Genomic DNA, 288358 nt, shown 5'->3' with positions numbered 1-288358 from the left:
TGGACTACTCAGAAAATGAGACCTTGCTTCCCCCAGAGCCAGTGACCCAAGAAAAAGAGAATCCAAGATGGATCCCACAGCTTTTTACATTTTAATCTCAGAAGTGGCATACCATCATTTCTTTTTATTTATTTATTTATTTTTCTTTTTTCCCCCTCCTTCTCATCCCAACATACCACCATTTCTGCTGTATTTTATTGGTCACACAGACCAACAATGGTGTAGTGTAGGAGGGAACTATATGAAGGTGTGAATACCATGAGCTAGTGATCACTGGGGGCCACCTTTGGGGGACTGGCTACCACAAGTACCATGAGCTGCAATGCCTGGGATGTTACATGGTATTGGGGTAGCCTGTAACCAGTGATTGACTGGTGATGAAGTATGAAAGCCTCACTCTCTTGCCTCAAGGCTGATCAAATTATATGAAGTATTTTATGCTCTACGGCTCCCTGTGGAATAAGGCTGAGGCCAGGACTTCACCTGAAATCTCACACTTGGTTGATTTCTACCCTTTTCCTCCTCTTTCCTCTATTTCTTCTATTCCAGTACCAGTTTCTCCTGGGAGCATATCCTTAATAAATTGTACTCAAATCCCTATTTCAAGATCTACATCTGGGAAACCCAACCTAGGACAAGGTATGCTGGCAGTGGTGGTGGTGGTGGTGGTGGTGGTGTGTGTGTCTGTGTACTGGTCAATATAAAACATTTCTTACTTTTAGTCATGGTCAAAAACATTGACTTTAAAAAAACCTCCGATTTATATCAGTCCCTTTATTTTACAACTGAGTAAACTGAGGCCCAAACAGATGAAGTGATTAACCCAGGATTACCCAGTCCTTAGTGGTTAATTGATCCCTTGGTTTTATTTTTACTTCCTATGCTAAGCCTCTGCATGTAAAATCACTTACATTATATTAAACTCCAACTCTGCCACTTGATAGTTACATGACGTAAGTCAGTTCAGTCCCTCTAGGCCTTAGTCCCTTCATCTGTAACACCGGGATAATAACTGCTTTGAGTAGAAAGAAAAGGTTGGACAGATATCAAACACAAGCTCATCATTCACTAGCTTTTTTTTTTCTTGTGGTGAAATACACGTAACATAAAACTATCCTAACCATTTTAACTGTACAGTTCAGTGGTGTTAAGTACATTTATATTGTTGTGCAACTATCACCAACATCCATCTCCAGAACTCTTATCTTGTAAAACAAACTCTGGCCAAGTGTGGTGGCTCACGCCTGTAATCCCAGCACTTTGGGAGGCCGAGGGGGGCAGATCATGAGGTCAGGAGTTCAAGACCAACCTGACCAACATGATGAAACCCCTTCTCTACTAAAAATACAAAAAAAAAAAAAAGTAGTCTGGCATGGTGGCGCATGCCTGTAATCCCAGCTACTCAGGAGGCTGAGGCAGCAGAATCACTTGAACCTGGGAGGCAAAGGTTGCAGTGAGCTGAGATCGTGCCACTGCGCTCCCGTCTAGGGACAGAGTGAGATTCCATCTCAAAAACAAAACAAAACAAAACAAAAACTGAACCTCTGTACCCATGAAACAATAACTCCCCATTCCCCTCTCCCCACGTCCACTGACAACCACCATTCTGTCTCTATGATTTACCACTTACTGGCTTTTCGACTTTAAGTAAATAATGCATTTTTATTTCTCTCATTTTTGGTGAAAAGAGATTAATATCTTCTAGTGTGTATCATATACAACTAATGACAGCTGAAATTATTATCAGGTACATGGAAGTACTTTGTAAACCATAAGTACCACAAAAATGTGAGTTATTGTAGTTATTGTTATGACACTACACCTAAGGAAGACCCCAAATTCTGGTGGTCATATGGGGTTATATATTAAAACATTATAAATTTTTGACCAACATCATGTCGTTATTTAAAAGCAAAATATGTTAATGGTATCACCAATCTTGTTTTCCTCTTTTTCTTTGAAAAACCAAATGAATTTTCTTTATGGATGAATTATCTAAAAACTTGTTCCTAAATGAGTTATTTTATATTTTCAGTAGTTTTTAGTTATGTAATAAAACAAAATGATAAATTATAAATGTATAAGGGTAATTTGTTCTTTGTATCTCACAAACTGGTAATATTTCTGACAGTGAGGTCAACTGTGATAATCCTTAGCCCTCAAGGGACCCTTATTTTTTGAGTAAAGAAGTGGAAAAATTTTATGGTATGTATAAACATAAGCCTATCTTTCCATGTGAAGCTACCACCACTCTGTCCTGATGGTTCAAATATATCAAATTTTTAAGAAGTACTAGTTAAAATAAAATGTATCATGTAAATAGAAATTTAGCAGAAATCAAAAAAAATGTTTCAAAATGTAATAACTTAAGACCTATGTTTAGAAAAAAACCTATTTGCCCATGAGTTACCCTGTCTGTGAATTGAAATAATGAACTTGGCTCCACACAGAGAAAGTAAAGCCTGATTCTGGCTAAGGGACTCTAAAATGGGAGTTTTTTTGTTTGTTTTTTTTGTTTTGGTTTTGTTTTTAGTTAAAAAAAAAAACTGAGTTCATTAAAAACTACGGCCCTCTCTGTAAAGAAACAAGCACCCATATATATTTCCAGTGGAAAATAGTACATCTCCTGTTAAAGGCAATTTGGCAATATTCATCAAAATTACTCATGCAGTTTGGACTCAGGAATTCTACCTCTGGATAGGTATATGTGCATACATGTATGCACACACATATATAAGAAAACGTATAGGCAAGGTTGTTTGTTGTAGCTAGGTTTTCTTGGTAATAGTGAAAGTTTGGAAGCTACCCAGTGTCCAACAATTGGGGATTTGTCTAAGAAATTACCATACATGGCCAGGCGCGGTGGCTCATGCCTATAACCCCAGCACTTTGGGAGGCTGAGGCAGGTGGATCACGAGGTCAGGAGTTCGAGACCAGCCTGGCCAATATGGCGAAACCTCGTCTCTACTAAAAAAAAAAAAAAAAAATACAAAAATTAGCCAGACTTGGTGGCACATACCTGTAGTCCCAGCTACTTGGGAGGCTGAGGCAGGAGAATCACTTGAACCCAGGAGGCGGACGTTGCAGTGAGCCGAGATTGCGCCACTGCACTCCAGCCTGGGCGACAGGCTTTTGAGACTTTGTCTCAAAAAAAAAGAAAAAAAGAAAGAAAGAAATTATGATACATCCACACAGTAAAATGCTATGCAACTATAAAAAGATTGATGATGCTTTTTATGTCCTGATATACTACAAACTCTAAAATATATCATTAACTAAAAATGCCAAGTTACAATATAGTGCCTATGTAACTTTTGTGTAAAAAAGGAGGAATTATGAATATTTATTTTCAAACACTGGCAGTATAAACATAAAACAAGCAAAAAATGTACACCATCTCAAAACTGAGCTAAAATAATAAATGTATATGTTCAATCCTTCCCTCAGTATAACGAAATGTACTATTAATTGAAAAAATGTTTCCCAAAGTCTGCTGTTGTGTTCCTTCATCTGTCAAGATTTAAGCTAGATATCATGAAAGTCAATATGTAAATGTAAGTAAATCACACAGATATCTTCTATGTGTAGCAATGCCAAATTTGAATAATCATGTAATCCCTTCTTCAGGATATAAATTGACTTGGTCATGGTACCTTAAAAAAAATTAAGCTCTTGAACCAAGCTATGTCAGAGATAAAAGGTGAAAGGCTCTGAATAGGAATGGCCAAGTGGAGAAATAATAATGGCGGGGGGGCAGGGGTGGAAAGCCCCAGTATAAACCATACAAACAGATAAAGATTCAATAGTTGTGAATGCTGATGAATAGAAAAATATTCATTTTGATGACCGTAAAAGGTTTCCAAGTCTCCTCAAGTACTTACAGACACTGCATTATCTATATAATTTATTTAGTTATGAGAGAAATACTTGACATAATAAGCCATCCGCTATCCTTTATGACTATCTAGAGGTGGGTGATGCCAAGAGAAATAAAAGGCATGTCCATCAGATTGAGTAAACCTTGCTCTGGCATCAAGGATGATCTAGGTAAAAAATGAGAATGATGAACATGATTGCCAGGTGTTTGGGCCGCATTCTGCTCTAAGTATGAATCTCCTAGGATTATTTTTCCTGCAAGCCCTGAAAATGGTAAAAGGGGCTAACACAGTCATGAATCATTAGGCCCATGAGCACTGGAGAAATAAAGCATCCATCCATTGTCTACATGGAGGGAAAAACTTGAAACAATGCAGGCGCTTTGCTCAGCCTGTGGGAGTAAGTGTGGAAAGGCTCTGGAATAGAAAAGCAGAATAGGATTGAATCCTCGTGGGCAGAATTCCAATTCCACCCTTCCATTGGCCCATGGGAAAATTCAAGCACCCTTGCCCCACTGTTGCTTGAAAGCGAAAGTGCATCTCACTTCTAATGCAGTACTCTCTCAATGTGTTATCAGGCAGGGTCAGCATCAGCCATATTCACTTTCTTTTGGATTTATCTCTGAGAGTGTTAGACATCAGTCTCCCAAGCTTCAGAGGCATATGTGAAGCTGAGTGGCCATCTTGAAGCCAATGATGTAACTTCAAGATAGATGATATCTTAAGGATTGAAAACTATTGCTTTTGCTCCATCCTCTTTGCAAGTCCGATGCCTCACTCTGGCATGTGAATGTATTTGGAATTTACTGGTTTTCCTCCACCTTTGGGAACTCAGCCAAAACCGAGTTTTATTATTTTATCCTCTTATGCAATTTCTCTCTTCCCTAGCAGAAAGTGGAATTGAGCTTATCAGTAGCAACTCTTATAAAATTTTCCCGGACATCTCACCACTGAAGTTATTGGTTCTCTTGTTTAGTAAACCACAAATGAGCATTTATTCTTGTCTCTATATTCTTTGCCACACCTAGCACAAGGCCTCATTCAACAGATGCTCAGTACATGTTTGCCTGAATTGGGCCACCTGCTTTATTTTACATTGATGAAATCAGTCAGATGCAGATAAAATGTTAAAATGAATTACATTTGAGGTGTAGAATTAAAATTTAGAACTACTACCTTCCTTTTGAAATAAGAAATGCTTATGTTAAAAAACCTCATGGCCGGGCATGGTGGCTCCTGCCTGTAATACCAGCAATTTGGGAGGCCGAGGCGGGTGGATCACCTGAGGATGGGAGTTCGACACCAGCCTGGTCAACATAGAGAAACCCTGTCTCTACTAAAATTACAAAATTAGCCGGGCATAGTGGCACATGCCTGTAATCCCAGCTACTTGGAAGGCTGAGGCAGGAGAATCGCTTGAACCCGGGAGGCGGAGGTTGCGGTGAGCCGAGATCGTGCCATTGCACTCCAGCCTGGGCAACAAAAGTGAAACTCCATCTCAAAAAAAAAAAAAAAAAAGAAAAAAAGAAAACAACTCAGTTTATCAGTTTCAAAAATATGCTCTTATGTTTTGATTACCAATTCCTAGATAATCAAGGCAAAATAATTTTCAACAAGTAATTAAATTATCTTTAGTTATTGGACAACTGCAATTGCCCTTTTAACTTTAAACCTTAGAAACAAAGCTTCTCATTGATTTCATTTTTCTTCAAATTTGGTATGGTTCTACGAACAAAATCAAATAATTGGTGATAATTATACTTTTTTTATACTTTAAGTTCTAGGGTACATGTGCACAACGTGCAGGTTTGTTACATGTGTATACATGTGCTGTGTTGGTTTGCTGTACCCATTAACTCGTCATTTACATTAGGTATTTCTCCTAATGCTATCCCTCCCCATCCCCCCACCCCACGACAATATATTTAATATTAGATGTGTTTTGGTTTTTATTTAGAAGTTTGGTGATGTTTTTGTGACCAGAAGTATGCCATAGGAACTCTTGTTTATATCACTCGTGTTTATATCAATCTCATCACTCTTGTTTATATCAATTAGCCTATGGAAAAGTTGGCTTCCTTAGGCATTGTACCTAAAATTGCAGTTTCCAAGAACCTGTAGACAATGTTAATTGAGTTTAGGGGATGTGATGGTTTAGAGATCTGTCTGAAAATTCTTGATTCCTCCCATCAAATGGTGTTGTCTAATCCCCTTTTCCTTGAACCTGGGTGAACATTTGTGGTTACCTCCATGGCTGGAATGTAGTGGAAATGATGCTGTGTGATTTCTGATCTTATCTTTAAAAAGACTATATCACTTCTACATAGCTTTCTTTTGGAATACTCACTCTTGAAACTTAGCCACCATGTTGTAAAGAAGCCCAGGCCACATGGTGTCAAATGCTGGCTTCCCAAATATCACCAGAACAACACATTGAAAAGACTAAGTTGAATATATTGCTTAAAGTGATACTTCATGGAATCTGAGAGAGTCTCAGAACAGGAGAACAAAGTCTGATGCTATATTGAGAGCTGGGAGTTTGGTTTATGAGAGTCTTTCAACACAGGAGCTTGATTAGAATAGGATAAGGATCTTAGGATTGGTGGATACTACAAGGTAAGCGTTTTGAGGCTAGAGGCTCAAATAATCTTACGATGTAAACTCTTCTACTGAAGAATGATACAACTTTCAGAAACTCCTGTAAAGAACAATAATTTTACTTGCAACTTTTGTCTTTCTGGGCAATAGTCTACTGGAATACCAAAGTTATACTAACAAAGACAATGGAATAGTAAAGTCAGGTTAATGTAGACAGTAAGCTGTGTGGGGGTAGACAGTTTGGTTCTTCGTGGACAGGCCACATGTAGGTGTCTGGCCAATGGCCTCAGTTAAAGTCTCAACCTGAAAGCCATCATCAGTCGCTAGACATGTGAGTGACTGAGATTTCATGTGATTCTATCCCCAAGCTTACACTGAATGAAACAGATTGTTTCTTGCCCAAATTTCACATTTGTGAACAAAATAAATGTTGCTTTAAAACATTAAATTTTGGGATGGTGTGTGTGTTATGGTTAATTTTAGGTGTCAACTTGATGAGATTAAAGAATACTTAGAAACCTGGTAAAGCATTATTTTGGAGTGTGTCCGTGAGGGTGTTTTCAGAAGAGTTTAGCTGTGAGTCAAAATAGACTTGGTGGAGAAGATCTACCCTCTATGTGGGCAGGTACCATCCAATCTATTGGGGGTCCAGAAAGAACAAAGCAGAGAAAAGATGAATGTGTGGATCTGCTAAAGCTGGGACACACTATTCCTCTCCTGTCCTTGGAAAACAACTCCAGGCTCCCTGGCCTTTGGACTCCAACATAAGAGTATAAACTCAAATTCACAGCCCCACTTGCAACTACTGTACATAGATGTGACCTAGACCCAGCAATCAAATGCATCCATGTGAGATTGTGGTTTATAAGGCAACAATCTTTGGTGCTTCCATTTCTCCTGGAGATGTGCCTAGCATCTACTGGTACAATGACAGCAGCTTTCTGGTGATTGCAAAGTTGAGTTCCTGCCATAGATGTGGCGTAAGGATAGTGGCAATGCAGGCTTCCTCTAGCAATCAGTGGCAGTAGTTTATCAAGTCTGTTTTGAGGCATGGTTTCAGATCTATTCCTGGAAGTTTGGCTTCAAGCTCAATTTACCAGGGCTCTGAGCAATTGTGAGAACTATTAATGAATGACTTTTCTACTTAATAACCAACCTGATTGAGAAATTGGTACCAAAAGAGGTGGCAAGCAACAGATCCTCAGGAAAATAAGGGGAAATCTCAGATTTATTACCTCTTCTAATTGTTGTTGATATCTCTAAAGACTCAACCAGTAGTCCAAGACATGCTCAAATCAAAGAAATAGCTAATTATTATCTATGCTCATTAGTAATAATGTGCTCATTTTGGGCAAGACTCTGAAGGATCTAGTGGTAGTTGGAATAGAATAATATGAAAGGCATAGTATAGCGCTGCTTCTAGCTGAACTTGGCAGCTTAAAGAAAAGAAAAGCAACCTCAAAGCCTTAATGTCTTATATCAAGACAAATCCAAAAAATTGTGGAACTTCTATGATTTTTCTCAAAGAATCTCTTATCACTTGCAGCCACTGGAGCGAGATAGTTGAAAACAAAACTCAAATTTTGATTCTTGGGCTGCTGCATAAAAACTTTGATTTACCAGATATTTTACATAAAAGTTATATTTGGATTAGGAGAGAGTGAGATCCCAAGAACTGAAATGGGGACATATGGCAAGACTCATATAACTCAGTACCCCAAACCATAGAATCTTCCTTTCTCTCCTGGTTTATGAGGCTGTTCCGCCATTCTTTGAAGACCCTGTAACAACCTTGCTGAGAGTGTTACCTTGAAAAGGGGAGAAAATTCTATTTAGCCCACTACCTCTAATTATTGCAACACCTAAACTAAAATCAGGTCATGGCAGTCTCCAGTTGCCAAATTGCAAATTTACTAATGTATATTGGCAAGAATCATAATAGGTTCAGTGGGTGCTATACCAATGAAGGAAGGACAAAATACTAGATAAGGCTGAGTTCATTGTTTAAGAAGCACTTACCAGGAGATTCTGATTCCATTGTGTTAGGTTAAGATGCTGGGAGTAGTTCCAGTTGTTTGTTTAGTTGAACTCAATAAGGGGGCCAGAGTAAAGGAAGTTGAGATGTTAAAAGTTTCTCAGTATGATATAGGTGAAGGAATCCAAAGACTTAGAAATTTTGTAGTGGATTTATTATGCATTACTTATTTACTCATTCAGCTCACATTGTTTGATAGATTTAGTAGACCTCCACTTTATACTTGAAGATTCTGTCATAATCTTTTGTAGCAGTGTGTAATATACATAGGTAGTGAACCAAGTTCTCGCCCTAACACATAGTTAAATCTAAAAAATGATTAACAATAACCCGTTACTCATTTCCTGACCTTTTTCAAACACAAAGAAACTCATACATTCTTTCTAAAGACAGAATGCAGGGCACTCGATTTGTGACTAGAGATAGCTAATGTTTCATGGCCTTGGAAGGTAGTGGGAAAAGTATTCCACATTGCTTTGCTTCCACTGGCCACTTGAAGTAGCAGCCAGTTGTGCTATGTATTAAGTTACAGCCTCAAGTTGCATGACACTGCCATGTCCCAATTTGTGAGATCAGTACAAAATTACAAGTTAGGTCAGTGATTTTCAACTGTGAGTAATTTTGCCCACTAGAGGATATTTGGCAATGTCTACAGACATTTCTGACTGTCAAAAGTGGGAGGGTGCTAACTGACACCTAGTGACTGGAGATCACAAATGCTGTTAAACATCCCATGATGCACAGGACAGTACCCCCCACAACGAAGAATTATGCAACCCAAAACATCAATAGTGCCAAGGTTGGGAAACCCTGGATTAGGTGTATGTAAAATATGTATTGGAAATAGAGGCTGACCATCCCTGCCATGTTACATATAGAGTAGGGGTCAGCATACATTTTTTTAAAGTGCCAGATGGTAAATATTTTAGGCATTGTGAGTCATAAGATCTCTGTTGCAACCATAGACAATACTCATAAATGAGAGCACCTGTGTTCCAATAAAACTTTATTTACAGAAACAGGTTATAGGTTAGATCTGGCCTGACCCTTGATATAGAGATTAGCCTGAATGCTCTTACTACAGTATTTTTTTCTTTATTGTATGATGCTAATCTACAATAATTTTATTGTTTGATGATGCATTTATTTTTTAAAAATTATTATTATACTTTAAGTTTTAGGGTACATGTGCACAATGTGCAGGTTAGTTACATATGTATACATGTGACATGCTTGTGTGCTGCACCCATTAACTCGTCATTTAGCATTAGGTATATCGCCTAATGCTATCCCTCCCCCCTCTCCCCACCCCACAACAGTCCCCAGAGTGTGATGTTCCCCTTCCTGTGTCCATGTGTTCTCATTGTTCAATTCCCACCTATGAGTGAGAACATGCAGTGTTTGGTTTTTTGTCCTTGCGACAGTTTACTGAGAATGATGATTTCCAATTTCATCCATGTCCCTACAAATGACATGAACTCATCATTTTTTATGGCTGCATAGTATTCCATGGTGTATATGTGCCACATTTTCTTAATCCAGTCTATCATTGTTGGACATTTGGGTTGGTTCCAAGTCTTTGCTATTGTGAATAGTGCCACAGTAAACATAAGTGTGCATGTGCCTTTATAGCAGCATGATTTATAGTCCTTTGGGTATATACCCAGTAATGGGATGGCTGGGTCAAATGGTATTTCTAGTTCTAGATCCCTGAGGAATCGCCACACTGACTTCCACAATGGTTGAACTAGTTTCCAGTCCCACCAACAGTGTAAAAGTGTTCCTATTTCTCCACATCCTCTCCGGCACCTGTTGTTTCCTGACTTTTTAATGATTGCCATTCTAACTGGTGTGAGATGGTATCTCATTGTGGTTTTGATTTGCATTTCTCTGATGGCCAGTGATGATGAGCATTTTTTCATGTGTCTTTTGGCTGCATAAATGTCTTCTTTTGAGAAGTGTCTGTTCATATCCTTTGCCCACTTTTTGATGGGGTTGTTTGTTTTTTTCTTGTAAATTTGTTGGAGTTCATTGTAGATTCTGGATATTAGCCCTTTGTCAGATGAGTAGGTTGTGAAAATTTTCTCCCATTTTGTAGGTTGCCTGTTCACTCTGATGGTAGTTTCTTTTGCTGTGCAGAAGCTCTTGAGTTTAATTAGATCCCATTTGTCAGTTTTGGCTTTTGTTGCCATTGCTTTTGGTGTTTTAGACATGAAGTCTTTGTCCATTCCTATGTCCTGAATGGTAATGCCTAGGTTTTCTTCTAGAGTTTTTATGGTTTTAGGTCTAACGTTTAAGTCTTTAATCCATCTTGAATTAATTTTTGTATAAGGTGTAAGGAAGGGATCCAGTTTCAGCTTTCTACATATGGCTAGCCAGTTTTCCCAGCACCATTTATTAAATAGGGAATCCTTTCCCCATTGCTTGTTTTTCTCAGGTTTGTCAAAGATCAGATAGTTGTAGATATGCGGCGTTATTTCTGAGGGCTCTGTTCTGTTCCATTGATCTATATCTCTGTTTTGGTACTAGTACCATGCTGTTTTGGTTACTGTAGCCTTGTAGTATAGTTTGAAGTCAGGTAGCGTGATGCCTCCAGCTTTGTTCTTTTGGCTTAGGATTGACTTGGCGATGCGGGCTCTTTTTTGGTTCCATATGAACTTTAAAGTAGTTTTTTTCCAATTCTGTGAAGAAAGTCATTGGTAGCTTGATGGGGATGGCATTGCATCTATAAATTACCTTGAGCAGTATGGCCATTTTCACGATATTGATTCTTCCTACCCATGAGCATGGAATGTTCTTCCATTTGTTTGTATCCTCTTTTATTTCATTGAGCAGTGGTTTGTAGTTCTCCTTGAAGACGTCCTTCACGTCCTAGAAAAGCAAGAGCAAACACATTCAGCAGCTAGCAGAAGGCAAGAAATAACTAAAATCAGAGCAGAACTGAAGGAAATAGAGACAAAAAAAACCCTTCAGAAAATTAATGAATCCAGGAGCTGGTTTTTTGAAAGGATCAACAAAATTGACAGACCACTAGCAAGACTAATAAAGAAAAAAAGAGAGAAGAATCAAATAGATGCAATAAAAAATGATAAAGGGCATATCACCACCAATCCCACAGAAATACAAACTACCATCAGAGAATACTACAAACACCTCTACGCAAATAAACTAGAAAATCTAGAAGAAATGGATAAATTCCTCAACACATACACTCTCCCAAGACTAAACCAGGAAGAAGTTGAATCTCTGAATAGACCAATAACAGGATCTGAAATTGTGGCAATAATCAATAGCTTAACAACCAAAAAGAGTCCAGGACCAGATGGATTCACAGCCGAATTCTACCAGAGGTACAAGGAGGAACTGGTACCATTCCTTCTGAAACTATTCCAATCAATAGAAAAAGAGGGAATCCTCCCTAACTCATTTTATGAGGCCAGCATCATCCTGATACCAAAGCCAGGCAGAGACACAACCAAAAAAGAGAATTTTAGACCAATATCCTTGATGAACATTGATGCAAAAATCCTCAATAAAATACTGGCAAACCGAATCCAGCAGCACATCAAAAAGCTTATCCACCATGATCAAGTGGGCTTCATCCCTAGGATGCAAGGCTGGTTCAATGTACACAAATCAATAAATGTAATCCAGCATATAAACAGAACCAAAGACAAAAACCACATGATTATCTCAATAGATGCAGAAAAGGCCTTTGACAAAATTCCACAACACTTCGTGCTAAAAACTCTCAATAAATTAGGTATTGATGGGATGTATCTCAAAATAATAAGAGCTATCTATGACAAACCCACAGCCAATATCATACTGAATGGGCAAAAACTGGAAGCATTCCCTTTGAAAACTGGCACAGGACAGGGATGCCCTCTCTCACCACTCCTATTCAACGTAGTGTTGGAAGTTCTGGCCAGGGCAATTAGGCAGGAGAAGGAAATAAAGGGTATTCAATTAGGAAAAAAGGAAATCAAATTGTCCCTGTTTGCAGACGACATGATTGTATATCTAGAAAACCCCATTGTCTCAGCCCAAAATCTCCTTAAGCTGATAAGCAACTTCAGCAAAGTCTCAGGATACAAAATCAATGTGCAAAAATCTCAAGCATTCTTATATACCGATAACAGACAAACAGAGAGCCAAATCATGAGTGAACTTCCATTCACAATTGCTTCAAAGAGAATAAAATACTTAGGAATCCAACTTACAAGGGGCATTTACTTTTCAACAAACCCTTTTAGTTACAATGAGTTTTTAAAAGTGAAGTGCAGGCCCTGTAGCCTGGAGCCTCCCTTCGGTGGGTGCTCCAAGGAGGAGGAGGTTTTTGTTGGCCAGGGTTGGGGAAGGAAGGTAGAGGGTGGGTGCTCACTGCACATGGAAGCAGAAAGCAGTTTCCAGTGGGCAGGGGAGTGTGCACACCACGGAGCCAGGCTGCAGGGGATAGGGGAGAGGTTAGGAAGAAGGGGAGGAGCATGCTCCCACATCTACCAACCCATTAAGTCTATTAGGGTCTTGGCTGGTTATCTCTGAGAGTGTGGGACCTGTGCCCACCTCCTCTTTGAGAGGGGAGAGGGATAGAAAGTCCCTCACCTCTCAGCCTGCCTGAGTGGGAATTGGTATGTCTTCTAAAGGGTGAGGTGGCTTTGATCCTGGGTTGCCAGCCAGCACCATGGAAGAGGTAGCTGGACACCTGGAGGATAAAGAGAAAAACTGACTGCCCCACAGACCTGAAAATGGCCATCCCCAAAGGCCAAGACTGCTGGTACCAGGAAGACATGATGACTTTGCCACAATGCTTGAAAAATTACTTTACAGTCAATGACAGCTCCAAGTTCAAAACTACCAAGTCACATACGGAGTGGGAAAATGTAGCATTTAAGGACTTTTCTGTAGACATGTGTAAGCTTGAATGGGTAGAGATTTCTAACAAGGCCAGGAAGTTCCATACATTGACAGAATTGATCCTCAATGCTCAGAAACATGTTACAAATCCTTACAAAGGCAAACAAACAAACAAACAAACAAACAAACAAACAAACAAAAAAACCCTGCAGATTTCCCAAGGAATTCCCTGCTTCCTTATTTCCCTTCTTCATGGAGAAGCACAACAAGTATGTGAAACTCCCCTTGAGATGAGCAATCTGGACCTGACCAAGATTATATCCAAGAAATCCAAGCAGCTTCCGGAGAAGAAGATAAAATATATGCAGGGCTTCCATAAGGAGAAACAAAAGTCTGTAGAAACCTGACCCAATTCAAAGAGGATCACTCTGACCCAATCCAGAATGACAAGAAGTCAGATATCCCCAAGAAGCCCCAAATTCCCCAGCAACTGTGGTACACTCATGAGAAGAAGGTGTATTTCAAAGTGAGCCCAGATGCCACTACGAAGCAGGTAAGAAGGTGAAGGACTTCCTAAGAAGCAGTGGTCTCAGCTCTGGGACAACAAGAGGCTGAAATGGATTAGTAAGGCCCTGGATCAGCAGAAGAAATATGAGGAGACCATGTGGGACTATATCCAGAAGCACCTTGAGCCGAATATCAGTGGGGTCGGCATCACCAAGTTCACCTTCACCAAGGCTGAGAATGGCAGCTCAAGGACAAGTTTGATGGATGACCCACCAAGCCACTTCCCAACAGCTACTTGCCGTACTGAGAAGAGCTCATGGCTGACATGAAGGACACACCCAGCAGAGAGTACATGGTGCTGTGCAACCAACAGTGGAAGCTCCTCTCCCACAAGGAGAAGGATGCCTATCACATGAAGTGCATTCAGAAAAAGAAACATTATGAGGTGGAGCTCCTCCATTTACTTGAGAGACTTCCCCAGGGAGGAGCAGTAGTGGGTCCTGGGGAAGGAGAAGATGTTGAATAGCAACAAGAAGCAAGCCACCAGCCTGGCCTCCAAGAAGCCACCCCAAGATGGGGGTGAGGACAGCTCAGAGAAGCCTAAGTGGCCCATATTGGATGTGTTCATTTCTTTTTTTTCTTTTTTTTTTTTTTTTTTTGAGGAGAAGTGGTAGCAGCTGTGGGAGGAGCAGCCTGAGCTCCCTGGGAGTGAGTGGACCTACCTGCTGGCCCAAATGTGGAATGATCTGGGAAGAAGAAGGCCAAGAACAAGGCCCAGGGGGGAGCACCAGGCACAGGGCAAGCTGCCAGAGTCACCCAAGACAGCAGAGAAGATCTGGTAACAGAGCATCATTAGTGACTACATGGCCCAATTGAAGAACAACTGGGTGAAGGCCTCAAAAGCCATGGAGATGACCTGGAATAACATAAAGAAGAAGGAGAAACTGCTATGGATTAAGAAGGCAGCTAAACACCAAAAGTGATACAAGAGAGAGCCGAGTGAGATGCAGGCACCTCTGGTTGCTAGAAACTCTTCCAGGAAGATAAAATTCCTGGGAGAAACCAAGAAGCCTCCCATGAACAGTTCCCAGGAGCTGCTGTCCAATGGGGAGCTGAACCACCTGCCACTGAAGGAGCGCATGGTGGAGAATGGCAGCCGCTGGCAGCACATCTCCCAGAGCCAGAAGGAGCACTACAAAAAGCTGGCCAAGAAGCAGCAGAAGTGTGCAAGGTACACCTGGGCCTCTGCATCAAGAGTCTGTCTCCCCAGGACCATGTAATTTACAAAGAGTACATCTCCAATGAACATAAGAGCATGACTAAGCTTTGAGACCTGAACTCCAAGTCCAGCTGGACTACCCTGAAGTCCAATTAGAAGTCTGAGGAGAAGGACAGCAAGGATGAAGAGGAAGAAGAGGAAGATGATGAGACTAGTGACTCCTCTGATGGTGGGGACTCCTCCAAGTCCAGCATTGAGGATGAGATCAAAGATAGGGACAAGAATAAGGAGGATGACAAGGATAAAGATGATGAGGAGGATGGCAGTGAGGATGAAGATAATGAATCCACCAGCTCTTCCTCTTCAAGGGACTCCTCAGATTCTGACTCCAACTGAGATCAGCCCCACCCTCAGGCAGCCAGTGAGAGCCCAGGAGCTCACCTCACAAAATATGGTGGGAATATGGGGCTGGAGGAGTCCAAATCAGGATTCTACAGCCTCAGAGACATCAGCCCTGGGGAGTCCTCCAGGGAGAGCAACCACCTGACTGAGCCAACACCAGACCAGTTCCCCCCACCCCACCTACCTGTGACTTGTGCTTCTGGCTTGGATGATGTAACAGGGAGCAGAAATGAGGGGTGCCAAAGAGTTCAGCAAGGTCCTCCACAACTGCAGCTCAAACCAAGGTGGGGTGGGAGTTTTGGGGGGGCCCTTTCTTTTTCAGAGGGGCTTCCTGCCTGGCCCCCGGTATTGGAACTGGAGGCATGGAGCATTTCGGGAGGGGAGGGTAAGTGCCTTTGAGAAAATAGGCACTGCCCTGATGGCCCTCTTCCCTACCCTCTGTAGGAAGGAGCTGCCTGGACCCGCTTATGGGGGAGTGGACAGAAGTGTGTTTTATATGCATATATATTAAGCCGTAAACAAGATGCTTCATTCTGAAAAAAAAATGAAGCACATGATTATTAATAACAACCGAACTACTGACTTTCCGTTTCTCAAGAAAGTTGATCATGGACATGTAATTTGCATAAAAGTTTAGGAGCCATTTACCAGCCACCCTGGGAGCCAAAATAATATTGACTGGCTATATAAAATCTGAGGAGGTAGATCTGTGAAAGATACATAAACATTTATTTCAAAATTTCGTAGTTTCCTTTTTTAATTTATTTTACTTTAAGTTCCGGGATACATGTGCAGAAGGTGCAGGTTTGTTACATAGGTATACATGTGCCATGGTGGTTTGCTGCACTTAGAAAACTTCGTAGTTTCAAAACTTCATAGTTAATTTAAGAAGCCTGGGCCCGAAGATGGCCATTTAACACGTATTAATACGACTTCAGAAGGTGTATTTACATATCACTCAGTAAAGCATGACTTTTAATTTGGATCAAATCATCATTTTCCTAAATTAATGCCATTCATTTCTATTCCAAGTGTTCATGTGCATATATTAAAAATGAACTGATAGATGTTATTGTGTTCACTTCATTAGCAGAGTTTTGCAAAGAATTAAGTGAGGTCAGTTTTATATCAGTGATATTGAATGCTTCAAATAAAACAATCCGTTAATTCCAATGATGGCTAAATTTTTATCACCCAATTCGTTGTATCAAAGTAAAAGTTTTAGAAGTTCATTCTGTCAAAGGGAAAATATGATATTGTTTTGAATTCTATTGAAAATTCATTTTAAAAGTTCAACATTGAGGATTCAGTTATTTGTTTTGTGATATAATATGAAAGTTATTATCATTTTTTGTGAAGCACAGTGTTATGGTAAAAACAAGGTTTTTTTTTAAACTAAATGAAGTTGCCTATAGAGCAGAAGTGTACTTGAATTGGTTGACATGTACACGTAATTCAAAATGATTGCAAAAGAGCTATGATATTATACCACTCAGAAAAGGCAGTTGTCAAAATTTACCAAGGCTTTATAAGCGCGTGCATGTGCACACACACACACACACACACACACTGACACACACAGAAAGATTAACTGAAGTAAAAATATTTTCTAATAAAGTTCATATTGAATTAAAAAATGTAGTATGGCAGCACATGATTTCTCTCAAGCTGAGGAAAAATGTATATAAGAAAGTCTGAGGGAAATTTAAAAATTAAAATAAATTTTAAGTACAATTTTCAAATTTATATTTTGGCCTCCTTCTTCCCAAAAAGGTTGTAGTAGGCAACACCAAAGTAACATTTCTATGAAAATAAAATATTTTTTCTGGAAATATTTAAATGAGCTAAAATTTACATTTCCCTATATTTCAACATTTTAATGACTACTGCATATAACTTACTAGCTAGTACAGTTGTTTTACTAAGATTTGTGCAAGAAGTCACCCTAATCTTTTAACTTTTATATGTGTAAAAATATAGTATATATAATATATAATATATGTAACATATAACAAATGATGCTCTTAAATATTTGCTCTGGGCTTCCTGCTAACCTCCACAGAAAGCAATTGAACTGTTAAGAAATAAATACAATGAGACAGAACAGGTCACTAATAAGGAAATAAATTGATAGTCCCTCTCTACTGCTCAGAGCTGTTGTTGAGATTAATTTAATAATAGGATCACCAAAAAGCTGTTGAGCTCCAAATACAAGGTCTCTTAAGAACCCACTAAGAAGGGGGAAATGGTATTTTCTGGCCCTCCACTACTGTGCCCTGTGTTCCTGTAGATATTTGTTACTTTCCAGCTGCCCAGTATCCACTGCCACTTCCCAGGGCACCCCAATTTTCTTTTGGCGAATATCTCTCCCTGATTAGGGTAGTCTTGGTGTAAGGTAATTCCAGGTTCCTGCCCCACCCTTTGGAAGCCGAAGACATCCAGTCTTTCCTAGCCTTGCCTAGTTTGAGAGCCAGGAAAGAGAAGTTGGTCTGAGCTCCACAAATCTGATACTCTTTTTTTTTTTAAATGAAGAATAGCTATAGTTTCTGCCCTGTGAGAGCATACAATTTTAATAATAAAAACTCTTTTTTTTTATTATTGTACTTTAAGTTCTAGGGTACATGTGCACAATGTGCAGGTTTGTTACATATGTATACCTGTGCCATGTTGGTGTGCTGCACCCATTAACTCATCATTTACATTAGGTATATCTCCTAATGCTATCCCTCCCCCCTCCCCCCACCCCACAACAGGCCCTGGTGTGTGACGTTCCCCATCCTGTGTCCAGGTGTTCTCATTCTTCAATTCCCACCTATGAGTGAGAACATGTAGTGTTTGGTTTTCTGTCCTAGCGATAGTTTGCTCAGAATGATAGTTTCCAGCTTCATCCATGTCCCTACAAAGGACATGAACTCATCCTTTTTTATGGCTGCATAGTATTCCATGGTGTATATGTGCCACATTTCTTAATCCAGTCTATCATTGATGGACATTTGGGTTGGTTCCAAGTGTTTGCTATTGTGAATAGTGCCACAATAAACATACGTGTGCATGTGTCTTTATAGCAGCATGATTTATAATCCTTTGGGTAAATACCCAGTAATGGGATGGCTGGGTCAAATGGTATTTCTAGTTCTAGATCCTTGAGGAATCGCCACACTGTCTTTCACAATGGTTGAACTAGTTTACAGCAAGGACTTCATGACTAAAACACAAAAAGCAACGGCAACAAAAGCCAAAATAGACAAATGGGATCTAATTAAACTGAAGAGCTTCTGCACGGCAAAAGAAACTACCATCAGAGTGAACAGGCAACCTACAGAATGGGAGAAAATTTTTGCAATCTACCCGTCTCACAAAGGGCTAATATCCTGAATCTACAAAGAACTTAAACAAATTTACAAGAAAAAATCAAACAACCCCATCAAAAAGTGGGCGAAGGATAAGAACAGGCACTTCTCAAAAGAATACATTTATGCAGCCAACAGACACATGAAAAAATGCTCATCATCACTGGCCATCAGAGAAATGCAAATCAAAACCACAATGAGATATCATCTCACACCAGTTAGAATGGCGATCATTAAAAAGTCAGGAAACAACAGGTGCTGGAGAGGATGTGGAGAAATAGGAACACTTTCACACTGTTGGGGCTGCAAAGTAGACAACTCTGATACTCTTTCCCCAAACTTTGGATCTTGAGGAATTGATGCAATGAAACAAATGTAGGTCATGCGTTTATTGGTTACTTCCTACTTTAAGTTAGTTGGTATGAATTGTGTGGCCTAGGCCTACAGAGTGACCTTGGTTTCTGTAAGCCTAGGCCTGATTTTCCAGCCTCTGCCTTCTGTTAAGCCAAAGATCATTTCAATTACTTGCAAACAGGAATCCTAAATGACACCTCTTCCTTTAGCAGTGCTTTCCCTTACATCTATGTCAAGTAAATTACCCTATGACCTACCCACCTTGCTTCTCTCTGAGGGAAGTCATATTTTTCTAAAAGTAATGTGCACTAAGGCCTTAAGAACTCAGTATGTTACTCTTCCTAGGAGTCTTAGAATAGTGGAAAGTTCTTTAAGGAGAAGATGTTAGATAAGCTTTGAAAGGTAGATGTTCAGACATTTGGTCCCTATATGAATATAGAATGAAATGCTACAATTTATTGAATACCATATGGGTGTTACTGTGCTAAGTGAGCACTTTGCAGACAATCTCCATGATGATACTTTGAAGAAGGTATTATCATACTCATTTTATAGATGAGCAATGAGAGGCTTGGAACAGTAACAATTTCCTCAAAGTCATCAAGCTAATATTTGGGAAAGACAAAATTTGAATCTATGTTATTTGACTCCAAAGTCATTTTCTTAGCCATTAGCATGTACTGCCTCTCTGTATGGTAGGAAACTTCTGGGGAAAGAAGGATTTTCTCTCTCGGGCACTCTATAAGCATGTTTTGCCATTTCTGTGTGGGAACTAGCCCAACACATGCACTCAAGTACAACATGCCAACATGGAGGCTGACATTTCTTCCCTGTGTGAAGCTGGATAGTTTGGTTGGGCCAGGCTAGCAGTGTCCTTGTCCAGTTGCTTTTTTTTTTCCAGGACCCAACTATTATTTTAGTAGATTAATGAGGTATAATTTACATATAGTAAAATGTGCAAATTTTATGAGTACAGTTTGGAAAATTTTAGCAAAAATATACAACATGTAACCACCCAACTCAAGATATAGAACATTCCCATCTCTCAGAATTAAAGTCAGTTCCCCCACCCACAGAGGCAACCAGTTTTAAAATTACAACAAGTTGTGCTTGTTTTTGAACTTTAAATCCTTTTTTTGTAAGACAGGTTCCCATTCTGTCACCCAGGTAGGAGTGCAGTGGCACAAACATGACTCACTGCAGCCTGGACCTCCTGGGCTCAAGTGATCCTCCTGCCTCAGCTTCCCTAGTAGCTAGGACTACAGGTGCAAGCCACCATGACTGGCTAATTTTATTTATTTATTTATTTATTTATTTATTTATTTATTTTGTAGAGACAGGGTCTCACCATGTTACCCATGCTGGTCTTGAACTCCTTTGCTCAAATGATCCTCCAGCCTTGGCCTCCCAAAGTTCTGGAATTATAGTTACAAGCCACCATGCCCAGCCTGTTTTTGAACCTTATATAAACGGAATCATACAGTGTATACTCTTTTGTGTAGGGCTTCTTTCACCCAACCTAATGTTTTTGAGATTAATCCATGCTGTTGGATGCATCCCAATTAGTTCTTTCTATTGCTCATTCACTGTATGAATATACCCCAAAGTTTTTTGTTTACTCATTTTCTTGTTGATGGACATTTGGGATGTTTTCAGTTAACGGCTAGTCTGAATAAAACTGCTCTGAACATTCTTGTCCAAGTCTTTCTATGGATATATACATGCATTTCTTTTGGTTAGTATATACTTAGAAGTTTTGGGATTGTTTTTTGCTTGCTGATTTATTTGAGTTCTTTGTAGATTTTGGATATTAGTCCTTTGTCAGATGTATAGACTGTGAAGATTTTCTCTATACAAATGGCCAACAAGCATATGAAAGAAATGCTCAACATCACTAATTATCAGGGAAATGTAAATCAAAATCACAATGCGATGCCACCTCACTCCTGCAAGAATGGCCATAATCAAAAAATAAAAAAAAATAGATGTTGGCATGGATGTGGTGAAAAGGGAACACTTTTACACTGTTGGTGGGAATGTAAACTAGTATAACCTACATGGAAAGCAGCGTGGAGATTCCTTAAGAAACTACAAGTAGATCTACTGTTTGATCAAGCAACCCCACTACTAGGTATCTACCCAGAGGAAAAGAAGTCATTATACGAAAAAGATACTTGCACATGCATGTTTATAGCAGCACAATTTGTAATTGCAAAAATATGGAACCAGCCCAAATGCCCATCAATCAATGAGTGGATAAAGAAAATGTGGTGTATATACCATGGAATACTACTCAGCCATAAAAAGGAATGAAATAATGGCATTCACAGCAACCTGGATGGAATTAGACACTATTATTCTAAGTGAAGTAACTCAAGAATGGAAAACCAAGCATTGTATGTTCTCACTCATATGTGGGAGCTAAGCTATGAGGGCACAAAGGCATAAGAATGATACATTGGACTTTGAGGACTTGGGAGGAAAGGGTGGGGGTGGCGAGGGATAAAATACTACACATTGGGCACAGTGTACACTGATCAGGTGATGGGTGTACCAAAATCTCAGAAATCACCATTAAAGAACTTATTCATGTAACCAAACACCACCTGTTCCCCCAAAAGCCTATTGAAATAAAAAAACTAAAAATTAAAAAAAAAAAACCTAATGCAGGAACAGAAAACCAAGTACCACATGTTCTCACTTACAAGCGGGAGCTAAATGATAGGAACACATGGACACATAGAGGAGAATAACAGACACTGGGGCCTACCCAAGGGTGGCGGATGGGAGGAGGGAGAGGAGAAAAACAAACAAAAAAACAAAAAACCTAACTGTTGGATACTAGGCTTAGTACCTGGGTGACAAAATCTGTACAACAACCTCCCATGACATGAGTTTACCTATATAACAAACCTGCACATGTACCCCTAAACCTAAAATAAAAGTTTAAAAAAACAAACAAAAACAAAGTCATAAGAGGAAAATATGGAATATTTCATGATTGTAGTTAACCCAATTAGATTAATTAGAATATAAGTTGAATCCTAAGCATTAATTATTATCACCATCAAACTCATTGAGTCTCATGTTTTACATTTGTTTCCTATAGAAATATCCTGTATCCACAGATCAATTTTCCAATGCTTTACTTTCGTTTCTGTAAGTTCAACTTAATGTGTTATGGAGGTTATGAGTTAAATAAACATTTGGATATGACCTGAAAAAAAGAAATTGCTAGGCGATGAGGAAGGAATGTCTTAAATTTCATTAGAAATGACAAGGATGTACAAGTTTACATTCCTATCAGCAATGTACGAGCATTCCAATTACTCCACATCTTCACCCACACTTGAGTGGGTGTTTTTTATATTTATCATTTTAGTGAGTATGTAGTTTTATCTCACTGTGGTTTTAATTTGTATTTTCCTCATGACTAATAACATTGAGCGCTTTTAATATATTTATTGGCAATTTGGATATCTTCTTTCGTGAAGCACCTGTTCAAGTCTTTTGTTCATATTTTTACTATTGTTGGCTGACTATGAAAGTGTATGACACCATACCTGACCATCCATACAATCTTCATTCTAAGTGCATGTCAGAAAGCTTAATCACCGACTCAGTGACATTCAATAGTTACCCAAAGCTAGGCTGAAAGAGGTCATATTTATAAGGATTGTCTTGCATTAGATGTTTCTGCCTACTCTTCAAGGCCAGAGGTTTTAAACTGGCAGCGATTGACCAGCTCTGGACTACAGAAGCATTTTGTTCAGTTATTATTTTCACTGATATAGTTGCTAATATATTAAAAGTCAAAATAAATCTGGCAACACAGGGCTTATGCTTCCCTCTGGAATATTGGCTGAGGCTGAGTAGTAGTAGCTGCCCTTAGACTGTGCATGTGCTTTCCAGTTTGACTCAGCCCCAGCCCCTACTCCCTATTGTCTTATTCCCAATCTGTTTCACTGACTTACATTACCTACGTGGCCTCCGTAGACATGGGGGAATTTCCACTCTGGTCACAGAACCAGGCTGGGTTTCTGTGAGAAACTGGTTTATTATTTCCCTATGAGTGTTGTGAAATAGATAATTCACCACATTTCTCTCTTAACTCTACGAATGTACAGGAAAATTTGTGACTCAATTGCAAGAGACCTCATGCATTTTATATATTAAACCTTATATTTACTCTTGTCCCTAACCTTATCATTCTTTATCTTGAATTTTTTTTACTTAAAATATCTTGCAGAAAATGTATTTAAATTTTTTTTGGAACAAAGCCTCTGCATATCTATTAGGAGTAGTTTCTTTAAAAAAGGAAAGCCAGCCATTAGCTATGGAGCCCACATAACTCATTTTCTTCTCCATCTCATGAAGGATGGTCAAGGGGAACGAGGTGGTGTTAAGAAAACAAAAGATCCCCTCACCATTTGACATAGGTGTGAAATTTCTCAGCAGGCCCTAGGCCTAGAAGCTCTGAAGAAAATAAGATCCCTGGTGAAAACAAGAAGGAACAGAGTTTACACATATCTAGTCAGATCATATTACAAAAAAAAGTTGCTATATCACTACACACGTATTGAAATGATAATGTAGAGACACTGGACCACTCATACATTGCTAAAGGGAATGGAAAATGGTATGGCTACTCTGAAAAAGAACATGACAGTTTCTTACAAACTAAACACATGTTTATCATACAACACAGCAATTTCACTCTTGAGCATTTATCGCAGAGAAATGAAAATGTATGTTCACACACAAAAAAAGTACGTGGATGTTATAATATTCAAAAACTGGAAATGACCCAAATGCTCTTTAAGGAGTGAACACTTAACTGTGGTATATCCATACCATGAAATACTACTCAGCTGTAAAAAGGAACATGCTATCAATATGCATAACAACCTAGACGGATCTCCAGGGAATTATGCTGAGTAAAAAAAGGTAATCTCAAAAGTTTACATACCACATGATTTTATTCAGTCCATAATGAATGAATTTTATATAACATTCTTGAAATGACAAAATCATAGTTGTGGAAACCAGATTAATGGTTGCTAGGGATTGGCGGGTGGTGGTGGCAGAAGGGAGGTGGCTGTGGCTATAAAGGGTGCATAAGGAGTTCCTTGTAATGGGACTGTTCTGTATTTTTTAAATTTCATTATTATTAATATTATTGTAGAGACAGGATCGCACTATGTTGCCCAGGCTGGACTCAAACTTTTGGGCTCAAGCAATCCTCCTGCCTCAGCCTCCTATGTGGGACTATAGGCATGGGCCACCACACCCAGCTATTCTCTATCTTGACTATAGTGGTGATCACATAACGCTACAAATGTGATAAAACTGCATAGAACTAAATACACACACATGACTGCATGTATAACTGGTGAGATCTGAATAAGTTTGGTAGACTGTATCAACATCAATTTCCTGGCTGTGATATTGTACTATAGTTAGGAAAGATGTTACTATTAAGGGAAACTAGGTAAACAGTAAACGGGATCTTCCTCTCTGTATTACTTCTTAAACCTGCATGCAAATCTACATTTATCTCAAGATAAAAAGTTAAAAAAATTGTTTGAGTTCATTGTAGATTCTGGATATTAGCCCTTTGTCAGATGAGTAGGTTGCGAAAATTTTCTCTTATTTTGTGGGTTGCCTGTTCACTCTGATGGTAGTTTCTTTTGCTGTGCAGAAGCTCTTTAGTTTAATTAGATCCCATTCATCAATTTTGGCTTTTGTTGCCATTGCTTTTGGTGTTTCAGACATGAAGTCCTTGCCCGTGCCTGTCCCCTGAATGGTAATGCCTAGGTTTTCTTCTAGAGTTTTTATGGTTTTAGGTCTAACGTTTAAGTCTTTAATCCATCTTGAATTGATTTTTGTATAAGGTGTAAGGAAGGGATCCAGTTTCAGCTTTCTCCATATGGCTATCCAGTTTTCCCAGCACCGTTTATTAAATAGGGAATCCTTTCCCCATTGCTTGTTTTTCTCAGGTTTGTCAAAGATCAGATAGTTGTAGATATGCGGTGTTATTTCTGAGGGCTCTGTTCTGTTCCATTTAACCCCATCAAAAAGTGGGCGAAGGAGATGTGCAGACACTTCTCAAAAGAAGACATTTATGCAGCCAAAAAACACATGAAAAAATGCTCACCATCACTGGCCATCAGAGAAATGCAAATCAAAATCACAATGAGGTATCATCTCACACCAGTTAGAATGGCAATCATTTAAAAGTCAGGAAACAACAGGTGCCGGAGAGGATGTAGAGAAATAGGAACACTTTTACACTGTTGGTGGGACTGTAAACTAGTTCAACCATTGTGGAAGTCAGTGTGGCGATTCCTAAGGGATCTAGAACTAGAAATACCATTTGACCCAGCCATCCCATTACTGGGTATATACCCAAAGGATTGTAAATCATGCTGCTATAAAGACACATGCACACGTATGTTTATTGCGGCACTATTCACAATAGCAAAGACTTGGAACCAACCCAAATGTCCAACAATGATAGACTGGATTAAGAAAATGTGGCACATATACACCATGGAATACTATGCAGCCATAAAAAATGATGAGTTCATGTCCTTTGTAGGGACATGGATGAAATTGGAAATCATCATTCTCAGTAAACTATCGCAAGAACAAAAAACCAAACACCGCATATTCTCACTCATAGGTGGGAATTGAACAATGAGAACACATGGGCACAGGAAGGGGAACATCACACTCTGGGGACTGTTGTGGGATGGGGGGAGGGGGGAGGGATAGCACTGGGAGATATACCTAATGCTAGATGATGAGTTAGTGGGTGCAGCACACCACCATGTCACATGTATACATATGTAACTAATCTGCATATTGTGCACATGTACCCTAAAACTTAAAGTATAATAATAAAAAAAAGTTAAAAAAACCCACTACACAAAAGTATTGATTAAAATCTTAACTTCAAGCCAATTTAACCAATATTAAAGCAAAAGGATTTAGGTAATTATGTACAATTTAATAACATAATATATATTGTCCATTATATACTTTATTGGTCTGGCAAAGAGCCTGTTTCAGTTACTATGGCTGTGTAACAAATTACCCCAAAACTTGGTAGCTTGAAATAATGACAACATTAATTTTGCTCAGAAATTCGTAATTTGAGCAAGACTCAGTGGAATGGCTCATCTCTCTGCTCCATATGGCATTGTTTGTTTTCTTTATTTTGGAGGGGAAGGGATGCCTAAAGACTGGGGGCAGAAATCATCTGAAAACTCACTCACTTACATGTTTAGTGATCGATGCTGGCTGATTTATGCTGAGATCATGGTTGGAAATGTCAACTGGGACATCTCCATGTGACCTCTCCATATAGGTTAGGCTTCCTCGTAACATGGGGTAAATGATGAGAGTCTCCAGAAAGATAGAGAGCCCAGTGGAAATTAATCATATTTATGAGCTAGCCTCGGAAGTCATGCAGTGTCACTTCTGCCATAGTCTCAGTCCTGTCCACATTTAAGGGGAGTAAACGTAGACCACATCTCTTGATACAGGAGTGTTAACATCACAATGTAAGGTGATTGTGCTGGAAGGAATATATTGTGGCCATTTTTGGCAAATACAATTTAGTACAGGACCGACACAGAATAAATAATACACAATTTTAATAAATGAAAGGAGAGAGAGAGTGACTAAATAAGTATATGCTTTGTTACCTCTTTTTGCACCACCCTTGCCCTCTTCTTTACCCTGCTGAGTAAATACCTTCAGTTCCACATTTTGAAAACCTGGTTCTCAGAAATATGTTAACACTTCTCTCCCTACAATATATTGACTATTATGACGGCTTTGGAATGTGTCAACTTGGCAAGGCTCAACTACATTTTTAAGATATCCCCTTCCTATATGTTTCTGGTTAAAGTGGGCCAGAAGATAAATTCTTATGTAAGATTTGGATAGCAGAAGAGAACAACAGCCATTTTGTAACTCACACATTGTCACTGATCTGCTAACTGTCCTCGTTGGAGAGAGTCAGCAGCTGGGCTTTAACTGCTCCACTCTCCCCTGACTCCTCTTTCCAATGCTTCTACTCCTGTGTAAGGTATGTGGGTTTAGCTCTGTGATGAAGGCTCCCCAGCTTCCACAGAACAATCATACTATTAGGTCCGTGCAAAGGTAATTGCAGTTTTTTGCCATTTCTTTCAATGCTAAGGTCAGAATCAACAAGAACTGTCACAGGTTTCAGCCCATCCTTGTCTTCAGCTTGTGCTTGTGGGTTCCAGCTTATTGTTGCTTTCCCTCATTTCATAGCCATCTTCCCTTCCCTAACTGCCTGCCCTGTGGACTTTAAGCTCCAGCGTCACAGGCGGCAAAGACAACCTTACCGAGACTACTTAACCAACTTCCACAATTGTGTAAGGTTAAATCTGTTTGTGCGTGTGTACGTGTGTATGTAGTGGTTTTCTTTCTCTGATTGAACTCTATATGATACAGATGGCATCAGAAGTCCCCAGGTCAAGTATTAAACTTCCTGTGAATTAATTTTAAGCAGGTTTACTGAGGTCTAATTGGTATACATACATATTGATTAATTTTTTCATTCATCCCACATTCAATATATATTTAAGCCTCTTCTATATCTCTATTATATAGTCTTTATTTTCAATAAGGCAATTTCTTTAAAAGTGGGACAAAGTGTGATTTAACTTTTGATATTTTTGAAAGATCTGTTAAATAAATAGATGAGAAAATATTTTTTTGTGGGAAACTAAACCCCATTTTTCTGTGGTGGAAAAGAGATTCAAGTATTCAAGACTTTTCAGGAATAATTTTGTTTTATTTGGGGACTTTTAAAGGCCAGATGAAATGCTGGGATTTCAAGCTGTGAGATAGATGTTTTGGTTTTAGGCAGGGGAGGAGGAGGAATATTTATGTACATGCTGTTGTTTAGCTTTCACGTATGCTGTGTCTTTGTAGCACCTCCTGAGGGGCTGGAGAGAGGAAAACAACAAGAGAACAAAGAACCTCTTCACACACACCCACACACACACACCCACCCACACACACACACACACACACACACACACACACACAGCCATTCCTGGGTATTCTTTACTCTTTGGCTCTGAGGAAGGGGAATTGAGTTGATTTGGTAATTTATCCAAAATAGTCTCCATCAAACCATCTCATGATAGTCTTACTGACACAGGCTACTTAGCTGCTTTTAAACTGCATAAATCACAATTTAAAATCTGTTTCACAGAGGGAAACATTACTGTGACTCATTTTTCCTTGAAGATGGATAAGCAGCAGCTCATGCATTTTTAGAGAGTTCATATTTCTGTGTAGCTACATCTATTTTGCAATTTAAAGATTTCATTTTCGGCTGGGCACAGTGGCTCACGCCTGTAATCCCAGCACTTTGGGAGGCCAAGGCGGGGGGATTACTTGAGGTCAGGAGTTCGAGACCAGCCTGGCTAACATGGTGAAACCCCATCTCTACTAAAAATACAAAAATTAGCTGGGCATGGTGGTGCACGCCTGTAGTCCCATCTACTTGGGAGGCCCCAGCTACTTGGGAGGCTGAGACAGGAGAATTGCTTGAACCGGGGAGGTGGAAATTATGGTAAGCCGATATCATGCCACTGCACTCCAGCCCAGGTAACAGAGCGAGACTCCATCTCAAAAAAAAAAAAAAAAGAGTTCATTTTCATGACTGATATTAAAAGCCTGTAAGACCCCTAGGACTTTGTTTAATTATGTGTAATGTCCAGAGCACTTAGCATTTTTATGATGTCTAAATATTGAAAGATTTAAAGCACATCACTTGGCCAGAGCTTCTGAGTCTTCACACATCAAAGTATACAAATGAAGAAAAAATGTACACCTAAGTTTTATCTAAATTAGACCAATGCAACTGCTGCACACCTGGGACACACTAGGACGACTGTCCCAGTTGTTAATATATTTAAATACTTCCATACTTGTTGGTCAAGAGACGTTGCACCGAGCTCCACAACACTCTCCCTCCACCTGGCACTGAAACCACCTCTGCTCCTCCCCCAGGACCCCACAGAACACTCTTTGACCCAGAAAATAAAGAGCTATTGCCCACCACATTGGGCTGCCTTCAGGACCCTGCCCCGATACTCAGGTGGGTCTTCAGTCCAGTGCCTGTGCCATATACAGGTATTAAATATTTTGGCTATCTCTTGTACACAAATGTGGTGGAGAAGGGGCTGGCATGGAAGTTGGGAGATTTAAGTTAGAGTCCTTGATTAACCTCTGATATGGTTTGACTCTGTCTCCATTCAAATTTCAACTTGAATTGTATCTCCCAGAATTCCCACATGTTGTGGGCAGGACCCAGAGTGAGGTAATTGAATCATGGGTGCTGGTCTTTCTTGTGCTAATCTCGTGATAGTGAATAAGTCTCACGAGATCTGATGGGCTTATCAGGGGTTTCTGTTTTTGCCTCCTCCTCAGTTTCTCTTGCTGCCACCATGTAAGAAGTACCTTTTGCCTCCCTCCATGATTCTCAGGCCTCCCCAGCCATGTGGAAGTGTAAGCCCAATTAAACCTCTTTTTCTTCCCAGTCTCAGGTATGTCTTTATCAGCAGCGGGAAAATGGACTAATATGACCTCTCTGAACCTCAGTTTCTCCCATTTACTTATTTATTTAAAAAATTATTTGGCTGGGTGTGGTGGCTCACACCTGTAATCCCAGCACTTTGGGAGACTGAGGCAGGCAGATCACTTGAGGCCAGGAATTCGAGACCATCCCGGACAACATGGTGAAACCCTGTCTCTACTAAAAATACAAAAATAAGCTGGGCGTGGTGGCCCATGCCTGTAATCCCAGCTACTTGGGAGGCTGAGGTTTGAGAATTGCTTGAACCCAGGAGGTGGAGGGGCAATGAGCCAAGATTGTGCCACTGCACTCTAGCCCAGGCGACAGAGCAAGACTCTGCCAACAAAAAAAAAGAAAAAAAGAAAAGAAAAAGAAAAAAGAAAAGAAAAAGAAAAAGAATATATATTTTTTAGAGACAGGGTCTTGCTGTGTCACCCAGGCTGATGGCAATGATCATAGCTCACTGCAGCTTCAATCTCCTGGGCTCAAGCAATCCTCCCACCTCATCCTCCTGAGTAGCTGGGACTACAGGGGACACAACACCATGCCCAGCTAATTAAAAAATTTTTTTTAGTAAAGACAGAGTTTTGCTATGTTGCCCAGGCCAGTCTTGAGCTCTTGGCCTCAAGTGACCCTCCCACCTTGGCTGGCATGAGCACCCAGCCAGTTTCTCCCATTTATAAAATAGGAGGTTTGGACTAGATTATATCTAATGACCCTTTGAGTTCTATTCTGGGATTCAATGATTTAGACACATCTGAACATTTTTCATTTTTATCTGGAGGTTTTGGTGTCTTGCAGAGGGAAAAGAATGGCTAAAAGGAGTTGGATAACTTGTTCCAAAAAGCTGGCCAAGCAGTTGGACTTGTCAAGAAAAAAGGCAGTGGAAACAAAACAGCGAACATTGTATAAAATCCCTGCCCAACTATGCTGGGAAAAACATTTGCAATTCTGATTCTAAAATCTCTAAAAAAATTCATATTGGAGGTGGAAAGTTCCCAGAGAAGGGCAGCTAATAGATTGGACAAACTGGTGATCTCTCTCTTTGAAGGCAGATGGAAGATTTGTGATACTTCTGCTTGGAAAAGCAAAGCTGAGTAACAGAGTCAAAGACTACACATTTCTGAAAGACATAGAGGGATGATCACTGACTTACTCATCAAGCCTTTATAATCCTGCACCTGGAAAACAGCTCTTAAAGATTGAAGGGACTAAGTTTAGAGTCATAGTCTTCTCTGCACACTGATAGCTGTGAAGTCAGGGTGATAAACTTATGAAATTTGTTACCCCAAGAGGTACTATGAGCTGTTTACATTGATCCAAATAAGATAGATATTAGTTTATGGTGACGAATATATAAAACATGCAGGGACAGTGATGTTCAGGGCACATCAGGGAAGACAGTGCTGATCTCTTCTAACCCAGTATTGCCACTCTCCAAGAGAGAATGTAGGCCAAAATGACACCTAGATATGCTTCCAGAAGGGCAATTTGCTTTTCTCCTTTTCCCATTTTTTGTTTTTCTTTATTTTCTTATTATTATCTCATATAAGTAATGAATGATCACTTGCAACAAGAAAATTTAAAGGTTCAGAAGACCGTGAAATTAAAAGTAAGTTTTTTCCCCTGCCAACATCCCTCTTCTTACAGGTAATCACAGGAAAATGTGCATGCCCATTTTTACTTGTAAAAAAATTATGTATGACCATACACATACAGTTAATAAAATATCTTAGGTATTTTATCCACTTATTTAAATATTTTAGTGGCTTTAGATTCCATCATGTAAATAAATCATAATTTATTTAACCTACTAATGAGCACTTAGGATGTTTCCAGCATTTGCCACATTTGCAATGTTACAATGAATATTTTTGTATCTTGTATATATCTTGTACCTCAGTCCACTTGTTTGTTAAGGTGCTTTTATACAATGAAGTTTCTGGGAAAAGTACTACTACATTAAATTATATCACATAATACATTTTGATAAAATGGCCACATTTTTCCACCAACTTTTGCTCTGTTTATGAGTGTTCCTCTTTCCCTATGCTATCATGATATCGCAATTTCTGTATTTCCACATCTTTATGCATCTCCTCCTGGCTAAGCAGAAATGTATTCAGTTAAGTATATTACTACACTCCTAAAAGCACAGATGTTATGAGGATAGGAAAGTGATATAAATAAGAGTGGGAACTTGGAGAAATGCCATATAACAATATCTCTGTTGGCCAAACAGATACAATCACATAGAGTTTTCTGATGAATTTTATTTCCAGGTCCCCAAACAGGGTATTTGATCTGAATTTCATTTTAAAATTTTATTCTATTATACATATCATTCATAGAAAAGAGTAAGGCTTGGAAAGTATAAAGAATGAACACCTGTGTAGAATCTTGTTTATGGCAATTAGAGGTTGAGTTGGCTAAAATAATGGTAGTTTTTATTTCTGTCAACCTGATCATTAGGTAGATCACACAGCCTCCTCTTCCTGCATCATTCTTTGCCTCACCCTCCCTCGACATGTATACAGTAAAGTAGATGTGATTAATAGAGCTTATCCCTTTAATTTTGTGAGCATTTTGAATGAGTTATTTACAGCAAACATTGTCGGTTTGTTTGAATTAAAAAGTGAAGGGATTCAGATGTCATATATCCCAGGATTATATGCACATTACTAAAAACCAGAGGCTTACATCCAAGGAATGAAACACTAGCTGTGAATTTTCCAGCATTAATAAGCAGATGGGAACATAGTTGATGGGGTGGACCTGGAGAGAGATCTAGGTGAGGGGTGTATGTGTGTGTGTGTGTGTGTGTGTGTTGGGGAGGTGGGGTGATGGTCCATGTGCTTCTGAAACACACCTGCTGTCTCTAGTTATGTAATTTGGTGAAAGCATGCCAGGACTTGGCAGCTAAATGATGGTAAGAAATAGCTCTTCTCTCTCCTCTGCCTCAGCTTGCAGCATATGGTCCCAGAGACTATTACAGGCAGGAAGATAACCTGGATGTCCCATGCCTGAGCCAGTTCTCACCCTACTCTATCCCAGCTGCATGCTATAACACCACAGAAACACAGACCTTTGTGTGTCTGATCAAGAGGAAGGTATTTTTCAAGAAGGAATGTGGAACCTAGACTAGAAATTTCAGCAGGCTTATAGCTCTGGGCATTGGTTTGCCACTTCCTGGCACTTTGGTTTTTATTACTATGGCTTCACTTCCCACCCTGTGACCATGGCCATTCACTGGCTTCATGTTGCTTTTTCACTTGAACACCATACAGCATTTTTTAAGCCTCAGTAGTCAAAGGGATTTGTTTGCAGAACCTAATTCCCATACAAAATAAATAAATAAATAACAATCACTTCCTCTTTTGCAAGGCTGCCAACTTGTTTACTTCAAGGGGCAATTATGTCACTGCCAGAACCACACTGATAAATAATCTCCTTGTATTTGAATTTTAAAATGAAGCTCTCTAGAGGGTTAGGCTCAAAAACAACCAGTGATAGCTTACTTTGCTGGACTCAAATTCAAGTTAAAATTTGATCTTAAGAAGGATTTATTTCTTTCTATTTTGGACTGAAAGAGAGAATAATGATGAAAGGGAGTTAAGACTTACCTTAGTAATTAGGGAGTCCCAGTGGATTAGACTTGCTAATAGAAGCCCAATTAAAACACATTTTGGAGGGATTTTGTTAGAACTTGTAAATACCCCAGAGCTGGTTCTGGGTTGTCAGCTTTTTTTACTTTTAAGTTTACAATTATGTTTTTGTTGTATGTTGAATAATAAGTAGGACTAGAGGAAATCGGTTTTTATTAAACCATGCACAAGTCTCTAGTACTTTAGAGCCTGAAATAGCTTCATAATTTCTTGTAGTCCACATGTCATGGCCTATCCTTTCCTCAGAGAAGCCTGACATTAGTAGAGAATCAACATCACTTCATTTGTGTCTGGAGATTGGAAAATGCTGCACTTAGTAAGTTCACAGCCTCACTGCCAACAGGCAGGCAGGCACCTGCCAGGTTGAGAGGGTACAGCCATCTGGAACAGCAGAGAACGGGGCGAGGAAAGCTTTTTCAATTTGCAGAGAAAGCAATTACTACATAAAATGAGTGAGATGGAACCAAAAAATGAATGTCCTGTCTAACCACCTGCTGTTCTTGATCTAGAGATAATTCAATGCTTTGGTTATTTGCAGGGAGCTTTGGGAAGAAAACACATTTCATAAATCCCTGTGGCTACAGAGATTGCTGCAATAGTTATCATCATGCCTAATGCCCCTGGATTCCTGCAGACTGTTACACGACTCTGTTGACTCTGAGTCACCGGCACCTGCTGCTGTGAGGAACCTTTAGGTCCTCACTGCTGATAAACCCAGCATGAGAGTCGGGAGTGATGGATCCAAGAAGATGAAATGGCTGCCTTGGGCTCATTGCAGGTATTAACACTCCCAGTTTTACCTCAGGTGCAAGTCAGAAGATTGCAATGATAAAGGTTATTCCTTTAACCCACTACACAACGAGTCTGAGAATATAAGTCATGGACCACATAACTTCAATGGGCAATTATGTCACTGACTCTTGAAATTATCTTTCAGTCAACCATGGACCACATATATGACAGTGGTCCCATAAGATTATAAAGGAGCTGAAAAATTCCTATGATGTGTGCCTAGTGACATTGTAGCCATCATAATGTCATAGTACAATGCATTACATCATTGTGGTGATGCTGGTTTAGACAACCTACTGTACTGCCAGTCATATAAAAGTATAGCACATACAATTATGTAGGGTACATAATACTTAAATATGATAATAAATCACTGTAACTGGTTTATATATTTACTGTACTGTACTTTTATCTTTATTTTAGAATGTACTCCTACTACTGATAAAAAAAAAAGTTAACTGTAAGACAGCCTCAGGCAGGTCCTTCAGGAGGTATTCCAGAAGGCATTGTTATCATAGGAGATGACAGCTCTGTGCATGTTTTTGCCCCTGAAGACCTTCCAGTGGGACAAGATGTGGAGGTGGAAGATGGGAACATTGATGATCCTGACCCTATGTAAGCCTTGGCTAATGTGTGTGATTGTATTTTTGTTTTTAACAAAAAGTTTAAAAAGTAAAAAAAGAAATAATTTTAGAAATAGAAAAAAGCTTATAGAATAAGGATATAAAGAAAGTTATCTTTGTACAGCTATATAAAGTGTATCTTACACTGTTATTACAAAACAGTAAAAAAATTAAAAATTTTTTAAGTTTATAAAGTAAAAAGGTTACGGTAAGCTAAGGTTAATTTATTATTGAAGAAAGAAAAATATTTTTATAAATTTGTTGCAGTCTAAGTGTACAGTGTTTATAATATCTACAGTAATGCACAGTAATGTCCTAGGCCTTCACATTCACTCACTACTCACTCACTGACTCACCCAGAGCAATGTCCAGTCCTGTAAGCTCCGTTTATGGTTAAGTATCCTATACAGGTGTACCATTTTTATACCATATTTTTGTTGTACCTTTCCTATGTGTAGATACATAAATACTTACCTTTGTGTTATAGTTGCCTACAGTATTCAGTACAGTCACATGCTGTACAGGTTTGTAGCCTAGAAGCCATAGGCCATATCACATGGCCTCGTGTGTAGTAGGCTATGTCATCTAGGTTTGTGTAAGAACACTCTATGATGTTCACACAAGGACAAAATCTACTGACACTGCATTTCTCAGAACGTATCCCCATCATTAAGCCACTCATGACTGTACTGGAAAGAGCCTTTAATTGCATCTGTTCTTAGAATTCTAGGACTCTTTCCTGTGGTCTTCATGATGCCGAGCAACAAATATTCAATTCAGTGATTAATCAGCCCAGTTCTTAGTTTTGTTTCCCCAAGAAGGAAACCGCAAGACAAGTATTCAAATGCATGTAGCTTGTTTGGGAGGTGATTCCAGGGAACACTGTTAGGTGAATGGGGAAGTGAGACAGGTAAGAAGAGGAAAATGGGCTGGGTTTGGTGGTTCATGCCTGTAATCTCAGTACTTAGGGAGACCAAGGCAGGTGGATCACTTGAGCCCAGGAGTTATAGACCAGCCTGGGCGACATGGCAAAACCCTGTCTCTACAAAAAATACAAAAATTAGCCAGGTGTGCTGGCACGTGCCTATAATCCCAGCTACTCGGGAGGCTGGGGTGGGAGAATCACCTGAGCCTGGGAAGTCAAGGCTATAGTGAGCCATGATCATGCCACTGCAGTCCAGCCTGGGTGGCAGAGCAAGACCTTGTCTCAAAAAAAAAAAAAAAAAAAAAAAGGAAAACAATACCAAGTTCTCCAGCAAGATACCACTGAAGATACCACTGTATAATCTCCAGAGAAACTTCAAGAGATAATATAGAACACGGGTTGGCAAACTACAATCCATGGGCCAAATCTAGCCTCGTTTTGTATAGCTTGTAAGCTAAGAATGATTTTTATGGTTTTAATGGTTAAAGAATATCAAAAGAAGAAATTTGTGATATGTAAATTACCTCCAAAAAATCAAATTTTAGTATTCATAAATAAAGTTTTGTTGAAATGCAGCCATGCTCATTTATTTACAAATCATTTATGGCTAGTTTTGTTGTACAAAATTACAACTCTGTACATTGCTGTAATCTCTGTACAGCAGAGTTGAGTAATTGTAATAGAGATGATGTCACTAGCAAGGCCTAAAATATTTAGTATCTGTCCCCTAACAGAAATAGTTTGCTGTCCTGTAATGTAGAACATGCACCTTAGAGTTATCCCATCTGAGGAGCTTGAGAGCTGGGGTACTTATCCAATCAATTTTCATCCCTCATTGGAGGAGGGCTGCTCTTGGACAGCTTTAATTTCCCAGCACTTAATAGTCTGCCTTGCCATAAATGGAGAATACCCAGGAATTATGAGTTCTATGAAAATTCATTCTCAGCTCAAAAAGACATAATTACATATTTCCCCTAATTAAACATGAAAACATGCATTTTACAAATTCCTAGTTTTTCTAATTCCCGAGAAAACTCAGTTGTATTCTGGGCCCAAGACCACAGAGTGAATTAAATATTTCTGCCTATTTCTCAATTATGGATTGAATTAAGCAGTATAACAAGTTATATAGAGCCTCTGTGAAGGATGGCTGGTAGTATAAAGTACCTTTTCTTAATCAACAACAATCCATGATAATGAGTAAGTTGGAGCTGAGAATGTCTTTATCTTCTGCATAACTTCACCAAGTGGATAGTGAGCTATTTCAATTAGAATGATATCAAAACCCAAATGGAGATTATTGTTATAGATTTAATTTCATAATATTATGCTTGTGAATAACTGAAAACGATAAAACATAAAAGGCAGAAGCATTGTCTAAATAAATGCAAAGCAAAATCAGTATTCACCGAGGCAAAACTTATTCTGGTAGCAGATTCTAGACACCAGTCATTCCCAAGACTGTATATCCTCTGTGCAGCCACTTTCTTTTACTAATTCATTTATTTTTTTTAACTTTTAGGTTCAGGGGTGCATATGCAGGTTTGTTATATAGGTATATTGCTTATTGCTGGGGTTTAGGGTACAGATTATTTCATCACCCAGGTAATAAGCATAGTACCCAATAGGTAGTTTTTTTATTCTTATCCTCCTCCTACCCTCCACCCTCAAGTAGGCTCTGGTGTCTAATGTTCCCTTCTTTGTGACCATATGTGCTCATTGTTTAGATCCCATTTATAAATGAGAACATGTGGTATTTGGTTTTCTGTTCCTGTATTAGTTCGCTTAGGATAATGGCCTTCAGCTCCATCCATGTTGCTACAAAGGACATGACCTGATTCTTTTTTATGGCTGCATAGTATTCCATGGTGTATATGTACATTTTCTTTATCCAGTGTACCATTGATGAGCATTTAGGTTGATTCCCTGTATTTGCTATTGTAGATAGTGCTGCAATGAATATATGTGTGCATGTGACTTTATGGTAGAACAATTTATATTCCTCTGGGTATATACCCAATAATGGGATTGCTGGGTGAAATGGTAGTTCTACATCCTTTGAGAAATTGCCAAACTGCTTTCCACAACAATTGAACTAACTTACATTCCGACTAGCAGTGTATAAGCATTCTCTTTCCTCCACAACCTCAGCAGTCTGTTCTTTTTTGACTTTTTAATAATAGCCATTCTGACTGGTGTGAGATGGTATCCCATTGTGGTTTTGATTTGCATTTCTCTAATGATTAGTGACATTAAGCATTTTTAAAATATGTTTGTTGGCCACGTGTATGTCTTCTTTTCAGAAGGGCCTGTTTATGTCCTTTGCCCACTTTTGAATGGGGTTGTTTTTTGCTTTTAAATTTAAGTTCCTTATAGGTTGAGGATATTAGACCTTTGTTAGATGCATAGTTTGCAAATATTTTCTCTTATTCTGTATGTTGTCTGTTTGCTCTGTTCATAGTTTCTTTTGCTGTGCAGAAGCTGTTTAGTTTAATTAAGTCCCATTTGTCAATTTTTGTTTTTGCACAGCCACTTTTAAAATGAAGCTTAAACATACCCAAATTCATACAGCCTTATACCCTAATTTACTTAGATGTTCAAACACCATCAAGCACTTTCTTTCTTTAAAAGAACAGCAGCACAGCTTAAAATCCAAAATGAGAAATTCAGAAAATAGCCAATTAAAAACAAAATCAATTTCTTATTCCAAAATGATTTCAAGTTTTTCTTTGATCACTAAAACTAACCACAATTGTTTCCTCCAATAAAATTGTTAAAGGTTCATAAGTTTTAGATGTTGTTTATCTCCAAACATACCAGTGTATTATTAAAAAGAAGAAAGTCTATTTGTCCAAGCCCAGATTCACAGTTAGAACAAACTGTACACTTAAATGGTCTTCTATATGACCCTCTTATTCCATGCTGTACATGCTAGAGAATGCCGAAATTAAGTGCTGCCAAATGTCATCATGCCCACATAAACTGCCCTCTACTAATTTGAAGGGTTAGCCTTTCTGTCTTGGCATTATCCCACAGACATACATGCCTCCTAAGCAAAACTGTCCCAGTTTTCTGGTCTTAGGAGGATGGTTGCTGATAGTAAAGTAGGAAAGTACTAATCTTATCTACACTAGCCTGCTTCTGTTTTTCTGGCTTGTCATGTCTATTGTTCTACGGCCAGCAGGCACGTTTCTTTCCACTATTTAAGGTGGTCTCAATACTTCCACTCATTCATTCAACTATTTATTCTTTTGATAAATTTTTGAGTTCCAACAACATGTCAGGCAACATCCCCTCAACTCTCCTCACTTCATCCCCAACTGCCACACACACTTGACTTGTCTCAGATAAAGCAGATAGGAGGCTGGAGGAGTGTGCTCTACTAGGGTCTTCCACATTACCACAACCACCAGAACCACAAAATAGATCTTCACAACTTTAAATGGAAGAGCGAAGATATCGTTGCTGACTCCAGGCTTGAGACATTCTGGGTTGAATCCCCTGAAAAACTTTTTCAGGAAACCAATGTGATTTTATCAGCAAGATTTACCTTGTGAACCTTGAAGGCCTTTAGATATCTGTGTAGACCAGGCTATCAAAAGAAATAAAAGTTATTAAGCATTGAGAGGTCAGAGTCCCAGCTAAGGTTTAGGCAGTATAGCTTTGTGGTTAATGGCATGGCTTTTCAAATGGATGATGATTCAAGTTCAGCTCTATCTATGCCTTTAAAATCAGTTTTGTAATCAATATTAGAAGAATACCATGTGTCCTCCATTAGGCCGTGCAGTGTAGTATATGGCAATAGCAATATGAGTTCTGTTTCCTTTCTCCTTTAAATTATACCTAAACGTTTTCCTTAGGGTTCCAACCTTAGAATAGTAGACTTGCAAAAAAGGTTTATCTATTCCTAGTGTACCAGTGTTACATCTTTTCCTCTTCTATTGAATCTCTTTGTTTTAAACAATGACTAGCCTCTTATTTCCATATTCTCAGAAGGAGTCCATTATACCATGCATCAAATCTCATTGATGCCCATGAGATCATATATGCCTCAGAATATTAAAATATTAGATTGACTGTTTATTGCTTTTAATTATCAATACTCCTTGGGTTGTTTGTTATATAGGCAGAGTAACAAACACCTGGTAAGCATGCTCTAATCCCCCTTCCTGCACAGGGCAGGCATTGCTAATAAGCCATAGCTCTCTAAATGCAGCTTCAGAATATTTCCCAATACAAAGTTCAGGAATCCTTTATCAAGATGTAGCCTATTGGACATTCTTGGTATATTATGATATGAATCCTATTGTTAGGGGTTAATATCAAGAAAATTACTTTTGAGATAGGTTTGAGCCAGTTTTTAATTTGGAAGGGATGAAAAGAGAGAAAGAGAAGAGCAAACAGACCATTGCTCATACAAAGCAATGTTTTTCTAAGGAAAATGCTTATCGGATTTAATTTCCATTCTAGCAGATGGGTTTTAACGTTTAAACAGAATTGCTTGGATTTGAAGGGACCTCTCGTGGGTTATTTAGCTCATATCTCAGGACTACCACAAGATAGATCTCATTATTTTTCTTAAATCCTGTCTTAAAAATGAGTGTCTAATGAGTCTTTAAATAGTGATTTTACTACCTCCTGTGGTAGCATGTGTCATAACTTCTGTATTCTACTAGCTTCATAACTTCAGTGTTCTAATAGCTACCAATTCTGCTCTAATATTTATTTAAACTTTCCCTATAGCATCAGAAGTCTATTGCTGCATTTGCTACACTTGCTCTTTTTTTAACCTTTGAAGCTAGTTACAACTGGCAGTCACTGAGGAAACATAAGCTGCAGATGTCATGGATGGACTGGTCACCATAACCACCTTGGACTTAACAGTTGCTCCTAACAATTTCTTAGTTTGAACTTCATCTTCTCCTAAGTTCAAACATGAAGGATGGTTGGCAATCATGCCTCTGGCCCTTTGAATTTAATACGGTACTGTTATCTTGGGTGTTGACTTTCCTCATTTGCCTACTTCTCCATTTCTTTGTATCAGCCAGGAATCCCTGAAGTGCTTCTCCCTATTGCTCAGCAGTAACACCTGTATAGGAGGAATTGAGGCAAAGTCTTCCAAAGCCTCATTTAAAATGTTGACACTAAAGCATGATTATATCTGGACTGTGCATGTCTAGATCTATAAATTTGGGTTCTTCCCACCCATAAATGAAGTGGGTAGTTTTCTTTTTGTTATGATTTGAGTTGATAGCCTTTCTGATAAAAAAAAAATCTTCCTTACTTAGAAGTGCTGGAAATTGAATCACTGAAGAGTCTTTTCTCTTGATTAATCACAAGGCAAACCAAGGTTCTCTTTTAAACTGATGATGATTTAGAAGGGTTAATCCATTAGGTCAAAAACTCCTTAGTATAAATTAGATATTTTTCATCCCACTTTCCTCCCAAATAAGTGAGCATAAGTAGTACACTAGAGTCCTTGAAAGAGATGCTGAAAGGATAGAAATGACAGCAAAAATAAGTAATGGAAAAGCACCAAAGAAAAATATTGCGTATTTCTCCATGTGGCCATGGGCTAGCCTGAAGTCAACTCAAATCCACAAATGTAAGACTTTTTTCATTGTGTTTCCTTAAGGCTACATTCCAAATCAATATCCCTACTACTTGTCAAGTGTTCTTTACTCATTAATCCTACCTTTGGCTGCCTGGGACTTCAAAGATTACCTTCATGCTATCTTATTACTAGGGCCTGCCTGGGAGGTCTTTCTTCTTTTTTACTTTCCATCCAATCCTTGGCTTCTCCTCGAGGCCAAGATCATTACATACCCATTATAAAACCTTATCTGAGACTTCAGACCTTACTCTCAATTTACTTAGCAAACATAACTCTAAGGCATGCAAATGAAGAGGAATGAAACTATGTTCATTGTGTACCCACTATGTGGCAAGCACTGTGCTAAACATGTATCATAAGGTATCTCATTTTAGTATGTACAGCCATATCAGGTAGGTGTAATTATCATTGTAAAATGAAAATGAGAAAATAACATTTTTTTTTATAGGAAACAGAAATCTACCTGGAAAACTGTCGCTCACCTAACAGAGTTGAGAAGGATGTTATGTCTTATGTTCTTAAGGTAAGCCATTAGATAGAATAGTCTGGAAGATTCTAATTCAAAACCTGTGAACATTTCACAAAAAATTGTCTAGCTAGTGCTAGGAAGCTTTTTAGTATCTGGATGTCTGGAAGGTCTATAAGTGAGATGAGGTAAAACTTTTCTGGGAAAGAATGTAAATAAAAGAGTTATTAAGTAATTATTGGTGACATGTAGCTTAGATTCAGCAGCATGCCACTTTGCCAGTATCTGTTCTTTAAATATAGTCACTCCAGCTTTGTTTTTATTAGTATTGGCATGGTATTAATATATCTTTTTTCATCCCTTTAACATACCTATATCATTATATTTGAAGTCAGTCTCTTATAGACAGTGTATAATTGGGTCTTTTTCAAAAAAATCCATTCTGACAATTTTTGACTTTTACGTTTCCATTTAATGTGATTATTGATATGTTTAGATTTATACTTACTATTTTATTATTTATTTTGTGATTGTTCTATTTTTCATTTCTTTGTTTTTCTTTTTCTTCCCTTTTTGGATTATTTGGACATATTTTAATATTCCATTTTAATTTGTCTATTGTATTTTTACTGCCTTTTTATTTATTTATTTTTACTTTTATTGTGTTTGTTTTTTACTGATCAGAGAAAAGGAAAACACTACAAACACTATTTTTTTGTGTTTTTTCTAGGGATTATAATATATGCACTGAACTTTTCTGAGTCTACTCTAAATCGATATTTTACTATTTCAAGTGAAAAAAATTACCACCATATAGGTCCCTTTCCCCTACCCCCTTTATACTGTAAATGCCTTTTATGTAGTACCTCTACATATATTGAAAACCCTATCACAAAATGTTATGTTTGGCTTTCAATCATCAGGCATATTTTAAAGAACTCAAGAGGAAATAATATTCCATTTACCCAGATGTCTACCATTTCTATTGCTTTTCTTTCATTCCTGATGTTGCAACTTTCTCTCTGGTGACATTTCCCATCTGTCTGAAGAATTTTCTTTAACAATTCTTTCAGAAAACATCTCCTGGCAATAAATTTTCTTGGTTTTAGTTAATCTGATAATGTCTTTATTTTACCCTCATTACTGAAGGACTGGATTGACAATTCTTTTCTTTCAGCACTTCAAAAAAAAGGCATTTCACTTCCTTCTGGTTTCCATGGTTTCTGATGAGAAATTTGCTGATATTCAAATTGTTATTATCATGTAAGTCATGTGTCATTTTCTCTGGTGGCTCTCAAGATTTTTTCTTTGTCTTTAGTTTTCAGATGTTTGATTATGGTGTTTCTAGGCACAGATTTTTTTCAGGGTTATCCTATTTGAAATTTGCTGAGCTTCTGAAGTCTGTAGGTTTATGTCTTTTGCCAAATTTGGGAGGTTTTCAGCCATTACTTTCTTACGTATTTTTTCTGCAGCATATTCTTTCTCATTTTCTTTTGAGGCTCCAATGACACAAATGTTAGCTCTTTTAGTATTGTCCTACAGGACCCTGAGGCTCTGTTTGTTATTTATAAAAATATTTTTTCGTCTCTATTATTTGGATAGGATCATTTCTATTGATCTCCCAACAAGTTCACTATTTCCTCTGTTATCTCTGTTTTTGTATTGAGCCCATCTTGTGAGTTTTTATTTTGATCATTGTATTTTTCATTTCTAAATTTTTCATTTTATTCCTCTTTATATCCTTTATTTCTTTGCTGAGACTTTCTGTCTTCTCATTTATTTTGAGAGTATTTTCTCTTCTTTTTAAATTTTTAAAAAATGTTTGTGGGTACACAGTAGGTATATATATTTATAGGGTACATGAGATATTTTGATACAGGCATACAATGTGTAACAATTCTATCTGGGTAAATGGGGTATCCATCACCTCAAGCATTTATCCTTTCTTTTTGTTACAAACAAACCAATTATACTCTTTAATTATTAGTGCTTTAAAGTCTCTGATAATTCCAGTGTCTGTGTCATCTTGGCGTTTGTTTCTGTTGGTTGTTTTTCCCATGAGAGTTGAGCTTTTTTTGTGGTTCTCTCTATGCTGAGTAATTTTGGATTTTATCCTGGACATTTTGGAAGACTCTAGGTTATGAGACTCTGTGTCTTTCATCCTGTAGGGAATGTAGTTCATTTTGCTGTGATAGGCAATCAACTTGATTGGGTTCAGGCTGTACATTCCAACCAGCCTTCTTTGAATTGTGGTTCCAATGTCAGTTCAGTTTCCAAAGCTTTTGCAGTGCTATTCAGGTCTGTCTCATATGCGTGAAACCCACAGCCAATTTAGAACCTAAGCAGTGTCCTGTCCCATAATTTCATTCTCAAAATCTTTGGTATATTGTTTTGTGTGAGATCCATACATGCATAACTAGGGAGGGAGCCTAGGACTTCACAATTTTATGGGGTTGTTTTCCTCATACTTTCCAAAATGTCCCCATTACTTTTTCTTCCCTGGGGCTCAACTTACAGGCTGTGACCCTCTTACAGTCTAAGAAAGATGGGGCTTTATATAACTATGCTGTGCTGTGCACTTCCAACAACTGAACCTATGTCAGTCCTGAACTGAAACAGCAGGAGGGCAGATAGAAAGAAAAAAGGCAATGGGGATTCACCCCACCCTTTTGGAACATAACTATCCTGATCAGAAACAGTGGTTCTCCTCCCTCAGAATTTTAGGCATCCGTAGGCCCCCAGTGCTGCTGCTGTCTCTACTGCTACTGTAGTTACTGCAGGATGTCCTGGAGTGCAGAAGCACAGAGAAAAGGGAAACATCTCAGAGAACTTCCCCCAACCACCCTCTCTCTGAGCATCAGGAGATCTCTTTCTTGCTCTTCAAGACAGAATTAGAGAGCTTTTCTGTCGGTGCCTGAGTACCCATTTCTATGTTTCAGGATGCCTTGATTCTAGGTCGGGGACAACAGAAGAAAAATAAGTGATAAACTCAGTGTCAATTTGGTAGTACTTCAGATTCTGGCCTGTCTTCTCTCCTAGTCTGCCCACTACTGTTTAATTTTTGGAGTCCTCAAATAGCTGCCCCGTGCATTCTGTCCAGGTTTTGTAGCTGCATTGAGTGGGAGAAACAGGGTGGAGTTACCCCCATTTTACATGGAACCAGAACCTCCTATTTCTTTTATATCCTGCTACAAATATATCTCTGTATTTATCACAGTTACTTTTGTTATTTTTATAACACATTCCCCCTAGAAAAAGCCTCTAAAACACGATGTTTTGCTATAAATACACATAATGAAATGGTTAATATATCTATCAAGTCAACATATCCATTATCTCACAGTTACCATTTTTTTAATGGTAAGAGCACCTAAAATCTACTTTCTTAACAAATTTCCATTATACAATATTAAGTATAGTCTTCATGCTGTACATTAGATCTCGAGACTTATTAATCCTACAAAACTACATCTTTGTATCCTTGACCGACATCTCCCTATTTCCCACCCTCCTATGCCCTGGTAACCACTGTTCTACTCTTTGTTTCTATGAACAGGATTTGACTTTTTTAAGATTCCATATGCAAGTGAGATCACACAGTATTTTTCTTTCTATGCCTGGCTTATTTCACTTAGCATGATGTTCTCCATATTCATCCATGTCCACGTTGTCACAAAAGGCAAGATCTTCTTTTTCAAGTCTGAATAGTATTCCATTGTGTGTGTTTGTGTGTGTGTGTGTGTGTGTGTGTGTGTGTGTGTGTATTTATCTATTCATCCACTGATGGACACTTAGGTTGGTTCCATACCTTGGATATTGTGAATAATGCTGCAATGAACATGTGCATGCAGGATCTCTTTAATGTGCTGATTTCATTTCCTTTGGATGTCTACCCAGAAGTGGGATTGCTGGATCATATGGTAGTTCTATATTTGTAGTTTTCAGAGAAACCTCCATACTGTTTTCCATAATAGCTATACCAATTTATTTTTCCACCAACAGTGTGTAAGTGAACGTCTTTCTCCACATCCTCTCCAACACTTATTTTTTGAAATGTTCTCAGGAGAAACCTGTAAGGAAGGAAGTGAGGGAAGCAGGAAAGGCAGGGGAAGAGGCTAAGCAAAGATATGGTTTCAGCAGAGGTCTAGCATCAGCCTGATCCCACAGGAAGTTCTAGAGCAAAGACGGCACCACACAGTTGTCTCCTTGGAGGCAAAGGGACTGGATTTTTGCTCCTACATACCAGTTTGTCATTGACTGTGCTGGTGGGTACATAACCTCTTAGGCATCTCTGGGTGAAGTTCCCATCAGCTGAGAGTAATTCTCAAGAGAACAGTGCAGCTGTGAGCTGTTAGCAGCCAACACTCATAGCTACTAAATATAAAATAAATAGAGCTAGTCACAGTGCTGGGTAAGATGGTGTAAGCAGCTGGGGATGGATGCTCTGGGTGAGGCATCAACACCATCATTATAATGACTAATCACACATTTCAGTGGTGATCGTCACTGAATGCTGCTATTTCCTTCCAAAACACAGAGAGAATCACTAACTAGTTGTGGCATTGCAGGAACCATGCCTGCGCTGAAATAATCAGCCTCTAGGGTAATGATTTTGAACATTAAGTGTGCATGAGAATTACTTAGGGAGCTTGTTAAAGATGCAGATTCCATCACCAATCCAGAGATTCTTATTCAGTAGATGGGCTATGAGAGCTGCATTTTAACAAGGACCCCTGTGATTCACTTTGAGATTATGGAGGTGGTCATACAACCTATTTCAATGATGGCAAACGTTATTCTGCTTTAATTGTGTTTCCTCAACTAAGTCTGAAGCTCCTATGGGCAGATGTTAAACTGCGGTAATTTCCCCTATTGTGATGTTCACAACCATAAAATGTTTTATACAGAATATTTTAATGAAGCCCTTATCGATTCATTGTTCCTGTGATCCAAGTAACATAGGGGGCCTGAAATGAGGTGACTGTAGGTATCTGAAGCACAGATGAAAACTCTCAAACAGGTGCCATAGGAGTTGTAGAATCCTAGGAGGCAGCTAGCCCTATCAGCAGTGAATCATAACTTTTTAAAAATAATCTTCAGACAGCCCAGGGGTATCAGAGGCTTACTGACACAAAATGCCCATCTCTGCCAAGTGCCCTGCACCATGAATAGAAATGTATGGCTGGGATGGGCCTGGGAGTCTAGCATCTGTTTTCACAGCTGTGATTGTCCATTCAGATTGGGATCCGCATCAATTATATCATCTTTCACTATAAAGAATGGAATATTGATCAGGACTCAGGCCTGCCTAACAATACCAGCTCCAATTTGGGTAGCCAGACAATCTAAGATCAGAAATGAAACAGTATTTCTAAAAGTACATTAAAAAAACTAAAACGAATATGAGAAACCAATAGACTATCAAGTGTTCCTTTCATTCCTTTATAAGAACTAGGCTACATGCTGTGACAGCAAAGGATTTGCTTAAGAAGATCTACTTAATTAGATAAAGTATCTTTCCTTAGTAAATCTGAAAAATAAGCAGTTATGCTCTGCTGCATTTTTATCTTCTAAGATTTTATTAGTTTATCCAGCACACAGTACTGCACACTTAAATAAGGCAATTATTTATTTATTTATTTATTTATTTATTTATTTATTTATTTTGAGATGGAGTCCCACTCTGTTGCCCAGGCTGGAGGGCAGTGGCACCATGTTTGCTCACTGCAAACTCCGCCTCCCGGGTTCAAACAATTCTCTTGCCTCAGCTTCCCTAGTAGCTGGGATTACAGGTGCCCACCACCACGCCCAGCTAATTTTTTTTTTTTTGTATTTTTAGTAGAGATGGGGTTTCACCATGTTGGCCAGGCTGGTCTCAAACTCCTGACCTCAGGTGATCCGCCCACCTCGGCCTCCCAAAGTGTTGGGATTACAGGTGTGAGCTGCTGCGCCCAGCCATTTTATCTATTCTTGATGACCAAGTGGAAGTTATGAGGTTGATCCAGCTGTAGTTTAGGAAATCTGACATGCAAGGGAGTATGTTAAGATTTTATGGGCCATTAAAAGGACAGAATTTTAAATGATTACTGAGATCAAAATGTCATTTATTTTCATAACAAATAAGTGGTTTGGGATTTGTTATTCCCAAAGTGAGTATCACTGAGGCTTTGGGCATATAAATATGCCCAAAGGCATATTTATAAATATATGGGCCTTTACCAAACGTGTGAAGCACCTAGTTGTTTATAGTCACTTAATGAGTGACTCTTCGTCTGCTTCTGACGTGTAGTTAAATGAGCTTGTTGTTGGCTGATAAATCCTCCCAGGACTGAGGAGGTCAAAGTAAAGAACCAGCATTTTGTGGCAACCCATGATCATCTGTCTTACTTCCTTGAGGAAAGAGAAGCCCTGAGCTGAGGTGATCAGCAGGAGGCAAGAACTGATTAATAGGCATCATTTTTTTCTGGCTGCTTTGTGTAAGCAGCTAGGCTAGACTAGTCATGCCTCTGAGAAGGGGTAAAAAATGACAGGATGAATTGGGGAAGCAACCAGGGAGTCATAATCCTGGGAAGCCATTTTGTCACCTGGGCTTAGTAGTTTCTAGAGGAATCCTGCGACCTTGCAACAAGTGTCAGTGAATTGGGCTGGACCACGTGTTATAGGCTAGGCTTTTATTCTGGGAAGTCCACTCTGAGATGGAGCATAGGAGACAGGATGTTCATTAGGGTGCACCCTTGGGACCAATATCTGGGGAAAGGAGGGGAAAAAAGCAGAAGCAGGTAGAGGGAGAAGATAAACTGTGATGCAGGCCCAACAACAGCCTAGGCAGACCCCCAAGGTAGCTCTGAAGTTAAAATGGCCTTTCAGAATTGCCCTCAGTTGGGCCAAGGTGGCTGGGAATTTTTTTTTTAATTTTTTATTTCTATAGGTTTTTGGGGAACAGGTGGTATTTGGTTACATGAGTAAGTCCTTTAGTGGTGATCTCTGAGATTTTGGTGCACCCATCACCTGAGCAGTATACACTGAACCCACTTTGTAGTCTTTTTTTTTTTTTTTTTTTGAGACTGAGTCTTGCTCTGTCACCCAGGCTGGAGTGCAGTGGCATGATCTCAGCTCACTGCAACCTCCGCCTCCTGGGTTCAAGCAATTCTCCTGCCTCAGCCTCCCAGGTAGCTTGCCACCAGCCACACCTGGCTAATTTTTGTATTTTTAGTAGAGATTGGGTTTCACCGTGTTGGCCAGGGTGGTCTCGAACTCCTGACCTTAAGTGATCTGCCCACCTCGGTCTCCCAAAGTGTTGGGATTACAGGCGTGAGCCCCTGCGCCCAGCCCTCCAATTTCTGGCCTTTTATTCCTCACTCCCTTCCCACTCTTTCCCCCTAAGTCCCCAAAGTCCATTGTGTCATTCTTTTGCCTTTGTATCCTCGCAGCTTAGCTCCCACTTATGAGTGAGAACATGCAATGTTTGGTTTTCCATTCCTCAGTTACTTCACTTAGAATAATAGTCTCCAATCCCATCCAGGTTGCTGAAAATGCCATTAATTCATTCCATTTCATGGCTGAGTAGTATTCCATCATATATATATATATATATATATATATATATATATATATATATATAATTTTCTTTATCCACTCGTTGATTGATGGGCATTTGGGCTGGTTCCACATTTTTGCAATTGCAAATTGTGCTGCTGTAAACATGCGTGTGCAAGTGTCTTTTTCCGAAAATGACTAATTTTCCCCTGGGTAGATACCCAATAGTGGGATCACTGGATCGAATGGTAGTTCTATTTTTAGTTAAGGAATCTCCACACTGTTTTCCATAGTGATTGTACTAGTTTACATTCCCACCAGCAGTGTAGAAGTCTTCCCTTTTCACCACATCCACATCAACATCTAATATTTTTTGATTTTTTGATTATGGCCATTCTTGCAGGAGTAAGGTGGTATTGCATGGTGATTTTGATTTGCATTTCCCTGATTATTAGTGATGTTGAGCATTTTTTCATGTTTGTTGACCATGTGTATATCTTCTGTGGAGAACTCTCTATTCATGTCCTTAGCCCACTTTTTGATGGGATTTTTTGTTTTATTCTTGCTAATTTGTTTGAGTTCATTGTAGATTCTAGATATTAGTCCTTTGTCAGATGTATAGATGGTGAAGATTTTCTACCGCTCTGTGCATTCTCTGTTTACTTTGCTGACTTTTTCTTTTGCCATGAAAAAGCTCTTTAGTTTAATTAAGTCCCAGCTATTTATCTTTGTTTTTATTGCATTTGCTTTTGGGTTCTTGGTCATGAAATACTTGCCTAAACCAATGTCTAGAAGGGTTTTTATAATGTTATCTTCCAGAATTTTTATAGTTTCAGGTCTCAGATCTAAGTCCTTGATCTATCTTGAGTTGATTTTTGTATAAGGTGAGAGACGAGGATCCAGTTTCATTCTCCTACATGTGGCTTGCCAATTATCCCAGCAGCAAGGTGGCTGGGAATTTCTATTCCTGCATTGGTAGGTCATTGGATATGGACAACCCCAGAAGGTTATCAAGGAAACTACCTCTTGGTCACAGTGGTTCACTTCAGCTGAGGCAATCCCTGAAGAAGCTTAGAGCTAAGGGCTGTCTGCCATCAGTGCTCCTAGCACCGGAGACAACAAGAACCTCATTGAAGAGGGATCTGGACAGTGCACCAGAGTGGCCAGAACACCTGGTAAAATTTGGGCTGTGGCTTATCTGAGTGATTATGCTGGGTAATGGGAACTAGGAACTGCAGCGCTAGTTATCAAAGGCAAGTCATGTCACTTGAATTTTGTTGCTTATGCCTCTAAGATACATTTTATTTCAAGACCTGACAGGGAACGGCAGACTTGAAGAGTTCTTGACCTGGCCCCAGCTCTGTCTACAGCGGTAGGGCAAAGCTAGATTGGAGTCAAGAGTGGAGGTGACACAAGGCTGGGTTGTGCATGGAACATCAGAATGGTGGGTGGGTTTGCCATTCAAGGCCTTCAGAAAGTGTCAAGCAGTCAAGACAGGGCATCTAATATGAAACATGGGGTAATAGTTGGAAGTCCATGCAGTCTATTGGGATGTAGGGGAAGGCAAAGCACTGGGATACAAATGATAGCAACTGCCCCTTGTTAAGTGCTTGTGTAGATAAGGATCCCTGCTAAGTATTTTACACATACCATCTCATTTAAAACTGCTTACAATTTTGTGTAGTATGTATTATTATTTTCATGTGTATGGGCAAATAAACCAGTTCAGAGAGGAGATTACTCAAAATTATACAGCTGGTAAGTGGCAGAGATTCTGGAGGCAGACTGCCTGCATTTGAATTCTGTCGCTTACTAGATGTATGACATGGAGCAAATTACTTAACGCCTCTGTTCCTCAGTTTCTTCACCTTTAAAATGGGAATAACACCTACCTCTTACGGCTGTTATGCACATTAAATGTATTAATAGCATAAGAGCCAAGAGCAATGCCTAGCACAACTTAAGAACTATATAATTGTTTATGAACTAAGTGAATAGGCCAGTCGAACTCCATAGCCTATGTTCTTGACTATTATGCTACCTTGGCAGGACTCTGATTCCCAGGATGTGCAGTGAGAGAGCTAGGCAGCCTAAGCAGTAGGAAGTACCTAAGATAGTAGGCAACTAATCACTCATTCATGTACTCATTCACAAATATTTATCGAGAATCTCTACATATGTGCTAAGCATTTTTCTGGGTAGTAGAGATAAAGCAATGAACAAAACAGCCAAATTCTCAACCATCATATAGCTTATATGCTAGTGGGGAGACAGGCACTAAACAAAATAATTGATAAATGTGTAAATAATGGCAGGTAGTGGTAAGAGAAATGAAGGCAGGGTAAGAGCACAGGGAGCCCTGGAGCTGGGGCTATGGGAAAGGGCTGAGTGTGTGTTATTTTAAAAAAAGAGATGAGGAAAAAGCCTTTCTGATGAGGCAACATTTGAGCAGAGACCTGAATGAAGTTGGGAGGAATTCAGGCAGTAATCTGGGAGACAAGCCCGGGTAGAGAAAATAACCAGAAAGGCAGGGATGGCCCTTCAGAGTTGCCCCAAGTTGAGTGATGTGGGCTGCCTTTAGAAGGAGAAGAAATCTTGGGTAGGGCAGTTTTCTTCAGTGGAGGCAATCTCCAAAGGGAGCTGACAGTGGATGGCCATACCCCTGCAGCTCTCCTAGCAGCTGGGGAAAGAAGTGTTTCATTCCTGAAGGGCAATCTGGGTGGTACAACTTCCAGCACCCTGTGCCTGTCTTCAGTAGCTTGTTCTACTATTTGGCTTGCTCCTGAAGAATCCAATCTTTCCCACCAAAGAAGTTATGCTGGACATTTTGAAAATTTCATCAAAGTTCTTGTGTAAAAGGGCAAAAGTTGAAACGTTATTTGGGGTTTAAGTACTAAAAAGTAAATATTGGACACTGATTCCTGAACAACACAGGGGAAAGGAGCAAAAATCTAAATCTGAAAAGTTTTTAGGAAGGGAGTACTTGGCAGATGGATGATTTTAAAATGTGATGCCATGAATTCTTTTGCAACTTGATAACACATCAGCACTGCCCACACATTCTAGAAACCATGTGAATGAAGAAGGCTGTCATTAGAGCTGAAAATTGCATTGTGATTTTGGCAATGTTTCACTCTTAGGCCAGGTTCAGATTTCCCAGTTTCTGAACTCTAACCAGTAATTGCTATTACTGTGTTTGGGAGATGATTGCTGGAGATTGTGGCAAAAAGATAGAATTCTCTGCCTTTTAAGGCATCTTAATCACAATTTTGGCAGCATGGAAGCCTTCAACTTAGTAAACTGAGCAGCCATTTCCACAGCAGAGAAATAAGCTACTGTTTGACTCAGAGATGGCGCTTTCAGCTGTTGTTTGTTGACCTGAGCCGAGGGAAACAAGATGACAGATTGGACAAGCAGCACACTATGCAATTTATGCCCTTCATGGACTGTCAAACATTAATTTAAATTAATTTTAATCATTACCATCTGGTACTTATATAGAAAGTCAGGCCCAGATAGATATTTCCTTATCTTGAATTGGTGAACAGAGCTGTGTTTTGGCCGGCAGCCATGTCCATACACCCCAAGGAAGGGGCAAGAACACTGTGGGAGGGCAGATTTGTATGAATGCCAGGCATGCAGCTATCATCAGCCCTGAATGCTGTAAAACAGACCTGTTGGTGCTAGTCCCACCATGGGTCATGGCCCCTTCTCCTGTCCCACTCATAGAGGCATAAATGCTCAGTCATGTCTTTGTATTCCTTGACACTGAGAATGGGAACTGGCTGGGGATGGTCTCTGGATGAATTGAGGCACCTGACTCTGTGGCTTAAACCTCTTAAGCAGGTAAAGTGACCAGTAGCCACATTTAATCTGTTCATTAGGAAATTATTAAGCACTGATGACCTTTGAGGTTCCATTACTCTGAGCATCAGTTATTTTTTCTGTCAATCATGGTGCCAGACCCAGCAGGGAATATGGAAGAAGTATAAAGCAACATTCCTGTCCTAGAGGCCAACTCAGTCCCAGGAGGGATTCTCTTTTCTTCTCAGTCCTCAGACTGAACCTCAAGTTGTTGGTGGCTGGTAGGGAGTAGAAGGGTTGCCAGTGAAGTCCCAGAGGAGTAAGGGAGGAAGAATGGATGAGAAAGCCCTCTATGTTCCTGAATTTTAATTTTTTCATGCAAAATAGCTTGGTGCCCATGAGGCTAAAGGATGCCTTTCAGCAAGCTAGCTCTGGCTTCAGGAGACAAACACTGAGCCCTGTTCATTGCTTTGTGGGCAAAAATCATATGACCTACTTGAGAAAGGACAGCAAGTTTCCCCCTTTTCTTTGAAAATAGAAACAGGTCTTTTTCCCCCTGATTTCCTGCAGCAATGTTAAATACATGCTTATTGCCCCCAAAATCAGATAATACAGAAAAGTAGAAAGTAAACACTTGGTCACACACAGATAGAGACGACTGTTAATATTTTAGTATACACATCTTTATACACACACACAGACACACACACACATCATATATATATATACACACACAGATATATATACATATATATACACATATATACATATATATATATATATATATATATATACACTTATACACACACACATACATTTTTAAAAATTGGATCATGCTATAGTAAGGAAAAGCAAAATCTCCTGTCAGGTGATTTCCTTTTCCAACCAGATTTCAGTATGACCAGAAAGTACAATCGGGGGCTTCAAGCAGGGAAAGAGAGAGTGGCATTGCAAATTTGCCACTTCAAATTTCAAGGCTGGATGTTGTTTCCAGCTCAAGCTGTATCTGTCCAACCCACCTCTTGGCAACTGCCAAGGACAGACTTGCCAGCTCTTCTGAGATATGAGGCCACCTCTATTCAGGATATGAATCTTGTTTCTTTCTATGAAACATTACATTTTTCCTTTGAAAAAAGTAACAGAAAGCACTGTTCATCATGGAGGGAGAGAGGCAAATACAGCATGGAAGAAACATTTTCAAGAGTTAAAATAGAGCATGGTAAAGAAAGAGAGAATCACTTCCTGCCCTCTTTTCTGACTATAAGAAGTTTAAACCATATTTTAGATTTTTCTTTATGTTAAAAGAGAAGACTATTCATACAAAACTCATTTTGATCTATGTGCATCAAAATTAAATGGACGTGATCTACAAGTGTATTTTGCCTCAGGTCAGGATGAGATTGCAGCTGTCTCCTTGAGGGGATTCTAAAACCTTCTGGGGAGAGACCAGAGAATAGAGGCCCACAGAGCCAGGCCATGTAAGGAATGGTGGAGTAAGCCAGGTATGCTTCCGTGGAGAAGGGGGAAGTCTTAGTTTAGTGGAAAGATGGGCTGGACTTATTTTTTATTCTTCTGGAAGCTAGAACCGAAATGAAAAGATCAAAAGTATTATGAGGTACAGAGCTGACACATGAGATTTGGGAAGGTGGAGAAGAAAAAGGGGTGAAGACAGCTAATATTTATTGAGCACCTACTATGTGTCAGAAGTTGAGCTAAATTCCTTGTATTATCTTATTTAATCTTCATAGTAATCTTAAGAGGTAGATAATATTGCTGGTATTTTATAGCTAAGGAGAGTAAGATTCAAAAAAGTTCAGTAACTTGCACAAGGTTGCATAGCCGTTAAGTGGCAGAACCAAGTTTAAATTCACATTTGTTTGGCTCCCCTACATCACACCCTCTAAAAATGGTATGGGTGAGCTTCCTGAGTTAACGTGTTCCTGGGTACCTCAGTGCATTCAAGAAAAGACTAGATGGTTATTTGTTGGGGATGTTCTTCAAGGGATTTGTGCATTGGTATAGAGCTGGAACACATGGTTTCTAAGGGCCTTTCTAACTGCATGTTCTAACAAGGTCCCTCTAAAACATGCCACTCTTGCTTGTCTTCAAGACACCTACTGGGGGCATGATTAGAATTTTATTTTTGGCTAAGGCATCATCCTCAGAAAAAGAAACTGAAGATAAATCCCCATACATGTTCTCTTGGAGGACCAACTCCAGCAGACATTGTTGGTATGGCATTCATAACCCCTCAGCACTCACCATGCCCATATATGCCCATGAAGGTTCTTCTGCAAACACCTACAACTCTCTATCTCAGGGCTTGCTTTTGGTTCTTCAAGGGCAGGCCGGAAGTGCCAGAAAGTTAACATCTTTGGAAGTAGTCCTCAGCTAATGACAGAGGGGAATTAGAAGATAACTATTCCAGCTTCCATGGCCTTGTTTGGGATAACTCTAAGGCATGTTCCACACAATCTCCCAGAGTTCCTCAGCAGGAATGAGTCCTAGGTCCCCATAGGGGTAACTTGCTGTTACCCCCTCACTCTCTCATTTTATTATTATTTTGTTTATCCCTTCACTCTCTCATTTACCCTCTTCCCTACTAGTGCTTCCAGGGATCACCTTCTAAATAAACTAGTTGCACTCAAATCCTTGTCTCAGGGTCTGTTTTTGACGAAACCTACACTAAGACACCAACATATACAGGGTTTCTCAACCTCAGCACTATTGACATTCATTTGGGGCTGGAGATGTACAAAATGACAAATACACATAAACCATTTTACTGTTTGTGTAACATCAGTTTGGGTTGCGAGGGATATTTTGACTTCTAAGTACTTGTGTGAAGCTATTTACATTTGTACATATACAGATGTATTTGTTTGTCTGATGCGGGGGAGAGACAGTGCACAGAACAGTGTCTCCCCTTAAATACTGATTTTTAAAAAACTGATGTAGAGGCCAAAAATGCTTCTCTACACAGTAGATACCAGTTGTGCCCTCTCCCCAGCTGTGACAACCAAAAATATCTTCAGATATTGCCAAATGTCTTCCAGGGGACAAAATCAGCCCCAGTTGAGAAGTGCTGCTTGCTTGAGGTACCTGTGGGAAGCACAGGGAAGGTAGGATTTGGGGAAGCAAACCTGTTAGGGTGGGCCATGGGCAAGCTTCTCAGTGATTTTAGTGGAGGGCACAGGTGGGGTGAGGAGGAGACTGAGTGTGTGTGTTTTGGGAGAAGAAAATGAAACAACTCTTATTTCATAACTGCCTGGTGCAAGGTGGTCCCTTGTCTAAAGCAGAACAGCTCAGAACTAAACTCAGTACCCCTTACAGTCTCTTTTAGAAAAATGACAAATACACAGAAACCATTTTACTGTTTGTGTAAAATCAGTTTTCAGTTTTCAGGTGAGTTCAGTTTGGATGACAGGTCCTTAAGCAGCTATTTCACGGCCTGTCAGTTTTTCGGTTGCCAGGGATATTTTGACTTTTAAGTAGTTGTGTGAAGCTATTTAAAAAAATCAATATGTGGTTCCAATATGGGGAATGCTGTCAAACGGAGTAGAGGGTCAGAAAAAAGATGCAATGCTTTCTTAGCTAGAGCTTTGGACCTGATTTGGCTGGTATGTTTACAAATGAGGACCCCTGATGAGAGTGACGGAGTTTCAGGGATGGTAAAGGAGACTACAGATGTAGGTTCCAAAACCGCTGTATTCCCTGTAAATGGAAGTAGCAAGGAAGAATAAATATAGGTTAATACCTATAAGACAGTCTTCATCTTATCTATTAGATTCCTGGTTAAAAAAAAAAAGGTTCTGATTGGGGTTCCTCATTACCACTGAATTCTGATACCTTCCAAGGTCAAGCAGGGTAGCAAGCTGGTGCTGGATACTGTACACGCCCTACCCAAATTCCCTTCTCCCTGTTTGATATGCTCAGCACCCAATTTCAGGGTGCTTTTCTGCTAGTTACTAGCACCTGTGACCTTCTTTGGCGGCTTTCTCTTGGACTAATGGAGTTGCTTCACTTGTACATACCTCCCATGTACCCTGGGAGTTTTTTATTACCCTGGGGAGGCCCACGACCATTGGGCAAGAATATAAAAGCCCAGTTCCCTTGTCTCATGTTGAAATAAACTCTAGGTGTGATTTGCACCCCAGAGCTCCACCTTGAGATCATGACTAAGCTGTGATATTTCCTGACATTGAAGCTTTGTTTATTGGCTTCTTTCTCTGTCCTGCTTTCCCCACTTTGTTTTGGTCTCCCTGTGGGAGCACCTTCCCCATAAATCACTTGCACAGGAATCCTCATATCAGGGACTACTTCTGGGGAATCTGATCAAAGATTCTCAAGGCATCCCAAGGTTTATATTTGAGTGAAAGGGAAGGTGAATTTTACCACTCACGTGTAATGTTTCAGAATCTTACCCTATCCTACAAAATAGGCACTCATTCTTTTTTTTTTTTTTTTTTCTGTAATGGATAATTATCTTGGTCTGGAGAACTGAGAAAACATACTTCTGCCACCTTTGCACTGCTCCTCCTGCTTCCACAACGATCAATGCCTCGGGAGGCATTGTTGATGCTTGCTCAGCCAAGGGAAGTAAGAGGAGCTGCCTTTGCTTGTGTTCTAAATGCCTTGATCTTGAACACTCAAAGCTGTACCTATGTGCTTTCGTGCTTGAAAGGGTGTAGCCACCCACAGAGGGTGATTCAGCAAAAGAGGTCTAGCAGTGAGAAAACTTGGATCAAAAACATATTGGGATCTGCTTCTGATACTTACTGGGGTTTGAGAGGATCTCTGAAATTTTATTCCAAAACTGATCGATCATATAGCACCATTTTTTGAGTTCTTTCTACTTGTTTGGCAGCATTTTCTTGTGCATTTTATCACTTAACCTTTGTAGCATACTTGTGAGATATTAACATCTCCATTTTATAAGCAAGAAAGCTGAGGCTAATAGAAGTTATATTACCTGCCTAAGTTCACACTCACAGTGACGAAGCTGGGTTTTGAGCCTACCTTGGTCTGATTCTAACGGCTGTGTGCTTAACTACCTCCAGAGTATGGCTCTGATATTGGCTCTTTTTTTTTTCTAAAGTAATGACGGAAAGATTTGTCAACATTTGCACAAGGCAGAAAACTATCTCATCTGGAAAGGTTTATATAGACATTATTCTCTTCCAAGAGGAATAAGTAAATGTATAGGAAATTGAAATATATTAAATGACCCTGACATGCTGCAATGCAGGTAATATTTTATATGGTGAAGTTTTCTCTAAGCTTAGCATTTCCTTATTATAAGGTCAATATGATGATTAATTGTTTATGTACAAGGTAGAAAACAATCATTTTCTTTGCAGTCATTTGGAGAGCATTGCATCTGGTTTAATTTATCTCTTATTTAGTTACCTGCTAGGGTTGTTCTTGGGTTTGAATTTTTGTTTTTCCTCCTCCTCTACACTGCCAGCCTCTTTTCTGCCCTAGAACCAAGGCCAGGAAGACTGCAGAACTATGCACTCATGTTTTATCCAGTTAATTCCCCCCAAGATTGAAAAATGTGACTATTTCTGAATATTAACAGTTTTTGCAAATTTCAAATGCAATATGAGAATACTTTTGGACTACAACCATCCATGAAATTAAAAATGACAATATATCCTGTATTTAGATAAAGGATATGTGTTCATATTTTACCTTAAGCAGTAAAGGAAGACTCCAGGCTTCTTTTTGAAATTTTAAGATGTCAGTTTTCAGCAACAGAGAAAATACAAATTGAAAGCTGCTGAAAAAAATGAATTTTTATTTTTATTTAGTCCGAAGTCCAAAGTTCAAAGCAAAACTCTCTTCTCTGGGGTTCAAATCTTGTTTACCCTGAATAGAATATGCCTTCTTGTTTGTTAGAAAACATACAAAAGTGTTCTAATTGTGAAACAGCACCAGGAAAGTGGTATTTAGGAAAATAAAATACTAAGCATGGACTCACAAAGCCGGAGGATACCCTGTGAGAACATCTTCCAACAGGAAATGGCCAACTCATTCAACTTATATGGATTATTTTCTATTTTGGTAGGATTTATAAATCTGTATTTTTTGTCTTTTGCACTCATTCACATGATGTTTCAGTTAATGGAGCAAGGTCCTGAACCCTAAGAAGCCACCAGTACCTAACAAAACACCTGGTACATATGCCATTCAATAGAACTTTCTAGAAGAAATAATTAGGTCAATGAATAAAAAATATAAAGTGATGAATAGAAAATTTATGATAGGGTTCTTACTGGTATGATTAAGTAATAAAATGGAAACAAATCATGGTCAAGTTCAATGTTTTACAAACTCTATTCATAGTATAGGTTTTCTTTTCCTTCTCAATGGGTAAGGTGACCATGTAATATATATTCCAAACAAGGACCCTTTTGAGAGGGAAAGGGGTGCTATTAATCATTATACCAAGACAACAGGACCACTTTGGACAAACTGTAACTAATGGTCACTCCCAATGAGGGATTAGGAGCAGGAAAAAAATATGTACATAAGCCTCTAAATTTAAAAACAAGGGAGTTTTAACTCACAAATGAAGATTTAGAGGGATTTCACTATGAGTACTTTTGATGTTCTTACCTCATCTTAGAATTATGGTAAAAAATGAGCCAAATGACAAATAAAGACTCCTTTCTAACAATTAGGAAAGAAAGAGGAATTAAATTGTTATCAAAAGCTACAAGGAGAACTATAAAACACCGGTAAAAGAAATCATAGAAGTCAAACACAAAAAATAGAAAAACACGTGCTCATGGAATGGAAAAATCCATACTGTTAAAATGACCATACTACTCAAAGCAATATACAGATTTAATGTATCCCCTATCAAATTATCAGTGTCATTTTTCAAAGAATTAGAAAAAAGCAATCCTAAAATTTACATGGAACCAAAAAAAAAAAAGAGCCCAAACAGCCAAAGCAGTCAAGCAAAAAGAACAAAGCTATAGGTATCATATTACCTGACTTCTAATTATACTACAAGACTATAGTAACCAAAACAGCATGATACTGGTACAAAAATAGACACACAGATCAATGAAACAGAATTGAGAACCCAGAAATAAAGCCACATACCTACAATCAACTGATCTTTGCCAGGTCGACAAAAATATACACTAGGGAAAGGACACTATATTCAATACATGGTGCTGGAAAAATTGGATAGCCATATGTAGAAGAATGAAACTGGACCCATATCTCTCACCATATACAAAAATTAACTCAAGATGGATTAAACACTTAGATGTAAGACCTGAAACTATAAAAATCCTGCAAGAAAATCTAGGAAAAACTCTTCTGGATATTGCCCAAGTCGAAGAATTTATGACTAAGACCTCAAAAGCAAATGCAGCAAAAACAAAAATAGAAAAATGGAATTTAATTAAACTAAAATGCTTCTGCACAGCAAAAAATAATCAATGGAGTAAACAGGCAACCTGCAGAATGAGAGAAATATATTTGTGAACTATGCTTCCAACAAAGGACTAATACCCAGAATGTACATGGAACTCCAAAAATTCAAAAAGAAAAGAACCAAATAACCCCATTAAAAGTGGGCAAATAATATGAACAGATATTTCTCAATAAAAAACATACAAGCAGCCAACAAATATATGAAAATGCTCAACATCACTTATCATCAGAGCAATGCAAATTTAAACCACGTTGAGATGCCCTCGCACACCAGTCAGAATGGCTATTACTAAAAAGTCAGAAAAACGAGAGATGTTAGAGAGGATGCAGAGAAAAGGGAACTCTCATACACTGTTTGTGGACATGTAAATTAGTACAACATCTATGGAAAACAGATTGGAGATTTCTGAAAAGCTAAAAATAGAACTACTAAGATCCAGCAATTCCATTACTAGGTGTCTACCCAAAGAAAAATAAATTGTGATATCAAAAAAACACCTGCACTCCTATGTTTATCACAGCATTATTCACAATAGCAAAGTCATGGAATCAACCTAAGTGTCCATCAATGGATGGTTAGAAAAAGAAAATGTGATATATCTACACCATGGAATACCACATAGACATAAAAAGAAATCATGTCTTTCCCAGCAACATGGATGGCCCTAGAGACAATTATCCTGAGTAACTCAGAGATAGAAAATCAAATACCACATGTTCTCACTTATAAGTGGAAGCTAAACAATGGATACACATGGACATATAGAGCGAAACAATAGACACTTGGAACTCCCAAGTGGGAAAGGAGGGTGGTGAGGGTTGAAAAATTACCTATTGGGAACAAAGTTCACTATCCAGGTGATGGGTATCCTAAAATCCCAGACTTAACCACTATGCAATATACCCATGTAACAAAAGCACATTTGTAGCCCCTTAATCTATTTAAAAAATTAAATTTCTTTAAGAAATTTGAATATGTACAATGTTACTAATAAACCAGGGTCCTGGCTGAATGATATCATCAAAATAAATCTTACATGCAAGAAAAAAAAAAAAAAAGAAAAGCTAGGCTGAGAGATTCTGTGCCCTGTGATCCCGCCCAACCCCACCAAGCCCCACCGTCCCCACCCCCCTCTCCCCACCCTCCGCACTCTGCCTCTTCCCACCCTCCCCACCCGGCTTTTCCCCACCCTCCCCACCCCACCTCTCCCCACCCTCCCCACCCCGCCTCTCCCCACCCTCCCCACCCCGCCTCTCCCCACCTTCCCCACCCCGCCTCTCCCCACCTTCCCCAATCTGCCTCTCCCCATGCTGCCTCTCCCCACCCTCTAACCCTGCCTCTCCACTCACAACTTCCGTGACTATCTGCTCAATTATCTCTCGCTTCTGGGACCAGCTAACAAGCTTTTGTGGTTAGCTCCTGGTTGCCCGCCAACCAACCATGAGCACCCGGAGCCGCCAAAAGTATACCTCTGGCGTGGAGGCCGCTATTGACCGCCTGATCAACATGCATCTGCAGGCCTCCTACACCAACCTCTCTCTGAGCTATTTCGAAGGCGACGAAGTGGCTCTCAAGGGCGTGGGCCACTTCTTTCGCAAGCTGGCTGAAGAGAAATGCGAGGGTGCCAAGCATCTTTTGATGCAGAACCAGCCCAGCAGCTGCGGCCTCTTCCAAGATGAGCAGAAGCTGCTCTGAGATGAGTGGAGTGGCAGCCTGGCCGCCATGGAAGCCGCCCTGGCCCTGGAGAAGAGCCTGAACCAGGCCTTTTTGGATCTGCATGCCCTAGGTTCTGCCAACACAGATCCCAATTTCTGTGATTTTCTGGAAAAGCACTTCCTAGACCGAGAGGTGAAACTCATCAAGAAGATGGGCAACTACTTGACCAACCTCTGCAGGCTGGCCAGCCGCCAGGCCGGGCTGGTGGAGTATCTCTTCAGAAGGCTCAAGGACGACTGGGAGCTTCCAGAGCCCAGCAACCTTTGAGGTGCCCCTCTGCATTCTTCTGGCTTCGGGATTTCGGCCTGAGCTTCTCAACATCCAGAAGTACTCACCAAGCCGTGGACCAAATGGAAACAATAAAAGGTTCTTTTTGCAAATTTTTTTTTAAAAAATGCTAGGCTGAGAGGGAAAAAAATGTTTGCAGAGTAGCACGCAGGATCTGCAGTCGGTTTAAAACTCTAGAGTTTTTAAGAAATTGTTCTTTTGTGAGTCACGTGTGTATTTTAAGGATCTGATAAAACTGCATTTTGTCTGTCAGGAAAAATACAGTTTCCTATTCACAAAATGTTGCATACAGTTTTAGTGGTTTAATAATTTCCCTGAGGCCATTCTGGGTACTGGATTGTTCTGTTATCCTTGGTTTTGCCCAGCAGAGCAGAGAGGTGAGTATCTAGAATATATCATATTGTATCCCTCCCCCTCAAACCCCTAAACTCATGATAAAATTGCTTTTCCTGATTTTTCAAGTTAATGCGATGCCATCTACCTTTTCAGAGAAATGCAGTACGAACCCTGTGAAATTCATCATTGCATCTCCCATTTGGTTGCTACAGAGAACGCTGGCAGTTACATCACATGCTGACCTTTTTATGAAGCCTCTCAAGAGAAATTTTGTTCTGGTCTTAGTATTAGGAATACTAGCACTTCACTTGGATAATTGGTTTGTTTTTGTTTTACAGACACTGTAAGTGATGTAACTAATTAAGTTTCCTTTTCTAGACTGCCTGCTAGAAAGCTTAGAAACAAATTTGTAGTCTACCCAGAGTAAATGAGTAGAATTGTATAAGCATTTTAGTATAAGCTTCATTCTTGTCCCATTTGTTATTCATTTCTTGGTGTATGTTATGGATCCTTTGAAGCCACCTTAAACCCCCCCTGGAACAAGGCTGTGTTTTAAGTAGATAAATAAAGTAAATTTTTAAAATGCAGATTAAAAAAATGGCTCTGCAGTTCATTTTAGAGAAAAGGGAAGATAATTTTAAGGAACACTAAGAGAGCCAAAGCAATTACAATGGAGGTGGGTCAGATGGAGGCTAAATTATAGAAGCCAAGAGAGGAGAAGCAGCAAGTGTAGCATTTTGTTTAAAATGCGTTTCATTTTTCTGGCCAGCTATTTCCTCCTAAATCCATACATTTGTGTCCCACAGATAGTAATAAGTGTGAATTGTTTTCTTTGCACTTTGAAAAGCTGGAGTTACAACTTTGTCTCAAACCTCAAAAGTGAGAAGAAAAATTAATTCTTTTCCTACAGTTCCTTTGCTTCCTGAAGCAGGAAGACCAAAGGCATGCTATCATTTCTTTTATCATGGAAGGATCAGAGTCATAGGAAGAATATTTTGCAGAGATTGGGACAACTATTTTGCTTAGTTAAGGAGAAAACTGTATCTTCCTGTTTTTGTGCAAAGTATTTTGATAATAAAAAAGAATATACTGGGAACTGTTTCCCTAGAGAAAGTTTTTCCCATTTGCTGGTTGTTGGCAGTAAGAGATGTTCAGAAGCAGTTAACAATTGTCTTCAGATTTGGATTGAAAACTCGTATCTCTGTACTTAAAATATGTACTTAATTTTCAAATTAGCACACAAATATAGACACATAAATCTGAATGAGAAAAAAAATCACCTAATCCTATGAGACCAATTGAAAGGCTGTAATTTGAGGTAAAATGTTTGTGAAGAAGGATGAGAAAATGTATTTCCAAATAATACATAATATTTGTCAAACCATTACTTATTATGTTTTTTAATGTCAAGAATGGGGCTGTAGAAGAAAGCTTTATTAAAGTCTCCCAAGTAGGTTAAACTGTTCTTTGGTCATCAAATAATTCTTGGAAAACACTTACTTGCTAATGACTTAAAGTTCTCAGCAAATTTATTTGTGGAAGATGGGAATTTGATGACATTAAATTTCAAGAGATTAATTTGTAAACAAGTCCCACAGTGATTTCCTCTATGGATAAACATTGTGTGTGTGTGTGTGTGTGTGTGTGTGTGTACTTGCACAGAGAATTATAATAATTCTTGTATGACCAAGTTCCTTATACCAGCCTTCAAGACTCTTCTTAGTCTACCCTGTATAATTTATTAATACCTTTTAAACTGAATTTTCTATTACTTTCCCATTGTTGAAGTTTTGGGGGTGCCAATTGCTCATCTTTCCTTGCATCCAAGAAGCCAGATTGGAATCAAAATAGCTTTGCTGATGGTAAAGCCAAATTGGAGAATGTGTGAGGGCTTCCTACTGCCACCCCCTGAATTAAACAAACCTCATGGAGACTCAGAGGAATGCTGGCAGCCCAAAGGAAGTGGGGAGGGCTTGGCAGGCCCATCGCCTTGTCATTGCAGTGCCGCTGTGCCCTGGCTAATATGCACCAATAGTCACTGGGCTCTGAGAGTTCTTCACATTCACCCTGCTACTTCTCATGGATTAGAAGTGTGATAAAGGTCTCCTGCAAATGACTGCAAGAGCTCTCTGCCATAGCCAAACTGCTCAGTTTGCTGGTCCCAGGACGTGTAAAGCTCCTTTGGTTCCCCTCACCTGGAATGCTCTTCATAGCCCACTTCATTAAATCAAACCCAGCCTGCTTTTCAGCCTAGTTCCAATCTGCCTTCTGTGAAATTTTCCCTGACCAACTCAACCCAGTCATCTGGCATGGGTTCACCTTGTTTGTTTGTTTGTTTTGTTCTCCAAATATTTATTGAGGTCCTACTATATACAAGACAATGTACTTGAAATAATGCTGTTAACAAGACAAAGAAGCTCCTTAACCTAAGGAACATGCAGTCTAGTGTTAAAGGCAAATACTAACCAGATAATTCCACCAATAAGCTATCATGGACTATGGTGAATGCTGTGAAAGAAAAGTTATGGGTAGCCATGAGAGGATCACATCTGGGGGCCTGATATGGTCTCAAGAGAGTAGGTGAGGTCTCCATGGAAGAGACTTTGGGTTACATTCTGAAGGATGAATAAGAGTTATGTACACAAGGGATGGGGGTGGAGGAAGGATGGTGAGGAGCTGTCCAAGCAGAAGTAGCAGCATGTGCAAAGACCCCCAGGTAAGAGAGGGCACAGTGCATCTGAGGACCTGAAAGAAGACCAGAGTGGCTGACAGCAGAGAGCAAACAGGAGAGGGGCTCGAGATGAGATGGGAGAAGGTGTAGGTAAGGACTTTGGCTTTTATCCTAAGAGAAGTAGTGAGCTATTGGAGGTTTCTGAGCAGGGGACTGATATGATAAGATTTGTATTTTATAATCACTCAGAGTGCTCTGGGGAGAATGAACTAGAGAGGGCCAGAGAGAAAGTGGAAAGACTAACATGGAAGACAAAAGTATAGGGAGAGGATATAGAGAATGGGAGCATGTAACCCTATGTTGGTCGAGAGGTAGTACGGTAGAGCGTAAAAACAGTGGCTCTGAAACCAAACTGCCCAGCTTTGTGCCCTGGTTTTGCCATGTACTGTCTGACCTTCAGCAGATTACCTAAGTGTTCTCAGTTTCCTGATCTCCAAAACGGGGCTAATACCTGTCTACTTCTTAGGTTATGTGAGGATTAAATGGTGAATACATATTTAAAAACTTAGAACAATGTCCAAGACACAGTAACTTCTTATTAAACGTTGTGGCTACTCTGTTAAACATAAATTATGCCTAGAACCACAGAATGGTTTTTCTCACTAACCAAAACAAAAAGAAAACATTCTTCTGCTTGATGATGGGCATTCAAACTGTTTTATTTATTTATTCGTTAACTTTTTAATTTTTTAGAGATGGCGTCTCACCATGTTGCCCAGGCTACATGCAAACTCCTGGGCTCAAGCGATCCTCCTGCCTCAGCCTCCAAAAGCAGCTGGGACTACAGGAATGTGCCACCATACCTGTGCTCAAACTTTTTCAATAACAGTGATTCTGCAAGAGAATCCACAAAATGGACAAGAATGGCCTTGAAGGAAATACAGATCTCAGAAGGGTATTTTTAACAGAAATGCCCTTGAAGGAAGCACATGTCATTCCTGGGAAATTTATGGTTGGCTTCACCACCAGCCTGCTTTATTCATTGTGGCTCCCCCTCTTTGCCCCGCCTAAGCCATTGCTATGCCTGGTTTCAAGCACGGACTCAGTCAACACTGGGTTCTGAAGATTTTACTGGGGACGAGGAAGTCCATGCATCAACCATACGCTTCATTCCAGGAATGGCCCCCTGATATTTCATGTCTTGAGGCTAGTCAGGTCACTAAAAGGTAAGAACAATGCCTATAAACCAATAACCCAGCCTGATGTTCTGGAATTAAGTCACAATGAGGGACACTTGGACTACTATGTGCCGAACACCTGTTCTAAGCCATTCTCAACATTCCTGATTATAAATGCAACCTCCTAGTGATTCTGGTTTTACATCTATGGGACTGTGTGATCACAAGAGCAAAAAAGCTCTCATGTATCTGAAGACCAGGGTGGCCTATAAACCTAGAACTAGCTCAGGACAAAGGAGAGATCTCACCAGCCCAAAGAAAGCACCAGAAGGTCAAATAGCTGGGAAAACCTGGGCAGGGGAGGCCCTCTCCAGAAAAAGTAGGCTGCTGGACCACACAGCCACAGAGACACAATGAGAAAACAGACAAGCGCCCTACTCAAGATCACAAGGACAACAGTTTTTCACTGAGAACTGGGCTAGGAATAGGAAAATTGGCAATAGGCCAGTTGTCCCTAGAATAAATCAGGTAAATTCTGCTCCAGAGAGGGCAGAGCTGGTGGTGCTGTTCTTCAGGGCAGCACAGCCTCTTTCTGCCACACCTTACTCAGCCAGGGCCAAGTTTGTAGACTGCAGCTGCTGGGTCTCCCGGCAGATGTTCTGCTCCACTGTGCCACACTCAGCTACGAACGTCTGACTTTTTTTTTTTTTTTTTTTACCAAACCTTTCTTTTTTGATCTATTGTCTTTGAAATTTTCTGGCAGGATCAGTGTGTCGATCTCTTCCAAGATCTTCATAAACTGTTTGGTTGTGGCTTTTCCTCTCCTACCAAGTTTGCAGAGAGCTTCAGCTGGCAAATCCTTGGCCAGAAAACCTTGCTGGAGTCCAGTAAGCTGTTTATTCAACTCTTAAAGTTCGTCAGCTTTCTTCTCCACAGGCTTCACCAACTCTTTCAATTTCTCCAGTTCAACCTCTTCCTCTGGACTGTTCTTTTTCCCAATTAACATGACTTGGCAACCATTTTGTATTCCACATGCTGACAAAGGTATCTCCATTTCCTTCAGAGATGTTCCCTTAAATATGAGTTTCTGAAAAGACAGTGGAACCCCTGTGGCCTCTCCAACAACCTGGGTCAGGTCTTGGGCAATTGGTTCACCGCTGGACCTGCTGCAGGGTAACGTGAAGGTCATGCTTCTCATTGCTGTGAGTGACGGTCATGCTGAGCTTGGCTGCCACCATTTCCTCCTTGGTCACCTTCTCGCTCCAGGCTGAGCAGGGGTGGATTTTTTTCTTCACCCGCGGTGAGCTTGGCCAGGGGGTCCAGGGTCTCTGACTGGTGAGGCTCCTGGCCTAGCCAGGAGCCCATCCACTTCCAGTCTGGATTCATCTTCTTCTCTTAGTTCTTTTATGACTCCCACTAGACTATAGGCAAATGGAAGCTGGAAGGCAGGTAGCACAGTGGTTGAGCAATGGGCTCTGGGCCAGACTACTGTGGTTAAATCCTGCCTCCATTCTAACTCACCTTGGCCCAGTCCCTTCACCTTTCTCAGCCCCAGCTTATTCATCTGAAAAACTGGACATATATGCTCATAATCATAACACTACCCAACTCATAGATCGTAGTGATGATTAAATGAGATAAACCATGAAAAGCCCTTAAGCGATGGCCCAGCATATGCTAAATGCACAATAGATGTTAGCTACTTTTATCAACTGTGTCCTAGCTGTGCTAGTAACATCTCCAGTTTGCTTCCCAGTTTCAGTAAAACAGGCAACTTTAGATTCTAGAATCTCCTTTAATGAGCATTCCTCCCTCTAAATAGCTCCTATAGGAATAGGAAGTAAAGTGTAGGAATTTGCTCATTTTTTGATGTGATGTTCAGTGAGTAGGAGGGGAGAAAAAGAAAATGAAGGAGGACCACTCTCTCCTCAACCAAACAAGTAGAGTCATCTTATTTAGGCCCTGGGATTGTTTTAATCACTATACTGCTAAAAAGCAGCCATGGCAGCATTTTAACCTCTTTCTCAGGAAGGACAAGCTGCACAAAGGGGTCGTTTCAGAAGTAAAACTAATTAACTACCGGCTGCTAGTCTGCATAGTTTCCAATTCTTGGAAGTCTTCTCCACCCACTCTTCGCCCACACATCCTCCTCCTTCCACTTTGTGGTAGCCTTGGATATACCAGAGTGAGGGAGCAGGGACTGAATTGGCACAATCAGAATTCTAGGCATCACTGAGGCCTTGAACTCTTTTGCACTAGGGCCTGTTTAAAGCTCTTGCTCTTCAGGTACCATTTAGAGGACTCTTCCTCTCTGGAAAGAAGCACAGTCTTACAGGTTGAGTTACAAGTGCTACTTATTTAGAAAAGGGAAATATCTTTATTACACTCATGTAGTGTTATTTATCTCTGTAAGCCGTTTAGCCACCCTGATGAATAATTTATTCATTGCAATAATAATAAAGCAGGTACTAATCCCTGGGGGATTGGGGTGGGGACACACATTAGGAATGAGTTTTGAATTAATGTAAGCTTTCTGCTTAGTGTAAACTCCCCAAGAAGCAAATATTCTCCTCAGGATTTTAGCAATTCTGATGGCTAAATTAGAGATCATAGGAGAAAGCAGAGAAAAGTCTGGATTTCACCAGAAAACCTCAAAAGCTTCCCAATTGCGCACAATGTCAGGTCAAAGTGAGGGAGATGTGGGTAGAAGCAGCTATTCTGAGATTTTAAATCAACCACTTATTCCTGCTAAAAATTTGTACCCTGAATATCCTAATGAGAAATATCACATACATCCAAATTGAGGGGCATTCTACAAAATAACTGGCCTGGAATTCTCAGTGTTAGGGTCAAGAAAGACTGTGGAATTACCCTAGGTTAACAAAGACTTAAAAAAAAAAAGAATGACAAAAAAAAATGGACCATGGAGTGGATAATGGTCTTGTATCAGTGATAAACTTCCTGACTTGAATAATTGCATGGTGGTTAGATAGGGAAATTTTCTTGCTTTTTGAAAACACACATTACGAAAAAGATACTTGCACACGCATGTTTATAGCAGCACAATTTGCAATTGCAAAAATATGGAACCAGCCCAAATGCCCATCAATAAATGAATGGATAAAGAAATTGTATATATATATATATACTACTCAGCCCTAGAAAGGAGCAAATTAATGGCATTTGCAGCAACGTGGATGGAACTGGAGACTATTATTCTAAGTGAAGTAACTCAGGAATGGAAAACCAAGCATTGTCTGTTCTCACTCATAAATGGGAGCTAAGCTATGAGGATGCAAAGGCATAAGAATGATAGAATGGACTTTGGGGACACAGGGGAAAGGGTGGGAGGGGGCGAGGGATAAAAGACTGCAAATTGGGTTCAGTGTATACTACTCTGGTGATGGGTGCACCAAAATCTCACAAATTACTACTAAAGAACTTCCTTGTGTAACCAAATACCACCTGTTCCCTAAAAACCTATGGAATTAAAAAAAAATTTAAAGAAAGAAAACATGCACTCAAGTATTTAGTATTGCTGGGCGCAATATCTCTAACTTGCTTGCAAATGGTTAGGAAAGCAATTGGTAAATCTGGATGAAAGGTAAACCAGAGTTCTTGTACTATTATTGCAACTTTTCTGTAAGTTTGAAATTATATTTAAATAAAAAGTTGTCCCTGAAAAATCAATCTCAGATAATTTAAATCAGACTGACTATTTATTGGGACCCAGTTGCTCAAGGCTATACTTTCTCTATGTCTGGCAACTGTTCTGTCACTTCCTTTGCCAGGGGTGGAAACTCTGACAGGGAGTTAGTAGGTTTGTTTTATGTCAGTGATTGTTTGTCTCCTCTGATGGACTGTAAGCTCTTCTAGTACAAGAATTTGTTTTATTCATCTTCATAACTCCTGCATCTACCGTGGTACCTAACTTATACTAAGTGTTCTAAAACAATTTGTTGAATAAACAGTGTAATGGCTTTTAAGTGACCATTTGGAATTAGATTTCCAGTCGCAGGGCTTCATAAACAATTTAACCAACAGAAAATTCTATATTCCTTTTTTATTCCAAAATACAAACTACATACTTTCAGATTTGTTATCTAACTCTTATCACCCAAAAGTATGTCAACAATTTTTTAGAAGAGAGAATAACCAAAACAAGGAGGCAAAGGAAATCCTATTATTTTATTGCTACACAAGTGATATTGCTGCTGGATTAAGTATTTTAATTTTTCAGGGCTTATGGTTTATATCTTCAAAGGAGGATCTGTGCTTCTTGCTTTTCTGTTGAAAAAATCTATTTATTTTAGCCATTATATACATTTAGGACTAAGCAGAGCTTCAGGATTTAATATTCTTCTCAACCTGAAAGGTCACAGAGCATGATGGAAGATCGAGTTTGCTTTTCGGTTTTAGTCTCTTCTATTCAGCTCTCATTTCACCCTTGCGACTGCTATCAGTACCTGTACATATAATCTTATTCTTTTGGGCCTTTCTCTCGTCACCTCAAAAAAAGCATCTCCTGATGTTCAGAACTTCTCCGATGTTCACAGTTACACCTCAGTATTATTACAGGCTGACCAAATGCTCACAGCCAGGCCATTTTTTTTTCCTGTGGGACATAAACAACCTCACAGAATACCAAACACAGATAAAGATAACCTGAGACCATTAGAAAATGAAACAAAACAAGGTCACTTCATAATTTTGTCTAAGCACAGACAAAATCCGAGCCACTGTGCCTTTCACAACAGGCCCAATCATAGGATTGACCCCACTTCTGACAGCATCTGATCGAGAGCAAATCCCTGCTTCTTTGTTCCCCTCCCCAACATTCATCCAAAGCCCCAATTTTATAATAGTTTCTTTCTAACACACTCTTACTGAGACACTGTAAGGTCCCCCATGATGTGTGTTTCCTCACTGCAATGAGTAAAAACCCATGTTGTTGAATTATAGCCATGTTCCTGGTCATCCTTGGCTGAAGAGCATTGGCACACTATTCTGGGGAATATTCTTCCTGACCACACATTCAATCAAATATTTGAGGGGAATTTTAGGGTATCCAAAGAGGGTATGTCCAACTCCTTGTTTTATTTAATCAGAAAGTATCTATTGGTAACGTTCATTAATTCATTCCAAAAGTATTTATTGAGCATTGAGTCCATAGCAGGCACTGAACTGGGTGCTTTGGATAAAGACACATTACTTTCTTAATGAGCTCATGTTCTGATAGGCAGGACTTCAGTACAGTATGATAAATTGTACAGTAGAAGTAAGAACCAGGTAGTGGTTTGCAAAAGAGGGCATGATTACTTGGGGAAAACTTGGAATACTTTAAGAAAGAAGAGCTACTTAGCTGATCCTGACAGATTATCAGTGTTGACCCATTGGACACGGGAGGAAGGGGTATTCTATGCAGAGAGAAGGCACTTGAGGAATGGCTGGGATGCCTGGGATGAGAAAGTGGATGGTAAAGAAAAGTCTGGAGAGGAAGGCAGGGCCCCCCAATCATGAAGGGCTTAATGGATTTAATCTTGCAGTTGTAAGGAGCTCACCAGAATTTATGGGAGGAATCAACACAAATATAAGCTGTAGCCCCTACACTCAAAGAGTTTTCATTGTTGTTGGTGAGATAAAACTCACACATAAAAAACAACCAGAGAGCAACATAAGCAATATAAAATTGTAGTTCTCTTATCCTCTTGCTCTACCCTAGAAATTTCCTGTAAATAAGTCCCATACCCATACGGTTATTTGCCAGAGGGCGCTCTCTGGCCATGGGAGCATGCTTGGTTTGCCAGTAGGGTAGGACAGAAGTGTCAAGTGTTAACTTCCACCCCGTCCCTAATAGTGACCCTAAACTGATTAGGGATGGAAATGAGTGGATACATATCTGAGCATCCTCAGCAATCAGCAGGATATTTCTGAGGCATATTTTACCCAATATCTCAGAAGGTGGCCAGTGACATTGAGCCCCAGTTGTCCACAGTAGTAACCCTTTCATTTACACCCAGTATATTGATTTTCCTTCTTTTCTTTTGCCATGCTTCCTAAGATTATACCCCCTCTTCCAATAAACGAATTGCAGTCAAATCCTTGCTCAAGGCCCACTTTTTCCAAACCTCATACAAAGACAAGAGTCAAGTATTAAATTATGTTTTACAGTCTCTATCGGCTCTAAGAACTTCTGGAATAACCCATTTTTTTTCTTCCAACCAGCATGCCTCACCCTTTTGCCCCCACCACCTTTGCTCTATATATTGCTCATTATCTTGCCCCTAGGTAGGTACCAGACTATCCTCAGGGTGTTGATGACCCCAGAGGATACTCAGCCTGGAAAGCCTCTACTCCCATGAAAAGCTACTGCTTTTCTTCAGTCTCATCTAGGTGAGTGAGTTGGCTGCCTTGCAACTTTCAAAAAACTCGTCACATTTTAGGGGCACTGAGACCAATGCCAGTCATTTCAGCTTCCTAAACATTCATAAATACAACAGCTGGGGCTTGGTAAACACATTTTTCCAGCTAGGGGTCACATGGAGTTCTGTGAGTAATGATAGCCTTAGTGCTGGGCTTGGACATAAATTTATTCCTCTAAGCATCCAGGGAATGTACCTACTCAGACTCGAGAAGAACATTTGAGCCTATTTCTATGAAGCAAATATTAATGAGCCGGATATCCATTCTTGAGTCAGCTTACATTCTAATTATTATTAGCTGCTTACATCACTAAACTTGTATTTAGCATGACACCTGTTGCAAAGAGGATCATGTTTCTTTATGTCTGTAATAGCAATTTAAATCTCTAGGATCAGTCACAATTTGACATTTAATTTATTTCTATTACAACATGGACTGGAAAAAATCTTTTTGGCATGGTGGGATCGAGTAAGAAGCAAAACCAAAAACAGAAATTGGAATGTGATACCTTTTAATAATTGGCCAAAGCTAGTAAGAACTTTGAGAGTATATATTAAAACGTGAAATTGAGTAAGTTAGCAGGTTATGAAATCAACATTTAAAAATCAGTGAGGATGGTGATTAAATGGGTATATATTTTTACTAAAACTCATTGAACTGTGAGGATAGTGATTAAATGGGTATATATTTTTACTAAAACTCATTGAACTGTGTACTTAAAATCTGTGCATGTTGTTGCGTGTAGATTAGACCTTAATAAAGCTGATTAAAATTCACATATACAAACAATGAAGTTAGAAAACACAATGGAAGAGAAGACGTCATTTAAATGGCAAAGGATAAACCAAAATAAGTAAAATACAATAACTAGGTGAAAACTTACTTTAAAAAGTTTCAAAACCTACATGAGAAAAACTAATGTATTCACATTTCTGAAATACATGAAAATGCCCATGAACAAATCAAAAGACATACCATGTTCTAGGTTAGGAAGATTCATTATCATGAAGGTGTCAATTCTTATAAATTTGCATACTGACTGAATATTTAACAGTATTAAAGAATTATTAATTTTTATGTGATATAGTACAATTATATTTTAAAGTGTTTAATCTTTTACAGATAGATCTTCAAGTATTTATGAATAAAATAATATAGTTATCTGGGGTTTGCTTCAAAAGAATTCAGTGGTGGGGAAAGGGGGGATGTAGGTGAGAATATAGGTGAATCAAGATGGTCATGCATTTATAACTGTTGAAACTAAGTGATAGTACAAAAGAGTTTATTATTCTACTCTCCTTAGTTCTCCATATGATTTAAATTTTTTTATATTAAAAATTTAAATAAAGCATAATCTGTTTTTAAATAAAGTATATTTAGAGACATAATTAATAATTTTCTATTTCTCTTCTTGTTGACCAAACAAACAAAACCTCAAATATAAACCAGTATCTTCCAAAGCCAAAACAAAAAGAAAGAAAGGGGGTGGAAGAAAGAGAAGAAGGAAGGAAGGAAGAAACAAAGGAAGGAAGAAAAATATGTATTGTCAAATAAGGTTAGAAAATATTGCAGACTGTTTTTTTTTACTCTCATAGATTCACAGTACATATTAGCCAGTAGTTCTTTGTAAAATTGATTAATTTTAATTTTTTTGTGTGTGACAGTCTCGCTCTATTACCCAAGCTGGAGTGCAGTGGCACAAGGTCGGCTCACTGCAATGTCTGCCTCCCAGGCTCAAGCCATCCTTCCACCTCAGCCTCCCAAGTAGCTGGGACTACAGGCACGTGCCACCACACTCAGCTAATTTTTGTATTTTTTGTAGAGACAAAGTTTCGCCATGTTGCCCAGGCTGATCTTGAACTCCTGGGCTCAAGCCATCCACCCACCTTGGCCTCCCAAAGTGCTAGGATTATAGACATGAGCCACCATGCCTGGCCAATTTTATTTTTTAATTGACAAAAATCGTATATATTTTTTCATGTACAAATGTTGTTTCGAAATATGGATGCAAATGTAGAATAGTTAAATTGAGCTGATTAACATATTCATTACCTCACATAGCTTTTTTGTGGTGAGAACATAAAATCTACCCTCAGCAATTTTCAAGAATACAATACATTAATAACTATAGTCACCATGTTTTACAATAAATGTCATGAACGTATGCCTCCTGTCTAACTGAAATGCTGTCTCCTTTGACCAACTTCTCCCCAGTCTTTCCCCTACCCTCACCCCACCCCCTTGGTAATCACTGTTCTATTCTCTACTTCTATGAGTTCACTTTTTTAGCTTTCAAATATGAATGAGAACATGTGATATTTGCCTTTCTGTGCCTGGGTTATTTCACTTAACATAATGTCCTCCAGGTTCATCCATGTTGTTGCAAATGACAAGATTTAATTCTTTTCCATTCCAATATATACCACATTGTCTTTATTCATCCATCTGTTGACACTTAGGTTGATTCCATACCTTGGCTATTGTGAATAATGTTGCAATGAACATGGGAGTGCAGCCATCTTCTTGACATACTGATTTCACATCCTTGGGATATATATCAAGTAGTGGGATTTCTGGATCATATGGTAGTTCTATTTTTGTTTTTTTTTGGTTTTTGTTGTTGTTGTTTTTGAGACAGAGTCTTGCTCTGTCAGCAGGCTGGAGTGCAGTGGTGCGATCTCGGCTTTCTGCAACCTCCGCCTCCTGGGTTCAAGCAGTTCTCCTGCTTCAGCCTCCCGAGTAGCTGGGCCTACAGGCGCACGCCACCATGCCCAGCTAATTTTTGTATTTTTTTAGTAGAGATGTGGTTTCACCATGTTGGCCAGCATGATCTCGATCTCTTGACCTCGTGATCCACCTGCCTCGGCCTCCCAAAGTGCTGGGATTACAGACGTGAGCCACCGTGCTTGGCCTTATTTTTGTTTTTTGGGGAACCTCCATACTGTTTTCCACAATGGCTGTACTAATTTATATTCCCACCTACACTGTGTAAGTGTACCCTTTATCCCACATCTTCTCCAACACTTATATTTAATGTTTTTGATAATAGTCATTCTAACAGGTGTGAGGTGATAGTTCATTGTGGTTTTAATTTGCATTTCCCTAATGATTAGTGATGTTAAGCATCTTTTTCATATACCTGTTGGCCATTTATATGTCTTTTTTGGGGGGAAATGTCTATTCAAGCCCTTTGTTTATTTTTTTAAATCAGTTTGTTTTCTTGCTATTGAGTTGTTTGAGTGTGTTATAGATTTTTGATATTAACTTCTTATTAGATGTATGGTTTGCAAATATATTCTCCCATTCTGTAGATTGTTTCTTCACTCAGTTGATTGTTTCCTTTGCTGTGTAGTTTTTTGTGTGATATAATTTCATTTGTCTATTTTTGCTTTTGGAGTGATATAAAAAAATCATTGCCTAGACCAATGTTATGGAGGTTTTCCTCTGTTTTTCTTTTAGTAGTTTACAATTTTAGGTATGTTTAAGTCTTTAATCCATTTTAAGTTTATTTTTGTGTATGGTGTGAGATAAGGGTCTGATTTCATTCTTCTGCAAGTGGAGATCCGGTGGTTCCAACATCGTTTATTGAAGAGACTGTTCTTTTCCCATTGTGTGTCTTGGCACCTTTGTCTAAAATCAGCTTAACCAAGAAAGTGGCATGCGTGTGCACTGAAAACTATAAAACATTGCTGAATGAAATTGAAGAAGACACAAATAAATTGAAAGATATCCTGTGTTCATGGATTGGAAGAACTAGTATTGTTAAAATGTCCATACTATCCAAAGCAATCTACAGATTGAATGCAATCTCCACCAAAATTTCAATGATTTTTTTTTCACAGAAATAGAAAAAAACAACCCCTAATTCATACTGAACCACAAGGACCCCAAATATTCAAAGAAATTCTAAGCAAAAAGAACAAACTGGATTATCACATTACCTAACTTCAAAATACGTTATAAAGCTGTAGTAACTAAACAGTGTGGTATTGCCATAAAAAACAGATACATACACCAACGGAACAGAATAGAGAGCTCAGGAATATAGCTGGTGATTCTTAATCAGGGTGAACATCGGCAATATCCAGAGAGGGATTATTTTCTGTTTCCTAGATCTTGGTGGGGCCTAGTCAATTATAGCTTTTAAAAGTTCCCCCAGGTGATTCTAATGTACATTGAATGAGAGTCACTGATTGCAAGCATATAAAATGCCTAGAAAATTTCTGCAGTCAAGAAACTTGTTTAACATTGCTTACCTTGATATTTCCTAAACTTATGTGACCAAGGAAACTTTTTTATCATGTAACAACTATTAAGAGCTCCCCAAAGCTGTGTTCTGTAACAGACAGCAAAATGAAAGTTTGAGCTTCTTTGAATGCTGTCTAAAAAGCAGGAGTTTGGGTTAGATTACCTCCAAGGTGTCTTCTAGCTGTAAAATTTGCAGATTGTAGGGTCCAGATCTTTAGAGTTTAAAGAGTGACTACTGACATATTTAACTTGTGCCTTTGAATTCAGACAAATGATTTCTTCAATTAATAATGTACCAGCAAATTTAAATATGCCCTTAGTCCATATTTTTGACAGCTTTCTGTCCTCCAAACTCACTCTCCTGTCTCCTTCCCCCACCTTTCAGCTCAAATATAACATCTGAATAAAATTAGTAAAACCTTCTAATGTATTTTTTTCACTTTTTAGTGGGAGGAATAGAATTTATGGCACTACCTTAAAAAATAAATTCTGCCAATAGGATAATTACAGCTTTCAAAGAGAAAAGTTTAAGAAGATATCTTTTTATTGACTCTTCCAATTAAAAAGCAAATATCAATGGGAGCTGAGCCCTTTGGGAGTTAGTGATTGTTGCTAGGGTGACCAACCATTCTGGTTTATCTGGGATTGAGCTATTTCCAGGAACACAGGACTTTCAGTGCTAAAATGAGGACAGTTTCCAACAAATCAGGACAGTTGGTTGCCCAAGTTGTTGCCAACCACTGTTTGAAAAAGATGCGGAAGGTGGGCAGGTTTCTCTGTGGGTCAAGGGACATTATACATTTGCCTTTATCTTCTAGCTTTCTTCTACTCCTACCATCATAGTGACAGACTGTCGCTCAATGTCATCCATCTCATTATTACCTTTTCTTGCCTACTCAAAGGATGCTTTCAGGCAGCTGGGGTAGTTGGAGGGCTGCATCTTTTTCTATTTTACATCTGTCTTCTCTGACTTCTGATCTGTAATCCCATGGCAACCAGAGGAATAAAGAATTGGAAAAACATCTTTGGTTGATTTCCATTTACATGACAATGTGCTGTATGTGGGTGAGTATGCAGGGGCAGAGAGAGGCACACGTTGGGAAACATGCAGTTGACTGGGAGGTACTGAACACAGCTTTGCTTATGGTTGAGCAACAAGCCAGCTGGTGCCCAATTTGTACTGTCCCTTATCGATTGATTAATTAATTGAAACAAGCACAAAACCAAAGGCTTATTTTGGATGCGTTAAAATAATATCTTTACCCAATCCTCGCTGGTAATTTATTTGTTGTTTACTTGGTTCCAAGGTTATCAAGTACCTATCACATTGGAAAGTTAATGCTTTTCAAGCAGTTTATCACCACCATCCTAGCTAAGTTTATTGGACCATAAAACCACCAGAGGTGATAGATTATTAGTTAGCATCTATTGGTAAGTCACTGAGCTGGAGGTTTCAAGTGTTACACTGAATAACAAGGTTGACTCTCTGTTTTCCAAGCAGCAGGCTTTTAAAAAATACCACACTCTGTTTGGGCGTGGTGGCTCATGCCTGTAATCCCAGCACTTTGGGAGGCAGAGACGGGTGGATAGCTTGAGGCCAGGAGTTCGAGACCAGCCTGGGCAACATGGTGAAATCCCATCTCTACTAAAAATACAAAAATTAGCCGGTATGGCATGCCTGTAGTCCCAGCTACACGGGAGGCTGAGGCATGAAAATAGCTTGAACCCCAGAGGGGGTGGTTGCAACCTAGGTGACAGAGTGAGACCCTGTCTCAAATATATATATGTGTGTGTGTGTGTGATATTTTATATATATGAAATATATATATAATTTATTATCTCTTATTTTTTCTGGGTCAGAAATCCAGGCACAGCTTATCTGAGCCCCCTGGCACAGAGTCTCTCATGTGCTACAATCAGGATGTTGACTATGGCTGCAGCCTCATCTCAAGGCTCCAGCAGGGAAGGACTCACTTCCAAGCTCACTTATGTGGTTGCTGGCAGGTTTCAGGGCCTCAGTTCCTCATTAGCTCTTGAGTGGAAGCCACTCTCAATTCCCTGTCACATGGGCCTCTCCAACAGAGCAACTTGATGAATCAAAGGCAGCAAAATGTTCTGCTAGCAAGATAGAAGCCAGTCTTGTATAACTAATCATGGAAGTGAAATCACTTTAGCCACATTCTATTTGTTAGGGGCAAATTACTAGGTCCAGCTCACACCCAAGGGGAGAGAATTGTACATGGATGTGAATACCAGGAGACAGGGCTCATGCGGGGCCATATTAGAAGTCTCCTTTCCATGAAGTAGTTTCAGAAGGAGTATAGCAAACTGGTTGACTGAGCTGCCTCTGAAGCCTTGTTTGGACTCTTGGCATTGCCACTTATTAGCTATATAGCCTTGAAAAAAGTTACTTAATCTCTTCAAAGTCCAGTTCACTCATCTATTAATCAGAGTAATAATTAGCTCTCCAGGCGGTTAAGAGGATTAAATTAAGGGAAATTACATATGTGGACATTTAGCATGGTGCCTGACACATGGCAAGTACTCAAAAACATGACTTGTCCTAGTCACGTTTCCCAAGCAGCAGACCCTGAGAGACAGAAAGATGGATTCCTATCTCATCTTCCTATGAAGATGAGATGAACAGAGGAGAGGAAGAAAGGGCAAAATTTCGGCAGCCATTCTGCAAGAGGTAACTTCAGCCTGATCCTGCCAGGAAATTCTGCAGTGTGAGGCCTCCAAGTTGTATCATCCTGAAGTCAAACAGTTGTGCTTTCAAAGTCCCACATTCTATAGCCATTGGTTAACAGTCACCACCAGGTAGAGGTGAGGGATGAAAACTCTCAGAACTAATCCTCTGACCTGTGGGCAAAATAGCTCCAATAGCCTGAGGGCAGCTTTCAAAGAAGAGCCCACTGAAAGGTGGCAATTCAAAGAACATTGAAATCAGTGGAGGAAGGACACATATAGTAAAATGGCAAAGAAATCTGAAGGAACCTATCTGGAGCACTGACACTGTTCAGTGTATTACTCAATAAAACATAAAGGTTCCAGTCTGAGTAGTGACATAAAACAAGTTCACAGAAAACTATAATCAAATACACAATATAATACTTTCTGTGATGGGAGTTTCAGCTGGGCTCTTGGCAGAAGTTTCAACCGGGTCTTTACAAGAGAAGACAGAAGAGAAGATGTCCAAATTATACTGAATATTGGTCAGGGTTTTAACAAGCGGAGATGAAGGTAGTGGCATGAAAAAAAAGGCATGGAAGTAGACAATCTGGGGACAGGTCTAAGGAACAATAAATAATTCCGTTTTCTTGTAGGGTATGGTAGAAGCCAAGCATAGATGGACTGGGATAGATTACAGAGGAACTTAAACAGAGGGATGGTAAATTTTCACTTAACTAAAAAGAAGTAGGAGCTACTAAGGTTTTTGAGCAGGTGAGTAATCATTGCACTCCTTCAGGAAATTAATTTGACTTTGTTGGGTATGATGGGTTGGAGTAGGAAAGGAATGAGGGAAAGGGAAAGATAAATTGCAAGGTTATTAGAAAAGACAATATGAATGATTGTGAGGATTGGGAGTAGGGTAGTGGTAGTGAGAATGGAATAAGGGGGCAGATGAAAATGTTGCAAAGGCAGAGAGCTTACAAATTTGGCAATTGATTAGATACTGGGAAGAGCAAAGATAGGCTTTGAGCTTTTGGGAAAAGGAGATAATTTGTGAGAGGACATAATGAATTTACCTTTGGACCTGTTGAGTTTGATATGCTGTTGGATTATTCAGGGAGTAATGTCCATCAGGAAGTTGTAAACATATGAATAGAGCTTGAAGAAATAACTAAATTAAGAGAAATAGGTTTCGTAGGTAAAACAATGGACTTTGATTAATTCATCAAAGTTCAAGAGAGAGAAAAAATAAGAACCAAGGACAGAGTCTTGGAGAGCCTTTAGAAGCAAGAGGAGGAAGAAAATCAGTGCAAGAGTCAGAGAAGGAGTATCCAGAATTAGGAGAACAAAGAGGCTTCAGTGTCATAAAAGTCAGGAGAAGAGAGGCTTAAGAACATCAAAAGAGGGAGAGAGGTGGAGAGGAATAGAAAGAAGGATATAGCAATTGGATTTAGAATTAGTAGGTTATCTGTGACACTGGTGAGTGGTTTCAGAAAGGTGGCAGAAATGAAATCCACATTTCAAGGGGATAAATGGTGAGAAGATTATGAGAATTCTTTCAAGAAGTTTGAGTGCAGTGAGTTTGGCAGCTCGTGGGAGGCAGGATATAATTATTTTTAATATAGGATAGACGTAAAAATATAAGTGAGGGGAAGGACCAGTAAAGCAGGTGTAATTGAAAATATAAATTGATGGAGCCAGCTCTAAAGTGTCACCAGAAGACAGTGAGGTCAAGAGAATATTCATATTCTTCCTTTCATTTTGGGCTCCAGTTGAGTTAGTAAACCCATTCATGACAGCTTCCTGTAGCTGATGTTATTATCAGCTCCCCCCCCCCGCGATTCCCTTTAAGCTTAGAATCTGTCAGATTGTGAGTCAAATAGTGTCTCTAGTAAAAAGTGCTTAATTTCTGATGAAGCTTGCCATTTGAAAAGTAAAATGCAAAAGATGACTATATCAGGATGATGAATAGCAGATGCTTAACTAGCAGTGAGAGCTCACAAATCCACCCACAACACTCATCAGTATGGAGGGAAGCAAAAACCCTAAAACAAAATGCAATTTACAGACCAAAAGGTTTCTGTGAACTAAAGTTTGCATCAGCATACAGACAAAACAACCTTCAATTGGACTTCATGTGCCCAGTCACTCTTGATATCTGTAAAGGTAAAGATCAGGGGACAAGTTTGTTAGTCAAGGGCTCTAAATAGAACCAGAAATAGAAGGATCTTAAAACTAGTCACTGTATTGTTTTTCATCTTCAATATGTTTTGTTTTTATTTGGATTTCTTTTCTCAGACACTAGGAGAAGGGATTTGGGATTCTAAATTAGGCCTGGAATGAGGAAAATACAGCTATCTTTACGACATTATTAGTATTTTCCCAGAGTATTACCCTGGATTACAAACATGAAATTGAGCTTCTTAGATCCACCAGGACCCCAACTTGTACAGAAAGGGGCAATGGCAGCCCCTGTTAAGAGTTTAGTGGTGGGAGTTAGGACCTCTGAAACCAATTCAGAGCCAAGCTATACTGTGTAGCCACCTTCCTACTGTTAGGTTTATATATGCCATGTTAAACAAACTGGAAGTTAATTTCGCCATATGGTGTGTACATGGAGTGGTTTCTTTTCACCAATCTATAGCCCACATGAAAAAAAAACAACTAAGGGCCAAACAATGGAATTAAAAAAAATTCATAGATGTAAATCAAGAAAACACTGCTGAAATCAAAGGAGCCTTGAATATACAGATTAAAATGGTGTACTCAGGAAAAACTGGTACTGAATGCACATTCCAGTTATTAATAGCTCAGCTCCAAACCTACCCTTCTATATTCCACTTGGTGATGCTGGGGCTGGGACCTGCAAATTACATTTTTCATCAGCCAACTGGCTCCTTGTTAGGACCTGCCAAAGAGGGGATGTGATGATTAACATTGTGTCAATTTGACTCCATTGAGGGATGCCTTGATGGCTGGTAAAGCATTGTTCCTGAGCATGTCTGTAAGGCTGTTTCCAGAGGAGACTGACATGTGAGTCAGTGGACTGAGAGAGGAAGACTGCCCACTCAGTGTGAGTAGGCACCATCCAATGGGCTGCCAGTGTTGATAGAACAAAGCAGGAAGAAGAAGGGGGTATTCAGCTTGCTTGCTCTTCTTTCTTTTGCTCGCTCTCTGTCTCTCAGAGCAGTATACCCTTTCCTCCCCATGCCCTTGGACATCAGACTCCAGGTTCTTCAGCCTTGGACTCTGGAACTTGAACCAGCAGCCACCCCAGGGCTCTGAGGCCTTTGGCCTTAGAATTGGGATGCACTATCAGGTTTCCAGGTTTGGGGCCTTACAGACTTGGACTGAGCCATGCTACCAGCTTCCCTAGGGGCCATGCTACCAGCTTCTATCTTTCTCCCCCTGGCAGAGAGCCTGTTATGGGACACCACCTTGTAATTGTGTGAGCTAATTCTCCCTAATAAATTCCCTTTCATGTATGTATGTATGTGTGTATATATACATATATGGTATACATTTTAATGTTTTATATATGTCCTATTAGTTCTGGTCCTCTTGGAGGACCCTGACTAATACAGAAAATTGGTACCAAGTAGCAGGGTGTTGCTATAAAGATACCTGAATATGTAGAAGCAGCTTTGAAACTGTGTAACGGGCAGAGGTTGAAGAGTTTGGAGGGCTCAGAAGAAGACAGAAAGACAAGGGGAAATTTGGAACTTCTTAAATATTGGTTAAATGGATGTGATCAAAATGCTGGCAGAAATATAGATAGTAAAGGCCAGGCTGACAAAGTCTCAGATGGAAATGAGGAGCTGATTGGGAACTGGAGCAAAAGCAGCCCTTGTTACCCTGTAGCAAAGAACTTGGCTGAATTGTGCCCATGTCCCAGGGCTTTGTGGAAAGCCATACTTAAGAGTGATGACTTAGGGTATCTGGCAGAAGAAATTTCTTTTTTGTTGTTGTTGTTGTAAATAAAATTTTATTGGAATACAGTGGGTCTCATTCACTTACAGCCCTTACATTCACTTATATATTATCTATACTTACATATTGTCTAGTGCTGTTTTCACCTGCAAGGGAGGAGTGGATTTATTGCAACAGAGATCTTATGGCCCTCAAAGCCTACAGTTTTGAATATAGGGCCCTTTACAGAAATGTCTGCTAGTCCTTTCAAAGAGTCACAGAAAAATATAAAAGGGATGAAGACTACATAACTGACCCCTTTTTCTTTTTTTTTTAATTTTATTATTATTGTACTTTAAGTTTTAGGGTAGATGTGCACAACGTGCAGGTTTGTTGCATATGTATACATGTGCCATGTTGGTGTGCTGCACCCATTAACTCGTCATTTAGCATTAAGTATATCTCCAACAATAAAGCATTCAAGAAGTGGCATGACTACTCTTAGCAGCTTACAAACAGATATGGCAGCAAAGAAGTAATCTAAAGTTGAAATTTATAATTGAAATGGAAGCAGAACATATAAATTTGGAAAATTAGCAGCCTGGCCATGTGGTAGAGAAGGGAAGAGCATTTTCAGGAGAGGAATTTAAGGGTGCTATGGTGCATCAACTTGCTAAAGAGGTCAGCATGACTAAAAGGGAGCCAAGTGATAATAGTCAGAACAATGGGAAAAAGGTCCCAAAGGCATGTCAGAATTCTTTGACTCAGCCCCTCCCATCACAGGCCCAGAGACCTAGGAGGACAGAATGGTTTTAGGGGACAAGCCTGGGGCACTGCTACCTTGTACCACCTTGAGATACTGCTCCTCACATCCCAGCTGCTTTGGCTCCACCCACAGCTTAAAGGGCCCCAGATACTGCTCAGGCCACTTGGCCTTCTGGAGGGTACAATCCATAAGCCTTGGCAGCTTTCACCTAGTGCTAAACCTGAAGGCTCCCAGAATGCAAGAGTAAAGGAGGCTTGGTGCCTTCCACTTAGATTTCAGAGAATGTATTGGAAAGCTTGGGCTCCCAGGAAGAAGCCTGCCACAGCTGTGAAGCCCCCACAGAGAGACTCTACTAAGGTGATACCAAGGGGAAATGTGGGCTTGGAGCTCCCACAGAGAGTCCCCACTAGAGCATTGCCTAGTAGAACCACAGGAGCAGGACCCTACCCTCCAGAACCCAGATTAATAGAGCCACCATCAGCATGCAACCTCAGACTAGAAAAGCCACAAACATTCAACTCCAACCAGTGAGAGCAGCTATATGGGCTGAGCCTGGCAAAGTCATGGAGTCAGGCTGCCTGAGACCTTGGGAGCTCACCTCTCACACCAGTGTGCCCTAGATGTAGGACATGGAGTCAAAAATTACTTTAGAGCTTTAAGATGTAATGTCTGCACTGTTGGGTTTCAGATTGTATGGGGTCTGTTACCTTTTCCTTTTGGCTGATTTGTTCATTTTGGAATGGGAATGTTTACCCAATGCCTGTATTACCATTGTATCTTGGAAGCAAATAACTTGTTTTTGACTTTACAGACTCATAGGTGCAAGGAACTTGCCTTGAGTCTCAGACGAGATTTTGGACTTTTGAGTTGATGCTGGAATGGGATTTGGGGGGACTATTGGGAAAGGATGATTATATTTTGCAATTTGAGAAGGACATGAATATGTGGGAATGGGGTTGAATGATATGGTTTGGATGTGTGTCCCCTCCAAATTTCATGTTGAAAGACAATCCCCAGTGTTGGAGGTAGGGCCTAGTAGGAGGTGTTTGGGTCATGGGAGTAGATCTCTCATGAATGTCTTGGTGCCATCCTCATGGCAATGAGTGAGTTCTCCTTATACTAGTTCCCATGAGAGCTGGTTGTTAAATAGAGCCTGGCACCTCCCTCCCCTCTCTCTTGCTTCCTCTCTTGCCATGTGATCTCTGCACATCATGGCTCCTCTTTCCCTTCTGCCATGAATGGAAGCAGCCTGAAGTTCTCATCAGAAGCAGATGCTGGCACCATGCTCCTTTTACATCCTACTTAACTGTGAGGCAAAAACACCTCTTTTCTTTATAAATTACTCCCCTTCAGGCATTCCTTCATAGCAACACTACACAGACTAAGTCAGGGGCCCTATAGGGATATTGTAAGGCAGGAGAAGAGACCATTCTTTCTCATTTTTGCATAATGCTCCTGGCAACATTGCCCCAGCAACATCAATTTGTTGGTTCCTATCTCCAGTTTCTTTGGCATTCTCACAACTGACTGTTCTTGCCCCTTGAGAGACAACAGCAGCAGCCAAGAGTACACATTCTTCAGAGGTCTGAGGATCAGCTCTGCAGGGCCTCTTCAAGCTCCTGAAATGCTAGCACCAGCCAGGCAGCACCCCTTCCTAGAAGGCTGGGGTTCCTGCCTCCAAGCTTCTAGGTCCTGATAATTACTTCCATTTGTTCCCACCCCTCCCACCCCGTCTTTGGAATGGTAGCTGTTTCCTGCAGGTATTATCTCTGATGATCATCCTGTGTACTTACATAGTTGTCCCGTATTTTAATTGTATCTTATTTTTAAGTTTAAAGATTAGATGTTATTATCTTTATATTCACTTTTTTTATATTCTCAATTTGGATTTTATCCATTATTATTCCTTTTTGCATTTCAGACCTTATGTCTGCCATTATTTTCTCCTGCTTGAATGACAATCCTTTAGAATTTAATGATGATCTACTGATAAAAGCCTTTTATTTTTCTTTGTCTAAAAAAAGTTTTTTTCATTTTTGTTCTTGAAATATAGTTTCCGTGGGTATGAAATTCCAATTTGACAGTTACTTAATCTCAGAATATTAAAGATATTCCACTGCCTTCTGGCTTCAATGGTGGCTATTGGTCTGACATTCATACTTTTATAAGTGTTTGTTAGTCTTTTCCTCTCTGGTTGCTTTGGATATTTTCTGTCTTTGTTAATTCACAGTTTCACCAAGATATATGAAGATGTGGATTTTTCTTATTTTTCCTGTTTGGGATTTATAAGAATTTTATAATGAGGTTTGGGCCTGTCAACAATTCGGGAAAATTCTTATCCATTATCTCTTTGAATAGTTGTGTTCCACCATGTCTTTTAACCTTTTCTTTAATAGATTTTATCTCCCATCTCTGGGCTACATTCTAGATTATCTCTTTAGATCTCCCAGCTCGTGCTATCACAACACATTCCTCTGTGACTCAGCCTCTTGCTTCCCATACTGCAGCGGTGCTGCAGGACCGAGGCTCCCAGTTGCACTTTCTTTTTGTTAATGTGGGCCCTGTCTTATGGCCCTCTCAGGAAACATGAATTTAAGTGGAGTTTGTTCCTGGCACCCTCTCTGTTTCGTAGTCATCTACCTTGCCACGTCCTCCCAATTCTCATTTCCCTCCTCCAGGGACAGTCCAGCAAGTAGTCTGGCCTAAGGAGACATCCAATGAGAGAGTGAAATTCCAGTCTCCTTTTCTAACAGGCTATAACTTCATGAGTGATTCTCTTGAAACTCCCATCTTGGTTTTGACAAAGGGAAGTACCCTCACCCCGAGGGCAATCAGAGAAAGGTTGATGGTAATGGTGAAGGGTCACAACGGCTTACTTTACAGATATAGAGTCACGGACTCTCCCTGAGTTCTCCCATAGTATATACTAAGAGAAGGGAAGGGTAGGGTCTGTTTTTTTTTTTTAATTTCCAGTTCATATTCTTTGCAGTGGAGCAGCTGGCCTCAACTCTAGATGGCTATCTAAACTTAGATTTAGGGTACTATTTAGTCTTTTATTATCAGCTTTAGGCCTTAACTTTAATTCCAGGGAAACAGAAAAATCTCACTCAATATCTAATCACACATTATTTTTGAGAGAAGTTGCTCAACCATTGGGATACTCAACTGTTACTGTCAGTTGTATTCCTAACTTCACTCCTTAATATACTGTGCTTAACTCAAATAATTTAATGAACATGTGTTTAGAAGAATTATTAAATCTTTCTGAGCTCTTAGTTCTGATATAGCAATTTCTTTTATAATTTCTAAAATTCTATCTAAGGGATAGTTTGTTAAACACTTTAAAATGTATGAAATCTATGCAACTCAACAGACCCTATCTTCATCTTGGGTATTCCCTAAAACAGCAGCAAATAAACAAAAACATCTACTTCTGGTGAGCTTTTCAAATTAGAGCAAGTATAAGCACAATCTATTGATTGTCTGGGATGCACACACACTAGCGTCATCCATTAACAATGTTAATTAGAGGAATCATCAATTAAAGTATAGCAAGCCTTGGGCTGAGAATAGACATCACAGAAAACAGTCATGATCTGCTAATTATCTAATCACTAATGGACTTCAGTGAGTTAAACAGCATTTTGACACTCATAAAAACAGTAAAATTTTTAAATAAGATGGCATACGCTTTTTGTAAAACAAGTTAAATAAAACAGAAAAGTATTAGAAAGAACATAAAAATCCCCACAAATCATCTGACCTGGAGGTGAACACTGTGAATATTTTGGTAAACATCTTTATAGACAAATTTTAAAAGAATCACAGTTTGTCATGGTTTTGTGTATCACAAGCATTACCATTTCAGATGCTTCTCAATATTCTCCATAACTTCCTCATATTCTTTCATTTTATAGAAGATTAAAGATTCACCAGTGTCTATTTGCAGACATTTGCATAAGGGAGTAGGGTTAACTTCCGGTAAACTAGAATGTAAAGAGGTCATGGAGCCTATTTAGAAGCATCAGACTTTAAGAGTTGCCTATAATTTTAAGGAAATTCCTGAGCTTTAATGAGGAAGACTGTATCTAAAGGCACAACACAGCAAGTTAGTTTTGCCCTGTTGATCCTATGTTGGTGTTAAATCAGTGGCAAGTCATTTTTGGTTTTCTTCTGTGTGAATCTTTATAGTTCTCTTTATGGTGTCTCCTTTAATTGCTAAGCAGGACTGCCACCTAGCTTCAATTGCCTAAGCTTTCAGAATGTCAGAGCTTCCATTAGATAATGAGTGGCCAACTTGAAGGTCCCTTCAAATGCCTCTATCACTGTCACTTAAAGTGCCTTTATCCCAGGCCAAAGGAGGTCTTCATTTGGCTTTGCTGTATTATCGTTGCAGACAATGAAGATTTTGGAAGAAAAAATAGAATTATTACTCTTTGTGTGATCCGAAGATAACAGGAATGAGCAGCCCCTTTGGCTACCCAGAGGATGGAGCCAAAGGTATGCCATGGTCAAGTATGGTGGGCAGGGACATTCTTTTTCCCCAAGGAGATCTTAAACTTCATACATCACTCACAATACCAGGTATTTTGTAATAGAAATAATTATTTAGTGACTGTCAGAATCAATGATTCTCAACCCTGGCTGCATATTAGAATTATCTGGGAATCTTTTAATCAGTAGCAATGATTACGTCCCACCTCCAGAGACGCTGACTTAACTGTTCCAAGATTCTTCTCAGACATTGGTATTTTTAAGCTTCTCAGTGATTCTGATTAATGCCCACGTTTTCAAACCACTGATTGAAATTAGTAGAAAGGAGAGGAAACCTCATTATATCTATAGTTTAGATAATGAAAGAAGCCAGTCTGGGGCCGGGTGCAGTGGCTCACGCCTGTAATCCCAGCACATTGGGAGGCCGAGGCAGGCAGATCATCTGAGGTCAGGAGTTCGAGACCAGCCTGGCCAACATGGTGAAACCCTGTCTCTCCTAAAATAAAAAATAAAAAAATTAGCTGGGCATGGTGATGTGCGCCTGTGATCCCAGCTACTTAGTAGGCTGAGGCAGGAGAATCGCTTGAACCCGGGAGGCGGAGTTTGCAGTGAGCCAAGATTGCGCCACTGCACTCCAGCCTGGGCAACAAGAATGAAACTCTGTCTCAAAAAACAAAAACAAAAAAAGCCAGTTTGAGCAGATGCTCAAATTTTGAGGAAGGAAAAATGGGAAAAAGTAATATTTTTTTCATCTTAGTCATGGTTCAGTGCTGTTTCCTTATAGCCAGGATGACCATATAATTTATCATCCAAATCAGGACACTTCTGAGAGTTAAAGAAGGAGCTATTAACAATTATGCCAGAACAAAAATTAACTATAACTGTCCAGGCAACTTGGGACCAGTTGTTGCCATGCTTAGGTACATGGCTTGCCTGTCTTCTTGATCTCAATAGTTGCCCAAAGGTAAGCTATACTGTTGTTGATGTTTTAGTATTTGCCCATTGGAAGACTTTTAAGTCACTTTTAAAACTATGTGTCACCATCATATCAAATTCTAGCAGTCATTTTTTGGAAAGTTATTTTTTGTGTGTTTAAAAGATGCATGTTCTCAATATTCTTATTTTACTTCACCACCTTTCTCTTGTAGAAGAGATAGGAAATGCAACCTATATACATTGCCTTAAAAAATTTTTTAACCACTATGGGTACTTTTTAGTACCTCCAGCCAAAGTTAAATGAGACAGAAGTTAGAAACCACTTGCTGTAATTAAGTTTTTAGCTTGTGTGTGGATCTTGCACACACAAACTCAGTCCATTTCCCATTAACAAGGATAATTAAATGTTAATTGGACTTAAGACATTTGTGAATGTATAGTCTTAATTAATTACATTTATTGATTAGCTTTATTCTTCTGGCTAAATGAAATGTCTGTGAGAGCTCTTTAAAGAAGTAGAAAGTGCCATGTAAGTGAAAGACATTATTATATCACTGAAGTTTGTGTTTTAAAACAAATAATCCTAATTTTCCTATGAGATTTGGTTCAATGGGTTTTCAATAGTTTTCTTAACCTGAGAAATATTTCAGCAAATGAAATTTTACTTAGAAGCTCAATATATAAAATAGGTTAAAGACCTGCTGCTTGGGTTGAAGTGGGAAGAGGAAATTGGGGTGGGGACGAGGGGAAGGAGGCAGTACTTTGGCTATTCTGTTCACTCCCCCTCTTTCAGAATAAAGGTATAGGAAGAGAGTGGGAGAGAAACTTTGGGCTTTGAAAATGTATGTTGTGTTCCTAGTTTCAGTCCCAGCTTTCTGCTAAAGCCCAAAATATTAACTTACTTCCAGGGGTTTCCTTTTCAACTGATAGAGGATAACACAGTCTGCCATCTGCCTGCCACTCAGGGATGATATTTGAGCCAAAGATGATAAATATGGCATGCTTTGATTTGCCAATGAGAATTTAACTAAATCTAAAGTACTTTAAGTTTATATAATAAAATTATTACTAATTAACAAAAGAAGCAACAGGCCCAGAGACAGAAAAGAAGACAGAGATTTAGTTGCTGAGTTAAAGAATATTTTAGCAAGAATCTCACTCTCTTCACATCTTCTGTTATTCATAAAGCCAAGCTAATAGATTTACATGATCTTTTACCCAAATTTCCTTCTCTTACAACCACTTTCCCATCAATTGGTGAATGAACAAATTGTGGTATATCCACACAATGGAATATTACTCACTAGTAAAAAACTAAATGAACTTTTGATACACATAACATATCTGAATCTCAAAACCATTATGCTGAAGGAAAGAATCCGGGCAAGAAAAAAACCATACACCCTGTGATTCCATTTATATGACATTTGAGAAAAGATAAATCGAATCCATGGTATCAGAAGGAAGATTAGTGGTTTCCTGGGGCTAGAGGTGGGGAGTATTGACTAGAATGGGGGTGTACTTAGGGGTTTGGGAAATGTTTTGCATCTTAACTGTTAACGCTTACACAAGTTTATACATTTGTCAAAACTAATCAAAATATACACTTAAAATAGGTGCATTTTAGTGTATATAAACTACATGTCAATTTCATTGATTAAAAAGTTTCATTTTCTTTCCAAAGAAAGAAAGGTATGGGAAGAGAGTGGGAGAGAAACTTTGGGCTTTGAAAAGTTTTCTTTCAGTTCTTTCCAAACTGGACAAATACTAGTTTGTTCTTGGCACTGATGCCAGTGGAACAAGATGAAATATTACATTGAAATACTCCTATTCAATATATTGATCAGTTGGTCTGCTGTTATCTCCTAGACACTATCATATCTACTTCTAAAGCTTACACTCTAGATGCGAATGTTATTATTGTTTCTACTTCTATGTTTACTCTTAGCTTCACATTATCCTCTGATTTATTTAATTTTCTTTCATCTAATGCTTTCTATTTTTTAGGATGACATGCAGCCATACAAGCTATATGTACTAGAAGTACAAGGTAGAGTATAAATTTTTTAAATAAAATAAAATAAACTTATTTGGGTTTTTAAAAATTATAGCCAAGAGCAATGTGTATTTTTAACTAACTGTATGTATATGTATGCATGTATATATATCTATATTTGTATATATAATACAGCATGCATCTCACATACACAAACACAATTACTAACCATTAATAGATTTAGAAATCCAATGAAGTTGGTGGATTTGGGAAGATAGTTCATAACTGTGAGAGGTTCAATAAATGAAATATTTGCTGTGTTCTATGAGTCTTCTCCTAAAATAGAAACTGATCAAATAGGATTAACAGTGGACACCCTGTAGTTGAGAAACTTGGCAAAAAATAACTCTAAAAAAACTCATTAGAAAAACATAGTATGGATTTAGATGTCGCTTTTCATGTTACTAGTAGCAATGGAAGTGAGTAACAATAAGCCCTGCTCTTTCCTGGAATCAAAGCTATCTCATGACACCAATGAAATGTGTTGTTTAAAGGAGATTTGCTGCTGGGAAGAATGCCCAAAGAAAAGTAAATAAATAAAGTTTCAGATATGGAATTGAGGGAACAAATTTAGGAAGAACCCTTATTAAGTACTTTCATATCTTATATATGAAATATATAGAAATATGTCCTTGTAATAAGGATAAAAAACATACAATTCTATTTGAAGGTACAGATGGTGCCTGTGTGTGACTGAGCTAGCAATTGGCAGTGCAGACATGTTAATAAAATTAAAATTATCTAAGAAAATATCAAGTTCAAAATTTGTTCAAAATCCAAAAAAGGAAACTAAACAAATGATACAATATAAAACATATAGCAACAACTGCAATCTACAATTTTTGCATCAATTAAAATGCTAATTTTTTGTATGTTGAATACCTTTCCTTTAACTTTTTCATAAACATAAATGCTCTATTGGCAAGTACATTAATTTCTCTTTCCTTCACCATGAATAGTCATAAAGAAATATGATTATCACATAAACACTTTTCTTTCCTTACGTTCAAAGTTCAATAAACTAGGGCCAGGCATGGTGGCTCACGCCTGTAATCCCAGCACTTTGGGAGGCCAAGGCTTTTCTTTCCTTAAGTTCAAAGTTCAATAAACTAGGGTCGGGCTAATTTTAGCTGGGTTAATTTTAGCTGGGCTCACGCCTGTAATCCCAGCACTTTGGGAGGCTGAGGCGGATGGATCACATGAGCTCAAGAGTTCGAGGCCAGCCTGGTCAACATGGCAAAACCCTGTCTCTACTAAAAATGCAAAAATTAGCCGGGAGTCATGGCATACCCCTGTAATCCCAGCTACTCGGGAGGCTGAGGCAGGAGAATCACTTGAACCTGAGAGGTGGAGGTTGCAGTGAGCCGAGATCATGCCACTGCACCCCAGCCTGGGCGACAGAGTGAGACTCCGTCTCAAAAAAAAAAAAAAAAAAACAAAAAGGTAGTTATAAACTAAAATTAAATTTCAAATGTTGAAATGTGCAACAAAACTTAGGATCAATATTATCCCTACCGTTGACCCTTGCTACTTCAAGTGTGGTCCACAGATGGACCAGAAGCATCAATATCACCTGAAAACTAGAAATGTAGACTCTCAGGCCCCACCCCAGCCCTGTTGAATCAGAATCTGCATGTTAACAGGAAATTCGTGGAATTTGAATGCAGTTTACCATGAGAAGCCCCGTCCTAAACCAGTAATATAACCAGAATTATTCACAAAATGGCTAAACAACCATTCCAGTGTGCCCTATGTCTGAAACTTTCAGTGCTAAAATTGGGAAAATCCCAGGCAAATCCAGATAAGACGGTCACCCCAGAATTGATCAAAATTCAAGTTTAGAATTGAGGAGGAAAAAAATACGGATGTGGAGAAATTACATCCTGGTCAATTTCCATTCATGTTAGCTCTTCTCCTGTAGCCTGTTTCCACTCACTAATTTTAAGTAATAATAAAATAAATGAAATGAGGAACAGCTTTCTGCTCTCTGTGATGTTGAAATCTGAGAGCTCTTTAGGTCCTCCTATAAATCAAAACATGAAAACCAGGGTCAAAGGCCTAAGAGATAAAACCTGCTTTGTCAGTAAACTTCTTGCCACTGGCTAAAATATTTGATAGTTTCAAGCAAGGTATTCTGTTCTATTCCTTTCCTGGTTTCTCATTCAGGATTGTTGAGCTGTACCTCTGGCCTGTGTGTGATTATCTTATAGTTGAAAAACCTCCAAGGAAGGCCACCTGGGATAGAACTGTTTGCTCTCATTAGCTGAGAAAACAAAGCTCTGTTTATTCCTCTTGCTAGTGTCAGGGGAACTCTGGTTTAATTCCAACATAGGTCTGGGTGTTGATTTCACACAAAGGGATTACCCTATGCATCAGTGAAAATTCTAAGGTACCCTCAAAGGAGACATTTGACTCAACACTGTGTGACTAGGGAAAACTGGGTGTACATAATACATCATAATTTTCTTTTAACACATGTGATTAGCAAATCGTTATAAAGTCAGATCAAGTACATAAGATGCCAATAATATTGTCTCATCTATCATGGACATGGATATTTATATTGAAATCATCCCTGATACATGTCTCTTTTGTACGGTGCTGACCTCCTGTGAGTGTGGAATGGGTAGTCACTCATTAAAGTAGTTGCCGCCAGTGCTCTACCCATAACCTCTTCAATCTCTTCGCCATGTTCATGCTTTCTAGCTCCCTGAAGGCTTTCATTTCCAATATCTACATTTCTTAGTTGGATGACTGCTCTCAGGCAGTTGAAGCCTGATTTGCCCAGCGATATAAAGAGCTGGAAATGCCTGGGGGCCTGTGTCCCCTGAGAGCAGCCCTTAACCAATCAGTGACAGACAGTGAAAAGAAAAAAATATTCTACCCCCCTTGCCACCTGTAGGGGACAATTCTGAGATGTGTTTCACATGGTCTCCATAACTCCCCTATGAGATTGACCCAGAGCAATATTCTCTGGAACCTTGTTTGCTGTCACACCCTGGCTTAGCCTCCTTCTTTTTCTTGTCCCATTTTTCATTTAGTATACTGCCTTTTCGTGGAAATACCTGCTAATAATTCATGATCACATGAATCCTTGTCTTACGGTCAGCCTCTGGGGCACTGAAACTAAGACATTCATGTTACATAATTTGAAGAGCATTTAAATCTCTTCTGTCTTAAAGAGACAGACTGTCTATAAAAATAGATATACAAATGAACCTCAAGCACATGCAAGGATGCTCTACTTAATCATGGTAAGATAAACACATCCAAATTTAAACTACACAGAGATACTATTTCTCACCCATTCAGGGGCAAAACGAATCTCAAGGTTTGACAACATACTCCATTGGTGATGTTGTGAGGAAACAGGCATTCTCATTGGAAGTGCAATGTTTCTGGAGAAGAATTTGTAACATTAAAAAAATTACATATGTATTTATCCTTTGACCAGCAATTTCATTTCTAGAAGTCTAGGAAAAATTCAAGATGACATATACCAAAAACTTCACTTCACCACTATTTGTAGTAGCACAAGCTTGGAAATAACCCAAACGACCCTCAAGGAGACTGGTTGAATAAACTATGCTACATCTAATCAATGAAGGACTAGTTTATGTTGAAAAGAATGAGGACGATCTCTTTATACCATTGTAGGTAATCTCCAAGATATACTGTTAAAACCAAAAAAAGCAAGGTGAAGTAAAATACGTATAGCTTGCCACCTTTGGCACAAAAAAGGTCTTGGGACACACACACACACACACACACACACACACACACTTGCTTCAATAAGAAACAATGGAAGGAAAAAATTAATAAAGAAATATTACTTAGAGGAGGGGGAAGGAAATATGTGGGGATATGTGAACAAGAACAATGAAGGAAGTTAGGACTCTCTGAATGTACCTTATTCTATAATTTTGACTTCAGAATCATAGAATAATTTTTACACAAAACCAAAATTAAATTAGATTGTAGTGATGAAATCTAATTATAGTTCAGTTTGGTGGCACAACCACAGAAGTACTATTTCAAGTGATTTTTAAATGAAACCCTTTTAACCCCCTTAAATTCTTTGAGGAATATATCCTAAAGACCAAATAACCTCAAAGAAATCTTACACTACACTCAATAGTCTTGTTTTTAATAATAATATTGTTATTTTTGAGACTATGACATATAAAGCAGGAAAATCAAATGATCAGTTATTAATATGTTAATATTATTAGGATATTTTCCATTTAAGAGAAAAGGGATACACATCTAAAATAAGTTAAAAACCCAGTAATCTTAAATTTTTCCTTGGAACTAACAGTATAAACTCATGATTTGCTTTTCACTTTCTAAAAATGTACACATTTTGTAATTCTCTTCACTGAAAAAATGTAGAAGCAATGAAAATCCTGTAGAAACTAGAATCCCTAATGTCCCAATTATGGTCTCTAAATAGCATTTGCCACAAAAAGGAATCAGGGCTCCTTAGAGTAATGTTTGGTTCCACGTCTGGAGCAGAAATATATAAAAAGAATCTGAGACATCACATTGTTCCACAGAGCAAGGAAGCTATTGAAGCCTATTGAGGTCATGACAAAAAGGCAACAGCATGAGGGGGCTACTGCTGGTGAAAGATGGGACAATTTGAGCATCAAAAGAAATAACGAAGCACACCAGATATGTACATATTTATGAATTCACAATATTATTTGAAAAAAGGGAGGCTTCTTTGGAGGTTACTAGAACATCAACTCTTCTGAAAAATCAATAAAGAGACATAATCAAACATTTATTCTATTTCTTGTACAAGCTATACTTTAGGTAATGACATAATTGGTGCTTGGCATTTCTAGCAGCAATCATCAAAACCTATTAACATCATTAGGTGGATGTCAATGGGGACCTTTATAATGGAAGAAACAGACTTACAACACCTGAACCCAATGTCATCAGTCAGGTCACAGAAGGAAACAATATGGCACAGCCAAATAAGACAGTTGAGGACAGTTTAATAAAAAGACTGCTTATCATGGTATGGAAGTGTTTAAGGAAAACCAACAAGGAATAATGAGGTACCCTAGGAGTCCCACAAGGATGCCATTATTGCTTCTCGACCTTTTGGCTAAGACAAAGTGTAGTGGAGAAGGATGCCACTAACCCAGAGCTTGAAGAGGTAAAGGGAGCAATTACTGGAACATAGAGAGACAACTGTAGCTATAAGAGAAGGCCAAGCAATGGGAGTTGTGGCCTTTGGTGGAGAAATACAACCACTGCCAACCTGTGGCAACTCAGAAGAGAAGAAACCAAGGGAATAAATACTCTGACTTCACTCCATTCCCATGCAATGATCTACATGTGTCTACCGTTAGACAGCCAGGAATCAGAAGACAAAGTATTCTGTTGATGCAATCTATAAAAGTCAGCTCCTGGGGCAAAGAGCATGGTAGAGAGGAGTGAAGAGTATAAATAGGAAAAACATATCTGACATGCAAGCGATAAATCCTTTCAGTACCAGTCTGAATCTTCAATAGACCCAACCAAAAGACCAGACTTCATAAGGATGCTCCCAGCATTTAGGATTTTTGAATTCTTCCCTCACTTTGAAAACCAATAAGAAGCAGGCTGATGTTGCCATCAATTCCAACAGAGTCCTCAGGATAGAGGCCATAGGGACCCTATTTGTTCATCCCATTTTCCAGCTGGCACACTAAAACACCCACAGTGAGATGCAAGATTTGGTTAGAATTCTGAGCTTCAGGAACTCCAGAAAAGGATAAAACTTGTAACAAATTCAATCTGTCTGGCCCCTTGCAGCTCCTTTAAGTTGATTTTAAACATAAAATTATCTTCAACAAAATCTTGGCAAAATTTTAAATCTTTCTTCCTCTCTAACTAATTATTTCAGAGTTCCTATCCTTTCTACCCATGAAAAAAACCTAATGACTTTTGTCACTTGATAACTAGGGTGAACTCTCAACAAACTAGGTATAGAAGGAATATACCTAAAATCACTAAAGGCCATATATGACAAATCCACAGTCAACATCATATTGAATGAGGAAAAATTGAAGGTCTTTCCTCTAAGATCTGAAACAAAACAAGGGTGGTGCTTTTACCACTGTTACTTAACATGGAACTGGAAGTCCTAGCCAGAGCAATTAGGCAAGAGAAAGAAATAAAGGGCATCCAAATTGGAAAGGAAAAAGTAAAATTAGCCTTGTTCACAGATGACATAATCCTATATTAGGAAAACTAAATACTCTACCAAAAAAAAAAAAAACCCTGTTAAAACTGATAATTGAATTCAATGACATAGCAGGATACAGAATCGCCATACAAATATCAGTAGCATTTCTACATACCAACAGCAAAAAAATCTGAAAAAGAAATCAAGAAAGCATTCCCATTTATAATAGCTACAAAAAAATACCTAGAAATAAAGTTAACCAAAGAAGTGAAATATATCTATAATGAAAACTACAAAACACTGATGAAAGAGGTCAAAGAGGAAACAAAGAAAAAAAAGATATCCCATTCTCATGGATTGGTAGAATTAATATTATTAAAATGTCCATACTATCCAAAGTGATCTGTAGATCCAATGCAATTCCTATCAAAATACCAATGACATTCTTAATATAAATGGAAAAAACATCCTGAAATCTGTATGAAACCACAAGAGACTGTGAATAGCTGAAGCAATTCTTAGCAGAAAGAACAAAGCTGGGGCATAACACCATTTGACTTAAAAATGTACTACAAAGCAATGGTAATCAAAACAGCATTGTACTGACATAAAAACAGATACATAGACCAATAGAACAGAGTAGAGAACCCGGAAATAAATCCATGTATTTACAGCTAACTCATTTCCTGCAAAGGCACCAAAAACTTATATTTGGGAAAAAAAAAACAGTCCCTTCAAAAAATGATGCAGGGAAAACTGGATATCCATATGCAAAAGAATGAAACTAGACCTCTGTTTCTCATCATATACAAAAATCAACTTAAGTCAGGTGCGGTGGCTCATGCCTATAATGACAGCACTTTAGGAGGCCTAGGTGGAAGCATTACTTGAGTCCAGGAGATTGAGACCACCCTGAGTAATATAGGGAGATCCTGTCTCTACATACAAACACACACAAAATTAAAGTGTTATCCAGGCATGGTGGCATGTGCTTGTAGTCCCAGCTACTTGGGAGGCTGAGGTAGGATGCAGTGAGCCATGATCATGCCACTGCACTCCAGCCTGGGTGACAGAGCAAGACGCTGTCTCAAAAAAAAAAAAAATCAACTTAAAATAGATTGACTTAAATGTAAGACCTGAAACTATGAAACTACTAGAAGAAAACATTAGAGAAACACTTCTGGAAATTGATCTGAGTAAAGATTTTGGGGCAAGACCATAAAAGCACAGATAACAAAAGCAAAAATAGACTAATGGAATTACATCAAACTAAAAAGCTTCTGCACAGCATGGAAAACGATCAACAGACTGAAGAGAAAACTTACAGAATGGAAGAAAATATTTTCAAGCTATCCATTTCGCAAGGGGTTAATAACCAGAATTTGTAAGAAACTCAAACAACTCAATAGCAAAAACAGAAAACAAAAATAATCCAATTAAAAATGGGCAAATGATCTGAATAGACATTTCTCAAAAGAAGACATACAAATGGCCAAGAAGCATATGAAAAATTGTTTGATATCACTCATTATCAGAAAAATGCAAATCAAAACCACCATGAGATCTTATCTTACTTCAGTTAAATGGCTATTACCAAAAAGACAAACAATAACAGATGCTGATGAGGATGTGGAGAAAAGGTAATGCTTTTACACTGTTGGTGGGAATGTTAATTAGTACAGTCACTATGGAAAACAGTATGGAGTTTCCTCAAAAAACTTAGAACTACCATATGATTCACATATCTGACTCCTGGGTATATATCCAAAAGAAAGGAAGTCAATTTAGCAAAGAGATATCTGCACTCCCATGTTTGTTGCAGCACTGTTCATAATAGCCAAGACATGGAATCAACTTAAGTGTCCATCAAAGGGTGAATAAATAAAGTATGGTATTCAATAAGATTCAAGCTGAGAGCCAAATCGGTAAAGAAATCCTAGATAACACAAACAAACGCAAAAACATTCCATGATCATGAATTGCAAGGATCAATGTAGTTAAAATGGCCATATTGCTTAAAGCAGTCCACGGATTCAATGATATTCCTTTCAAGCTACCCATGTCATTTCTCACAGAAATTAAAAAAAAAAAACTATCCTAAAATTCATATGGAACCAAAAAGGAGCTCTAATAGCCAAAGCAGTACTAAGGAAAAGAAGAAAACTGAAGTTGTCTCATTACTCAACTTCAAACTATACTACAAGTCTTCAGTAACCAAAACAGCATGGTACTGGTACAAAAACAGACACATAGACCAATAGAATGTCATAGAGGACCCAGAAATAAAGCCATACAACTGTAGCCAACTGATCTTTGACAAAGTCAACAACAATAAGCAATGGGGAAAGGATTCCATATTCAACAAATGGTGCTGGGATAGCTGGCTAGTCATATGCAGAAGAATGAAACTGGCCCCCTACCTTTTACCATATACAAAAATTAACTCAAGAAGAATTAAAGATTTAAGTGTAAGGCTTCAAACTTTAATAATCCTAGAACAAAACCTAGCAAATACCTTTCTGGATATCAGCCTTGGGAAAGAATTTATGACCACATCCTTAAAAACCATTGCAGGCTGGGTGCGGTGGCCTGTAATCCCAGCATTTTGGGAGGCCGAGGTGGGTGGATCACTTGAGGTCAGGTGTTCAAGACCAGCCTGACCAACATGGTGAAAGCCTGTCTCTACTAAAGAAAAAATACAAAATTAGCCGGGTGTGGTAGCGCATTCCTGTAATCCCAGCTACTTGGGAGGCTGAGGCAGGAGAATCGCTTGAACCCGGGAGGTGGAGGCTGCAGTGAGCCAAGATCGTGCCATTGTACTCCGGCCTGGGCAGCAAGAATGAAACTGTCTCAAAAAAAGAAAAAAAAAAAGCAATTGCGACAAAAACAAAAATTGAAAAGTGGGACCTAATTAAACTAAAGAGCTTGTGCACAGCAAAAGAAACTATCAACAGAGTAAACAACCTACAGAGTGGGAGAAAATATTTGCAAACTGTGCATCTGCATCTGACAAAGGTCTAATATCCAGAATCTATAAGGAAATTATACAATTGAACAAGCAAAAAACAACCCCACTGAAAAATGGACAAAAGACATGACCAGACACTTCTCAAAAGAAGACATACAAATGGCCAGCAAACATATGAAAAAATTATCAGCATCACTAATCATCAGAGAAATGCAAATCAAAACCACAGTGGGATACCATCTCATACCAATCAGAGCCGCTATTATTAAAAAGTCAAAAAATAGCAGATGCTGGCGAGGTTGCAGAGAAAAGGGAATGCTTATATGCTGTTCAAGGAAATGTTAGTTCAGCCACTGTGGAAAGCAGTTTGGAGATGTTTCAAAGAACTTAAAAATAAAAGAGAATTGCCATTTGACCCAGCAATCACATTGGCTGGATATATACGCAAAAGAAATACATCGTTTTACCAAAAGACTAATGCACTCATATGCTCATCACACCACTATCCACAATAGCAAAGACATGGAATCAACCCATCAGCGTGGATTGGATAAAGAAAATGTGGTTCATATACACCATGAAATACAATGAAGCTATCAGATACAACGGAGTCATTTCCTTTGCAGCAACATGGATGCAGCCGGAGGCCATTACTCTAAGTGAGCTAACACAGGAACAGAACACCAAATACCACATGTTCTTGCTTATAAGTGGGAGATGAACAATGGGTATTTGTGGACAATAGACACTGAAGACTACTGGGGAGGAGGTAGGAGGGGAGCAGGGGTTGAAAAACTACCTATTGGGTACTATGCTCAGTACCCGGGTGATGGGATCAATTGTATCCCAAACCTCAGCATCATGCAATATATTCAGTTCACAAACCTGCACATGTACCTCCTGAATCCAATATAAGAGTTGAACTTATTTTTAAAATGTGGTATATATACACAATGGAATATTATTTGGTCAAAAAAGAATGAAATTCTGTCATTTTCAGCAACATGAATGGAACTGGAATACATTATATTAAGTGGAATAAGCCAGGCACAGAAAGATGAATATTGTGTGTTCTCACCCATGTGCGAGCTAAAAAAGTTGATCTCATAGAAGTAGAAAGTAGAATGATGGTTGCCAGAAGCTGAGAAGGGTAATGGGGAAGGGAGGATGAAGAGTGGTTGACTACTGGATATAAAAATACAGTTAGATAAGAAGGAATAAGTTCTAGTGTTCAATAGCACAGTGGGGTGACTATAGTTAACAGTAATTTACTATATATTTCAAAATAGTTGGAGATTCGAAATGTTCCAACACAAAGAAATGATAAATGTTTGAAGTGATGGATATCTTAATTACCCTGATTTGATCACTACGCATTGTATGCATGTATCAAAATATCACATGTACCCCATAAATATGTACAGTTATTATGTATCAATAAAAATCTTTAAAAAATAACTAGGGTAATCATAATATACAGTCAATTTTCATTATTCATGGATACTGTATTTACAGATTTGCTTGCTTGCTAAAATGTATTCATAACACCAAAATCTATACTTGTGGTGCTTTTGCCATTGTTCATAGACATGCTCAGAGTGACAAAAAATTTTACCCACTCAACATGCATTCTCCTTGCTTAGGTTGAACAAGGTGACACCCTGCCTATTTGTTTCAGCTCTTACACTGTAAACAAGTGTTCTTTTCATGGTCTGTTTAGTGCCACATTTTCCTCATTTTTGTGCTTTTACTTAATGATTTTGCTGTTTAAAGTGGCCCCTATATATAGTGCTGAAGTGCTGCCTATTGCTCATAAACACAAGAAGGCTATAATATTTCTTTTTTTTTTCTTTTTTTCTTCTTTTTTTTTTTTTTTTGAGATGGAGTCTTGCTCTGCCGCCCAGGCTGGAGTGCAGTGGCGCCGATCTCTGCTCACTTCAAGCTCCGCCTCCCGGGTTCACACCATTCTTCTGCCTCAGCCTCCTGAGTAGCTAGGACTACAGGCGCCCACCACCACACCCGGCTATTTTTTTGTATTTTTACTAGAGACGGGGTTTCAACATGTTAGCCAGGATGGTCTCGATATCCTGACCTAGTGATCCACCCGCCTTGGCCTCCCAAAGTGCTGGGATTACAGGTGTGAGCCACCGAACCCGGCCTATAATATTTCTTAAAAAGAAAATGTATATGTCAGATAAGTCTCCTTCAGGCGTGAGATAGTGCTGTTGGCCGTGAGCTCAGTGTATAATCTATAACTATATGTTAATGTATAATGAACCAACAATATACATTAAATAAGGTGTCTTTAAACAAGAACACACAGAAAACAAGGTAATGTATTGATTGGTTGATAAAAATGTTACCAGAGCCTTGCAGGAACCTGACCTTATGTTTTCCCTAGGAGTGATAGTTCAGTATTCACCAATTTGGTGTTTGCAGTGAATTTATAGAACATAACTACTGTGCATAAAAAGAATAGACTCTATTAAATAAAATACTCTGGGAAGTGAAAGATGGCTGGTATGGACAACAGATACAAGCTGCGGCTGCCCTGGACACCCCACTAGTAAGATTATATCTAATGTGTTGTAGCCAGCTCCCACTAACCTGCAGAACTGATTGTGGGCACCCCTTTCCAACTTCACATTCATTGATTCCACATTGCTAGCTTGATATTGGCCATTGTGGGATTATTTACACCATGGAAATAGTCAAACCCTGTAAATCATGGATTTTTTCCCCCTGGGAGAGCCAGTTGCTAAACATTTACCAGCACACTACTGACTATAACTCTTCCTTTCTGTAATTCTCCCCTCAAATTTTTCACCAGTTGGAGGGGTCTTTCCTCAAGTCATTGATTATCCCATATACTGCCTAGAAAATGGAATTAATTTCTTTCTCTAGTTAATTCCTTTTTTGAACACTTCTTCTCAAGTGGAATTGACTAGGAAGCCCCAAATATCCCAAACATAACCATGACAAAATGTGATGAATGATCTAGATCTCACCAAATATGTTGAATTACAGGGAAGCTACCACCAATGATATCAGCTGCCTGCAGCACTGAAGAGAGGAATGCTAAGGCAGATGCCTGGAAGTGTGTGGCAAAACCCCATGCTTTTTGTCTTTGTCTGCTGATGCCCATTGCCTTCCATTGTGGAATAATAGCTCCTCCTTCATTCCACTTTCAATGTCTCTCATATCAAACTCTAACTGGAACTATGATGGCAAAAGAATCTGGGAAATATAATTTCCAGGCTTTCAGTCCTTGTGGTACAAGAGAGAACTTAGAAGGTGTGGATAATAATGAATATCAGTAAACCCTATGTGACATAGAAGGTAAATAACTCTGATATTAATATATATTAATAAATTATTCAATAAATGTTTCCTATGTGCAAAGCAATGTGCTAGAGCAATAATTTTCAAATTATGGGTAAAAATCTAATTGGTTGTAATATAAATTTACTATGTTGTGTTCAATATTATTTCTTAATACAATTAAAGCAGAATAGAAGAGAAATATCAAAGTGCATCACACGTAGTATGAGTAAATTTTTTTTGTAAAACTTTTAGATAGATATATGTATGTATCTACTTGTTTGCTAAGTAAAATGCATTTCTTACTGTCAATTACAGACAAATAAAGTTTTTTTAAAAAAACTCTGCTGGCCGGGCGCCGTGGCTCATGCCTGTAATCCCAGCACTTTGGGAGGCCGAGGCGGGCGGATCACGAGTTCAGGAGATCGAGACCATCCTGGCTAACACGGTGAAACCCCGTCTCTACTAAAAATACAAAAAATTAGCCGGGCGTGGTGCCGGGCGCCTATAGTCCCAGCTACTCGGGAGGCTGAGGCAGGAGAATGGCGTGAACCCGGGAGGCGGAGCTTGCAGTGAGCCAAGATTGCGCCACTGCACTCCAGCCTGGGTGACGAGCGAGACTCCGTCTCAAAACAAACAAAAACAAACAAACAAGCAAAAAAACAAAAAAAGTTGCTTTAGAACAGGGATCAAAAAGCCTTTTCTGTAAAGGGCCAGATAGTAAATATTTGAGGCTTTGAGAACCATACAGTCTCTGTTGGAGCTACTCAACTCTGCCTCTGTAGTGTGAAAACAGCATATATAATAAATGAATGGGCATGACTGTGTTCCCGTAAAACTTTATATACAACAACAGGTAGGTGACCAGTAAGATGTGACTAACAAGCCATAGTTTGCCAACTCCTGATTTACAGCGGTGCTTCTCAAACTATCTGCATTAAAGCACCAGTTTTGTTGTTCTTTTTATTCCTAATTAATTGCAAGCCAGACCAATACATGGTTCTGCTGCCCAGGGCAAGTATACAGTTCACACCACATGCAAGTCATTCTAGCCAGTTCAACAACACTCAATCTGGCCTATGCCTTGTTCTACTAGACGAGCATACTCATCATGCACTTAGACAGTATGGTAATAGTACATTTCTATAAAAGATCTTAAATATTTACTGTTAATGTGTGTTCTTATCTTGTTGCAAACTGGCAACCAACTGTTCCCAGACCAGCTCCTCCCCATGAACCACATTTCACTGCTTTAGAAAATACAAAGAAATAAAAGATACTGCCATTGTATTCAAAAGGTTTGTAAGCTAATGGAGATGAACTTGTTAACAAAGAGCAATAATACAAGGTAGAATACAATGGGTGCTCTAATACAAAAGCTAGCTCATAGCACTCAAAGTACATGAACATATTTTTCCCAAACCTAATTTACCTGTCTGGAATGGCATATGCCATTTACAAAATTTCAAATAAATTATTTAATGCGTATCAGCCATTATTAAAACTTTGTATTTGATAATAAGATGTATGTGTGTGTATCAGAATTATACATATATATAAAATAATTTTTTACCATCATTTTTGTTTTGAAAGGTGCTCTGTGAAATTTAAGAGGAAAAAGTACTCTCATAGACATCATTATGAACACCTCTTTGTGAATGAAGACTTGGAAAACATCCAACTCAATTACTGCTGGAGCTGCGGTTGACCAACTAGAGACAGAAGCTATTGTTATTTCCATGTCAAATGGCTTGCTTCTGTCTCCAGTGAGAACCATTACTCTCCATATGCTAGTAGCAAAACAATTTAGGAAATATTTTTAGATTTATTAATATATAATATGGTAGATGAGAGCCAGATTATAGTGCGATGGAGTCAAACTTCTTGACATGAAAGTTTCTGGCAATTCCCCCTCCCCATTCCCTCGAAAATGGACTGTTTTCTTGCTATTTCTTTTTCTGCCCAGCAAGGAGGGACTTCTGATGACAGACTTGTTTGAGAGCTTCTATGCTGGAGAATCAGAAGAAAATGGTGAAGCAGGGTGTGTGATCAAGAGTTGCATGGAATCCTGATTTGCCTAGATCCATGCAAGCATGGGTTGCTGATGTCAACTTCAATTTTAGTTATGTGAAATGTACTCCTTTGAAAGATAACACTATGTGAGGGATGGTTTTATAACAGTAATATTGTTGCCTTTAAACTAGTAACATTAACTAGCAACGTTTTACCTTGTCGTTTTCCTCCCTCAAAGTACTCAATGTTTGAAGCTAGATCTTCAAAATCTGTCAGAGCTACTTTTTTTTTGATGAATGCAAAACCAACATGGATAATGCTGAAAGAATCCCATGAGTCATAGATTTTAACACTATTTTTGGCTCTTATAATATTGACTCAATTAAAATTTGGGCATTTTCCCCTTTATAAGAACCTATGAAATGAGGAAGAGATAATCAATATAATCTCAGTTTTACAAACAGATAAATTTAGATGCAAGAGATTAGATACTTGATCTAGAGTCACTTGGTGAATTGGGTCTCCTGATAAATTAAATTACAAAACTGGCATGGACTCACAGAACTTTTTGTCCCAAAGAGAATGTCTAGATGATTTTGACAATTGGAACAGCTACAGACAAGAATGAAGAGAAGCTTCAATCAGCTACTGATGTTCCAGCAGGCTCCTCATCCTAATATCCTGCCATGAACACCAGCATGCTCCACAGAGACATTACTCTTGAAGAAGGATCATTTGGGACTTTTTGCGCTTTGAACAAGGCTTCACTCCACCTATATCCCAGACCCCCACCTCCAGCTTCTCCTCTGCTCACATATTACCCAAGAAATGTCATACTCTTCACTACTTTAAGTTGGACTCACAACTGGGGGGATTTGGGACAATGCATTTTTATAAATAAAATTTTTATTCTATACAGTATGTTTTGAGGGGAAAAGACCCAGGAAATATTACCAGGACAAAAATGGGACAGAAAGAGGACAGAGTATGAATTTTGCTTGAGTTTATTTTTTATTATGCCATGAAATAGAAAGCTTGGAACTATTCTTGATGGCATACCCATGAATAAATGGGTCAAGGAGGAGCACTCTGAATCAGTCCTGTCACTAATCAGAGAAGGGGAAGTTGCCAGGCTCTGAAATACTTCCCCATGGGCAACAGATCTATTAGGTAGATATCGTCCCTCTCCCTGCTGGCAGAACACGATTAATATCATGGGAAAAGCTCAAGGATGATTAGGAAGCACACATTTTATTTTTAAAAAGCCTAACTGTCTAAAACCTGAAATGTATGTATTTAATTTTCTCCAGAAATGGTTTGCAATCATCTTCCCTTGTCACTGCATTTTTCAGGATAGAGAAAGCTCATGCCTTTGTGTTTGTGGTACACTTCAAGTTCTTGGAGTGACTAATAGCACTGCATTCTTGGATGATTCAGGTAGGACATTTAGTATTGTTAATGTATTATTTTAATAAGTAAATTTAAGGCAGACTATTTCTCCAACTTAATTGCCTTTGTGAAATTCCACTGAGTCTTCCTAGTTTATATAATAAGGCTGACTCTGTTGGAAGGGTGACCTGCCTGCCTGGCCAGAGGGAAGATAAATCGCTTTTTGGCCTAAACTTACTGCCATCATTGATTTATTTTCTCAGATGCTTCAGCACAATCTTACTTACCTAGATCAAGGATACTGCAAGAAAGAAAGCATTGATCTGGGTCAAGAATGGCTCCATATCGTGTTTCTGGTTTTTCTAAGGCAGGAATGCAAACTCAGCATCTGGCAAATGGGTTGTATACAACCTTTTTTAGGTCATAAACCTTTTGAATATCTGATGAAAGCTGTGTTGATCCAGGTCCTCTGAGATGGGATTAACTGTGCAAGAGAGTCATTGAGGGAAAGACCTGTGACGGAAAATGGTGAGAGAGAGGTGGTTAGGAGTGCCATCCGATTCTTAGGGTAGGCTAGGAGTGCCATCAGACTGAGAAGGAGATTCTGACCCCCGGTGGAGGAGAGATGAAATGAAGGTAGGCTAGGTGGAAGTGCCTTAGACTTTAATGCATGTCTAAGAAACTTTTGGCAAAGCTGATAAGGAGTCCTCAGGCCACAGGGGCAGGTCAGAGGAGTCCTGCATCTCCCATTGAGGCACCTGCCCTAGTGTCCCTGCCGCACTTACTCACGGCTGAGAGCAGCTGGTGGGGGGCATGGCTTCAATGAGCTGACGGATTTCAGAGCAGCAGTAGGTCAATTATAATCCTGATAGTCGGGTCTGAGAGGGACATTCTCATGGCTGGCACAGTCTCCTTGCACTGCACAGATCTACTTTGCCACACAAGGTCAGGGAGCAGATCCTTCATGGTTTCCATGAACCTCTTTTTCTGAGGAAAAAACTTAGTAAACGAAGGTTAATAAGACGAATTACAACCCCTGTTCTGCAGCAGGTCTTGGGGCTGCCTCTTCCTCAACTGTCACCTGTGCAGGTTTTACTGGCTTTCCCTGATGGTTTAATCCAAATCTTCTTTCCTGAGATGTCTGAGCCCTTGGGAATCATACGCTTCTGAAGTTGCAGTCACCACACTTGCCCATTCAAAGTCATAAATGGGCAAGAGAGTACCTGGAGGCACAAAAGTGTATTATCTGGGCAACACACACACATTCCTCCATGCTCCCATTGTATAAAAACAGCCCTACTTCCTCCTGATGATTGGCATCAATTATTGCCATAATTGTGACCCCTCTTCTTGCCTTCTGGCCCCTGGACACAAGTAGTTCTAAGTGTCCTGGTGGCAGCCATAGCTTAGAGTTCCATGGGACCCTTCCTACATCCCTTGGCAAGAATGTGCCCTCTTTGAGGAACATAACCACCAACTCTGCAGAACCCAGAGTTGATGGGACAGGAAGCACAAAGTCCTCCAATGGTAAGTGAGGCCACTCATGCTTCCACCCTTTGTCCTCTGGATCTATGTATTTTTTCCTACTGCGAACACAGCACCAGATAAAAGTCTCATATTTAATACATACACTGTGTCCTGAAGGATGATGCCTCCTTCTTTCAGAGTGTTGCTTTCAAAGCAACAATTTAGTTACCCCTTTCAAAGACCATTCCAGCATTGGTTGAGGCCAGCTGCCTCTGGACACTGTGGTACCTGATATGACCAGTGAATCTCATTATCATGGGGTCATTCTCACCCCTCCTTTGCAGTAACATGAGTCTTCTGGTCAGATGTTATGTGGCATGGGATTCCATGCTTATGAATCAGGACTTTCATAATCCCTCGATAGTGATGCTGGCTGAGATTCTGCAGGAAGGAACAGCAAACCTATGCCTAGAATGGTTATCTATCCCTGTGAGGACAAACTGCTGGCCCTTGCAGAATGGAAGGCGCCCAGTGTTTTTGACTTGACAACTGACCAAGGGATAGTGTCATATCTGGGAGCTCAGTATGGGTCTCTTGTTGACAGGTTGGATGTTCAGAGGCAGCATTAACTAGATCAATCTTGGTAAATGGGATTCCGTGTTGTTGGCCTACATCTCTGCCAAAATGACCCCTCCATGTAGATGCCATGGTGCCAATTCTGGGCTGGATGATGAGAAAGGCTGGCTAATATCAACTGGCTGAGTCATTTTGTCTGCTTGTGTGGCAGATATATTCTGGTGGATATTTATGTGTGATACAAAGATCTTCATACTTTGTACCCACTCCCATATGTCCATCTACATACCCCTACCCAAGCATCCCTGGTCTCTGATCTAGTCTTCATTTCTAGGCTTCTGACTAGGTGGACAGACCATTGGCCACTGCCTGTGAATCCGTATATATTATTATTTCAGGCTACTTCTCCTTCCACAGAAAGTAGATGACCAGATGTACCACTTCAGCTTCCCATTAGTAGATTTTCCCTCTCACTGTCTTTCAGGGCCACTCCTGAATGTGGTTGCAATGAAGCCATCGTTCATGTTTAGCTTTCAGTCACATAAAAAGCAGACTCATCTGTAAACCAAGAAAGAGGTTTATTCTCCTTCAGCTATTTATATATGAACTCTCCTTCATATGGCTACAGGTGCAAACCAGGGAAGGAGAACTGGTGCATCATTTATGGATGACATGGGGGTCTGAGCTACCTGCTCATGCAATTTACTTGTGTTCTTGAGTCTTGCTTGGACTCCTTCCTAGATGTACCATTTCCATAGTATGATGGATTGATGGTAGGTCTATCCGACTTTATGACTTGGGTGGGTCAGAAAGAACCCAACTCATAATGAGTAGTTCTGGCTGCATGGCCACTTGACACCCATGGTCAAGTGTTTTGTCTTTATTGGGGCCCAGTAACATGCCGGGACCTGTTTTTCAAAAGGCATAATGTTTTTTGCTGTGGATGGCAGGTCCTTGCTCCAGACTCCTAGGACCTACATTGTTTTGCTCCCACTGGAGCTTGCCATAAACTCCACATGGTATCTTTTTCCACCACTAACACCTGTAATATCATATGGTTTGCTGGATTGTATGGCCCAAGTGGCAAGATTGCCTGTACCATAACCTGGATCTGCTGCAGATTATATTCCTGCTCAGGATCCTACTCAAAGCCAGCAGCCTTGCATGCCACCTTGTATACAGGCTAGAGGAATATTCATAGGGGTGGAATGTGCTGCTTCTAGAACCCAAAGAGACCTACCAGGTGCTGGACTTCGTTCTCTACAGTAGCGCATGTAAGATACAGCACTGTGGTTTACTTTAAAAGTTGTATCCAAGCATGATTCTGACCACTGAACTCCTCTATTGGGACATTTTCCCAGGTCACTACCAGCGAAATCTTTAGCAATAGAGCTACCACTTTGTGCTAGGGACTAACTAAACCCCACCTGTTAACCAGGACAACTCCTGGTACCACTTGTATAGTCCAGCTCCACCAAGAAGTAGATACCACATGGGATTAGTCATGGAAGAGATGTATTAAGGACAGTGCCTGTGAGGGAAAATTGGGAGGGAACCAGGGAAGGCTCAAAGCAGATCTGACCCTGGGTGAAGGACAGAGAGAAGGGAGGAAGGAAGGATGAGAGGAAGGTTGAGTGGATGCATCTTAGACTGAAGTACAGTTCTGAGGGAGTTCAGCAAGGCTATCAGGGAGCCCTTGAGCCAGAGTTGCCATCAGAGGAGTCCTGCGTCATTGTCTTGGAGCAAGCTGTGGGAAGTGTGGCCTTGGCATCAACTCAGTAATGGATTTCACAGTGCTGGAGCCATCAGTCAATATGCTCTTGGCAGTAGATCTGAGAGGTGCATATTCATGGCTTCCCAAAAAGCTCTGATTCCCATCACAGAAAAAAATACTAATATACACATAAAATGCTGTGTATAATTTTATGCAGTTAATTGATCCACTCAGGTATATTCATTGCCTCTCATGGGTGGTTAAGAAAACCTGTTTTCAGAGTTCATTGTTGATCTCACTTAGCAAGAATAGATTTCTGTGAGCTTTTATCTGAAGGATATGCAACACATCAAAAATCACTATAAATTGCTGCTATGATTTGAATGTGTGTGTCCCTCCAAAATTCATGTGTTGGAACTTAAACCCCAAAGTGATGGTTTTAGAAGGTGGGGACTTTAGGCAGTCATTAGGTCATGAGGGCTTCTTCATTGTGAATGGGATTAATGCCTTTTTAAAGAGGCTTTACACAGCGTTCATCCCCTTTTGCCCTTCTGCCTTCTGCCAAGTGAGTACATAGCAACAAAGCACCATCTTGAAAGCAGAGACAAAGCCTTCACCAGACACTGAATCTGCTGGCACTTTGTTACTGGACTTCCTGCTTCCAGAACTGTGAGAAATAAATTTCTGTTATTTACAAATTACCCAGTCTCTGATATTTTGTTACAGCAGCAAGAATAAACAAAGACAACTTCTTGAGGAGATATATAGCCTCTTCATTTATAAAAAGGGACCATATACTCTTAATATAATGTAAAGTACTGTATGAATTGTAGATAATCTGAATTTGTCAAATGGGTATCAAATAAAGATACTAGCCAAAATTATCCCATGTTAGAGATAGCTTTAGCAGTAGGAGTGAGAAGTAGCAATGTCTTTTCAATCTCTTGTTTTCCTCCTTTCCCCATCTTTCCCCTGGTCTTTCAATCTTGAACCCCTCTCTTTTCTCGTAGTTTGGCAGAGCAGAAATTTGGTGAATCTACCAATTGCAGAAGGTTCAGACCCTCATTCTAATAAAGAAGGTGCCCAATTTCTTTAATCAAATACGATGATTTAAAAATGTAATTCCTCTTTGATAGGCAGTTCAGTTGAAGCGATGCAGTAGAATACATTTCCAAATCCAGACTAAAGATGATCTTGGGCAACTCATTTATTTCCTTTGCTTTGGATTTCCTTACCTTTCTTAATGTTTACAAATATACAGTTATTTATTTACTTATAATTTTAATTGAGATAAAATTTAAATACTCCCCACTGCACAAATACTAAGGCAACAGCTCAATACATCCTTACAAACAGTTATGTAACCACCAACCAGATCAAGTTAAATTACTGGGTCATAGGACATATGGATGTTAGCTTTGCTAGATACTGCTAAATAGTTCTACAATGTGGTTGTACCAGTTTATAGTCCCACCAGCAAGGTATAAGAATTTTAGGGCCAGGCACGGGGCTCAAGCCTGTAATCCCAGCATTTTGGGAGGCTGAGGCGGGCGGATCATGAGGTCAGGAGATCGAGACCATCCTAGCTAACATGGTGAAACCCCATCTCTACTAAAAATACAAAAAAAAATTAGCCGGGTGTGGTGGCAGGCGATTGTGGTCCCAGCTACTTGGGAGGCTGAGGTGGGAGAATGGCGTGAACCTGGGAGGCGGAGCTTGCAGTGAGCAGAGATCAGCGCCACTGCACTCCAGCCTGGGTAACAGAGCGAGACTCTGTTTCAAAAAAAAAAAAAAAAAAAAAGAATTTTAGCTGTTCCATATCTTATCCTTACATACACTAGGAACTGCAATGCCTTTACATTTTAGCAATTCTGGTGGGGATTTCCCACTTTTAAGTGAGACTAACTGAGCTACTATCACTCTATATCACTCTGAGAGCCTCTTAGAAAGCTTGGGATTGTTTTATCCTGCTAGATACACAGAGTTGTGATGTGGATTCATTTTATTGACTACATGTTAAAGTATTCTCAGTTCTTTGGAAGAGAGCTTATAGAAATAACCAAAAAAAGGAGGGGGTATGGCTTTAACACTACAAAGGCCCTCAGAAAAAAAACACTGGAAGTGATTCCTGGAAACTGGAAGTTGTATCTATGGCCAAAATTGAAGTGGTATGAGGAGGGACATGGCCTCTTCAGAGACCAGAGAAGGGGTCAGGTCCAGAGAAAAGAATGGGCTGTGTATTTTATTATTGTAAATAACTGTCTGCTCTTACTTAAACATGTATAACTTCTTCCCAAGGCATTTAAATAATTTAATTATCAAAGAACTTGGGTTGTGTTGGGTCAGCAAAACAGATGTTTATAGCCGTAAGTTTCAGCTGAGATTTTCCTAATAAAAGGGGAAGGAGAGGGAAGCCATAAATAATCGTAACTAAGTAGTTACTCTTCTTCATTCTACTCTCAGACTCATGAGCAGCAAATAGGTTTGTTTGATGTCTTAGAATGTAAATCAAATTTGAAGACAAGAAGTATAGATTCAGTATCTTCTTTAATCCTTTCTTTCCCTTAGCTACTCTCCCCCTATCAAACTGCCTTGATTTGTCTATGAGCGTTCTATTTCCAAAAGTACAAAAATAAAATGAACAAACATTTATTAATTGCTTTCCTTATGCTAGGCAAGGGGCTAGGAACTCTTGCATCTATTATCATATTGATACTTCACAGTAAGTATCTTGCTTAAGTTCTTCTCATCTCTGTGAAGCTAAGATGTTATATTTTATTAACTCTGCTTTAAAGATAGAACTATTAAGGGAAAGAGGCCAAGTGGCCTGCTTTTATACATCTCATGATAATTTTTTTTCAGACCTGGGGCCTCACTCTGTCACATAGGCTGGAGTGCAGTGGCACAACCATGGCTCACTGCAGCTCCAACTTCCTGGGCTCAAGCCATCCTTCCACCTTAGTCTCCTGAGTAGCTAGGACTACAGGCACATGCCACAACTACTGGCTTTTTGTTGTTGTTGTTGTTGCTATGTTGCTCAGGCTGGTCTTGAACTCCTGCTCTCAAGCAATCCTCCCGCCTAGGCCTCCCAAAATGCTGGGATTACAGGATGAGCCACTGCAGCCTACCACGATAATTTCAAGTTCAAATTGATTATTCTTTTCTTTGACTTTTAGATTCAACTGCCAAGTCCTGACAGTTTTCTCTTGGCTCAAATCTTCCGTTTTCATGACTACTGCCCTTGTTCAGGGAACAAACTAGCCAGGAGACTAGTTTCCTAAGTAAATCTACACAACACCACCAGATTAATCTTGAGGAAGCACTGCTTTCATTATATCCCTCTTTAATGTCAAAATGTTCAATGTTCCCCAGTGCCTGCAGGAAAAATTCCAAACTTAGTACCTTATTAATGAAGGTGCTCCTCACTTTCGTGCTAACATACTAAAGACTTCCACAAACAAATCCTCCACTTCAAATCATGTGGACTACTCACTGACCATCAACATCCTCATCTCACACATTTACTAACAGTCATGCCAACTGGAATGCCCTTCTTTTTCTTTGCCCATCCAAATGTTGCCAGTCCTTCAATGATCAAGTTACATCCATCCACTGACCTGAAGGGGTTCCTTATCAGTCTTGCAGGTGGCATTTTCTCACTCCTCTTAGGTCTTTTGGCATTTCATAATTGTATAAAACAGAACAAATATTTACAGAGTGGCAACAGAATGCAAGGTGATATGGTAAATTTGAAAATAAATGATATACTCCTTGAACAGAAAGTGCCCAAAATGTGAGATAACAGTAAAAATGGAAAGTTTGAATAGGAAATACGAGATATGTCACTAACATTTTTGAGCACGTGCTATGTAGCAGGCCATACTCTAAATATTTCCCTGGACTTGCACATACATTTCTATAAGTAGTCATTATTACTATCCTCTGTTTACAGATGAGAAGTCTGAGGCTATAGGACTCAGCCAAGGTCATCCAGCTAAGAGGACCAGTAGGATTGGAATAGCTGATATTCTCATCCTTCAGGCTAATCAAACTAAAAAAAGAAAAGGAGACAAAATTAACATAGAGAGTTTATTTGGGCAAAGATTGAGGATTGCAGCCCAGGACACACTTCCAAGTTGCCTTGGGGAATGCTCCATTTGGGCCTTTTTGTTACAAGATTTTTAAAGGCAAAAGGGGACAAAGAGTTTTCTGATACAAAGTTGTTTGACAGGAATTCTCACTGGTTTACCGGAACAAGATTGGTTAGAGGTTGGTTATGCATTGCTAAACTATGGCTATGAATTATGGTGTCTAGCATATGGCATTTCATAGCTACTTGGCTTCAGTTAGTCTAGAGCCCATATAGCAAGTGCCCTCAAGATGTAATTATTTAGCTCAAGTGGGAGTGAGATTTCACTGCTGTTGCATTTTAACACCTCTCTGGGCCTGATAATTGAAGAGGGCTTGCATTCGTCAGACAAAAAGTTTCTTTTCCTTCTCAAGGTCATCCTGCACTTAAGATGGGATCCCAAGTTCCAATTCTTCCAGGAGAAAAAAAGACTAGGAGGATGGAATGCATTGAAAGACTAATAGGGAGGTGAATACAGAGAAGCAGAGGAAGGCAACAATTAACAATGGAGAAATGAAGAGATAGAGTGAAGCATGAACCGGTAAAATGGAGCTCAGAATCCTGGAGCTAGTTCTGCCAATATTGATTGTCCTCCCAGGTACCTATTTTATAAACAGATGTGTTGTACAAACTCAAGGTTGTCTTCACAGAACACTTTTGATGGATACGTTGTGTCAGTGGCTTCCCATTGAACATAAAATAAAAACCAAACTTCTTATCTTAGCCTCAAAGGCCAATATGGACTGATCCCTGCTGAACTTTTCAGATGTGTCTTGTGCTCCTCTCTCTCTTGCTCACCATACTGTAGCTATACTCTCTTCTTCCAGTCCCATGAAGAAGACAAGCCCTCTTTCATCTCAGGGCCAACCTATGTACTATTCCCTCTAGCTGAAATATTCTTCCCCTCCATTATTCACTTAATTATGTGGAAATCAGAAATTAAATACCTTGATTTCTTTTACTGGCCTTAAAGAAATGTAATTTTTACAATTATATTTAATGAAAAGCCTTGAGGGGAGACAATCTTATTAGCATAAGCACTTTGAGAATTAATTCAAAGTGTCATGCTGGTTGTTAACTTCTCAGCAAGACAACGAAGAGAGTTTCAGAGAACTCAGAATTTATCGTTCAGTGACTATGTAAAACGACATTGTCAGAAAAAGAGCCAATTGCAGTGAAAGGTTTTAAAGGTAAGGATATGTGATCTGTCCCTTGTTAATGGGATAAGTCTTTCAGAGAGATGTTCCATGACATGGTTAGTAAATACAAAATATCTAGTGTAACCACTCTTGCTCATAAAACACGTTTGTTATAGGAATCCCTCTAGTCATTCACTTAAGTGATCAAATGTATTTGTAATAAGAAATAGAAAGGGGTTAATTAAGATATAAATAAACTTCTCAGCCCTACAGCTGAAGCACTGGCATCACCTCAGACAAATCTGATCCAAATCCAATGAAAAGCCTGTTTTTCCCAATTATTCTCATCAGTCAGGACTCAGTTTAAGGTCACCTTCTTTGAGAGGCTTGCTCTGGGAACTATATTTAAAGCAGTACTACTTGAAATTTGGAAAATCATTTGGTAAAAATACAGAGGCCCAGGCTTTCCTTACTTTGATTAAGCCAGGACAATTGTATTCTTTATTAGCTCTCCAGTTAATTCTGACACCCATAAAAGTTTGAGAACTACCAATCCAAATGTTTATCCTTCCTTTCATCCCTTTATTTTCTATTATAGCATCCAATTTGTTTCCCACACAGCTCTTATCACAATATCTATTTACATGTGGTTGTCAGTCTCCCCTACTAAACTATAAGCACCATGAGGGCAGTGATCATGTCTTTCTTGTCAATTACTGTATCCCCAGAACTTAACACAATGCTTGGCACACACTTGGGGCTCTAAAAATAGACAGCTTTGTATGCATAGAATTTTTTTTAAAAACTTCAATGTAAATTGTATTCATAGTACAGTCAAGACTTGTTTTATAATAGTAAATCATAAACTTTTTATTTTCTACCAGAATCTTTTTGAGGGAATGCTAATAAATATTACAGATAAAACCAGAATGAGAGCTGGGCCTGGTGGCTCACGCTTGTAATCCCAGCACTTTGGGAGACTGAAGCAGGTGGATTACTTGAGGTCAGGAGTTCGAGACCAGTCTGGCCAACATGGCAAAACCCTGTCTCTACTAAAAATGCAAAAATTAGCCAGGCGTGGCGGCAGGCACCTGTAATCCCAGCTACTCAGGAGGCTGAGGCAGGAGAATCACTTGAACCAGGGAGGCAGACATTGTAGTGAGCCAAAATCACACCACTGCACTCCTGTCTGGGAGACGGAGCAAGACTCCGTCTCAAAAAAAAAAAAAAAATCAGAATGGGGTCAGTTGTTCTTGTTTAATCAAAAACGTTTGTTCTTGTTTAATCAAAAATGGTTGTTCCAAAAATGGAAGCCAGAGTTCTGCCTTCTTGGCCTCTCTTAGATCTCTGAAGGCAGTATAGGGCCATGCTTTACAAAGGGTGTTCCCTGGAACAGCAGCATCAGCAGATGATGCAAAAGAAATGGTGAGAAAAATTGCTGACACCTTAGCACAAATCAAAGCAGTAGAACCAAAAATCATTGTGTTCTTCACTATCGCACAGAGGCACTTAACAAAAAAGCCAAGTTCACTTAAGAATGTCTTCAATGGCCAGGGGCAGTGGCTCACGCCTGTAATCCCAGCACTTTGGGAGGCCAAATCAGTCCAGTCACTTGAGGCCAGGAGTTCGGGACCAGTCTGGCCAACATGGTGAAACCTCGTCTCTACTAAAAATACAAAAATTAGCTGGGCATGGTGGCGGGTGCCTGTAATCCCAGCTACTCGGGAGGCTGTGGCATGAGAATCACTTGAACCTGGGAGGCAGAGGCTGCAGTGAGCTGAGATCACACCACTGCACTCCAGCCTGGGTGACAGAGCGAGACTCTGTCTCAAAAAAAAAAAAAAGTATTTGATGAAACAGTAAAAATTGTTAATATTGAATTTCATGAGGACACATCTTTTTAATATTCTGTGTGATGAAATGGGAGGTGAGCATTAAGTCCTTCTGTGGCATAATGAAGTATGATGGTTGTCTTGAAGAAAAGCACTTTTGCAATTCTTTGAATTGTGCTTTAACTAGCCACCTTTTACATGGGACACCAGTTTTACTTGGGAAAAAAGCAACTGACAAAATGGTCATTGAAACTTGGATATTTGGCAGACATCTTGAAAATGAACAAAGTGTAGCTGTCACTTTAAGGAAAGCAGTTGGCATTATTTCTTGTCAAAGACAAAATTTGAGCATTCAAGAGAAAACTAGAATTGTGTAAAATGTGTATCTACTTCTCAATGCTTAAAGATTTTTCTAATGAGATCAGCAGTGCTATTAACAAATATGATTTTCTGATTTTATATAATGAAATGTGCCAATATTTGGAAGATCTGTATAACTCAGTGAACTAATATTTTCCAAATGATCAATGTGGAATCATGTGTGAGTAAAAGGTCCATTCAAAGGGCAAGATAGACATGAAATTGAATGTAACGGTGTAGAAAAGTTAATTTATATGGTTTCAGATTCCACATTGCAACTAATCTTTAAGGAGTTATAATCAGTTGTGGAGTTTTAGTGTAACAACAAAAGATATCCACAATTAGCTGCAAAGACTATTAAAATAGTCATTTTTTCCAAAAACATATAATGTAAGGTGAGATATAAAACAAGGTTGGCCACTCCATTGATTAACTTAATTTTGTTGTGGAAAATGTAGTTATTTCTCATAAAATATGTTCCTTATGTTAACCTGTAATATGTTTATTATTGTTATAATAAATGAATCAATAAATAAATATTTCTAAAATTTCTGTTTTACTTTCTAGTGTGGCTTATACCGATATATCCCACATAAATAAAAGCTTTTTAAGATCTTCATAATTTATAAGAGCATAAAGAGTTTCTGAGTCCAAAACTTTTGAGAACTGCTGCCTTAAGAACAGTGTGAAAACTTCCTCTTTTGAGCAGTGCTATTCTCAGACAAAGATGGATAATAAACCTTGATGAGTCCTTCCTAATCTTTTTCCTCTTTTGCCAGCTAGACCTCAAGTCCAGCAATTACTAAATGCCCCTGATTTATTTCACATAAATATATATTCCTGTGATGCCTTTCTAAGCAGAATTTAGTCACCTTGATTGGATTTTCAGACTTGTTGGCCTCCATGATTCCATTTGGCAATGAGCCAAGTCACTCCCCTGAGTTGCATATTTACAAACCAGCTCCTAGACAGAAATGACTAAATAAAGTGTCAGCTGCTGGGCTCTGCCAATTTCAGAAGACAAGCTCATTCCTTGTACTTTTTTTATACCAAATATTCCACTCAATATCTTTCTGATGATGGGATATAAATTTTTACAAAGGGCTAAAGAAAAAATAGTGTTAAAAACAATTGAAAAAATAAAAGGGGGCTAATATTTGTTGAGCATTTGCTCTAAGCCAAATACTATTATATATGTCACTGCATTTAATTCTCCCAACAACTCCATGAGATGAGCATTACTCTCATTTTACAGATCAGAAGAGCAGGGTTGGATAACTGTTACACAGTAGAGGAAGGATGAAACTCAGGCCTCAGTGACTCCAAAGAAAGAGCAATAGTCAGACAATCTGGGTTGTGTCACATACTTTATAGTGGTATTTTACAGATATGGGGGTGAAAACCCTTCATATAAGCCTTCAGAATTGTCTCAGACCAGTGATCTCAGTGTGGTCCCTGGACCAGCAGCATCAGCATCCCCAAGAACTTGTTAAAGTACAGATTCTTAGGCCTCACTTCAAATCTGCTAAATCAGATACTTTGCAGGTGGGGCCCAGTAATCTGTGTATTATCAAGCCCTCCAGGGGATTCTGATGCACACTTAAGTTGGAGAACCACGAAAACAAGCTTGTGCTTGTCCAACCCGTGGCCCATGGGCTGCATGCGGCCCAGGACAGCTTTGAATGCAGCCCAACACAAATTCGTAAACTTTCTTAAAACATTATGAGATTTTTTTGCAATTTTTTATTGTTAGCTCCTCAGTTACCATTAGTATTAGTGTATTTTATGTGTGGCCCAAGATAATTCTTCCAATGTGGCCCAGAGAAGCCAAAAGATTGGACACTCTTGCACTAAAGTATGCCAACACAGCCTCAGGAAGCTAGGGCAAGGAGCAGACCAACTGAACAGCTACTGGGGTTGCCAATCTATAAGGGTACTAAAATGCCACAGAAATTAATCAGAAATATTGTGGCAGTTAACTTAAATCTCCTCTTCTCTGGGGAAAGTAAATTGGTCTCATTCCTATTCCATGCAGGTAATAAATTTCCTGTTTTGAATTTGAGTATGTGACAGAAAAATAGTATTTGTTATTTTTAATATTCTGCTGTCTTCTACAAAAGGTTGATCCTGGTAACTGGAAAAGTTTTTGCTTGCTGAACATGAGCTCTTCCACATTTGTCTAATAGCCTCTTAGCTCTCTACTCCTCCTTGACGCCTGAAGGATGAGCAGTACAGACCCACAAAAAATCTTATTCATGGATCATCTTAGATTTTATTCCCTAAAACGTAGCCTGAGATGGGGATTCTTGTGCCAGTGATTTATTGAGGACACACTCTCAGCAGAAGGGAATCAGGTTGAGGTGTCAGAGAGGGGTGGGGCGGGTGTGTGGAGGGAAGCTAAGCAAGGACGTGGTCTCAAATGGTTACTAGTTTCAGCCTGATCCCACCCACGTGGAGTTCTGGGGCTGAAATTTCACCCACACACCTGGTCCTGCCTGGAGGGAAGGGAGCCAAGTTTTTATATCCCTATATCAGTCACTCATTGACTGTAGGCTACTAGTGGCCAGGTTAGGGTGAGAGTCTGACATCCTGGGCTAACAGTAGTTCCTGGTGGCTGAGAGCAGCACTTCAAAGAAAGAGGCAGCTGTGAGACATCAGCACGCAACCCTGTCAGCAGCTGGGGGATGGACGAACCCAGGTGAAAGGCATCTGGATGGGGCATCACCAGCATCTACTACATGGATGTAATTTTAGGTTTCTGTTTGTATCTCTGGATATCAGTGTCCACCTCTGCCTAAGGTGTGAATTTTCCTCTCTATCCCTCGGCCTTATAGAGCCATATCCCTGGACCAGCCAGCTTCCCGTTCCCCATTCAGCCTATGGGTAAATCAAATCAAGCAGCTATATGTGTAGGATCCCAGATCATTTGCAGAGGGGCATTTAACACATGAATTATCCCTCTCTATTGAATATATTTCTATACTAGGAACACTGTTGTTATTTCCTAGTTTTTTTTCTCTTGTGAAATGAAGGGATAGACTGGATTTTTTAAAACTCTGTTCCAGTTTGAAAATTCATTTGCCTAATGATTTTGCTCCAGAAGGCAGTCGTGCTTGCATTTTCTCTGGGGATGAGTTTCACAAAAGTGTGTATTAGAGACTAAGTCTACTGTCATGGACATAAGTGAGGCATTAATAAGACTGTGAAATGTTTTAGCACATGTCAGGGAATTCAATTCCATTTTATCTGACCATGATTCTTTTATCAATGAATGATTTTAATTTTTCTGAATAATTATTAGGGAAGAATTTCTTTAAAATATTAAATAACTACAGGGTTGATTCTCAAATACTTGTTTCAATGATTCGTGTCACGTGTTTGCCACACAAAATGGACAGACACTATCATTTTCACTATGGCATCTTAAGGAACCTAGCAGAAACTGAGGCAAGACACCAAAACTATCAGTGCATTGCATGTGTCTCATTGCCCTCAAGTACAAGGTGATACTGAAATGTAAGTTGTTGATGGCAGGGTCTCCCCTACTAGACACTGATCCTTTGTATGGTTTAAAGCAAAGCACCTATTCGGGTATATGAAATACTAAAAAGTGCCCCCTCTCCATGGACAACATACAAAAAAGGTTTTCCTTCCTCCTGGCTACACAAGACTTGGTAACTGAAGTGCAGACTGGGTCTCAACCTTTATTCATTTCTTTCACCTGAGACCTTTACACAAACCACAACCTGCAAGGCAGTATGTGGCATTCTTGGTTATAGGAGTCTGATCATTGTGACTTGAGTGGTTTTCTGTTATTTAATATGTCCTTTATATTTGTCAAAGGATATCAACCCTACAAAATTGCCGAGCGGTACCATGTCTCAGATATGCCTCAATCATCTCCATGTAAGACATCGATGAGAGCTTCCAAGACAAAAAGGCTCAAAAGGAATGTGTTCTGAATACTTTTTTCATATGCAGTCCTCACTCATCTTTATCACATGAGAAGACTTGCTATGGAACTTTGGCACTGGACCAAGGGGCCTCTGACATTTTAACTGAGGTTCTAGGGTCACTTGTATAGGAGATCTACAATGGCATTGCCATGCTGATTCTCTGTGGAGATCTTTCTACCCAGGGACATTACCAAAGTCAAGTAATTAGCACAATATCCAGATAGAAATATCTGATATTGAGGCCAGTTATGGTGGCCCACGCCTGTAATCCCAAGCACTTTGGGAGGTCGAGGTGAGTGGATCACTTGAGCTCAGGAGTTTGAGACCAGCTTGGCTAACATGGTGAAACCCTGTCTCTACTAAAAATACAAAAATTAGCTGGGCATGGTGGTGCGGGCCTGTAGTCCCAGCTACTCGGGAGGCTGAGGCAGGAGAATTCTTTGAACTCGGGAGGCAGAGGCTGCAGTGAGCTGAGAACATACCACTGCACTCCAGCCTGGGTGACAAAGTGAGACCCTGTTTCAAAAAAAAAAAAAAGAAAGAAAAGAAAAAATGAGAAATATCTGACATTAATTTTTTTTTTCTTTTGACGGAGTCTCGCTCTGTCACCTAGGCTGGAGGGCAGTGGTGTGATCTCAGCTCACTGCAGCTTTCGCCTCTGGGGTTCAAGCAATTCTCCCACCTCAGCCTCCCGAGTAGCTGGGATTACAGGTGCCCACCACCACACCCAGCTAATTTTGGTACTTTTTTAGTAGAGACGGGGAGTTTCACCATGTTGGCCAGGGTGGTCTTGAACTCCTGACCTCGGGTGATCTGCCCACCTCGGGCTCCCAAAGTGCCAGAATTACAGGCATGAGCCACCATGCCCAGCCCAGACACTGAATTACTTTTCTAAAGTACCTGGAAACTTATCACTGAAAACAAAAACAAAAACTGATGACATTGAAATCATTGCAGTGTAATCACTTGTGGTGTCTACTCCCAATGTTATTGTGGAGAAATCCTGGAAGAAAAGAGCTCTTTGGCTAGTTATATTAGGTGACAGGATTTATTATGTACACCAAAGATGCAAGCGTCATTTCTAGAATTTTCGTTAAACTTCGGAGTTGTAATAGCTATATAGGAAAAGGGGTAAGAAGAAAGAGGAGATGAAAACAGCTTTGCAAAAGTTAAGGGTGAATTTTCCTCCCCTATTTTCTTTTTTCCTGACAATATAAATAATGTCTGATTAAGATGAAAAGTTAAGAAAGCAAATACATTCCTACAGAATTGGGCTGAGAATGAGGTTAAATTGTATGTACACAATAAAGAAAGCTATAGAGCTTTTTGAGGAAAAAATGACTATATTTTGGCAAGAAAATTATTACAAGTTCTTTCCAAGTGAGGGAAGAAGACTATACCATCCATTTAGTTCAAAGAATAACCAGGAATGAGATGGGAGCTCGTTACTATGGCAGACCATTTGGCAAGTGGAAGAACACTTCTTTCTATGTAGGCAATTTGAGGGTGAGCCTTCCACAATCCATATGACACCTTGTTCTACTCTCTGCTGAAAGATATTCCACTAAACTCCACTCTCTTTCTAAGTGCTTCCAATAAATTACTATGGACACAAAAGTCACCTTTGACATTTACTGGAAAATTTGATGTTTTTTTCTGTAACATTATGAGCCTCTTTCCCCCACAAAAAATGTTTTATTGCACCTTCATTGCAAATCTAATTTGTAATTCATCCCTTGCTTACTCATTTAAGTCAGAGCTGTGTGCTGAAGAATATCAGTCAACCAGCCTGGAAACATTTTTCTAATAGTAAATGTAGAATGTAAAGGAAATTACATTATTTTGTCTTCTGTAAAATGTATAATTTTTTAAAAAAACTTCACTTATGTTATTTAACATTTTAACTAAAAAATTCAAATTATATCATAATAATTCAACAATACAAATGTTAGTCACCCGCAAGAGAAATCTAGTTGTAATTACATTATAATAATTCAATAATGTAAATTTTTATTACCCCAAAGAAAAATTAGAGGAAAAAGATTGGCTAAAATGTTGCAAGTAGTAGATTTATGGAAATATTCAGCATATGGTGTGAGTAGATGCATGATAAGCACAGATGTGAAAAAAATTAAATTATTCTTGTTGGAGAATTTGAACCTAAGAAAATGCTACTCTAGGTATCCATGCTTTTACCACTTGCTAACAAAAGCTTCTTATGGCTTGTAACAGTAAGTACTCATTACAGAGAAGAGATACATGCTCTTGGAGGATTCCCCACTACCACATTCTCACAAGTTATTGGAAAAAACTTTGGAGTTTGGGCACAGTAATAGCTATATTTTAAGAATTTCGTTATTTGCCTCCATAAATGAATGCCTGTCTACCTCATTGGCCTGAAAATTGTACCACATCTGCAAGATGAATCATTTGGCTTTCTAGTTGGTCCTGGGGGACAGGAACACAGCCCACAGATTTACCAGTAGCTGACTGCCTGGTAAATGTTTACTTATAAATTAGCATGGGTGATAATTTATTTAGGTAATAAGCATAGATTACACTTAATGGCTTAGACATTATACATTATGAACACAGTATTTTATGTTGAAGTAAATGTATATGATAATTAATATGATATCTAAATGTAACTCAGAAATTGGGAATTAGAGAGTTTAAGCAAAGTTAAGCACGTATTACAGTGCATCAGCACTTAAATTAAAGGCTTAAGGAAAGTTTCACAATGGCAAAGCATATCATACGGTTCACCCATACCACGTGTTAGGGATTTGTTTATTTTTTAGATTCTCTTCTCTTTTCCCCATAAACCAACTCATTCTGTTACTGAAGAACATTGCTTCTTTCTTGACAAGTAACACAACATCAAAATTTAGGCTTCTGGAGCTGAGGTGAGTAATCTGTCAGCAGGGACACCATGACAGCCTGATGACACAACAAAGAAAGAAAGAAATGGATAAACATTAGCGACAGTCTGCTTAGGGACCTAGAGAAGGTGAATTAGGTTTCAGCTTTGCAGGGTTACAGTTAAAATGTGTTTTCTCAAGAAAATGGTAAGAGAACAGTTCTGAACTAATATTTATTTATTTATTGGAGGAGGGTATAAATGAAAGTCAACAGAGATCAGACTGATCTAGACACACAAACACTGCATAATTAGGCCTCATTCCAGGACTAGTGGGTCACAGAGTTGAAATGAGATGCTACAGTGGTAGCCACGACTGAATTTTCCAGTCATAAGTATAGTATTGGCTAGTTTTAGAGAAATATCATCTCTCCTATTCCAGATCCTTGTGTTTATACCGTGGTTTGATCTCTCGCAGCCTAGAGAAGTTTAGGATGAATCAGATGTAGAGTAATCTGAGCAATGTCTGCTCTCTGAAGCTGGGTATTCCTGAAAGAGTATTATCTCTATAGCCAAGAGTATACCGCTTCCCCTTGATCTGTCAATCACAAATGGTAATTTTCACTTTTACTTTTCTCAATCTCCACAAGAATGACAATAATAATATCAGAAACTATGGTGAATGTTAACTGAGTGCTTACTAGGTATTAGATAGAATACTAAGTACCATATCATGTATTGGTCAAGAAATATTTTTCAAGCACTGTGCCAGGAGCTTTGGTGAGCTAGAGGAAAATGTTCATGCATTATCTCATTTAATACAACAAAATTCTAAGGTAGCTTTTATTATTATCATTTATAGTTGAGGAAATCAATCCTTGAGATGACAGATAGTGCAGAACTGGGTTGGAACCCTGGTTTTCTCTGACTCTACTCTTTTTAAAAATTATTATTTTTGATTGATAAATTATAATTGTATACATTTATGGAGTACAGCATGATGTTTTGATATATGTATACAATGTGCAATGATTAAATCAAGCTAATGAACATATCCATCACCTTACTTACCTATCTTTTTTATGGAGAGACATTTGACATTTCTTCTCTAAGTTATTTTGAGATATATATTATTATTGACTATAATCATTCTGCTGTATAATAGATCTCAAAACCTATTCTCCCTGTCTACCTGAAACTTTGTACCCTTTGATCAACAACTCCCCATTGCCTTCCTTCCCATCCCCCATCCTCTGGTAATCATCATTCTACTCTCTACTTCTATGAGTTCAACTTTTTTAGAGTCCACATATAAGTGAGATCATGTAGTATTTGTCTTTCTGTGCCTGGGTTATTTTACTTAGCATAATGTCCACCAAAAAACTGTTAGAACTGGTAAGGGAATTCAGTAAAATTGCAGAAAATGAAATCGACATACATAAATCAGTAACATTTCTAATATACTAATAATGAACTATCTGAAAAGAAAATTAAGAAAATAATCACATTTGCAACAGCAACAAAAAATTACTTAGGTATAAATTGTATCAAGAAGGTAAAAGACCTGTTTACTGAAAACTATAAAACACTGATGAAAGAAAATAAAGAAGACACAAATAAATGGAATGATATCCCATGTTCATGGATTGAAAGAATTAATGTAAAAATGTCCACACCACCCAAAGTGATCTACAGATTCAATGCAACCCCTATCAAAATTCCAATGTCATTTTTCACATAAATCAAAAATACAATCCTTAAGTTTGTAGGGAACCACAAAGAACCCACATAGATAAAGCAATCTTGAACAAAAGGAAGAAAGCTGGCAGCATCACACTCCTTGATTTTAAAACATATTATAAAGACATTTTAATAAAAACCACACGGTACTGTCATAAAAACAGACACATTAACCAACAAAACAGTAAGGAAAGCCCAGAAATGAACCCATGCATTTATGGTCAATTGCTTTTTGACAGAGGTGCCAAGAACACATAATGGGGAAAGGACAGTCTCTTCAGCAAATGGTGTTGAGAAAACTGGATATCCACATGCAGAAAAATAAAATTGGACCCTTGTCTCACACCATATAAAAATCAACTCAAAATGGATTAAAGACTTAAATATAAGCTCTGAAGCTGTAACACTACTAAAAGAAAACATAGGGAAAAAGCTCTGTCTTAGTCCTTTTTCACGCTGCTGATAAAGACATACCCGAGACTGGGAAATTTATAAAGAAAAAGAGGTTTAATGGACTCACAGTTCCAATGGCTAGGGAGGCCTCACAATCATTGCACAAGGCAAAAGGCATGCCTCACATGGTGGCAGGCAAGAGAGAGAATGAGAACCAAGCAACAGGGCTTTTCCCTTATAAAACCATCAGATCTCGTGAGACTTATTCAGTACCATAAGAACAGTATGGGGGAAACTGCCCCTGTGATTCAATTATCTCCCACCAGTCCCTCCCACAACATGTGGGAATTATGGGAGCTACAATCCAATATGAGATTTGGGTGGGGACACAGCCAAACCATATCAAGCTCTATGACATGAGTCTTGTAATTGTTCACATATGACCCTGAAAACACAAGTGATAGAAACAAACATAGACAAATCAAATTGCATCAAAGCTTCTGCACAGCAAAAGAAACAATTAATAAAGTGAAGAGACAATCCACAGAATGGGACAAAATATTTGTAAACCATACATCTGTTAAGGGATTAATATCCAAAATATATAAGGAACTCAAACAACTAAAGAGAAAGAAAACAACCTGATTAAAAAATGGGCAAAGGACCTGAACAGGCATTTTTCCAAAGAAGACATACAAATCATCAAGTTCATGAAAAAATGCTGAGTATCATTAATCATTAGGGCAATGCAAATTAAACCACAATGAGATATCACCACACACCTATTAGAGTGGCTTTTATTTTTAAAAAAATGAAAGATAAGTGTTGACAGGAATGCAGAGAGGGGGGGATCTCCTGTGCATTGTTGGTGGGAATCTAAATTAGTACAGCCTTTATAAAAAATGATATAGAGATTCCTCAAAAAACTAAAACTAGAACTCCCATATGATCCAGCAGTCCCATTTCCTAGTATGTATCCAAAGGAACTGAAACCAATCTGGTGCAGGGATATCTGCACTTCCATGTTCACTGCAGCATTATTTACAATAGCTAAGATATGGAATCAACCTAAGTGTCCATCAATGGATGAATGGATAGAGAAAATGTGGTGTATATATCCAATGGAATAGTATTCAGCCTTAAAAAAGGAAATCCTGTCATTTGTGACAACATGGGTGAATCTGGATGACTCTACTCTTAAAAGGTAGTTTTGTGGTCTCTCAGGTCCTTGTTCTTACACTTCAACCACACTGTACATGTGTTCCTAGCCTATATCAAAAGTGCAGGTCTTATATTTCAAAAGTGTTAACTGAATATACTTATCAAAGTTATCACATGCCAGGCCCGGTGCTGAGTGCTGTATGTACATCATACCATTTAATATCCTTTCCTACTGTATGAGATGGTAAGAGATGTAAAATACAGATCGAGAAACTGAGATGTAGGAAGTTTCCTGAGTGGTGATGGTGAGAGGTGGATCTGCACCTACCTGTCCCTGGGTCCTGACTACAATGCTCACATGACTCTGATCTCATTGAATCCTCATAACCTTAAGAGGTTGGTTCTATTTTTTATCCTCATTTTTCATATGAATAAACTGGTCTTAGTGAAGTTAAGGTACTTGCCTAAGTTGATTAGGAGCCCAAGATCACAGAGAGAGCCAGAATTTTAACCTGATTTCCAAAACTTATGTTCTAAAACCAATTCCCTATATTGCCTTTAGGCTGCAAAAATGTATTGAGTCCATATTTAAAGTATGTGTCAGGCAAACTTCTAGGTATAATAAAGAACGTTACAGACAGGTTTACTGCCTTCATAAAGAAGTTTTCATTATAGTAGGGGGACAGGCAACAAACAGACAAAAAAATATAAAAATATCAAGTAGTGCCATTAGAAAATAAAATGTAAAAAGGAGATAAAGGAGCCTTGGGAACCACTTAAGAGTGGGTGGTGTGGGAAGATCTTGCTCAACAGTAACATTTAAGGTGATGTCTGAATGACAAGAAGGAACTAGTTTAGCCAGGGCAAACTTTGGCATAAGAATGTCTACCAGGTAAAAGACACTGTAAACTTCTTAATGGGTTCCTGGGAGCCCCTCTCATTTTTGCTTTGTTTTTAATTGTCTATGGATTGTGTCAACCTTATTTCCAAATAAAAACTTACAAATTCAACTTGGATTAGGATTGTCAGATTCAGTTAAATAAACACGGACAAACAGTTAAATAAGAATTTCAGATAACAACAAATATATATTTTACTGTATGTTCTAAATAGTACATGAGACATACTTAGACTAAAAATTATTCATTGTTTATCCAAAATTCAAATTTAACTGGGTGTCCTCTATTTTATCTGGCAACTCTAACTTGGGGAGAAGTAAATGACTATAAAATATTGTGAATTACATTTGCAATGGTGTTTTGGACTTAAGAGTCATATGTGGATAACAGTGCTTTGAAGTGTCAGCATTTTTTCTTTTTTTCAGGGTCCCTTTAGGTTATTTTAGCTCCAGTGTAAAATTTATAGGCAGAGGGAAAACATCTATCTACTTTTTGTGAGTCCTACTGCCTTATTAATCACTGAAAAATACAAAAGCAAGCTTCATGGGGAGGAAAAGTGTGATTTTTGTTTCTAAACAAAGGGGTCCAAAGACCTGTGCACTATGAAGAGAATGATGCGATTAGTGAAGCGTTCTGAACAGCACTACTGGAAATCTCTTAGCATGGAGGCCTTAAAAAGCTACTCTGAGTGCTGAAAGAGGACACTTCTGCTTTAAAAAATGCTACACCATTAAAGAAAAAGCCCTTCATCCTATTTTAGTGTATACCTTACATCAGTCATTACAGGCATCTCAGAACTGGAGGGCGACATTGTGGCTTTCCTTTCTTATTTCATCCTCATTTTAAATCAAGTTGCATGCGTGGAAATTATTCCCTAGAGTAGTGCTGTCCAATAGAGCTCTCGGCAGTGATGGAAGTGTTCGATGTCTGTGCTGTCCAATACCAATAGTGTAGCCACCAGCCACATGTGGCTATTGAGCATTCAACAACTTGGTTAGTATAACTGAGGAACTGAATCTTCTCTTTTTTTGTTTGTTTGCTTGTTTGTTTGTTTTGAGACGGAGTCTTGCTCTGTCGCCCAGGCTGGAGTGCAGTGGCACGATCTTGGCTCACTGCAACCTCTGCCTCCCAGGTTCAAGCAATTCTCCTGCCTCAGCCTCCTGAGTAGCTGGGATTACAGATGTGCGCCACCATGCCAGGCTAATATTTTTGTATTTTTAGTAGAGACAGAGTTTTACCATGTTGGCCAGGCTGGTCTCAAACTCCTGACCTCAAGTAATCCCCCTGTCTCAGCCTCCCAAAGTGCTGGGATTATAGGCATGAGCCAGTGCGCCTGGCCTGAATCTTCAATTTTGTAAAATTTTAATTAGCTTAGATTTAAATTTAAAAAGCCATATGTGCCTACTGGCTACTGTATTGGATAGGGTAGTCTGGAGGAAGACAAGTATTAGAACATCTTAGAAAAATGTATCACGGCAGTGCTGAACCTAAAGGCCATTCTAAATAAGCTGTATAAGAATAATTTATTTGCGGCCGGCTGTGGTGGCTCACACCTATAATCCCAGCACTTTGGGAGGCCGAGGCAGGTGGATCTCCTGAGGTCAGGAGTTCGAGACCAGCCTGGCCAATATGGTGAAGCCCTGCCTCTACTAAAAATACAAAAATTAGCCGGGCACAGTGGCGGGCACCTGTAATCCCAGCTACTTGGGAGGCTGAGGCAGGAGAATCACTTGAACCCAGGAGGCGGAGGTTGCAGTGAGCCGAGATCGTGCCATTGTACTCCAACCTGGGTGACAGAGCGAGACTCTGTCTCAAAAAATAAAAATAATAATAAAATAATAATAATAATTTATTTGCCTATAGAATAGGAATTTAGCGTGGATAGTCTCTAAGGTCTCATCCCACTTGAAAATGTTATGCTTCTATGAACTGTACAGGCTGTGTGGTGGCTGCATACTATTCTCTTTTTTTCAATCTCCAATGCCTGGCAGAGGACCTGGCATAGAGTAGATGCTCACTATATGGCTGCTGAAATGAACTGAACTCAAAGGGACCTCCAAATCATCTAGCTCAGAGACATAAAGAGCGCAACACATGTATCACCACCTCCTTTCTAGCGTCCGTGTAAGGCACGCTAATCAGTTATGCCACTCTTTCTGTCTCACACCATAGGCAGGCTCAAAATCCTTCTCAACAGAATTCCTGTAGCCTGTTGATGAGATTAGGGATCTAAGAATTAAAACTCATTTGCCATCTCTATGGCTCAATCTGCTTATTTCATGGGAGAGGACACTGGGACCTAGAGAGTTAATACTTAGACGCTAAGATGGCACAGCTGACTAGTATTAAGGCCAGTTACAGAAGTCAAGTCTCATCACTCCCAGGTGAGCATTCTTTCTACTTTAGACTCTCTACTTTCATTTTAACACGATTCTGTCTCTTGGTTTCTTTAAAATATTTTCCTCTAATAATAGTGGGTAACTCAGGGGTATGGGGAATGGGGAGATGGCGGTAAGATCTAGATGGATGGAAAAATGGGTGGATGTAAGATTTCACCATAAATATTTCAACCATGTGAATACATTACGTATTTAATTTTTCAAGTAAATTGGTTTTAAAGACGTTGTTTAATAAGCTCTTTAAAAGATAAGAAGTTCAGAGCATCTCCATAATTGATGTTTTGGAAAGTTTCCTTTTAGTTTTCCCTACTGAATTTCTACAAAGGATCTACTTTGATGGATTTACTTGATATATCTTTGTAACTTCAATTGTCTTCTGATGAAAAACAGAGCTCAAGGAAAATGTTTTGCTGTGTCTCTTCCTGAGGTATGTGGTTGGAGAGCTCACATTTTCTTTGTCATCTAGATCTTTGCTACTCAAAATGTGGTCTGCAGGATGGTGGCACCTGCAATAACTGGGTCCTTATTAGAAGTGCCGGCCTGGCACGGTGGCTCACGCCTGTAATCCCAGTGCTTTTCGAGGCTGAGGTGGGTGGATCATTTGAGGTCAGGAGTTCGAGACCAGCCTGGGCAACATGATGAAACCCCCCTACCCGCCACTAAAAATACAAAAATTAGCTATGCATGGTGTCACCTGCCTGTAATCCCAGCTACTTGTGAGGCTGAGGTAGCAAAATTGCTTGAACCCGGGAGGCAGAGGTTGCAGTGAGCCGAGATCACACCACTGCACTCCAGCCTGGGCAACAGAGCGAGACTCTATCTCAAAAAAAAACAAAAAAAAAAAATAGATGTGCCAAATCTCAAGCTCCATCTTAGACCTACAGAATTCAAATCTGCACCTTAACAAGACCCCCTAGGTAATTTAAATGCACATTAAGGCTTCAGAAGTACTGGCCTAGATAACAAGGCAATTGACATTTTGGCCAAAGTTAGTGTCCTGAGGTGGCAAGCTGGAAAGATGCAGTGAAAAAAAATCATCCCTGTTATTAGATATGACAAATTTAGGCCTAATATACAAACTTCTATTGAAAAGGGAGTCACGGTTGGCTGCCAAGCAGCCATAGTTGAGCTTGAACCCCTGCTTATTTTATAGGGTCTGTATCAGATCAATAGTGAAGATGATGATAATGAGGGTAATAATTATGATAACAATATTTACCATGTGTTATGTGTTATGTACTATACTAAAAGCTTTACACATATTACTTTAATGTTCACAATAAACCTATTCCAATTTATAGATTAGATAAATAATTAGAAGCTAGTCCTTTCCAGCTTGCTTTTCTCTACTCCAGAGGCTGAAAGCTAAAAACTGCCTTTCCCAAACTCCCTTGCAGCTAGGGTACAGGCATCCCACTCAGCTGCATCTACTCCAGACTTGGGTGCAGAAGCAAACAACATGCAGTGGAAGCCGTCTTCGGAGAGATTGGATCTTCTGCTACATATGCAGGTAGAGAAATCTATTTCAGCTGTGGTGGCTATAATGGAGTATCTGACATCTGGTTTCAAGAGCCTCAGGTACCAGGCTGTGTCAGTGGTGTTCTGGCTACAAAAGAACCACAGTGTCATTGGGCAATTTTTCTGCCTGTGTTGTCCCTGGCTATATGGTGTCCAAGAATTATTCACTGCACTTCCTTTCCCAAAAGATTCTGGGAGCCGCTTAATGTCTCTTAATACATTACTTTCCATTTATCTACCTAGAGTGGACTCCCGTTTGCAAGTAAGATCCTGGCTGATACAGTAATTGAGACCAGTTAAGTCACTAAAAGCTAAAAAAATGGTGGAGCTAAGTTAGACATGTCAGTACTATTTTCCAGAGCAGGTGACATTTGGGATATTGTAAAGTAGACATATGGTTAATATTTCCTAGAATGACAGTGATGAAGATGAAACTAGTGGCTTTATCTGAAAGGAACCATTAATTTTTAAGATAAGTTTTGCCATGAAATTTGGAAATGTTCTATACCTAAAAACACATATATCCCTATGGCCAAACTCAAAGAACGAAAACAAGTATCTAGTCCAGTCATAAAGTAAGGCATGGAATGAGGAAAAAGAGAAGGGAAAAAGTAAGATGTTTTGAATGCCCATTTTATACAGGAACTGAATTAGGGGCTTCTCTAAACATGAACAAAGAGATTCTAAAATAAGAATTATATGACTTATAATGGTTGGCAAACTGGTGGCTGGTGCTCAGGCGGATCAAGGGTGGTAAGAATTTTGGTTAAAATGGATTTATTTGAAAGGAGATTAATCTCACTCCATGCAAATACACTATAAATGCTAATAAGCACTAATGATGTATTATAAAGTTTCTGGAAAAAAATAGATGTTACATGAGCAAGTAATGTAGTTGGATAATCTCACTTGCTTATTATTTCCCCAAAGGCATGAATGACCAAGTTGGAACCACACAAAGAACTTATCCTCCATTCCTTGTTTCTTGCTTACCATGATTGTCCACTTTCTGTTTTCTGCCTCTGGGAACACTAGTGATCGAGGAGAATAAAAGACTTCATCATCCACTTCTTCTGGCTTTCTGGGCAAGCAGTGTAAAAATGTCCAGTCAGAGGCAGCAACTTTAGCAGTCTAAAGAGATGGGGATAAGACCACTTTTTGACTATTATATGTGGCAGTCATATTTGTTTTCTTCAGTATCTAAAAACACACATGGCCAGTAGTCAGACATCAATGCAAAGGGAGAGACAAAGGAGCAGAGTGATGGTTTTATCTCAAGACACCTAGGAGAAATGTACATGGTACTTTCAAATTTTTTTTTTTTTTTGAGACAGAGTCTCGCTCTGTCACCCAGGCTGGAGTGCAGTGGCAAAATCTCGGCTGACTGCAACCTCCGCCTCCAGAGCTCAAGCAATTCTCCTGCCTCAGCTTCCTGAGTAGCTGGGACTACAGGCATGTGCCACCATGCCCAGTGAATTTTTGTATTTTTAGTAGAGACGGGATTTCACCATATTGGCCAGGCTGGTTTTAAACTCCTGACCTCAAATGATCCGCCCGCCTCGCCTCTCAAAGTGCTGGGATTACAGGCATGAGCCACCGTGTCTGGCAAGTCTTTTTTTTTTTTTTTTCTTTTTAAATTTAAGAGAGTACCACTTCAAGTTACACCAGTAACTCAGTTTTCTGTTATTCTATTTAGTGGAACAGTAGACCTTTCAGTAAAGAACTCTACTAATGTAATATGTGGCTGATAGCAAAAGTCACCAATTATAGTCCACTATATTTAAAAAGTTGCTTTGGTGTGATAATATTATATTTGGAGCTGATCTCCAAATTATTATTTTTAGCACTTGAAGCATACTCCATCACTAGTTAAAACAATTTAGATAAAGGTAATGAGGTAGGGGTGAATTAAACAGGATTATAAGCACTATGCATTAGATTTTTCATTCTTAATGCAAATGTACTAGCAGTTTTAATTTTCTCCAACAGTTAATTGCTGAAAGTTACATTTCCCTATATATTTCTATTGTTCACATACAGATTCAAAACTACATTCCTTCATACTTTCTTACCTCAAAATTACTGCCTTTGTACTACAATTTTGTTTTACCTCCCACCCAAGCTCTAGGTTCAGGACATTTTGAGTTTCTAAAATACCAGCAAAATTACATGGAAAAAAGTAACATTTATAAATGCCATACATCAACAAAATGACTGTTCTTCAATCCTACAGTTCCAGCACCAGCAACACATATAAGATTGGCCAAGCAAGTGTAAGTATGAAGCAATTTATATAATTTAAAATATCTCCATGAAAATATATTCCACATGATAAGGGATTAGCCATAATATATAAAGAGCTCCTATAACCAATAATAGAAAAGGCAAAAAAATAGAAAATGGGCAAAAAATGTAATAGCAATTTATAGAAAAAAGGGCAATGCCCAATAAACATAAAAAGATGCTTAACTTCATTAGTAATCAAGGAATTGCAAATTTTAACAAAGATGAGGTGCCATTTTTCCTCCAGATTTAGAAAAATTAAAAATGTAAATAAAAGCTAAACATGGAGAGGATATGGAAAAATAACTATAATATACAGCTGCAGCAGTATACATTTTTAATCTTCTTTGGGTAAGCAATTTAGCAGCACTCTCATATTTTAAAAAATTTATACCACTTCACCCCAAAATTCCTCTCCTCAGGATCTTATTCTCCAGTAATATTTGCACAAAGAAATATGGATAAGCAAGTTCATTGCAGCATTTTTGTAATCGGCATTCTCAGAAATAGCCTAATTTATCAATAGGAAACATTTTAAGTAAATTATGGTTCCACTTATCCTTTGGAATTCTATGCAGCAACTAAAAAGAATAAAAAATATCTAAATGAGTGAGCAAGAAAATCTAAGATTTGTTAAGTGGAAAAAGTAAGAATAATAATAAATAAATAAGTAATGTCTAAAATATCATTTACAAAAAAATCAATAGTTATGTGTGTATTGAGGCATACATATGTAAATGCACAGAAAAGGTCTGCAAAGAGACACATCAAATTATTAAACAGAGGCTACCTCTAGGAATAGTCTCTGTTAAAGAGATGGGAGAAAGACATTTTTACTTTTTATTTTTCAAACTTCTGTTCTATTTTATATATAACAATAAAGAACTTGTATTTATGTATTACTTTATCAATATAATATTAATTGTACTTGCTTAATCCCTTTCTCCACCAAAGTAGATTTGTTGCTTTGCTGACAAAACCCCTGTGCATTTGGCTTTCAGGGTATTCCTCCAGAACATTGCTTCTCAAAGTGTGGCCCTGGAGGCAGCAGCACTGCATCACCTGGGAACTTGGTAGAAATGCAGATTCTCAGGTTTCACCCTGACCTACTGAATCAGAAACCCTGGGGGTGGGACCCAGCCAGCTGTGTATTAACAACTCCTCTGGTGATGCTAATACCTGCTCAAGACTGAGAAGCATTGTTCCAGATCTTACTGGAAGACAGCCAAACAGATGAGTCCCCTGGGAATGCCCTGGAGGGCATTAGCAAAACTAAACTGGATTTAGAGGTCCTTGGAAAATAGAGGCAAGGACTAGCCTGAGGAGCATAGTTAAGGGGCTTTTCTTAGGGGAGAAATCATAAGAAACTGCATGCATCAGAAGTAACCTAATTTCTCTAAACACACAAAGAGTAAAACACTGCAATGCCTCGATTCTTGTGAGAGGGAAAAGCCTGCTCCTCTCTTCTCAGTGGGTTTCAAATTCCTTCATCCAGCACAAAAATGCCTTTCCAAAGGACACAGCTAATCTTTGGAAGGAGAGAAGTCCCTAGGGGATACAGTCAGTGAGTCCTTTTATAGGGAATGAAAGGACAGTCTGCTCCCCCTAAAGTGAATAAGTGATTAGATGGTTCTGGCCTTCATGAATGGAATTAATGAACCTTCAGAGAGGCATCAATTTGTACCTTCATTGTAACCTGGTAACCTTGGAAAGCCTGGAGCCGCTTTTTCTTCTCCTCTTCTTGTCCCATGCTTATCCAAGTGTCTGTAATTAATACATTGCCTCCATGCGCTGCTTCCAATGGATCATTTGTCAGCAACAGCTTGGTACCATTCTAGCATACATAAACACGCTGGTTAAATAACTTCATGGGACAGTAAAAGGCAATAATAGCTTTACATGTAAAGAGCATACCTCTTTGGCATACTGCTCTGCCAACTTGGTTACACTAGCATCCGGCTCATAACCCTAAAGGAGGAAGAATTTAAATCTTATTTAGGTAATTTTATTATACATGTTTTCTTAAATATATATTATTTTCTTTTCAATATCGCGTCTCCTTCCCTTTTTCAAGATGTGGTCCCACCATGTTCAGTAGAATATGATTTTTACATCTAGAATTCCAAAACTCAATAGTGCCTTTTGGAATTTAAAGAGACAACCAATTGCCCCAGCTTTCACTATCTCCGACTTCTTTAATCATAAAGGCAAACATAAGGCATGGTGCTTTCTAACTCTTGGAAGCACCTCTTCCGGTTTCCATAATGGCTTAAGAGGATTATATTCAGAAGTGTGCAAATGAATGCATGTTTGTCTATCTTTGCACATGCTATCCTTTCTTGTCTGAAATTCTTTCTTCCACCCATTCCATGTGGATAACTTTTTCAGGTCTCAGTTGAAATGTCCCCTCCTCAGAAAAACCTTCCCTGACCATCCCAGCTAAATACTAACAGCTCCCCCTCCCCCATTACACACCTCTCATTCTTTTGCATTCCCCAGCAAGCCTTTTGAGGGCAGGGTGCTTGTTTTGAAAGGCATTGACAGAACAAATACATTGTTTTTGCTAAGATTATATATTTGTCCGGGATGGTTTGGTGAGGGCAGAGTCAGACTCTGGAGAGGCAAGCGAGGTGCCTAGGGCAAAACATTTAAGGAGGCGCTAGAAAAAATGTAAAGAAACACACATTCTCAGGGTCATGCATGCACAAATTCTGCACCCTAGGTGCCTCGCTTGCTCAGCCTAGTTCCTACTCTGGGTGAGGAGACATCATGGGAACAGCTAAAGCTCCCCAAGGTATCCCAGATTCCCACAGGCAGCCTCCCTGCCTCTACCCTCACTCTCCAACCTATTCTGTACACAGCAGCAAGAACTGTTTTCTCTGAAGCCTCTGATGTTTACTACTTGTTTCTTAAGTCAAAGCTGATTAAGAGCATCAAGGCTCCCCACCTCCATCCTCTGCTTCTGTCTCTTTTAATTCTTCTCAACATCTTGCTGCAGGAAAGCCAATCTTATTGTCATCCCTGTACACATCTTGCCCTTTTCTGCCATCACAGCCTTTCACCCTTGAACACCTCCTCTCTTGTCCCCTCCTGGGCTTCTTCATCACAATGTGTCAGCTCCTCAAAACTCTAGCCCAGCCTCACCTCCAAGACCCTCCATATGGAAGTCTTGTCAGTTCAAACACTGTAATTATCCTCACCTTCCTCTATCCTTCTCATTTTCCCAAGTTCTTAGCATTGATTATGAGTTGATTTTTATCACTTTTCACTGAAGCATTGTGGTGAACGCTGTGGTATGCTCCCGAGATCCCCCTCCAGGAATAATCATGAATAAAGGACTTATTCCCCCAGCTGCTGGGAGTGCTGCCAGAAGACGGCTTTCAGCTGTCAGCCCCCTTTGGGCACTGCCTCTGCTGCAGAGAGCAGCCGCACCCAAGGTCACACACCCTTTTGGGGCAACCCACATTCAATGGCTGATTGACAGGAGGGTATGAAAACCTGACCCTCCTCTGCCCAACTCCAGACAGATGAATGGACATCTCAGATCCAGAACTTTCCATAAGATCAGCCAAGGCTGTTGTTGGGTCTGCATCGCAACTCAGCTTCTCCCTCTTACTCCTGCTTCCTTCCCTTCCTTTCCACAGTTGTTGATTTCAAGGGCACATGCTAATAAGCATCCTGCCTGTCCTGCACACTAAACTCTGAGTCTGCTTCCCAAGAAACCCAACCTGTGACAGGCATGTCTAGGTTTATTTGTGAAATTGTGTTTATTTGCACATGATTGTCTACCATAGTTTCTTCTTCTATTAAAGCATTCTTGAAAGAAGAAACTACTCAGATGTTGATGAAGATGCCTGCAGACATTTTAGCAGCTTTACCACCCTCATATAGCCATGAATTCTGGAGCCTTGTTTATAGAGATTTGGGGAAAGTAATTAATAAAGGCTAGCTAATTTAGCAACTAATGTTGTGAACAGCCATACTGGTAAACATAAATGAAGAGACTTGGATATTCCCCCAGGTGCCTCCTACCCTGAAAATTTAGCCTTCCCTTTGGAGAGTAGGTTTTATACTCCCTAAGTACAATAATTCTTAGAAAAGGAATCAATAAGTACTTAGAGAACCAACAGAGAGGTCTGGAAATTAGAAAATCACCCAACCTTGCATGCACTGAGGCATGACTTAGAATACAGAGAGGAATTCTTTACTCACATCTCAGCTTTCAATACTAAATCACTCACTAGCCTTTACATAAATTTTAAAACCAGACAAAGAAGGTGATTAACACACCCAGTTCACTCTAAGTATTCACTTAGAACAATGTTAAAATCATTACTATTGATAGTTTATGGAGCAATTTTACAATCATGGACAAAATTATTTTTTCTTGAACATGTAAGTTATTCTTGGTTAAAGAATGGGGAAATAGATTAATCATGGCCTTGGAAACGTTTCAGTGTTTCTAAAATTTACAATAAATCTCCTAGCTTTATCTTTAAAGGAAACAGGTCTACTAACAACTGAAGACTTACAAATTGATGGAATGACTTTTGCACTATCAGACTTTCCAGAAGACTTTGCAAAACTCTTACTCCCACCAAGGTTTAACCAGGTTTTAGTACTCTTTATCATTTAAATGAGTTTCTCCTTAAGAACAATACTGCAATTACTCTGTAATATTAGAATTTTTTCCTTTGATGTTAATAAAACATCTTTGGCATGCAATAAAATGTTTAAACCATATATTTCTTCAACAGAATAAAGCCTTCCAAAAGATCTTCATAGCAGGGAGCAATTATTGTTAATGTATGTTTCATCTGTGGGAACCAAATGCAATAAGAGTTTGCATTAATACAGAGCCTTTCTTCAAACTAGCTTTGTATAGAGAGTGTACTCACCCTTCCCATAAAGTGAATAAAAGCCGCTTTAAGCACATATCGGATCTGACCCTTATTTCAGTTCACGCTGAATAAAAGAGGAGAATTATCTGTTGTAAGGGTCATCTCTCTGAGTCCCTCAAATTTACTATAATAGGATGACTTCCACTGCATGCAGTACATTTTTTCTATGGCAGGTGTACTTGGTTGAATAGTGTTCTTCAAAATTCACTCCCACCCAGAAACTCAGAATGTGACCTTATGTGGAAATAGAGTCTTTCCAGATGTAATTAGTTAAGATGAGTTCATACTGGATTAGAGTGGGCCTAAATTTAATATGTCTGGTGTCCCTATAAGAAGAGGGGGATTTGTACAGAGAGACACAGACACAGAGGGAAAATGGGAATGCCTGGGGCTACCAGAAGCAGGAAGAGGCAAAAAAGGATCCTCCCTGAGAGGCTTCCGAGGGAGTGTGGCCTGTCAACACCTTGATTTCAAACTTCTAGTCTCCAAAACTGTGAAAGAGTAAATTTGTATTGTTTTAAGCTGTGTAGTTTGTAGTAATTTGTTATGGCAGCCCTAAGAATCCAAGACAGCAAGATAAAAACACCTGGTGAAGCATTTGGTGGTGGTTAGTTTTGTTTTGGCTGGATGCAGCAGATGATGTTGGTGATCTACTCAGAGGCCCCCGGGGGATCCCTTTTCATGGCTTCTGCTCCCTTCCCCAGTTTCAGTGTTTTTAACACCTAGTGCGTGCAGTTTGTCTTCAGGGGACAGCTCTCTGGCTACCAGGCTGCTTTTCCCATCAAAAGTGCCAGGGGATTTACCACTCCACCTCTTCTGCTGCCCTTGACCAATGCTGGGATAACTTTAGGGCATAACTTACACTCCAGAGCTCACCTGTGAGATCAGGCTGAAGCTACTTTCTGTGGGACTGTGCACGACATGGGACTAGGGTGACCAAATCACCTTGGTTTGCCCGGACTCTCAATTTTAGCACCCCAAACCCCATGTCCCCAGAAATCTCTTGATCTTGAGCAAATCAGGATGGTTGGTCACTGTAAATGGCATCCTTGCTTAGATTCTTCCCTTTCCCTGTCCTGCTCCCCCTAATCCCTTAGGGATCTCCCTTGGCAGTACTTCCTTAATAAATCACCTGTACACAAATCCCCACGGTGGTGTGCCTGTGGTGGTGTGCCTGGCCTAAGGTTGATATTTAGTAATGGTGCTGGAACATTTATTTTTCCATGTGAAAGAATATATATAAATAAAAATATATACCATCTACGTTTGTGTAAGTACACGGTATGATGTTCCCACAACAACAAAGTCATCGAAGGACCCATTTCTCAGAACATATCCCTGTTATGAAGCCACACATGACTGTATGGTCAAAATAAAGTGTCCCTCCTACCTCTATCCTCAAACCTCCCAGTTCCTCTCCTCAGAGGCAACAATTATTACCAGTTTCTTGTGTATCAAAAGGTTTACATTGGGCCTATGAAAGAAGTCATGTATTCCATACATGCTGTGAGAGAGCAGCAAGGTAGGAAGTATGCAGGGGTCATTTTCATAGCCATGTGGGGCTCAAATTTTCTAAGCCAAAAGGTCCCCAGAGTTGAGTTTTGAAATACTAAGCTGGTGTAGATGCCATCACTGTGATCCTCACATTGGATTCACATTTTTCTACCAAATTGCAGTGTTAGAAAAATGACAGTATCATTCCCATGGGTTGAGAATTCTATGCTGCCTGGATTTTATTGCTTTCTTCAGCCTTTGTGGTGGTAATGCACAATGCCAGTCATCATAATGGCCTACAGCAGGGTATTCAAAGGAATAATTCAGACATGCTTTTAACACTAACTCATAGAATAAAAGGCATCAGCCAAGACTATCTCTTATTGTAGAGATGGGAAATTGGACTCTCAAGAGGCCAGATAGCTATTTAATAGTAGGGCTGGTAACGTAACCTAAATTCTGTGGCCTCACCTGTGCTATACTTAAATGGAAGAGAGCTTTTTTTGTCACTGGGTAATTGCATCTGAGGATGATTTAAGAGAGGGGTTAGTTTCAAGGCAAAAAGTTTCCCTACCTTTGGAGTAGCTGCCTGAAGGTGCATTCCGAATTTCGCTGCGCTCATCATGATGGAGTGCAGGATATTGTTCCCATCCCCGATCCAGCTGAGGGTAAGACCTTTCAGAGAGCTATAGTGTTCCTAAAAGGCACGGGATGAAGGAGATGAAATCCAGGCGTAAATTCGCTTATGTGTAGCAATTACTAAGGTTAAAATAAATAGTCTTAATCTCAGTATTAGTGCCTTGTTAGAAGGAATGAATTCCCAATTTTTTTGCATTACACAGAGCAACTCAATAATATGAATGTACAATCCCAAAAACGTGGTAAAATGTCTTAATATCTTAAACCAAGACACCATATGAACTTGAACAGAGACTAAGAGTTTCATACATTTCAAATCTGAGTCTTAGTTGTATTCACTCATTGGATACAAATGAGCACCATTAACATCCAGACACTGAGACACTGTCCTTGGCCCTGGAGATACAATAAACAAAGGAGACAAAAATCACTGCTTTTATGGAGCTGAAATTCTTTGGTATGAGAAAGGGGAAATACAGAATACCTGGAACAGTGTAGCATAGTGGCTCAGAGCATGTTCCCATTATACGAAGTTGACAAAGATGCTCAATAATACTGTTAGTTGGCCAGGTGCAGTGGCTCATTCCTGTAATCCCAGCACTTTGGGAGACCAAGGTGGGCGGATCACCTGAGGTCAGAAGTTCGAGACCAGCCTGGTCAACATGATGAAACCCCATGTCTACTAAAAACACAAAAATTAGCCAGGCGTGGCACACACTTGTAATCCCAGCTACTCCGGAGGCTGAGGCACAAGAATCGCTTGAACCCGGGAGGCGGAGGTTGCAGTGAGTTGAGATCATGCCACTGCACTCCAGTCTGGGTGACAGAGTGAGACTCTGTCTCAAATAATAATAATAACAAAAATAATAATAATAATACTGTTGGTTGTTTATGGCTATAGATATGTGTAAAGATACTAACATCAGGATAATAACATATTTGTGGAAAGGAAGAAAATAAGATTAGGCAGAGTTACATGGTGGGCTTCAACTCTATCTTTAATGTTTTATTGAAAAACAGCAAAGAATTATAAAGTATCAACATCATGTTAAGAATTGACAAAACTGTGTGAACACATGAATGTTTGTTTTATTTTCTTGAAGTGTCTGTAGGTTTCATATATTTTATATATTTAAAAAGATTAAAAAAGAGAAAGGCTAAGCAATTTGGAGATCACAGAACTACTAGTTGGCTAAGCTAGAATTTAATTCCAGATCCATCTGATTTAGATTCCATGCTCTTAACAAGCTGCTATTTATTCATTCAGCTCCTACTTTAAGTGTCTCCTATATGAAGGCATTGCACAAGGTCCTGCAGGGGACATTATGATGAATAGGACAGCTCATTTTCCCTCAATGAATTTATAATCTAGTAATGATAAAGCCCCAGGGGGAAGCATTAAATTATCTGGTGTATATGTAAAGCCACACCCACAGACAGCCACTTTGGTATCTGACATAATTATATCATCTTCTCTGCATGGATCTCATCCTCATGTCCAAAGTGTTTTATTTTGAGCTTAACCTCACATTTAAATGTGTGTAGTTTATTCAAATGTGGAAGAAGATGGGCCTATCCAGTTTATCTTGTCTCCTCAGAGTTATCCATAGACATAGAAACCATGGCTGTTAGGATTTCCAGGGGCAATATAATGTAGATTGGCTGTGGCAAACCAAACAAGAGGAATCTTTCAAAGTTATTCAAGTTCCTAATTTGGGAGGACTAGAATGGCTAAATTTGAGCCCCAATTCTATAAATTCTGCATATTCTTAACCCTACTTTAAATAACCAGTTTATTAAAATGATAGAAAGTGTCCCCCTCTTCCAGAGTGACTTAGTAACTAACCTTTTTGAATATTCAAAGCACACTCCACCAGTCTTCACTCCCAAGCCACAGACCTGATGTCTATAGAATCACATATGGCTTGTCCATTTTGTATGCTCCAGTGTTCTCTATTCATTCATTGTGTTAAATATGGCACCGAAAAATCAAAGGGATTGACAGAACATAAGATGAGATATGGGCTAAAAGGGTTTGGGAATAGGGTTGAGTGCAGAGCGATCTTAGAGTCTGTTTTTAACAATGTCCTGTTTTCCCCAGAAAATGCACACACAAGCTGTAATTCTTTGTCAAGCTGGTATTTGAAAATAAAACACCAATACCATGATTTAAGTAAACTGTTTCACTTAAAGCAAGTCAGGAATTATTTGATTTTGCTCTTTTGTAAGACAAATAAATAAACCAACCTGGAGCGTGAGGTAATCAGCCAGGATCTGGATAGGATGGTACAAATCTGACAGCCCATTGATAATTGGGATGGATGCTTCTTTAGCCAGGGTGTCCAAATCTGATTGTTTATACACTCGAGCCAATACTGCATCTGCCATGCTAGACAATACACTGTGGCAAACCAAGAAAAAGATAATCTAAGATAATTATGCTTAATAATGCCTTATTTAATATAAGATCAGAAATAATAACAAGAAATACTAATAAATAGAATTTTTACTACATGAAAACCTACCAACATTACAGGTTTAAAAGGTAATATTAAACATGTATTCATTACATAAGCCAGATGTTCTACCTCCCACGACTTATCCAGTGACCAGCGATTTTACATTTTTTATGGAGATAATTGTGGGCCCAGCAGACATAATGATGAGTTATAATTAATAAATGGCCATTGGTTAAAAGGGACAAGACCAAAAGCAAGATATACGGAGAAACATTAATGACCTGCCATATGGCTAATTTTCTTTCACATCATCCAACAGAAAAAAGATACATTTTCACTGTGGAATTGCAAGTCCCAGTGTGGCAGCCATGGAAGTGCACACACAGATCGCCCTACAGAAGAGAACTTGCTGTGAGGAGAGCCATTGGCTGACACTCTAGCTGCTACACCTTCGGATGCCCTGCAGCATTCCTGCCAAGGCCACCCTCCCCAGGCTGTTCCAACCTGATGACAGAACACAGTGGGGAGAATAGCGCTGGGCCATTCCTGCGTGACAGGGACCTCTCTGATAGACAGTCTGTGCTCTGGGGCTCCCCACCAGCCTGGCTGAGACTTTCTCAGAGCTGCGCTACTGGCTGAGGCTCTCTCCCTACCCACGCATCCTTCTTTCCCACAGGGGTCAGACCTGCCTCCCTGTCTGAAGGCCCTCTTGCCCACTCCTGCTGCCTCTCTCTTTATGTTTCTTGGTGGTTCCCTCAATAAATCTCTTGCAAGTCTAATTCCTTCTTGAAATCTGCTTAGTGGACCTGAACTGACACAGAAAGCAATAAACTCTGGTGCTTACAAAATTCAAGGACTGCTTGGCCCCAGGGATTAGAGAATCAAAGATTAAAAACTATATTCCTATAACAATATTTTTCTAGACTTAAAGATCAGATTTTTTCTAATTTTTAATGGATTTATCATGCCCATGGCTCCCAGATTTTCAAATTTCATGAACCAGCAAGATTTCCAAAAATATGTGGAGATCAACATAAGATTTGCAACTCTTTATTTACCAAATTAAGAGCATGAGAAAAGCAAATAAACAGGTATAATGTTACTACCTTAATTTAATTTAAAAAGGATATTTTAACATCAAAAAGGTGTGAAAGACAATTTCAAAGAAGAATCCTTGAAATGAATTATTTGAGCTTTATGAAATTTACTATATAATTCTTATCCTTATTTTTCTTATTCTACCACTTCTGATGGAAGCTTCTCCACACCAGGGTCAGTGGGGATAGAGATTTGTAAACCACTGCTTTGAACTATCTAAGCGCGCTATATTTTATAGCATGAGAAGTGAATAAAAGAGCCATTTTTAAAAAAATGTGATATTGGTTAACTTTTGATGGTGGACTAAGACAAGGGGTTTTCAAATTTTGCTGCACATGAAAGTCACTTGGAGAATGTTTGTTTGTTTTTTTTGAGTTGGAGTCTTGCTCTGTCTCCCTGGCTGGAGGGCAGTGGCGTGATCTCAACTCACTGCAACCCCCTCCTCCCAGGTACAATCGATTCTCTCACCTTAGCCTCCCAAGTAGCTAGGATTACAGGCTCGCCACCACACCCAGCTAATTTTTGTATTTTTAGTAGAGACAGGGTTTTGTCATGTTGGCCAGGCTGGTCTCAAACTCCTGACCTCAGGTGATCCGCCCACCTCGGCCCCCCAAAGTGCTGGGATTACAGGCGTGAGCCACCGCACCTGGCAACTTGGAGAGTTTTTTAAACTCTTGATGCCCAGGCCATATTCTCTATCAATTAAATCAGAAAAATCAAAATCTCTAGGAGTGGGACCTAGGGATCATTATTTTTAAAAATATTCTTACTATATTGTAACGTGCTGCCAAAGTTGAGAACCAAAGCTAGCACCTTGCCCCTCAGAGTAGCAACATCAGCATCATCTGAGAGCATATTAGATCTTCAGAATTTCAGGCCCCACCCAGATTTACTGAAGCAGAATCTGCATTTTAACAAGGTTTCCAGGTGATTCATTTGCATATTAAAGTTTGAGACTCCTAAGAAAGAGGGAATTGAGACTGCCATATTTTTGAAAGCATCATCTATTATTTTCTTAAAATCCTAACCAGGCAATATATCAAGACTAGACAAAGCTTCTGAGATGGCAGCCCACAAAAACAGAAGACTCTGTCTATAATATCCTTGGCAGGGAGGGAATTGAGGGAAAAAGGCAGCTAAACTCCTCTGAGCAAAGAATAGTTCACCACCTTCTGTTAAGGCCCTTCTCGTTAGAGAAGCAACTACCCTTACTTATTTGATGCCCTAAGACAATGGTTCCCAGACTTGGGTGTGTATCGGAACTAAGTGAAGAACTAATACTAATAGATTACACAGAAATAGAGTAGGTCCTAGGCCTTTGTCCTCTTACTAAAACAGACATTCTGTTTTTCATACTATAAGAATGCAAGCTTCTGTCATGGAAAAGTAACTTAAGTGGAGGTAGATATGTCAATAAGGTATATAATTATAATCAACTATCAATTCCCTATATCAGATGAATTGGTTAATTTTATGATGTCTAAAACCCCAAGAAAGAGAGAGAGAGAAGGAGAGGGTGGGGGCAGAGGGGTGTTTAATCCTAGAGGTCATACTTCAGACTTCTTTAAACATGTAGCACTCCCTAAAGTGTGTACAGACAAATAAAAAAAGTCTGGATTAACACTGCAGTTGACCTTCTGGAATCTCATAGCCAGAAAAGCAGATTTGACTTCTATTATAGCCTCTCAAATCATTTTAGGCAGCTAGGACCTTAGGCTGCCAACCTGTTATGGTTTTCTCGAACTTTACAGTATGTTGTTGAATTTTGCTAGATTTAGTGTGTGTCACATGCAGACATTATCTTAACCTCAAAGATGAAGAAATCAAGGCCTTTTAAAACCTTGAAGTAATTAGAGCAAGGTTAGGAAGGAGTGAGGAAGATGAGACTGAAAGACAGAAATGCTAGCAGAACAATTGGAGAAGTCAACGACCTGTACACATGAGTCTTTCAAGAAGACTGAAAAAAAGGCAGGTGTGTTTTTCTCTCTTTAGCAAGTCCCCATCCCCAAAACTCCTGAAGCAAAGCAGTCAAAAGATAAGCATGCATTTAATTTTTCTGTTTATAATGTCAAGCTGGTATCCCTGGAACCTCTGTGGTGTAATTTCATGGGAGTATGCCTGGTTGGCTTTATTCAGGTTGCAACACTTTTCTAGAACAGAGGTTCTTTACTTTGGCTGCACATTAGTATCACCTATGGAGCTTTTACAAAATCCTGATGCCATATTCTGCTTTTTGGAAGGTTAAATCAGAAGCTATGATAGTGAGACCCATATCAACATTTTTAAAGCTCCCCAAGCTAATCCAGTATGAAGACTAGGCTGAGAACCATTGTCCTAGAAAACGGAGTGAGAGAGGAGGTGGGAGGAAAGTGGGCTACTGTGCCACTGGGTGACACAGTGGATCAATGTAGAGGAAGAAACTCTTAGTAATTGCTGAAATCTCATACAATAAGAAAAGTAAGGGATAACGATATGATAAGCTATACTGGAAAGAACAAGATTTTACACACTTATAAAAGACGTATTTTCTTTAAGCTCAGTCGCTAGCAAGAGAAGTCCCAAGGCAGCAGCAGTAGCTGTAGTCTTTCCCCACTTGACACTTGTAAACATCCCTAGTGACCAGATTTTTGTCTCTAATATTGTTCTATTTTTAAAAAAAGAACCAGAAACCATTAGAGGATAGTCAGTTTCACGTTATTGGGCAGAATAAAATCAGAATAGGTCTGTAACATTTTGTTCTTGCCAGGAAACAAGAGTGATTTGTTTTTTAAATGGCAGAGGCACTGCTGAAAGAAAAACAGTCAGCTTAAAGGAGCTCCCATTTTTCAAGTTGTGATCATTTGTAGTAATAAAGATCATGAAATGAAATAAATTATGCTTCTAAAGGGACATGATGTACATAAGAAAAAAGTTAATGTAAATAAAATGTACAAAATTATAATAGTAATATCAAAGAAGAGTGAATATTATGTACATGTAAATTTATTTACTTACATAAGTAGGAAAGTGTTTATATATAACTATAGATAGATATTTGTGGGTTTTTGTTAAGTATATTTCTGTTCATATAGTATAGATATGTATTGTTTTTATCTGCATAAGCCACAAATTACTAACATAATTTGTAAGCCAAACAGTCCTAGAAATAGTAGAAACTGTACCATGAATAAACAGGCCTCAGCAGCATTTGTGGTCTCATATATAAGTGAACTAGAAAAGGAGTCCAGCGGTTGGCTAGCACCAGTCGCATATGCAATTTCCAATGAGGAAAACGATAATAACCATTTACTCCAAAATACTAACTTAGTTAAATGTCCATAAAAAGTAGTCTAAATTTTTTTTTTTTCAGACGGAGTCTCGCTCTGTCGCCCAGGCTGGAGTGCAGTGGCATGATCTCGGCTCACTGCAACCTCTCCCTCCCAGGTTCAAGCAATTATCCGGCCTCAGTCTACCAAGTAGCTTGGATTAGAGGCATGCGCCACTACGCCCGGCTAATTTTTGTGTTATTAGTAAAGACGAGGTTTCACCATGTTGGCCTGGCTGGTTTCAAACTCCTGACCTCAGGTGATCACCCGTCTCAGACTCTCAAAGTGCTGGGATTACAGGCGTGAGCCACCGCACTTGGCTAAGAAGTCTAAATTTTAAGATTCACTTTTCTGTTTCTCTGGAAATGAAAACTTTTGATGATTTAACTAATTAATTACAACACAATGCCAATAAGAAAGATGAATGTTTTTAAATATTGAAACCAGGCCAGGTTAATATATTATTAAATATTGCAATGAGTCATGTGCTGCCAGAGATTAAAAACAAACAAAACTTAAATCTTCTAAATTTCTTTAAAAATCAGAATCCATGGCAGGGTGCAGTGGCTCATGCCTGTAATCCCAGCACTTTGGGAAGCTGAGGCAGGCGGATCACCTGAGGTCAGGAGTTCGAGACCAGCTTGGCTAACATGGTGAAACCCCATTTCTACTAAAAATACAAAAAAAAAAAAAATTAGCCGGGCGTGGTGGCATGTGCCTATAATCCCAGCTACTCAGGAGGCTGAGGCAGGAGAATCACTTGAATCCGGGAGGCAGAGGCTGCATTGCACTCCAGCTTGGGCAACAAGAGCAAAACTCCATCTCAAAAAAAAAAAAACAGAATCAATTTAAAAGATAAAAATACGGCTGCTCTCTCTCATCCTCTGGCCTGCCTAAACGTTCAGGGGACAATGACGGAGTGTAATTTTGATCATGGCCATTTCAAAAGCATTTGAACTAGAATTAGTTGGCCAGGTTGGGTTGGGCCACCATAACTTGCATGTCTATCTCAGGAAGACTTGGCTTTCAGAGGGGACAGCACTCAGCCCCAGGAGGAGCCTGCAATTCATCCTTATTTCAGAGTTTGTGCCATCCATGGGGACACAGGACAGTAAGGAACAAAACAGAACCTGCTGTCCAAATGGGGGAACCTGCACGCTGGGGTGCTTTTGTGTCTTCCCTTCCTCCTATGGATGGAACTGTGAGCATGTTGTGTGCAGAGAGAACTGTGGGTCTGTGCACCATGTCATCTGGCTGCCCAAGAAGCGTTTTATGTGTAAATGCTGGCATGGCCAACCCCTCTGCTTTCCTGAGGCATTTCTACCTGGTTGTGATGGCCTTGTGATGTTTGAGCACCTCATGGCTCCCAGGACTCTGGAAAACTACCATCTGCATGTACCACTTTTATGCTAGCTGGCACATGCCTTTCCATACAAAGTTACTATGAACTGACATTTACCTATTTCCAGAAATAACAACTTTAGATATCATGCAAATTTCATGACCAGTAAAGTCTGCTGCTCCAATGTCCTAACTGAAAGAAGATCATTTGTTAGTTGCCTTAAAATAATGAATACAGTTTTGGGAGTCTGAGGCAGGCAGATCACAAGGTCAGGAGTTCGAGACCAGCCTGGCCAACATAGTGAAACCCCGTCTCTACTAAAAATACAAAAATTAGCCGGTTGTGGTGGCATGCGACTGTAGTCTCAGCTACTCAGGAGGCCGAGGCAGGAGAATCACTTGAACCAGGGAGGTGGAGATTGCAGTGAGCCAAGACCATGCCACTACACTCTAGCCTGGGTGACAGAGTGAGATTTCGTCTCAAAAAACAAAAAAAGAATACATTTCCATAATGGTCCCTAACACTTCCTCACTTCCTTCACGTACCAATTACTTCTTACCTCTGCCCTGCCCCCCCCCAGAAACTACTTTCCTTTTTCAAAAGAAAGTCAGCCGTATGTACATTGTGCCCAAGTCCTATGTTTCTTGATACATGTAACTCTACCAAGGTCTTATTAACACGGTCTTTTAAACAATTGAATTATATCTTCAGATTATTAAAGGCTAATCCTAATGCGAAACTGAGGATAAAGTTTTGAGTAGAGTTGATCAAAATCAATTAAAATGGTCTCTTTAAAATGAAAGAAAGCCTCATTAAAGGGAGGCCATGGAGGGAAGGATCAGAAAGCGCTGGGGTAGTAATAGAAATCTGTCTGCATGTGTGCCAGGGAGATGGGGTAAAAAAGAGGAAGCAAATGGGAGAGATGGACACGAAAAAAGAAAATGAATTACTTGACTGATGATTAGGTGGATGTAGAGAAGCAAGTTAAAAGGCTAAATTGAAGGGCAAGTTTCCATCATCTATAGAAAGTTATATAAGACAGACTCTCCTTTTTTCTAACAGCATTGTAAAAGAATGAAATCTCCTTGGAAAAAAATTATACCTAAATTTCCCCAACAAGATTGCTTAGTAAATTATGTTTTCTCCAAACTATGCAATTATTTTAACTGTTATAAAAGAAAAGAAAATGTTCACAATATATTTAGTTGTAAACCGGGCAATAAAATTATATATTGTAAAGCCTAATTAAAAAATACATTGTGTATATGTGTATGCACAGTAAAAATGTGAAATACATTGACAAAAAGTGTCATGTGGTAGACAAAATAATGGTCCCCAAAGATGTCCATGTCCTAACCCACAGAACCAATGAATGTATTGCTTTACTTGACAAAAGGAATTTTGAAGATTCATATTCATAAGTTAGTGATCTTGAGATGGGGAGATTACCCTGGGTGGGCCCAATATAACACTAGAGAATAAGAGAGAGGCAGGAGGTTAGAAATGAGAGGAGAAGCTATGAAGACACTAGGTTTGAAGATGGAAAAAGGGGGCCTCAAGCCCAAGGATACAGGCAGCCCTTGAAAGCTGGAATGGACAAGGAATTGGATTCTCCTCTGGAGCCTCCAGAAGGAACACAGCCCTGTACACTCATGTTAGACTTCTGCCCTCCAGAACTGTAAGATAATATATTTGTATTGTTTTAAGCCACTAAGTATGTGGTAATTTGTTAAAGCAGCAATGAGAAAACAATATAGATTCCATGACAAAAAACAAAAACTATGTGATAAAAAATTATTGTCTAGTGGCCAGCAACTTGAGTTTAAGTCACCTTGAATTTAGCAACCCGTTCCCACTAACCAACCAAAATTAAGTGGCCAGTAATCCACTTAACCTGTATCCCTGACTTCCCGAGGTGATATGTTTGTTCTTTCCAGTCTGGAAAAATTACATAAACCCTGAGAAAGTATAAAGAGTCTCTTGTAGAATTCCCAACAATCCAGCAATGTACAGAAGTTTAAATTCCAGGACCATACAAAAGTAAAAATAAAAGGAGATTTAAGAATAAAAAAACAAAATTAAATCTATGATATTAATAGCTTTGTGCCCAGTTTTGTTGTCAAAATAATAATCGGCTATGTAAACAACGTGGTATTTTACGTGTATTTTTTCCTTTGTAAGATGTTTAATGCAGGGAAATCTGAAATGTTAGGCTTGTGATTAAGTTAAATGTTTAAAAGCATTTCATTAAGTTTGCAATCAATGTGTAAATGGTTGAGTAGATTCGTTTTGTTCACTTAATATACATTTGATTTATTGGTTGTATAAGTAGTGTGTGAATATTTAAAGCAATGAAAATTTGAATATGCATCAGAATTACCAGGAGGACTTGGTAAAATACAGCCAGCTGCTTCTGATTCAGGAGGTCTGGGTTGAGGCCTGAGAATTTGCATTTCTGAAAAGCTCCCAAGGGCTATTTACGCCGTTGACTTGGTAGCTGTGCTTTGAGGAACGTTTATTATTTTAGGTTTAAAAAATGCTAAATGTTTGACAAATTCATAAGGTTATGAAATTGGACTGTAAACAAAGGACAAAGAGTGCGGAATATCCCTGTAGGCACAAAAAGCCCCTTGGAGGTTAAAGCACCTGTGGGCAAAAGGGAGCGTGACAAAGCCTGGCAGAAAATGCCACTTTAGTCCTCTTTCAGCCACAGGAGCTTCGAGTAAGGTGGAATCCAATGATATGGGGGTGGAGAGGGAGCAGCTCCTAGGTTGCTTTCATGTTGGACTCACTTAGGGGAACAAAGATATTAAAGACACTTAACTAGACAATTAGTTCATATTATTTTGTGAATGACATTGGTATCTACTTCATGCTTAAAATTGCTAGAAATCACCATTTTAATTCTTCCAGGCTACTAAAGATCTTTAAAAAATAAAAACAAACCTTTTCACTGGAAACAATGACAACCCTGTAACTAGAGCTGGACTACAAGCACATTAATAGTAATCTGGGATTTATAGAGCTCTCCATCAATCTAAAACCCCAGCTTTAAACATTGTAAGAGCTTTATTATACATGCTACACATGAAAAGTTGATAAGTTAAAAAAATACTCTCTGGTTCTATAATGACTTTTCATTTTACCCTCTTTTCATTTCTATTAATATATACAGTACTGTTTGCCTTCCAGTGCATTCTTACAGCTCTGCAGACAATCTTTGGCATTAGCCAACAATGGTAGCAAAAAGACTTTTGCAAAATCCAAATTACTCAAATTTAAAGTTTCCCACATATACCAGCTTGCCCTGGAAGTTTAATGGCCAATATTAGGATTTTTCAAAAATGATTAACAAGTTAAAACATGTGTTCAACCTATTTTGTCTAAATATTTAAAATGTCTAGTTTCATTCATCATCTCTTTTCCTACTGTTTAGAAAAAGGAAAGGCACGGCATGAAACTTTAAGTGGAAAGATGGTTCCAGAGATAAAATGTTAACATCCATTATTTCTGGATGATGGTGGTATCAGTGGCTCTATTTTTTTAATCTTCTTTAGTATATTCTATCAAAAGGAATATTATTTTAATAATCAGACAAAATATCATTCAAGAAAGGAAATTTCTCCCAAGTGTGACTTTGAAAGTAATTGAAAATGCCCCAAGTCTTCTTAGAGCAATGGCTAATTCTTGGTCTTAATAAAGAAATGTACAAGATGAGCCTGGAACATCTTGTCACACCACAAAGCAAGAGAGTTATCGAAGACTGATGGAGTTAGGTCAAAATGACCCAACTTGAACAAAGATGACATTGACCAAATATGGGACAATTTGATAATTAATAAGAATAATAATTATAATAAATTGAAACCTTCAAATGTATTAGCATCCAATGAGTTTATAAAGATACTAATAAAATGGGAGAACAATGAGAAGAATCATAGCAAGACCAATTCTAACTCAATTTCAAAGATAATTCTCAGTCAGATTGTATAAACTTTTGATGAGAACAGTCAGACTACATAGATATCAGACAAAATAGCTGAGTATATAAAGAGTGCCTTAGTACTGGGTACTTTTTTTATAGTTTAAGTTTTAGGGTACATGTGCACAACATGCAGGTTAGTTACATATGTATACATGTGCCATGTTGGTGTGCTGCACCCATCAACTCGTCATTTAACATTAGGTATATCTCCTAATACTATCCCTCCCCCCTTCCCCCACCCCACAACAGGCTCTGGTGTGTGATGTTCCCCTTCCTGTGTCCATGTGTTCTCATTGTTCAATTCCCACCTATGAATGAGAACATGCGGTGTTTGGTTTTTTGTCCTTGCAATAGTTTGCTGAGAATGATGGGATGATTTATGCAGGGCTCAATGACCATTTTGAGAGAGTGATGGTCACTCTCTCCATGAAAAGGATGGTTGCTATAAATAAATCCTTTCCAACCCTTAGTTTCTGTTGTTGCTTGGTGTTTTTTCTTTTGGTATAAGTTTGAAACTTATTTAGGAATTAATGAAAACACCCTGAAGGCTGAAACAAAACAAAGCAAAATGAAACAAAAAAAGACAATAAACAAAGCCTCTCATGACCCCAGGAAAACCTGGTGCAGAGTTAGTGTGGTTGGGTGAACAAACACTAAAAAATAAAAAACAAGTAGTGTGCTGGGCCAGATCAAACATGGATGTTGATGAGCAAACATGGATGTTGATGAGATGGACAATCATACAGCAATCCTGGTGCTCTTAAAAGGAGTTCAGTTGTTCCTAAAGTATTGGAACATGGTGCAAGTGTCTCAAAAGCCAAAGGCAAACAGAGGTTGTATTCTCATAGGGTCCTGTTATCCATTTTCTCTTTTGTCTCCATCCTGCCTTGTTTGAATCAGACTGCATGCCCTCTAAACTCCAGTTTCTTTCACTGACAACTCTTACCAGTTGAACAGCTGACTGGGAGATAGAGGAAGGATGTTTTGGTTGTGCATATTACATCCTTGAGAACCCTGTAATCACTTAAAAATGGATGTTTCTGATTTTATTTTTTGTCAAATTCAGCCAAGTCCCAAAAGGAGACTTAAGCAGACTTAATCTCTATCCCCAATGTAAATTGATTATGAGATAAACTCTCTGAATCTCCCTCTGGGAAACAGAATATTCTAGCCCTCTGGCATCTCTACCCAGATGATTTTAGTTATATCAACATAAGAATGATGAGGAAATAAGATAGATAATACTCTCAGCAAACCTAGATGGGTTCTTGTCAAATGGGCTGGTGTTGGAAGAAGCCAGAGATGTTGAATAAAATTGCCATATTCAATTTATTAATGAAGGATCTATAATGGCCAGGTTGTTTTGATTTAAATGTTAGATCCCAAGTTTGAAGACCTTAGAGAAAAATGAATGGGGTATAATGGCATTTAGAATAACTTCTTCAAAATATGCTAATGGAAGTTCAGTGGGTCAGTGTAACCTGTTTAGGAAAACCACAGAGATAGCCAAAATTGAGTCAGTGCTTGTCTTGAGATTGGGTTAGATCATAACTTGATTCAACCAACATTACTTGAATTTCTTCTGTGCGTGTGTCCTTTACAAGCACGATCTCATTTACCCTCATATAATGCATTAAGATAAGTATAAGTATCTCCATTTTGCAACTGAGGAAACTGAGACTCAGAAGCATCTGGCCCAAACCATGAGGGCTAGCATGTGGTAGAGCTCTGAATTGAACCAAACTGTGACTCTGCTTTGAAGCCCCTGTCCTTGACGCTCTGGTACACTGCCTCTAAGAGAATATATCATTGTTCATGGTGTGAGAGACTGTCTTTTGTAATCATTTTTCCCAAAAATATAGAATTTTCATACCTGCTGGGTTCTTGGTGTTCTCTGTAAAGATTCATGGAAGTATCATATTTCCCATTAGGTACCAATTTATTACTACCTCATGAGATATATATTTCCCATTAGGTACCAATATTTTAAAACATTTTACCAAAAATCGTAAAACCTTTAACATTTTTAGTCTGGACATAATTGGTATAAATACCTGAATAACAGTATTCCAGCTTTTTTTTTTATAAATATTCCTTTTAATATGACAATGGTTCACTCCTCTTGAGGATTGGGCCTCATCCACAAATCCCTCTATAACTTTCATTATTTGAGAATAGCAATGATTGGAAACCCCTTTTATGGTGTCATAGGGACATGTGGATATGTGGTTATAGTGGGTTGAATGGCATTTCCCCAAAATTCATGTCTACCTAGAAACTCAAAGTGTGAGCTTTTTCAGAAGTAGGATATTTGCAGATGTAATTAGTTAAGATGAAGTCATATGGAGTAGGGTAGGTCCTAAATTCAATGACAGATATTCTTATAAGAAGAGGAGAAGATACACAGAGAAGCCCAGGCAAAGATGGAGGCAGAGTTTGGGGTGATGCCAAGGAATGCCAAGGATGACTGAAAGCCACTGGAAAGGGAATTGTGGTCCTGTTGACACACTGATTTTGGACTTCTAGCCTCCAGAACTGTGGGAAAATAAATTTCTGTTGTTCTAAGCCACCATGTTTGTGGTAATTTGTTGTGGTGGCCATAGGAAACTAATATAGTGGTCTACATTCATTTTCTTTTCTACTGGTTTTACAAATTAGCTGAACACATTTTAGCAATCACTACCATAAGTAAATTACATCTATAGGGAAAGAAATTAGAGTAGAACAGTGTTACATTATTTGGTTTTATATGGAGCCTTTCATACACGTGGTTCCTGAAGCTGCATTACTAAGTACTATATTAGAAGACAAATGACTGGGAAGCTATTATGCACTTTTCAGTAGTACGCTGAGCATTAGGCATGAAAAGCTGTCATTACAGAAGAAACAGAAAGCCTTGAAACTGGAGTGATAATGCCCCACTTGCTGTTGCTAAATTCCATATGATTTAAATCTTCTAAAAAATCAGTGATCTGAGTCACGCGAAGGTGGTCACTTCTGGTGTCACATCTAAAAGGACAAGCCCAGAACAAGGAAAAAAAAAAAAAGAATATCCAGTTCATAACCCCAGTAGAGCACCTGGTAAATGACAAAATCTGAAAATACCCTCACATCTGAAGTAAACTTAACTGAATATCTATGTGTATGTTTTGTGTTTTCTGATATGTTAGGGGGTGAGAAGGAGCTCCTAAGAGAGACTCTTCAATAAAGGGAAGTGAGCAATAGGACTGATTCTATCCAGGGGAACCTAGGCCTCCAGGGATCCATGCTGAAGCAAGAAAACAACTCAAATCTTAAGGCTGTCTTCCCATGGATATAACATACACTCCCTTACCAGTTACAGTACATCTAGGTAAAAGAAATTGAGCAAAATTCAGAAGAGAGATGAGAGCCTGATTATGCAGAAAAAAGCTAACATAGCGCCTTGAGGTGGCTGTCCTTCAAAGGGCTGCTTACAAGGCTGACCCTTGGCTAGCATCTAGGAACTTGGACTTTAGGAGGGTTCCCACCATTCCCAGAAATGAGAAGGGTGGTCCACTGTGCCCAAACTGTTTGGATATGCACTATGTTTTATGCTGAACACCTGCTTTCCTTCTGGGTGTCTGGAATTTGGGATCACACTAGGCAGAGGGCACTTTTGTACCAGTCCCCAGTAAAAGCCTTGGGAACTGGTTTGCTGGGGAAATTAAGCACATCCTGTGTGACACCACTGGGAGGGGACTTGTGGAAGCTTGTGCCTAGTCTCCCCTAGACTTTACCTCATGCACCTTTTTTCTTGGCTGATGTTGCTTTGTTTCTTTTGTTGTGATAAATCTTAGCCATGAGTATCACTGTATGCTGATCCCTGTGAGTCCTTCCAATAAATGATCAAACCTGAGTGTGGTGTTAGAGACTCCAACATATCAGCTCCTCCAAAATATCAGTGGACAGCTCCACCTCAGTGCTCCCCTTCAGTCACCTCTAGATTATACAAAATGCAACTCAGACCAAGCTAACGAGATTTCAGCCACAATATTCTGTATAGTGAATAGGTTTTATTATTGTAACAAGGAAGAAAAGAACAATACAGTTTTTTCTCTCCTTAATTGTCAGATCTTCTTTGGGATACTTGTTTATTATGATCTAATTTTTAAAATCTTACTAACTCTAAATGTAAGACTTTTTTATTGTAATAATACTTCAAATGAGATCTAAAAAGCTTCTGCATAGCAAAAGAAACAATCAACAGAGTGAAAAGGCAACCTATGGAATGGGAGAAAATATTTGCACACCTGTGTCTCACAAGGGGTTAATGTCCAAAATATAAGGAATGCCTACAATTTAACAGCAAAAAAATAAAAGTCAAAATTAAAAAAATAGGCAAAAGATTTGAATAGATATTTCTGCACAAAAGGCATACGAGTGGCTAAAAGGTATATGAAAATGTGCTCAATATTACTAATAATTAGGGAAATGCAAATTAAAACCACAGTGCAATATCACTTCACACCTGTTAGGATGACTATTATCAAAATGACAAAAGATAACAAGTGTTGACAAGGATGTGGAAAATTGGAATTCTTCCACACCATTGGTGGTGATGTAAAATGGTGCCACCACTATGAAAAACAGTGTGGAAGTTCCTTGAAAAATTGAACATAGAATTATCATATGATTTAGCCCACTTCTGGGTATTTAGCCAAAGTAATTGAAATCAGAAACTCAAAGAGATATTTGTATTATTGTGTTCCTTGCAGCACTATTCACAATAGCCAATAAGTGGAAACAACCTAAGTATTCATCAACAGATGAATGGATAAAGAAAATGTGGTACATATTCACAATGAAATATCATTCAGCCTTACAAAGAAGGAAATCCCGGCATATGCAATATCACGAACGAACGCGGAGAACATTATGCTAAGTGAGATAAGTCAGTCACAGAAGGACAAATATTGCATGAGTCCACCTATGTGAAGTATTAAAATAGTCAAATACATAAAAGGAGAAAGTAGAATGGTGGTTGCCAGGGGTTGGAGGTGGGGGGCAATGAGCATTGCTGTTCAACAATTATTTCAGTTATAGAAGATGAATGAATAAGTTACATATATATATATATATTTTTTTTTTTTTTTGAGATGGAGTCTCACTCTGTCACCCAGGCTGGGGTGCAGTGCTGTGACCTCAGCTCACTACAACCTCCACCTCCTGGGTTCAAGCGATTCTCCTGCCTCTGCCTCCTGAGTAGCTGGGATTACAGGCACACGCCACCACGCCTGGCTAATTTTTGTATTTTTAGTAGAGACGGGATTTCACCATGTTGGTCAGGCTGGTCTCAAACTCCTGACCTCGCGATCTGCCCACCTTGGCCTCCCAAGGTGCTGGGATTACAGGCATGAGCCACTGCATCGGCCTTTTTTTTTAACAGAGCCTTGCTCTGTTGCCCAGGCTGGAGTGCAGTGGCAGGATCTGGGCTCACTGCAACCTCTGCCTCCTGGGCTCAAGCAATTCTCCTGCCTCAGCCTCCCTAGTAGCTGGGACTACAGGTGTGCGGAATTTTTTTTATTTTATTTTTAGTAGAGATGGGGTTTCACCATGTTGGCCAGGCTGGTCTCAAACTCCTGACCTCAGGTGATCTGTCTGCCTCGGCCTCTCAAAGTGCTGGGATTACAGGCGTGAGCCAACACACCCGGCCATAAATAAGTTCTAAAGATCTGCTGTACAATACATTGGATTTTGAATGTGTATTTAGGATTTTTATTCCTTGTTCTGATTTTATCTTTCCTTTCTTTGGTGGGTGAGACTGAGGACCAATCTGTAAGGTGCTTTTTTAAAAAAAAATCAGGTTCAAAATGTATTTGTTTGAAGATTTTAGAACATTAATGGCTTCCCTTCTGTTCCTGAACACATCCAGCTTGTTGCTGCCTTAGGCTTATGCATCAGCAGTTCTTTCTGTGACACTCTTCCTACAGCATTGCGTACCTGGCTCTGTCATTTTATTGAGCTCTTAACTTTCACCTCCTCAGAGAGGCCTTCCCTGACCACCCAATCTAAGGCAGCCGCCACCCCACCAACAAATAACCCGGCTTTAGCTTCATCATAGCACTTATTTCAACCTGCTCTTCTATTCATGCTTTGTTCATTTGTTTAGCAAAAGCCTCCTCGCTCCAGAATGCAATTTCCACTCTAACAAGAAACTTGTTTGACTTGATCAGCATTTTATTTTATTTATTTATTTGAGACAGAGTCCCGCTCTGTCGCCCAGGCTGGAGTGCAGTGGCACAATCTCAGCTCACTGCCACCTCCACCTCCCGGGTTCAAGTGATTCTCCTGCCTCAACCTCCTGAGTAGCTGGGATTACAGGTGCCCGCCACCACACCCAGCTAATTTTTGTATTTTTAGTAGAGATGGGGTTTCGCCATGTTGGCCAGGCTGGTCCTGACCTCAGGTGACCCACCCCCATTCCCCCAGCCCCTCGGCTTCCCAAAGTGCTAGGATTACAGACGTGAGCCACCGCACCCAGCCTTGATCAGCATTTTATTCTCAGTGCTAAAACAATGTCTGGAAGAAAAATGAGGCATTCAATAACTATTTCTGAATAAATGAACAATTAAATCATTTGAACAAATAAGTGGCACTATGGAAATTGCATTTAACAGCTTTCAAGAGACTGGCCCGGTTTTCTTTCTTTCTTTTTTTTTCTTTTGGTTGCTACACTCACTATATTCTCCCTCAGGCTCTTCTTTCAACAATGTGCAGGCACTTTTTATTCGACCAGGCCCCCAAAGCAGCTGGACCAGCAATGAAGAAGCAACACCGTCAATCAGTGTCAGGCATGCATGATTCTTTTGATTTGAAAGGGCCAGCAATGTCATTTAATCATCCTCCAATCCCTTTGCACCTTAAAATGTTAAACTTCTACAAAAAGCAAAGGAAGCGATTGCTGAGGGTTACAAGGTGCATATCAGCAAGGTAGATGTCATTAAGATTTGCTTCCTTACATCTCCTATTCAATTGCATCTGTGGAAGGTGGTAGATTTATCTTGTCTTCTTCAATTTAGCTTTATTGAATTTCTGAGTCCCAGCATATCTTGTTTGTCAGATATTTTGGCAGATTAAGCAGTAATGACGTACACAAAAGAAAGTCAGATTTCTACAATAGCTACTCTACTCCTTTTTCTGACATCCCCCATCTCCCATGCCAGCCTCTTCTGATATTGTACTATGCTTGTTCTCTTTGTGCCCTGAGGATTTCCTCCTCCCCCTCCTTAATTGCACCTGTTCTCATGGCACAGCCTTCTGCAATTCTCCCACATTGAGACCATGGAGGTAATTTTTACCACCGAGCTTATATTTATATTTCTTCAGCTCTCAACTTCACTCAAGGTCTTTATCTCCAATGACTTGTGAACATTTGCACTCAGAGGTTCAAACTTTAATGCAATATGTTCAGTGCCTAATCTGTCATTTTCTCCACAAAGCAGAAACTCCTTTCATTTTCCTGCTTCTGCCTTTTCCCTTCATTGATTGTGCTTGGTATACTTTCATTGTAATAAATCATAACTATGAGTATGACTATATGCTCAGTCCTGTGAGCCCTCCTAGTGAATCATCAAACCTCTGGGTTGTCCTGGGGACCTCTTGACGTGCAAGTCAATGTTGTCAATGTTTTCTTTTCTTTTTTTTTTTTTTGTCTTTTCTTTTCTTTTGAGATGGAGTTTTGCTCTTCTTGCCCAGGCTGGAGTGCAATGGCGCTATCTCGGCTCACTGCAACCTCCGCCTCCCGAGTTTAAGCAACTCTCCTGCCTCAGCCTCCTGAGTAGCTGGGATTACAGGCATGCGCCACCACGCCCGGCTAATTTTTGTATTTTTAGTAGAGACGGGGTTTCTCCATGTTGGTCAGGCTGGTCTCAAACTCCCAAACTCAGGTGATCCACCCGCCTCGGCCTCCCAAAGTGCTGGGATTATAGGCATGAGCCACCACGCCCAGCCCAATATTTTCTATAACTTGTTTCGCTGCCCCTCTCGTGGGCTGAATAGAAGCAGCATTATGGGGTAATCAAAACAACACGGCCTTAGAAAATAAAGACAGCTTGATTTAAACCCTGACTTAGTCAGCTTCTAAGCTCCATTAACTTCTCTGAGCCATGCTTTCCTCATCTATAAAACCAGGCCAATAATACTTACTTTGCAAGATTTTAAAAAAGATTTAGAGATAATAGCACAAGAGGTCCACGGCAGACAATCTTTAAGGAGTAGCTATTATTTTCAGTGTTTTGGATAAGACAAAATGGTCAAAATGAATTATATGGACTCCATTTCATGGACCCATGTATTCATGTAGCAATGGAACTATAATAATTATATGGACTCAAAATGTCCCAATCATTTTGGAACTTGTAACAAAAAAAAAAAACTGTAAGCAGACTGTTTTGCTCAGCATCTATGTAGAGCTCCTCTAACTAAGGACTTGCAGTGAGAATTGTGTGGAGAGCAAGCCCAGAAAAGAGCACGTTTATACCCATCCTCAATTTTCAGCCCATGCTTGGCTGTTTGTCTCTTGATCTTGGGATCCTGCCCACTGCACTGATTTCTGGATCCTGACCTCTTTCTGACTGCCAACCTGCACTGCTCAACTCCTTTTTTGGATGCTCAGCTGTTCCTCCCACTGAACCCTCTTCCAACCAGTGCTTTACATATGACTCATTCACCATCTTTCACCTGGTCCTATATAGAGGATCCTCACTGAAACTTTGCTTGGGTATGTCTCTGGCTTCATCCCTTGATCAGCTTGTAATATTTGCTTTTGAATAAAGTATATTTTCACTTTTGTGGAAGCAGAATTATCAGACAAATATAATCCAAGTCAGAGGCAGATTATTTGGAAGAAAAAATTTATGTTCCTTGATTCCTTTTGTCCCTAGAATCCAGAAGCTAATCACACTTCTTAATACTTTCATTGTCCCATCTGAAATAACATAACTAAAAGGTTTAAAGAAGAGTTATTTGAAATCTCTTCAGCAAGTCAAATGAGGTGAATTCTTTATACTAGGGTGGTTGCCATAAAAAGCAGACGTTATCTGCAAGAAATAACTTCATGGCGTATCATTTTCAGGAAAAGAATCATTAGTCTTCTCTTTTGAGGGCAAAACTTTTAACAAAGACATTTGCTCTGGATTTTTTAGCCAGACATGATGTAGTGGTATGAGCATTGCATGAGGAGTCAGGAGGCCTATGCTTCAGTTTCATTATAATATAGTGGGGAAGAGCCTTTCCCCGTCTCTCCCTTCATCTAGATGGGAGTGAGCTACTAGTACTTCCTAATGAAATATAAGTGGAATTGTTTGTACTGCTTCCCTGCTAAGGTGGCTTTGAAACAAGTATGCCTTCTCCATGCTCTATTCTCCTTGGTCCTGGCTGGATGTTAACACCCAAACTGACCTTGGAGGTCACATGTTGAAGATGGTAGAATCACTCTCAGCCAGTGTCCCTGAATAACCCACATAAATTAATAACCTGTTCTTCCCTTTTACCAATCAGGAACATCTGCACTATGTTAGCATATTGACATTTGAGATTTTGTGTTATAGCAGCTAGTCTGTGCCTAATTAAGTTGTTTCACTTCTTTATGACAATCTGGGTTGTTATAAGGATTAAACAAGTCAGAAAAATACCTAGCACACAATAAATGCTCAATAAGTGTTATTAGTAGTTATTAATATTATTACCTAGTCTGATAGTAACTAGTTATGAGCCACTGAATGTCAGTTTCCCTGGACCTTCATTTCCTCCTCAACTGTTAAATCTAAGAGTCATACTTGATGAACTCAAAATTTCCATAAGTTTGAAATTTTATGATCAGAAGCTTCTTCAAAAAATTGCCAAGAAAAATTATTTCAACCGATGGAAAGTGGCCACAGGATGAGGGAGAGGTATTCAGAATATCAGGGAAAGAGGGAAAATGGAGAACAGAACAATTAGAGGGAAAACCATTATTTAAAGAGAATTATGTTTTATTTTTGAAATTTATCCATCAGATTCTGAAATCAGCTTTGGAGAGAAGAAAATATTTACAAACCGGGCCGTGTCCGTGAGACTTTCATTCACACCCAAATGAATATCTTGTGTGGTAAGAAAACAAGGATGTCCTCCCAGAAGTGCAAAGCCTACAATAAAAAAAAAAGAAAAAAATCATTTTGAAAAAACAACTAAAGTGGAAAACAAAATTACAAAGAATTGGCATCATCTCAACTGAAAAGTCAAAATCTTTAAAGCTCTCCAACTTCTCTGATACAGAATTCCCATGCAAAGCAAAATGAGGAATTGAGGGAAGTAGATAAAATTTTGTGCTCAAGTAATTAACTCTCCTTCACATGTGTGCCCATTTCTCCACCCTCTTATTCAAGACCTGGCAATAACGAGGCATCATTCCCTCTTTGGGGCTATGCCTGGTTTTGGTTCTCTAAAATATATAAAGCTGGCTGTGTGCAGTGGCTCATACCTATAATCCCAGCACTTTGGGAGGCTGAGGCAGGTGGATCTCCTGAGGTCAGAAGTTCAAGACCAGCCTGGCCAACATGGCAAAACCCTGTCTCTACTAAAAATACAAAAATTAGCCGGACGTGGTGGCAGGCGCCTGTAATCCCAGCTAGTCGGGAGGCTGAGGCAGGAGAATCGCTTGAATCTGGGAGGCAGGGGTTGTAGTGAGCCGAGATCATGCCACTGCACTCCAGCCTGAGCAACAGAGCAAGACTCTGTCTGAAAAAAATAAAAAATAAAATAAAATATATGACGCTGTCTTGATTGGAAGATAAGGAAAACAGTAAAGTGGCCCTTTTACTTTTTTTACTCTTAGTGACTTGAAACCACTATCTCAATGCTTACTTTCTTTTATTTTCAAGCCTTTCATTTTTATTTATTTATTTTTTGACACAGTCTTCCCTGTCACCCAGGCTGGAGCCCTTTCATCACACATTCTGGGGAAAATTATGGGAGATGGTGACATCCAATCAGAACTTTACTGTCTCATTTGAGACTGGTTTAATGCTCAGAATTTCTCCAATACATAAAGGCAAATACACATAATTGCAAGATAGAGATTTGTCCAAGGAATTTTACAAACATTACTTTTCCCCTCCTTATTATGATGTGCCTGATTTATCTTTTGGGAAATAAGCAACAGTCACAATTTGCTAATCCCATCTGTTTCCCATAAACAGGGAAGAAATCATTAATTGCACGGTGAATTGGGGAATGAGGAGTTTCAGATCCACAAAGGAGAATTTGACTCAAAATCTCATGAAACATCCTACTGAAGCCTTAACACAGTTTGAATATGGACTGATATTAAATGATATTAAGGAATCATTATTTTTGTTCAGTGTGATCATGACATCATAGCCATATAGGACAATATCCTTATTTTTTGGGGATACAAACTGATGTATTTTGGGGTAAAATATCATTGTAACTTTAATTTACTTTAGTTCAACAACCAAAACAAGTAGACGAAGAAGGCAACATATTAACAATTGTTAGACTGATGTAAAGGGTATTGGTATGCTCATTATGCTAATCTTTTTACTTTTCTGTTTATTTGAAAGTTTCACTATAAAAAGTAAAAATCAGAGGCAGGTGGATCACGAGGTCAGGAAATCGAGACCATCCTGGCTAACATGGTGAAATCCCATCTCTACTAAAAATACAAAAAATTAGCCAGGCGTGGTGGTGGGCGCCTGTAGTCCCAGCTACTCGGGAGGCTGAGGCAGGAGGATGGCATGAACCTGGGAGGCAGAGCTTGCAGTGAGATCGCGCCACTGCACTCCACCCTGGGTGACAGAGCAAGACTCCATCTCCAAAAAGAAAAAAAAATATTAAAAATCAAACCCACACAAAGCAATGGTCCTCATTTCTGTTACTGTATATAAAATTAAATAATTATAGTCTACCTATTTTATACTCAAAAGTGTTCTCTTAAATATGCCTAGACCAAATGGTCTTTAACTAGAGACCACCATGTTCTGACCCTAGCAATGACTCTTCACAGAGCATAATCATATGATGGCACATTATTAACATTCTTTCATTGAATCCCTTAGTCTGACAAAGTGTACAGTAGATATTACAAGAATTTTATAGAAAAGGGTTCTGAGAGTCAGAGTCTAAAAAATTGCGCAAGATTGTTTTTAAGTCTCCACAGCCCTAGGCCTTGCCATAGGGAAGCCAGCTATTGAGTCAGCTCAAAGTGTGATCTACAGAGACAGAATGACATAGTGGGACTGGACTCAGTCTTCTTCATCTGAAAAAGAAGACAGTTTGCCTAGAGTTGTAAGATCCCTTGCAAATCTTATGTGCTAGGTGCCAGGTAGGATCAAAGAATATGAAATGCCCAAACAGTCCTACTTGCTATGGGACCTGTAATGAACATTCTGACCCCATTTCTGATGTTTGACTGTCCACCTCTCCCTGCCTGACCCTTCAGCCCTACATCTGGGAAAGCTGATAAGAAAGTTCAGGTGCTCACTCCTTTGGCACTAGCAGGAGGTTCAAACTGCACAAGCCCTACCTTGCGCATGGGAATCCTCATCCCAGCCCCATCGCCAAATCACACTAGAACTCCATATCGTTTCTCTGCTCTCTGGGGCTACTTTCAGACCTGCTTGGAAACCAGACCTACTATCCCCAGAAAGCCACATGATGTGAGTAATAAACTTTTTCATATCTTCCTGGTGCATGTGAGATATTCTCACTGTCAGCAACCAAACCAAATTTTAGGTGGATGGCACATCTCATGTCTGTGGAGTAACTACACAACACAACAAGTCCTGGCCTCACTGTATGATTCTGAAATTCATTCATTCTGAAAATATGTGCCTGGTGCTGTTCTAGGCACTGAAGAAAGCATTGTAAACAAGATACAAGTCTTTGACTACTTATTAGCTCTAATAATACTTGCTTTATATATCTGGTTGCTCTAGCATTGGGTTCATATATATTTATTGTTGTTATATTCTCTTGCTGAATTGGCCCCTTTATCATTACATAATGGCCTTGTCTTTTTTTTCCAGTTTTTGTCTTTCAAATGGGGAGAGACAGAGTACAAACTGAATGAGTAAATTAAATATATTGTATGTTAGATACTGATAAGTGCTATAAGAAATACAGAGCAGGGAAGGAGAATAGGAAATTTACAGGACCCAAGTTGCAATTTTAAGTAGTATGGTCAAGGAAGCCACAATGATTGTGGGACTTTTGAGTAAAGACCTGAGGAAGATGGATAGGTGAACCATAGAAAACATACGAGATAGTGGGAAGAGCATGTGCAAAGTTCCTGTGTGAAGGTCATGATTGGTGGGTTCAAGAGACAACAAGAGGCCGGGTGCGGTGGCTCACGCCTGTAATCCTAGCACTTTGGGAGGCCAAGGTGGGCGGATCACCTGAGGTCAGGAGTTTGTGACCAGTCTGGCCAACATGGGGAAACCCATCTCTACTAAAAATACAAAAATTAGCCTGGCATGGTGGCGGGCGCCTGTAATCCCAGCTACTCGGGAGGCTGAGGCAGGAGGATCACTTGAACTCGGGAGGTGAAGGTTGCAGTGAGCCAAGCTGCACCACTGCACTGCAGCCAGGGCGAGAGAGTGAGACTTCGTCTAAAAAAAAGAAAGAGAGAGAGAGAGACAACAAGAAGGTAGTGTGGACGGTGCAGAGGTGAGGCTGCAGAAGGAAGCTGGGGAGAAGGCAACAACTTTGACTTTTGTCTGGATAAAATGGGAAGCCTTTTAAGGCTTGGAGCAGAGGAGGGACATGATTTGACTTACATTTTAATTGGACATCTGTAGCAGGGCAAAAGCAGGGAGACAAGTCAGGAGACTGTTGCGAAAATCTGGGTGAGAGTTGATAGGCTGGAACAAGGTGGTAGCAGCTAACGTGTTGAGAAAATGGTTGGCTTCTTCCTATGTTTTGAAAGTGTATCTTTTCAAAAAACCAACTTTTTATTTCATTGATCTTTTATTTTTTTTAGTCTCTGTTTTGTATATTTCTGTTTTGATCTGTATTATTTCTTTTCTTCTACAAATTTTGGGTTTGGTTTGCTCTTGCTTTTCCAGTTCTTTAAGATGCATCATTAGGTTATTTGAAGTTTTTCTATTTTTTTGATGTAGGCATTTATTGATGTACATGTCCCTCTTAGTACTGCTTTTGCTGTATCCCACAAGTTTTAATATGCTGTGCTTCCATTTTCATTTGTTTCAAGAACTATTTAAATTTTCTTCTTAATTTTGTCAGTGACTTAATGGTCATTCAGGAGCACATTTTTAAATTTCCACGCGTTTATATTTTTTCCAAAATTCTTCTTGTTATTGATTTCTAGTTTTATTCCATTGTGGTCAGAAAATATATTTAATATAAGTATTTTTAAATTTGGGGTACTTGTTTTGTATCCTTGATAATGTTCCATGTGCTAAGGAAAAGAATGTGTACTCTGCACCTGTTGGGTGAAATGTTCTGTAAATATCTATTATGTCCACTTGGTCTACAGTGCAGATTAAGTCTAATGTTTCTTTGTTGATTTTCAGTCTGGATTATTTGTCCAATGCTGAAGGTGGAGCGTTGAAGTCCTCAGCTATTATTGCATTAGGTTCTATTTAACTTTTTAGCTCTAGTAATACTTGCTTTATATATCTGGGTGCTCTAGCATTGGGTTCATATATATTTATTGTTGTTATATTCTCTTGCTGAATTGGCCCCTTTATCATTACATAATGGCCTTGTCTTTTTATCCAGTTTTTGTCTTGAAATCTATTTTACCTGATATAAGTATAGCTACTCCTGCTCTTTTGTAGTTTCCATTTGCATGGAATATCTTTTGCCATCCCTTCATTATCAGTGGATGCATGTCTTTAGAGGTGAAGTGAGCTTCTCAACTGTTCACCTTGCTTTCTACCTCACTGAAAAAATTACAGGAATAAGAGGAGAACTTCCAGACTCTACTCCATTTCCCGACTAGTCAGCATCTGTACTCATATACTCTGCTTTCCTTTCTATTAAGCATAGATGAATTTTCCATGCCCCATGTAATGCCTTCACTCGTGCACTAGAAGCCACTCCCCTTGCCTACTCAAAGACATTGCTCTAGCAATTCCTCCCTTTCTCCCTTATGTCACCAACATCTTGAATGGGTTGTTCTCATTTTTCACACATTATTTAAAAACAGATACAGATTTCTCTTTGTCCTAATTTCCCTGACAAGTATTCCTTTAATTGTTTGCTCCCCTTTGCAGCAAAGCTCTTTGTTCTTCTTTCTTTTTCTAGTTCCTCTCTTCTCATTTCCATCAAACCTATAAGGCTTTGTCCCCTACCACTGCTGCACCAAAACTCCTCTCACCAAAGTTATCAGTGACCTTCACGTTACTCCATCTAGTGGCCATTTCTGAGCCCTCTTCCTTCACTTAGCAGTATTCAACAAAGTTGATCTTCATTTTCTACTTGATAAGCTTTCTTCACACAGTGTCTAGGACATCACACCTGTTTGCCTTTGCATCTACCTTGGTAGTTGCTCCTTCTCAGTCACCATTGTTGGTTCCTTCTATTTTTCTTGACTTCTGAATGTTGGTGTGCCCCAGGACTAGCCCTTGGTTCTCCTCTCATCCTTCAATCTACACTTACTCTCTTTATAATTGTATCCAGTCCCATGGCCTTAAATATCATCTATATGCTGGTGACACTCAAATATCTCTAGGCCAGATTTCACTCCCAAATTCCAGACTCATGTGCAACTGCTTTTTTTTAACATCTTTGCTTATATGTCTAATAGACACTTCAAACTCAATATATCTAAGACCGAATTCCCAACCTTCCCCTTTCCATTTGTTCCATCACCAGCCTTCACATTTGCTCAGGCAGAAATCTTAAAGTCATCCTTGACATCTCTCTCTTACCCAATACATCAGTAATCTTGTTGTCTCTCTCTTCAAAACATACCTAGGATCTGTTACTCTTACCCTCTCCACTGCTGCCACCACAACCCCAGCTTCTATAATTGATAGCTATCTATTGACAGGCTTCACTACTTCTACCTTGCTTTCACCCTGGGCTCCCCACAGTCTATTCCACAGTTTATTCTCAGTCAGAGGGATCCTTTTAAAATGCAAGTAGATCATGTCCCTCCTTTGTTCAAGATCATCCAACGATTCCCCAAAAAGCCAAAGTCCCAATATTGGTGCACTTGTTTTTCCCTCAGTTCCAGACACATTCTTCTCCTTGCTGAGAGTACTTATCATCTTCCAACATACTGTATCATCCACTTATTTATTATGTCTGTTGTTTATTGTCTGTGTACCCACTAGAATGTAAGCCCCATGAAGGCATGGATTTTCATCTGTTTTGTCTACTGAGGTATCACTCCCGAGCACCTAGAATAAAACCTGGCAAATAGTAAGTGCTTAATGAATTCTCATTGAATGAATAAAGGAGGAATTTGACTCTGAAGAAAGGACCCATTCTTCTCATTTGTGAACAGCCTCTCATTTTGCTAACAGAAAGAAGAGAAATTTCTATTATCTATGAAGCAACGTAATGAAGTTTAGTGGTGATTATAATCACTAATCACTCTTGAGTACTTAATTTCTTTATAAACATGCAACGTCACCTAAATACACATAAATACCGCACATTCGTCAAAAAATTATTTATTGTGCACCTACTAAGTGCCTAGTACAAGTATGAGTACCATTGAGGGTTGAGGACTATGGATGAAGACTTCAAACAAAGTTTCGGACCTCCTGGTAGGTCTATTCCAAGTCACACTCTTTCTTTGATGATAAGTCATTTTGCTATAGCAACTCAGGATTAATCTGCTGTCCTTCTACTTCCCTGTTTGTGCTATACAGAAGATCGATACGGTGCTTGGACTTATGAAATAGGGGTAGGAAGAAGAGTAACAGAAAGTGTGTACAGGCAGGAGCCAAAGACTTCAGCAGTTCATGAAAAAGATTAAATGGGGAGGAAATACTACCTCTGAGAAGAAATTGCCTTTGCAATTTTTGTCACAGATCAAAAAGAAGCCTCAGATCCCAGCCCAAAAGCACAAGTCAAGAATTTGCCGGTTTACCAGGTCTGGATGGTAATACGTGCTTATGAGGGGCATCAGAGGTTTTGAGCAGCCACTAGAAGCTGCCATTGCCAAGGAGAAGAGGACAGAGAGATGGGCTTCCACTCTTTCTCCACCCTTTATCCAGAGAAGCCTGCTTTTACCTGTTTCATTTGTTTATGCTTTCACATCAGCTATTTTTGAACATAGCGTTTCTTCTGTTAATTTCTTCTTCTTTTTATCTTTTTTTCTTTTTTTTGAGATGGAGTCTTGCTCTGTAGCCCAGGCTGGAAGCAGTGGCGCGTTCTCGGCTCACTGCAAGCTCCGCCTCCCGGGTTCACGCCATTCTCCTGCCTCAGCCTCCCGATTGGCTGGGACTACAGGCGCCCGCCACCACGTCTGGCTAATTTTTTGTATTTTTAGTAGAGATGGGGTTTCACTGTGTTAGCCAGGATGGTCTCGACATCCTGACCTCGTGATCCACCTGCCTCGGACTCCCAAAGTGCTGGGATTACAGGCATGAGCCACCGTGCCCGGCCTCTTCTGCTAATTTCTTAATTTCTGTTTGGGAAAATAAAAGTAAATCTTATTTTGCTCTTTTACTTCCCCATAGATCCCTGCCTGCTTTGGTAAAAAGAGTATAAATAGAATTCATTCCTTGGAAATATAAGGGATCCGAGTACCTTTGCTGGTAGAACTAAGGCAGTTATTAACCTCTCTGTGCTTGGCTTTTATAATTGCACAATAGTATCACAATTTTTACATTGGCATCTTTGTACAGACGATGATTTTGAAACAGCCGTTAAAACACCAGTTTCTATTTCACCTTGAAAGTGAAATACCAATGTTAAATAATGAAAAGAACCATCTCTTAGAATGCCTTTTGCATCTTTTATCAGCTACTGCATTTACTGAGATTAATAAATGTATCTGTCTATCAGCTCAATTCATTTGCTATAAAAGAATATTATCATTGGTAGACTCATAGGAGAATTGTCTGGTTTGCCAGGCAGGCACACACAAAGAGTGGATGAGGCATGAATGATCTACAACTACACACAGCTACATCGATACATCTCATAATGTTAAGCGAACGAAGTCAGACACAAAAGAGCGCATGCTGAATGATCCCATTAATATAAAGTTCAAAAATAGGCAAAATGAATCTGTGATGTTAGAAGCCAGGATAATAGTTACCCTTGGGTGAATGAGGAGTAGTGACTGGAAGGAAATGAAGGGTAGTGGGAAGCTTCTGGGTGCTACTACCATTCTGTTTCTCTATCTGGGTGTTAGTTACAATGGTTTGCTCACTGTAAGAATTCATCGATCTATACGCTTAATGATTTGTGCACTTTTCTGTTTGTGTGTTACACTTTAATAAACATGTTACATAAACAATTACTATGGTCAGAGTTGGGTGGAGAATTTGATTCTGTCTCCTGAGATAAGTAGGAATGTGAACGTAGCTCTGAAACTCAGGCTTGGAACAGAATTGCCAAGGACTGTCCTGTGAGGATCATGTCAGGGGCTGGCACAGATTTGGGGCAGTAACAGTTATAATTACACCTATTTTAATTCTAAGCACCAAAGTAACAGGTGGTACTTGTTGAAAAATTGTACCAAAGGACAACTGTTAAGATGCACATACTCACAATAGGAATGTTCTGTCATGATTTTGATTGGGGTTTACTGTTTCTGTAAACAATTAAGACAGCTACTCGCTTTCAGTGATTCTACTGTTGAGTTTGGCAGGATGCCATATGCAATTATTGAGGATAATGACAAATGCTCCATGAACTATAAGTTTTAACAGTCATACTCTCCTTGCTTCATTTATTTGTTGTTATTATTTACGATTTGGGGCAGGTTTCTAAGGATTTCTTTATAGAAAACCATCATTTAACAAAATGCTTAATGCCACCAGTAGAAACAATTTTACTAGAAGAAAACATGACTATTACATGCCATATAATTAAATTAAATCAATAGATTTAGTTTATTAAATTAGGTATTTAAAAATATATATAGTAATAGCTTCCAATCCTGGGTCTGCCATTTATTAGGTACGTGCCTTTGAGCCATTTGCTGGCCCCATTTCAGCCTGTTTTCCTGAATGGTCTTGCTCTCACAGAGTTGCCATGAGGATTGAGTGAGATAACACACATAATTAATGTAGAACACCTGGCACAGGGTCTGCCTCCAAAAACTTATTAAATTGTCACTCTCATTTTTATTAATAGATTAACTACCACATTATTATAAATGGTGAAACCAATCATTTATTCAGAAATATTCTGGTTTCAAACATAACATTTGAACAGGGAAAAGTCATAGAAATGCCATGAACTCAGCAAAATCCCTTTTAAAAAAACTTAAATTTGAGAAATTTCTATGTATTAAACAATTATTTTGGTGACTTCAAAAAAGAACAATTCTCTTAAGTACTAACGGTAAAAACAAAAATATATACACACAAGATAAAATGAAATAAAATAAAATTCTACCCAACTCATGGAATACTAGTGTTGAAAGGGAGCAGAATTTGAGAATTGCTGACTGGTTTATTCATTTTTTCCCTACCATCTGTCAGATATCAACATGATCTCTTACAGCAGCCAGCTTTAAAGAGCAAAATGTTCTTATCTGTTTTCTTCCTAGGGCTTTAAAGATTAGCACCTTATATATTTCCCTCGTCCTCCTTCCTTCTCTTTAGGGGGAAGGAGTGTGCATTAGTAAGAATAGTGGGCTTCAGATCTGAATCTTGGTGCTATCTGTATTAATTGAGTGAATTTGGCAAGTCGCTTAATCCCCCTGAACTTTCTTTTTGATATCTATTTGGTAAGCTTCATTATTAATCATTGCAAGGTAAAAATCACATGTAATAGTTGTTTGCTTCTAAGCCCTAGAAAGCTCTGACACTCGTAAGGTAGAATAATCTATTTGAAATATCAACCAATATGTTTTTGTTTGCGGTACTTCCTCCTTGACCCTGTCTGATTGCTCATTTGGGCAGTCATATTATTGATTCAAGTGAGGTCTGGTAGAGCAGAAATGCAGAGAGAAAGAAAAGAGGCAATTTGTGGCTTACGAGTTTCAAAGTGTCCATTTTGAAACTGCAGAGATAATAGCTTGAGGAAAAAAAATATCCTTAACAGCCTAGAATTCCAGGCACAATTTGGAAGAGTCCATGGATAGTCAGAGCCAGTTTTTCCTCCTGCTTTATTTCCTGGCCTCCAATACTGGGAACTGAAAGGGGAAGAAGAGAAGCAAGAGAGGAGAAGCAACAGAAATAAAAACTGATGGACCTTTGATACTGTACTCTGCTATGTGTTCCCCAAGTCAACTTCTGAAGGATGGGGGGGCATGCTGGAAAGCTCCATGAGTTTGGAGAATCCCAGAACTGAGGACAACCTGTCTTGCTTTTAAGACAGACCTCTAGAAGGCAGTAAATGTTATAGAGCTCCATGGCACCCAGCATGAGGAAGGAACAATAGAGTAGAGGCAGCCTTGTAGTACCTCTGTGCCTAATGTGTCTTGGAGAGCTGCTAAGAGGTTGAGAGAATGAAACCAAGAGATATATTGTTGTAATGGGGTCCTTGTCACAAAACCGTGAAATATTAGGCTCACAGACACTTTGAAGGGTGAGAAGAGCAGGGTTTATCGGGTGAAAAGAAAAAAAAGGAAAACAGGGACTCTCAGCAGAGCAAGAGTCCTGCTAGTTGTCTTCCCGCCTCTCAGATTGAATCCCAGTTTCCACCTCGGAACAGGAGAGGCCAGCTCTTCCCCGCGCAAATGGTGTGAACTTCCTGAGGCTTCAGCCCCGTGTGCATTCCTCCCAATGTTCAGGCCGGTTGGAGGTTCTCCAGTGACCCCTTTATACTTGGTTGTCTCAATATGAGTTCTTTCAATGAGAGTGAAGCAAACCTTGCAGTAAGTGGGAGACAGCCAAGATCCAATGGGAATATAGAAGTCCCAACAGAACCTAGCATGGATATTTGATGATGATGTTCTAATGACCAAGGACCAGATCCCCATACCCCTACATGTCTTGACATTCAGATACTCTCCATGATTTAACCTGACTGTGGGGAAATGGAGAGGAGACCCAAAATGGACAAAATAAACCATAAAACAACTGAGGATTGCCTAACATCGCAAAGATTAAATTTCCACCATCTAGCAGAATTGAGACACACAAGGAAATGTTCTTTGCATGCTAGAAAAATAGACATATTTCTTACCCACGTGAGTTCAAGGCCTGAAAATGTGTGCCCACCTATATTTCTTTTCTGAACATGAAGAGTTATATGGAACTTCTACTCAGTTCCTTATGGAATTCTTATAGATGAAGCTAATTTTTCTGCTTGCAGCTTTTATGAGAACTGGAAATCTCATTCACAGGCTTGCATTGCTGCTCCCAGTAAAAATGATTTTTTCTTTGTGGTTGCTAGAGGCAGACAAATCCCCGCACTGGGTTACCCCTCCAAAGTCTTCACCTTCAATCCCTCTCTTCAACACAAGTGTGAATTTGGCAGTGGACTTACCTGTTTCTGTAGACAATCTTGTTCGAGTACTTCTTTTCTCAAAAATCATGCCTAAGGACTTCCCTTGCAATAAAGGCAAATACTATAAATCAAGGACAAGAATAGAATTAAAATATATCTTATATATAAATTATGTTTTAAAACATATTCTTTATTAGAAAATAAGTAATAACTACCCCCAAATAAGTGTTTAAAATATTGTTTAAAAAGTGAATTTAGGCCAGGTGTGGTGGTTCATGCCTTAATCCCAGCACTTTGGGAGGCCAAGGCAGGTGGATCACCTGAGGTCAGGAGTTCGAGACCAGCCTGGCCAACATGGCAAAACCCCATCTCTACTCAAAATACCAAAAAAAAAAAAAAAAATTAGCCTGGAGTGGTGGTGGGTGCCTATAATCCCAGCTACTAGAGAGGCTGAGGCAGGAGAATTGCTTGAACCTGGGAGATGGAGGTTGCAGTGAGCCAAGATCTTGCCACTGCACTCCAGCCTGGGCAACAGAGCAATATTCCATCTCAAAAAAAAAAAAGTGAATTTAAAATGTTTTTTTATGTACTATACAAATGGGGGAAGAGAACAGTAACTCCCACAGCTTATTGACATGTAATTAGAAAGCAGTATTAATTGTTCTGGGTTCAACATGTGAATTTTTTCCAAAATATATTAGTATTTCATACTGGAACCACCTTCTTACTTAACTCTATTGAAATCCCCATTCAGTTTTCAATGACCTCGAAGGTGTTTGGTTTGGAGGTGTTTTCTCAGCTGGGAAAATGCTACTCTGTTACAACATGGGGCACTACAACTTTCACTTAGATCAATGATGAAGCCCTAGTGTTTTAGCTACACATTCATCATGCATCCTCATGGGAATACAAAGACTTTGCTTCTGGAAGTCATTTGAAAACAATCTGGAGAGTCTGAATGTGGGGTGGGGCGCTTCCTCCTTCCTCTTCTGTAGATGGGCTTCCTGATAGAAGGAATTCTGGAACAAATAGATTCCTGCCAGCTAACCTCCCTCATCCACAAAGTGTCAAGAACATAGGCCTGGGCCTGGGGAGACCTTTTCTCTTATTTCAGGTGTTTTATAGGAACATCAACCCATAGCAGTTGCGGTCACTCCTGTCCTCAGTTTTTCTTAGGAGCTTGGAGAGCCAGCCTACTAGATAAAATCAAAACCGTGTCAAACTTTCTCAACCTGAAACCAACTCTTTAAAAAGGCTGAACAAGCTTGGAATACAAAAATGCTTTCACAATTAAGCAGTCCAAATGAAGCTACTGTATTAATTGTCTTTCGAAGATAAATTGCTCAAAATGCAGAATTATGCTTATAGCTAAGAACCATATCCCATCTCTTCTCCTACCTGGATACCATTAATTGTTTCTTTGCTAATCTAAATGCTTTTTAAAACGCTGTCACATCATTGTGAATTTTTTGACATTATCCTAATGATTCTATATCTGATATGCATCCAAAATTAAAATTTGTCACTTGGAAAAAAAGGATCATCTTCTTTTTTTGCAGATGGAGTTTCACTCTTATTGCCCAGGCTGGACAGCAATGGCACGATCTTGGCTCACTGCAACCTCCGCCTCCTGGGTTCAAGCAATTCTCCTGCCTCAGCCTCCCTAGTAGCTGGAATTGCAGGCATGTGCCACCATGCCCGGCTAATTTTTTATTTTTAGTAGAGACGGGGTTTCTTCATGTTGGTCGGGCTGGTCTCGAACTCCCGACCTCAGGTGATTTGCCTGCCTGGCCTCCCTAAGTGCTGGGATTACAGGCATGAGCCACTGCGCCTGGCCTTCATTTTTGACTTGATAGAAAATACACAGAGAAAAGAAAAGGGGTATAAAAATAAAATCTTGGCCGGGCACGGTGGCTCACTCCTGTGATCCCAGCACTTTGGGATGCCAAGGTGGGCGGATCACTTGAGGTCAAGAGTTTGAGACCAGCCTGGCCAATATGGTAAAACTCCATCTCTACTAAAAATACAAAAATTAGCCAGGTGTGGTGGTATGCACCTGTAATCCCAGCTACTTGGGAGGCTGAGGCGGGAGAATTCCTTGAACCTGGGAGGCAGAAGTTGCAGTGAGCCAAGATCACGCCAATGCACTCCAGCCTGGGCAACAGAGCAAGACTCCATCTCAATAAATAAATAAATAAATAAATAAATGCTTTTCAGACAAATGATTTCTTAGGTTCGATCCAGTTAATAATGAATTTCAGCATTCCACGTGAAAAAAGTGCAATGACTTGTCATTCAATAACTGATTTTTATGCTTTTTTGTATGCCTGTATGCTCCATGATAATCAATTACCTTGACTGTGAGGTTTCATTACTTAGCTACTGTTTAAGAATTTTAATGTATTTTTTTCCCTCTTTCTTTGGGAAGGCTGCCTTTAAAAAAAGGGGACTGGTAGTAATGGAACGTAAAAAGAAAATGTTACATACCTCTCCTTTCTGTTTTATCCTAAATTTCAGATCTGCTGATAGCCATAGCATATATTTAATTTCTTCTCCGGTAAAGTTTTTTAGAGTGAGAAGGTCACGGCCCTTCAGCTGCACTTTATTTTGTAGTGGTTGTCCACACCTGTAAAAAGAGATTTAAAAGGGAGAAATATGTATTTCAGAAAAGACCCATGTACTATGGTGATTCATTGTTTTACTGTTGATAAGGCATTCTTTTCTTTTCTTTTTTTTTTTTTTGAGACAGGTTCTCACTCTGTGGCCCAGGCTGGAGTGTGGCACAATCTCAGTTCACTGCAGCCTCTGCCTCCCAGGTTCAAGCGATTCTCCTGCTTCAGCCACCCAAGTAGCTGAAACTACAAGCACATGCCACCAAGCCTGGCTAATTTTTGTATTTTTACTAGAGACGGGGTTTCTCCATGGTGACCAGGCTGGTCTCGAACTCCTGAGCTCAAGTGATCCGCCTGCCTCGGCCTCTTGATAAAGCACAGCAAATGCTTTATCTTCTTATTCTTGATAAAGCACAGCAAATCACATATAACCTCATGTGTCTCTGCAAAGTGTTAATGCGTTGAAATTTGATATGGCCTTGGTTTATATTTTGTATGTCCAGTATTTTGGATGTTTGACAGAAAAAAAAAGAATTTGTGAAAAGAGATTGAATTTTTATTTGCTTGAAATAGCCACATGAGTGGCTTTGTCACTTACTAGTCACACAACCTAGGGCAGTTTATTTACCCACTCTCTGCTTCTAAATTTCACACCTAGAAAATTACTATAATAATCTTATAGAGTTGTTGTGAGCATAAAATTATTTAATACATGTAAAGCAGACATTGTCTGGAATATAATAAGTATTTGATAACTTTTAGCTATTATTATTAAAATCATTGGGCTGTACAAGCAGCATTTGTAATGCACAATAGAAAATAATTTCGTATTTTCCCCCTACTGCCCTTCAAATCTGTTCTTGGAGCTTGTTCTTTTTATCCCTGGATGAAAATACAATGGACGCTGTAACTTTTCTACTAACTCAGAAAAATACAAAAAGCCCTCTGCTTATTTTACTACCTCAAAGAGTCTCAGTAAAATAACATGTAACAAAAATATAATAATAATAATAGTGATTTTAAAAAAACCTTAAGAAATTTGCTGCAGGTTAACACCTTTTCCCTTCCAGCTTATGCCTGATTAAAGCTGGCCTCCTCTATGGGGAAAGAGGGGCCAATGTGCTATTTCCTCGTTTCCTTACTTTCAGTTCCTCTAAGTGAAGCCAAGGGAAGGTGAGGAGTTAAGAGCCAGCAAAAGCCTGGTTCTGCTCTAGCAATCTAGCATTGGTGCACGTGTCTCCAACACCTGACTCTCTTGTGATGTGTTTTTGGAGGTCCTTTGGAGAACCCCCGCTTATCATTAGGAATTTCTCATAGCAGTCTTTGATACAGACAATTACATTTCCTCTGGCATCCAAGGGAACACATCCAGCCTCTATTTTGCTGAGATTTCCCCCACCCCTCCAGGAGGTCTCTTGGTCATGATCTGAAACAATACCATGCTAGGTCTTTTTTATCTCATTCCCTATTGCTTCATGGGAAGTTCTCCATGTTCTTTGCTCTAACAAGTGTCAGGTCCATCCTGGTATAGACTCCATCTTGTTCTGCTATCAGAACAGCTAACTAGCCTGTCTTTCCTACTTTAAATTTCTCAGGTATCATCCTGACATCAGTTTACTGTGGGCCCTAGTGGAGCCATTTTGTTGGGCTTGAAGTGAAGGAAGAGTATCCCCTTCATGGGGGAGGAGGCACATGATACACAATAGAAACACTCTCTATAAATTATCTTCTAATTTCCAACCCCTCTCTTGGTTTCTGCAACACATTTTATAAGCTGAAGGTGGTAACTAAGGGATTCCAAACTGAATTTTGTCTATTTCCTTTGCAATTCCATTTTTAGTGGTCTAGCATCTCTTTAGAATGAGGGAAGAATCAGTACCTACTGGGCCTGGACAGAAACCAAAACCGAAAAAGATCAATTTTAACATTTTGTTATATTGTGATGACAATAATTGTTATTTGCGGTAATCATTCTATAAAATGGACATCATCTTTCTCTCATCATTCCTAGTGTTATCTGTGTTTAACAATAATTGGTATTTTCTACCATTCGAAATTATAAACAGCCAAAGGCAAATTGTGGTTCACCACGTGTACTAAACATTAATTTTACTAGAAGTAAAATAACTGTCACAAAATGATCATGCTTTAATTCTAACCTAACAAGAGAGCCTGTGCTACTTGGGATGAAGAGTTAATCATCTGTTGGGATTTATGGAGGTCTTTTTGCAATGGTGATAAGCTTATAGGTGGGAAAAGCACAAATTCACTCAATTTGTTGTTTCCACTGCATGATGTCAGTAACTTAGACAAGTGAATATTGCACTACATATGTTTCTTGCAGAGTTGATTGGTTCATTTAATGTTCAGTGGGTGAATAGATATTTTTTGGTAGACATTTTGTGAGACTGAGCCCTTCAGAGGTCTAGTTAGTAGGGAAGAGAATTTCCATAAGGATTAAGAGTTTGTCAGTTGGTTGGCTAATTGGTTGATTGACTGATTTTTTTTTTTTTGAGATGGAGTCTTGCTCTGTTGCCCAGGCTGGAGTACAGTGACGTGATCTCGGCTCATTGCAGCCTCCACCTCCTGGGTTGAAGCAATTCTTGTGCCTCAGCCTCCTGAGTAGCTGGGATTACAGGCACCTGCCACCACACCTGGCTAATTTTTGTATTTTTAGTAGAGACGGGGTTTCATCATGTTGGCCATGCTGATCTCGAACTCCTGAGCACAAGTGATCTGCCCACCTCAACCTCCCAAAGTGCTGGGATTACAGGTGTGAGCCACTGCACCCAGCCAATTGACTGATTTAATCTAAGACATTGATGACATATTCAACTACAAATAGAAATTACTGTTTTCAGCTTATATGTAGAAACAAAATTTTAGTTAACATTGCTATTTCAAAGATGTATTATTGTCTTTGACTTTTAAAAATATGTGAGTCATGGGCTCTCCAAATGGAAATTTCTTTAAAGCAGTGGTCCTCAACTTTTTATTACGTACCTCTAACAGTAAAAACTTTTAAACATGGATTCATAATGTATGTTTTATTTGTTTATATGTGCTGCTATACTAATAGATTATGTACATAACAAAACATACACGAAAATAAAAATTTAAAAGGTTTAGACTAAGAAGAACCAAATATTTTATTATATTTATTTATTTATTTATTTTTTCAGATGGAGTTTCACTCTGTCACCCAGGCTGGAGTGCAGTGGTGTGATCTCGGCTCACTGCAACCTCTGCCTCCCAGTTTCAGGACATTTTCCTGCCTCAGCCTCCCGAGTAGCTGGGACTACAGGCATGTGCCACCACGCCCAGCTAATTTTTGTATTTTTGGTAGAGACAGGGTTTCACCATGTTGGCCAGGCTGGTCTTGAACTCCTGACCTGAGGTGATCCAACCACCTCAGCCTCCCAACCTGCTGGAATTACAGCACGTGAGCCACCACGCCCGGCAAAGAACCAAATATTTTAAAAATAAGTTTGTAGATATACAAAGACATTTTGCTGGCTAAAGCAGTTTCTAGACAGCCCTTCATTTTCTTCCTTCTACTGAAATCCTAGTAAAATGCTTACACAACTGTGCCCAATATCTCCATCATAGTCAGCAATTTGATAACTTTGGAAGCAAGGCATTTAGACAGAAAATTTGTATTTACGTACAAATTTTGGTTATGTGTTTTCTTCTGATAATATTAATTAGTGATAATATTAAGCAACACTTGGAATACTAAGTACTGATAATGTTAAGGAGTAAGCACTGACTAACAGTCATGCATTTTTCAGGGTCAACTGAAATCTTCTTCTGGGGATTATAAAACAGATTTGCATATGTGGCCTGAAATGAAGGCACGGCAGCTTAATCTTTCTCAATTCACAGTTGGGGCAGATTTGAAAATATTTTTCTTCTGGAATAAGATCCAAGCAACATAAAATTACAGAAGATAAACCTTCTTGACTACATGTCTTACAATAACACATTGATATTCCTTGGCTTAAGACTTCCTCTAATATTATTTTAAAAGGGGAAGAATACTTTGCTGGAAAACCCCACTCCCTCTGTTTCAAGGAATTTGAGAAACATCACTATAGCTGTTGAACTCACATCCATCAACCACAGGAAAAACCACTCATGAACTAATTTTGAGGCCCTCAATTTTTTGTCTTGAGTTCAAGCTCAGACTCCTGGTTATTTTGGAGCCCACAAAAGCTGAGTCTCCAAACTGCTATACTTAAAGGATTCAATATCATCCCCTATTCTCAGCCTCTGCGGGATTTTGTTGTATCCTCTTACTTCTGAATGCTCACAAGGCTACAGGCTTTATTTAAGAGAATGTCATAGATCTTAGAATTGTGTTGTTCTTGTTGAATCTCAGAGAAATAGAAGTGGAAATGAAAATTTTGCAAAGGACTAAATTTTTTCTCCCCAATTTCCATAAAAGGAAACAGGAAAGAGGAGGACCAACAATACCTTACCTTTTACTACTCCAAAAGCTCCAGCTTCCAGTTCTTATTATCCCCAATAGAAGACAGACTGGAGAAAGTAACAAGTTTCTGGGGCTTCCTCAGCTTTTGTCCTACATACTTAGAAGTTTCTAAGTTGGAAGTGAAATTAAGCTTGTAGTTAGGGTTAGGGTTAATGTTCTGCTGTGGGTTTGCATTGTGAGATGCTGCTGTTTCTATTTCTCCACTGACAGAAGATTTGAATATAAAGGTAGAAAGAACACACAAACATCCTGCTTGAAGCTTTCCTTTTTGTCAAGGCCTTTGATTTTCAAATGTATATAGAACAGAAACTTTATTTCAATATTTTTCCCTTGGACTACAAGTGATTGGAAAAATCTCCCTTTCTGACTCTAGACTTTCCATGGCAGCAGCTGATAATGCTGCCCTCACTCTTGCTGCCCTTGAATCACATCTCCAATAAATGTTAGCAGATAACCTTCCCCCACCCCAGAGTTTCCTTGTGCCCCTTTGTGTTTTTGTTTGCTGTTTGGTTTTGCAGTAAGATCACTTAACATGAGATCTAGTCTCCTAACAAATTTTGAACTGCACGACACCATATTGTTAACTATAGGCACTATGTTGCACAGCAGATCTCTAGAATTTATTCATCTAGAATAATCGAAAGTTTAGATCCATAGAAAAACTCCCCTTTTCCCCCACTCCCAACTTCTGACAACCAGTATTGTCTGATGTTTTAAATTAGAATCTATGAGTTTGGCTATTTTTGATTCTTATATAAGTGAAATCATATAGTATTTGTCCTTCATGGCTTATGTCACTTAGCATAATGTCCTCCAAAACTGTTTTTTTTTTAAACACAGGCAGTTTTTAATTTGCATGGTAGTGTGTGGGACTGTGAATAGCCATTAAATCTGAAGCCATGTAAAGTAACCTTAATATTTAGTGGGAAAATTGTAATCGTTCTGTGACTTTTAAAAAATTGTCAGAACATTAAAAACTTTTATTGTCAGTTGTAAATGTGTAGGGAAGTGAAAAATAGTAAAACTGATGTATTTTTTAGTACAATGTAATTTAAAACATTAGAAGCATTGAGAATTATAGTGCTTTATTTCCTTGTAAAAACTCTATCAAGAGTAATTTGAACAGTGCTTGCTTTCTCATCTTAGAACCTATGATATAGAGCAAGCATCTTTTCTATGTTTTGGTAAACTGTCATAATTCTTTCTAAGTTTGGATAAACTTTCAACATTTTCCTTTGCACTTTGAACGCTGTGTAATATCTGTGAGAGTTCCTTTAATGTGAAGTGTTTTGCTGGTGTTACTTCCCCTGGGACATCTTCATCCTTTTTGTCACAACCACTTTCTGCAGTTATGTCAATAACTTTGTCTTCACTAAGTTCCTCTGGCTGTATATCTACAGCCTCTCAAACAGCAGCAGGGTAACAATCACATAGTCAGCTGTTTCTTCCATAACTCGATTTACATTCAATCCAAATTTAACTTCCACTGCTATCAGTATTTTTTTTTTTTAACGGAGTCTCGCTCTGTCGCCCAGGCTGGAGCGCAGCGGCGCAATCTCAGCTCACTGCAACATCTGTCTCCCAGGTTCAAGCGATTCTCCTGCCTAAGCCTCCTGAGTAGCTGGGATTACAAGCGTCTGCCACCACGCCTGGCTAATTTTTGTGTTTTTTAGTAGAAATGGAGTTTCACCATGTTGACCAGGCTGGTCTTGAACTCCTGACCTCAGGTGATCCACCCGCCTCAGCCTCCCAAAGGCACTTTTTATTTCTCTGCTGCACTTTCATGTACTGCACTGTCATTATCCATTTTTGTAAAATGCCCATGGGTTTATCACTGGGAGAAAAGGAGGCAGCACAGCTATATACTCTTTGCTGTCTGTATGCAAACTGAATGACAGATGCACAGTGACCAATCACCAACAGACTTTGAAAGAAGTGATGTAATTGGTCACTGACCATGAGGTACTGTGTATGTGTTATTTACATGGTGATTTGTAGACTGAAGAGTTAGCAATGAAGTTTTGCTTTATGAATTACTCATAATTAATATGCCATGTTGACTGAAATTTGAACTGTGTTCGTAGTGGCCTAGTGTTATTAACTAAACTGTGGTAATTGAAATTTGTGCACATTGGGATATCGCAAAGGAGGGGCTGCCTGTACTCCAAAAGCTTTCCCATCACAGGACTCGGATATACCATTCCCTTTGTCCAGAACACTCTCCCCTCAACTCTCAAAGCTGGCTCCTTCTCATTCTCAGGCTGTAAGCTTAAATATCACTTCCTAAGAGATTCCTTTCCTGACTCTACTGTCTAAGTAGTCTTCACTTTACCTTCATTTTGTTTGTAATAATTATCACAATTTTAATATATATTTATGTGTTTATTTATTGCTACTTTTACTCTTCTCACTGGATTACATATGATCCACAAATAGCAGGGACCTTTCCTATTTTATTCACTAATATATACCCGGTGCTTAGTACAGTGCTTGGAATGTAGTAGTCATTCAATAAATATTTCTTAAGTAAATGAATAAATGATAGTAGGTCATTAGGGCAAAAGTAAATCAATTTGTATAAGAAAGAATTCAGGCACGGCATAGTGGCTCACACCTGTAATCCCAGCACTTTGGGAGGACGAGGCGGGCGGATCACTTGAGGTCAGGAGTTCTAGACCAGCCTGGCCAACATGGTGAAACCCCGTCTCTACTAAAAATATAAAAATTAGCCGGGCGTGGTGGCAGGCACCTGTAATCCCAGCTACTCCTTGGGAGGCTGGGGCAGGAGAATCGCTGAAACCCGGGAGGCAGAGGTTGCAGTAAGCTGAGATCGCACCATTGCACTCTAGCCTGGGTGACAAGAGCGAAACTCTGCCTCAAAAACAAAAAAAAAAAAAAGAAAGAAAGAATTAATTCCCAGCAGATTTCTGGGATGAATATTGAAAGATTTGTCATGATGGATTTTCAACATCCTGACCAAGTTCTGATGATAAGAAAAGACATAGGCCAGGCACGGAGGAGAGAAAACAGTGCACTTTGATTATTCACAATGTCAAAACTTAAAATGAATGCCTTTTAAAAAACATCACTTCAGCCGGGTGCGGTGGCTCATGCCTGTAATCCCAGCACTTTGGGAGGCTGAGGCGGGCAGATCACCTGACGTCAGGAGTTCGAGACCAGCCTGACCAATATGATGAAACCCCGTCTCTACTAAAAATACAAAAAATTAGCTGGGCATGGTGGTGAGGGCCTGTAATCCCAGCTATTCGGGAGGCTGAGGCAGGAGAATCACTTGAACCTGGGAGGCAGAGGTTGCAGTGAGCCAAGATGGTGCCATTGCACTCCAGCCTGGGCAACAAGAGGGAAACTCCATCTCAGAAAAAAAAAAAAAAGACAAAATTTATGTTGAGGGAAGAGCAAATATAGGGTATGGCCCAGGCTGAACACAAGGCCTGAAAATCATGGAGGATAATTGACTGTGGCCTAGTGTGTTGCTAAAGCTGAAATCCCCTAGAACCCCACCACTCTGGTATAGTATTTGCACTACTGGGAACAATGACTGGACATATGTATGTGAAACAAGAGTGGACTAATCTTGGATCCTAAGCACAGCACTATGAGTCAAGGGCCAAAACCTGGAAAACTGGCAAGTATACCTTATAGGGCCAATGTTTGCTCATACCACCATGAAGGCTGAAATGGAAGTACAGTAATAGTGGACTACACTGATACTTTGGTTCTTTCTTGCCACAAACTCCTTTTGGACAGAATAAGTTGTCAGGGTTCTTGGGGACAAAAGCGGTAGAGAGGTAGATGCTATATATCTGGTCATACCAGCATCTGAGGGCTTGAGTGATTAACTAGAATTTCTTTTAAAATTGCACCACAGCTGGCCGGGTGCGGTGGCTCATGCTTGTAATCCCAGCATTTTGGGAGGCTGAGGCAGCTGGATCACCTGAGGTCAGGAGTTTGAGACCAGCCTGACCAACATGGTGAAACCTCATCTCTACTAAAAATGCAAAAATTAGCTGGGCATGGTGGCAGACGTCTGTAATCCCAGCTACTCGGGAGGCTGAGGCAGGAGAATCACTTGAACTCTGGAAGCAGAGGTTGTGGTGAGCTGAGATCGCGCCGTTGCACTCCAGCCTGGGTGACAGAGCAAGACTTCATCTCAAAAAAAAAAAAAAAAAAATTCCACCACAGCTAGTGAGGGGGGGTTATGCTGTTTATACCACTGAAAAATCATTAGAGTAGTCACCACCTTTCTCAATTCCATCCAGGAGGTGGGGCAGGAAATGTTAGCTTGGGAAAAAGAGCTGTTTTTCATAGATATCGAGAACTAACCAGGGAAATTTATCACTGGAAGGAAAGCAAATACAATGGTCCCAGTTTAAATTCCTATCCTGTTTACTGTCTCCTCACAGACCTCCCCTTGGCTCCAAAATGGAGTTGCCACACCTCTTTCCTAAGCTACATAAAAATTAGAAGAGTTCCACAATTGTACCACATTAAAACAGTTCTGACACAGGCCTCCTTTTTTTTTTTCTGGTCTGTAGCAAGCATTTTCTTGCTTTTGGGTGATAAAGCCACGCTTGAATTAGCCAGGTAAGACTGCTGGCATCAATGGCTATTAAGTTCCCCCTAGAGACCTCATTCTTCAATAGGAGGCAGCCTGCTCTGGTTCACAAGCACCAGAACCAGGGCCAAATGCATTATTCGAGTCTCCTGTAAAATGCTTGCTTTTCTTGTACCAAAGTGTACAAGAAGTAAATCAGAGTAAACAAGAAATCTCCTTGGTACACCAGACACAAACCACATTATTATTATTCAGGCTGCACATAAGAGGGAGGATACAATGTTGTGGGAAACAATGAGAAGCACGTACAAATACTCCATCAAAACTGTCACTGCAGTCTGGTCAGAGCCAGAGCCCTTGAAAAAGGCAAGTCTAGTTCCTTATATTCATTTTATTCCTTGAAAAAATAATTACAGAGATTTCTTAACCCCAAATCACTGAATGCTAAGAAGCTAAGCCAAGGTAATAAGAGATCCTTGTATTAACTTTACCCAAATATCTTCCTAGCTACAAAATGGAAGAGTATTTGCTACTTGCAGAATGAAGCCTTTCATTGCTAGTGTCTGCATTTTCCAACTCTGGTAAACTGGGGGGTGGGAGAGACTTGGATGTATTCCTGGTATAATTGTATTTTATTGGAAGAGAAAGTGCTTGATTTGAGTAAAATGTGGTCAGTCAGAAACTGATTTTGCCAGAGTAGGAAAAAATTCAGTGTTAAATGATACTCTGATCCCCATGGACAATTTGAGATAAAGACTTTAACTTCTGGAGACATAAGAGGGGGCCAATGGGCCTTATGGCTGAGATTTTTATGTTTCTTTAACCTTGCATTAATGCAAGAGCTAAGGCATATTTTCTTGTGTATGTTTTTTTTCTTTACTGAGATATTCTGGCTGTACCTAAAAAAGGATATTAGGCAAAGGTAGATTGGCCAGCTTGATCAATTGGAAGGGATCAAAGTAATACAAGCAATGAAATGAGAAGAGCAGTGCCTTTAAATATTTGAATTGTAGTCCTAGTTCAGCCCAGATTTAAGAATAAACAATGGCCTTGGGAAGGTTATTTGCCATCTCGAGCCTCAATTCTTCACCTGAAAATTTAATAAAGTGAACGAAATTAGCGATTCTCTTTGTCTATGTCTTCCCCCACACTCATGAAGTTTGTAAACTGGAGCCACATGAATTTTCAGTGGCCTAACTTTAATTCTATCCCTTTCTTTCCTTCTCAAAAAGGCATATTAGAATGCATGCAAAAGAAAGGAGCTGTATTTTCACAAAAAAAAACTTTGCAGTGATCCCACTGATGTGAAAAAAACTCACAAATGTTTTCCAAATTTATGCTTATTAACAATAACAATAATAATGTATTAATAAAAGTTTACTTGAAACCCTCCTCACTGTTGCCACATACCCATATGTGATATAAATTATTGATAGAGACAAGGGGCAGCCAAGGGCCCCCAAACCCGCGACCCCCAGCGAAACCCCACGTTCAAGCCTAAAACAGCCTGTAGGCTGATGAACAGGACTGCCTGTCCCGGATGAGGCCCGCCCTTTCCCCACACTCCCCTGACTGATTCTTTCTGAATAATGCCCACCTGCACACTGGGAGGACAGGGTGGGGCCTTGGGGAAGTTCGCACTGCACCTTTTGGAGTGGGGAGGAGCTAGGCCTCTCCTGTTCCTGTGTGGTAACCTGGCATTCAGTCTGTGAGATGGGGGCCTGTTAACAGGAACCCCTCTGGCTTTGCTGAGTTTTTTTCCTTTTCACTCAATAAATTCCGCTCCCCCTCACCCTTCAAAGTGTCTGTGAGCCTAAACTTTCCTGGTCATGTGAAAAGAACTCAGTTTTTTCTACAACATTATTATTGAGCACTGAGTGACTAGTAGTTTCTAAGATACCTTAGATCATTAATATTCTAAAATTGTGAAACTTCTCATCTGAAAATTGAAGAATTCAGATGAAGGCTAGCTTTCTGCAGACCTACTATTAAAGATCTGGAAACCTGAAACTCAAAAATCAGTGGCTTATTTTATCTAAGTTACGTTACTCAATTACTAAAAATAAACTAGGAAACAAATTCCACTGTTGGCCAAGGAAAACATCATGACCCCATTCAACTTTTGGTCCCATCTCTTGTATGGTTTTCTGAAGTGAAGTGATTTTTTTTTTTTTTTTTTTTTTTTTGAGACAGAGTCTCGCTCTGTCACCCAGGTGGCTGGAGTGCATTGGCGCGATCTCGGCTCACTGCAACCTCCGCCTCCCAGGTTCAAGCAATTCTTCTGCCTCAGCCTCCTGAGTAGCTGGGACTACAGGTGCATGCCACCAGGCCCAGCTAATTCTTTTTCTTTTTTTGTATTTTTAACAGGGACAGGGTTTTGCCATGCTGGCCAAACTGGTCTGGAACTCCTGACCTCAGGTGATCCACCCACCTCGGCCTCCCAAAGTGCAGGGATTACAAGCATGAGCCACTGCACCCAGCTGAAGTGATGTTTTTAAAAGGCATTCATTTTAAGTTTCGACATTGTGAATAATCAAAGTGCACTGGTTTCTCTCCTCTATGCAAGAACATGAACGTCTTATAATCACGTTGTCTGGATGTCCACGTGTGTATGGATGGGCATGTGTGAGAGACGAAGGGAGCATAATGAGTTATGTGAGCCCTTACAGAGGTCTGGAATGAAACACCTGAAAACTAGTCACCTCTGGCTCCAATCCATAACCTCCACAGAATTGAGTAGCTTAGCTCAATATTCTCTGAAGAAATTTCTATTTGTGAGATGAAATTGAACTGCACTTACAAATTGGTCTTTTCTGATAAAGAAAGAGATTTTTTTTTTAGTGGTTTCTTAAAAAGCTTTAAGTGGTTTCCCTAATAGGCAACAAATCATAGGATATTCTCTATTATCCAAACACAGCAAGGCTTTAGAGCCTTGTTTATGACATGGAAAGCCTGTGAATTGGGTGTTTTCAGCAGTCTTGGTTTCTGATCCTATCGATCTTGTTAAAAAAAAATTTAACTGACTAAAAGTGATTGATCCAGGGGCTGTGTGGATGGCTTCAGCCTCACTTAAGCTATTATTTTATCATGTCCATGGCGATATGACCGCTCACTTCAAAACTGCGATTCCTATTTTGTGGCACCATCAAATTCTAACCACATATTTCCTATTATTCTGGAGTAGTAAACTCACGTGGTATGTTACATAACAAGGGCCCTCCACCTTTCCCAAGAGATGTGGGAGAAAAAAATAACTCGAATCCCTGTGAAAGGCTGAAAATCAAAGCAAAAATATAGAACAGGCAGAGTTGACAGGGAGTTTTTCTCTGTTGTTGAGGGCTTTGTCAAAGGTTGTAAGTCTTATTGGAGACCAGAAATTCTGAATTTATCTAGCTGACAGGTAGTGCAACTAACCAATACAGTAGGAAAGAAAAATACCTATGCCACGTGAGAATGCATGTCGAAACCATTTCAACATTATCTCATTTTTCAATAGAGATTCACACTATTGAGTTTCTAACAACATGGGTGACTCGAGGCTTTCACACTTTCAAATAGAAAGTTTGGATTTGGGCCGATTTAGCCATACTTTTGTGCCAGCCCCCATTCACTGTGAGAAATAGCTCACCAGGATTTTCAGAAATGTAGTCTGGCTACTGGATATAGACAGTAGTGTATTAGTAAATACAAAAAAAAAAAGTTCAACTGTTTGGAGGAGGTTTTACTTGCAAAATTTAATCCGTAATAATTATTTTAAAAATCAATTATCATTGTAGTTTTCAAAGAACAGTATAAGTTTAAGTTCCAGGCTTTGATTATTCATTCAGTTGGGTGTTTTCAACTCAGTGATGATTCCTTGTTAAAAGCTATAGAATAAAATTTCATCACATTTTTATCTGATGTAACTCAGTGTAATGGAATACTAAAATAAATAATGAACATTGGTCTGTCACTTTTTAGGTTTCATATACATTATCTCACTGATTATCACTAGACTATGAATTCATGTAGCTGGAGTGAAGTATATTTTTACGTTATTTACCACCGTATCTCCAACTCCTTGATAGGGCATGGCACAAAGTAGATGTTCAATTAATATTTGTTGAAGGAATGATTGAACCACCCTGTAATGTAGGCAGAACAGGTATTATCCTTTTTTCCATTTTATAGGTGAAACAACATTGCAGAAAAGTTTAGTGACTTGTTCAAGGTCATATAGCCAGCAAGGGTGGTGCTAGGCCTTGAACCTAGTTCTTTAAACTTTTCTCCAGGTTGTTATCTGATCTAACTCTGGCACTAATTGGTAAACCCCACAGTCATTCTGGGCTTTTTTTACCTTATACTTGAAATAAGAGAAGTGAAACAATTTCAATTGAATATTTGAGCTGTTTAAGAAATAAAAATCACATTTCCTCCCAAAATAAAATAAGAGAAGGCATTATTTCATGGCTCTGAGGTCTCAACTAGGTCTAATATTATGGGCTTAATTTACAATATTATTTACGGTATCATTCTGACTTCTGAGAGCCTTATATTCACTAAAGAAGTAGTGCTAATGGTGGAGTCCAGAGAACCTAGAACTGTCAGCTGCTCCAGAGAAGGGATGCCCAGGGCCACTATCACAGGTCCACTTACTAATAATAAAAGAAAACTTCAGACCAAAAGCTTCTTCCTTAAGGAAGTCGGGAAGGTTGCTTTAGGTTATAAAGAGGCTCTGAAGAAATTCTGTCTCATTATTAACATGAAACTGTTCTAGAAGCTTTCTGGTAGTGATGTCTCCACCTGATGGCCTTGTTTACCCAGCTAACTCATCTCCCCTGTTCCCTTCCCCTTCCCCTTTCCCTTCCCCACAGACACACTCCATGCCATCTTCAACCACATGCACAATGGTTGTAAGCAGGATGTAAACTTTTATAATGAATTCATTGGAGACAGCCTGCTTTGCACATGCCAGCAAGAATTTCAGGGATGGTTTTCAAACTTGTATTTTATTTAAAAATGTCGTTATCCCCATCACATATAAGGCGTCTTTGCAGCAGCTTTGTCAGTATTTATTAGTTGCTACTTGGAGTCTGTTTTTTCAAAAGAACTGATTAGTCTCAACATCTTAGAGTGATATATTGTTTTATAGCAAGCCCAAATATAAGCTGAAGGCCCTGTGTAAATTACTTCCCCTAATTTCCTTCAGCCACTTGCTCGTTTAGAATGTACACAAACGAAAGATGTCAAGAACGTTTAGTCTGTTATACCTGCCATGGGTGGCTTCCCCTACAGCACACGGTGAAATCTGATTACAGAAGGACTGAGAAATGAAAGCTTTGCTGGAATTAGAGGCAGCTGTCTCAAATAAGAGTAAAGCAGAGCGTGGCACTACATTCTGCAGAAAGAGGCCTTACTGCAGAATATAGTTTTATGCATCACCATGATTCCTAAATCAAACCCAAGTCTCTGACCATCACTTACCGAAAATTTCGAACCATGAAGTTGTGACCATTTCTAAAAGCTGCATTGTTTAACAGGATCCTCAGATTAAACAGCATCTTCTTTTAATTGTGTAAAGGACGATTCTATGCCCTTGAAAACTCCACAGCAAGTTAGCCAGCGGGGGCCACCTAAAAACTAAGAAATGTGTTCAGTTGCAGTGAGGGAGCAAAGGTAATATCACCCTTCAGCTTCCTTATCAAAGTCCCCTGGTTAGAGATACTGCAGGGCAGGGTGTAGGAGCATTTGAACTTTATGCCAAGCTCCACCGCTGTGTATTTTTTTTGGAAGAAATCCTGACTCTTTTATTGCCTGGCCTCCTCATTTTTCATAATATATTTATACTGTCACACGCATGTACAAAATCAATTGACAAGTACTCATTGAGGATATAATATATGCAAGGCACTGCGGTACCGGCTGCTGTGAAGGTGAGTAGAAGTAACTCACTCAGAAAATGCAAATTGGCACTGCAAAAACACAGATGTAGATGTGACAGTCCTGAGTAGTACTATTTCCATTTATTTCACTTTTCTACCTCTAATTGCCAGTCTTTCCACAAAAACAAATAGAAAGAAGTGCCCTGGAAGCTATTTTGGGGGTGCAAGATGATAGAGAAGGTATAGTAAAAATATCTCAGTCCTGGAGCTCCCTTTGTGCCTTGCACATAAGTCTTCAATAAAGAAATAATTGCTGGCCGGGCACGGTGGCTCACGCCTGTAATCCCAGCACTTTGGGAGGCTGAGGCGGGCGGATCACTTGAGCCCAGGAGTTCGAGACCAGCCTGGCCAACATGGTGAATCCCCGTCTCCACTAAAAATACAAAAATTAGCTAGACGTGGTGGTGCACACCTGTAATCCCAGCTATTTGGGAGGCTGAGGCATGAGAGTCGCTTGAACCCGGGAGACAGAGGTTGCAGTGAGCCCAGATTGCACCACTGTACTCCAGCCTGGGTGACAGAGAGAGACACTGTCTCAAAAAAAAGAAAGAAAGAAAGAAAAAGAAAAGAAATAGTTGCCTATTGATTCTAACAGCACCTGACAGTCAGTACAAGTGGGAAGTGGGGATACCATATGCTCTTCCCCTAGCAGCCTATTCAGATCACTAAGGGGCCATCTGCAACTTCACATTTATTCATTTATCCTCAGTTAGAAATCAGGTGATTCAAAGTCAATTCTGTATCAGATACCGAGCTGCACTGAAGTTTCAGAGAGGGAAGATGACATCATCTTTGCAGAGTTCACAGTTCAGTAAAGGTGGTATGATTTATAAACAAATATCCATAATACAAGCCCATAGGAGAGGTCCAGACAAAGTTGTCTGGCTTCGAAGAAGCGGGAGCCCTCTAAGGTAGGAAGGGTAGGAGGAAGGAGAGGAGGGGCAGGGGTAGGGCTGCCTCTTCTGGTCAATTTATATGACTTTAGCAAACCCAAGTAAATATTTTCCAGAAGTTTGTGGAATACCAAAAAGTGTTATTTAAAGACCAACTATGGCCACCTCAGGAGCCGAGATGTTTGTGATGTCATAATTAATACTAGTAGAGAAATAAATATTGTCACCATTTCCTTCTACTTACAGAGAATGATGTGAGATAAAGTGAGGGGAAAGACTGACATTTCCCAACCTCTACCAAATCTTCCATTCTGGAAAGGATATTCCAGGCAGAAGCAACTGCTTGCAAAGGTACAGAGGTGAGAAGGGAGAGAGTGAATTTAAAAAACATAATAAAGCATCTTTGAAGAGGCAAACAAGGCCAGTTATTGAATAGGTTTCAGAGAGCAAAAGCGCTCCACATAATACAGGAGTGAAATTGAACGTTTGCATGGAGCCTGAGGGAGATGAGGCCAAACCACAGGCTAATATAAAGCCCATAGCTTGACCCCATATCTTCACTGAACTGTGCTAGCCATACACACAACTCATATTGGTAATGCTTGGGGAGAAATCAAGAAGTGTCTGCAGTTCCATGCTAGAGAGTACAGGCAGCATTTCTGAGATGCCAAAGCAACTCACAAACCCTCCTAATGCTACAGATGCAGGAGCTCAAAGCCAGAGGGAACTAAAAAAAAGTTAAGATACCAATAACTCCCAGAGGGATTGGAAAAGGGGAGCTGCATCACAAGTGGGATGAAGTTAAAAGCAATTTCACTGAATCTCAAAAGGCAGGGCATCTCAATGAACTTGTTGAGGGGTAGATTTCAACTACCCAGCTTCTGCTGATTATGTCACATGTGGAGTCTGTTTTACTTTACAGGCTTTGATGTTCATCCTCAGAATTCATCCAGGGGCTCTTGTTGACCCCATGATTCCTCTAATTCAATTTTAACTTTCTTGTTTCACTACCTATCTAGTTCTCTTTGTTCACCTAGCCTTTCATTCATCCATTTTTCTCTGCCACCATCAACAATTGTGCAGCCATCATAAGCCAATCCTCTGTGCTGTGTGGGTTCTGAGAGACAGAGTGATAAAACAGGAATGATGAGTTCCTTCCAATATTCACCATTTGGAATGACTCCAGAATACAATTTCTGTCTCTGCTCTCTGACCCCAAACATCTTAACCAGGTGGAGGGGCTTGTTACCTGCTCCCTTGCTTCAAGCCACAGGAGACCTCCAGCTTGACGTGACCCTCTCCTAACTTCTATCATCAGGGGGTGGGGATTAGATGGGGTTCCTGAAAAAGGTGGCACTGATTTTTGATGAATTGCAAGAATCAGAAAATAGTCAAAACTGGAGGGAGCTACAAAGGATATTGTAGCAAAAAAAGGAACCTGTGAGTAGACCTAAAGGAAGGAACAAATAGAGTGTGTAGGGTAAAAACAAATGATATATAACTGGAAAAATACATTCCATCATTGGCCATTGAAATGAAGCCCCACCACCACCAAGCACGCTATGAAAACAAAAAACTACGAGTATCTGTGTCTTGTTTATATCCCCTTGGCATTCGGTCTTCCCCTACATACCTGCCACTTCTTAATGCAAATACCCACTGCTGTCTTCTTGAGGATAAACTTCTCATATTCCTCACTCTTTGTGTGGGTGGCTTTGTCCATTTTGTGTTGCTGTAACAGAATACCACAGACTGGGTAATTTATAAAGAAAAGTTGATTTGGCTTACAGTTCTGGAGCTGGGAAGTCCAACAGAATGGTTCCGGCATCTGCAGAGGACCTTTGTGCATTGCCATTCCATGGCAGAAGGTAAAGGGCAAGAGAGGGTGAGAGTGAGAGACAGAGAGGATTGAACTTGCTTTTATAACAACCTATTCTCTTGATAACAAACCCACTCCTGTGATAACCACATTAATCTATTCATGAGGACAGAGCCTTCATGTTCTAAACATCTCTTAACAGTCCCACCTCTTACTACCATCACAATGCCACTTAAATTTCAACATAAGCTTTTCAGTTGACATTCAAACCATAGCAGTGGCAACTATGAAGCACATTCTACATGCTCCCCAAAAGGTCCCCAGTGGAATTGAACCTCAATTGCCCACAGTAATAACCTGCTCATCAATCTACCCTGTATTAGCCACCTTCCCTTCCCTGTCTCATTTCCCTCACTACCCTGCCAGTGCTTCCTGGGACTACCTCCCAAATCAACTACTTGAACCCAAACCCCTTTCTCGATGTCTGCTTCTATGGAAACTCAACTTTTGCCCAGATCTACCTTCTCAACAGTTTTGCAACACAGCTTCTTCTTCTTTTCCCCCTGGCCCTCCTATCTTTGAGTTGGTACCTGAGCTTTCTGTGTCAACAACTTGGTCCCCAATACCATATTGCACCCTCACTCTCAAGTTTAGTCCCAGTTATTCTGTAAATAGTGGTATGCTGGTAAATGTTTAATAACTAGCTCTTCAAAACAAAAGCTCTGAATTGTAGCAGTCTGACTTGTAAGGTGTAAATATTCCCATCACAGCCAATTTCAAGCTACTAATGTGACATCACTGAACACAGAGATGAAGAGAGGTATAAAAATAGTTCTTAGGAGATCGAGACCATCCTGGCTAACATGGTGAAACCCCATCTCTACTAAAAATACAAAAAAATTAGCTGGGTGTGGTGGCGGGTGCCTGTAGTCCCAGCTACTTGGGAGGCTGAGGCAGGAGAATGGCGTGAACCCAGGAGGCGGAGCTTGCAGTGAGCCGAGATTGCGCCACTGCACTCCATCCTGAGCGACTGAGCAAGACTCCATCTCAAAAAAAAAAAAAGAAAAAAAAAGTTCCTGCAAGCTACTGTGAGCTGGCTCCAGTATACCACTGTCTACTACTCCCACCCAGAAAGGAGGATTTTCTCAAGGTTTGGAAAGAAATATTGAAGCCAGATTGCTGAGGGCCTTGAAAGCCAGATTATAGAGTTGAGAATTTAATCGGTAGTCAAAGGAAGATTATTAAAGTTTTGGAGCTGGGGCAGACAAGAAGACATATGTCATTATTTGCATTGGGTTTTGAAACCATTAACCTGGGGCCATTGTGTGAGAAGTACAATGTGAAGAAAATAGAGGCAAAGAGACAAAGAGGTTATTGTGTGACAAATATGAGGCCTGAATACATATTAGGGCTGTGGAAATAGAAAACAGGAGATGGATGCAAGAGCGATTTAGAAATTAGAATTCGCCTATCATGAAAATTGATTGGATGTTGAAAGAAGGGAGACGAAGAAGTTAATGAGATGCTAGGATTTCACATTTATCCTATTACTGAGAATAAAATTCCAAATAGCCAAATGTTGCTATTGGGGATATAAAGAATGTTAGTTCTCTGACATTTTGAGCTTTTAAGTATCTGTATAAACTTGAAATATTTCTTTGAAATTGCCAGTGTGCTTCCCTAGTGAAATCCAAGCATTGAAGAGGGAATCAATGTGATATAAAGGAAAGAATGATGAGAATGATGTTTGAAGATCAAATGTGACCTCTGGCTCAGTCACTCACTCCTGGTGAATTTGGCTAAGTCATTCGGTACCCTCAGAGTCCTCACCTGTCCAACTAAATAAAATGAGTTATTATGGTGCTGTGGAAATTTTAACATGCTAATCAAACATGAGGTATAGTGTCTAAGAGCCCGGGCATAGATAGCTATTATCAAAAAAATACTGCAAATTTGAGATCCATACAAACAAGACAGATGGCGATTACTGCAGTGCGAAGCTCTGATTTGTTTCAGAGTGTTACTAGTTACATAAATAATTTTTATAGCTGGTTGCCTAGAATCTTTAAGATCCTAAGAAGCCGCAGCATTTGCATGCAGTACACACTAGTTAAGTCTTCCGAGTTCTGTGGGACTGTTGCTGGTGAGCTATTTTCCACTGGATATGGACAAAGAAGCTTGTATCTTTGTCTGAGACCAGTAGCCACCCTGTGACAATGAGAGGAAGTAGCCTTATAAGGAAGCTGTGGTTGGCTGAGTGGAAGAAGGAAGGAATCTTAGTCATTTAGGACATCACTGAGTTGCAAAATCAACCAGCCTCATGAGTCTCCCTACCACTTGCCACTTCATTATGTGAAATAGCAAATGTCCTCATAGAAGAACAATCCCTCTGGATTGGGGTTTTCATTACTTGCAATCAAATGCATGCTAACTAATACACAATTTGGCTTAGGTGTTTGAAGGTTTGTTTCTTATATAACAACAGGAAAAAAATAATATTCTAGAAGTGGATTCTAGTTCAGAACCTATTTATTGGTTGAATAACCTTGGGGAAGTCAGTTTCCTTATCTGCAAATGGAAATCAATACTCTCTTACAATTTTTCTTTTGTTAAATGAATGTACTTGATATGTTTTATTATTTAAAAAATGCTTACATCAGTATGTAATAAACTTAACATTTTTTAGCCTACAGTGCTATGAGTTGTAACACATGTGTAGATTTGTATAACCACCACCACAATCAGAATACGCAATGGTTGTATCACTCCAGAAAACTCCCTTTTAAATTCCTTTGTAATCACATCCTCTTCTTTTCTAATCCCTGGTATATTGATCTTCTCCTCTCTCCCTTATAGTTTTGCCTCTTCCAGAATGTGACATAATTGGAACCATACACTGTGTAGTATTTTTGGACTTGCTCCTTAGCATAATGTCTTTGAGATTTACCCATGTTGTGTGTATCACTAATATGTTCCATTTTATTGTTGAGTAGTATTCCATTGTATCGTTATATCACAGTTTATTTATCCATTCCCCCATTAAAGGACAATTGAGTTGTTTCCCGCTTGAGGAGTTTGTAAATAGAGCTACTACAAACATTTGCATATAGGTTTTTGTGTCAACATAAGTTTTATTTATCTAGGGTAACTATCTAGGAGTAGAATAGCTGTATATCTGGTAGTTATATGTTATGTTTAACTGTTGAAGAAACTGTCACGCGGTTTTGCAGAGTTAATATACCATTTTGCAATCTCAGCAGTAATGCATGAGAGGTCCGTTTGTTCCACAACCTTTCCAGCATTTGGTATTGCAAATATTTTTCATTGTCACCCCAACAGTTATGTAGTACAAATTGTGGTTTTAATTTGCATTTCCCTAAAGGCTAATGATGCTGAGCATCTTTTTGTGTCCTTATTTGCCGTCCATTTATCTTTCTTGGTAAAATATCTGTTAAATATTTTACCTACCTTTTTTTTCTTTTGAAGATAGAGTCTTACTATGTCACCCATGCTAGAATGCAATTGAAACCACCTTTGCAAAATTATGACTGAGACAGTGAAAGAGATCTAACTTAACCGAGTCCATCTTGCTTCTAACCTCCAAGCTGTCTTTGTTCATTCCTGGGCAGAGGCTGAACTAACTTTGGGAGAAACTTAGTTCACAGTTTATGGTTTAAACAAAGACGATAATGGCCCTTTCCCAAAGCAGACCTCCTTCCTGCTTGGGGACTAGATTGCCTTTGTAGTAGAAATTACGGTTTAGGGTCGGGCACGGTGGCTCATGCCTGTAATCCCAGCACTTTGGGAGGCCAAGGTGGGAAGATCACTTAAGGTCAGGAGTTCGAGACCAGCCTGGCCAACATGGTGAAACTCTGTCTCTACTAAGGATACAAAAATTAGCCAGGTGTTGTGGCACATACCTGTAATCCCAGCTACTCGGGAGGCTGAGGCAGGAGAATCACTGGAACCCAGGAGGCGGAGGTTGCAGTGAGCTGAGTTCTCACCACTGCACTCCAGCCTGAGTGACAGAAAAAGACTTCGCCTCAAAAAAAAAAAAAATATGGTTTAGGAGTTATGCAGCTGGAGGCTACAAAATTCTGACCCTCCCTAAACTGCTCCTAAAATCAGTGCTTGGGGTATCAGTACTGCACTTGATGGATCAGCTGGCACCACCAGATCAATAAACTGGCTCATCTGATCTTGTGGCTAATGTTAGTCCTACAAAGGAAGTCTAGTCCCCAGGCAGGAAGGAGGTCACTTTGGGAAAGGGGTGTTACCGTCTTTGTTTAAACCATAAACTATAAACTAAGTTTCTCCCAAAATTAGTTCAGCCTATGCCCAGCAATGAACAAGGACAGCTTGAAGGTTAGAAGCAAGATGGATTCGGTTAAGTTAGATTTCTTTCACTGTCTGTCATAATTTTGCAAAGGCGGTTTCACAATAGTGTGATCATAGATCACTGTAACCTTGACCTCCTGGGCTCAAGCGATCCTCCAACCTCAGCCTCCCAAATAGCTAGGAGTATAGGTGTGTGCCACCACACCAAACTAAATTTTTTGGTAGGTATAGAGTCTCACTATGTTGCCCAGGCTTGTCTCACATTCCTGGTCTTGAACAGTCCTCCAGCCTTAGACTCCCAAAGCACTGGGATTACAAGCGTGAGCCACTGAGCTTGCCTGACCCCTATTCTTCTTCTTTTTTTTTTTTTACTTGAATTGTTTATTTTCTTAATGTTTAGTTTTGAATGTTCTACATATATATTCTGGATACAACACTTTTATTGGATATGTAACTTGCAAATGTGTTTTCCCAGTCTGTTGCTTGTCTTTTCAGTCTCCTGACTATGTTTTTCACAAAGCAAAATTTTTAAATTTTGATCAAGTTCAATTTACCATTTGTTTCCTTTCTCTGGATCATGCTGTTGAACTCTTTGCATAACCCAGGGTAACAAAGATTCTCTCCCTATGTCTTCTGAAAGTGTTGTAGCCTTACATTTTCCATTCAGATCTGTGATCCACTGTGAGTTTTGTCTAAGGCTTGAGGTTGAGATTGAGTTTTTTTTTCCACATGTGGATGCCCAATTTCTCTTTTCTTAAGAGTCCTCTATGTCCCAGGTCATATCTAACGTGCTGAAGGACCCAAAAATCTTCATGTGTTAATATTCTAATATTCCCAGAATGTTTTATAAGCTGTAAAGCTCTGCTCTGTTGTGAGACGGTATTGTTTTGCGGCTTGGACCTGTGTGGAAACTGGCAATAAGAAATAAATTAGAATTATTATAGTAAAGGAAATCACCCATTAGCTGGCTCCTTTTTTTCTCTCCACGTGTGTGTGTGTGTGTGTGTGTGTGTGTGTGTGTGTGTATATATATATATCACCAAAAGAGCTCCTGATTTACAGAGAATCTGAGAATTACTTTATTTTTTATTTTTTATGTTTTTTGTTTGTTTGTTTGTTTGAGACAGAGTCTCGCTCTGTCACCCAGGCTGGAATGCAGTGGCACAACCTCGGCTCATGGCAACCTCTGCCTCCTGGGTTCAAGCGATCTGAGAGTTACTTTCTAATTAACAGATGGTAATGGTAATGGTAGTTTGTCTAAAAATATTGATTCAGGGGTGTTTTCTTGCTACATCACCACTAGGTATTTATTCAAACAGGTGGGCCCTAGGGGAAATTGTGAAATCAGTGAGGATTATCTCTGACCCCCTCTCCATCCCTTTTCCTGCCATACCCTTTCAATTGAGGCATTTGAAGAAGGTAGACAGGGTCCTTCATAAAGGCTAAAATTCTGAACAGAGTGTGAAATGCCAATCATCAAATTCAAGTATAATCTCGCTTCTCTCTTGTCATATAGACCACATTTCCATTGAAATCATTATTCTGTTAATCATTTGCCCTGGAAGTTATTGATTTTAAGCAGAATCCAGAATTTTTTGAGCTTAGATATGGACAAAAGTCTCAAGTTTCCATACCTGGTTCTTTTTATTTTGTGATCTGGTAAATTTCTGCACAGAAGACAAGATTAGGAAATGCACAACACAATTTATGAAGTAAGAAAGGGGTAAATAAATATGGTTAATGACCCAACCTTGTGTCAGAGGCAGTTGAGATGCAAAGCACGAGGTTCTCTTTCAAGGATGCCCTTTTATCTCTTCAAGTTCCCACACAGAATCCTAGAGCTATCTCTTCTCCCATAGGCTGATTCCAATTCCTCCCCATTGGAAGTACAGAGGTTAAACTGCATAAAGGAGATTTGTTAGCAGACTGAAAGCTATCAGGCACAGAGCAAACAGGGAAATCACAGAGGTTCAAAGTTCACCAGTGTCTCAACAATCAGCCCTAATGCTCCCTGTGACTACCAGACACTCCCAGGACCTGAGTGATGGGGATCCCATGAGATCATTTTCATTGCTTTCTACTGACCAGGGTTTGGTCTAGGAGCACTGTCCCAGTAATAATTTTCATGGCAATATTCTCCCCTTGAGCCCAGGAAACATGTCTTGGATGGCTTCAAAAGTCACTGCTTGGTGAATGCCTTCTCTGCCCATTTCTACTTTTTGGTGAAACTTGAAACCATCTTTGTAGTTGGTGCCTCTCTTCAGACCCTACTTGGGAGGTGCTCTTGACCTGCTATTGATTGCTTTATTGGGCTATATCTACTAAGCAGGGGCTCTGCCCTCACCTTAAGCTAATGATTAAACACAGCCTTCTTCTCTCAAGGCTGCTCCACTGGTAACAACTCTGTGGCCTGTAAAGATGGGACCTATTTAGGGTCTGGAAGATAGACCATGGGAATCCTGTCTTCAAGATTCAAGAGAAACAAGCCCTTTTCATGGGGCTTTGTTGAGTGTTTGGAGCCTAGGTCATAGGTGCTACATATTCACCATTATTGATTTATTCCTCCAGAATTTTTCAACTGGAGTTCACCATTTCTTCCAGGGAACCAAGGAGTTCATGGATTTCCAGGTCACCTTCATTGTTATGCAATGTATTACCATTAAGAAGTAAGCGAATCATCTGGCAAGCAGTACTAGCAGCTCCTACTCATAGCTTTGTTGTGAGTATGAAATGTAATAATGAATAGAGAGTACTGTAGCACAGTACCTAGCTCAGTGTTCAATAAATGTTAGCTTTTGTTAACTACTACCATTGGCACATGTGGTGAGAGGCCCCATCCCTGGCTCAGTTCTTGGCTTATTCTAATCACTTTCCTACAAATAAAAGTGTTGAGGTGTCCGTCTTTCTTTCATACCCCCACCCCACTCCAGAGCTGTATTAAAAGTGAAATTCAGGCTGGGCATGGTGGCTCACGCCTGTAATCCCAGCACTTTGAGGCGGGCGGATCACGAGGTCAGGAGTTCGAGACTAGCCTGACCAACGTGGTGAAACCCCGGCTCTACTAAAAATACAAAAATTAGCCAGGCATGGTGGCGGACACCTGTAATCCCAGCTATGCATCGAGAGGCTGAGGCAGGAGAATTGCTTGAACCCGGGAGGCGGAGGTTGCAGTGAGCCGAGATAGTGCCACTGCTCTCTAGCCTGGGCGACAGAGCGAGACACCATCTCCATTAAAAAAAAAAAAAAAAAAAAAAGTGAAATTTAAGAAAATAATAAATTTAAATAAAATAAAATAAAGAATAAAAAAAGACAAAAAACAACAAACAAAGAAATCACACTCTTGTCGTCTAAACTAGTGGAAAATAAAAAGGAAACAGTGCTTCTTACTGAAGACCTATGATGTGTTTTCTTCTTTCTTCTTTTCTCTTTTTGCCTAAATAATGTGAAAGCCAGGAACTTTGTTCTCCCTCAGTACAACTGTCTAACGTTACAAGTTTCTAATCTTTTATTGTCCTTCTGTGACCCTGTTATGCTAACCAACCTATCCCATTTAAGATGAAAATAAGATAAAACAATAAATGACTGTTAAGTACTTCAAAAATACAAAAGACTCTAAATGCCAAGAGTGATTATTGCCTTCCGGTGTAATGAAGATGCATAATAAAAATGGATCATAAAATCCCTTCGCTACCATGGCCACTACTCTTTTTGCCAGTTAAAATTTACAATTACAGTCTGTTTATTCAAAGCAACAGGGGACATGGAAACAACTCAGTCATTTTCTAAAGTAGGTTCCCCCAATCACTTGAACACAGAATGACTCTAGAGACATCAGTGATACATTTTTCAAAATCCATATGAAAATAACACATCATCTTCAGTGTCTAATAATGTCACTGAAACCTCCCCACCCCCATATTCTTTTTATCCAATGTATATGTTGTTCACATATCATCTTCTGTATGTATTGGTTAGTTTATATTACTACGAGGTATTTTTTCTTATGTGCATCATGGCAATAGGAAACTAGACAGAGAGAATAAATAATCCAGATAATTTTGGGTTAGGAAGGGAGCAAAACAATATGAACAATTTCACAGACATAACATTGAGTGAAAAAACTGGATATAAAAAAGTGTGTTTTTCATTTACAGAAAATTCAGAAACTGGCTGGGCGCAGTGGTTCACACCTGTAGTTCTAGCACTTTGGGAGGCCGAGGCAGGCGGATCACTTGAGGTCAGGAGTTCAAAACCTGCCTGGCCAACATGGTAAAACCCTGTCTCTACTAAAAATACAAAAAATTAGTGGGGCATGGTAGCAGGCGCCTGTAATCCCAGCTACTCAGAAGGCTGAGGCAGGAAAATTGCTTGAACCCGGGAGGCAGAGGATGCAGTGAGTCGAGATCGTGCCACTGTACTCTAGCTTGGGTGACAGAGCAAGACACTGTCTCAAAAAAGAAAAAAAAAATCAGAAACTGACAAAACCAATCTATGGTGATAAGAGGATACAAGAGTGGTTAGATTTATAATGGAACGTTCATTAAGAGGGCACAAAGGAGGCCTTACTTTTACTTTAAAGAACCATATTATCTGCATATTATAACTTTGATTCTTCTTATTTGTTTCATAATGTTTTACATATGTTATTATTCTACCAAAAAATTAAATACTATGGGGGGTAGGAAATAAGCATTTTTGCCTTCTACCTAATTTTAAAAAGAATATCCTGGTTTATAATTTCTCTTGTTTAAAAAGAAACATGCTTGATCTTGTTTGCAAAAAAAAAAAAAAACAAAAAAAAAAAAACAAAAAAACAATGAAGGGAGCAAACTGTGACTGTATTCTTTAGTTTAGAAGAAACTATTTGATCAACTTAAAGTTAAAGCTATTTGCTAATATTCCCATTATAATTTCAAGTGGAAAAGCATTTTAAACCTGCCAGATGTAACTGCCATTCCTGGAAACCCACTTATTTCTCTGGGTCTGGGGAAGCTTGGGGACTTTAGTAGAATTCTACAAGTAATAAGATGTGTGGAGGGATGCAAAAAGTGGGGTTTTCATTGGAGGGTCTGAACATATTCTCGACCTAGGATTCAGGGTTATTTTCAACCAAATTCATACAATAGTGTTTCACAATTTTGAAATTTACCACAATTTTCAACACATTCTGTACTATTTTCTTCTTTTTCATCCCAACACTGCCCTTTGATTTGACAAAGTGATGTTGGCACCTGACACTATTCCTTAACTTTATTAAGTGAGTATAATTAAAAGTTATTTGCGTTCAATTATTTGCTTATCTGCTTTTTTGATTGTGCTTTCTCTTTTCATCAATACCAATTTTAGCTTCATTTAATCAAACTGGTGAAATAATTAGATAGATAAGAAATGTAAAGTAAAACTGATGCATCAACCTTGATAAGACCCTAAGGTCTCCTAGAATATCAACTTCCTTTATCACCATTCTCCCTAAGGTTCACCTTGATTTTTATATGCATTTTAACTTTTGTGGACTGGGGTGGAGTGGTTACTGAGGGGTCCATTAAAATAAACATAAAACGTTAAAGGGTAAGTAAGGTAAAAATGCTTTAATATCAACTATTATAGGGGAATTCCATAAATATGTAGAATCTAACATATGTAAAAGTTTCATATTCAATAAGAAACTGGGTCAAAATGATCATTTAAAACTACCCATTAGTAGGAGGAGGGAGAGGAGCAAAAAAAAAAAAAAAAACTATTGGGTACTAGGCTTAGTACCTAGGTGGTGAAATAATTTGTACAACGAACCCCTGTGACAGGAGTTTACCCATATAACAAACCTGAACATGTACCTCTGAACCTAAAATAAGCATTTAAAAAAAGCTACCACTTAGATAAAGGGAACGATCTTGGACTATGTATGCATTTATTAAACTCCTCATGTAAGCATAGTACCTTCCTTACTAGATTTGTGAGAGGTCTAAGATGACAGAGCATTAGACATAGATGGATTAGATACAGATGGGCCCTGAATATCTTAGTTTAACTCTCTCCTCCAGAGGACCAGAAAGGTACAGTGATTTCCTTAAGATTAGGTAAAGGTGGGAGAAACAGAAAGAAAGCAAGTGTTGAAGTGAGAAATAGAAAACAACTTCTGGACTCCTAATGAAAGCACTTTCTACTACTGATTCAGACAAAATAAGTTTTCATTGCCTGGCATCCGAACCCACCCCCCAACTAGTTCCCCTTGTGTGAGTCTTAGTGTAAAGTATTACTCCCTTTCTCCACCCGCTGCTAAGCCAGGTCATGGGCACATGATCCAGTCTGGAATGCTCCCCACCTGGGGCTTTGGATCTTGAAGGACTAAAGTAAAAGAGGCAGTGAGATGAGATTTACCAACCAATAATGCTGACTGTGTCCCGTGGCTAGCAAGGCCTTGCCATGGTGTTTAGGTCCAGCAGTGGTTGTGGACTTCAGCAAAGTCAGCAGCAACATCCTAACCCAATTTCCTGCTGCCTCTCTTCCCTAGTTTCTCACCTTTGCCCAAGTATTTCTCTCTAGACTTTCCGTAAATTCTATGCATTCCCTGATGGTTTTTTGCCTTCTACCTAATTTTTCAAAGAATATCCTGGTTTATAATTTCTCTTGTTTAAAAATAAACATGGTTGATCTTGTTTGCAAAAAACAAACAAAAAAAGGAAGGGGGCAAAGTGTGGATGTATTATTTATTTAGAAGAAACAATTTGGTCAACTTAAAGTGATCCCACTAAATCCTTTTTATTTCTCAAGAACTCTGACGGATTCAGAAACCGGTGTCACAAAACAAGCCACAGGCAACTGACTCTCAGGGAAAATTAAAAATCAGGACTGGTTGACTGACAGTAAACTGAACTTTAGAAACACAGCTGCAAAACAACTTAAACAGTTGCCTATGGTCACCTGGAATGCCCATTGAGAGTATGATTCAAGAATAGTATAAAGGGCATGAGGAGTTCAATGACAGCTGATGAGGTGGCTATTTCTTATAACAAATAGCTTAATGGTGAAAAAAGTCATTTGCCTCAGCAGATCTGAGATGGTCAAAGATAAATTCAGACTTTGGTTTGATCCTGCATGCTGATCAATTACAATGTCAGTAGTACTCACAGCCCTGACAGGTTTCTTAGGTGGATATTGTGGCATTATCTGAGTTAGATTGAAAGCTGGAAAATTGACATGGAAATACATGAGAGGATTTAGAAGACCCCATGAATGCCAAACCCTTAATTCTCATTAAATCTCTTTTGCCAGCTTCAGAAATCTCTCTTGCTTTGTCTGATGAAACTGTTCTTCCCTTGATTGAAGATGCTTTTTTTTTTAACCTGAGGGAGTTACTTGCAAGAGAAAGCCAGTTCTCATCATCCTCCTGTCTTCTCTATCATTTCCCAAGATTGTCAGATTTCAGCATGGCCCTTGGAGGACGGTAGCAATAACAAAGTCAAAAGCCAGACAAGGCCAAAGAGCTTCCAGATTTCTAGTTTATAATGGAAAAAATTCAGGGAATTGTGTATGGGAATAGAGTGTAAGGATGATTGATGAAGGTTGAGAAATGTAATTATAGATTGGTCTGGATCCAACAATTCAAGATTCACTGTAGGTCGAGCATCTATACCGAATCCAAGCGGTGAATACGGCAAACGCTCCCAGTGAGCAAACCTTCAAGCAGTGCCTCTCACTGCATTTTACGTGGAGGGAGAGAAGACCAGAGGCATAGACCTATACCAAATCATGATCAGGGGTTAATGGTTTGGCCAGATATTTAGGGACATGGAAGGAACAAGATTAGAGACTGGAGGCAAGGAAATTTGGAGAAAAATGTAGATGGACTTTTCAGAGAGTGAGAATATTTGTTGTCCCTTGTGAATGCATATCAGAAGGCACACAGTGCAGAGGAGTCTCTTATGTGTGTCTCATCTTTTACTCTGTTAAAAAATGTTACATTGCATTTTAAGGATATAAATACAATATAAATGTTTCCTACATAAAGAGCAGCCAAGGAAAACACAACATTGTATTGAGAGACATGCATCTTCAATGAAGGTTAGGTATCAACAAACCAAGAGGTTTCTACCAGGAAAATGTTGACTAAGGCATGCTATTTGGTGGGCCTGTATGTGTTTTTTTGACGGCCCAGCATTTGAACTTACAACTAGATTTGGTGATCTTAATGCTGCTCTCTCATACAAAGATCTGGAGAGATAAAGGGGCTTTCCAACGATCAGGAAATGGAGGAAGGAAGGAAATGAGGGAGAAAAGATAGAGAACTGGAAATAAAAACACAGATCTCTGTACTCTTGTCTGCTAGTTTCCTGTTGCAGATTAATAAAGATTTAGGAGGTCACTGTTAGTGGAGACTGATCTTTTTTTAGAGGAGAGAGAACTACCTTGTTTCTGAGCTGTTTCTTAATATCTACAAATCTCTAATTGTGTGAGTCTTGAAAAAAAGCAGAAGTGCAATTCCTACCAGGGAGGGCAAAGGCAAGCAATATTCTTTCTTCCCACCCCTTGGCAAACAGGGTGCGGGCAGGTGAACTAGCCTCGGCCAATTGAATACTCCCACCTAGGACTTTGCTCTGGAGACTATGACTGAAAAATAAAGGGACAATAAAATTAAAAGTATGGTGAAAGCGGTACCTGCATCCAGCAGTGGTGTCCTAGCCAGATTGCTCCTGCTGGGTAGCTTTTCTTGATCTCTCTCTTTTTTTTATTTTTATTTTTTTTATTTTTGAGCTTCATTTCCCACTGATTGTGTGCACCAGCTGACAGCCTCAAATACTAGATACCTATGTATGAAAGCTGATTTGAAAGCTCATTTGCATGGCTACATCAATGAGCTCTCATATCTTCTAGCTTCTGGTTGGGTTTGGCCAATGAAATCACAGCAGGAGAATGGAGGGAGGGAGTAGAGTAAAGTCAGAATTTTTATTCTCCCCTTTCTGTAAGGACATCTTGGGTTGGCTTGCTCCTTAATAGAAATTCACTGTTTCTCTCAAGATATACTGCTCTACACAACTCTCTTTCCTTCCAAGTTCTAATAAACTCTCCATTCCTTTCTCTCTTTGGGCCAAAGAATAGTAACAGGTCTAATGCTGTTATCCCTGGATCTTCTGCACAATGCCTCATGGTTGCCCCAATCTCCTTCCAACCCCTCAAAATTAGTTCTTTTATAAATAAATCCTTCTCAAATTATCCTAACAAGAGGGTGTAATCTGTTAGTTGGAAACCTGGTTGATATGCCTTCAAGGACATTTCTTTTCTGGTTAACTTTGTGCCAAAGAAACCCAACAGACTTAACACTCTAAAAGGGGGTTAAAGAAGGAAAAAAAAAACTCAGAGTTGGGATCAAAGGTGAAATTTTTAGTGAATGGTAGTAAATGAGACTGAATTTTTTCAAGGGACCCTGTTAGGAAAAAGTCGCCCACAGAAAGGCATAGATAAAAATGGCTCAAAATACACTCAGAATTTTCAAGCCTGATTCCCAATCACAAAGGGCAGTGACTAACAGCTGATGTAAAAGGGAGCTTCTGTTCACAGATATACAATTGCTGAACAGTTGGGCCATTCATTTTTAAGTGTCTGACAGTCAGTTAGTCCTCCCTTTCTTCCTCCCTCCCAATTCCTATAGTGCTTTGCACAAAGTAAAATGCACATAGGTTTTTCCAGATGTCTCCTCCTCAATTTTTTCTGTCAGAGACACAGCTGTGCCATATTTGCAATAATGCAGCATGAAAAAGCTATTAATCTGGCTCCATCTAGATGCACCATGTCTAACTGCAGGGCTGCCTGCAGCTTAATTACAGGAGTGGGTAGGAAGCAATGAAATTTTAAAAACACAGCCCATGAAACACAAATAATAGGAATTAAAACTCTGGGAGAAAATAAGTAATAAGTAAAGAGCTTGCTGAAAACCAGACACTGCAGGTTTTGTACACATCATATCATTTAAACCACACAACAATCCTGCAAATTAGGAGGTGTTATCCTGATTTACCAGAAGAAGAATCAGAGACAGAGAGTAAGCAGCTTGCCCAGATTACTAAAGTAGTAAGTGATAAAGCCTGTAGTCAAAACTGTGCTATCCCAAGCCTATTCTCTAAACTGGGGTGCATGTCCCCTAGGGCAGTGGCCCCCAGCCTTTTTGGCACCAGGGATCAGTTTCCTGGAATACAATTTTTCCATGGACCAGAGGGTGGGGAATGTTGGGAGGATGGGGCTGGTTTTGGGATGAAGCTGTTCCACCTCAGATCATCAAGCATTAGTTAGAGTCTCATAACGAACGGGCAACCCAGATCCCTCACATGCACAGTTCACTATGGGGTTTGTGCTCCTATGAGAGTCTAATGCCTTCATTCATCTGACAGGAGGTGAAGCTCAGGCGGTAATGCTCTACCGCTGCTCACCTCCTGCCGTGTGGCCCGGTTTCTAAGAGACCATGGACCAGACCGGTAGAGGTCTGCAGCCCCAGGGGTTGGGGACCCCTGCCCTAGGGAATGCTCAAGACAATCCATCTTGGTGGAACAAAACAAATAATATAACTTTTAATTATGTTTATCTCACCCTTTAAAATCTTTTGTTTTTTGTGTATGCTTTACAATATACACAATATAGTAGTACAGTAGCACATGCATACAAATATATAAATACACATGTATTGCTTCTGCTGAGTAATCTTCCTTGATCTCTGGCTTTTTTTCTCAGCCTCATTCCTCAATCTTCTGACTTGAGTCTGTGCACCAGCTGATCGCCTCTAGTGCTAGATATCTACCCAGGAAAGCTGACTTGCATGGGCTACATTAATGAGCTCTCATGTCTTCTGGCTTTTGGTTGATTATAAATGAAGATGTGTAAGCTAAAAAGTCTGAAGACTGCTGTTCTGTGCTCTTTCAAGAAGCAGTAGAGTGTAGTTACTAGGAACATAGATTCTGGAACCAGGCTTCCTGTGTTCAAATCCCAGCCCCCACCATGTTTTCGCTGAGAGACCATGGGCAACTTAACTTTTTCTCTTCTGTAATACGGGAATTTAAAGAGTTAATACATAGAGTGCTTAGAACAATATCTAGCAGTAATAAGAGATATTAACCTAAGCCATTATCATCATAGTACATGATCCTTCAAAGTAGTCATTCAGGACATTACCTATTCATACAACTGCTGTCACAGACACCTCAAAATTCTTCTTTTGAAACTCTACCCTGAGGAAGGAAAGTGCAAAATTTCTTCTCTGGCGTAATAAAATGTGCAGTAGACTGTACCTGCCTTCTGTTTCTTGTTCATGAATAAAACTCCCTGGCTTTGGACCTATGAGTCCTCAAATCATATATCCTAGAACTGCACTAAAAAAGTTTAGAAATCAAAGAAGTAATTAGAATCTGTTTTGTAAATGTATATGCTTATGGGATTTCCCAGCGGAGTTTGTAGAGACACACCTGTTTATCTGATTCCATATAGAGAAACAAACAGCGATGGCAGCTGCATTGTAATGCTACTTAAAATTGCAAGCCTTGGACGTTTTGTTGAATGCTGTCGAGAAAGAAACAAATACAGCTAGGAAGCATAATCCATCAAACGTCTTCCTTGTTCATACATGCCTCTATTTCTAGTTGACATACAATGCTCCAGAAATGAATAACAACTTGAATTAATAGAGGCAACTGCTAAGACTTGTGCACGTTGTCAGACGTGTCATGGCTTCTGTGTATCAACATGATTTCCTAAGGAGCAGAGGAATATTTGGCTGTGTATGAAGGCGACACCGAAAGCATGCGTGACTGTTGAGAGATATAAAATTATACCTGCCTTCTCCAACATGAGGGAGGTGGCTCCACAGGCTTAAACCATCTGACTGCAGGGATTGTGGCAGAGCTGTTTACTACTCACTGAATGTCCACTGGCTCTCCCACATTTCCCAGCCTCTCTGCAGTGCACAGAGGCACATGACACTAAATCCAGCCAATGGGTTGTGAGAAGGAAAAACATGTTACTTGTGGCCTGAAACATTTCCGTTTATATCTTTTTTTTTTTTTTTTTTTGAGACAGAGTTTTCTCCTTGTTGCCCAGGCTGGAGTGCAGTGGTGCGATCTCGGCTCACTCCAACCTCCGCCTCCCGAGTTCAAGTGATTCTCCTGCCTCAGCCTCCCAAGCAGCTGGGATTACAGGCACCCACCACCACGCCTGGCTAATTTTTTGTATTTTTAGTAGAGACAGGGTTTCACCATGTTGCCCAGGCTGGTCTTGAACTCCTGACCTCTATCCACCCGCCTCAGCCTCCCAAAGTTCTGGGATTACGGCATAAGCCACTGCGCCCAGCCTGAAACATTTCATTTCTAACTTCCTCTCTCTCTTGCCCTGCTACAGCAACCAAAGAGGTCATGTGTTGTATATGATGTTGCTACAAGGTAGTTGAACTTCCATATGTAGCCTAAGCCCCTGCTTGAGCAGGTAGAGCAGATCCTCCAACTGACTGACCCACACTGGAAATGTAGCATTAGTGAGAAAGAAACTTCTTTGTGTTAAGCCACTGAGATTTGGGTGTTGTTTGAGCTGCAGCATAGCATGGGTTATGCTGACTAATACAGTGAGCTGCCTTTGCCTTATTAATAGCTAACACTGTTGAGTGCTCCACTATTCCAGGCACCAAGCTATAAGTTTTGCATGCATTACCTAATATTTCACAACCACCTTCTGGAATAGACTATAGTATTATGTTATATGATATATATATATATATATATATATATATAAAATCTAGGGCTACAGCATAGCTATATATACACATCATATATATCAGTGGTCCACAACCTTTTTGACACCAGAGACCAGTTTTGTGGAAGACAAGTTTTCCACTGACAGGGGATGGGGGGTGAGGGGAAGGGTGGGGATGTTTTTGGGATGATTCAAGCACATTACATTCATTGTGCACTTTATTTCTATTATTATTACATTGTAATATATAACTAAATATACAAATTTATGTTGGTATACATTATGTTATATACAAATATACAACATAGTGTAGAATCAGTGGGAGCCCTGAGCTTGTTTTCCTGCAACTAGAGGGTTCCCATCTGGGGGTGATGGGAAACAATGACAGATCATCAGGCATTAGATTATCACAAAGAGCACACAATCTAGATCCCTCCCATGTGCAGTTCACAACAGGGTTCACACTCCTACAAGAATCTAATGCTGCCACTGATCTGACAGGGGGTGGAGCTTGGGTGGTGGGGAGTGACTGTATATACAGATGAAGTTTCACTTGCTCTGCAGCCCTGTTCCTAACAGGCCATGAACCAGTACAAATTCGTGGCCTGGGGTTGCGATATATATTATATAGCTCTGGATCATATATATCAATAGTATAGATGGCCAGGCACAGTGGTTCATACCTGTAATCCCAGCAGTTTAGGAGGCTGAGGTAGGCGGATTGCTTGAGCTCAGAAGTTCAAGACCAGCCTGGGCAATGTGGCCAAACCCCATCTCTACAAAAATACAAAAATTATCTGGGTGTGGTGGTGTGTACCTGTGGTTCCAGCTATTCGGGAGGCTGAGATGGGAGGACTGGTTGAGCCCGGGAGGCAGAGGTTGCAGTGAGCTGAGATTGCGCCACTGCACTTCAGCCTGGGTGACAGAGTGAGACCCTGTCTCAAAAAAAATAGTATATAGGACAGGCGTGGTGGCTCACGCCTATAATCCCAGCACTTTGGGAGGCCGACGTGGGCGGATCACCTGAGGTCGGGAGTTCTAGACCAGCCTGACCAATATCATGAAACTCCATCTCTAAAAAAACAAACAAAAAAAAAAAACAAAAAAAAAACAAAAAAAAAATTAGCTGGGTGTAGTGGCGGGTGCCTGTAATCCCAGCTACTCAGGAGGCTGAGGCAGGAGAATTGCTTGAACCCGGGAGGCAGAGGTTGCAGTGAGCCGAGATCATGCCCCTGCACTCCAGCCTGGGCAACAGAGGGAAACTCTGTCTCAAAAAAAAAATACTATATAGATAACATTTATATCCTGTTATGCTAGAAATGTATCTCCTCCTAGCTAAGGCCAGCCCCTCTACATGGGGTCAGGATGACACCTCCTCCTGGCTTAAATTATTATTTTTATAGGTTTATTGACCCTCAGCCTCTGCGTATTTGAGAACTTGCTATTCATTAATTCTGCCATTCAACAGATATTTATTGTGTAGCTATTATGGGCCAGGTAATAGTCTGGCACTGGAGTACAACAATGGACAAACCTCCCTGCCCTCATAGAACTTGCATTTTAGTAAGCTATGTACCAGACATAGTGCTATGTTCTGGCCAAAGAGAGGTAGTGCTTGCAATGCAGGAAATGAAAGAACTCAGTCTAGTGGAAAGACAGCCACAAAATCACATCACACTGTATAATAAGTGCTGTGATGAGGCATGTGAACGTCCTTGATGCATGAAGGGGTCATGTGGCCTCATTGCAAATTTGGAGAGGGCTCCCAAAAAAACACAACACAGCCTCAGAATTGAATGATGATGAAGCAGAGATTGCTAGGGGGCTCTTTGGAGGAGGCAAGAGCATCCTTGAAGATGTGTGTGCATTGCTGCATGGACTTGTAGGGGACCCTCAAGGGTCCACACACTTTCATACTGTAGAGCTCATGTGAATTTGCAGTACAAATGTGGCTCTGGAACTGACGGTTCAATCCTGCATCTACCACTTGATAAATATGGGACCTTGCAAAATTATGTGATCTCAACCTCAGATTCTTCTTCCCAAAAATGAGACTGAAGTTAGTACTTCATTTAGGGTTCCTGTGAAGATTTGATGAGATCAACTATGGTGTGCTAGTTTTCTCTTGCTGTTGTCACAAATTACCATCAACTTGGTGGTGGCTTAAACAATACCCATTTATTATCGTACACTATTGTAGTTCTGAAGTGTGAAACGGGTCTCACTGGACTAAAATCAAGGTGTCAGTAGAGTTGCATTCCCTTCTGGAGACTCTTGGGGAGCATCCACTTCCTTGCCTTTCCCGGCTTTCAGAGGCTGCTTGCATTCCTCCGCTCATGGCCCTTACCTTCATCTTCACAGCCAGCGCTGTTGTATCTCTCTGACCACTCCTGCATCTTCACATCTTTTTGTGACCACAGCCTGGAAAGGCTCTTCACTTTTAAGATTTCATAGGATTTAATTGGGCTTACCTGGTTAATCTAGAATAATTTCTCCATCTCAAGGTCCTGAATCCAGCATCTCACAACTGCAAAGTCCCTTTTGCCATGTAAAGCAATAGACTCACAGATGCCGGAGATGATGGCATTATTGAAAACTAAAGTACAGGGTGGGAGCAGGCCCTAGCACAGGGGCTCAAGAGCCCCTTTACAGAATTTTCTGGGATTTTATTACCCTCTAGAGGTTTCCCACTGGTTACTTGGTGCCATTCCCAAGTAACCATTGGTATATTTCCCATTGGTTACTATGTAAATGAACTAGTGGCCTTGCAACCAATCAGAGGCTGAAGTGTACTTACAAAGGTTACACCCTATTCAAACATCTGATTGGTTGTGGAAAGCAACCAATCAGAGGCTAAAGTGAAGTTACAAAGTTACACTCCCATGCAAATGTCTGATTGGTTGCAAAAAGCAACTAATCAGAGATACTTTCAATTTTCCGTCTGCCACGCAGAAAAAGGGGGTGGGGGTTGCAAAGGGAGTAGCCTCTGGTTCTTTTGTTACTTAGGTATGGAAAGTTGGGGTTTCCTTTTGATTTAGTTCTAGGAAGTCAGCATGAATTGGCCTTAGCTTTCCTGCCTCCCGACCCTATTCTACTGCCTCAATTCTACAGTCACTTTCCAGTGTTGCAAGTATCTCAAGCCTGCTTTCACTATATAGACCCAGTCATTCCTCAAATACGTGCCTCCTTCTGGGGCTTCTGCTCACCAATTACCTGCTCAGCACCTCCAATTTGATGTCTTAGTGTGCTCAAGGATGAACTCATTATGCTCTTCTTGCCCCATTTACCTAACTCCAATGTCGCCAGCTCTTTCCTCAGTGTTCCCCATCTCAGTAAATGGTGCCCCCCTCCTGCTATTTGCTTATGTTGGAAACCTTGGAGTAGGGCTGCATCAATATCTTCTGGGATGCTTAGCACCAAAATGTGCCTTACTGTATTTTGAAATAAAAACAAATGACTGCATATTAAAAAGTAAATCTTTAAAAATTCTCATTTGCCCGTAGTAACAATTATGATACTCTAAAAATGAATATCAAATCCTTTTCAAAATAATTTAGGGCCCTATCTTTGCTGTTGCTCTAAGAACTATTTGGTAGTCCAGCACTGTCTAGGAGTCAATAGTCAGAAACCATTTCCTGTTGATTCTAAGACCTAAAATATTTTCAAATCTGCCTGCTCCTCTCTGGCACCAATGAACTGTACTCCAAGCCATCCTGACCACATGTCTGAAATTCTGCAATAGCCTCTGAACCCTTCTCACTGCTCCAGTTTATTCTCTACAAAGCATCTAGACCAGGCAGAATGATTTCAGGGACACACATAACTGATCCTGTCCTGTTGTTCTACTGCCTAAAACTTCTCAGTGGTTTCACATTGTCTTTAGGATAAAATCTCAGATCCTTAATAGGCCCAAGACCTTGCCACCTCGCTAGGAACCAGCCTCGCCTCTTGGTGTTCCTGGAAAGAGTCAAGCTCCTTACAAACCTTTATACACAATTTACTCTCTGCCAAGAGCTCTCTCCCCCTCCTGGCTTATCTTTCTCCAGTTCTTAGATTTAATGTTCTTTCTTCAGATAAGCCTTTCTTAACCTCCTACACCAGGTCAACGCTTCTTGTTAACCACTTCCTTAGTAACCTCCACTTTGCTTTGTAAGTAAATGATTATTTGTGTAACTAATAGTTTAATGTCCCCTCTTCATGTTAATGCAAACTTCCTGAGAAAGTGTTGGTAACACACAAGAGTAATTCAGGGATCCCTGAATCCAATTGTGTCTGATTCTAGGGCCCATGTCCACAACTACCAAACGTACGTAAATCTGCTCATTCTGGAAGATGGCTTTTTGCTTCTTTATTTCATGATAGCCAAATGTTGATGCATGGGAAACCCTGCATCATATAACATCGCTGAGCAAATTCTAGAGCAATGATGTTGGGCTACCCCTTTGTGTATGTTCTGTGAGTAGTGGACCATATACACCTCAGCTTTTACTTTTGTTGACTACAGGCTGGACTAGCTGGACTAGCTGCCCACATGCTTAAACAGAGGTAACATTAACCACTTTACAGGGTTGTAATAGTACTCATTTGTCCAATAAATACGTAATGAGCATTCAGTATAGGCCAGATGTTGGTTTAGATGCTGGGGATATCTTTAGCAGAGTGCTTACCTCCTTTAATGTTCCAGCTGGTCACTATTACTAGTAGTGTCATAATTGTGTGTCGATGCTTGCTTATGTCACGGAGTATGGGATTTGTGACGTTTGCCACTCATGGGCAGGGTCCCTGCGGCGCCTGGACCTCCAACGGCACAAGGGCGCGGACTCCACAGCATCACTGCGCGGCGTGGCCGCCTCTCTGCTCCAGGCCGCCAGAGGGCGCGTGGTCTCTACTGCCCCTCCGCTGTGCCTGAGCCTGCCCCTTACCAGCCACCCGGCCTCCGTTCCCCTCCCCAACGGCGCCTGTCCCGCCTTGCATTCCCAAGCTCCGCCCCCGTTGCCCGTAGCGGCTGTTTGTTGACTTCCGGGAGCGCGGTTGTAGTTGATCTCCGGAGTTTCGCCATGCGGAACTTGGGGGCTTTCGCGGCCCGCGTCGGTGCGGAGTAGCTGCTTTAGCCCCGACCAAACCGTCCTCTACAGCCTCCTGGCCCCGGCGCAGGCTGCCCGTACTGCCCGTGGCATGAGGGAGCCGGAAGAGCTGATGCCCGGTGAGTTGCGCCCGCGCCGGTGGCGGAAGGCCGGGAGGGAGGGTCCGCGGGCGGCCGGGCCCCGCCTCCGGATCGGCCCTGTAGGGGGACAGGCCCCAGGCTTGGCAGCCGGACTGGGGCGGGATCGCTGGTTGCGCTCCCGCGAATGACTGAGGGCAGAGGACCGGACGGGAAGAACAGGATGGGGGAGAACGGGAAAGAGGGTGCCTGTCTTTCGTATGCTTTTTAAATAAGCTCTTGATGAGCTTCTTGAAGGCAGGGACACTTTTTTTTTTTTTTTATGAGACGGAGTTTCACTCTTGTTGCCCAGGCTGGAGTGCAATGGCGCAATCTCGGCTCACCGCAACCTCCGCATCCCGGGTTCAGGCGATTCTCCTGCCTTAGCCTCCGAGTAGCTGCGATTACAGGCATGCGCCACCACGCCCGGCTAATTTTATATTTTTAGTAGAGACGGGGTTCCTCCATGTTGGTCAGGCTGATCTCGAACTCCCGACCTCAGGTGATCAGCCCACCTCGGCCTCCCAAATTGCTGGGATTACAGTCGTGAGCCACCGCGCCCGGCCAGGGAGGGACACTTTCTGTAAACTCCCCAAAGTGCGGACTCCAGACTTGTGCACTTTGGAGGTCCTGAGCTCCCGGTTATGTATTGAATGCAGTAAAGAGTGAGTGATCAGGGCTGTGGGGTAAAAGGGGATACAGGAAATAAATTGGACAAAGAGGGAGAAGAGGGACCCTTTAGCGAGTGTTTTTTAGCCTTTTTTTTCCTGAGCTCCATAGTTAGAAATACTTTTGACATTGTGACCCGATACTCCATATATACCGTGTAACAGAAATAGATGTCTGGTGAAGCAGTCCTTGTTCTATCCACTTAGATTCCACACACACCTTTTTGATAATGCATTCTTTTAAAATGCTGATCGTGATCCACTGAATTGATTTTCTGGCCCACTAATAGGTCACGACCATTTTGAAAAAACACTGGGTTTGAGCAGAATCATACCTTCACTGAAATATGTATGTTTTCTTCCATGCTCCTGGCCGGAACTGACATTCCTGGCCTGCAGTTCACAATTTAGTGAGACATACAGGAAAGTAAACAAAATGACCATATAAATTGACAGTAGATATTACAGGGCCAGAGCAGAGCCACCAAACCTTGGCTTGGGATGAGGGTATCAGGGAAGCCAGGGGAGCCAAGACAAAACAGTTAAAATGTTAAAGTAATTCATTCTGGGGAAACTCAGAGTCTGTTCTAGATCCTAGTCTCCCAACTCAATTATTAGTTGGAACTGAGATGCCTCACAGTGGTTCTCAAAAAGTTGTCCACAGTGGCTAGTCTCTTGCGTATTAATATTTATTATTAATACTTATATTCGCTATGTTTTCCTTTCTGGTACGAATTAGTTTATGTGTGATCACCCACCTTGGGATTTCCCCAAAAGCTGGACCTGGCCTACTATTTGGTGTATGTGTGTGTTTAAATGGTTATTGGGAAATGGTAGGGGTTTTTAGTCTTTCTTCAAAATGACGCTGTGCCACAACAGTTTGTGAATACTACTCAGATCAGGTAATGACTTGATGTAAGAATGTTAAAATCTCAACATCCCCATGTACTCCTCTCCCAATCTCCTAGGACCGTGGCATTTTGTGATGATGTTTTGGGGGGAAAGATAAACCGTCCTTTCCCATGTACTGTTTCTGGAAAGAGAAAAAGACATCTCTATAACTAACTATAGTGCATGAGTAAGATGAGAATTAGAAACTTCCTGAGTAGCTGTGTTGAGAGGATCTTTTCATTTTATAACTGGATCCCTAAACATTCTGAATTCTCAGAAATCAGGAAAAGCTAAAGTGCTCCTTTGTTGACGACTTGGTAACCTGTCTTTTATATTAACAATGTTGAAAGTTATATTTGACTACAAACTCTCCATTATGATGAATTGGTAAACAAAACATTCAACAGTTACGAATATACATGTGTGTAAGGGGGACCTTTTCTGTGTGAAAAGTAGAACACACAAGGGCTACTTTGTGCTAGGCAATATGGGTAGTGCATACCCTCTGTAACCTTAGAAAATAGTTGGAAAAAAACAACATTTGGGGTAACAAATGGTGAACTCTGTGTTTCAACACAGAAAAGCAGTGACTTTTTTTTTTTTTTTTTTTGAGACGGAGTCACAGTCACACTGTCGCCCAGGCTTGAGTGCAATGATGCTATCTTGGCTCACTGCAACCTCCGCCTCTGGGGTTCATGCAATTGTCCTGCCTCAGCCCCCCGAGTAGCTGGGATTACAGGCGCCCACCACCACGCCCGGCTAATTTTTGCATTTTTAGTCGACACGGGGTTTCACCACGTTGGCCAGGCTGGTCTCGAACTCCTGACCTCAAATGATCCACCTGCCTCGGCCTCCCAAAGTGCTGTGATTACAGGCGTGAGCCACCACTCCCGGCCGACATTTTTAAAGTATAGCTTTTTATTGCTTTGTGATGACCTCATCTTACATATTGTGCTACCTACCAATCTCTCTAATCAAACTGTTACACAAATCTTGCTGATTTGTGTAACAGTTTGATTAGAGAGATTGCTAGGTAGCACAATTATTTGCCATATAAATTCTACAGATCACGTAGTTCAGAGAAGCCAGTGATCATTTCCAACTCTTATGGTAGAGGAAGAGTTTACAGAGGTAGCTATTGAGCTAACACTTTGAGGATGCTAGGCTCTGGGCTAAGTTCTTTATACATGTCATCTCATTTAATCCTTACAACAACCTTTGAATACCTAATTGCCTTTAAAGCCTATGGTTTTTTTTCTAGCTGCTTTCCCTTAGTTCGAATGAAAGAGATAGTGGTGGAGTAATTTGTTTCTCTCTGTGCTGTCTCCGGTTTTATGGGTATTCATTGGGATTACCAACAGAGAAATTAAGAGTTCACCATTTTGGCCGGGTGTCATGGTTCACGCCTGCAATCCCAGCACTTAGGGAGGCCGAGGCAGGAGCCCAGGAGTTTGAGACCTGAGCCTGAGACCAGGAGTTTGAGACCAGCCTGAACAACATGCTAAAACCCAGTCTGTGCAAAAATTACAAAATTTAGCTGGACATGGTGGCACACGCCTATAGTCCTAGCTACTCCAGAGGCTGAGGCGGGAGGATTGCTTGGGCCCAGGAGGTCGAGGCAGCAGTTAGCCGTGATTGTGCCACTGCGCTTCAAGCTGGGTGACAGAGTGAGACCCTGTCTCAACAAAAATAAAAAGAGTTCACCATTTGGGCTAACATTGTTTCCCTTACATGAGAACACTGGAGGTTCCTTGGAAAAACTGGACCAAAGAAAATCCAAATTGACTGATAGAGACTCTCCCCATGGATAGCCTGATGATGTTAATGAGGAAACGAAATACTGTCCTGTTTCTGTGTGTGGAGAAAAGCTCTCAGTCAGAGGCCAGACCATGAGGTGTTAACTAGAACAAGAATAGCACAGATTGTGCCATTTCATTCCAGGGAATAGACATCTACTTGGTGACAGCAGAACTATTAGTAATAGATGACTGCCTTCCTTGTGATAGTATATTTCTTACTTTATACCAGTATATGAGTAATACATGTTCAATTTAGTAGATTTCATAGATAAAACTAGAATGGAGTCTGAGGAATAAGAAAGACTGAATTAAGGTGGAAGAAGGAAGGCTTAAACATTGCCAGAGTGGGGGCAAAGCTGTCATGAGACAAGGGGTTTGTATGGATAAATTACTCAAAAGTTATTTTAATAACAGGCAACATAGTAAAAGTTATAAAATAAAGACCGTCTTATATTTGCAGATTCGGGTGCTGTGTTTACATTTGGGAAAAGTAAATTTGCTGAAAATAATCCCGGTAAATTCTGGTTTAAAAATGATGTCCCTGTACATCTTTCATGTGGAGATGAACATTCTGCTGTTGTTACCGGTTAGTATTACAATCCTGAATAAGGACAGTAATACTTAGAAAATTCTAAATATTTTGTTATAGATATGCTGCTGTGTTTTAAACATGTTGAAAATATTATCAAAAGTGTTGTTTTTTACTTTGCTGGAGAATTCTTCACAAAATAAGTCATCAAGAGCATCTTTTAAATTTTAAGTTTCCTTAGTATATTTAAGTATGATTTTCTATACACACAACTTTCTTGGAATGAATCTATTTCAATATAATTTTTTAAAAAAACCTGTTACCGTATAATTTTAGAAACTCTTTTCCACCTAATAGAAACTGGTTATACATAGATGAACAAGGTAACTTATTTCAACACAGAAAAGCAGTGACATTTTAAAAGTATAGCTTTTTATTGCTTTGTGGTGACCTCATCTTACATTATGTGAAAAATGCTTCAATTGATTATTTCTTTTTCCCTCCTACCAGGAAATAATAAACTTTACATGTTTGGCAGTAACAACTGGGGTCAGTTAGGATTAGGATCAAAGTCAGCCATCAGCAAGCCAACATGTGTCAAAGGTTTGGGATCTTTTTATCTTTTCACAAACTGTATAAAGTATTTTTATGTTGACTGTGTAGTTCTTTAATGTCATAAATAATAAAGCTTTTAGTTCTTTATTTTCTGACATTTGCTTGAATATTATTAGCATTTAACTTATCTTTTATATGATATTCAGAACTGCTTTTATATGTTAGGGTCTAAAAATCAGATTGATTTTAAATCCAGGGACCACAAAGGAAGTAATGATTTTACAGTATTGCATTTGAATATCCCCCATCTTTTTTTGTTTGTTTGTTAGTTTGTAAAACTACTTACATATTACTGTTATTGTATATACAGAGAACAAACATATGTTAGAATTTTGAGCTTTTCTCATTTAATACAGTTGTGGACATTATGCTTCTATTTGGTTGCTGGTTTTATAAAACATACTTATCCTGCTTTATATAGTGACTAGGTGAAGTAAACGAAACATCGAGACTAGGGATTGATTAGTACTAGTGTAAAAGAACAACAGGACAAAATATTTGAAATCAGGAGTGTTCCAGAAAATATTAGATATATAATACCCTTACAAAGCTTTCTGGATGTTATATGCAAAACCTCTGTTTGGGTATAACCTGTGAACATCAGCTAAACTTGAAAGGATGATGGAGATTCCTTGAGAAGCAATAAGAGCAGTATTTTTTATCTTCCTGGCTAAATTTTAATTTCAGCTCAAAATTTCAGTGTAGCTTATCATATTCATGCTGTTTATGGGAATTGTTATGGAACTTTTAAAGTATTCCATGTGTTCAAAAAGTATTTATTGAGCATAGTCTAAACACCTGAGGATAGTCACAGTGACCATGACCCTTACTCTCAAATATCTTATCTAATAGACAAGCTAACAGGATTGTTTAGACTATGGGATCCTTGAGACCAGGGATTCTATCTTAGTCATCTTTTTGCAGCCCCTATGCCAAGCACGTAGGAGATGTTCTTTAAATGTTTTTTGAATATGTAGATGAATGAATGAACAACTTTGACTGATAGGTGTATGCCTATCAATATTGGTCTTCGGTTTTTCATTGAATGTGGTAGAAGGTGAGCTTGATAATGGTGATGGCAGGTTAGGTAATGGATCAGATTGGTGAGGAGGCAGCATAATAGAATACAGTGGGTCTCAGCACATATTAATTACCTGTGAAGTTGTTGTTTTTTTTTTTTTGAGACAGGGTCTTGCTCTGTCACCCAAGCTGGAGTGCAGTGGTGTGATCTCTGCTTACTGCAGCCTCGACCTCCTGGGCTCCAGCCATTCTCCCACCTCAGCACCCCCTCCCCGAATAGCTGCAACTACAGGCATGCATCACCACACCCAGCTAATTTTTGTATTTTTTTGTAGAGAAGGGGTTTCACCATGTTGCCCAGGTTGGTCTGGAACTCCTGAGCTCAAGCCATCTGCCTGTCCTGGCCTCCCAAAGTGCTGGGGAGCCACCACACCCGGCCTACCTGTGGAGTTTATAATTATATATATAAATGCCTAGCCGCTGCTTCAGACCCACTGACTCAGATTCCATAGGGGTGGGGCTAAGATATCTATATTGTATTCAAAGCTCCACTTGTTATGATGGTACACAACCAGTTCTGAAAACCTCTGGTTTGCTCGTTAAGAACATTGACTTTGGAATCAGACAAGCCCGCTATTAAATCTCGGTTCTATCACTTAGTTACCATTTGTCCTGGACTACTGTTCATTTTCATTGCTATAAAATAATTGTCCCATTTTAAATATTTTTAGCTCTAAAACCTGAAAAAGTGAAATTAGCTGCCTGTGGAAGGAACCACACCCTGGTGTCAACAGGTATAGTGCTCAACCTGTATGATTTCCTGCCTGACTTTGAGAACTGAGGTCTCATTCCAGTAACGTGGCTTTGTAAAATTAATAGAGATTATACTTTGGCAACAGTAAAATTAGGGTTTTTTAAAATGTCAATGGCTAGTACACGTTTGCCTTTGCAAATATACACGTAAATGTCAAATGGCTGAAGAAAAAGCTTCTTTTCTTGGATTCTATCATGGGACAGCATCTCCTAACCTGTGTGTCCACCTTAAGGGCTGGTTATTCCTGTTCTTGCTCTTCTCTCTTCCTTACTAAGGGTGAGTGGAAGGCACCCAGAAGGCTGTTGATGTGAGTGAGCATAATTCCCATCAAAATCCATATGAGCTTTTGTGTGTGTGTGTGTGTGTTTGTAGAAATTAACAAAGTGCTTCTGAAATTTATATGGAAAAGCAAATGACGTAGAAGAGCCAAAACAATTTTGAAAAATAACAGAGGACTGGCACTACCTGGTTTCAAGACTCGCTGTAAAGCTACTGTAATCAAGACTGAGGTATTGGCAAAAAGATAGACAAAGATTAATGAAACAGAATAGAGTCTACAATTAGACCCATATGTATATGCCCACTTGATTTTTGGCAAAGATGCCAAGGAAATTCAATAGAGAAAGGATAGTATCTTCAGCAAATGCTGCTGTAACATTTAGACCTCCAGGACCTGACCACTGAGCAGTACTTCCTACCACCTTCCCCCTGCCCCTGCCCCTTGCCCCGCCCCTCCCCCACCACCACTTATTCTGTCTTCAGGATGTTTTCACTGCCTCAGCTCCTCTCCACCTCTCCATACCTTTCCCTTTCTGAAGTGTCTTTTCTCTTTCTCTTAGCCTTTTAAGATTATTTCTTGAGATCCCATTAAGTGTTAACTTCTTTCATGGAACATTTTGTGACTGTGTGTTCATTTATTTGTTTGAATTATTTCAGCATCTCACCAACTCTGGTTTGCTCCATGTGTGTGAAATTGTGCACTCCAATTGCATGTGACCTTGTATTTTCCATTTGAAAGCTAGTCTTGTTTCCCCAATTAGGTTTCGTCTTTTCCTAAAAACAAAAAATAAAAATAACAATAACTTTAAAATTTTTACTAACTCAGGCTGATTTTGCCCTCATTTCACCTTATAATTTAGCAAGGCTTTAACTTCATTTATATATTTATGACATAACTAATTTATGTGTTACAAATCTTCATTAATTTACAACTTACTGGAAATGTTTATAATCTAGGCATGATGTACTTTTTATTTAATTAACAGAGTAATTAACAAACATTTTTACATACTTTAAATGAGCCAAATGCTGTTCTAAGAATTTTACAAATCTCAACTAATTCAATCTTCATAACAACTCTATGAAGTAGGTACTATTATTATCCTCATTTTATAGATGAGGAAAATGAGGCACACAGAGGTTATGGCTTGCCCAAGGTCCCACAGCTTTGGTAAGTGGTAAGCCAGAATTTGCACCCAAGCAGTCTGGCTCTGGAGTCTTTCCTGCTAAACAGAGTGCTATAGTGCCTTCCTATTTAGCTAGGAAGTTAAAATAAATACAAAGAATTATCATGTTTCTAATTAGATTCTTCTTGGATTTGCCTTGTTTTACTTATTTGTACTATTATATCTTAGCTTTAATGGTTACAGAAGTTAAAATTAATGGACACATCTCTTTTAAAATAGATTTGCATTTTAAACTAGTTTGGAAGTTACTTTCCTTGTTTTTACTCTGAATTAATAAAGTGCTATATTAGCAAGAAATAAATACGTTCCATGCATTCTGTTCATTTCAGTTGCTAGTTACATTCTAGATTGATTTCTAAAATCTCACAAAAATATGTGGCCTTGCTTGTTTTGCTTTATTTTGACGATGAAATGAAGTTGTCTCCCAAATAATAGGATAGTGATAGCTTTCAACTTTCTTCACTGTTAATAGAGGAAATCGCTGCTATACACTGACCTGTCTCATAAAAAGGGGGACTCTATAGTCTATTGACGTTTTCTTTTCCATGTGCAGAAGGAGGCAATGTATATGCAACTGGTGGAAATAATGAAGGACAGTTGGGGCTTGGTGACACCGAAGAAAGAAACACTTTTCATGTAATTAGCTTTTTTACATCCGAGCATAAGATTAAGCAGCTGTCTGCTGGATCTAATACTTCAGCTGCCCTAACTGGTGAGACTTGTTTCTTTTTCAGTCTGGGACACATTCCTTTCCTGTAGATCAATATATGCCAACTCAGTAAACCGAAGGGAGCATTGCTGTTTAGTTTTCTTTCATCGACTATCTATGTGCTTTCAGAAAACATTTAAAATATAACTTTAAATCTTGACATACTGCAATTTTATGCTTATTTATGCTTATTTTATGCTTATTTGTGCTTATTTAAATATACATTTAAAAAGTAATTGGCAAATAAGCTCTAAGCTATGCCGTCTGTCTACTCCTTTAGATATTCTTAAATATTATTTTTGTTGTGTGCTCTTAAAGTTATACTTGCAGTTTTAACTGAAGTTGCTGTCAGAAACATCCACAGAAATCTGTTGCAGCATATGTTGTTAAAATGTGGTTTGCAACGGTCATTGTACCTCTCTGCCCTCCCTACCAAAAGCCCATATGAGACATTTCTTTAAAATTTGGAGCCAAGATCAGCTTGATCTTACTGAAGCTGCTGGTTAGCTGCTTTGTTTCAAGCAGGAGACTGTGTAACATCCGGTGTTACTCTATCAGGAAAGTCAGAGTTGTCTCTGAGGCTCAGTCCTTTAGATTTTGTCAGCCCTTAAGTTAGCATTTTGACATCCTTCTTTCAGTTCTTATTTTCATTTATTTGTTTTGCATTATTAAAATACTTCAAAAATGTAAATTATTTAAAATATATAAATAAATAAGTCTTAATAATTCCTTTCTAAAATATTTTTCCTAGATTAACTTTTTCTGACATCAAAACCCTTATCAGAAATTATATGTTACCTATTTTTGAGATGCTGTACATGCTATTGTATCTTCATTCTCTGAGGCTAGATTCTGTGTTTTCAGGTTTAAATTATAAGGAAAAAAAATGTAGTGAAATACGTTTCTTCTGTTCTTTTTTCAAAACATCATTTCCACAGTGCTCCCAAGAGCAAGGTCTTCCAGGCTTTTTTGACCTGCAGGTGTCTAATGTGACCTGTGCTGTCTTTCAGTTCAGTTGCAGGTAGGCTGCTTGGAAGGAGGAGAACATTTCTGTTTAGAAACATCAGAATGGGAAAGGGTGATTGTAGGAAAGGGCATTCTGTCTTTGCTATCGAGATAAAAATATGGTCAGGACTTAAGTGATTTACAATCAGGCTGTTCTGTGTTCTTTATCATTATAGAAGCATTTCACAATATAAATTGAACTCTTAAGTAGCTAGCTGGTGTAAATGTCTTAGTAGTACTTTATTGTTAAGATACATAATTTTTATGAACTAATAAAATAAATGGTCTTTTGGAAGTATAATAGCTTCAGAGCCTGGCTACCTTTTAAAACCTTTTCTCCCCCTTTTATTTTTCTTTATAGAGGATGGAAGACTTTTTATGTGGGGTGACAATTCCGAAGGGCAAATTGGTTTAAAAAATGTAAGTAATGTCTGTGTCCCTCAGCAAGTGACCATTGGGAAACCTGTCTCCTGGATCTCTTGTGGATATTACCATTCAGCTTTTGTAACAAGTAAGACACATTTTGAAGTCATCATGTTATCTCCCACTTCTATGTTGTTATTAAATTAATAATGAAATGATATAGTCTCTGGTTCTATAGAAATAATGCCATGGTTGTCCATGTAATGAAATTATTTTGGTCTGTTTTAGGTCACAGTATTTCCCCATTTATATAATAAGAGTTCATAATTTCAAACTCTGTCTGACATGATCACTTTTTAGGTGAATATAGAGAGCTCAGCATGGGATATAGTTTCCTTTGGTGGGACTTTCTCAGCATTCCCAACTTCTCCCTTTCCTGGACCCACTGGCAACCTTTTCTGTCTTAGTTAAAATATTGGAAATGTTGGGCTCTAGCTGTTATAGTCTATATCTATCTACACTAGTAATAATAGAGGAAGTGTGATTATGACTTTCCATCTAATTGATGGGATTTTTCAACAGTAAAAACACCTAGAGGAAATAGTTTATGGACCCTCTTAGACAAATCTTTAAATATTTATTTTATACATTTACTCTTTATTCCATATACCACAGGCTCAGGGTTAGAAAGTGGTAATTCACCCATTTCACTGCCCCCTAAAGTTACCAATGAATTGGTAGCAGCATGATACCAAGAGAGAGTAAACCTGACTTTGTCAGTATTTTTCACCACTGCATCCCTGGTGTCTTGAACAAACTGATAATCAATAAATATTATTGAATGAGGGAGAAAGTGAATAAATGATGAATTGATTGCATTCCTTGAGGCAACACTACCTACCAACTTATTGGCAACTTTTGGCTCCTGGGGTTGGTATAGTCTGTACTCGCTTTGTTCATGAAACAAAAACACAAATGGGAAAATAAGCCAACCAAACAACAAAAATACCAAGTAAAAGCATTGTATCATATTTGGGCTTTAAGAAAACTGCCTGAATGAATTGTGTGAATGAACTCTGCATTAGCCGTTAGGTGAACAAGTGGAATAGTTCATCTTAACCAACAGGCATTACATTGAGCTTTTTTTTGGTTTGTTTTTATGCCTTTTTTTAATTAAAAAAAGCTCAGCTTTATTGAGATATAATTCACATACCCTACAATTCACCCATTTAAGGTGTACAATGGAATGTCTTTTAGCATATTCACAGGTTTGTACATAAAATGAACTTTTATACTAAGCATTTTGCTGAGATTCATTTACATCAGCTGATATGAACTGTCAGTAATTTTCACACTAGCCATTATTTTATGACTTTAATCACTTAAAGCAACTTTTTATAAATTTTGGAAATAACTCAAGTATAAGGGGTTTTACTTAATATGTATTTCATGATAGAGGAAAATGTTGTATAGAAAAGCATTATTTTTTTCTCTTTGTATGTTGAATTTGTAGATCAGAAAAAATGGATTATTTTTAATTTTTAATATTTGTGGGTACATAATATATATATAGTGGGTACTACAGATATATGTTTAGTGGGTACTCTCTCTCTCTCTCTCTCTCTATATATATATATATATATGTATATATATGGAATACCTGAGATGTTTTTATGCAGGCATGTGATGGGCAATAATCACATCATGGAGAATGGGGTATCCATCCCCTCAAGCATTTATCCTTTGTGTTATAAACAATCCAATGATACTGTCTTAGTTATTTTAAAATGTACAATTATTTTGATTGTAATCATCCTGTTGTGCTATCAAATACTAGAAATTATTATTTCTAATTTTTGGACCCATTAACCTCCCTCCTACACACACCCCACTACCCTTTCTAGCCTTTGGTAACAATCCTTCTACTCTTTATTTCCATGAGTTTCTTTTGATTTTTACATCCCACAAATAAGTGAGAACACGCAGTGTATGTCTTTCTGTGCCTGTTTTATTTCATTTAACGTAATGACTTCCAGTTCCATCCACGTTATTGCAAATGACCGGATCTCATTCTTTTTCATGGCTGAATAGTACTCTATTGTGCATAAGTACCACATTTTTTCTTGTTTTTTGAGACAGAGTCTTGCTCTGTTGCCCAGGCTGGAGTACAGTAGTATAGTCCCGGCTCACTGCAACCTCTGCCTCCCAGGTTCAAGCGATTCTCTTGCCTCAGCCTCCTGAGTAGCTGGAATTACAGGCGCCCACCATCATGCCCAGCTATTTTTTTTGTATTTTTAATAGCGACAGGGTTTCACCATGTTGGTCAGGCTGGTCTTGAACTTCTGACCTCAGGTAATCTACCCTCCTTGGCCTCCCAAAGTGCTGGGATTACAGGTGTGAGCCACCGCGTCTGGCCCCACATTTTCTTTATTCAGTCATCTATTGATGAACACTTAGGTTGCTTCCAAATCTTGGCTATTGTGAACAGTGCTGCAACAAACATGGGAGTGCAGATATCTCTTTGATATACTGGTTTCTCTTCTTTTGGGTATATACCCAGCAGTGGGATTGCTGGATCATATGGTAACTCTGTTTTTAGTTTTTTGAGGAACCTCCAAACAGAATAGTTTATTTCCTAATAAAAATACAGAACATATTACTAAGATAGTTATGTTTAAGACTTCCTACAGATTTTTCACCTACTAATATGTTTAAATGCTCATGTTCGTGTTTTAAATTCATGTTCTCAATTCAAGTTCATATTATAAATTATATAAAATATTCAATTTTTAGATCTTATAGATAAATAAAATCTATGGAGTTTTCAGGTATTATCCCTGATTGCTGTGTCTTTTCATCTGATATGTTAATGGTTGGGTCTGAGCATTTTAACCAGTGATTCACTGAATTAGGTGTAGTACAATAGGGGATATAAGTAAATGAGTTGGGGTTATGGGAACTGGGGGCAGGAATTTGTGGAGCAATCTTCAGATACTGGAGAATAGAGACTTGGCAGTGTGCTTAAGATCAGAATCCTGGGGAAGGTAGCTGTCAGAGCCAGGTAGAGAGTTTGAGGAATCCAGATTTTATAAAAATTAATAGGCCTAAGTGAAGTAGATATAATTGATATGAAATGACCTATTTATTCTTTGTGATAAATGTTATTTTATTTTTTATATATAAATAAGAAAAATACCTTGGAATTAAATAAAACATTTTATATGGATTAAAAGCACTCACCTTCCCCTTTAAGGAAGGTCCTACTGATAGCTACAGGAAATATCTTTTCTAACCCTTTACAGCAAGCTCGTCCAACCCGCAGCCTAGGATGGCTTAGAATGCCGCCCATCACAAATTGTAAACCTTCTTAAAACATGAGATTTATGCACAGACCTTTTCTTTTTTTAGCTCATCAGCTATCGTTAGTATTAGTGTATTTTATGTGTGACCAAAGACAATTCTTCCAGTGTGGCCCAGGGAAGCCAAAAGATTGGACACCCCTGCTTTATAGGTAAAACATTTTACTTTAAAAAGTCGACACTGTGAGAAACTTCATCAACTTACTATGTAAAAGTCATTTTAAATGATATTTCTTACAATACCAAGTTGATTAAAATGTAGTACCTACCCTTCTGAAGTTTACAGTCAAACTATAGGATGTATAGTTTTTCCATGTACAAAGCATTTTCAAGTACGAATATATTTCATTTAATCTCCCAACCACTCTGGGAGAGAGGTGGTGGTATCTGAGATTCCATATATGCAGGCAGGTTTAGAACACAGTTTTATTCAAGGTGATGCTGCGATTGAGTTGCAGAATCAGAATTCGAACTCCAGTCTTCCAGTTCTAAAAGCCTGAACAATTTCTACTGACATGCAGTTTCTCTCCATATACAAGAGGAAGAGGAGGATGTGGTAGCAACTAATAATGACCAGGCACTGATTATGTGTTCTATGTGCCTTTGAATGCATTAATTCGGTTATTCCTATGAAACAACCCTATCACATAGGCACTTTTATCCCCATGTTACAGGCCCAGTGATTGAACAACTTGCTCAGTATGACTCAGTAAGTGGCAGAATCCACATGCAAACAAGGCAGTCTGACTCTGTAGCACATACTTTTTGCTACTGTGCTAGACCAATAACTGCAATATACAGCAGACCATGATTGGTAACGTAAGACATTTGATAGCAGAGTCTTACGTGAGAACAAGAAAGAAAAAATATTATTTCTTGTTAGGGGCGTCAGGACATATTTCAGAGAAAGGGTGGTATTTGAGATTAACCATGAAAGATGGAAACAACTCTGAGAGAGACAGAGATGAGGGAAGAACAATCCAGGCAGAGACAAAAACATGTGCAGAGATATAGAGACAGAAAAGTAAATCATGTATTTGGAGATTATTGCATAGTTGAGTTTGTTTAGAGGTTGTTTGTTTAGAGGTTAGGGATCATGGATCCTAAAGGAATGTAAACCCCTGAAATGATATGCTAAATTTGGTAGGTGCATTTTTTTTTTTGAGCTAGGTCTCACTCTGTTGCCCAGGCTGGAGTGCAGTGGCATAATCACGGCTCACTGTAGCCTAGACCTTCTGGGCTCAAGTGATCCTCCCACCTCATTCCTCCGAGTAGCTAGGACAAAGATGCGTGCCACCACACTCGGCTAATTTTTGTATTCTTTGTAGAGACTGGGTTTCACCATGTTGCCCAGACTGGTTTCAAACTCCTAGACTCAAGCCATCCACCAGCCTCGGCCTCCCAAACTGCTGGGATTACAGGCATGAGCCATCACACCCTGCTGGGATGTGTACTTTTTTTATAGAGCTGTCATCAAATTCCCAAGGGAGGATGTGACTCAAAAGAGAGTCACCAGGTTGGGGAGTAGATAGAAATATGACTGGTTAGTAGTCCGGGAACCTAATATGGAAGGTCTCTTGTAACAGTCTGCAGTTTGTACTTGATACATGTATTTTTTTTTTATTTGGAAGTGTCATAATTAGAGCCTTGTTTTTGGAAGATGCATCTGATATTGTGTGGGTATGTTAGACTAGAGGTAGGAAAGACATTTGGAAAACTTGATCCAGGTGAAAATTCATGTTAAGGTGTAAAGGGAATCAGGAATCTATAGACAGAAATGGAGAGAGACTCATCAGGACTTAGGAACCAGTTTCCTATGGGAGGCAACAAGCATGGGAAAATGGAAGGGTGCTAACTTACTGGGCACCACTTTTGTGCCAGTGTTTGCTAAATACTTCATAGAAAACTGTGGTCCATAAAACTTCATTTTCTGTGCAGATCAATTCAGAAAATCAATATAGCTGTGTTTACAGTATTTGAGCAAGTTCTAAGTGGTGCATATCTTGTGCATTGGCTGTCCCACACCTTCCTGAAGTTCTGTGATTTTCTAGAAGGACTCACAGTCTTCAATAGCGATTATACTTACGAATAAGATTTATTACAGCAAAGGATACAAAGCAAAAAGAAAAAGTGGGAAAAAGATAAGCATCTGCAGTGGAGTCCAGAGAAGTCAAGCTTGGGCTTCCTAGTACTTTCTCTTAGGAAACCACACAGGGCATGTTTTCTTAGCAGTGAACTACAGGGACATGTGTGGAATGTCTCTGCCCAGGGAAGCCCATTCTGTTGCTTCTAGGGGATTTAGGGGGCTGGTCATGTAGGCACCTCCTGCTAGCAACTGGCCACAGCAGCTGAAACTCAGGACCCTCAATAATGAAGCCAGGTGCACATCATCAATGTTGATGTTTGTGCAAGCAGCCCTGACAAACCTAATCTGGCATAGTTCATTGCTCTGGTATATATAACAAAATCATTAATCATTCACATAAAGAACACTCCAGGGGCCACCTTCTCAGGGGTTGGGCAAGGATCAATCATGGTTCTCTCAGAGACTTGCAAAGAATAAGCAAGCAGATCTGCTCTGTTGTCTCTTTGCTTATACCAATGGTGATATGTTCCATGTCATTCTTCAGATTGGATCATATACTTACACAAGGTTTTTAAATTCTACTTTATAGAACTCAGTTAATTGCATAGAAATGAATAAGAAAGTTCTTGCTTTCAAGAAGTTCACAGTCATAATACAGTGTGATAAATGTAATAAAGAAGCAAATTAATAGCGTTAGTATGGACAGGGCAGTGATTAAGTGTCAGGAACTCCTTGGTAAGAGTCTTTGGAGGAAGTGCCATCTAAATGGGTAAAATCTGCTATCTTAAGATTTACTTAACATATTTACTGCACACATAAGTGAGTTTTCTAAAACCAGTTTCATATAAAGCAATTATTCATTCATTTATTCCACAAATATTAAGTGCTTGTTCTAGACACTGCTAGGTTTTGGGGATACCATAGGGAGCAAGACAAAATTCATGTTTTTATGGGAGCTTTAAGTAAGTAAAAGACACAAGATATTCTTCACTTTTGTGAAAGCACTAAAGTAATTTTCTAGTTGTTTATTAGTAGTGGTAGTCATGAATTTTTCATGAAAATGATTGGATTAAAATAATCAAGGGGAAAAGAAAATCTAGCTTTATTTCTTTATCATACAGTAAAAATATCTCAAGAAAGGTCAAATGTATTAAGTGATCCTTGTCAAAACTTTTTTTTGACGGTAAGACCAGCTTTTTGTTCATATGTATGTCATCACTAATCACTATACTTTTCCTTCAATAGCAGATGGTGAGCTATATGTGTTTGGAGAACCTGAGAATGGGAAGTTAGGTCTTCCCAATCAGCTCCTGGGCAATCACAGAACACCCCAGCTGGTGTCTGAAATTCCGGAGAAGGTGATCCAAGTAGCCTGTGGTGGAGAGCATACTGTGGTTCTCACGGGTATGTGTGGAGTCCACTGTTCTGTTCCCTGCGTTCTGTGGTGGCTAATGAAATTTTTTTAATGTTCATTTTTTTTATGTTCATTTTTTTATTGTGGTAAGAATACTATGAGAACTACCTTCTTAATAGATTTTTAAGAGTATAATAAAGTATTTTTATGTATAGGCACGACCATTGTACAGCAGATCTCTGAAACTTATCTTGAGTAACTGAAACTTCACGCCCACTGTACGGCAACTCGTCTTTCCGGCCTCCCCTCAATTCCTGGCGACCACCATTTTATTATTAGCCTCTATGAGTTTGACTCTTAGATACCTCGTGTCAGGTGGCCTTTGCATCTCTTTCCATTAAGATTCTCACTTTTTGGACCTGGTGCAATGGCTGACACCTGTAATCCTAGCATTTTGGGAGGCCAGGAGATCTCTTGAGCCCAGGAGTTCGAGACCAGCCTGAGCAACATGACGAAACCCCATCTTTACTAATATTAGCCAGGTGTGGTCTCAGGTATTCAGGAGGCTGAGGTGGGAGGATCACCTGAGCCAGGGGAGGTTGAGCTTGAGGTGAGCTGTGATTGTCCCACTGCACTCAAGCCTGGGCAACAGAGCAAGACCTCGTCTCAAAACAAAAAGAAAAACAAACAAAAAAAAGATTCTCACCCTTTATTCCTGTACTTAATATACATTTCTGGTCTATGGAATATTTTTTTTAAGTAGAAAAAAAATGAATCTTGTTGAATTGTTTCTGCTAACATAATTTACATTTTCATGACCTTAACTGTTTTTTTTTGAGACGGAGTTTCGCTCTTGTCATGTAGGCTGCAGTGCAATGGCCTGATCTTGGCTCACTGCAGCCTCTGCCTCCTGAGTTCAAGCGATTCTCCTGCCTCAGCCTCCTGAGTAGCTGGGATTACAGGTGCCCACTACCATGCCCAGCTAATTTTTGTATTTTTAGTAGTGATGGGGTTTCGCCATGTTGGCAAGGCTGGTCTCAAACTCCTGACCTCAGGTGATTCACCAGCCTCGGCCTCCCAAAGTGCTGGGATTACAGGCGTGAGCCACCACACCTGGCCTGACCTTAACATTTTTAATGGCAACATATTACATTATTTTTAGCTCATTTTCAGGGACAAACAATTTTTCTCATGTATATGTTTTCTATATTTATCTAAAATTGACATTTTTCCTGAAATGCCTTCTTTTGGAGAAGCTTTTTGTTCAAGCTATTTTCTATATGTCATTGATAATTCTTTTCTTTGTGACATTTACAATGTGTAGCTTGGGGATTTCTTTGTAGTTGTATGTTCTGTTATAGTAATTCATTAAAAAGTGGTATGGTTTTAAATTACAGATAATAAAAGAAAGTTAGGACCTTAATGTTACTTTTGGGATCTGAATTTCATATTTGTTATGACATGTCATTTCTCAGGATTCTAATCACTGTATTGAAATATACTCACTACTTGCTAATATGTTTACTAAATTGATGCTTCCAAATTTTTTCAACATTAGATTTATTTTAGATGAGTAATGTACATAATACAATTAGGTAGTGAATTATTATTATATTTTTTGCACAAAAAAATTAACAGTTTGTGAAGTCACCACTTAATCTTTAGTAGCCCAAAGTTAGAAATGTTGTAGACAAATTTTGAATAATATCCAATTCTAAGATGATATGCCTAATGTTGCCAGGTAAGTGAATAATATTTTATCTTTATGTTTTTTTCTCTGATGTTACTTTTCCTCAGCTTCCTGTTCTAGCCCCAGTCGTGGTTATTAAGCTTTAGTTTCTAGATGGAATCTTTTCTAAGTTAGAAATAATTTTTTTTCAAAACTTATACTCTAAATTTGGAAATAATTCTGAGGTTTAAGATGTTTTTGAATTCCTGCTGAAAAAGTGAATTTTATATAATTTCGAAAATATTCTAAAAATTAAACTTTGAAATTAATTTTTACACATTATCTGAAAATTCATTCTATAGGCAGAAATGCAACTTTATGTGTTATATATTTTCTCTAGTTTATACAAAGACTATAGAAAGAATTAATTTAATAGGTCATTCAGGGTTATTTTAACAGATACAAATGTTGATTGTATAATAGTGTCTTTAACCATTCATTATAAAACATTTTTCTATAAAGAGCAACAAGATAATCTATGATACTTTTAATGAAAGCTCAATTCTTAATTTTAAATTCTTAATTTAAAATAAATGCACTTAAGGATGATATTTTCGTGTGGTTTTAAAGACATTTAACTTTCTGTGGACTTTGTTCTGAGCTTAAGTATAATGTTTCCAGAAATTGATTGCTCTCTCCAGATTTTTGCAAGCTTACGGATCTCACACACCAGTAAAGTTTTTTAAATTATGAGATGCATCTATTTGACAGACCTGGAACAGTTATTTTTTGCCACTAAGATTTCTACTACAGATGCAAGAAAGAAGTGTCCTTGCATTTCCTTTCTGATTGTGGCAGCCAACATTGAATGGGGGAATACAGGAGAAAAACTTGGTAATACAGGGAAAAAAACATGGAGAGATAATTTTTACAGTTCATAAATAACTTTGTAAACAGTGAAGAGCTTGTGTTACAATCCAGAGAATAATCTAAAATTTGAGTTTAAAAAATTATGAGAACCAATAGATGGTTGTCAGCTTCTGATTCACGTTTGCTTAAATATGGGCATTGAAAAACATGACTGCACTATCATATCATAAAATAAGGAACATTTTCAAAATAAAAAACTCTTAATTGTATATAATAAAGGGCACCTCCTTAAACTGTATAAATGTATATGTATGAAAATTTCACTACTTTGCCTGTTTTTCACATTTCTCCATGGACCTGTGAGAGCTTTATTATGAGCCAGCCCTGGTGAGGAACCTGGTTCTGGAGCACAGTATAGGCAGAATTTTAAAAATATTTAGTCCTAGCTGATGAAGAAATGGACCTGAAGAGTATATTGATCATCAGTGTGACTAAATACTAAACTGGATTGCTAAGAGAGTTATGGAATATTTTGTAAGACCTTAAGGAAAGAATAGCTAATCACCTGTTCCAATTTCTTTCACTAAAGAAAAGCACTTGGATTAGGTGTTTCTGTGAAGGACCTTCCCAGCCTTGTTTTTCAAAAGTCTATAACTCTTATCTTAAAAATCTATTAGAGGATCATTCATTAAACTATTTTAAAAACAATTTAGTTCATTTCTGATGAATTTATTTAAAACATAATATTTGCACATGACCGTGATAGATTAGAAAATAAAACTGGTTGTAGTGATAGGGTGATTATAGTTTCTCCTTGGGATCAGGGAAACCATGGACCACTGTGGAAAAAGTCTGAGGCTGGAACTTGGGACACACTAAGTGAGGCAGAGTGATATTTGTAGTTTTGTAAATCGTCCACAGCAGTTACCAACACACAAGAAAGGCCAGTTGTGAGATGGGGTTCACAATGAAGTCTGGGTCCTGAGGCAAATGAGAATTTATCTTAACTTCTCAGATTATGTTTGGATAAACCTAAGTTTTCTACAGGTTAACAAATTATTAGTTCTGAAATCAAATATATTCTGTGAAATTACAGTAATATTAATCTGAAGCTAACTGATCAAATCTATTTTCCTAATGTAATATTATTTATTAACATTAAATTATGTTGTTAAATGTCACAAAGGTGATATGGCCAAAAATTCTATTGGTTGTTAAATATAATGTCCTTAAATAAGAGCGCCTTCAATCATTTTTATAAAATAGAAACTGCTGTCATCACTAATATCCAAGCACCTGAATGGGAACCTACCAGGATACTGAACAAAACTTCTGTAACATGATTCAGACTGCCTAAACAGCCTCATTTCACAGGCTAATTAAAATCAGACAGCCTAAGAAATGTAGAGTAATTGTTGGTCAGCTAGAGATAGATAATTGCTTTAATTTACCCAATATTCTACTGTTAAGCTGAACATTTAGAACTGGAAATATGCCATGTGATTATTATTTAAACTAAGATGGTTTTTTAATATTAAAATAAAGATCTGTTTTGCCATTGCCTCAATATGGCTTCATATCTTTGATACAGCATATTTTCTTAAAGGAGTAGTATCTATATGTCTTATTTATGAAGCAAACATTTTTATTAGAAAAAATTGTAAAACCACATGACAATAGACAGTTATGTTTTCATTTGTAACCCCCATTGATAGAATGAGTTGATTAGATACTTTTTAGAAAAATGTTCTTTACAACAGTATGTCATATTATGTTTTCAAATCTGCCTGAATGTTTTCTCTTTTAATCCTGTCAGCACCTCTGTTAGATAGGGATTATAACATCAGAGAATCTAAGTAACTCACCTGCTTGCCACAGCTAGTAATAATGAATGTTTGGGTTCTGGCCTGAATAACAAGCTCTTGCCCTTCCTGCTGTAATAGGAGAAACTCAATGTACTAAACTCAAAGTACAAAACTCAGTGTACTAAGGAGAAGTGACTAATATAATCGACACTGCGCTTCCTAATGCAGCAGCCAGGAGCATGATGTCTCTAAAAGGACCCTTTCATCACCACTCATGTATCCTGTTTTTGTACTTTTTCATTTCTAGAAAACATATGACGTAGTATTTACTGAGTTACTGGAAGTCCTTTGGAATCACTTCAAAATATCAATATAAAGAAAAGCTTTTCCCCTCCTATTATAGTTGCATTTCCTAGTGAAGAAGCTTTACTTGTGAATAAATCTAGCATATGCCCTATCAGTTTTAATTCTCAAGACAATTCTCTGAAATTGGGTTTTATAAGATAGATTATTAAACTACTTTTATTTTATTTTATTTTATTTTATTTTATTTTATTTTATTTTATTTTATTTTTGAGATGGAGTCTTGCTCTGTTGCCCAGGCTGGAGTGCAGTGGCGTGATCTTGGCTCACTGCAACCTCCACCTCCTGGGTTCAAGCGATTCTCCTGCCTCAGCCTCCCTAGTAGCTGGGATTACAGGTGTACGCCACCATGCCTGGCTAATTTTTGTATTTTTAGTAGAGACAGGGTTTCACCACGTTGGCCAGACTCTTCTCCAACTCCTGACCTTAGGTGATGCATAAACTGCTTTTAAAAGGAAGAAGTTTTTCTGTAGGAGACACTATTCACTTTTTTATTTGACGTAGTGAGTTAGCTTAATGACAGTTGGTTCTTTTTTATTTTTTGAGATGGAGTGTCGCTCTGTCACCCAGGCTGGAGTGCAGTGGTGCAATCTTGGCCCACTGCAACCTCTGCCACCTGGGTTCAAGCGATTCTTGTGCCTCAGCCTCCCTATGTAGCTGGAATTACAGATGCATGCCATCATGCTCAACTAATTTTTGTAATTTTAGTAGAGATGGGGTTTCACCATGTTGGCCAGGCCAGTCTCAAACCTGGCCTCAAGCAGTCCACCCGCCTCGTCCTCCCAAAGTGCTGGGATTACAGGTGTGAGCCGTTGCGACCGGCCAACAGTTGGTACTTTTTGAGCCGACGTAATTATGGGGACATTTCAGGTAGTTCCCTGACTTATGTGCCTTGTATCATACCTGTTACTTACCTAACTATGGTTATGTATAAAAGATAAAATCATACCCATGTCATAATTTTTATAATGATGTACCTTTTCATTTTTCTCTTCCTTCATCATTGAAAGATTTATACTTCAATATTAAGTATTCTTAAATGTTTTTTTTTCCCCAGAGGCACTTAACCTTCACTATAAAAGGTTGAACGTGACAGTTTTTCCAGATATGATGGTAACAGTGTCTGCTTCCATAATCCTTGTCTTGTATTTGCCCCTTTCCTTTCAGAGAATGCTGTGTATACCTTTGGGCTGGGACAATTTGGTCAGCTGGGTCTTGGCACTTTTCTTTTTGAAACTTCAGAACCCAAAGTCATTGAGAATATTAGGGATCAAACAATAAGTTATATTTCTTGTGGAGAAAATCACACAGCTTTGATAACAGGTATGGATTAGAATTTCTGTTATATATTTATAGAACTGGGTATATTTTATTACAAAATAAATTATATGTGAAATGAATGTATCTAACTTAAGTAAAGGAATTAATGGCTGAGAAAAATGGAATTCCATGTTTACTATTCCAAAGTATAAAGTTGTGAACTTTTTATTATTTTAATTCAATTTAGAATAAATGTAAATGATCCAAAGATTTAGAACCTCACAATAGGCCGATGATGTCAGAAGTTAGACCATAGTATTATTCTTTGTCAGAAAACAGGAATCTTTTTGAAATTATATCATTTTGAAGGCTCTTAATTCTACTCAGGCCAAAAGGAAAAATCCCACAAGCAAAAACTTATTTTAAAACATTCTTCCTATTCAGTCTGACAGAGCTGCATTCAGGCCGAGTCAGTTGTTATGTTTTTGCCACCTGGAGGCGTTTTCAGGAATGACTCCTTTCCTTCTCTTTCTACGTGTTAGAGAGAAGGGACCCTCAGAGACCACTAAGTGGATACCTTCTTCCACTCTGTGGTATCTCCTTCATGCAGGGAAATGTTCCTTTGAGCCCACTTCTCAGCCTCAAAACTATGTGCTGCTAATAATATAGGACTCAGTAAAGATTCTCCCCTAAATGATTCAGTCACATATATGTAGGTAATTGATATAGTCCACAGTTTTCAATGCTTTGTGACAAACGGGTATATAATTTCACTATTTCTGTCTAAATATGAAGTGAAGCATTGGAAAGTCAGAAATCATCTAGTGTATTGACGTAATCCATGTACTAGTATTTCTACTTTTTTTCCTTCTTTTTGAAAAAGCTACTGCTATGAAAAAGCTCCTGAAAAAACTACTGCTCATCTAATGGTATCTGGCTAGGGAAACTAGGAATCAGCAAATGCAAGATATACTGTTTCTTCTTCCCCAAAGAAGCTTTCAGAGAAGATGACCTGCCCATGATCAAGTATCAGTGTTCTTGAGAATGTATCATGAAATAGCATTATATAGAATATGAAAAGTATTATTCATTCATCATCCACTAAGAGTTGTTGTGTATCCCTTAACTATAGGGTCCTAATGTCACTTTATCTGTCCTTACTGTCATTTTTCATCAACTCTAATCTTCCACTAATAGTAGATACATACTATTTTTAATCTGTCATCTAACATACAATTCGAATATTTAGTTAAATTTTCATAGTACCTTTACTCCTGATAAAAAGAGTTATAGCACAAATAATTGAACATTAACTTTGTTTGCCTTTTTGTTCATCAATCGTCCCTGGAGGGCAAGTGGTGTGGAATTTTTTTTTTTTTTCCTCCAGGACTAATGAGAAGTATGTAGTGGGTTATCTGCAAGCTCTTGCCAGTTCCCCATTATAGCCAGTGGCTCATATTTTTAAAAGCTCTCTGAGGTTGAAAGTGCCATCAGGCAGCTTGGATCAGGGTTTATATTTTCAGGCAAAAGACAATCAAATTTAAAAGGCAAACCTTAAAAAACATTTGGGTAAAGAAATCAGGTTGAAAAGAAGGAGGAAGAAGGGATAAAGGTGATAAGGAGCAGATATAAAAGAAGGACATAAATACTTAATAGTAAGAATTGTAAGAGTCTACAGCTTGGTCAACATGGTGAAACCCCATCTCTACTATATTCAAAAATTAGCCAGCATGGCAGCGCGTGCCTGTAATATCAGCTATTGAGGAGGCTGAGGCAGGAGAATCACTTGAACCCGGGAGGCAGAGGTTGCAGTGAGCTGAGATCGCACCACTGCACTCCAGCCTGGGTGACAGAGCGAGACCCCATCTCAAAAAAAAAAAGAAAAAAAAAAAAAGGTAGTCTAAAGAGTCCAAACACTGAATAGCACTTACTTACATATTTACAGGGAATCTACTTATTTTTGTAAATCGATTTTTATACTTGCCACCTTACTGAATTATATTATTCTTTCTGATGATTTTTCAGTTCTCTTGGATTTGCTTAGTATGCAGTCACTTTGCCGTCTTAAACCAGAAGTCCCCAAAGGTGACCCAGTTGTTTCCCAGCTTAAAACCATTCATTTTCCTTCTAAATGTCCTTAAGATAAAACTTCAAAAATCCTTCATCTGAACTAATAGGACACTCTGTGTAGTCCCTTTTCACCTCTTCAGACTCATCTCCTACCACTCTCCCCTTAGTGCTTCAGGGGTATTAGTTGCCTTTCAGCTTCTTGCCCGAGCCACGTTTGCTCTTGATTCAGAGGCTTTCTATGTACTGCTGACTCTGCCTGGAAGATTCTTTGCTCCCTTCTTCATGCAGCTAAGCCCTACTCATCCTTTAGGTTTCCCTTTGAAAGCCTTCCCTAATCCCCAGACTAGAGGAAAATTCCCCTCCTTTGAACCATATTAACACCCCTTACTTCTGCTTCCCTGGCACTTACCCCAGTTGAGATGGAGCGGCTTGAAGAAAGGAGTGTGAAGGTTCGTAATAGCTGCTATGGCAGTAAGCAAAAGGACTAACTGGCGAGAAGTGACAAGATTACTCATCATCATTGTGGGCCCAGTTTCAGAGGGGACCCAGGTTTTGGTATAGGAATTAGTTAGCATTTTTGGCTTATGGCATTTACTTCAACAGTATTCCACAGCCCAGGAGCCAGATTAGTTAAGCTAAGCCAGTAGTAGAGATTTTGTGCATCCCCCACTCCCCAAGTCACATGACAACGTTTGGAGACATTTTTTAATGGTCATGACTGCAGAATGGAGTTGTCCTACTGGCATTTAGTGGGTGGAGGCCAAGGATGCTGCTGAACATCCTACAGTGCACAGGACAGACCCACACGACCATGAATTATCTGGCCCCAAATGTCAATAATGCCAAGGTTGAGAAACTCTGATCTATCAGTGACCTCAGGGAAAAGGAAAATAGACTGTGTTGGGATGTAGGGGTCAGAATACAAGCATCTCCTTCTCCTTCCCTTGGAATATATGATGTGTATCTCAAATTCTCATTCTGTATTGCTGCTGCTCCACACACTGCCTTGCGTGACAGGTCATCAACTTCACAAACCACCAAGGTTAATTGATTTATTCTCAGAATATTTATTGCCTGATGTTACATGCAGGACCACAGAGACCATAGAGAGTGTGGAAAGATCAATAGAGTAAATTCAAGGCAGAATTTGAGGGGGATAATTATAATTGCAGTATGAGTTAACATGTTTATCTGTTTACAAATAGATCCATACAAGTAACACTTTTATAATTCTCTTCATTATTTTTGCATTTTAGATATCGGCCTTATGTATACTTTTGGAGATGGTCGCCACGGAAAATTAGGACTTGGACTGGAGAATTTTACCAATCACTTCATTCCTACTTTGTGCTCTAATTTTTTGAGGTTTATAGTTAAATTGGTAAGGGCATCACATTTCCCTGTTTATATTTTCATATTACTGTATTTGAGTCTTTCAGTATTTCATAGAAAATAAGTAATTTTATGTTTGTATGGAAGAGTATCATATATATATCTAATAAATATACTTGTTTCCTAAAAGCCAAATGTCAGACATTATGCCATTCAGAAAATGTGTTGCTCCTAATTTTCCTCCTTTAGCCTCTTCCTTTTTGCTGAAATCTTGTCTCTTCTGCTTCATTCTCATATATCTGTTGAAAGCTGGGACTGTGCCATGCCCGCAGGCTTTGTATCTTGTGTAGCACCCAGCAGAGTACCTTGCTCACAATAGTCTTTAATAAATATTTGCTGAATTAAATGTTAGACTCTCAAATCCTGCACAACAGAAAGTCTGATAATAAACAAAGCGTTTTGGCAGGGCACGGTGGCTCACTCCTGTAATCCCAGCACTTTGGGAGGCCAAGGCGGGCGGATCACCTGAGATCGGGAGTTTAAGAACAGCCTGGCCAACATGGTGAAACCCTGTCACTAATGAAAATACAAAAATTAGCCAGGTATGATGGCACACGCCTGTAATCCCAACTACTTGGGAGGCTGAGGCACGAGAATTGCTTGAACCCAGAAGGTGGAGGTTGCAGTGAGCTGAGGTCGTGTCACTGCACTCCAGCCCAGGTGACAGTGAGACTCTGTCTCAAAAAAAATAAAAAATAAAGAGTTTTGAAGATACGGTTTTTTGGCTAAATTTTCTTAGGTTAAGGATGTATTATTTCAGTGTCACGTCACCATCACGCATCATACCTGTATTGTTTCTTAATATTTTTGCCAGTTAAGTTTAGACTTTTGAAAATTCTATTTACTTGATGATAATACTGAAATTTGTCCTCCAGAGACTCAGTGTCTCATAATATGGAACACTTTGATTTATTGATTTGACAGTCATTTAATGAAAGCCTACTATGGGTAAGATAGTGTGCTAAGTATAAGAAATACAAAGTACTGGTCGGGCGCGGTGGCTCACGCCTGTAATCCTAGCACTTTGGGAGGCCGAGGCGTGCAGATCAACTGAGGTCAGGAGTTCAAGACCAGCCTGGCTAACATGGTGAAACCCCATCTCTACTAAAAATACAAAAATTAGCTGGGCGTGGTGGCAGGTGCCTGTAATCCCAGCTTCTTGGGATCCTGAGGCAAAATAATTGCTTGAATCCGGGAGGCAGAGGTTGCAGTGAGCCGAGATTGTGCCATTGCACTCCAGCCTGGGCGAGAAGAGTAAAACTCCATCTCAAAAAAAAAGAAAAAAAAGAAATACAAAGTATTGTATACAGTGATGAACGAAATAACCAGGACCTCATTCATTGAGGACTTATTCATTACAGTCTTATAATTTTTAAAAGGGATATACAAAAATATATATAAATTTAAAATTTTAAAGTATTATGAAGGAAAAATAGAACATTATAAAGTATCTAGAACCTATGTACGGAAAATACTGCACTATGGGTTTTTTTTTTAGCATTTTCTTGAAAATGATTTATTTCTCAAAATTCTTTGAATGCTGATTTCATTTTTTATTGTTCTGTCATCACCCAAGTAATCACGCATACTTGCATTTATTTTCCTCTAAGGACTTTTAAGCATTAAACTTAGAAAATGTTCATATAAAGAAGGCTTAGAGACATAATTAGCTCAAGAGACTGATTTATACTTTAAAAAAAATCTTCTAGTAGAACTTCTCTGAGTAATTTTTCACATTTTTAATGTTCTTCCCAGATTAAAATACAACATTTTCTAACTGTAAGGAGAAATGTAATTTGCCAAGTATTTTTTTCTCTATATTATTTTAAATTGAAAGTAAAATGGTGGATTAAACTTGTTCTAATTTTCAATCACAATGTTTAAAGAATATGTATGGTAATTGTGTACCTATTGTATACATATTGTGTACACATTCTCATTGTGCACACACATACGTATAGACAGAGAGATTCACCAAGCCAGTCTGTCTAGGAAGCCTACCACTAAATAAATGTCTTACAGCTGATAACTGTTAAAAACTCATTTGTGTTTGAAGCCAATGTTGATGAGTTTTTCTGTGGATTTATGCTGCAGGTTGCTTGTGGTGGATGTCACATGGTAGTTTTTGCTGCTCCTCATCGTGGTGTGGCAAAAGAAATTGAATTCGATGAAATAAATGATACTTGCTTATCTGTGGCGACTTTTCTGCCGTATAGCAGTTTAACCTCAGGAAATGTACTGCAGAGGACTCTATCAGCACGTATGCGGCGAAGAGAGAGGGTACAATTGTGGCCTATTCTGTATAATAGTATTATCTAGCACTGCAAAGAAAACTAGAAGAAAAAAATCTGTTTTCTTTTTAAATCAAAGGGTCTTCTCAGATAAATTTGCTACATAAAATTATTAGAGTTGAGTGCTAACAAACTTTTAGAGTTAATTCAGAAAAATTCAGAAAAGCTTAATGCTTTTTTTAAAGACACAAATTAGAAAATTTAAATTATAGAAAACTTTTGCATATAGACAATGGTGCTATAAAAGCATCCTTTTATAGTCCTATTTTATCACCTCACATTGAATGCTGAATTGTTTTTTCAACTGCATGTGGACTGACTTTCACTTTGTTATATGCTTTTTTTTATTATGGTAGTAAAAATACAACAAATATACCCCCTTAACAGATTTTTAAGTGTGCAATACGGTATTGTTGACTATAGGCACAATGTTATGTTGTTCAGAAATCTGTAGAACTTAATTATCTTATATAATGCTACATTCTTTTGTCTTTCAGTTAAGCCTCATGAGCAGTGGGAGCTTATATACTATAAACAATGAAATGGGAAAACAAAGGAATAAGGACTTCAATTAGAGAGAGGAAATATTCTCTCAATTAAATTTAGAGATTTTCCTTCTGTGTTTTAAAATTATTGTTCCAATGACATATATATATATGTGTTTTTTTTTTTTTTGAGACAGAGTCTCACTCTGTTGCCCAGGCTGGGGTGCAGTGGCGCAATCTTGGCTCACTGCAACCTCCACCTCCTGGGTTCAAGCCATTCTCCTGCCTCAGCCTCCCAAGTAGCTGGGACTACAGGCGTGCACCACCATGCCCGGCTAATTTTTTTGTATTTTTAGGAGAGACGGGGTTTCACCATGCTGGCCAGGCTGGTCTCGAACTCCTGACCTCAAGTGATCCACCAGCCTCGGCCTCCCAACCTGCTGGGATTACAGGCATGAGCCACCAAGCCCGGCCCCAATGACATACCTGTTTTTTAAAGTAAATGGCAAATAATTTTTGAAGGTAACATTCCTTTTTTGAAAATTACTATAAGTTTCAAAACATGTTTTTTTGAAGGTTCATAGCAGTTTTATTTGTAATAGCCAGCATATTTCTTTTGAAGTAAAAAGGTTAAATCTGGTGTTTTATTATGAAAAAGCATATATGGAAAAGTTGAGAAATACCCCATCAGTGTTTTGTAGTTGTTGTTAATTTACATCTCCTAAGTAATTTTTTGTTTCTTAGGGAGTGTAGAGAAAATGCACACACACTTTTCCCTGGTCATGTGAAAAATAAAGCTTCCAAATTGAAATTTAGAGCAACTAAGATACAGAGACAACAGAGCAAAATGTTTTTGAGCCTTTGGGGATTATTAAGAAGTAAATGTTGTGGAGTGTTGGCATACTTTGAACTTTCTCTTAAATATTTTAGCAACTTTTAGGAAAGTTTATATCAATATTAAATATATAACATCATGAAATAGTTTGTTTAACCTGCTTATTTTAAAGGAGAGGTCTCCAGATTCTTTTTCAATGAGGAGAACACTACCTCCAATAGAAGGGACTCTTGGCCTTTCTGCTTGTTTTCTCCCCAATTCAGTCTTTCCACGATGTTCTGAGAGAAACCTCCAAGAGAGTGTCTTATCTGAACAGGACCTCATGCAGCCAGAGGAACCAGGTAACATTTGCTACTCTGTCTGCTCTCAGGATAAATGTGCCTTTTATTCCTGTAGTTTTTATGTTTATCTTAAGATGTTTTCTCCAGTTATTTAAATTGTTCTCTCCCTGGTTAGAGCCTAACATCACTCATTTGAACTCAAATCCGGGAATATCCTTACAAGTAGAAAGCACCATCAGTGCTCCTAAGACTGCCATGTAACCACAGCAGCATATCTTTATAGAGCAGTGGATAACAGTTATAGTACATTCCTTAACTTTATCCCCTTTAAACCCTGAAACCACTTGATGAACTTAGGAGGGAGTTATAGTCTTCATTTTAGAGATGAGAAAAGCAAGGCTTGAAGAGATCAAGTGACTTGCCCAAGGTCACTCAGCTTATAAACGAAGTGGTCAGAATTTGAATACAGGTCTTCTGGATCTATGTGAAATTCTGTATTTAGGCAGTATAACATAGCGGTTAAGAGCATGGACTATGGAGTTAAACTGGGGTCAAAAGCCAGTTTTGACATTTACTAGCTGTGTGGCTGACTTTGGGAAAGTTACTTAACCTCTCTAAGCCTCAGTTTCCTTGTCTTTGAAATTTATTTAATAATACTGACTTCAGAAAGTGATTGTGAGGATTCAGTGAGATCAGGCATATAAAATAATTAGCATTGAGCCCAGCACCTCTAGAAACACCTCAGTAAATGTTGTTATGATTAATATTAATACCTTTGCGTCACTACCTATTAGATACAGATTTCATGTTTTAATTTGTAATCCCAGCTCTTTCACTATTCTATACCTATTCTAAGTAATTTTCTTTAGAGATATTTGTGTATCTTAGGAGTGTCTGTATGTTACTGCAGGACATCTAGAGAGGGAATATTCTCTCTTAATTAAATTTAGGGATTCTCCTGTGTTTTAAAATTATTGTTCCAATGACACATATATTTTTTAAAGTAAATGGCAAATAATTTTTTTTTTTGAGACGGATTCTCGCTTTGTCGCCCAAGCTGGAGTGCAGTGGCGCAATCTGGGCTCACTGCAAGCTCTGCCTCCTGGGTTCAAGCCATTCTCCTGCCTCAGTCTCCTGAGTAGCTGGGACTACAGGTGCCCGCCACCATGCCCGGCTAATTTTTTGTATTTTTTTTGTAGACATGCGGTTTCACCGTGTTAGCCAGGATGGTCTCGATCTCCTGACCTTGTGATCTGCCCACCTCGGCCTCCCAAAGTGCTGGGATTACAGGCATGAGCCACCACGCCCGGCCAATGGCAAATAATTTTTGAAGGAGACATTTCTTTTCTGAAAATTACTGTAAGTTTCAAAACATATTTCTTTTTTTGAAGGTTCATAGCAGTTTTATTTGTAATAGCCAACATATTTCTCTATTTGATAGGGGTAGGACAAGAAACCAGGACCAGGAGATCAGAAAGTAAGCAGTAAATTTGAAATTAAGAAGATAAACCTGTCATCAGGGACTAAGAATCAGGGACTAGGAACAGATAATTTGTGTATCTTTGAGATCAGGAAGCTAGGCAAAGGGTTGAGGTAATAAAGGATTGGGAACTCAGGTAAGAATTGTGGGCCATGGGAATGGGATATTATATATAACTAGGACCTTGATAATGAGCTGATTTCTTGCACCTGACCCACAACTTTTGTATGTTTTCTTTTGAAATAAGATCAATGTCTAATGGTACTCTTCAGCCCTGGACATGGAAAAAGTAGTAGATTCTGGCAAGCAGTATGTAGTGTGTACAAGGAAAAAATACATTTATGGTTTAGGGAAAATTGTTTCTCAGTCCCAGAGATTTGAATGTGAAAATATGCATGATTTTGTAGCTAGATCAAAAGGAAATGCCATCTCTTGTCTTTTTGTGACTGCTAACACTCTCTTAAGAAAACATTTTGGAAGTTGTATCTAACATATACTTTAACTTTTTCTAAATCATTCACAGACTTCAATCTTTATAATGGAGGAAAGTGGATCAGGATATATCTTACTAAGGAGTTGTCATTTAAGCTAAAGGATAAGAAAGAGATGGCTACACAGGGAGACTAGATGTATTTCAGGCAAAGAAAATAATATAGACAAAGGTTTGGAGGCAGTTAAGAAGAAAAGGACAACCAGTGGGGCTAGAAAGTGAGGGAAAGGGTAAGATAAAGCAGTATTGGAGAAAGAGATGGTGAAAAATTATTTACGGTTTTATAGGCCGTGAGAGACCTACGTGATATGAATGTTTTTCTTAAGTGAGATAGAAAGTCATTAAAAGATTTTAAGCAGTAGACTGATGTGTTCCAATCCTATTTCTACTTTGAGATGATTATGATCACTTCTACCTCCATATAGATTATACAGAGGCCAGACTAGAAATAGGAAGAATACTTGTGAGCCCTTTGCAGGAGATGATAGTGTATGGACCAAGGTGTTTGCAGTGGAGATGGAGAAAAGAAAAAGAAAAGAGGGAAGATGTGAAATACATTATAGACATAAAAACCAACCGGACTTGCTAAACTTATTAATGCACCACACATACGTGTGAATTAAAGTGAGGAATCAAGGATGATTCCTAAGCAAGAGGAAGCTTGACACATTTGAGGAAGAAATTTAAGAACTAAGCCTCAAACTAAGAACACGTTTGAGGAAGAAATTTGAGATCTGTGAGGCATCCAAGTAGAAATATCAAGCTGATTGTTGAAACACAAGCCTAAAGTTTAGAAGAGAGCCCTGGACTAGAAATATAAATTTGGAAGCCATCAACATAGAGATGGTATTTAAAAGAGATGGGCATGGTAACTTATGCCTATAATCCCAGTATTTTGAGAGGCTGAGGTAGGAGGATTGCTTGAAGCTAGGAGTTTGAGACCAGCCTGGGCAACACAGCAAGACCCCCTCTCTCTATTTAAAATAATAATAAAATCCATGGATGTTGGTGAAATCACCTGCTAGAGGGTAGAGTCAGAAGAGAAGAGGGCCCAGAATGTATCCCTAAGAACATCTAACATTTGAGGGGTAGAGAAGGAAGAGCCAGCAAAGAAGCCTTCCTCAGCTTTTTCAGCCAGTAAGGCAGGAGGTGGGAAATTAGGGCAGCGTAGTGTCGTGAATGCAAAGTACCGCTCAAAGATCAAGGGAAAATAGCTCAAAGAAGTATCCAATGGATTTGGTATAATGGAGTTTACTGGTGACCTCGACAAGAGCAGTTCTAGGGGAAGATCAGGGAAGAAGCCAGAGTGTTAAGAGTTGAGTTATGAATGGGGAATGAGGGATTGAAGAGGAGATAAGATGAGCAGATAATTCCTTTGTCTATTTGCTGATAAAGTGGAGCAGAGAAATGGTCTGGCAGCTAGAGGGGGATGTGGGCTCAATAGAAAATATTGGAGCACATTTATATGGTAATGAATGAGCCAGTAGTCCTGGAGAGAGAGCACAGAAGAGAGAAAGTATAAGGAAAGTTGCAAAGCTCTTGCAAAACAGGAGGGGCCGGCATAGAGAGTGGTCTTTGGTAACAGGAAAAACACATCCTACATTTTAACAGGCAAATGAGAACTTGGGTACAAATATAGGTAGTTGTGTATGTTTGTTGGTGAGAAGATCAAGTGGATCGGATATGATCACTTCTGTTTTCTCAGTCAAATCTGAGGCAAGGCCATCAGCTTAAATAATCTGCTATGTATTTTCCAAACCTATATTCTCTGCCTTCTCCAGTCTATCCTGCATAACACTTTCCACATTGATCTTCCTCAGGTGCAATTCAGTTTCCATGTGCTCCAGTGTCTTCAGTGAATTCCTAATATTTATGAAAATAATTGTTAATTTTCCCATATAATTCCAAATTCTAGCTTTATCTCTCAGTAGTCTTTTCCTTACAATCTTCATTTGGTAATAGGTAGTATTATGGTAGTAATGTATTATGGTAGTCTACAAATAATGGCTCGTGGGCCAAATCTAGCTGGCCACCTGTTTTTATAAATAAAGTTTTATTGGAACCCAGCCATACCCATTCCTTTATGTATTGTCTGTGGCTGCTTTCTGCTACAATGTCATAGGTTAGTTAGGACAGAGACCATATGGCCCAGGAAGCCTAAGATGTTTACTATATGGCCGTTTAGAGAAAAAGTTTGCTGACTCTTAATTTTGATCAGACTGATCTCTTCAGTCTAACTTAGTGGAAAGAACAAGAGCTGTGGAGTCAGACAGACCTAAGATTGACACTGGATACCAACGGTCACTGAAACTTAATTTCTATATTTACAAAATGAGGATATAATACTTAACCTTCCTTGTTGTCGTAGGGTCAATATAACATATATAAAAGCATATGTTTCTGGGATTTGGTAAGCCTTCAAGACAAGCTTCTTTCCTCTACTCATTTGCTGAGACTACTGTTCTGCTGCTTTATTAGGAATGGGCTTCATTGTCTTCCCCTTACACCTCCATCTCTGCCCCTCAGAATTCTAATTCTACTCATCTTTCTATGTACCTCTGTAGTGAAACTTTTCCTGATTGCCAACATACGGATGTAATTTCTCATAGACTATAACTTCATTAAGAAATAGCAATTACAATTTTTTAACAGCAAACAACAAAATTGCAATTGCTAATACTTAATGAACTTATTAGTATATGTATACCCAAACATGTTTTATACCTTAAATATAGACGATAAAAAATAAAAAAGAATTAGCAATTACTTATGTTGCTATTCTGCAGATTACCACACATGGAATAAATACCAAATAGTTATTTGCTCATTCAATTCAGTGGATTTAAAGGGGAGGGATCAGTGTGGACTGTCATTTTTTAGTGAAGACTTCATTAAGGAGCTACGTCCAAATGTATTGGTGATCAATGAGGGCATAGTGAGAAACTGAGAAAAATGTAAAGTCAAGTAGAGCCTATGACTTTTAATTATCTACTTTATGATGTAATAACCTTGCAGTTTTCTGTGAAAGGTTCTAGGTGCTTATACTAGTTATCTGTTGCTACATTTAAAAAATGACCCTAAAACTTAGTAGGTTAAAACAAAAAGCATTTATTATTTCACACAGTTTCTGAGAGTCAGGAGTCCAGCAGCAGCTTAGCTGGGTGGTTCTGGCCCAGGTTCTTTCATAGGGTTGCAGTCACACTGTCAGATGGGGCTGCAGTTATCTGAAGGCTTGACTGAGGCTGGAAGATCCACTTCCAAGCTCATTCACATGGCCATTGGCAGGAGGCCTCACTTCCTTGAGATGCTCACAACATGGACTCCTACAGAGCAAGTGATTAGAGAGAAAGAGAGGGAGTGCACGAGTGTAGCTGGGGGTGGAGGGGGAGAGAGAGAGAGCAAGAGAGCCAGAGCGAGCACAAGTGCGCATACGTGTATAACCAAAACAGAAGCCATAATGCTATCACAATTACATCTGCTTTATTTTACTGGCTGTGCACATACGGACCAACCTGGTATAATGGGCAAGGGAACTACACAAGAGTATGAACACCAGGACGTTGTAGGTCATTGGGGCCCTTCTTAGGACTAGCTATTACAGTGCTTGATACCTGGGTAGTTATTTATCCCAAGGGAATAGTGTTTGCCTGTTCATATGAATGAAACAATTGTAATCTAATTGGTGTCAATGTTTTTAAACTTTCACAAAGATTTTAAAACCTATGTCATTGTGAATGAATTCTTTTCAATTTCCCTGACATGAGGTTAAAGGACTTTTAGTAAAATTATACCTACACTTTATATTATAGAATAATTTCTGTTTTCTGTCCAGTTGCCTTTCACTTTTCTGTTGAAATCTGGATTTCCTTTTTCCCATTTAATCATTCAGATTATTTGCTAGATGAAATGACCAAAGAAGCAGAGATAGATAATTCTTCAACTGTAGAAAGCCTTGGAGAAACTACTGATATCTTAAACATGGTAATGATTTCCTATCTATTTATCTAAATATGAGTTTGAATTTTAGTTCATTGTGTATGTGAATGTGTGTATACTTCCTATACTCTTATATGCATGAAAGCGTCTTTCTCGTTTCTTACTTTATTTTTTAACCAACTATATTGAGGTATAATTCACATACAATAAAATTTGTTTTGATCCTCACATTATTAGTATGGCAATTGAGAGCGGATTCTATTACTATCTGAACTGTTTTCCCTTCATTTTATATATATATATATATAAAAAAATATATATAATTGAAAATATACTATATATTTGTACTATATACAAATATATAGTATATATACTGTATTCTTTTTATAATATATATTTTTTATTTATTTCAGACACACATCATGAGCCTGAATTCCAATGAAAAGTCATTAAAATTATCACCAGTTCAGAAACAAAAGGTATAATATGAAGATTTATTTTCGTTATTGTTGGTGAGAGCAGTTTAAGTTAATTTTTTGGATGGTTTTTGGAAAGAACACAAGAAACGTAAGCATTTACTTACTTTAGAATTTAAAAGACAGAGGGATACAATGTAGATAACCTCCATTTTGCCTTGTTCTGATGGTATGTATTTTCTGTAAAGAAACAAGAGTGGAAGCATTTTATTGCTGAAATTTGCTCTTTGGGATCATTAACTTAAGTTATAATAGCCATACTTTTCCTTCTGTCAAGCCATAGGTTATGATTGCAGTTCTTATGTATAGGAAAAGACTACCATTTATTGATAGAGTGGCCCTCTGACTTTGGTTGAGTATGACTTTGAATTAATTACTATGCTGACTTTACTGAATGATATTAATATCTTTTTTAGTTTTAAAATTTTGTGATTTTAGTGAAAATCTTTGATAACCTTTTCCAATATTTGGTTGGGCTTTAATTTATCAAGAAATTGATAGCATAAAAATAAAATTAAACATTTGGAAATTAGAGACTGTTCATGGGTAGGAAAGAGAGACTTTTAATGAATAACAAATTGCAAAAGAAGGGAATAGGCTGTGGTTTTCACAACCATAGAGAGATAAAGGCCTGCCCTGAAATCCTTTGCTTTTCCTGGCTTTAAGGACTAGTGCAATGAATGAATGAGGGATTAGAGGATTAGGAAAGTAAATTGGAGAAATGTAAGTTGAGGGAAGAAGTCTATAAAAAATATTTAGTTTCTATTTATAGTGTCTTTGACATGTTTTCAAGTTTAAAACTCTTAAAATTGAAGTCACTGAAGTGCAAGAGAATCATACTAAATTGTTAAAATTTAGAGCTAGTCCTCATTCGTTCTATCTATAATACTGAAAGGCATGGTGAATAACAGCATTCCTTTGAATATGGGAGAGCTGTTCGAACACAGTTGTAGAAGCTCAATGAATATTGACTGATTTTTGACTGACCATACTTCCAAGCAGACACCTTTCTTGTGTCTTTCCTTCCTCTTCCCTTAGACTCCAGGCTCTCCCTCTTCTGGGCTGCTTTATTGTGCTAGGGAAAGAAAGGCATGTGCCTTTAGAAATCAGTTCTGGCAACTGGGCCTTCCTCTCTTAGGGCTCTTAAAAGAATCATGACTTTTTAAAGAGCAATAGCAAGAACAGCCAGAAACGGAAAGCAATTCCTTTTAAGCTGACATATATTTTATACTTTCTATAGTCTTTTTAAGTTTAGGCCCTACCAGGCCTACTTTAGTAAATGAGAAAAGATTTATTATACTATTTCTGTGTATTAACTTGTTAATTTTTAACTTGTCATGTTTTAATAATTTCTTTGGCACAATAGGAACCTCTTCCTAGGCCTAACTCATCACAATTTATAAAATTTGAATTAGTGAGGTTTTACTATCCAGAGACCCAAATTCATTAGATATTTGCATCCATTAGCTTGTTTGTAGAATTTAGATCAACAATTTGGTTTTGCCTTATTTTGTCCAGCAGGAAATTAATTTTGTATTGTTAATGTATTATTCAAATGTCAGTGTTTGATTTCATAGTTTTTGTACAAATCTTACATTTTACACTTAATATTCTTTCCTTAGTGTTCTTTCATTTATAGAAATTATTGTAATTAAATAATATAATCAATGCAAGGAAGAAGGTCAAAAATTTGAAAACTCATGAAGATTTTGTTTAGAAAAGAAAAATATATTCATTATTATTTAGTTTATAGATAAAAAACATCTCATGTGCAGTTTCTTCAGTTCTAGGAGTGGACTATTCATTTTTTTCAAATTTTACATTTTTATTTATTTTGTGAATTTTGTGGACTCAAAAGACAAATGAAAATTTGAAAATTAGGCCAGGCATGGTGGCTCATGCCTGTAATCCCAGCACTTTGGGCGGCCAAGATGGGCAGATCACTTGAGGTCAGAAGTTCGAGACTAGCCTGGCCATCATGGTGAAACCTCATCTCTACTAAAAATAAAAAAGTTAGCTGGATGTGGTGGCATGCACCCATAGTCCCAGCTACTCAGGAAGCTGAGGTGGGAGAATCGCTGGAACCCAGGAGGCAGAGGCTGCAGTGAGCTGAGATCATGCCACTGAGCTCCAGCCTAGGTGACAGAATGAAACTCCGTCTCAAGAAAAAAAAATTGAAAATTAAAGATGATCGGGAAAGTGGGAAAAATATACTAAGCTGTACTATGTATAAGAAAAGTGTACATTTTTTTCTTTGAAATGGAATTTCGCTCTTGTTGCCCAGGCTGGAGTGCAGTGGCACAATCTTGGCTCACTGCAACCTCTGCCTCCCGGGTTCAAGCAATTCTCCTGCCTCAGCCTCCCGAGTAGCTGGGATTACAGGCATGTGCCACCACTCCTGGCTAATTTTTGTACTTTTAGTAGAGACGGGTTTTCACCAGGTTGGCCAGGCTAGTCTTGAACTCCTGACCTTAGGTAATCCACCCGCCTCGGCCTCTTAAAGTACTGGGATTACAGGTGTGAGCCACTGTGCCAGGCCAAGAAGTGTACATTTTTAAATAGCATCTTGCAAAATTAATCTCGAAGTTTTATGTAAGGATTGATTCGGATTGAGAAAAGAGGCAGAGAGTAAATATTGATGGTATTGTGATTAATGGCAAAATTATGGCAGGTAGTAAGAATCGAAAATTAAACACAGATACATGTTACTAAATCAAAATTAGATGTATCACAGACTAGAGAGTGGCACAAATGATCCTTAAAGAAAACAAAACTTTAGCAAAATATCTGGTAAAACTTGCTATTTTGATTCTCCTAAACTTATAAAAATGTAAAATCTTGGCAGTATTTAAAGTAGATAAGTTGTCCTTGTCAACTAATAGTAGTATGACATATGATAATTACTTCAAAAAATTTACAGAAACAACAAACAATTGGGGAACTGACGCAGGATACAGCTCTTACTGAAAACGATGATAGTGATGAATATGAAGAAATGTCAGAAATGAAAGAAGGGAAAGCATGTAAACAACATGTGTCACAAGGGATTTTCATGACGCAGCCAGCTACGACTATCGAAGCATTTTCAGATGAGGAAGTAGGTAATGACACAGGCCAGGTGGGACCTCAGGCTGACACTGATGGAGAGGGTTTACAAAAAGAGGTATATAGACATGAAAATAATAATGGTGTTGATCAACTTGATGCTAAGGAAATAGAAAAGGAAAGTGATGGAGGACACAGTCAGAAGGAATCAGAAGCAGAAGAAATAGACAGTGAGAAGGAAACTAAACTGGCAGAAATAGCAGGTATGAAGGATTTAAGAGAAAGGGAAAAGAGTACAAAAAAGATGAGTCCTTTCTTTGGCAACTTACCAGATAGAGGTATGAATACTGAGAGTGAAGAAAATAAAGATTTTGTTAAGAAAAGGGAAAGTTGCAAGCAAGATGTGATCTTTGACAGTGAAAGAGAATCAGTAGAAAAGCCAGACAGTTACATGGAAGGTGCAAGTGAGAGTCAACAGGGTATAGCTGATGGATTCCAGCAGCCTGAGGCAATAGAATTTAGTAGTGGAGAGAAAGAGGATGATGAAGTGGAAACTGACCAAAACATACGGTATGGCAGGAAATTGATTGAACAAGGAAATGAAAAAGAGACTAAACCCATAATATCCAAATCCATGGCAAAGTATGATTTTAAATGTGATCGCTTGTCAGAGATCCCAGAGGAGAAGGAAGGAGCAGAGGATTCAAAAGGAAATGGAATAGAGGAGCAAGAGGTAGAAGCAAATGAGGAAAATGTGAAGGTGCATGGAGGAAGAAAGGAGAAAACAGAGATCCTATCAGATGACCTTACAGACAAAGCAGAGGTGAGTGAAGGCAAGGCAAAATCAGTGGGAGAAGCAGAGGATGGGCCTGAAGGTAGAGGGGATGGAACCTGTGAGGAAGGTAGTTCAGGAGCAGAACACTGGCAAGATGAGGAGAGGGAGAAGGGGGAGAAAGACAAGGGTAGAGGAGAAATGGAGAGGCCAGGAGAGGGAGAGAAGGAACTAGCAGAGAAGGAAGAATGGAAGAAGAGGGATGGGGAAGAGCAGGAGCAAAAGGAGAGGGAGCAGGGCCATCAGAAGGAAAGAAACCAAGAGATGGAGGAGGGAGGGGAGGAGGAGCATGGAGAAGGAGAAGAAGAGGAGGGAGACAGAGAAGAGGAAGAAGAGAAGGAGGGAGAAGGGAAAGAGGAAGGAGAAGGGGAAGAAGTGGAGGGAGAACGTGAAAAGGAGGAAGGAGAGAGGAAAAAGGAGGAAAGAGCGGGGAAGGAGGAGAAAGGAGAGGAAGAAGGAGACCAAGGAGAGGGGGAAGAGGAGGAAACAGAGGGGAGAGGGGAGGAAAAAGAGGAGGGAGGGGAAGTAGAGGGAGGGGAAGTAGAGGAGGGGAAAGGAGAGAGGGAAGAGGAAGAGGAGGAGGGTGAGGGGGAAGAGGAGGAAGGGGAGGGGGAAGAGGAGGAAGGGGAGGGGGAAGAGGAGGAAGGAGAAGGGAAAGGGGAGGAAGAAGGGGAAGAAGGAGAAGGGGAGGAAGAAGGGGAGGAAGGAGAAGGGGAGGGGGAAGAGGAGGAAGGAGAAGGGGAGGGAGAAGAGGAAGGAGAAGGGGAGGGAGAAGAGGAGGAAGGAGAAGGGGAGGGAGAAGAGGAAGGAGAAGGGGAGGGAGAAGAGGAGGAAGGAGAAGGGAAAGGGGAGGAGGAAGGAGAGGAAGGAGAAGGGGAGGGGGAAGAGGAGGAAGGAGAAGGGGAAGGGGAGGATGGAGAAGGGGAGGGGGAAGAGGAGGAAGGAGAATGGGAGGGGGAAGAGGAGGAAGGAGAAGGGGAGGGGGAAGAGGAAGGAGAAGGGGAAGGGGAGGAAGGAGAAGGGGAGGGGGAAGAGGAGGAAGGAGAAGGGGAGGGGGAAGAGGAGGAAGGGGAAGAAGAAGGGGAGGAAGAAGGAGAGGGAGAGGAAGAAGGGGAGGGAGAAGGGGAGGAAGAAGAGGAAGGGGAAGTGGAAGGGGAGGTGGAAGGGGAGGAAGGAGAGGGGGAAGGAGAGGAAGAGGAAGGAGAGGAGGAAGGAGAAGAAAGGGAAAAGGAGGGGGAAGGAGAAGAAAACAGGAGGAACAGAGAAGAGGAGGAGGAAGAAGAGGGGAAGTATCAGGAGACAGGCGAAGAAGAGAATGAAAGGCAGGATGGAGAGGAGTACAAAAAAGTGAGCAAAATAAAAGGATCTGTGAAATATGGCAAACATAAAACATATCAAAAAAAGTCAGTTACTAACACACAGGGAAATGGGAAAGAGCAGAGGTCCAAAATGCCAGTCCAGTCAAAACGACTTTTAAAAAACGGGCCATCAGGTTCCAAAAAGTTCTGGAATAATGTATTACCACATTACTTGGAATTGAAGTAACAAACCTTAAATGTGACCCGATTATGGCCAGTCAGACAATTTAAATGCCTTGCATATAACGGGCACTCATTACGTGTTATTAAATTGATTTTATGTCAATTATTTTATGTGTAGTAAAAAAAAAAGCAACTGATGCAGCTGTGTTAAGGAGCCAAAGACAATAGGAGGCACTGGTAAATTTTGGCCTCTCTCAAACTAAAATTTTCGTGTATTTCCCCCCCAAATTATAAAAACATAACTAGAAAATATTAAAAGGTCATATCAGATTATTAACATTATATATTCATTAAAGGCAGCTTTAGGAAACAGGAATATACTACAAGAGTGTTTTGTTTGTGTATACAAATCATTCCATTTTTAAATGGCACAGATGCTTAAGGGCTATAAAAACTTCTAATTTCTTATAAATATGTTAGCACTTTTTTTAAGTTAGTGATTACAGTTTACCTACTGTATAGAATAATTTTCTAATAATGGATGGTATTCTAAAACTCAATTGAGGCATTCACATTTTAAAGAAAGTATTGTCTTTCACCTTTTATGTGTTCTTTTTGCAAAAATCTACAAAGTGACAGCTGTGTTCAGAGCTTAGATCCCAAAAACGTGATCTCTTTTAGTTACTATCTGGGCAGATGGTAGTATATCTAATGAAATGGTGATTAATTTAAATGTATAATCTGGAAATATGTAAAACTTGAAGTATTTTTTGTCCAGGCAAAGGTACTCATTGGGCCTCAGTTTCTTCATCTCTAAAATGGAGTGGATGAGATGATGTGATAACTGCAGTCCCTTCTAACTCTTAAATTCTTTTCATTCTCACAGATTCACTCTATCATTATTGTTATTCATGTAAGAAACGTTTTAGGGAGAAAAATTACACTTTAAAATTAATTTAGTTTTCTATACAGTTGTTTTCTTTACTCTTGAAAAGTTATGACAGCTTTAACGTCTCTTGTCTTCTGTAATTTTTTATTTCTAAACTCCTATCATTTCCAAGCTTTAACTGTACTTTATCAGAGCCTTCATTTCTGGTATGTGTTATATGCCCTCAATGTATTCACTGACTGTTCTGTAATTTCAGTTTGTCTGTTCCTTGTCAGAATGTTTCAAGTAAAATAAAAAATTAAATGTATATAGTCAGAAATTCTTTATGAAAAGATAAACTGTCTAGTATTAGATACTGAATTTTAGAGAGGCTAGATTTCCACTAGAGTAATTTCAATTGTCCCTTAAAATTTTCCGTGTACATAATGCAGCTAATTTATCTGATAGTTTATTTGTGGCTCCTTTTTCAACTAATTTCCTTTCATAGTCCCTTTTATATCCTGGGCATGAGAGATTTCTTATACTTAGTTTTATTAAGGAGGATTTTGATGAGAAACTTCCTGTGAGTTTTGTGTAGTTGAGTTCTTTTGCACAGTTGATTCTCTGAGTGAGAAAGAATATGAGGAAAAAGTCTAGAATCGTATGAAGTAAAGGATTTCCTAGGAGCAATTGTAAGTTTTGCCTTAGCTGCAAGGATCTCTGGCAGCTTCCCCTAACTAACCAAATGTACTGATTTGGCATTGCATTGCTTTACCGAATTCGACCACATTCATTAAGGGATAGTAGAAAAGAATTAATACTATGATAAAAATATATGTGCCGAACATGATTATTTAAAAAGTAGATTTAAAATAATTAAGATGGATGACACAGAATTCATAAAGAAAAAAACCTCCAGGGAAATGAGAAACTCTTAAACTCAAGTTATTAATGTAATAGCTATGAGCATTCATCTTCTACTGAAGAGATAATCAGCCAGTAATACAGAAACAACGTTCTAAAATACACCCATCTCAGTATTAAACCTGGTCTATATGTCCACGTTTAAATAGCATTTCTTCACATTTCCCTGGCCAAAAACATTTTGTGCTCTTTAGAAGTGGTAGTTCATGCAAGCATTGTTTTCTAGTGGAGAACACTGGCCTCCCTAGTCACTTTGAGACCAAAGCCCTTCTTCTGGTTTTGTACTTTTGAGCTGTCTGAACTTGGGCTAGTCTCTTAGCTTTGCAGTCCTCAATTTCTTCATCTGGAAAATTATAGAATGAGAATGAGTGACCTAAGGGATTCTATAGGAACAGCAGTTGTTCATTACCAGCTAGAGCTCTGTCACACCCAGATTTTCTGCAATTCCTTTTTCCTCAATAAAAAATCTTAAGTCTCGTCACCAAAGCGACCCCACATTCAAACTAACTAGTAGTTATACTAAAGTAAACAGTTATCCTAAACTACTAAGCACACACTAACTTTCTGTGCCCACTGTTGGGCGAACATTTATTTAATCACATGTGGCAGGTCTAGTACCCTCAAAAAGTTTATGGAGAGGAGTGTATTGTGGGTTAGGGGTGGGTTGGGGTACAAAAGACCCAGGTCTATCCAGGCTTTCATCGACAGAAGTGATTTACATGTTTGTAAATTTTATATATCTTAGGAGAAAAAAAAGGAAGCTTAAGAATGAGACCACTTTGTCCCTCATGAATTAACACTTGGTTATATAGATTAAAATAACTGGTTCCTTCTTTATTGTTCCCATCTGCTGGTTGTTCAGGCTTTTATAGTAGTTTATTACTGATCATTATTGAGGGAAGTGTGAGTAGTATATATAGAATCCATTGAGTTACATTTCCTAATGAGGACTCTGGCTGAAAAAGACTTTAAGGTAAGCTGCAAAGGATTACCTACCACAGAAACTGCTGCTGCTGCTGCTGCTGCTGCTGCTGAACAGCAGCAGTCAAGGTGAGTGCAACTGAAATGTCTTCTATTATTTCACTATAGAGAAACTTGCTATACACTTACATAGCAAAAATAAAATGTGACCATGGAAGAAGGAAAGGCCAAGCTTTTCTTGTTTCTGACCTGGAGAACTGAGTAGAAAGAGTACTATTCAGCAAGATCGAGAATAAGGGAGCAGAAGCATGTTTGGGAGACAGTTTTTTACTGTTGATTTTAGATTGTAGGAGATGTTCAGGAGGCAGATACCTGTATGGATCTGGAGCTCACGGAGACTGCTGAGTATCGCCAGCTCATAGATGTAGTTAAAACTGGATTTGACTGAAAGGAAGTGTTCCTAATGTGAATGGAGGAGAGTTGAAGACAGAATTCAGAGAAATGTCAGTAGGTAAGGGAGAGGTTGAGAAAGTGAAGTCTGAGAAGGAGGTGTGGGAGCATACTTACTAGGAAAGAGAGATACCACCCAAGCCAAAGAAGGGGTTTCAGAGAGGAAGGAGTGGTAGTAGCTGCAGAGAGAGCCTCTAGGAGGCAGCCTAGTAGAGGGCCAGGGGCAGAACCCACATTGCCAGGAAAGAATGAGCTCCGGGAAATCTGCTCTGCAGAGGAATAGAATCAGAACTGTGAAAATTAAATATCAGATATAGATATTTAATTTTTAAAATATTTAATTTTTTAAGCATATTTCTCAATTTAGGAAGGGAGATGTGTACTCCAGAGACTTTGGTTTTCTGGGGAAAAGATGATAAATTTTGTTCATAATTAATATATACATAAGAATAGAGTGTTATTGATGTGAGCTTATGAACCAAAAGAAAAATCTGCAATGCTTTAAACATTAGTGAGGCGGAGAAAAAAAACATCTGTGAGAACAGCCATTATTATCCTCAAATTAAATGAGCAGGTTTGGAAACAAACATGGGCTCCAAAGTCCAGTAGAACTGAGTTAAAATCCCAGCCCTCCACTGATGAGCTGTGTGGACACCTAGAAAAGTTGTGGTGGTGGTGGTGGTGGTGGTTGTTATTTGACCTTTCTGAGTCTTATTTCCCTCATTTGATAAAGGAAGGGACTTTTGACGATTAAATTACCTAACACATGAAACATGTTATAGGCACTCAGCAAATGGTAACCTGTATCACTCTAATTATACTCTGTGATCACACCAAGGTAGGTGCAAAGCTACACTCATGAATCTCCAGGTCACTGACTGATGTGCGTGAGTTTAGTCATGTGAACCTGACTTTTGTTTAAATGTAACATAATAGCAAAATATAAATTGGCTTATAGAAATAGATCTGTGGGAATAAAGTAGATTGCAATAATGATCATGCTTAAGTATAAGGTGGAGTGAAACTATTACACACCATACATTAGTCAATAAATGCCCCTAAATATTTAAAGTGTGTTGAAACGCTGATCACACTCATGTGGTTAGCCGAAAATTTAGGTGTGTTTTCTGTCACTGAACATTTCCCTCTGTGTCCTAACCTTGTTATCAAAATAAATAAAAATAATTAGCACATAAGGTATAGTCGTGGATCATGCATTTGTTTATGGACAACAAGAAAATCTTCTAAGGAAAAAGAGTAGAGATAGTAAAGAATAAATCTGAAAATGAGAATAAAAATGCTCGCCAGCAAGATATTCTATACTCTGAACATTTATTTCTGTAGGCCTGCCTATCAAACTGGAATGTATTCAGTGGTGAGAATACAGGATTAGGAATGACATAAGGGAGTGGTGCCTAGAAAGAAGGAAGAGTTTAAGAGATTATAAAGTAGTATGATCAGCCAAGAATTTGGAGATCACAACTGGCAGCCCATGGGTGCAGTCTGGCCTGCAGACTTATTTTGTTTGGTGCAGTTTTTTTTTATTTAAATCATATTGGTTGCCAACATTGAAATGTCAGGAGATTTTACATTTAAAAAGTTTCTCAGCCAGGCATGGTGACTCACACCTGTAATCGCAGAACTTTGGGAGGCTGAGGCTGGAGGATTGCTTGAGGCCAGGAGTTCAAGACCAGCCTGGGCAAGATGATAAAAACCTGTCTCTACAAAAAAATTAAAAGATTAGTTAGGCATGGTGGTGTGCGCCCTGTAGTCCCAGCTACTCAGGAGGCTGAAGTGGGAAGATCGCTTGAGCCCTGAAGGTCAAGGCTGTAGTAAGCTGTGATTGTGCCACTGCACTCCAGCTTGAGTGACAGAGTGAGGCCCTGTCTCAAATAATAATAATGTTTCTTGGACTTTTGGAAAGCCTGGGTCTGGGAGCATCACACTGTGGCAACACTGACCTGAAGCTGAGCTGAGGCTGGCACCCCTCTCCCCAGTTCCCATGGCTCCTTCCCTCACTGGCCTTGATGCTAGGCTCCTGGCTCACAATAAAAGGATGTATAGAGGACACAAAAATAAGTGGACGTTTTAAATGAACTATTTTCCAGTGATAAGATCTGGGACATTATGGGAAAAAAAAGTCCAAACTTACTGTTTTTCGACAGTCCTCAATGCACACTAAGAATTCTATCTTACTTTTTATGGAGGGGCCTCTACAAAATTATTTATACTTATATACAAATATATAGTATATGCTCATGTTATTTTTCTCTGTAAATAATCTTTTTAATCTTTACACAAACCCTCTGAGGTAGGTATTGCTAATGTTATTTTTCCATTTTACAGGTAGACTATAAAATACATTCACTGGGTGCCATGCTCAGGCCATGAGTGATTAGATTAAGGCTTGGAAAGCAGTGCTTAGGGCTTTGTATTTAATGCCCTTCCCACCCCATACTGCTGTTTCCATGATTTTCAGTGTAGTTAAAACATGAACTTACAGGTTAACTTTTCCTGTCCAAAAAAAAAATATATACTTGAAATTTTGATTTTTCTACCTGATATAACTTAAATACAAAGTTTTATGCTATATTAACCTATCTGGGAAACATTTTCTACCCTACATGACATTGAAGCATGTCAGAAATTCTGAATTATAGCACAAAATTTTATACTTTATAGCTCTGGTTTGTTTTATTACTTTTAAAAAACTATAATACCCACGGACAAAAGTGCCTATCTCATACATGTGTCCCTCAATATATTTTTCACAAAGTGAATACACCCATCACAAACTGATCAGCATCCAAATCAAGGAAAAACACAGTACCAGCTCCCTCAGAAGCTTCACTTTAACCCCTTTCAGTCATTTCCCACTCTCAGCCCCACCCCCCAGCCCCCATCCCAGCATTCTCCTTAAAGCATGCGATGTAATTGTGTTCTTAAGTAAACAGAAACCTCAGTAGGAACCTTTGCTCTCTTGTTCTGTTCCTTAAGAAATATGAAAAGTGTTGCCTTGGGCCAGACCAGAGTCTGCACCTGACTGTGCCATGCCTGACCAATGAAACAAAGGGTCCTTTTGTGAGAGGTCAGGCCCATTCACTTCTTTACTGTGATCCTAACGCAAGACACAGACATATACTGACCATTTCAGACTACCTGTTTACATCTTCTTAGATGGTTCTAGTGCCAAGAATGTACTTAAACTTTACTCTTTCTTTTTATAAAATGACAGTATTCTGCCAGTCACTCCCAAATTGTTTCAGTTTAAAAGGTAAGTGCTTTCTGTGACTTCAAGTAGTCGTCCAGATGTGTTTAGAATAATTTTAAATGTGCTTAGTCTGTGAGTGCTATGATGTGATTTCTAGTGAAAATGTCATTTTCTAATAGCTTTCTCAAATTTAGAAAATGATATAGTTCCAAAAGTTCTTCATTGTTATAGATTGTTTAAAGTTAATGAGTAAAATTGTAGTTTGTTATGAGTGTTTTACTTATTTCTAAAATAAGGTAAAACTCCCACGTGTCTTTTTATAATAGCATGACATTATCCTGTGGTTACATGAATACCTCAGTTAACAAGCCCAGTTGGAGTTGACCCAGGTGCTAGGTTAGCCAAGCTTCCCAAGTAATTGAGGATTATGCTGGGAACACAGCTCACTGATCCCTCCCTCTGTGAAAAGAGGGGCATAGTCTGAAATTCCTTGTCTCAGGAGCACTGTTCTTTTTAGTTAACCTTTCATTTATGTATATTTATGCAGACAACTATCAGTCATAAGTCTTAAATCTAGTAATCTTCCCATTCCCTTTCAAAGTGAAGTTGTTTCTGATAATTTTAGCTACCCATAATGTATACCTGGCTAGGCATGATACACAATATAAGTCACTCAAAAGGGGAAATCAGGCTGGGCGTGGTGGCTCACGCTTGTAATCCTAGCACTTTGGGAGGCCAAGGCGGGAGGATCACCTGAAGTCAGGAGTTTGAGGCCAGCCTGGCCAACATGGCGAAACCCCGTCTTTACTAAAAGTACAAAAATCAGCTGGGTGTGGTGGTGGGTGCCTGTAATCCCAGCTACTCGGGAGGCTGAGGCAGGAGAATCGCTTCAACCCGGGAGGTGGAGGTTGCAGTGAGCCAAGATTGTGCCACTGCACTCCAGCCTGGGTGACAGAGTGAGACCCTGTCTCAAACAAAAGCAAAAAACAGGCGGTTGGAATCATGCAGACAAAAACAAAGCTTAAAAGTAAATGATAACTACCTCATGTTAACCCTACCCAGTCTAATCAATCATCATTTGAAATAGCTGTCTGCCCTGGTACCATGTTCCTTTCTCCCACATTCCTCTCTTGCATACATTGCCTCATGACCTTGGATTAACCTAAATCTAATTCTTCCTGAGTAGCTTCTGAAACTCTTTTTAAAATCTCAAAGCTTTATTTACTTAGGGCTTCCTGTCCTCAGTGGGAATGCTATTAGGCCACGCCTTTGCAATTGGCCTGAGGATGACACTAATGTTTACTATTAAGGTGTACTGTATAAACATCCTCTTCCTAGCCTGGACTCTCGCATTTTATATTTTTACCAGAAGAAAGGTGAGTTAAATTTTAGAGGCATTATTTTCCAACCACCTACTAAAGATTCTGTTGAGTATCAGTCAGGCTTTATCCTTAGCCAGACAGCTACTAGAAAGCTGACCATCAAAAGCTAATTACAGTGTTGAAGGGGATATGGTCTGAAGCAAATATTGCCAAGGTGAACTTTGTACAAATGTTATTTGAAGGAGTAAATGGCACTGATAACTGCTTCACATATTTTAGAAGCAGTTATAATAAACTTAATTATAATAAACTATAAAGTTATAACTTTAGTGAAGTGTGTAAATGAAAAGTATGGGGGGGAATCTAATGAGAAACCTAATATCTTAATGACAATCAGAGTATTTCACCCAAAATTAGAAAGTTAAAAAAAAAAAAGAAATCTCAGTGTAGAATAAAGGCTGAAACTAATATTTTCTGCCTATACTTAATAAGCATTCCATGATTTACTATCAGTCTATCAAATCCATAGACAGCCTCTTTTATCGTTTGGATTAGCTGGCCAGTAGCCAGACAGAACAAGTTCTGCCTCTGTTTGGTTTTCCTTCTGCTTTTAATAACCATGAGCAAACCATTTAAACTGTCTATGTTCCTTTATCTTTTTTCCTGGAATGTAAATAATTATACTTATCTTCCTCATGACTGTCAGTGAATCGTACTTCTGAAGTGATTCTAAATCCCTATATTTTGGAAAATGAATATAATATATAGATATGATTATGTTATAATGCTACAGTAGACAGAACGCTTTTTAAACTTTTCTCAAGGTTGAAAGCATTGTGAGACAACCAAGAAAGAGTATTTATTTTTTTTTTCCATTGTAACCTTGCCATGGGTGCTAGTAAGAATTTTGGAAATCCTAGTCATTGAAATAGAGTGGCATGCGTAAAATCCTTGTTAATACAGTAACTTGATATTCAGCATGGACTGTACAGTATTTTTTTCTTCGGCTTCAATATTTGAATTAATATTTTCCTGGTTTTTTTAGATGACACAAATTATTTATGACAGCAATATCAAATCCCTCGTTTTTTAACAAGAAAATCTTACTCTTCTCTGATGGTCAATTTTGTCACAGGATCATGAATTTTCTAAAACTGAGGAACTAAAACTAGAAGATGTGGATGAGGAAATTAATGCTGAAAATGTGGAAAGCAAGAAGAAAACTGTGGGAGATGATGAAAGTGTTCCTACAGGTTATCACAGTAAAACAGAAGGAGCAGAAAGAACCAATGATGATAGCTCAGCTGAAACTATTGAAAAGGTATGATGATAGATGCTTAAATCCTGAGATCCTGGGAGAAAACATATGGGTTCTCTAGTTTCTGCAGAGGACAGATTCCAGTTGCCTTTGGGATCAGAAATACTCCCATGAATACATGAATACATGAATTCATGTGCCATAAGAGAAAGGCTTTGGCTTATTTGTGAACTAAGCAAACTTTGTCTCTAGCACACTTTCTAGAATGCTGCTTGGTAGCATTCTGCCTCCCGCATGAGTGGAAGTAGAATGGTATGGGCCAGGATAGTACACCGTTGGGAAATTAACCAAGAAGTTCAGCACTCAGTCCTTGAAATGCTGAAAGTGCAAAGTTAGGAGCCCTGGCACTGGTGGCAGAAATGGGGTGTGTATGTGTACACACACCTGTGTATGTTTACATGTGTGAATGATTGAAAGTTGGTCACAGCAGTATTTGAAGTTGTGATCAGTTCTTCAAAGGTGCAGTCTAGACAAAATTATGTATAGAAGGAATAGGAGAAGATATCACTAAGGAAGCAAAAATCACCCTGAAAGTGGAGCTAGAGAAGCCCAAAACATAATCTCTTCCATTGGCAGTTTTGACTGAGAGTGACCTTGCTAGGAGATAGTTTGTAGGTTTGAAATCATTTGTTTGCTAACACTACTCTGGATTAACTTCAGAAGTATGGAATTCCGCAACCCAAAGTGAATGACGTTGTACTGATTCATCTTTATTTTCATTTTTTGAACCTCTCATGCAGAACACTGAGTCATACCTTCTAGTATGAAACACTCTCATCATTGGTCTGTTGCAAGGCTCTTCTCATGTAAATGTATTCTCTTTTAGCTCCATTCCCCTTCCCCTTTTTCCCTAACATAGACAACCACTGAAACATATTTGTCATTTTATTTGAATGTGTACTTGTGAAACATGTTTTGTGTGCATACATTTTTAATTTACAAATTGGTATTGTGGTAAAGGTCATTCTTTTGCTTGGTTCCTTCTTTATCCAAGACTCCTTTCTCTCACTAAGAAAAAAAATATTCTAGCAGTTACTGTTTTATTTCAGAAGGAGAAAATGATTCTGTTTATAGGGAACATTTATGAATTCAGGTTAGGGTGGTCCTTAAGATTATTTAACATAGAAATCATTAAATACCAATTTGACATTGTAAAATGTTGAGACAAGTTGTATGCCAATTAGCGTTCATGAATCTTCTTTGAGGAGAATTCTTGAGTCATACAGTTTTTTTAATCACACAATTTTAAGCTAGGAGGACATTTGCAATCAGTCAGCATCTAAGGCCCCTCACTTTACAAGAGCTCAGCAAAGTGAAGTAATTGTCACATGTTTATGTCATTAGCTAGAGGCAGACTCTAGAACCTGCTTAAAGATTCAGACTTAAGTTTTCTAGAACAGCACAAAAATATTTTTTGTTATATTGCTTTGTTATTGTTTATAGAAAGAAAAAGCCAACCTAGAGGAACGGGCCATTTGTGAGTACAATGAAAACCCAAAAGGTATGAGCACATTTGATAACATACATATATACATACATACATACACACATATATATGTGTATGTATGCCATAATTGGGTAATTATAAGCTTACATATAAGTTTACATATATGCTATAATTTTTACTGTCACATGATCCTCATAACAAGCTATGAAATATGTGATACAGACTTATCTGTTCTTATATATAACCACCACAGCTTCTTCACATACAAATATTGCATTATTCATGGCTACTTATGTGTCAATGTTAAGGAATTTTTTATTTTTTTTTGAGACAGAGTTTCGCTCTTGTTGCCCAGGATGGAGTGCAATGGCACGATCTCAGCTCATTGCAATCTCCACCTCCCAGGTTCAAGTGATTCTCCTGCCTCAGCCTCCCGAGTAGCTGGGATTACAGGCGTGTGCCACTACACCTGGCTAATTTTTATATTTTTAGTAGAGATGTGGTTTTGCCATATTGTCCAGGCGAGTCTCAAACTCCTGACCTCAGGTGATCCTCCCGCCTCGGCCTCCCAAAGTGCTGGGATTACAGGCATGAGCCACCACACCCGGCTGGTGTTAAGGAATTTAAGTAGCCTTTTTACTACCTTTTTTCTCTCTATTAAATCAGTATTATTAAATCAAGCTTTTGCCCCAAATTCCAATTTATATCTCTAGTGCACACTGCTAGACTCCATTGCCCAACCAAGTTGGGACTACTGGGCTGGCCTAAAGCCACAATGGCCACCCAGTTATTTACCCCCGAGGGCTCAGACCTGAGTGTCTTACCGTAGATACTGAAGAGAAGTCCTTTCCCAAGCCTACCTATCAGTGTCAGAGAGCAGGTGCTGTGGAATAGAGGAGACTGTGATTGCCCTTGAGATCTACATAATCTAGACACAAATCATCTGTGTTTCTGTAGTATGACTCCCACATTGTTTCCACACCATCACACGGCAGTATGATTGTGTTCTCATAAAAAAATAACTATCTGTAATACTGGATATCTGATCTAAACTTAAGCTGAAGAATGAATAGTTTCCTTAATCCTGTTCCTTTTAACTTCTGCCATAAGAGTAGTAAGTTTTAGAATATTTTAGGCAAGTGTTAAAAAATGTATCACCTATAAGTATTCTTAACATATAGCCTAAAGCACTACAAAGAAATTAAATATAAGCTTAAAAGTAGTTGATAATATAAAATTAAAACAATGCATATGCTTCACAAGTATACTTTGAAGATAATTATTCAGATATAGAACATGTGGATTAATTTGAAACACCAAAAAATAGCATGTCCATTTGAGTACAAAGAATGTAATTATAACTAGGTTAATTTTTAAAGTAATTTGTATTTTACAGAAGTCTTCTCTAACATTGACTATTACCTTTGTAGCTATATTTGGATACTGGTCATCTAAACATTTACAACTTTGGTGAGGTCATTCTGGGCTTTTCACTTTAACTCAACTTTTCAGGAAATATGCAGTGTAGATGTTGTCCACTACTCCAGGGGTGAGCTCTTTTCGTATTACCCCACAACTCAGGGTTCATAGAGTTTCACTGAGAGCATCAGGTCTTGTCTTTTTCCTATTAGTTAAAACTAGTATTTCTGAATGATCCAATTGTAGGATACATGCTTGATGATGCAGATAGCAGTTCATTAGAAATCCTAGAAAACAGTGAAACAACACCAAGCAAAGACATGAAAAAAACAAAGAAGGTAAGTGAAATGAATTGTCTTTTTTGATCCTTTTGAATTCAATTGTTTGTTTTACTTTTCATATGGCAATCCACATAATTTAACTCTCTTAATATGAGTTTTCATGGCCCCAAAACCTGAAGAATTTCAGGTGATGTCGCATATTTTTAATATACTACCTTTCCTTTGGTTAGCATTTGAATGATGATCTTCTTTTCATCCTTTTACTTTAGCTTATGTTTTAGATGTGTCTCTTGTAAATGGCCTATACAGCTGGATTTTGTCTTTGACATTTTTAACATGCATACCTAAAATCTAAAGCTCATCAATGTTCCTATCTTTTTCCCAAATAATGCCAGGACCTTAGAAGAATTTTCTTGCCTATCACCTCTTCTTTCTTATTTTAGAAGTTATGGTACCCAGTATTTAAAATTTTTTAACATCACAAATCGTATGTTTTTAGTATTTTTTATACTACTTTTTTACTCAGATGTCCCCTCTGGAATTCTTATTCTTCCTGAAGAAATATTTTGGAAGTTCCTATCACAGATGTCTGTTGACAGTTAAAACTTTTAGTTTCTGTTCACTTGAAAATGTCTTTATTTTACCATAGTTCTTGAATGATAGTGTGGCTCGTTGACAGTTATTTTCTCTTAGTATCTGCTCCCATTATTGCTGTCTATAATTTTGCTTTAGTATAATTGCTGATAACTTTGTATATAACCTGCCATTTCTCTATGGCTGCTTTTTAGATTGTCTTTGGTGTGTTTCAGTTCACTATGAGATGCTTAAGTATGGATTTTTTTTTTTTTTTGAGATGGAGTTTCGCTCTTGTTGCCCAGGCTGGAGTGCAATGGCGCGATCTTGGCTCACCACAATCCTGCCTCCCAGGTTCAAGCGATTCTCCTGCCTCAGCCTCCCAAGTAGCTGAGATTACAGGCATGTGCCACCATGCCTGGCTGATTTTGTACTTTTAGTAGAGACGGGGTTTCTCCATGTTGGTCAGGCTGGTCTCAAACTCCTGACCTCAGGTGATCCGCCTGTCTTGGCCTCCCAAAGTGCTGGGATTACAGGCGTGAGCCACCATGCCCAGCAGGTATGGAATTTTTAATTTTAACTTACTTGGAATTTATTATGACTCTTGAATCTGAGAATTCATGTCATTTGTCAATTTTTTTAAAATTCTCATCCATTATATATTTGAATATTTTCTCTCCCCTCTTTCAAATTCTGATATAAAACTTTTTATTTTATGGGTACATGTCTTTTAATATCACCTTCTTGTTTTCTATGTGTAAGTGATATTCTGGGTAATTTCAGGGCCTTCATCAATTTCATAGTTTCTCTTCAGCTGAGACTACTTGGCTATTTAACCTACCTATTTAAAGTTTTAATTTCAGTGATAACATCTTTCACATTTTAAGTGAAGTTGTATTTTTGTTCTTTTTCAAATCAATCTGGTCTTTTAAAATCAGTATCTTGTTTTATGCTTACTTTTTTTATTCTAGTCTTTTAATTTAAGCACACTTAGTTTACATTCTGTATTTAGTAATTCCAGTGTCATCCTTAGCAGTCTAAATGTGTGTTGCTTTGGCTGACTTGCTAATGGTGATTAGTTTCCATATGTGTTTTGAAATTTGTATTGTGAGTTCATGTTTCACTGGTACTTTTTTTGTGGAAATCCTTTAAGGCCTCTGTTAGAGTAAGTCTATCTATAGAGAGTTTGCATTAGCCTTTATTAGCTCTGGAGTGACTGAAGGACCACTTTAAGTTCATTTCTCATTTAAGGGTAGACCACAATGTTTGTAGGTAGACTTATATTAAGGGCATAGTACTTAGAAGGTCCTCACATTATGTAGGGGTCTCAGTTCCAGTTCCCCTCATTTTGTGAGATCAAATTGTTTCAAAGTTAAAAGTCTAAGTTATGAGTCAGCAGATGCTATTTCAGTTCTTAATGACCTCTGAGGCTTCCTGTTCCTTCTTTCTTTTTTGGTCTACAAGGATTTCCCTTAGTTTTTGGGGAGATTACCTGCACATTATAAAATTATATTTTTTATACTTAATCAGCATTTCTTGGTATTTTATAGTGGCAGTCTTTTTGAAGTTGTGTATTTCTTCACCATAGCAGGAACAGGAGTTCTTCCATTTTAATCCATAGATCCTTTTTCTAGATTCTTACTTTTTGGATTATCACTTTTTACCCTAGTTTCTCCACTCTTTAAAGCTAGAAGTAAGCTATTATTATTAGCACCATTTTTATTTCTGGAAGAGCCAAATTTTCACCTGGTTTTTGTTTCCTGCTTTTTGTTTTGGCATCTTGTCAAAACCATTATTTGTGTTACCACTCTTCAATAATCCTATTTTCTTCCTGGCTACATTCTCAAAGGGCCTAAATCAAATGAAACTTTTATCACCTTCATCTCTTCTGCATACATGCCCTGTTGGCCACTCCCTTCTTGATGTATTTTTCTCTCCTGACTTCTGAGCTGCCTAGTTTTCCCAATTTTGCACCTACAAACCTTGGTCCTCAGTTCTAGCTCCTCTTCTGCCTGCCTCTCACTCTGCTCTTTTTGCCTCTTTTCTTATATTCTGTTTTCTACCTGCCTGGAATCTCTGGGTTATCGGGGCTACTTTCATCTCTCAGCTATTATCTATATTCTACATATCTGCAGCCCCAGCCTCCCCTGAGCAGCAGCTCTGTATATTTGACTGCCTACTCAGACCCACACACAGGGCTCACACAGCCATCATTTGGCAGCACTGACTTTTTTTTTTTTTTTTTTGGGGACAGAGTCTCGCTCTGTCGCCCAAGCTGGAGTGCAGTGGCGCGATCTTGGCTCACTGCAAGCTCCGCCTCCCGGGTTCACGCCATTCTCCTGCCTCAGCCTCCCAAGTAGCTGGGACTACAGGTGCCTGCCACCACGCCCGGCTAATTTTTTTTTTTTTTTGTATTTGTAGTAGAGACAGGGTTTCACTGTGTTAGCCAGAACAGTCTCGATCTCCTGACCTTGTGATCTGCCCGCCTCGGCCTCCCAAAGTGCTGGGATTACAGGCATGGGCTACCGCGCCTGGCCAAGCAGCATTAACTTTTTTGCCAGAAGTTCTCATCTACAGGAATGGGGAGGTACATCGTCCTTCTTCAGAATATTACAATAGAAATTCACTGTAGCTGCGATACACTGAGAATCACAGACATGTCCTGAAAATGACCCCTCCTGGATACATTTAAAAGTTACAATAGGTAACTTTAAATAGGTTTTTATATATTTTTTCTCTTACAACTTAACAAAGTGAAACATTAAATTTGTTCTTTGAAGAAAAAGATATCACCAAGGTGTTGATGGTGTTGAATGTTAGACCCTGAGAGGTCTTGTTTTAGGGTGGAATCCTGACTGCCTTTTGGTGAAAGGAAAAACTCTAACAGATGCTAAGAATGCACCATAGTACATGTGGTGCCCCATAAAGAGATGACAAAATCATGTTCTTACGTGTTGAAAATGATATCCCCTAAATACTGTTAAGTGAATGTTTCACTTATGGAAATGAATATTTGTGTGTGTGGTTTTTTTCCTAGATTTTTCTGTTCAAAAGAGTCCCCTCAATAAATCAAAAGATTGTCAAGAATAACAATGAGCCGCTCCCAGAGATAAAATCCATAGGAGACCAGATCATTTTAAAAAGTGATAATAAAGATGCCGACCAGAACCACATGAGTCAGAATCATCAGAATATCCCACCAACAAATACAGAGAGAAGATCAAAATCCTGTACAATACTATAAATATATATTTATGTTTTCACAGTCACCAAGTGTATTGTAATGTATACTTGAAAAATGTTATAACTTATGAAGTAAAGTTTCTGATAGTAGTCTTTAAAAGATATAAGACTTAATATGTTTTATTCAGCTTCTATAAGTGTGACCAGTTTTGATATTTATTTATGCTAATATTTTTAACAAGTCATTTCAAAATATGTGTATCTCAAATTCTCCCTAAAGTGTTGTGGCCTTAACTGTTCAGTATTGCAATAAAAAATATATTTTTATATGTGGAAAATTGAAATAAGATATTTCCTAGTTTTTACTAAACAATTTTACTTCTTTATAATTTTATAAGGCAATATTTGCAATCTTACGACACTGTAACAGTTTTTGATGTATTTACAATTTTTACAAAACTGAGGTAAAATTGTTTATAATGAACATATTTTAATAAACTATATCTGGTCAGTTCCACTGTTAACATTGATAAGTATTAATAAAATTAGGAGGTACTTGGCATTAGCAATTGACAAAATGGGGGCAAAAATAATTTTAAAATATAGAAGTATGCAAAATGCATTTACCCCTGAGTAAAGAAAATTTCAGTGCAACTGTATAAATGGTACATCTGTGGAAAACTGAGTGCAGAAGTTTCTTTGCTTCCCAGCACTCCTTTCTTTTTTTGGAGATGGAAGCTCTCTCTGTTGCCCAGGCTGGAGTGCAGTGGCATAATCTCGGCTCACTGCAACCTCTGCCTTCCGGGTTCAAGCAATTCTTCTGCCTCAGCCTCCCGAGTAGCTGGGATTACAGGCACACACCACCACACTCGGCTAATTTTTGTATTTTTAGTAGAAACAAGGTTTCACCATATTGGCCAGGCTGGTGTCAAACTCCTGACCTCGGGATCTGCTTGCCTGGGCCTCCCAAAGTGCTGGGATTACAGGCGTGAGCCACCGTGCCCAGCCCCTACTCCTTTCCTTAGGGAAATGACTTGCCATGAAAACATTGCAGATTATTTGGTATCATCTGGAGTGTTTGACCATTCCACCGATCACCACCATAGGAGAGGTGAACATAGCTAGGCTTGCTCATTTCAGCTTTTCCTGGCATTGACAGTGGTAACCACATTTGGTTCAGTCACACAGTGCTCTGCCACAAAGAATAGGAAGGATAAAGCTGCTAAGTCTTGTGTCAGTCCATTTTTATGTTGCTATAAGGAATTACCTGAGGCTGGGTAATTTATAAAGAAAAGAGGTTTAATTGGCTCATGGTTCTGTAGGCTCTACAGGGAGCTTAGTGGCATCTGCTCAGCTTCTGGTGAGGCTTCAGTTAGCTTTTACTCATGGCAGAAAGCAAAGCGGGAGCAGGCACGTCACATGGAAGGCGAAAGAGGAAGCAAGAGGGAGAGGGTGGAAGTGCCACATTCTTTTAACCAACCAGATGTCACATGAACTCTGAGTGAGAACTCAGTCATTATGGGAGAGGAAAGCACCCAGGCATTCATGAGGAATCTGCTCCCATGACCTAAATACCTCCCACCAGGCCCCACCTCCAACACTGGGGATTACATTTCAAGATGAGATTTAGAGGGAACAAACATCCAAACCCTATCAAGTCTACTCTGATAGAAACATTGTTTGCTTATGCTCTCAGGTACTACTTATTCAACAAAGCAAAGTATCTTCATTTTCCCCATTCTAGCTTGTAAATAGAACACTTTATTCTTCAGTCACAGTGACCATTGCCCCATTTAAACAAAGAAAAAGAAACTTCATCTTTGCGTTTCGTGCACAGGGGTTGTAAGGATGTTAGTTCAGAATAGATGTGATTTTGAAATCTTAAAAAATAGTCTTCTGTGTAAATGTTACATTTAGTAGAATTTTAATTTTATTAAAGGTAAATATAATAAAAAGTGGCTGTTGCAATGATAGTACAGTATTGCAAAAATACTAAAATATAAACTATCAGAGTCAAGTGGAAGTAAAGCTCACAAGTGGTAGTAAGATATGCCAGTCGTGGTAGGCAGAATTCTAAGATGAACCCCAAGTTTCTCACCTGCTGGTGCCACATGCTCTCAATAATCCCTTCCTCATGAGTGTGGGTTGGACCAGTGAATATGACGGCATGTCACGTCTTTGCTTCGTTACATTATGTGGAAAAGATAAAAGATTTTGCAGATGTAATTAAAATTCCTTGTTAGTTGACTTGAAGTTAAGCAAATAAGAGATAGTCCTAAGTGGCCATGACCTAATCAGATTAGCCCTTTCTAAGAGGCTCTAAAAGTTTGACATGGAAGAAGTCAGAGAGATTCAAAACAGCAGAGATGCTCTCCTGTTGGGCTTGAAGAAGCCAGCTGCCATATTTAGGGAGAGGGCCATGTGCCAGGGAGTGGTGGACAGCCTTTAGGATCGGAAGTCCTCAGTCCTACAACTGCAAGAAATTTAATTCTGCTAGCACCCAGTGAGCCTGGAAGAGGAACCTGATCCTCAGATTGGACCACAGCCCTGGCTGGCACCTTGATTACAACTTTGCGAGACCCTGAGCAGAGGACCCAGTTGAGCAGTACTCAGACTACTGATCCATAAAAACTGTGAGATAATAAATACATGTAGTATTTGTCTGCTAAATTTATGGTAATTTATTGTGCAGCAGTAAAAACTAATAGCACTTGTATTATGGGAAAGAACCTGTCTGTATGGTGGCTTCCTTCATCATAGCCAGCAAGGAAGAGTCAATAGAGTCTGCTAACAAGACAGAGGTCATAATTTTAGGTTACATGATCATGAAAGTGACATCCATCTTTGCCAAATTCTGCTGGCTAGAAGCAAGTCACAGGTCCCACCCACACTCAAAGTAAAGTGAGGAGATAGCACAAGGGCATGAATACCAGAAGGCAAGGGTCATAAAGACCGTCAGAACCTCCCCACTGTACTGATCATTGGGCCGGTCATTCAAAAGGAGAAAGGGACAGCTTAGAGACCAAGGAAATCAAATAGCTTTTAGGCAAATAGCTTATTTCCAAAGAAAGGATTAAGTCAAAACACTTGGAGGAGGTGCATGAGACAAACCTTACCAAGCAGATGAAGTATCCCTGCTTTGTTAGAGGTCTCAAAACAATTTATACTTTTTAATAAGGTGGTTTGTTGAAAATCATCAACACCAAGAGATAATTTTAATAATAAGGGTAAATACTTCTATAAAAACATACCAGCCATCTGCCCTTGGGCTTTGAATACTTGTATTATATTTCTTTTCTAAATTTGGTTCCCTATCTGGCATTTACATTGAAGAAATACTTACCAAGTACCTCCTATATGCCAGATGTTATGCCAGAAACTAAGAAAACACAGTTACAGTTACATGTGAGTAAAATGAAGAAAATGGGGTGTGACTCTGATGATGAATAGGAGATATTATGGCAGTTTTAAAACCTATTTTCTAAGTGAATGGAAAGGAGATTAATGGACACTAAACTTGAAAAACAAACTAATATCTGAGAACTCTTTAAAAACACAGAAGAGATAATCAATAGAATTGAATATAATGATCAATTTTACTAGTTTCAAAAATAAATGGAGTTGCATTTACTGATAACTTATTTATTTATTTGAGACAGGGTCTTGCTCTGTCACTCAGGCTAGAGTGTAGTGGCATGATCTCGGCTCACTGCAACCTCTACCTCCCAGGCTCAAGTGATCCTCCCACCTCAGCCTCTGAAGTAGCTGGGATTACAGGCACACACTACCATGAGCAGCTAATTTTTGTATTTTTTTGTAGAGATGGGGTTTCGCCATGTTGCCCAGAATGGTCTTGAACTCCTGGGCTCAAGCCATCTGTCTGCCTGGGCCTCCCAAAGTGCTGGGATTACAGGCGTGAGCCACCATTCCTGGCCGCCCTTACTGATAACTTTATAGCTTTACAAAAAGTTAAATGATTTCTTCTAATCCTCAAACTACTCATATTTGTTATGTTTCCTATTCATTCCTTTCTCCTCTCTATAATGATACTACGTAAGGCTTTCTTACTGACCTTAATGGGACCTGAAAAATAGAATCCATTGACTTGAGCATTAGGGAGTCATTGACATTGTTCACTTATATTATGGATCAAATGTTAAATAGGTATTAATTTTTTAAATATCAGCAGTGGTAAGATTTTTAGGTCTTATAAAAGAGCATGCAAATCCATGTCAAAACATTTAAGATAAAGAAAATTTGGCATTTAAAAAGACCCTCCTTATATAATAAGAAAATGTAGTTTTGAAAGGTGCTTTTATGTAATATCAGTTTCCCAGGGCTGCCTTAACAAAGTACTACAAACTGGGTGGCTTAAAACAGCAGATATGTGTTGCCTCGCAGTTCTGGAGGCCAGAAGTCTGAAGTCATGGTGTTGGCAGAGCCATGCTCCCTCTGAAGGGACCTGGGAAGGATCTGTCCCAGGTCTCTCTCCTAACTTCTGGTAGTCTCAGGCATTCCATGGCTTGTAAATGTATCACTGGAGTCCTTTGTCTTCATACCATCTTTCTGTGTGTAATTGTGTCCACATTTCCTCTTTTTATAAGGACACCAGTCGTAATGGGTTAGAACCCACCCTAAGTATTCCTTTTAACTTGATTACCTCTCTAAAGACCCTGTTTCCAAATAAGATTACATTCTGAGTCACTGGGAGTTAGGACTTCAACATATCTTTTTGGGGGAACAAAATTCAGCCCGTATCGGTGCTTCAGTTTGACAGCTACACATCATACCAAGAAAACCCTTCAGTTGTTTATAGTGTCTAGTCTCCTAAATTATTTCTCTAGAGACTCTTGCTGAATCCTAGATTTTTAATGATATGTCTCCAGTGGAGGCTCTTTGTGATGTTAAAACTTTCATTTAATGTATCTCCAGTTACATCAAAGCAGGAATTTTCAGGGCTATCTTTTTCAGTATCCTAGACACAATGAGCAAGTATTAAATGTTAAATGATGACTAAACAAATGATCACATCTACACTTGTAGTGTTCAGACAAGGATTTGTTTCTCAGAAATTTGTACGCACATGCTTTAAGGTTAAACTCCATTTTTTAAAATACTTGCCATATGCTTCATTGCAGTACAATTCTGTTACCCATATGCTATTATAAATCCATAAAGGGAAAACAAAGTCTTTCCATGAGCAGGGAAGACCCTGTCTCTTCCAACAGAACACCGTCAGAAGCATCCAAAAGGGGAACATTTGGTCAACTAGTATTATAATCATCAAGGTTGGCAACAAGAAAGAAGTTATTGTCATAGACCTCTACCCACAGGAGACCCAAGTGGCAACAGGATTAGAGATAAGATGCAGAATAATTATTATGGGACAGAGCCATACTGATTTCTGTATTACGTTCCTCAACTTGAATTCCGAGATTTTCTGCCCACTTTGATTCTGTGAGGCAACCAAAATCGAAAGTATTTCCATACTTAATATTTCCTTTTGCCGGGGCCTGTGATTTAAAGATTTCTCATCTGATAGTAGTTGTTTAAAAAGCTTAGAGTACCGGCCAGGCTTGGTGGCTCACGCCTGTAATCCCAGCACTTTGGGAGGCCAAGGCGGGTGAATTACTTGAGCCCAGCAGTTTGAGACCAGTCTGGCCAACATGGCAAAACTCCATCTCTATGAAAAGTACAAAAATTAGCTAGGCATGGTGGTGCTCGCCTGTAATCCCAGCTACTCAGGAAGCTGAGACAGGAGAATTGCTTGAACCTGGGAGGCAGAGATTGTAGTGAGCCAAAGTCACACCACTGCGCTCCAGCCTGAGTGACAGACTGTTTCAAAAAAAAAAAAAAAAAAAAAGGCTTAGAGTATCTTTTTAGACAGAACTTTAACATGTGCTTTACTTTTTTACCTTGTAAGAATAAGAAACTAGCAAGTAAAAACAGGAGGCAAATCAAAAGGTTGGAAAATCTTCATCTCAGGAATGAGGGAGATACTTTATTGAATTGAACAAACAATGCATGTAAACCAGGAGTCACATAACTAAATTGTTTTCAGTGGCTGGGCAGGTAAGCACATTGGAGCTGCTGCCAGTCTGTTCTAGCTGGCAATTGCTCTGTTTCCCAGTATTGTGCTCTGATTGCCAGCCCCTCAGCTGTTTTAAAAAGAAGCTGGAAATCTGGGTTTTTATATGGATAACTCATTCACATACACACGTGTGCATGCACGCGCGCGCGCGTGTGTGTGTGTGTGTGTAAACTTAGAAAGGGCCAAGCCATAACTGCAGGCTAAATTTGGCTCTCAAGGGGCCAAGTTGTGACCTCTATTTTAAACAAAGTACATTATTTTGGCAAGAGAAACTAGTTTACAAGGAAAACATGTTGAAATAGGCCCTGGATTTATCTTAGTTGTAATCTTTCCTAATTTGATCTGAGATTTTAAGCATGAAATGAGAGTTAAAGAATTGACTAGAAAAGTGATCATTCTACTAAGGTAATTGAAGTTTCCTGTTGCATACAGATGCATACTAAGCCTTCTTTTGAGTGTGGGGAGTCAGGATCATGAGGTAGTGCAACTGTATTAAACAGTGAAGTAGAATGTTTCTGTTGGAAGAAGCTACAATAAAGTTCAGAGACAGCAGACAGACTTGATAAGCAGTCCCTCTAACAATTGTGACAGAGAACTACTTTGGCATAGTGTTACTGTACAATACTAATCACCGAAAACATCAGGAAATGTTATCCTAACCCTAAAAATATTCACTAAAACTACAACATGAAAACTTCTCTGGCACGGCAAGCTGCATTCCCAAATAGTTCCACTTGCTTCTATTTTCATCTGGTATGTATACTATGTATATTATAATAGATGAGATGTCTTAAGTAGCAGTGGGCTAGAGAACTGTATCTAATTTTAAGGAATGTGTAAGTGACAATAAGACACTTTTTATTTTTACTTAAGAAAGATCTTATCTGGTTCAGTGGTAAAAATCTGTCCCATCCTGGCTAACATGGTGAAACCCCATCTCTACTAAAAATACAAAAAATTAGCTGAGTGTGGTGGCAGGCACCTGTAGTCCCAGCTACTCAGGAGGCTGAGGCAGGAGAATGGTGTGAACCTGGGAGGCAGAGCTTGCAGTGAGCCGAGATCGCGCCACTGCACTCCAGCCTGGCTGACAGAGCGAGACTCCGTCTCAAAAAAAAAAAAAAAAAAAATCTGTCCCAAGGTGAACACCTTTTTAATATTCTAGAAAATCTTTTGAGGTTTAAAAGCAGTCTGTCCAAGTAATTTGTTCAGAACCTGTCAAAATAGTATTACACTACTTTTAAAGTTTTTACAGAATTTCCCCTGTGGACACAAAGGTTATTACAACAGCAAAGTTTTCTATTGTATTGTTTTTAGCCTATAATTACTTAAAAATCATTAAAACTCTGTGCATATGAACATTTGATTTTATATTTTTAGGTAACATATGTTACAACTTGCCATCAGATTTATATTAACTCCTTAATTATTGCAATTATTTAATTTACTGCATATAGCAATTAATTAGAAAATTAATATAAAAGTTTAAACCAATTGGAGAAAACTTTAAGCAAAAGATAGACGTATAAGTTGGTTTCCTCAGTAATTACTAGATAAGACTTTAGAAATGAAAGCTGGAAAATTTACTCTAAATATGAAACTTGTTTATTTAAAATTAATCTGTTGTGGTTTTTAAAAACTTTTTTATTTTGAAATATTTCAAATATACAAGAAAGTATAATATAATAAATACCCATGAACCCATCACATAGATCTTTCACTCATACTTTGCTATGTTTGCTTCATGTTTTAGCTAGACATCCTGACATTCCAACCCTAAATATATCAGGATGCATTTCAACAAATGACATTTTGTGCATTGTCCTGTGTAACCACAGTGCTCGTATCTTGCCTAACAAATTTAGCAATAATTTTCTAATGTCAACTGCTACCCAATCTCATATTCACATTTCCCTTGCTTTTCTCAAAATGTCTTTTACAAGCTGGTTCATTTAAACTGGAAATCAATCAAGGTCCATGCCCTGCATTTGTTTGTTAGTCTTTTAAGTCTCTTTCAATCTAAAAGAGCTCTTCCCATATTTTTTTCATGGCATTGACATTTTACAAACAGGGACAGTTGTCTTGTAAAATGTAATCATGCATTTAAAAGCAAGTGTCTAGGTTTCTAGTAATTCCCAGTAAGTGACTCAGACCATCCTACCACTGGGAACAGATAGAAAATTTGGACTAAAGTATATATATTAAAACAAATTTGAAAGTATCTGAATGCTATCAGGACAGTAAAGAATTATGAGGTTCAGATCACCTGAGGTCAGGAGTTCGAGACCAGTCTGGCCAACATGGTGAAACCCCGTCTCTATTAAAAATACAAAAAAATTAGCCAAGTGTGGTGGCATGCGCCTGCAATCCCAGCTAATTGGGAAGCTGAGGCAAGAGAATCGCCTGAACCTGAGAGGCGGAGGTTGCAGTGAACCGAGATCGAGCCACTGCACTCCAACCTGAGCAACAGAGCGAGACTCTGTCTAAAAAAATAAATAAAATAAGAATTATGAGGTCAAAATTTGGGAGAGAAATGAAGCCCAAATAGATGTGCTTGGCACATGGGGCTGTTTTTCACCAAGAGGTATTGGTTGTTTCTGAAGTTTAATATTTTCAAGGAATTAATACAAAAGAGTGAGGATTTTAGTAGAAAATGGAAGCTGTGAAAAAAATAATGAATTTTAAATTCTAGAACTAAATACAAACAGTAAAATTAAGACATCAGTGTGTGGATTTACTGATACATTGATGGAAAGAAAGTAAACTGAAAGAGTCCAGAAGAAAATATGATGTGAGAGACAAAATGATGCAAAATACAAAAGATAGTTGTTGAGATATTTGTAGTAGTATGACAAGGTCAAATATATGTGTAATTAGAATCCCAAAAAGAGAAGAGAGAATAGAACAAAAGCAATAGTTGAAGAAAAATTTCTGAGAACTTTTCAGAATGAAAGGCCACAGCCCAAAGACTCAAGAGGCACTAAAAACCCCAAGCAAGAAAAATATAAAACAACACTAATTCATAATAAAATTACTTAACACCTGTACTAGAGTGTGACTCCATTGGTGATGTTCGTTGACAACTTTTAAGCCCACTCCTCCGTTTCCCTCTGCCCTACATCTGGGCAAGCTAACAAGAAAGCTCAGGTGCTCCCTCCTTTGGTAGTAGCTGGAAGTTCAAAACACTCAAGCCTCAGCCTGCATGTGGGAACCTTTATCCCAGCCCCACCCCTCAACTACCATAAAAATCCCAAGCCAGTCTTCTCTATTTTCTCAAGACATTTTTCGACCAGCTTAGGATGCGTGCATGCCTGCTTTCCCCAGTAAGACTCATTATGTATGTAATAAACATTTTCATACCTTCTGGATGCGTATGTGACATCATCATAAGTAAATCTTGTGTTGGGGGGAAAATCCATTTCACCTCTGTGAGGTGACCACAGCACCACCAAACATAAAAATATTGAAAGCTGTCAGGAAGAATGGCATATTTAAAGGAACACTATGAAGACATAACTGACTTCTCAACAGAAACTGTGAAAGCCAAAAGGTAATGTAATTATTTTTTAATGTAATGAAAGAAAACAGGCCATGTGTGGTGGCTCATGCCTGTAATCCTAACACTTTGGGAGGCCAAAGCAGGAGGATCACTTGAGCCCAGGAGTTCGAGACCAGCCTGGGCAACATGGCAAAAACCCATCTCTACAAAAAAAATACAAAAACTAGCCAGGTGTGGTGGTGTGCTTTTGTAGTCCCAGCTACTTGGGAGGCTGAAGTGAGAGGATCGCTTGGGCCTGGGAGGTCAAGGCTGCAGTGAGCCAAGATCATGCCACTGTACTCCAGCCTGGGCAACAGAGTGAGACCCTGTCAAAAAAAAAAAACTGCCAAATTAGAATTTCGGATCCAGAGAAAATTTATTTCAGAAATGTAGGTAGCAGAGACATTTTAAAACAAAAGGTGATATTTCAAAGGGATACCTGCACCCCCATGTTTATTGCAGCACTATTTACAATAGCAAAGATATGAAATCAACCTAAATGTTTATTAACAGATGAATAGATAAAATGTGGTGTATATATACACAATGTAATATTATTTATCCACCAAAAAGGATGAGATCCTGTTATTTGCAGCAACATGGATAGAACTGGAGGTCATTATGTTAAGTGAAATAAGCTAGGCACAGAAAGACAAATTTCACATATTCTCACTCGTGTGGGAACTAAAAGTGTTGATTTCATAGAGATAGAAAGTCGAGTGATTGTTACCAGAAGCTGGGACAGGTGCATGGAACGAGGATGAAGAGAGGTTGGTTAATGGGTACAAACATATAGACATAAGATGTACAAACATATAGATAGAAGGAACAAGTTCTAATATTCAATAGTAGAGTAGGGTGACTATATAATTAACAACAATGTATTGTATATTTCAGTATCGTTAGAAGGGAGGACTTGAAATGTTTCCAACACATAGAAATGATAAATACTTAAGGTGATAGATCCCCTAAATCTGACTTGATCATTACACGTTCTAGGCATGTAATA

At 39.1% G+C, this 288358-nt stretch overlaps 2 protein-coding genes and 4 pseudogenes across 22 annotated transcripts, besides 4 other annotated features; 4 read left to right on the top strand and 2 right to left on the bottom strand.

Moving 5' to 3' along the window:
• UBTFL11 (UBTF like 11 (pseudogene)) lies at nucleotides 14532-15537 on the top strand (annotated as a pseudogene).
• Nucleotides 62146-62649, top strand: FTLP16 (ferritin light chain pseudogene 16; annotated as a pseudogene).
• BAG1P1 (BAG1 pseudogene 1) lies at nucleotides 66355-68161 on the bottom strand (annotated as a pseudogene).
• On the bottom strand, nucleotides 124482-219726 carry OTC (ornithine transcarbamylase). 3 transcript variants are annotated; one of them, NM_001407092.1, is made up of 12 exons: nucleotides 219535-219726; nucleotides 197621-197719; nucleotides 194637-194792; nucleotides 179981-180119; nucleotides 177533-177614; nucleotides 165981-166068; nucleotides 145982-146135; nucleotides 143670-143792; nucleotides 138615-138668; nucleotides 138385-138534; nucleotides 135411-135548; nucleotides 124482-126387 (listed from the first exon to the last, which is right to left on the bottom strand). In NM_001407092.1, the coding sequence occupies exons 3-12, from the start codon at nucleotides 194711-194713 to the stop codon at nucleotides 126328-126330; spliced, it is 1065 nt and encodes a 354-aa protein (NP_001394021.1). In that variant the 5' UTR covers nucleotides 194714-194792; nucleotides 197621-197719; nucleotides 219535-219726; the 3' UTR covers nucleotides 124482-126327. The 3 variants fall into 3 exon arrangements, with proteins under 3 accessions (NP_001394021.1, NP_000522.3, XP_016885045.1); NM_000531.6 differs by lacking the exons at nucleotides 197621-197719; nucleotides 219535-219726 and having other exon boundaries at nucleotides 125964-126387; nucleotides 194637-194806; XM_017029556.2 differs by lacking the exons at nucleotides 124482-126387; nucleotides 197621-197719; nucleotides 219535-219726 and having other exon boundaries at nucleotides 135531-135617; nucleotides 194637-194806.
• On the top strand, nucleotides 151469-152177 carry CRIPTOP1 (CRIPTO pseudogene 1; annotated as a pseudogene).
• Nucleotides 204045-204189: an enhancer, noted in NCBI's record as "145 bp enhancer 122 fragment used in the MPRA reporter construct; PK_construct_1733". NCBI's record gives its function as "activates an SV40 promoter by MPRA in HepG2 cells {active_cell/tissue: HepG2}" and the evidence as "EXISTENCE:reporter gene assay evidence [ECO:0000049][PMID:23512712]".
• Nucleotides 204111-204124: a transcriptional cis regulatory region, noted in NCBI's record as "HNF4 motif; enhancer activity is reduced when this motif is scrambled". NCBI's record gives its function as "necessary for full MPRA enhancer 122 activity {active_cell/tissue: HepG2}" and the evidence as "EXISTENCE:site-directed mutagenesis evidence [ECO:0005528][PMID:23512712]".
• Nucleotides 215278-215470: a silencer, noted in NCBI's record as "fragment chrX:38191193-38191385 (GRCh37/hg19 assembly coordinates)". NCBI's record gives its function as "represses an EF-1alpha promoter that drives an FKBP-Casp9 reporter gene in an ReSE screen in HepG2 liver carcinoma cells {active_cell/tissue: HepG2}" and the evidence as "EXISTENCE:reporter gene assay evidence [ECO:0000049][PMID:32094911]".
• Nucleotides 219901-278247, top strand: RPGR (retinitis pigmentosa GTPase regulator). Of its 19 annotated transcripts, NR_159803.1 has the most exons (21): nucleotides 219901-220070; nucleotides 223886-224011; nucleotides 224465-224557; nucleotides 226321-226383; nucleotides 228423-228581; nucleotides 229945-230094; nucleotides 236637-236795; nucleotides 242620-242775; nucleotides 244738-244797; nucleotides 246039-246163; nucleotides 248269-248454; nucleotides 249958-250126; nucleotides 251266-251425; nucleotides 255926-256017; nucleotides 256386-256451; nucleotides 259369-259545; nucleotides 260165-260316; nucleotides 270638-270823; nucleotides 272264-272321; nucleotides 273933-274024; nucleotides 277578-278247. NR_159803.1 is itself a non-coding variant. In NM_001367245.1 (19 exons), the coding sequence occupies exons 1-19, from the start codon at nucleotides 220043-220045 to the stop codon at nucleotides 277782-277784; spliced, it is 2445 nt and encodes an 814-aa protein (NP_001354174.1). In that variant the 5' UTR covers nucleotides 219901-220042; the 3' UTR covers nucleotides 277785-278247. The 19 variants fall into 19 exon arrangements, 12 of the variants coding, with proteins under 12 accessions (NP_001354174.1, NP_000319.1, XP_047298286.1 ...); NM_001367245.1 differs by lacking the exons at nucleotides 244738-244797; nucleotides 251266-251425 and having other exon boundaries at nucleotides 236640-236795; nucleotides 259369-259549; NM_000328.3 differs by lacking the exons at nucleotides 244738-244797; nucleotides 251266-251425 and having other exon boundaries at nucleotides 259369-259549.
• Nucleotides 219963-220212: a silencer, noted in NCBI's record as "silent region_20735". NCBI's record gives its function as "represses an Ori minimal core promoter by ATAC-STARR-seq in GM12878 lymphoblastoid cells {active_cell/tissue: GM12878}" and the evidence as "EXISTENCE:reporter gene assay evidence [ECO:0000049][PMID:35858748]".

Source organism: Homo sapiens, chromosome X (assembly GCF_000001405.40).
Source record: "Homo sapiens chromosome X, GRCh38.p14 Primary Assembly".
Taxonomy (NCBI): Eukaryota; Metazoa; Chordata; class Mammalia; order Primates; family Hominidae; genus Homo; species Homo sapiens.
The sequence above is the reverse complement of the archived record's forward strand: the minus strand, read 5'-3'. Positions and strand labels throughout refer to the sequence as shown.

Bases quoted from the DNA above. Each gene is read 5' to 3' on its own strand.
- OTC (NM_001407092.1), bottom strand. From the start codon at position 194,713: ATGCTGTTTAATCTGAGGATCCTGTTAAACAATGCAGCTTTTAGAAAT. The intron at 180,120-194,636 runs GTAAGTGATGGT...CTCTTTTTACAG, and splicing joins TTCATGGTTCGAAATTTTCG to GTGTGGACAACCACTACAAA. The intron at 138,669-143,669 runs GTAGGGAAACTT...TTCCTCCTTTAG, and splicing joins TTCAGGCAGCTACTCCAAAG to GGTTATGAGCCGGATGCTAG.
- RPGR (NM_001034853.2), top strand. From the start codon at position 220,043: ATGAGGGAGCCGGAAGAGCTGATGCCCG. The intron at 224,012-224,464 runs GTTAGTATTACA...CCCTCCTACCAG, and splicing joins ACATTCTGCTGTTGTTACCG to GAAATAATAAACTTTACATG. The intron at 248,455-249,957 runs GTACAATTGTGG...CTTATTTTAAAG, and splicing joins GTATGCGGCGAAGAGAGAGG to GAGAGGTCTCCAGATTCTTT.